We start from the raw sequence: 207,616 nt of genomic DNA on the forward strand, positions 1-207,616 counted from the left end.
ACACCGGGCACTGAGCGCCAGGCACGGGGTACTGAGCACGGAGTACCGGGCACCGGGTATTGAGAACCGAGTACCGGGCACAGGAAATCACCGGGCATCGAGCACTGGGTACCAGGCACCGTCTATCAGGTCCTGGGCACCGAGCACTGGGCATCGGGATGGGCAGCACCGAGTACCGGGCATCAAGCACTGAGAAACAGGCACAGGGATGGGCAGCACCGAGCACTGGGCACGGTGTGTGTAGCATTGGATACTGAGCACTGGGACCGGGGATGGGCAGCACCAAGCCCCAGGGCAGAGCAGATGAAAGGCCACAGACAGGGCCAGGACTGGTGATGCTGAGCAGCCCACGACAGTCTCCGCATGCTGGTTCGTTTATTTCCAGATTCACATGTCACTGCTGGTAGTGGCCACGCCCTAAGACTCGGCTCGAGGAGCCAGGGACTGAGGTGGAGCACGATTGGGCAGCATCTCTGATCATTTTGTCTTCATGCGCCTGAAGAGGAAGAAGAGGAGCCCACCGAAGAGTGCCTTCTCCAGCAGGATACCAAGCCCCAGGCTGGGCAGAAGTTTCACACCTGCAATGGAGACAGAGGATGTGAGTGATCAGGCCTCAGGGAGAGGCATCCCAATGCCCCATAGAGAGCCTGTCCTGGGACTGCAAGCTTCTTTAGAAGATGACACCATACAGCCACCCTGGCAGGCACCACACCCCAGACGCACCCTTATCCATCTGGAACCCCTTGCTCAATCCTTCCTGGCCTGGGTTGGAGATCCACAGGAAGGCTGATTTGCTGGCAGGGGCCTGGGCATCGTGCACCACCATGCAGGTGATCATGGACCCATTTTTCTCCTCCGTCGCTTGCACCTCCACCTGGCTTTTCAGCTCATACAAGCCCTGGGAGAGCTCCAATGGTTGGGAGACGTTCTCCACCTTTATCCCAATCCCATTCTCCAGCCAGGAAACAGACACATTTGCTGGGTAAAACTCCTTCACAAGGCAGGTGAAGGTCACGGTCTTGTTCACCTCAACAAGGCTCGGCTCAGCGCGCACTTCAAGGCTGGGGGGAACTGTGAAGAGAGGCAGAGCTTGGTGTTTGGTGTCCCTGGCTCTGCTGCCCACAGGGTGCCCTGTTCCTGCCCCAGGGACCTCAGCCCCACAGGAGCAGGACACCCCAGCACAAGTCCCCAGCCCTCACCTCGCAGGACTCTGCTGAGCTGGTACCTCTCACGCAGTGGCTCCTGCAGCGTGGAGTGCTGCACCTCACAGATGAGCTGCGAGCGGACGTCAGCCTTCTGCAGGGTCACCATCACTGTGCTGGACATGTTGTAGGTTTTCACCCCCCCTTCAGTGACCTGGGGCTGCTGAGCCACCATGGGGTCCTTGTTCCTGAACCATCTTACCCCAATCGTTTTGGGAAAGAACCCTCCAGTTGTGCAGTTGAAAGACACTGTCTGCTCCGGCTCTGCTCTCTGCTCAGGCCCAGACAGGAGTGGGGGGCTGGGTTGGGCTGTGGGGAGAAGCACGGGGCCATCAGACCAGGCTCTGCCCCCTGCCCAGCCCTGGGCCTGCCGGGAGCAGAGTCTCCTGCAAGGGCACAGGGATGGCCCATGGGATCCTCTCCTGGACCAGCCCTGAGCCCCTTCCCCATCTGCTCTACCTGAGCAGAGCCCACTGGGCTGGTTCCCATCAGGAGCTGCTCTGGGAGCCCCACTCACCTTCCACAGACACCTCTGTGCCATTGCCACGCTGAAACACCTCATCCACACTCGTGAGACCATCTGACTTGACAAACTTCACACAGTAGTAGGTGCCCATGTCCTCAGGCTGAGCCTTCTCTATTTGAATGGTGATGTCTGTGCCAGACCCAGGCACTGCTCTTGTCACACGAGGTGAGGGCTCTTTACTTTTCTGGTCATAGATGGTCTTGTTCCCACTGCCCCAGCCCTTCAGCCACCTCAGAGGACCTGGTTCAGCAAATCCTGATATGGTGCAGTTCAGGGTGATCGTCCCTCCCGCTGCCACTGACACCTTGGTCTGAGGCTGCTGCAGACTGAAGTTTTGAGCTGCCTGGGCAGCCACACCTGGGCAGAGCAGCAGGAACGTTCGTAATTGACAAGGGCCCCCAGGGCTGGGGCACAGCACCCGGCATCATCAGACCCCAGCCCTGAGACACTAGCCGGGGACAGAGAGAGATTCCTGTCCCTTGTCCTCCAGGTTGCTGGGGACTGCAGGATGAGGAAAGCCCAGACTCTTGCTGGAGGAAACTGAATTTCATCTGGAGAAAAAAGCAAGCTGGAAGAGAGGCAGCAAGAGGAGATCCCTGGATACCCATGGACACAGGGAAGGACTACCAGGCCAGCAGTGTGGGAAAACATGCATGGGAAATATGATAGAGCCGTGCAGGCCCCACTTACCCAGTTCTCTGCAGAGCAGGAGCAGGATCAGGCACATGAGACACAGTTTCTGCGTCACTGTAACCATGGGTATTCCAGGTCCTTCTCCCCGATGGCTGGGCTTTGCTCAGTTGGATTTGGCTCTATTGGACTCCGTTGGACTGGGCTTGGCTTGTCAGGGTGCTGGACTCTTACCCAGAAAGCGGAAGGAAAGGGGTCACCACCAGCCCAGTTCCTCCACACAACCACATCCCATTTGCTTCTCAGTGCCGACGTCATCTGTCACAACGCTGGTCAGTAACAGTGATGTCCACTCCACTTTCCCCCCAGATGTGTGCCACAGCCACAGCCGTGGTCAAATGCACCAAGCAGCCAGCAAGAGGGACCCGGGATCCAGCACCCTCCCTCACACATGGCCAGACACCACGATGGCCATGGTGTCTCAGCACCCTGGGGTGCCGAGAGGATGCCCAGCCCTTGCCAGCTGGATCGGGTGCTGGATGGTGTCTCCCATGGGTCGGTAGTGCAGAGCAGTGCCCGGACACACACCGAAGCCCCGGTGCTCCTGCCCCTCACCGAACCGGGGAGGACCAAAGCCGCTCCCTGTCCCGAGCCCGCAGCAGCCGCTCGGTGCCGGGAGTGATGCCCGGCGGGCTCTCGGCAGGGTGATGCCCACCGCGGATGATGCCCGGCGGCTCTGCCGGCCCCTGCCCGTCCCGGGCAGACACCAAAGCGTTAATCACTCGCTCGCCTCCGTTTCCTGTCCCGCTTCCCCTTTTCCTTCTCCAAAGTTTGGGCAGAATCCATGGCCGCGGCCGCAGCACCGCTCCCAACCGGGCAGCGAAGCCCCGTCCAGCGGCAGCTCTTGGGTGAGTTGGAAGTGGTGGGAGACCCCCCGAACCTCTCGGGACTCCACTGCCCCACCTACCACAAAAACGCGAGTGGGCGGCAGAAATAAACACCGGGCGGGGCGGAGGGTCGTCCTTCCCCGACCACCTTTTGGTGTCAAACCGTGCCCGGGGGTGCAGAGCATCCCCAGCCCCGGGGATGGGCAGAGCCGAGTCGAACTCTGCCGAGGTGCTGCCATACATCTGGGGGACTTGAGGCAGGAGAGATTTGGGGACTGGAGGGGTTTGGGGGGGCAGGAGAGATTTGGGGACAAGGAGGAATCGAGGGGCTGTTCTGGGCTATAGGGCTGCACATCCCTGCCTAGAACAGTGGTTCCTAGCTGACTCCTGGCTGTGAACCCCAATTCCTTGCAGAGCCCCAGTGATCCTGGCTGGTGTGGAACAGAGCCAGAGTGTTAATGTTTAACAGCACTCAGGAGTTTTTCCTGCCAGGAGTTCCCCTTGGCTCCCTCTGCACCTCTCTGGCCTCCAGGCAGCTGCTGCACCTCCTGCAAAAGACAGAACAGGATGCAGATTTATCAAATCATAGAATCTCAGAACTGTTTGGGTTGCGAAAGCCCTGTGAGGTCCTCGTGTCCAACCGTTAACCCAGTGCTGCCAAGGTCACCACTAAACCAGTCCTCCAGTGCCACCTCTATATGTCCTTTAAATCCCTCCAGAGGTGGTGATTCCACCACTGCCCTGGGCAGCCTGCTTGTTTTTCAGATTTGCCCCTTGTTCATTCTGAACCAGTTTTTAAAGAGTTTCCTCCCTCCCAGGGCTTGCATGTTGTCTCTGCCACATCCTAGGATATCTCTCACCTGCAAACTGGGGCATACTGGGGCTTCTCTGCCTGTGGGGCAGCCCTTGCCTCACCCCATGCTCATCCCTGAACCCTCCTGTCTCTGTGCTCAGATGTGGGTGCACAGGTGGGTCAGGGCTTCAGCCTGCAGCAGCCCCAGGACAAGGTGTCGGTGGCAGTGAGGCAGACGCTCATCCTCAGGTGCACCACATCTGGACACACTGAACCAGGTTCTGTGAAGTGGCTGAAGGGCTGGGGCAGTGGGAACAAGACGGTCTATGACCAGAAAATGGAGGATCCCTTACTCCGTGTGACAAGAGCAGTGCCTGGATCTGACACAGACTTCACCATTCACATAGAGAAGGCTCAGCCTGCGGACATGGGCACCTACTACTGTGTGAAGTTTGTCAAGTCAGACACTGGTATGGATAAGGTGTTTCAGCATGGCAGTGGCACGGAGGTTTCTGTGTATGGTGAGTACAGCCCAGTGGGACACTGCTGCCATGGACGTCATCCCATAGCCCTCACCCTGCCAACAGCAAGGTCCTGCTCTGCCCCACACCCACCACCCTCTCCTGCTCTGCCTCTGTCTTCACAGAGCCAGCCCTGGTTCCTGGAATGGTGGCTGCAGCTGTAGTGCTCTGCTTCCTCCTCCTCCTCGGCCTCTCCATCGCCCTTTGCATGTACAGGAGGAGGCGCCAAGGCAGGGTGGGCAGCCTGTGCCCAGCCAGGACAGTGACCATGGGCAGCTTCTCATCTGTCCCTCTGCAGTGCTGTGGAGGAACCCCCGGCACCCCCAGGTTTGTAGTCAGCACCTCTTCCTTCTGCACCCTTAAATGAGCAAACTGTCTTATCCACCTGCTTTATCTTGGCTTCCTTTCTTGGCTGGAGCTGTAACTTGCCCCAGAAAAGGTCCTTTACTCACACGTGCACTGTTCTGTTGGTTCTCTCTGTGTTTCACGGGAGCTTCATGGTAGGGCACGCACAGTACCAGAGAGCTCCCTGCAGCCCCTAACAGTTCATCCAAGCCCAGCCCAGACGTGCAGACAGCCCTTTGTTCCTGTTCTCTGCCTTCAACGGAGAGATTCTGCTGAAATTCAGGAGTGGAATTGAGGGCTGTGCTGGGTGGGGAAAGGAACCATCTTCCTTTAGTTCTGATGGCCATCCTCATCCTTCCCCCTACAGTGAAGTCCTGGATGCAGAGGGCTCTCACCTGCCCAGCCAGGTAAGAGTGAGCTGTGAGTATGGGGAAGCACAACCCATGCTGATGCCCTGGCTTGCAGGAGCCCTGCAAGACTCTGGGGCCAGGGGGGGACATCAGGTGGGCAGCAGCTGCCTGCATGTGCTCCCTGCATGCTCTGCACCATAGCACAGGGCTGCCTCTGCAGCAGTGGCATCACCAGCCTGGCTTGAACCTGCTTCTTGGGGTTGTCCTGTGCAGGGCCTCGAGGTGGTCTCGGTGATCCTTGTGGGTCACTTCCAGCTCTCAACATTCTGATTTAGGGTTATTTTTGTGAGATTTTCCTTGCTGCAGCATTCCCCATTTGCGTGTGCTTTTGCAGCAGAGCAGCAAGGAGGAGAGTGACATCCACTATGCCGACCTGCAGCCCCTGCCCCCGGCCCCACAGCGCTGCAGGAGCCCGGGCACAGCCCCCACCGAGTATGCCAGCCTCAGGGTAGCTGCCAAGTGACGCGTGGCACCGCTGCCTGCACGGCCAGGCTGTGTCAGGGTGGAAGAAGGGATGTTTCTTCAGGGCACAATAAAGAAGAAGCGGAGCTGTTTGCGTGGCACAGCCTGATCTCAGCTCAGCACACCCCAATCTCAGCTCAGCACACTGTGCTCACCATGTTTGCATCTCTGGGGAGCTCTCCCAGGACCTGGAAGTCATCTCGACCACAGGATCAGACCATGAGGCCAAACACCTCTGCCTTGTGCAAGCTGCTTGGTGCTGATGATCCAGGAAGACCTCACACACACCTGTGTCCATCAGCATGGGCCTCCACTGGCCCTTTCCTGGCCCACAGGTCCATAATTTGTGTTATCTTTTCACCACCCTCATTAAAGCCAGTAAACAGCCTTCTGTCCAGTCCTGCTGTGCTCAGAGTAAGAGGAATAGTGCCAGTCCCACAGGATCCTGGGGGAATGTACCCCACACAGCTGTGCTATGCTGAGCCCACTGGTCAGCTCCCAACTCCCACCTGCTCCAGGCAGGGAACCTGCCCAGTCCCATGAAACCTGCATCTCCTGGAAGGCAGCAGGAGGCTCTCAGGAGCGGCTCCTGGTGCTGCTGCTCCAGGCTGAGGCCCAGCCTTTGCCCACCTTTCCCTGCCCTCCCCAAGGGGCTGATGATGCTGTTAAGGCCAGGGCAGCTGGTACCAGCTGGCCCTTCTGCCCCTTCCCCTGGTCCGTGCACGTCTGCTTCATGTGCATCTTCTGCTCCTGCACATCTGCTCCTGCACATGTGCTCCATGCCAACCACTGCTCAATGCACATCTGCCCTGTGCACATTCCCTGCTTTGTGCCCATGTGTTTGGTGCCCATCTCCAAGGGAAGCGAGCCAGTGGCAACAAGCCAGAGGGCAGAAGTGACAGTGGCAGGAAGCTGCTGATCACACTCCACACTGGGTACTGCTGCAGTCCCCAGCAACACTCGGTCACCACATACAGCTCACCAGCCACAATCTCCCCAGCTGTGGCAGCTGAGCTCCCACCACATGTGGCCCCAGCAGCCACTTTGTCAGGAGGAACTGAGGTCAAAAAAGGCTTTCCAGGCAGAGGAACCTGCCAGCACCACTGCCTGTGACCTTGAAAGCTGATACAGTCACCAGTTTTCAGCTTTACCTACTTTTTTCTGTGAAATGAGAAAAGAGAAGTGAAACAAGACAGTGTGACCCAGGGGAGTGGGGCTGGCAGGGAGATCCTTGAGGGGGCAGAATTGTCACAGCAGGGAGAGAAGCCACTAGAGAAATGCATTTGCATGACCAAGTAAGAGTTCCCTGCTCTGGGGATGAGAAGTAGGGACAGTTTAGGGTCAGTCCTTTCTCAGGGACAGCCTGAGGACTCTCAGCACCTTGTAGGCATGGTGGTGGTGATGAGTTTGCCAGGTCAGGGGTCCAGCACTGGCTCTCAGCCTGGCTGCCTCAGTGGGGGGTTGTGGGGGTTGGAGTGTTGGGATGAAGCCTCTCCCAGCATGATTTCCCAAGTGGAGCCGTGATCGTGCCATGGATCATTTCCCAGCTGAGGCTGCTCTGGGCAGGACTTGGGTTGACCTGGCTCTTTGCAGGGACAACACCAAAACTGGCAGAAATCTCACATCAAGGCTGTGAACACGAGTATGTAAAATAGGTGGGTGAGACCGAAACCGGGGATAGACCTCGAGGACCAGAGGAAATGAAATTCAAGGGGATTTAGCTTTTTTTAAGCAGTGGGCTGAATCAGAAGGGGGGAAATCCAGTTTGATAGGAGCATATGCAAAGCAGGGAGTGAGCAGAGCACCGGCAGAATGCTCTGCACCTAGGAAAGGGCCCAGGTCTGCAGCTTACTGCCCTGGGGAGGGATTTGGTGGTTATTAAAGGAAAATCCTTTAAGCCACCAGCCTGGGGTGTGCCGGCAGTGAAAGCACAAACAAGCGCCTGGGCACGGACACAAGGTAGGAGCGTGCCGGGGAGCAGAACCCCGCTGGGGGGGCAGAGCCTCACTTAGGGGGCAGCACCAGGCAATGCTGGGCTCATGGATTTGCTGCTCATCCGTGCTGTTTTCCTGGTGCTGCTGGTTGTCACATGCCGCCAAGGGACCTGCTTGGTCAGTGGTTGTATGGGGAAGGTCGGGAGCTGCTGTTGCTGGGCGGAGCACAGGGCAGTGCGGGGGTTGAGGCTGGCACCCACCAGGCTCCTGCCACAGCTGGGAACTTCAGTGCAGAGCAGAGGTGGTGTCTGGATGGGTACTTGGGGAGTGTTGGTGTCCTGGGGGGAGAGGACATACTGGCTTCAAGCAGGTTTTGGGCTGTGTCCCTGTGCATGGATACTCCAGGGTGGTGCCATGCCAGGTTTATGGCTGTTCCTCAGCACGGTGTGTAAGCCTGGTGACAGGACCTCATGTAATGGCAAGACCAAGTAAAAAGGCTGGGGAAGCTGATCTGAGCTGCACTATGATGGGTTTTGGGGCAGCCAGAGGATGCTCAGGGGCAGCTCTGGCATCTGATCCACTCCTGATACTGGGAGGTGGGAAACATCTGGAGGTGCCAAGGCAAGAGGGCTGGCAGGGCTTGCTAGGCACTGGTGGTGGGGCATGGCATGTGGCATGGTGTGAGGAATGGTGTGTGCCATGGTGTGAGCCATGGCGTGTGCTGTGGTGTGTTCCATGGTGTGTTCCATGGTGTGTGCCGTGGTGTGTGCTGTGGTGTATTCCATGGTGTGTGCCATGGTGTGAGCCGTGGTGTGTTCCATGGTGTGTGCCATGGTGTGTGCTGTTCCATGCTGTGCCAGGGAACCAGAGTGGGAAGCATGGTCAGTGCCAGGAGCCAAGGGGGAGCATCAGCCTCCAACAGAAAGCAGAGTAACAGAGAGCAATTAGCCTGGAGAGCAGCTGATGGAATGGGCTGGTCCCGGCAGTGACAGGAGGGGAGCAGTGATTTAATTAACACCAAGGAAGAGCATGGGCTGGCTGAAATGGGGAGATGCAGGTGTCTCCGTTGTTTCCTGGGGAACAGGAAAGAGCTGGCTGCACTCGTGGGGAATGGGACAATGCTGAGCTGTGCTGGTGCAAGGGCTGGGCAAGAAGAAATGGGGAGAAACAGGGATAAAGGCCTTGTGCCCTGTCCTGGGGTGCTCTGGCTCAGTGATGAGAAGCAGAGGCACACCATAGTGTCAGTGTCTGTCACAGGGTTGGGTGCCCAGGGGACATTGTGGCTTCAGCAGCAATCATTGCTCCAGCTGGTCTCCTCCGGTGTCTGATAGGGCAGCAGCTCCAGCCAAGGGCCTAGTTTGTGGCTGTCTCTGTTCAAGATACCCTTGTACCCCTGCTCTGTCCCCATCCCTACCCCCATCCCTGTCCTAGCTACTGTGACACCAAGGTGGTCACAAATCCATCTCCAGGGAGAGACAGGCCAATCCCTTTGCACATCAGCATCACCCAGATAGCCACAGGTCTAAGAGCATCTGATGCCACAAGGACCCCACAGGGCCTCCACAATGCCACAGGCATCCAGTGATGGTTTGGGGACCCTATGATGCCATAGGGACGCCATGATACCAAGGGGACCAGGCAATGCCATGGGGACATTGTGCCAGCAGGAAGCAGCAGGAGAAGCTGGAGGAGCACTGGGTGCTTTGAGGGGATTGGAGGGAGCAAGAGGGTCTCAGAGACTGATTGCCCCCAAAAAATGCTTCATGGGTCTTGTTTGTGCCTGCTGGCTGGCCTAGGCTGGGTTCCTGCCAGAAGAGACAACAGGGAGAAGAAATCCTGGGATGCTGCACGGTTGGAACCTGTTCCCACCAATTCCAAACCTGTTAGCTCACCCCTTTACAGCTCCCTGTTTCTCAGGCTTTTCCTTGGAAAGGAATGAAGCCAGAGTAAAACGGTGACATGCTTTACACTGGTTCTGATTTATTTCACGTCTTACTATTGAAGCTTATTCCCTGGTTTCACGGTTGTTGTGGATTTTCACCAAAGGGGATAAACAGGTCTGGGATTTGGGGGTTGTCATAGGAACTGTTTCTGTGCCACAGCCTCACGGCCTGCCTTGTCCCCTCCTGATAGAATGAGGACTCTGGCCAGCACAGGGGCGGTATCTCCAGCCCTCAGGCACAGCCCCAGTGACAGCAGGGGTACAGGGCAGCCACCCCATGGCACCTGGACACTCAGGATGTTCAGGGAGGTGACGGACTCCAAGGCACTGCCCAGCCGTGCTCACGAAGCAAATTGGGACCCCCCAGGCTACAGACCAGGGCTTTAAGTTGAAAAGAGCTGAAGGGGTTTGGAGGATGCTGCTTTTCGCTATGGATTCTCTCGTGTCTAGTAGGAGGTTCTTGCAGTTATTGCTACTGGGAACCTCTCTGGACAATCTGGAGTAATTTACATTAAATTACTGGAGCTGAAGGGGTGTGGAGTGGATGGGGGCTGCCCTATGACCTTTCCTCATCTCCTCAGTCACAAGGAGAGGGGGTAGGCAGAGAAACTGAAAAGTGTCACGCACATCCTTTGTGCCCAACACTCCTTTGGCCCCTGCAGTCCTTCACTGCAGGACACCGTGAGGCCAAGAGTCTGGCAGTGTTTAAAGAGGGGTTTCCCGGGCCATGGGACAAGCAGGAACATCCAGTGCTTAAGAAAGACTCACATTGTGCTTTCAGTGTTGGACGGGCCATTGCTCAAAGACAATCACCCTCTGGAGCCAGCACGGGGAGGGCAGATCAAGCTGCACTGCTGGGTCCTGCCAGTGCCCGAGTGAGGGTCTCAGAGTGGGTGGGAGAGGGGTCCTGCCTGCACTGGCCTTCCCGGGGCTCTCCATGCCGGATCAGCTGTTGGTGCCGCTCTGGAGTGGTCCTGGATCCTCCCAGCATTGGGTACATTGCACCCGAAGCGAGCTGTGCATGCTCCTGGGGATGCTCCTGGGGGTTTTGTCCAGCGAGAAGAGGTCAGGGTAGGGAAACCCTTTGGGGTGCTCCCTGTCCCGAGGGCAGGACGTTGTGGGGTCCCTGGCGCTCCCAGCACCGAGCGACCTTAAAGTGTGCCTGTCCTTGGCCGTGGCCCCAGCGCTGGCTGCCCCGAGCCCGGCACAAGCGTCCCTCTGCAGAGAAGTGCAGGGAAAGGGAAAAATATTGAGAGAAGCAGGAGAAGGGGGAAAGCAGGCGCTGCGGGAGGGAGCACAGCACGGCCTGAAAGCTTCCTCTCAGCGGGCTTTTGTTCGCCCTGGACGTGCCCAGCGATGCTGCCAGCCCAGAGGGGCTGTGCTGGCGCCGGTGGCTCCGGGCGATCCCAAAGCTCCGCAGCCTGCCCGGCGCCTCGTTCCAGCGACGTGCCCGGGGGCAGGATGCAGCTGCCTCCAGCGGGGATCCCCCATCACCCCGCCGGGCTCGGCCCCTCGCCGCCGGCCCCGGGGCGGGCAGCGCCCGGACCCACAACGCGCTCCCGAAAATAACTCTTTCTGACAGATCCACTTCTTCCACATGGTTCAGGCTTAATTTTATAATGGTATCAGTAGCTATGGCAACGTGTAAAAATAACGGATCCCCGAGCCCGGCAAATTCTCCGTAAACAGCTCCCGTCTCCCGGAGCCCGGCTGGGTGGGCATCACCCCTTGCCCACGGCTACCGCGGCTGCGGTTTGTAGTTGGGCTGGGATTCACGCGATGACTAATTAGCAGCGTTAACTGCTTACGCCTTGGGATGATGATTCCATCCGCTAATCCTTGGGGCTAGGCTGGGCTAATTGGGTGGATATCATTAACGCTGGCGGTCAGGAGCTGCCCTTACAGGATTGCAGCACAGCGAAGGCTGGAGCACCCCTCCGGCACCCCGGACCCAGCCCGGGGCTGGCAGCCACGGGGGGCTGGACACGGCTCGGCCCCCGCGGTGTCAGGGGGACACCAGCCCCATTCACACCTCCAGCCCGCCCCAGAGCCGCTGCTGCTGCACATCCACGCGTGTGCCCACGAGGGAACGTGCACAGGAATGCGGACAGGCACACGCAGATCAGGTTTCCCCCACGCAGGACCCCCCTCAGCAAACATCAGCCGGTGCCGGCGTCTGCCGCGGCTCAGAGGTCTCTGGTCACCGCCGCGAGTGGATAATCCCAGACAATATTTTCTAAACCTGTTAGACATCACACAGACCCTCTAAATCCCTGATCCCCCTCCAAGGCTCTAGCAGGATGGCAGCACTTGGCAGGTCGGATTTGCAGCTCCTTATCAGAGCCAGCCCCTTGGAGCGATGCAGTCACTGAGACCATGGTGGATCCTGCCGACCCAGAATTAATCCTCCAGATTTTTGCTGCCCTTCAACTAAAAAAAAAAAAAAAAAAAAAAAAAAAAAAGATGAACACAACCCCCTTGGAGAAGCATTTTTTTCCATCCAGCCTCCAGCAGCAGGGTCAGAATAACCCCAGCCCCACAGAGCTGAGAGCACTCAGGCAGTGTGGATGTGTTTGGTCTCAATAAGGTCAAAATAAAGAGCCAACAGAATGTGTTGAATATGTTGTCCAGAATGCGGCTCTTAAGCCTTGGGGCCGCCATGGGGACAACACGGGGGTAGTGACCACAGGGACAGCCTGGTAGGAGGGCTGGGGATGGCCCTGAGGGTTGGTCAGCATCCTCTTCCAAAGGCTTGGTCTGGCTGTTTCAGGGGTGCAGCCCCGTACATCCCAGCAGTCATGCCATTCCCACCGTGAGGCATCAGATCCAGCATTTTCACAAATGAGCCCATGAAGCCCCCACTGCCAGACATACCACCTTCCTTTGCAGCAAAGAGTTGTACATGGGGTTGTACCAGGTCTCCTACACCTCACGTGCCGAGTCTCAGTCCTCCATGGGGCACCACTCTGGCGATGCCCACACGCCAGGTTCCACAGCACAAATCCTACCTCTGAGCCTGGATTTTAGCACTTCACAGCAAGGTCTCTGCCAAGCAGGAAGCAATGGGCTGAGCTGGCTGAACATGATCAATCCCCCACGTTAGCAGTTTTATTTCCATCCGCAGCTGCCGCAGGACTCTCAGGCAGTGCAGCCTCTCTGAGCTCCAGCCGCCGGCCCGGCAGCACAGCGTTATCTGCTGCTGCAGCCTGGGATGCGCTTTCATGATAGCGATTTGCAATCAACAAAGAACTTGGAGAGGATGCAGAGAAAAAAAAAAAAAAAAAAAAAAAAAAAAAAAAAAAAAAAAAAAAGCCAAAAACAACTAGCATTAGAAACTGAGATGATATCTCTCTTCCTTTGGCCAAGCTCCACCACAGCCCTGGTGGTACCACCAAGGGGAGATCAAGGTCTTCTCCAGCATCGCTCCATGGGGCTGGCTGTGTGCTGGGGGATCTGGGTACTGGCACTGTCACCACATCCCCATAATCCAGTGCAGTGCAGAACTTCCCCCTCCACAGAGGGCAGGGAGGCTTTAGTTCAAACAGCTCCCAGGAACCCATCAATGATTAACACCCAGCTCTGAAATGTCCCTGCATGGCTGGAGCTCTCTGCCTGCCCTCCCCCCTGTCCTTGCCACTTCCTCCTCCGCAGCACTTCTGTTCCTGGGGTTGTGGCAGGGTCCCAGAGTGGGCACCAAGGCTCTCTGTGGCTCTGGAGCCCATGAGAGCTGGGGTGAGCCCAGTCATGCCCCATACAGACAGCACATATATCTCCCAGTTTTGCAACCACTGGCACAAAGGGTACGGGATTGGGGCCACTCTGTGTCCCTGCTGAGCTGCTCTGAGTGGGGCCTCTCTTGTGCCTCCATCTCCGTCACCAGTTAAGGTTGGAACAGCCCCCTAAGATGGAATCTAACCATTCTCCCAGGTACCAAGTCCACCACTAACCCACGTCCCCAAGTGCCACCGCCACATGTTTTTTGAGCACTTCCAGGGATGGTCACTGCACCGCTTCCTGTGCAGCTTAGTCCCGGGGCTATGCACGTGTTGCAGACCCACAGCAGAGAGCAAACCTTTCTCTGGGGCAAGGGGCAGGATCCTGTCTGCCAGCAAAGGTCAGCACAGCCCTGCCAGCGCTCGCGGCACCTCAGCGGGCACAGGCGCCAGCGCTGCCAGCCCTGTCCTTCCCAGCTGACACTGCTGCTGGGTTTTCCCAGCCTGTCAGCAGTTTTACCCTAAAACCCCTCACCTCAGGTCAGCCAGGGCCGTTTCCAGGCCAGGCACAGGATATAAACCACCTTTCCTGCTCTGACACAGCCATGAGGAATTCCCCCAGTGTGAGTGTGCTGGGCTGCATTAAGGAAGCCTGGCCAATTCACCCGGTTTGCAACATCCCACAGGGCACCACTGCCGGGTGGGAGCAGCCTGGGAGCACAGCCCAGCCCTGGGATGGCTGAGCTGCCGTGTGGATACAGTCCCTGCTGTAGCCCGTGAGTTTTTCTTCTTGGTTGGTAGACAGTGATGGACATTCTGATGGTGGTGGGTGGTCTGATGCTGGATTCTGCTGCCACTGCTGAAGTCTAGGGTGACACCGTGTGAGTGCCATGAGGCCACTCAGAGCATCACTCCAACCCAGCAAAGCCCAGCATGGGCAGGCAGTGCTGTAACCCTCCCTCATCCTCCCTGAAAGTCATTTCACGGGCTTGGAGGGAACCAGCTGATCCTGGCAGTGCTGGGGATTAATTCAGTGGCAGAGGTACACTAAAATTAAGTGGGCTGTGATTTGCAGCCCTGCTCCCTAAGGAGGGGGCAGAAACAGGAGTTAGAAACAGACCCAGGGGTCCTGGCCAGTGTGCACAGAGGGGCCTCCTCAGAAAATGCCCCATGCCAGGGAACACCTCACCTCCACCCCACTCATCCCCCCACACCATCTCTACTGGAGCCCTAACAAAGACCTGAGAGAGCTGAAATAATTCAGCTGTAACTCCTAAGTTACCCAATAAAAGCTTGGCTAAAACAGTTACAGGTAAGTCCCATGAGCCCTCTCAAAAGGGGAGGGGCAAAGCCCAGGCACAGAGCATCCTCCACAGCCTCTCCCCATCTCCTGGCAATCACTGCCTTAACAAGGCTCTGCAGCTCATCACCTTCTCCAGGGTCTTTCCCATATTAAAGGGTGGTTTGGTGCACCCCTTCCCTAGCTGCATGTGTTTATGGTGGTGAATGCTATGGCAGCAGTATGAGGAGACAGGTAGGATACATAGCCCTGCTTCTTAAATCTATGTTTAGAGGGCTGTGGGTGCCCCTTCCCTGGGTCCCAGTCCATGAGAACCATACCCACATTAACATATTGCTTGTTATAAGTTAACATGAGATGGACTAATTTAAGCTTCCCTTGTACTGTGTGTCTTGGATTAAATTGGCAAGGTACCTAATGAAGCTGCAGCTCCATTTGTTGTGCTGGAAGCCCTAAATATCAGCAGTGTAATTGGTGCTCCCTGCTTCAAGAGACATTTGTGTTTCTCTCCCAGCTGAAAGCCTTCTTTAGGTGCTGGCTGAAGCCTGAGAGGTGGTGGTGGGGGCTGTAGGATAAGTCCACCTGGATCTTAAGCTGGAGGGATCTTGAAATTTGTTTTTGAAGCTGGAGGATGGATGAGGGGAACATGCTGCATTCTGGCTGTATGGAGGCTGCACTGTCTTGTGGGTACCAGAACAGACCTTGTGTGAGTCTGGTGCTCTGATGTGGTCCCACAGGGTGTTTACTTGTGGTGAGCTGTGAAAGTAGCACCTCTCGGGGGGCTGGGCTGCCTGGGAGGTGTTTGTGGCTGGGATTGGCCCAGGATGGTGCTGGTTTTTGCCAGGGTGGTGAGTCCCTGCAGTTCCATGTGCTCAGTGCCGTGTTTTTTAGTTTATCAAGGAATCTCTGAGGTTGGAAAAGACCTCTAAGGTCATTGAGTAATTATTGTGGAGGGCTCCAACAAGTTCTGGCTGCTTGCTTGTGCTTGGGCATGGCTCTGTGGCCATAGCCCCAAAACAGCACCTCTGGATGCTCTATTTGAGGCATTTTCTAGACTGATATCCAAAGTATTTGTAGGTTTTTTTCTGTATCCCTAAGCTGGTTTGAGTCTTGAAGTGTGGACTGAGCATTCTGGGACAACTGCTGTGTCCTGGTGTGATGTGGCCACTCAGGCTATTGGTACTTCTCCCAGTGCACCATCCCATTGCTGGAGTGGGGATCATGGAGGGACAAAGTCCAAGGCAGGGAAAGACTGCAGCCACCTCCATCACTGAAATGTGATTCATTACCAGGTTCAGGTTTGGCCCTGCAGGGCAGGGACTGGAACCTCTCCCATCTCCATCCCCTGTGAATCCCCTCCAGCCAAGTGAGCCACCGCTGTTCCCTGGGGGCATCGGGCTGGGAGAGGATCAGACAGGCAGCTGATTATGGCATGAAAAAACAGTCTGGGCAAAACCAGTGCTGCAAGACTTTCCACTGGGATTGCTCTGGCAAGGCTGCAATTGTTTCCACTGGATGTTGCCACAAGAGATGGGGTGCTGTTGCCCTGGCTGGGAATCTCTGTGTGTGGATGGGTCCCTACCCTCTTTTGGGGAGGTAGTGGATCCTGCAGAGCTGCCTGGCTGGGAGCAAGGGAATGCTAAAAGGACATTGAGCTGTGGTCCTTTCTGGGAATAGGGAAGGAGAGCAAACCCCTGTCTGTCCAGCACCCAAACCTATGGGGGTGGCTGAGCCTGGCCCAGCCCTGCCACATGGAGCGTGTGCCTTCCCCAAACAGCTGCTAGCAGTGTGATGCAAGTTCCGCACTGTGCCTCAAAGCTGTGAAAATCATTATCTTATTCTTGTAAAGCTCTCCTGAAACACTGCCCTGTCCTCTTGCTGGCTGCTGCCCAACTCCTGGGGTCAGTGAGAGCCCAGCTTGGGAATCCTCTGGGATTTCCAGAATCCTCCCTGCTGGAGCAAGGGTTTTGAGCTGAAGAAGAGAGATGCTGCAGAGCAAGCACAGCCTGGGTGCCCGCTGGCAGCACAGAGAGCCTGGCAGTACTGCCCACCCTGCCAAGCAGTGCTGCAGCCTCCTGCTCACCGTGGGTGTTCTGTGCAGAAGGAGGATGATGATGGTGGAGTTGCACTCCCAAAATTTTGTGTTGTCCCTCTGTCTCAGGCACACAAGGAGCCGAATGCTCCTCTCCCCCGGTTCCCTGCCCAGTGCAGGGCAGGGGCTGCCCTGCCAGGCTGTGCTCCAAAGCCCTCATGTTGGAGCAGGGCCCCTGTGATGCCAAGTGGAAGGGCCATGGGTAGGAGGGGAGGCATCTGAGCCTGCCCATATGCTTCCTAATGGGGAGCAATAGCAGCTCTTCCCGGGAAGCTCGCGCTGTGCCATCTGCTCTGTGCGGTACCTTCTCTCACAGAGCTTTTTTAAGCTCTAACTTCTCTTCCCGAGCACTCTGCGGTGGCTGCTGCTTGTGTGCAGGCTGGCTCTGCTCTGTGATCGCCTCTGAACAGGTTGTCTGAACCTTCAACACCGAGCAGAACATCCCAGACAGGCCGAAGCCAACCAGGCCTCCAGGATCTGTGCTTCCATGTAAAAATAACCAGGAAAGGTGCCTGTGAATCGCTGCAGTGTGTCCCTGCTATTTGCCCTCCTGCTTGACACCCACTTGCCCTGAGTGTCCCTGCTTCTGGACTTGGGCTGGGTGGGATGCACTGCCCACAGTGGTGTAGCTGCAGGGTTTCTACAAACCACTGCTAATCCCATGGAATATCCAGAGCTGAAAGCGACCCCAAGGATCACTGAGTGCAACTCCTCTCCTGGCACAGGACCCCTCAAGGATCCCACCCTGTGCCTGAGGGCATTGTCCAGACGCTTTTTGAGCTCTGGCAGGCTTGGGGCTGTGACCAGTGTCCTGGGGAACCTATTCCAATACCCAAACACCCTCTGGTAAAAGAACATTTTCCCAATAGCCAACCTCAAACCTCCCTGACAGAGCTTCATGCAGTTCCTTCCGGTCTTATCACTGGTCATCAGAGAGCAGATCTCAGCACCTGTGTCTTTGCTGCTTCTTGTGGCGTGCCTGTGGACAACAATAATGTGTCCCTGTGCAATGAAATTATTGCTATGAGCAAAAGGCCAAATCCAAGGGCTCTTCTGAATCCCTGCTCCTTGTTGACCGCTCTGGCCAGCTCTGTGAAGGGAAATTTTAGTTGTACTGGGATTTCCAGGACCAGTGCTGCTGGCCACAAAAGTTTTTCCAGTGGGAGCAGTATTGGCCACAAGCCTTGAGTGCAGCCTCCAGCTGCCAGGGGATCGCAGAGGGAGGTGAGTGCAGAAGCCTGGGGAGCTGGTCCCAGCTCCCAGCAGTGCTAAATTCAGGCTGGATGTGCCCCATGGGTGTATCTGGGGCTGAGGGGGAGGCTGGCGGGGCCGGGGATGCGCAGGCGGATGCCGTGCGCAGATTGATGGTGCCAAGTCGCTTCAGATATCTCGGCTGTGTTTGTGCGAGGCTCTAAATAAAACCGACAGCCCTGGCGGCTGCCTGGGGAGGGACGGGAGGAGCGGGGAGCCAGCAGCGGGTCCTCCAGTATGGCACCCAGTGCTGTCCTCGGGGACCCGGCCCAGTGTGGATGAGCAGTCTGTGTGGTCTGTGCTGCCGGGGGTGCTGCAGGTGATGCTGGGTGGGCTGGGAGCTCCTGCTCTGCAGTGTCTACCCCATCCCTGGGAGGGCAGAGGGGACAGTGGGGTGGTGCTGGGAGCAGCATTGCACTCGGCATCACAGGTACCTGGCCTGGCCTGGCCGAAGTGCCCCTGGGCTGTGTGAGAAGCTGTGACAGGTGTAGCACTGGAGAATGTGTCCTTGCAATTCCCCTGGGAAGGACTTTGTGTCAGGGAGAAGCAGGGCAGTGCAGGGACATGAATCCCATGGATGCTGACACCCTCCTCCTTTTCGTCAGCCCTGCCTACCATTACAGCTGCCTTGTCCTCAGGCTCTCGCTTCCCCCTGATGCAGGCTCTCGCTGAGGGGACATCAAGGGGATGTCCCCATTCTCCCAGCGTGGTGTGCAGGAATTTCCTCTCCCTCCCCTCCACCCTCTGTCTGTGTTGCACCAGTGTCCCCCTCCTAGTCTTGATCCCCGTGGGCCAAGCTGACCTGTCCCTGTGGCACCGGCAAAACACCACCCGTGCCTCTGCTCAGCCCTGCGTGGTCCCTTGGGAGGTCCCTGAGTATTTGAGATCCCCAAGGCTGCGTCCTGTTTGTCCTCTGCCACGGGCTCAGCCCCAGGTGGTCTCTGGGTGTTCAGGGAAGGCTGCGTGCTCCTGCAACCCCCATCCCAGCTCAGGGATGCTGGGCTGTGTATTGTGGCTGTGCCGAAGCGATGGCTACACCGGCAGCCTGTGGCGAGCGAAGGGGGCTCCATCCCGCAGCCCTGGGGCCATGGAGCTGCCTCCCTCTGCCCCGGCCGACAGAGACCGGGCACCGGGGGGCTCCTGGCGGCCGCTCCCGCGGCTCCCCTCCCGGCCCACCTTAAGGCAGCCGCACACCGGGTGGACCGGAGGACTCTGCCCCGGGGCGGGCGGGGCTGCCTTCGCCCCCGCCACGGGGGGAAGCGGCGCTAAACCGGGACTGCTGGGAGCCGGAGGGGGTCTCGAAGCCGGGGCCAGCTCCGTCCCTCCCCGGTACCACGGCAACGGAGGCGGCGCGGCGGCGGGGGGGAGGCGGCTCCCGCGGCACCGGGGCACGCGCCCGCCCGGGGCCCCGCCGCCGCGGCCCCGTCAGCGGCCCCGAGCCCGGTGCGGTGCCCACGGGCGGCGGCGGGGCCGCGGGTCCGTGTCGGTGCGTGCGTGTGCGCTGCCCGCCCGCCGCGGGGGGAGCAGGGGGGGAGCCCGGCCTCCTTCCTCATTTTGGGGCTGAGAAGAGCGATTTCCTTCGCCAGCTGCAGTTCTGCGCTTTTTTTTTTTTTTTTTTTTGTCCTTCCTAATTTGTCTTATTTATCGAACCCAGCCGCCGAGCCGGGCGCGGGGCCGCGCTGTGAAGCCGCGGGCTCCGCTTCCCGCACCGATGGAGCCGCATCCCCGGGATCCCGGCCGCGCCGCCTGGCTATTGCCCTGCCTGCTGCTGCTCGTCCTGCCCGGTAAGCCATGGCTTCTGCCTGCCTCCCTGCTCCTTTCCCTGCTCTATTCCCCCCTTTCCCTCCCACCCTGCTGCCCTGCTCTGCCCTGCTCTGCCCTGTTCTTCCCCTTCTCACGCTGCTCCTCTCCTCTGCTTTGCCCTGTTTTCCCCCTTTTTTTCCATCCTGCTCCTGCTTCCTCTGTCCTGTTTTCCACCTTTCCCTCCCACCCAACTCCTCTCTCTGCGCTGCCGTGTTTCCCTCCTTTTCCCGCCTTGCTCCTCTCCTCTGCCCTGCTCCCCGCCTTGTCTCCCTGCCCTGTCCTCCGTTTTCCCCCCGATCCTCGCCTCTCCCCGCTCCCGCACACCTCCGGTACCGACATGACGCCGTCTCTCCGCGCACGGTTGCTTTGACCTTTCCTGCGGTGACCTAGAGAGCGGCGGTGGCCGAGGGGCTCCCGCGGGGCCCTTGCCCGGCGGTTCTTCTCAAACCAAACTTCAAGGCAGGCAGACATTCCCCTTCCCAGCGAGACAGGGAATTCGGCAGGGGCATGAAGAGGCATGTTGCTCCTACCCATTTGCGAGCACCCCCTGCCAGCTCTGGGTGAGGCAAATCTCAGCAAGCAGTCCGAATTCCCGCTTGGAGATGGTAATGGAGAGGGCATGGGGAGGCTTTGGTGAGGGCTGCCTGCCTTCACTGCCAAGAATTTTGTTTTTCTTGCTACTCTCCTGCTTCATCCCTCTTTGGGTTCTTTCTTTACTCAACTGTTGGGCACTGAAGCAATGAAATTGCAACACCTCCGGGCACCCTGTGCCTTGTAGCCCTGTGTCGCCTCAGGGTGCCCCAGGCCTCCCAGGGGCTCGTGGCTCCACCAGTCCCTTATAAAAGCTGGAGGACACAGCGAAGGACCAGTCTAAATGTGCCACTCTTGGCTGTTTCCCTTGCCGGCAGCGGGAAGTCTCTCATCCCACCAGGAACGAAGCCCTGTGGTGACTGCTGCTTTCAAGGATGTTTCCTTTCTAGGTAGTTTCGTTTTGGGTGATTTTGAAGGAATCGCTCTCCCTGCCAAGGGAGGGACGGGGTTTTTGAGGCAAACCTGCAGCAGTAGTGATTCATCTTCAGGAGCATCTCGCTGCTGAGCTTTTTGCTCTATTCCAATCTCACCCCTTCCAGCCAGATCGCACTACAAACAGCCCAGCCCAGGTTCCATGGGGGAAACCTACATTCTCCCAAGCCCGTTGAAATATTTACCATCAAAGCTTTACTTGGGCAAAGAGTTGGATGCAAATTTGGGTGGAAAGCAAATGCTTTCAGCGCAACTCTCCTTGCTTTGAGTCGCCTGATCACAACTGAGAAGTGTTGGCCCCAAACTGAAAACTCCGGCTGCTGAGAGCCAAGAAGGCTTTGGCGGTGAGCTCGGCTTTCCAGTGAGCCACTGCGATTTCCTGCGCGAAAGAATAGCTCCAGCAAAGCTCCTGAACTTAATTAAATGTGGTCTTGGAGTAAGAGCCTCATTTCTTTGAGCTGGCCATGGGAAAAAAACCACCTCGGGGTTGTGAAGTGATTTGCATCCCTGATTTTAGGTGCAAACGTGCACGTCTTTTTTTTCCATATGGCGGAATCCCTCCTGGGCCATGGCTCAAACTAAGCTGAACTCCAGCAGAGTTGGCCCAGGCTCTCACTGCCGGCTGTTCTGACAGCTTCTGCAGAAGTGAAGGGGGAAAGGAAAGGTCCTGGAGGAGGTCTTCCTGTGGGGCAAAGGCAGTGAGATGTGGGAAACCAAACAGCAAAGCCTCATTGAGAAACTGTGTCCTGCAGAGCCCTTCCATGTTGGTCTGTCTCCACAGAGGATTTCAGCTGTGCTTCACAGAGCCTCTTCCAAAGGGGAATTCAGTTTCCTGCTGGGGCTCTGGCTCTTGGGATGGATTTCTGCTGATGCTGGAGGAGCAGAGCTTGGAAATGGTGGCTGCATGTGAGCCGAGGCTTCCTCTGATGTCACGGATGTAAAACACAGCCTTTAGTACAACCCTCCCTGAGCACCCCGGGGTCTGCCCAGGGCTCAGCAGTTTTCCCCAGGGCTCTTCTTGCCTTCCCTAAACAGCAGATTCCAGGCCTTTTATAGGCAGCACCTGTTAGTTTCCGCCCCTGGCAGCCCTGCTGCAGGTGAAATTCCAGCAGGATTATTTTGAGGTTCACTTGCCCATTGGCCTGTTCCTTCAGTGAGTGGCTGTGGGGCTTCAGATGCCGGTGACCAGCTGCACATCCTTTCTGGATCACACAGCCATCCCAGAGCTTCCTTACCCAGCTCCTTCAGAGGAAAAAAATCTATTTTTACCAGGAAGCATCCAAGCAGCCTCTCCTGAATTAAACCCCAGCCTCTTGCAATCTGTTCAATATCAAATACTTCAAAAGGTGGAATATAGAAAAAAATGTGTCACCGACATGGAAAACTTGCACTGCAGCAAGAGCTGGGATTATTTTGCTCCCAAATTAAACTGAATAACGGGAAGGAGGCAGGCTCTGCTAGATCGTGCTCCTGCCTCTGCTCTGGGCTGGAAGTGCTCTGGGTCTGCACTGCAAGGGTGCTCCCACCTACGTGGGAACTGTCAGGTGATGCTTTTCAGGGCTCTAAAACCCTTGGCTAATTCTGGAGTGTAGGATAGAACAGATTATAGGGTCAGAGCACCTAAATGCCCCATGATCTGGGGGGCAAGAGGATCGTGTTCCAATTCCAAGTGGTTTGAAATCCAAGTTTAAGAAAAAAAAGTGTCACCAGGCGACGGGAGATAAGCAGGGAAACAGTGAGAAATTGTCGTGTCTCATGTGTTTGTGGCCTGAAGCCCCCAACATCCCACTCCTGGTGCACAAGCATGTCGTGAGCTACTGGGAGGGAGCTTGCCTGGGCTCTTTCTCACTGGGTGAGCACCTCAAAAGAGGAAGGAGAAGGGTGGGCATTGGCTGCGTGTGAGGAGAAGCTGTGTTCAGGGAGAAAGAGGAAAGAAGCTTTGGTGGAAACTTTGCATTTTCTAACTTGTGTATTCTGGGGTTTTCTGCCAACTTCCCCTTTGTGTTTTCCCTTGGTGGGGGGGCATTGCTGTGAGCTGCTGCAGGGGGCTGGGGTCATTCTGAGCAGGAAGGGGTCAGATAGGTCCTGGTTGGGAGTGTTGGATGCAGGCAGTAAGCGGAGAAGCCAGGTCTGACTGGGACTCCTGTTTCCCAGCCAGGAGGTATGAGCTGGTCTTTGTAGGGATGTTCCTGTGGTGGATCATGGCTAGAGGCTGTGTGTCATGCATCAGAAATCCCTGAACAGGGTGATCTGAGCAGAGGTGGGTAAGGGTCTCTGAGGTAGCAGAACAGAACATGTGGAAAAATACCCCAAAGCCCAACTGCCTGGAGCCCTCAGTGTTTTCTGTGGTGATCAAGAGCTACCAGTGAAGCCTCTGGACAGGCAGTGCTGCCGGCAGTGTGAAGTCCTTTTTTCCCTCAGTCCTCTGGGAGCAGTAGCAGTCAGGAAAGCACCTTGCATCCTATCCCTGGACGACAGCATGCTCTGTGCATGCTAATCCCTGGGCACAGGAGGCAGGCACGCTGCTGCCCCAGTGAGGAGGGAATGTGGGCTCCGTGTTGTGGAATGCATACACACCATCCACATTTGGCTGCAAATCTGGACCCTGGGAGAGATCCCTGCTGCTCGCAGGAATAAATCCCTGCAGTTGCAGGAAAGCGGGATCCTTGTGCCAAGGTGGTGGGGAGCCCTTGCTGCACAGCACACATAGCAGCCAACCACAGGCAGGGCACCCAGCCACACTCAGCTCAGTGACACAGTGCTTCTGTGACTGTTTCTCTGAGATCTGTCACTGCAACCAAGAAATGAACTTTGGGGTTGAGCAGTGCCCACCCTGACACCCTTTGGTGCTGGGGTCAGCTCTGGGGCCCCAAGCAGGCACATCCCCAGCTCTCCCCCTCGGCACACCGTGTGCCTCTTGGGGAGATGGGCAGATGGAGAGAGGGAGGATGAAGAGGAGGTGCTCAGCTTGCTCAGGTTGGGCTGTGTAGGGCGGTGCAGGCAGTTCTACCCAGTGCAGGGGACCCTCAAGGAGACACAGGGGTAGCCACTCCATAGAAATTTTGCAGAGGGGAGCAGTGAGTAACACACTCATCACAGAACACACTGTGGTGGGGGTGGCCCTGGCCTCCTGCTCCTGTGGCCACACATGGGACGTGTCCCTGGCTGTACTGAGTGCTGCCTGCTAATGAGCTTTGTTTGCCCAGTTTGGTGGAGAGAGTACTCGGTGTTGTGGCCCCCCCGGGTACATGGAAGGGCTGAGGGTCTGTGTGGTTGCTGGCTGGGGGTGCTTGTCTCTCTGCCCGTAGCAGCCTGGTCCCTGCCTGTGTCACATGTATGTGCCGTGGTTTGGCAAGAGACAGATGATGCGATGATGCTTCTGTGCTTGTGAACTTCCTCTGTGAGTTTCTCAACCATTTCTTGGTAAAGGTCTCTCAACAGCAGGAGATGGAGAAGTTCAGGAGATGCCACAGATACAGATCAAGTGATGTTTGCCCTGGGTCAGTGCTGTGTTCAGCACATGGAGTGAATAAGACCTCTGCTCCAGGGCTGCTCCCCACAATTGGGTGTCACCTGAGAAGCATGGGGTTGCCTCGCAGGTGCCCAGGGCACCACTGCTCAGGTGCAGGATCAAGGCTCAGAGTGAATGATTCATCTGGACGTGACAGAAACCAACTCTGTCCCTCTGTGCTTGTTTTGTGGGAAAAACCTGTTCTGGTGTCAAATGCTGCTGTCACGTTAACCCTGACATGCCTTCAAAGGGAAGCACCAAGGCCTGAAGGTTTTAGCTGAGGATGCTGTGGACTGATGTCCTGAGCAAAAAGCCTTTAACTGAGGCAGTCTGGAGAAAACTGCTCCTGGTAATTCTGGCCATAGAGATTGAGTAATTCCACACACAGTGGAACAGTGAAGAACATCTGTGGGTACAGCACATACCACTGTGAGTCAGGAGGGATTAACAGCTGCCAAAAATCAGCTCTGGTCTCCATGAGAGTCAGCTGTGGCCAGAGGGGTCAGAGCAGCTTGTCCTACAGCAGGTCCTCCTGGGAGCATCCAGACAGAGATTATTCTGCTGTGTCCCAAGGGAAGCCTTGGCACAAGTTGCTGTCTGGGATATCCCTGAAAGAAGGCTGTAGCCAGGTGGAGGTAATTTTCCTCTCCTGAATAACAAGCAACAGGATGGGGGAAATGGCTTCAAGGTGTACAGGGGAGGTTTGGGTTGGAAAAGTTCTCTGAAAGGGTACGACAGCTATCCAGGGCAGTGGTGGGGTCACCATCCCTGGAGGGATTTAAAAGATGTGTGGTTGTGGAACTCGGGGTCATGTTTTGGTCGGTGGCTTGGCAGTGTTGTTTTGATGGTTGGACTCAGTGATCTTAGGGCTTTTCCAGTCAAAAGATTCTGTGATTCCATGATTCTAGTGTGAGATGTGGGGTGCTGGTCCATGTGTTTCCCATGCTGCTCTGCATTATCTGCTCAAACACAATGATCTCTCTGTGACCATGGTACTGGTTCTGGGTGCCACAGCCACCAGTTTCCAGCAGGTGGATATAAGTGGCTCCCCCACTTCTCTCCCCATGTGGCTTAAAAAGAAGTTTCTTTAAGCAGTGACCAGGATTGAACTCTTTTGTGAATTTGGTTGCAAAAACTACATTGTCATAGGAAGCACTGGCAAAATGAACCACTGGGGAACCCATGGATGTGTAGTGGGGGTTATCTGGGATGTCACTGTCTGTCTGTGCAGGGAGGTGTGGCACAGGTGGCTGGATTAGGGACCAGTGGTGTGGAGATGCTCCAAAGGCGATGTCTCCCTGTGATTGTTGCTGACCAGGAGCAGTGCCTGCTTGGCTGGCATTGGTGAGAGAATTGACTGTGCTCTGCTGGGATCACTGGGGCTGGGATTCTATGTGGAGATGGGACAGATTCAGGACAGAAAACACAGTGTCACATTGGCAGTGGGAGCTGGCTCATTGGAACACTTCTTTTTGTGTGCTTTCTCCTGGCTGACAAAGCCCAGGTGACTGTGGGAGGCAGCCCAGCATGTTGGAGACATGGGCAGCTGGGATGTGCTCCACGATTTATCCATACAGAGCACAGTCACCAAGCAAAGCTCTGTCCAGCTCTGCTGCTGAGCCCTGCAGGCTGAGCACTGTGCCTGTGGCCACAGCCTGTCACCTGGGGTGCTCAGCCTGTCCCAGGGCTGGGAGAACAGTCAGGAATATGAATGTGCGATGCCAGGTGAGAATTGGTCTCTTTTTCCTCTAGGTGTGGGTGCCCAGGCAGTTCAAAACTTCAGTCTGCAGCAGCCTCAGACCAAGGTGTCAGTGGCAGCGGGAGAGAAGATCATCCTGAACTGCACCATATCAGGATTTGCTGAACCAGGTCCTGTGAGGTGGCTGAAGGGCTGGGACAGTGGGAACAAGACCATCTATGACCAGAAAAGTAAAGAGCCCTCACCTCGTGTGACAAGAGCAGTGCCTGGGTCTGGCACAGACTTCACCATTCACATAGAGAAGGCTCAGCCTGCGGACATGGGTACCTACTACTGTGTGAAGTTTGTCAAGTCAGATGGTCTCACGAGTGTGGATAAAGTGTTTCAGCGTGGCAATGGCACAGAGGTGTCTGTGGAAGGTGAGTGGGGCTCCCAGAGCAGCTCCTGAAGGGAACCAGCCCAGTGGGCTCTGCTCAGGTAGAGCAGATGGGGAAGGGGCTCAGGGCTGGTCCAGGAGAGGATCCCATGGGCCATCCCTGTGCCCTTGCAGGAGACTCTGCTCCCGGCAGGCCCAGGGCTGGGCAGGAGGCAGAGCCTGGTCTGATGGCCCCGTGCTTCTCCCCACAGCCCAACCCAGCCCCCCACTCCTGTCTGGGCCTGAGCAGAGAGCAGAGCCGGAGCAGCCAGTGTCTTTCAACTGCACAACTGGAGGGTTCTTTCCCAAAACGATTGGGGTAAAATGGTTCAAGGACAAGGACCCCATGGTGGCTCAGCAGCCCCAGGTCACTGAAGGGGGGGTGAAAACCTACAACATGTCCAGCACAGTGATGGTGACCCTGCAGAAGGCTGACGTCCGCTCGCAGCTCATCTGTGAGGTGCAGCACTCCACGCTGCAGGAGCCACTGCGTGAGAGGTACCAGCTCAGCAGAGTCCTGCGAGGTGAGGGCTGGGGACTTGTGCTGGGGTGTCCTGCTCCTGTGGGGCTGAGGTCCCTGGGGCAGGAACAGGGCACCCTGTGGGCAGCAGAGCCGGGGACACCAAACACCAAACTCTGCCTCTCTTCCCAGTTCCCCCCAGCCTTGAAGTGCGCGCTGAGCCGAGCCTTGTTGAGGTGAACAAGACCGTGACCTTCACCTGCCTTGTGAAGGAGTTTTACCCAGCAGATGTGTCTGTTTCCTGGTTGGAGAATGAGATTGGGATAAAGGTGGAGAACGTCTCCCAACCATTGGAGCTCTCCCAGGGCTTGTATGAGCTGAAAAGCCAGGTGGAGGTGCAAGCGACGGAGGAGAAAAATGGGTCCATGATCACCTGCATGGTGGTGCACGATTCCCAGGCCCCTGCCAGCAAATCAGCCTTCCTGTGGATCTCCAACCCGGGCCAGGGAGGATTGAGCAAGGGGTTCCAGATGGATAAGGGTGCGTCTGGGGTCTGGTACCTGCCAGGGTGGCTGTATGGTGTCACCTCCTGAGGAAGCTCAAAGCCTCGTCCATAGCTGGTTGATGGACCAACTCTCCATATCAGTGGACTGGGGGGGTGTGATTATGGCAGGCACCAAGCTGTCCTCTTCGATGCTTCATGCATCACTGGGGCAATCCCAGTTGTGAAGCTGCAGGGATTGGGAGGTACCAGGTTCTTGGGCTGTGGTAACTTTTTCATTGATGTTTCAGGCGATATGGTCATCTACATCGTGGTGGGTGTGGTCTGCACTGTGCTGGCCCTGCTGGTGGCTGCCATTCTATACCTCATCCGGACAAAGCAGATCAAGGGTAAGGGAGCCCAGTGTGTGGCGAGGGACAGCTGCTCCCAGCCCCGTTTTTCCTCTCTTTCCCATGGGTTTCACATTGCCCCATAGGACAATAACTCCTGGCAGTGCAGCTGCAGGTCCTGCCCAGTGGGGTGATAGAGCAGCCCAGGTTGTTTGCAGGCTGCAGGGAGAGCTCTGGCTGGTCTAAACCTTGCCATGCACGTCCTGTTCTCCCCCAGGAACAGTCCTGAATGAAATTGATTGAAACTCCGGGGAATTGCAGACAATTGCCTCTGGGAAAAGATGTGTCCTTGTCCTTGAAGCAGTCTCTGCATGTGTTCTTTGTGCCCGGGGAAATGGGACGTTTATCTTGTTTCCTGAATTACTTTTTTCCTAAACTACTTCTCTTTCGGCAGGTAAAAGCTCGCCTTCTGCCAGGTGAGTGCAGATCTCTTCTATTCACTGGGTAACCTGGGGGAACTCTGAGCTGGACACCTCCAGCCCACAGAGTCCCTCAGGACTGGGACAGAGCTGCATCCGCAAAACTCGTGAAAGGGAAGGCAGGAGCAGAGTCTCTGCCCATCTCCTCAGCTGGGGTTCTGTGCCCATGGGGATTTTTTGCTTGTAGTGGGGCTGAGCAGGCTGGTGAGAGCTGGTCTCTGGCCAGCAGAGAGGCAGCTGGACCAGCATGAGCCAATGGACCTGTCCTGCTGGGTGCAGCTGCAAGGACCTTGGCTTGGATCTGACCTCCCCAGCTGCTCCATCACCAGGGAAAGGGGCAACAGGATGCTCCATCCATCTGACTGTTTTTGTCCCACCTTTCAGGTTACATGAGCCAGAGAAGAGCAGCGAGGCCACGACCCAGGTGGGTCATCCTGGGATTGAGGAGGGAGAGTAGCCAGGAACCACTGGAAATGGGAGTGGAAAGGTGGTGGTTCTCCAGTGAAACATGTCAGTGTCTCCAGTGGAGGGTAGTGGTTCTCCAGTGAAACATCTCAGTGTCTCCACTCTGTGGCTGGAGGTGGAAGAGAGGCTCCCCCAGGAAGAGAGTAGCCACTTCCCAGAATCTTTTCTGCCTTCCTCCTCCTAGTAAAGTCTGGATTGGTGCTGCCTGGAGAACCAGCTGTGCGATAGCCAGCCAGGCTATTTGTGGAGTTATTTTGCATTTGGTGACGCAGCTACAAGCAAAGTCGTGATCAGCAGCAATCTGTCCATCCCACCCAGCCTCTGCCAGCTCCCGCGTGGGCATCACTGGGCAGTCTGGCCCTGCTGGGATGGAGTGATGGAGTGGCTTCAGTGATAGCTCTGGAATTGTGGCAGTGGTTTTGAAGCCAGGACAGGGTGACAGGGTGGCTCACGATTTGAAGCTGTAGCATGGGGTAGAGAGCATGGCTGCAGGGTGGGGGCTGCTGGCATTGTTCCCCCATACAAGCAGGGTTGAGATGCCCTGGGCTGAGCTGCAGTGGGATTGACTCCAGAACAGGGCTGTGGGTATACAGGGGCATCATCCCAGAGGAGGAACTTTTGGTGCCTCACACAGGAATCCGACCCCAACAACCTGACCTACGCGGACCTGAACTTCGAAAGGGAGAGGAAGACCATCCGCCGGATGGTGGAGATGAGCCAGCAGTCGGAGTACGCCTGCATCCAGACCAACCAGGCGCCCAACGGCGATGACAACCTCACCTACGCTGACCTCGACATGGTGCACCTCAGCAAGGCGCCCAAGCGGCCAGCCCCGCGCCCCGAGGAGGCCAGCTCGGAGTATGCCAGCGTCCAGATCACCAGGAAGTAAGCAGTGGCTGCTGGGACCCCCTGTCCTGGGGGGAGCAGCTCTGCTCCTCCCTAAGACTGTTCTCTTGGACGCACTGCGAGCGATGTGAAGATGCGCTGCGGTACCTGTGTTTTAGGATGGAAATGGAGCCCGCAATACTTGTGGGGGTCTTCTCCCATCCAGAGAGACATAATTTTGGAGGGCAATTTATTTGGTCCTGGAGCTGCCAGCTCCATCCCTTCAGGACCCCCGTCAAGGGTTGCTCAACCTCAGTGTGCCGGGTTTGCCCGCAAGCAGATTCAGCCAGCGGAGCAGCAGCTCCTTGGGAAGCTCCAGCTGGGCTGAGGGGACAGGTACAGTGCCTCCACACCAGCTCTCATGGGGATGCCACTGCCTGGCCCATGGCTCCCCAGGACCAGCAGGGCCCCCACACTGCCTTCTCGGGCTCTGCCTGCCACCACGCCTGGACACCAAACTCTGGCTTTAAAGGAAGGACCGAAGTGTCCGCCTCTCTTCCCAAGTGTCCCTTCTGCGGGACCTCCGTCTCGCCCTAAGGCCAAGAGGCTGGAAGGCCATCGAGCTGAGGCCCCCAGCCTGCTGTCCAGGGGAGCTCCAGGTCTGGCCCCCAGCACCAAGCATCTTCCTCATCATCATCTTCCTGTGCACAGCCTTGCCCTGCACTGGGACCCACCAGCGCTGCCCCAGGCTTGTACAAAGTGTGCAAGGGCCCCCCCAGCCTGGCTCCCCCCGGGAGCTCCCCGCAGGTACCGTGTAACATGTTTTGACTGTTTGACATGTAACTGTTAATTTTTAGAGCTGAAACCCCCAATGTTTTGTGTTGTACGTGGGTGTACTGCTGTGTACTTAACACTAGAATAAGATGTGCAAAATTAAGACTGAGGCCTCAGTAAAGAATCCCCCAAACCCTACAGAGTTTATAAGAGACTTATATGCTCCTCCCCCCCCCAACCTCAGCTCTGTCTTGGGGGCCAGGCAGGCTCCCCCCAGCCCACCCATGGGGACAAAGGTCTTCCATGTGCCCCCTACTTGGGCCACTGTGTGGAGTCTCACCCTCTGCTGGCTCCTGCAGTGGAAATGCAGGGGGTTTGGGGGTGCTTTGGGAGCAATGTGACTGCTTGTACAGACTTTCTTTCTTTTGGTTTTTTTTTTTTTCTTTTTGCTTGCAAGATATTTTTATAATAAAAGTGAAAAGTCCTGTGCTGCTCCCGCACATCAACGTGTCCCTGTGCACAAGGGGGGATCACTTTGTCACTGGCACTGGGGCTACAGGGTGGGGTTGGGGATCTGTGTGTCCTGCAGGGAGGAGGAGAGGAGGGTTCATCCTGCACAGCCCTGCACTGGAGGGATAGAAGAGGAGGGCAGGAGGTCGAGGCTGGGATGAGGGCTATGGTGCTGGTTCCCCTGGGCACCATGAGGGAAATGAGCAGTCCACCCCATGGGCAAGGACTGACCAAGGGCTGGCCCTGCTGCATCTTTAGGTGCAGGGGGCTGAGCTGGAGCTGAGGTGCCCAGACTGGTATGCAGGCAGGCACTGAACTGCTGCTAGTGGGGTCACACATGAACAGAAAAGGGACAGTTTGCCCCCTGCCCTGAGCACAACTGCCCCTTCCCAGCTGGGGCAGCAGCTATGATTCCCATGGGAGTCTGCTCTGCCTCCTGCTGCAGGAGGTACCTTGCCAATACTCTACATGTCTCTGCAGCAGGCTGAGCATCCCTGCCCTGCACTTGCTTAGCTGAGATGGCCCTGTCACCCTCAGGATATGGCTCCAGAGGTGCGTGGGGTCTCATATGCCTTTTGGCACCCATGGCACAGGAACTATGCCAGCACTCCTGGTCCATTTGGGCACCCCAATTTGGGGTGCTTGCTCTACCCTGCAGAGGAGGCTCAGCACCCAGCATGGCTTCAGCTTTGTTGGCATCTGCCTTTTATTGACTGCGGGGGGAAGTTGGGTGTTGGGGGTATGGGGCTGACCCTGCCTCTAGAGTCGGTCTTGGAGGGGGAGCCCAGGGGCAGCAGGTGGGTGCTGGGATTAGTGGGACACAGTGAGAGGCTCAGGGAGGGAGTGGGGGCTGGGCTCAGCACCGCTTGAGCACCTGGTGATGGTGCTGTGGTTCCACCAGCCACCTCCCTGATCCTGTCCTGGCTCATCCTTCCCCGCGCTCGGAGCCCACTGCCTGTACCTCAGCTGCGATGGTCTCCAGACCGTGATGTGCTCCAGCAGCCACGGGAGGATGGAGGATATGTGTCCCCAGCAACACGCCCCCAGGAACCCTGGGCTGGGCCGCAGCCACACCGCCAGCAGCTGGAGGAGTGGCACCGTCCCCTCTGCGCACACGAGGGGCAGGTGAACCAGAGAGGGATAACTGGGGATGGAACTCGTGCTCCCCTGGGGGAACGAGGCAGGGTGACACCAGCCACGCCAGGCTGGCCAGGGAACGGGGCTGGGAGTGATGGCAGAGTCGGGGTGGCAGTGTGGGGACCGTGGTGCTGCCGTCCCACGGCTGGCTCTATAGGTCTGAGACCTCCCCTGAGTAGGCGCTGGGGTCCTCGTCCGACCGCGTGATCACCTTGAACTGCCTCCGCAGGAAACCCCCGTAGCGCTTCTGATTGTCCCACTTGAGCTTGGGCCGGATGCGGCGCATGAAGCCCCCGTAGCGCTTGTGCAGCTGCGCCAGCTGCTGCCCCTCGGCCCCGGCACCCGTGGGCTCTTCGTCCCCGTCCCCTGCCGGCCCCGGGTAGTCCTCGGGGGCCGCTCGCTCCCCCGGCTTGCGGCTGAAGCCCCCCAGCTTCTTGCTGAGGCCACCCTTGCTGTGAGCGTTCTCTCGGAGCAGGGACAGCAGCTTCCCCTTGGACATCATCTTCATGAAGCCTCCGTAGCGCTTGGCCGGCGCCAGCGGCAGCTCTGCAGGGCCCAGACCCTGCTCCGGCTCCGCCTCAGCCTCCTCCGCCTCCTGTAGCGACGGCTCTGTCCCTTCGGCCAGGGCCACCAGCGGGGCCAGGAGCGCCAGCGCCTTCCTGCACATCTCCCACTCGGGGCCGGGTGACAAGGAGCCCTGGCATTCCCACAGGCACATCTGCAAGACAGCGGCCCCAGGTGCTCGGGGTGAGCCCCTGCCTTCCTCCCGCGCCACCCTGGGCGTGTCCCCACCCCAAGCCCAGCGGCCCGTGCCCACCGCGCTGCTCAGCTCAGTGAGAAGCCGATGTCTGCACAACCCCCAGCACCCTGGGGTGCTCATAACCACCACACCAGGTGCCACCCAGCTCTGCTACCCTGCACCTGTGACACTCCACTGCTGTGGCCCCCTGGCTCACATCCGTGTGTGGCCAGCACTCACCAGGGGCTGGACACTGCTCTCGGCACCGCGGGTCTGGGCTGCGCAGAGGGAGCACTGGGTGACACAGTCGGCAGATGCCACCGCAGACAGGGACAGGCAGAGTGCCAGTGCCAGTGCCCGCCTTGCCATCTCGCCCTGCAGATGCTGCCTGGAGAGAGGAAGACAGCACAGAACCTGTCACTGCCCTGTGCCAGGTGACATGGGGGGGGCCCATCTGGGGGGGCCCATCACCTCTCCATAGGCACTGGGCACCTACCACCTCCATCTGTGAGCTGCTCCTGGGACATATACAGGGACATATACAGGGACATATACACATATACAGTCATATGTGCCCATTCCCATATGACTCACCTCCAGATGCTGCTTCCAGCAAGGACATGACAAGATGTCACCCCTTACCCTGGCCGCAGCCTGGTCCTTGGCACGAGCTCAGAACCATAGCCCATCCCTTGGTGGCTACCAAGTCACTGTGGGCAGGACCACTGTTACATCTCATCTCATCTCGTCTCATCTCGGTTCCATCCCATCTATCCTTTCTATCTCTTACCATACCATTAGAAAGAAAAGTCCCTTTTTTCCTGAGGATCGTGTTTCTCTGTGATTGCCATGTCTGCACAGCACAGGCGTATGAATCACCAGCTGCTCCCCTTGGCCTTGGGGAAAAGAACCACAGCAAATGGAGCTGCCACGGCAAGTGAATGGGGTGATGCCATGGCCCAGTGTGGACTCACCCCAGGCTGCTGTACCCCACACCAGTGCAGCCTCATCTCCCCTCCCTCCCACCCACCAAGTCTGCTGGGCTGGTGCATCAGAAGAAAGGAGGGTAAAGAAGGACTTTGGGTTCAAGCCTACCTGCAGACCATGATCGCCATCCTCCAGATGTTTGAGAGCCGTGGTGGAGCCTCTGGCCTCTGCAGACGAGGACACTGTGCTCAGCTGGGAGAGGGGCTCTGCAGGTGACAGTGCTAAACTCACCCTGGGTGAGGCTGGAGGGGTCACTGTCAACCCTGGCTGCAGTACCACAGGATCACAGAAGCACTGGGATCATGATAGCCCCGGAGTAAGAGCCAGCCCCAAAGGGGTGCACTGGCTGCAAGCCCCTGCCTGCCTCTGTTGCTGCTTTTATCTAGGGTGGGTAAGGCATGACCCAGAGGGATCTGTTACACATTAATGACGCATATTAGAGACTATTGTGTTCTCCAGCAGTAGCTGCTAATGTACTGTAATTGGTACTGATGAAGAAATGTTAATGCCACAGTATTAATTCATGCTAGATTAAAATTTAATTTGAATTATCTGCACCATCGTATGTCGAGCTGTCTGCATTCCTTGGCTGCACTGCCACCAGCTCTGTGAATCCTCCCAGTGCCTTGGCAGCACGGCAGGGAACAGGGTGGCAGCTGCCCAGGATGGCAGGGGCATGGTGGGACCTCAGGCAGCCCTCACCACTGAGACATGGGGAGCGTCCCTTATAGCACCAGGGCCACCGAGACAGCACCGAGGAGCAAGGACATGCCAACCACACAGGTAGGTGCCAGGGGGGATGAAGCTCCCAAAAAAAGCTGATGACTGCTTCCCAGGAGCTCCACTGGGAAACTTTTTCCCCCCTTTCTCCACTCGCTTCCTCTCCCTTGTTCCTCTGCTGCTGGTATCCCTGTGGGTGCCACCAGAGCAGCTTGCAGGGACAGCACCAGGAATGTTCCCATGCTGGGAACAAGCTGCTGGTTGTCTGACACTGCACAGTTCAGACCTCTGGCATTCTGGACGCAGTGTGTCCCATCCCTGTCACCCTTCTGCAGATGGAGTATTTCATGGCACTCAGGGGAGCTCAGTTCTCTGAGCACAGCATGGCCAAGGACACCCTGGGACACCCCACTGCAAAAGTACCATGTCCAGGTGGTGCTACACATGTCCGACCGTGCTCTGCCCGCTCCTGAAGCTGGGATAAGGAGGACTGGCAAAACGGGAGCAGTAAAGGGGGAAGAAAACAAAGGGCTTTGAACAAAAGAGGAAAGAAGCAGCAGGGAGGAAAAAAGCAAAAACAACATGAAGAGAGGAAGAAGAAAAGCAGAGTTCGAGCTCAATCCTATGTTACCTGGAGAAGCCCAAGGCTCTGGAGCCATCTCTCCTGGAGGAATACCTTGGAAGGATTGTGGCAGGGTCTGGCAATGCCAGCATTGAGTCCCAGCTGGCAGTCTGTTACCACTCTCAGCACATTCTACCTGTGCCAGGTGCCTGCCGTGTCCCTTCCTCCCCTATCTCATTTCCACTTGAGTCTTCAAAGACCAGGCTTTGCTTTGGAAAACCCCCAAGCTGCATCCATGCACCCCAGGGACCAATTTCAGACCTGCTGACCCGAAGAGGGATGAGGAGTCAGGACTGTGTGTCCTGGACAGCAGAAACTGACCCCATCTTGACTAACCTGTGATTACACCTGACAAAGGATGTGAACAGCTTGCCCAGACTGAGCGGATCCCTCCTCCCACACAGGTCCAACTCCACAGGTTTGGATATTTCTGGTGGAAAAGAATAATCAACTTTCCAGCAGCTCCTTTCCTCACCTCTAAAAATTTCCTGGAAACACCGTCAGGACAAGGCTTCTCAAAAATCCGGTAACTTTTGGAATATAATCACCCAAAACAGAGCACAGCAGCCACACGGAAGAAGCCACAGCCTTCTTGAGCCAAGGAGGGGGAGAGAGAACCCCCCCATCCTCTCTGCCCAGTCCCTTTGACCCTCAAAGCCCTGGGTAATTCTGCTGCCAGGATGGCAGGCACGACAGCAGCATGGAAATGCCCCAGCAGAGCTCTGGACAGCTGTTCATGGGCTCTGAAACCACTCGAGGCGTGAGAGGGACCTGCAGCCATGTGGAAGCTCCCCAAAAAAAACACAAGTCCAACTACAAGCCACTCTCAGCACTGCGGCTCAGAGAGTGTTCTTAAACTGTTGCTTTTTGGGGAGCAAGAGCGATCCCCTGATTGTGCCCACGCAATGGAAGGAGGATGACAACCCCGGCAGCCTTACCTGCCGCTGCTCCCCGTCCCGCAGAGCACCCGCTTCGCCAAGTCAGGACGGGTCGTGGCTGGTGGGTGTCCCTCCACGGGCATCAGGCTGCGCCAGTCATCGATGGCAAGGCCACACTGCCAAGTGGCCCCACGGTGCTGCCCGGGTTGTCCACCGGACTCGCCGCCTGCTGCCTCTCACCCCGCTTTTATGGCCACGGAGCCTCCTCCTGCGGCGGGGCCCGGCTGTGCGCGGCGGCAGAGCCAATCGGGGCGAGGGAAGCTGTGAATAATCAGCCCCGCAGCATCCCCGCCACCTCCCGAGCAGGCTCGCCCGCACCGCCGAGGCCTCCCTGCAGCCCCCGGCCGCCCCGGGAACCGGGGTGCACATCCCGCCACTGCGGCTGCATCACTCGGAGACTTTCCGTCGTGCCCAGCCTCGGTCCTCGGGGCCGAAATGCGTGCCCCAAACAAGAAAGGTGGCAGAGGACTGGGATGGGGTCTGTCTGTCTTCCCACACAGCTGCGCCCCAGAGGGGTTTGGCTGCTGGGGGTGGGAATCCCCTGGACACCAAATTCAAATCCTGTCCGAGAAGGGTGGACGCGAAAAGGTGAAGCCCTGACCTCTCACCCTGCTCCCCAGGCTGGGGAGAGGCACCGTCCTCGTGGAGATGCTGGGGAGAGAAGTGAACCAGTCCAAATCTGCTGGGAAGGGAGAAAGGGTCTTCATGCCCGACCCACCCAGCCTAGCTTCTGTCAGGTGAAAAAGCCTTTGCATAGAAACCCCCCAACATCTGCAATGCCAAGGCTCAGAGCCCCAGGGCTTTCCCCCAGCTCCACATCTCCCTGAACCTCCTCCTCATGAGGGCAAGCACAGAGATGAACTAAAGAGGCAGGGGGAGCTCGGTAGGGGAAAAAAGACACCCCCATTTTCCCCACTGAAAATCACAGCCCTGATTCCGGTTCTCAGGCATTTCCAAGTCTGATTTGGGGATAAAGGAGAACAGCACCCGAGCAGTGACAGACAATCCCTGAGCCCCTGCACCGCTGTCCCACTGCACCATGTCACAACGATGTGTGGGATGGGGGTCCGAGGCGCAGACCCCACAGGACATTCTGCACCAGCCCCACACCCCGGTGGGTGCAGACACATCCCCTGTGCCGCTGGCAGTGCAGCCAGTCCTCTTGCCTTGAAGATGGAGCTATTTTTATCGGAGCTCAAGAGGGATGTTTCCCAGCAACCTGCTGTTCTCCCAGCTCGAACACCAGCTGCTGGACCTGGTGCCCCCTTGCTCAGCCCTCCCAGTACTGGTGAGGGAAGTGGGGGCCATCGACACCGCTGGGACCCTCTGCTGGGCACCCAGCAGTCACAGCACCCTGTGTCTGTGGTCCTCTGTCAGGACTGATGAACAGGTCCGTCGGCATCCCCTTGCTCCTTGAAAAGCAGGCGGGACCCCAAGGGTTTTGTTTGGAGGTGGATTTTAATTCGTGCAGGCTGGGGCTGTGCCAACACGGAGGTACCAATGGAGCAGGGCATGGGGTGGGGGGCGAGGGCAGAGCCCTGCATCCACCTCAGGGCCAACGGAGGAACCTCTCCATCCTTGGGGCTGCAGCGAGGGGGGATGGAGCTCAGGCCCCACAGGCGCAGAGGGCGCCCACAGCCCCTCCTCGCTGCGTCGGGATGTGCTGGGTCTGTGCAGGCACAGAATATAGCTGAGAAGAACAAAACATATCTGCAAAGGACCACGACCACAACACTGTGGACAAGGGGCTGTGGGCAGCCCTCCGGCAGTTTAACCCTTGCTGCTGGGATTGGTGGCCACGCGGCCACCACAGACAGGGTGAGGTGGAGCATTTCTACACCAAAGCCATTATTTCTATATGAGTATGTAAATATGCACCCAGCGGCCTGGGGTGCAGTCACCTCCCCGCACAGGGTAATTGTACACGAGGGAGATGTGTTAGAGATTGAGCAAATCCCAAGGACGCAGAGGGAAACGTCGTTTGAAATAAGGTTCCTTTCCTTTGCTCCGGGGGGGAGGTCGAGTTACTCCAGTCCCAAGAGCAAAGTGCCACAGATCTACAGAGCTGGGAAAGAGGGTCCTCCATGGGTCCAGGGTGTGAAGGGTGACAGGGCCCCCGGAGAGGAGCTGAGAGCCAGCCCACCCACCAGCAACTCAACTTAATATTCATCTGTCTCTTCCTAATGGGAAAGTGTCTCTGAGTCACACTGACATTTCCCTGGGACAATGGTAATTAAGTATCTGGATAAGTGAAATGCGCGGTAATAGAAAAGTTAACTTTTCCTAACTACATGAGTGAAAGGTGCGTTCGGCGAGGAGGGGGCACCCGCGGAAGCAGGTGGGAGTTAATGTCAGCTCACGTCACACACGGCTCTGCCACTCTGCCCCTGAGCCCCCAGGCCCCCCCGAAGGACTCTCCCCCAGACCAGACAAGGCTCTCCACCCCGGGATGGGGTAAATCGCCTCTGCAGCCGGTACAAGCTCTGCCAGGGGCCGGGGCTGTCCCCAAGCAGAGGGATGGCAACCCAGAGCTGCCCGCGGGAGCTTCCCCAGGAGGGCAGTCGCTGAGCTGTGGATCCTACAGCACGGTCAGCTTTATCCCATTCAGGGACAGGGCTTTTCCAGAAACTCCAAAAACGTTTGCACTCTTGCCTGGCCTTGCCGGAGGCAGGAGAGGGAGGCTTTCAGACGCATTTTGTGGGATATGGTGAAAAACGCCGAGTGGGCGATGCCCGGGGTTCTGCTCCAAACCGCCCGCGGGAGCTCCGATCGAGCGTGACCGCACCGGAGCGAACCTCCGGCAAAGGGAGCAGGGGGCGGTCAGCGCTGCCCAGGCGGGCACACGCTGACCTCCCTGCGTGGGCAGGAGACACAAGTGCCACTCGACGGCGGTACGAGAAGCGGCGCTCTCGTACACCCGGCGAGTCACGCCGCTGACACCGTCCCCGTCGCTCCAGACTGCCGAGCGGCACCGGGGGAACTGGGCTGCGGTACAACCCCCGCAGCTTCTCCGAGAGGTGAAGTGGCTCCATTTAAAAACAAACTGAGGTCAAACCACTTGCAGGAGCTGCAGCCGGCGCCGTGACACCACGGGGTAACCCCGCATTAGAGTCGCCGGTGGCTCCGGGGCTCGCCGTCCCTTCCCCGGGGGGACCAGCGTGACGCAGCCAGGAGCTCCTGGGGCTGCGTGATGGCAGCGGCACAAGGCTCAGCAGGGAAGAAATCAGGGAATTTTGTGAGCTCCTCCGTGAACCGGCTCTGCACACGCTGTCTTTGACCGGCCGCAGTGCCCGCTGCCAACGGCACCGCGCGGGGGCAGGAAAACGCGGGAGAGGCGGCTGGAAAAGTACATTTTGCGGGGTTGGATCGCCACTCCCTCCTCAAATGCACGGGGAGCGAGACGGCGGCGTGCAAAGCCCCGAGCTCGGGGGGCTGCCAGCCACCAGCAGCGCCAGGAATAGGATGAGACCCCCGGGCAGCCCGGAATGGACGGATATTCGTGATGCCCACGGCCTGAGGGGTGAAAAGAAATCTGGGCACTGTGCATGGGACAGGGACCTCTGTGGTCCATTCCACCTGCTCACAGGAGAAATGTCACCAAACCAGCCCCACGCGGAGCCAGTACTCAACTGTGGGGACACGGTCATCCCGGGGGGACACACTGCAGCCCTGCGGTCTCCTCCCGGCCCTTGCTGCCCCTCTTGGGACCGGTGCCCGTCCCAACACACAGTGGGTGCCGCGCCGCTCGACGCCACCCTGGGGTGCCCCCAAAACCCTCGGTGCCGGCCCGCAGGGCAGAGGGGTCCTCTCGGGATCGCAGCCACTTTCCTGGGGAACTTCCAGTTGGAAAGTCCCCGGTGATCCCCGGCAATGGGGTCGAACCGTCGGGGTGAGCGCGGCGCCCGAATGCTGCCGGAGAAACCGCCCCCGAGCCGCGCGCCCGCCCTTCCCGGTGCGGCTGCACAGCGCCGGTTCGCCGAACATCCAGCACCGCGCCTACCGCTGACACAACGGCTCCCGGGGATTTACCGGGTCTCGAGGATTTATTGGGTCCCGGAGTACCAACCCCTCCCCGGGGAATCACCTCCCTGACGGTGTCACCTCCCCGCCGGGTCATCACCTACAACGTGTGCACCGCCCCCCTCCCCAGCGCACGGAGCACCGTGTCCCGGAGCATCACTCCCCTGGCGGCATCACACACAGCCCTCCCCGGTGCACCGGACCCCTTGTACCGCACGGCAACCCCCGGTGCACCGCTCCTCCCAGCCCACCCCGGGGCATCCCGCCCTCCCGGTTCACCGCCCGTCCCGGGGCGGTGGGAGGGGGCTGGTGGGGGCGGGTCACCCCCCGCCGTTACATAAGGGGTTACGTCAGGGCGCGCGGCCACGCTCTTATCCCACCGCCGCCGCCGCCGCCGCTCCCCCACCCCGCCCATTCACACGCCGCCGCGCAGCGCCCGGCCCGGAGTCCCCGCCGCCGCTCCCCAGGTGAGCCCCACGGGTGAGGCCTGAGCCCGCACCGCCTCCCCCGGGCCGCACCCGGAGGGAAGGAGGGAGGGACAGTGTGGGACCCGCGGCGGACGCCGAGGCCCCCATGACCGGCCTGTTTACACCGGCGCGGCGCGTACCACCGTGGCGGGGGAGCGGGAGGGGTCTGCCGCCGCGCTGAGCCCCGGCCGCGCAGAGTCGCGCTGGCGGCGCCGAGACCCGGTTACCGCGCCCGGGGCGGGAAACCCGGACCTCCCTTTCCGAGTACGGGGCCGGCAGCGGCGAAAGGCCGAGCCCCGTCGCGGCGGCCGCCGCCACCCCCCGGCGCCGCAGTGGTTCGCCCCGCGCGGCCGCGATTGGCCGAGCGCTTAAAGAAGCCGGCAGCGCGCGCTTTTCCGCCCCGCGGCGCGGCGGCGGTTTCGGCGCGTGCCCCCTCGCCCGCGCGGCGCTGCCCGGCACGCGGGGCGGGGGGGGCCATGGACGGCGGCCGCCGCGGGACACAAAGGACGGCGCAGCGGCGGCGGGCGACGCGGCGCGGGGCCATGGCGGCGGCGGCGGCGGCGGCGGGGCCGGGCATCGGCGGCGGCGGCGGTGGCCCGCGGTACAGCCTGCTGGCCGAGATCGGCCGCGGCGCCTACGGCGTGGTGTACGAGGCGGTGTCGGGCCGCAGCGGCGCCCGACTGGCGGTGAAGCGGATCCGCTGCGACGCTCCCGAGAACGTGGAGCTGGCGCTGGCCGAGTTCTGGGCCCTGACGAGCCTCCGGCGGCAGCACCCCAACGTGGTGCGGTTCGAGGAGTGCGTCCTGCAGCGGCACGGCCTGGGGCAGCGCATGAGCCACGGCAACAAGCGCAGCCAGCTCTACCTGCGCCTCGTCGAGACCTCCCTCAAAGGTACCGGCATTCCCGGCACGGCCCCGGTGCCCTCCTGGGGCATCTCCCGGGCTGCCCTCCCACACCCAGGGCCTCCAGGGTCCCTGTGCGTGACACCCGTGTCACTCAGCCCTACCCCTGAGCACCTGGGTCTGCCACCTCCCTGCTGCCAGCAATGGCCTCCACACTCAGATCCTCCCGCCCCGTTCGCAGGTTACACCCCCAGAGAAGGTGACTGCTGGGACGCCCCATGCAGGTCATCCTGTTTTTGTCTCCTTTCTCCATGGACACCCTTCCACAATACCTGCACCTCAGACACTGCTGCTGCCCTCACTTGCTCCCCATCACCCTATTGCTCAAATCCCTCCTGGGCATTGCCTGTGCTTAGGAGTACCCAAAGCTCCCCCCAGCTCTCACTGTGCCCTTCTTCTAGCCTCAACTCGCTGCTTTTCCAGTGTAACCACCCCTGGGCTCTCCCTGCTGTGCCCCTGAGCACCCATCACCCCTCTTGGGGTCCTCTCTGGGGTATCTGCTCTAGGCTTGCTCCCATCACTCATCTCTGTCCTGTCCCTGCAGGGCTCCCCCCACAGCAATTCTGTTTTGCTGCCACTCACCCTGAACACACCTGAAGAACCCTTGTTCTGGACCCTGTTCCCCCATGCTGTGCCATCCCCTCCACTCTCCTGTACGATGCTCCCAGTAACCCATTCCCTAACCCCCACTAATGCCTGTAGTCTGGGCTAATACCCTCATGTCTTGCAGCATTGCCTGTGGGGGTCCCTCCAGGTGCCCTGCAGTTGTGCCCCCAGTCCTGAGGGTTCCTGTTGTCACCTCCTGGTTCATACCTAACCCTTGGGGGACATTCCTGTGTGCTGGACCCTTGGCTATTGCTGACTCGACCTCCCTTACCCGCTAAATCCTGAGACTCCGTCTGCTACCCTGACCTGTGCCACAGCCCACACACATCCCTTGAGGACCTTCACAGCCTTTGCCCCAGTCACACCAAGGGGACATCTCCCCCTCTCTGCCCATCCTGTCCCATCTCTGAACACTCCAAGGCTGCAGCATACTACAGCTCAAGATCTCACAGCTTTAGGACTGTCTCCATGTCCCCCCTGTTGCTGGCTCTGTGGAACAGCCCTGGAAGCACTAATGCCTGTAGTCTGGGTTAATACCCTCATTTTCCTCAGGATCCCTCAGCAGCGTCACAGGGCTGTCAGGGGTCACCTTCTCCTGTCACAGCCGATAGCTGTGATGGTGGCATCTCCAAAATGCTCCCTCCTTCCCTTTGCTCACTTGGCTGTTTGTCAGACCCAGCTTTTCCAATGTGCTGTGAGAAGTGGAAAAATACTGGAGCCCTGTGCCTTGATGCCCCTGTGCCCCCCAGCCTGTGAGCAGAACCAATCACCCCAATCCTTCCTTCCCCAAACTTGTGTGCCAGGGTTCCTGTCAGCTCCTTGGGGTGCTCAGTCTCCCTGAGCCTGCAGTTTAGGCAGCCCCCACACCAGGCACAGAGTTCATGCAAAGCTCCTGAGATCCATCTTCTGAGCAAACCTGTGGCTCTGACTGTCTGCCCTGTCTGTCCCTTCTGTATCTCTGGTGGCTGGACATGTCCAGACCTGCCTGGCTCTCCCCAGGCATCCCAGCTTCTGCTCTTCCTTCACACAACCATCCAAGGGAGGCTCCCTGAGAACGGCAGTGTCCAAATTCCTGTACAGCCAGGGCACACAGCTCGATGGGAGAGGAGCCAACTCTTCCCTTCGGGTGTGTGTCCAGCTATAGCAGGAATGGGAGGTCCTGCCCCCATCTGTCATGTTGCCCATCCTGAGGACAGGTGGCTTGTCTTGGGGAAAACTCCCGGGTAGCTGGAGGTGCCCCATCTCCAGATGGGGAAGGAGACCCATAGGTGCCCCACCTCTAGACGAGGTTGAGCCTCCTGAATTCCCAGCAGTGGGGAGAGCTTTGCCTGCTCTGCTCCTACTGCAGCCCCTCAGAGGGGAGCAGAGCTGGGCTCTGCATTCCCAGCCTGGACAGGAGTAGCTTAACTCCTCAAACCAAGCTAGAGCACATTCTCCTTTCTGTCTGCTTGGCTGCTCTCGGGGCTGTGTTGTGCCAGGCAGCCTGTGCTTGCTGCCTTCCCAAGCCTTGGGTCTGATAGATGTGAATAAATATTTTCAAAACAAAGGTTGGAGCTGGGTGAGCCCTGCAGGTCTCCCGCTCTCCTTCCCTGCCAGCAGCAGGGCTGGAGCTGTGGCCGTGGAGCTGTGCTGCCGTGCCATTCTGCACGACCGCAGCTGGGCTATTTACGGGCCAGCGCAGATGCTGTGCCAACGTGCCGGGGCTCAGGGCATGGCCAGGATTAATCCGAGACTTTCTCAATTGGGAGCACAACTGTCGGGTTATCAGGCAGGGTTAGGTCTCAGCTACGGTGCAGAGCCTGAACCTTTATCATTTTAACGAGATGTGGAGTAATTAAATTTAAAGGGCAGGGCGTGAAAAGGAAGGTGAAAGCTCGGTGCTGAGCTGGAGGAGAGGCATGTACCAGTGCAATGTGCTCAGAGCCCTGCCACAGAAGCACCTCCAGTGCTTATGCACATCACATGCCCTTCTTGTTGCTAACCTGGAGCAGTGACAGCTGCCTTAAGTGAACAGGTATAAGGTGTTGCTTCCTGGTCGTCCCATGTCACCTGTGGGGCCATCAACCTCTCACCAGCACTCGTAGGCTGCCCTGGCATCAACTCCCTGTGTTGCCATCATTCTAACTGCCTGGAATTCTATGCTGCCAGCTCCCATCTCTCTGGTGTAGCCTTCTTGCACAGAGGGAGTCAGAGGTTACATGTGGTAAGCACTGGGGTGCTGCTTCTGCTCTCACTGGATTTTTATTTCCCCTGTGAAGCTAAGCAAATTAGCTTGCTGCTAATGAGTTCCCAGGATGGGATGGGGGAGGTTTGTGTGTGCTGCTGGAAAGATGGAGTGTGAGTGTGTACCATCATGTGTTTGGGCAGGGAGCACATGGGGATGCTGGCTTGGTGATAGAGAACAGGTCCAGCCTGTCATTGGCATCTCCTCAGCTCTTGACTGCTTGTCTTCAGTTTGCTAACATCTCATCTTTAGGGAGCGTCTTGCCAGCTCTTTATGTTTAAAGCTGTTTGTTTTGAAGGCAGGAAGATGATTTAACAACTAAAACACTTTCAGATTACAGAAAGAAAATGAGGAAATATTACTTTTGGCTTAAGCCTCTATTCGCAATGCTCCACCCAAAGTGAAGTGCCTGGTGCTCAGCTACTGCTGGATCCCTGTCATCTTTCCTATGCTTGCTGAGCTTCAGGGGCCAATTTTTAAATCAGAGCCTTCCTTATGCTAAAAACAAACCTTGGCTTGTTAAAGCTAACAGGTCCTGGCTGCTGCTGAGCCAGTGTTTGAGGCACTTCCTGTGGGAAGGGGCTGCCAGCAGTGCTGTGCGGATGCTCCACCTGGCTGTGTGTGAGGGATGTGGGGCTCTACCATGCTCCTTGTGATGGTTTGATTCCTAGAGAAGAGACAGACACTCCTGCTCCTTGTGTTGGGGCTGTATGGCTGCAGAGGAGAGCAGGAAAGCCAAGCCCTGTGTCCTGCTGTGATGTCACTCGGGGTTTAACAAATCAAGTTGGTGGCAGCTGTGTGAGCTGGGGTTGTGCTGGTTGTGCTGGAGTCTCTGCTCCCAGGACAGGCAGGTTCTCCTTCAGTTTCCGTGCTGTCATGCCAAAGGTGGCTTGCACCAGAGAAGCTGCTTTTTCTGGTCAGCATTTTAGTCTCCAGAGTCAAGCTGTCCTGTGCTGCTCCCAGCTGGCCCTTGGGCTTGCATGGGGAGCCTCCTTCCAGCCAGATGAGACCCCCAAAGTGTAACTCCACCCTTGTTCTTTCATCCCCCAGATCTAACCTTCAGACCTAATCTCAGCGAAAGATTGCTGATTATGGGGAGGTGCAGCCAAATCCTTCTGTTGTGCAAATTTCCATTTCCACAGCAGTAGCCATGGATACAGACTGTTTGTGCAAATAACCAATATTCCCGCCCACACCAACTGCTGACCAGTGCAGCCCAGGGCTGGGTGGCCCTGGTAGTCCTTGGCTTTACCTGCTGCTGGAAGTTTTTTGCTTTCCCAGATGCTCTCTAGGGCTTTGCTCAAACAAAACCCAGCTTTGTCAAATAGGTGGAGTTATTTAACTGCTTTCAAAAACACTTGAGTTCAGCTGTGGGACTTTTTAACTCTGGCAGAGGTGAGTGGTATCCTCCAGCTTCCCTCTTATGACGCTTGAAGATAAAAAAAATCGATTTCTACAGCAAAATGATGCTCTGGTGGTGTGTGTAGGCTCTGCCAATCACCTCGGTGCTCTCTGGAGGAGGTTTGGGGTCTGACCTTGGGGTTTGCATTCCTGGCATCAGCTAACTGGGGTCGGTCTGTTGCTAATGCTCCCTGGGGCATCCTGGCATCCCTGGGGAGCACCAGTGGCAGACCTGGCCCCATTAGCTGATGTGATGCTGTTGTGTTCTTCACATGTCTAACTGATGTGCAAGAGAGTCCTTCCTTAGGCAGGAGTTTTGTGGAGTAAAGCCTGAGATGCACTGAGCCTGAAGAGCTCAGTTTGATGTCTGGTGACAGAAGAAGCTGTTTGGAGTGTAATTCTGAGTAGTAGGAGTACTTACAGTCACAAGTGTGGCTGAGATTACACTCAGCAAATATTGTTTGCAGCTTGGACCTCTAGTTTCCTCTCATTAAAGACTTGTTGGCACTTAATGAAAGCTGGATGAAGTGGCAGAGTTTCCCCAGCACAAATGCAATCCTAAAATGTGCAGATTTGGTCTCGGAAGACCCAGTGGGCCACGGGGCTTGGATCTGGTGTGACCACTCTTGGCAAGACTGTGCTGGCACAGTGTTAAGGGCTGTGATTTACTCCCTGTGTGCAGTTCCAGTAAAGTGTATAAAATGAGCCAGCTTTTGCCTCCTTCAGCAGAGCTCAGGTGGGAGAGGAGGCATTCACAGAAGTGATTTTTTTTCCTGTAGATTCACTACTAATTGTGCTTTTAGCTTTGGCTGTCAGAGCCCGGGGAGAATGGCCTGATGGTAGGACTGAAGATGTTCTCTGCACTTTGCTGGGAGGAGGTCCCTGAGCTGGTTCTCAGCACTGGGTTTGGATGAGGTGCTGGTGTGTTGTGCTGAACAGGATCCCAAAGTACTTGAAGCCACAGCAGTACCAGTATCACTGCTGGTGCTCTGCAGTGCAGTAGGTCCCAGTCACATTCCCAAAATTTTTTACTATCCACAAAAACCACACCTGTTCCTCAGCCATCCTGGGTTAGTATGAACTTTGAAATGTATCTGAAAATCCCTTTTATCCCTTTTGGTCAGGTGAGAGGATCCTGGGCTATGCAGAGGAGCCTTGCTACCTGTGGTTTGTCATGGAGTTCTGTGAAGGGGGAGACCTCAACCAGTACGTGCTGTCCCGAAGGCCCGACCCAGCCACCAACAAGAGCTTCATGCTGCAGCTGACCAGCGCCATTGCCTTCCTGCACAAGAACCACATTGTCCACCGGGACCTGAAGCCAGACAACATCCTGATAACTGAGAAATCTGGCACCCCTGTGCTCAAGGTGGCTGACTTTGGGCTGAGCAAGGTCTGTGCTGGCCTGACTGCTCGGGGCAAGGAGGGTGGGCACGAGAACAAAAATGTGAATGTGAACAAGTACTGGCTGTCCTCGGCCTGTGGCTCTGATTTCTACATGGCACCCGAGGTGTGGGAGGGACACTACACTGCCAAGGCTGACATCTTTGCCCTCGGCATCATCATCTGGGCCATGATTGAGAGGATCACTTTCATTGATGCTGAGACCAAGAAGGAGCTGCTGGGGACTTACATCAAGCAGGGGACTGAGATTGTGCCCGTTGGGGAAGCGCTGCTAGAAAACCCAAAGATGGAGCTGCACATCCCTCAGAAACGCAGGACTTCCATGTCTGAGGGGATCAAGCAGCTCTTGAAAGACATGTTGGCTGCTAACCCGCAGGATCGACCTGATGCCTTTGAGCTTGAAACCAGAATGGACCAGGTTACATGTGCTGCTTAAATTCAGGACAAGGCACCGCTGTGCTTTGCAGCTGGGTAAGTGATTCGCACTTTTTATCTTATTTCTGTCGGCTTTACTGGCCCAATAGTGCACTTTGTAGTGACACAAAGGAGTCTTTTATGTTCCTAGAGCTATTTCTATAGTGACTCATCAGAGCACTTCTGAGGTTGTTTTCACCTATTCTACTGCAAAAATAAAATAGAGGTGAGAAATAGACTTAGCAGCTGCACATCCTGTCACTGCCCAAGGGCCCAGCTGGCCGGGCTGGGCAGGAGCCTTGCTCCTCAGAGGCCCAGGCCAGTGGCTGAGGCAGGCTGGGACACACCAGAAACACCTGCAAGCACTTGCTATAAGCTTTGGGGACATCTGTCTCTCTCAGGTCTGAGATCTGCCAGTTCTGTCTCCTCTGCTGTGTGATGTAATTTCCAAGGTCTGTGCTGGAGCTCCCTGTCTAGCACCATCCCTCTCCCCTGTGACACTTGAACAGGACACCTCGGGGCCCAGCTGGCTCAGTGAGTAGGCACCAAGTGGCACATCTGTCTTGGCACAAAACTCTTTGCTTTCACCTTCAAGGCACGTGGGTCCATCTTGTGGCTCTGTTTCATTTCCCTATTAAAGGCAGGACTTCCCTTTGGTGTGAACGTTAGTGGCCCAGACCCAGGAGATGCTTTGGTCTCCAGCGTCTGTGTTTGTAGACCTGTGTCTACTCAGGAAGGAAGCTTAAAAACAGCGCTGCTCAGATGGAGCTCAGCTCTGTCCAGAGAGAGTCCCCTCCCTTCTCCCTCCCTGCTAAACAGTGTCAAGCTCAGAGGTCCTGAACCTGAGGCCTGGGTGGTCACACATGGTCTGGAAGGACCCCCAGGGATGTGGTGTAGCTGGCAGTGTCATTCACCAGTGACACAAAAGGACTGGGAGGTGTTGCCTACATGGCAAAGCTGTCTGTAAACAGGAGCTGTTACTAGGGATTCTCCCAGCCAAACATTTCAATGAAACTGAAGAATTACAGATTACCGGGGTGAGGCTGACGTCTTTCCAGCCCACATCCTTTCTCAGGCTCCTGCAGAGCTGCCTGCCCATCACTGGTCCCAGGAGATCTTTGACAGCCTGCCTGTGTCAGGTGCTGGCATCACAGCTTGGGCCCCAGCCCTCTCCTCGCCCCAAAACCACACACAGCCAGCTGAGCTGGAGCTAACCATGGATGCAAGAGGGCAAAGAGGGAGGAAATCGTGTCCTTGTCCAGCACTTAACAGCCCTCAGCTGATGGCTTTGTGCTTGTCCAGCTCTGAGAGCAAGCCCCTAGCAGCAGGTGTTGGGGAAGGGAGAGGTATTTTGGCAGATTTTATTAAAACCTCTCATTGCTGCCACCTGAGGGGTCCTGAGTTTATGGAAAATGCTGTGGTGCCTGACCCCCCTGCCCACCTCTCCATGTGCCCAGGTACACTCTGCTATCTGTAGAGAAATAGGGAGAGAAATGAAAAGACCTATTGGGTAGGTCTTGTTCTTTTCTGTAGGTTTGTCCAAACTGATCCACAGATCATCCCCTCTGCACTCTTCCACGAATGAAATATTTAACACCCATCTCAAGTGCCATTAACTGATTCAAGCATTGCTGCCTGGGGCTGGTTACTGGTCCCAGTGCAAGTGTGGGCTGGGGATTAGGGTGGGGGAATGAGTCTGTGGAAATGTGAGCCCTTAAGATGGGTGTGCTTCAGCCCCGGGGCCAGAGCAGACACCCTGCCTTGTGCCCCGGGGCGAGGCGTGGGGCTGTGGGAGCAGCTCTGCTGCCCATGGAGGGTCAGGCTGGGCTCTGCCATCTGCACTGGCTCTGTGCTGACACGATGCTGCTGCGTTATGCAACCAGCCCCTGCCCTCGGGGGAAAATTCATCCTGCGCAGATCTGCGGAATAGTACATGAAGGGATAACAAACACGGAGGGGACAGTCCTACCCCGCGGCTGTTTGCTCAAACCCAGCTGCCTTGTGCAGCCCCCCCCCACTTCATCCATGAGTCTGCACCGATTGCTCCGTCGTGACACAGCTGCAGCAGCCAGGGATGCTCTTACATAACCCAAGCTGGCACATGGAGCGTGGTCGCTTGGCCCAGATAGAGCCCAGCCCCAGCCATATGTTCAAACCCAGAGTATTCCTCCGCCTCGCTCGTGGGGCGGCCCGAATGTTCGGTGCGCTTTGCTGTGTGGTCTTCCTGGTGTAGTTGTGCAGTCAAATCAGCCTTCTTCTGGTTGCTATTAAATGCAAATCTTAAATTGGAAACCTGCTTGAGAAGCTTAAAATGGGATTTAGAGCAGAGCCTGAATTCTGCTCTCAGGTAATTTTAGTTGACCGAGAAACTCACGTAACCTCTTCCAACTTATTTGTGGCATTGGCGTGTAGCTTTGCTATGCTGGGTTATGCAGCAGGTTCTTCCCCAGGACAGTTCAGACCTGCTCAGCCTTGGTTCATGTCATAACCTGGAAAACTGTAACCTCCCTGACCTAGGGGATTGGATTTTTGCTTACTCTTTGGTATGTCACTGACCTGTTCAGATTTCACTTCATGTCTCAGCAGCTTTGCCTTTAGTTCTGCCACAGATGCTGCACGCACCTGAGAGCTTCGTGCTCTGTTATCCTTCCAAAATGCAGATAGGAAATGTCAGTCTCAGACAGGAAAGTGTTTTTGGCTTGGTTTATGCTGGGCCCTGGGCTGCCTGAAGTGGAGATGTTTCTCCTTGCTCTTCCCACTGCTGGTGGCCCCGGGGACAATAGTTCCAGCAGAGATGGGCAGCATTTCCATGAGAAAAACAAAGTTATTCTCTTTAATGTGAACAATTTTTCCCTACCTTCTGGAAGTGTTTAGCTATAGCCAAGTTTATCTACAGCTCTCTTGAGTTGTTGGCAAAAGCTGCATTTTGGGCTAAGAGGACAAAAGCCTTTCTAGTACAATTAGGGAGTGGCTGGGTTGTGCTGGGTATCTGCTGATGGGTCTCTCTGACTGTGTGATGCCCAGCACTGCCCACGGGGAAGTATATCACTCCTCCTTCGCAGTACTGGAAGGCTGGAATGACTGTTCAGATTCCAGACGTGAACATCATCTTTCTGTCTTGCCTTTGTAGTTGCCCTCCAGATTCCCTGGGGATGGGGAAGGGGCTCCCAGAGATGTTGCTCCAGTGGAATCATCTGATGGGGGTGGGTTTAGACAGGTTGCAGAGGAAAAAGGTACACTGGCAGTGTGGCCTTTTGCTGCTCAGTGCTGTGACACAGGGGCCTTGGCCACAGAAACACCAAGGGCAAATACAGCAGCACCCACCACTGACAGTTACATGTTTAAGAAACTTTGTAGTTTTAGTTCACACGGGACATTAAATTCAATGGTTGTGATTGGTATAGAGCCAGCTTGAGCCAGCTTGTTCTGGTAGATTCCATGATACTTTCACTGTGGATAAAACAGTGGGTCTGATTTTGGGTGGATGCTCAAGTTGAATGGCAAGAATCTGTGCAGGCTGCAGCATCTGGGGGGGCTGTCATGAGCAGGAAGGTGTTCAATAGCTGTGGCCAGTCTGGTTCTCTCCAGCACTCCTCTGTCACTGGGTTTGATTATTCTAGTTTCAGCTGAAAGTGGCTGTTTGTATTTGCATTGTTCTGCTCTTTGCATTTTCAACGTGCACCAGGAGCTGATGCTGAACAAGCTCATGTGCTCACCCTGCATGATGGTGTCTACCCTGGCCAGAGCTCTCTGGTGCTGTGCCCAACCACTCCCAGCACTGCTGATAAACTGCTGCCCTCTGGAATTTCAGAGCTGGAGGATGGACAGGGACCAGGGACACAGCAGCAGCTCTGAGAGCTGTCAGTGAACTTGATGCTGCTGCATCGAGTTAGAGCTTGTCTGTTAGTATCACTCAGCTCAAGTTTTACTCACTGGCCAGTTAAAGGACAGCAATTTCATTCCTAAAACAATGTTGGTTTTGACTTTATACTGTTTTCAGGGTGGTTTGTGGATCTTGGCATGGACAAAAGCCACAGGACAGTAAAAGCAAGGTCAGTTCCTCTTCTCAGCTGTAACAGTGAATGCAGCATCACAGGGGCCACCCCATAGAGTGTCGACACTCTTCTGGGCAGTGTTGATTCTACCTGGGGGGAAATGAAGCCCTGAGGGTGACCTGGACTGTCTCACCTCTGGCCAGTTGTATTGTGTTTGTTTGCTTGCTGTCACCCCTGCTTTGCCTTCTGAGGGAGGTCGCTGCAGTTGGATTTAAGGTACAGAGCAAGAGGGAAGGCTCAGGAGATAAATCAGGCACTCAGCCCCTTTCCCTCCCTCTCTGTGTTCCCACATAGGGGCAGATGACATGGTTAACACGAGGAGGTGATGGGTTATCTCTCCCTCCTCTGTGCTGAGTCCTCTCTGCCGTGCAGACCCCACTGCCACTGCCCCTCTGTGTGACCCACACATTGGTGATGTCTTGCATGCTGGGTGAGGGCTCCATGGGCTGCTGGTTCACATCCTGCTGATGCCGAATGAACATTCGAGCTGATTAAAACTATAAGTGGCATCAGTGGAGGGATTAAAAGCTCTTGAACAAGCCCCTGCACAAACGTGCGTCAGTGGGGTGAGCTCTCCTGTCTCAGAGCAGTGAGCTCAGGGCTGCTCAAGCAAGCACTTTCCCTGAAAATGTTCCTACTCCAGGGAAGCACAAACAGAAACCATGCCCTACTTGCTAACGAAGCTGCATAATAGGAGAATCCTTCCAGAAGTATCCTTGTGTGTTTGCCCTGACCTAATGTCTGTGTGCCTCTCGCCTCCTCAAACAGAAAGGCTTTATTCTGATGGCAGTCTGCAAAAATGGCATCCCTTGGTTAACCTCTCCTGGAAAGGAGTGCACCCATGACCCTGCCTTCTGCTCTGACCAGCCTTGTCCTTTAGAAATGTGTTCCTCAGGCAGGGATTTCTTTAATGAGATTTCCTAGGGCTAAGGGATTGGAGTCATTTGCTGGGCAGTGGCATTTTTTCTGCAGTGGGTCTTTCCCACTGCTCCCCTGCTGTCTCTGCAGAGCCCCTTACCCATTCCTGGTGGGATGGGACCTGCCCCTGCTGAATAGGGAGCTACATCCACCCCCCACGTTTTTTTCCCATGTAACTGTCTGAGTTTAGAGCTCATGGACCACCCCTGCTGGTTCCCAGCACAACCACTGCCCTGGGCTCTGCTGGTGCCTCCTTGAGTTTGGGACATCCTAAAGGATGTATTTTTCAGTACAGAAGTGACATCATGTGTACGTGTGCTGTTCTTCTGCTGTCCACAGGGAGTTTTCTGGGTTGCAAACAAATTGTGTGGAAAATGCTGGTGGCTTTTGTGCAGAGTTGAGCATTCCCATGTCCCTGAGCTCAGAGGACAGGAGAGTGCCAGGGCTCTGGATGAAGAGGTGCAGCACCTCTGCTGCTACAGGGACCATAGGGGTTGTTATATGTTGAGGCTTTTGCCAAAGCAGGGATTGGTGCAGCAATACCTGCCTGTTCTACTCTAAAATCCGTGACACTGAGCATCCTTGTGGGCTGAGCTGTGAACCTCTCCTGCTCTGCTTCCAGCTGCACCAACCTGGATTTTACTCACCTCTTGCAGAGCCACTCACGATGCCTGAGCTGCTGCTGACGCAGTGGGTGAGTGGTGTGAGGCATCTCAGGGGTTGCAGCTGTTCCACCTTTCCTGGTGGAGTACAGGGAGCCAGCACTCACAGACACATCACGTGGATTCTCAAGGCCAGGCTTTGCCGTGGGAACACTTGTCCTTGTTCCAGCAGGACTGTCACTGTGGAGAGCTGTGTGGGATGGGGCTGAGTTGTGGGGCTGTGGGGAGATGCTCAGCCCCAGCCAGCCCGCCCCAGCTCAGCCCCTGCCCTGGGGCAGCTGGATATGTGCTGTCCTTGGCAGTGTGCTCCGTACACTGCTGTCTGAGTCCCTCTGGGAAAAGACTGACTGTAAACTGAGTCCAGTTCATATCTGGACCAATAGTAAAAGCAATGGATAGTAGAGAGATGTGGCAGCAGCTGTTTTGGACTAACTGAGATAAGTGGGCAGGTGGCAGGAGTAGTGTCCTACACCCCTTCCATCCAGGAGCCAGTTCCTGGAGTCACAGTGTAGTAACTGAGACAAGCCACTGATAAACCTGACCTCTCTTTCTCCTCTCTTGTTTTTTCTTGCAGATTTATTTACCAGGGACCCATAATCTCCATTATTTATGTGCGACAAGGAAGTCAAAGATAAGGGAAGATGCTGATACAGAAGATCCCTGGTCTGCAGGATCTCTGGCAATGTGAAATATTTGGGTGTTACTATTTTGTGTTGGGAAGGGGTGTTGTGGGGGTGTAGGAGGGGGCTGCAGGGACCTGTGGAAGAACACAAGCTGGCAGCTGTCACATTCATGAGACTTTGAAACAAGATCCAGAGAGCAGAGCTGCCCTTGCCCAGCCCTCCCTGTGTCTCCTGTGCTGCTCTGTGACTCAGATGTTTCCAGGAATGTGGTTCCGTAAGGAAGTAGCAATCAGCAGGCTGATGGTGAGGTGTGCTGCCAGGCATCAGCTCTGAGTCCAGCTGTGCACAAATTTTGAGTTCAAAGCTATTGATTTTGCCTAGGAAAAATGGGAGCAAAGTGGTGACTAGGTTTGCATTGGGAGTGCAGTGCTTTAGGAAAAATGAGTCTCTTGGACCACATGTTGCAAGCAGCTAAATAACTTCATAGCCAGGCAGCTCCAGAATAGGTGGTCCTTGCCAGGCTTGTGAACAGCTGACTTAAGGATAGAGTAGGATAAACAACCTGGAAAGCCATTTGGCAAAGCAGGTCATCCCAAGCTGGATTTCATTATCATCTTTGTTACTGTCTTGCTGTACAGAGGGAACTGGGGAGCAGCTGAATACATTTTCAGATTGACATCATCTAATTATAAGAGAAACAGAAAGCAGTCCACTGCTCTGATCCAGTTAAGGCCAAACTTCAGTCGATAGGAACAATGCTATGGAGAGAAGGCGGTTTGGCCTTAATGGGTCATGGGCTGGATTCTAGCCTCCCCCAGGACACTTTTACCTGCTAGCTAATGATCTCCAGGAAGCAAAAGGCAATGCTGCTGTTCAGGGTGTGTTACAGTGCAGCTCAGGTCAGGAGATGGGAACCTCAGGCTGAGCAGTTTATACTCAATTTCCTTGCCTGTATTTAGAGCAAAACTCCTATTCTGGGACTGCCCTGTGTTGATGATCTTTAGACTTTGCTCACTGTAACTGCAATGTAAAGCACCACCTCTTCTCTACCCTGCAGCTTCTGAGCCACCTAAAATGTTTCTCAGCAGGTGAAATCACCCAGCAGTGGTCTGGGAAGTGGGCTGGTCTGACCCAGCATCATTCTTGAGCTGCCAGGGTGCTCAGTCTGGAGCTGGCCATGGCCACGAGCAGGAAAGAGTCCCCTCATCCCTGACTGTGGAAACTGCTCCTTAGCTGCAACTTTCATCTGCTATCACTGGAAGGCTCCTAACTGGCAGCACTTCCATCTGTCTCCTCACTGTACTATGCTGACGTCACAGGAATGAACGGAAATAGAGGAAATCCAGGTGGGCTCAGACAGAGCAGGGAAAGGATGGGAGGGCTTCTTTCTTCTCTTCCATCTTTTCTAGGATACAAAGCTAAAGCTGTGGCTGCAGGAAGCTCTGGTCCTTCTTAGGGGGACCAGGAGGCTCCAGACTGGCTGTCTGTGACTTGTGAACATATGGACAGCACAAATGCACTACCAAGCCCTTGTTCTCACACTTGTGCTTGTGTTTGTCCCTAGTGACTCTTCTGTGGGCTGCAGCTGCATGGGATTCCTGCAGCTTCCTGTGCTGCATCCCACAGGAAAGGGAGAGTGAACCATTTAGCTCACAAGTGCAGTGTTAGTGCCCTGATCACTGGACCATCCTTCCTCCACCTGGCAGAGCCTTTGCTCCTGACTGTTACAGCTATTCTAACCGAACCCTGGCCTGAAGGGGTGCAGTAAGGGCAGGAGGTGAAGCTGGGAGGCAGTGAGTGGACTGCCCTGTTCTTCTCAGAAGAGGAGTGAGTCCAGCAGGCCCTGGGAGGGTCAGCCCTCTTGGTCCACTGCTGTTTCAGGCCATCTTCGAACCACACATCTCCACCTCAGCTTTTGCATTGCAGATGTGTTTTTCAAGCAGCTTGATGTTAGTGAGCTAGACCGTAGTGCCTTACTTAGGATTTAGCATTCACTTCCAAGGAGGAGTCCTAGGGCTGCTAGCCTTTGGCCAATGTAGATGTTTCCCTGATTAGTTGATCTTTTTAAGAGCATTTCTCTCTGATTTTGCTGCTGTTTGTGCTCAACTCCCCAGACTATACAGGAACCTTTTGTTTACAGCTCCCCACATCTCTCCTTTAGTTACTTTGGCCCAGACCAGCACTTCCTCTAGAACAAGGTGGGAACAGAGAACAGCTCAAACCTGCATATGTTGTGGGATGAAGAATGTTTAGGCTTCTCTTCCCAGGTGGGTCTATTGGGCATCACCTGCCCAAGTCCTGCAGGCCAAACTCTGCTGTGGATGTTTGGCACTAGGATGCACCGCTGGGAAAACCCAAGTTTAAGAAAGCAGCACTGAGCCTGTGGTCCATTTCCCAGCCCAGGGCCATGCTGTCTGTCTCTTCCTGGCTGCAGTGAAGCTGAGCATCAAGATGCTGGAGGTAGCTGGTTAGTGTGGGGGGAGCCACGCCCCCCTTGCAGAACTCTCCGGGCTTGTGTGGACACAGATGGTTCCCATGCCAGGGGAGTGATTGTATGAAACTGTTTACTTCTGATTTTGCTGTTTACAAGAGGGATGTGGGGTGGGTGGGGGGAACAAGCCAAGCCTCAGGAGGATTGGGAAACGTGTTATCTGCACCAGCCTGCAGCAAGGCCGAAACCACTGGCAACATGCAGGTGTTATGGGGATCTCCCGGCCAGCTTTGGTCCATGGGGAGGAAAGCAGAGGTGGCTCTAGCCTAGAGGGGTTAGATTAGCTCCCCTATATCCCCTTGCTGCTGTGTTTGAGGTTCAGCAGTGCTAGTGACAGATAAGAGTTACCCCTGTGGTCTTCCTTTACTCCTCAGGACCCAGCTCCTTTACATATCACAGGCTCCCAGAGCCTTTCTGGAGCAATAAGATGTAAAACAAGCATTACCATCGTCGTGGAAATCCTCCGTTGTGTGCAGTGTCTGTCTCCTCCGTATGCAGTACGAGTCTGGGTTTAAGCCTGCGTCACAGGACAGCTGCTGCAGGGCACAAACTGGGATTTGTTTCCCTGGGCTTTCTGCAGGTCAGGAGAACAGGGAAATGCGCTGCTGCTTTCCTTCCTTACCCCAGACCTATGCTGCCCAAGTCTCACACTACAGCTGCCCGGGGCAAGGGTGCTCCTGGTCCCCTTTTCAGCAATGCTGGCAAGGGATGGGTGAGTGGAGCTCAGTGCCTTGCTCCACTCCTCACAGCCCCTGTCCCATCAGCCAGGGCAGCATTGGGAAAGCAGAGCCCCCATTTCCTTTGCACCAGAATGCAGCCAATGCTTGTGCCACTGTTGTGGGCAGAGTTGTGCCAGTGGCTCCTGTGCTCCTCAGCTGGTTACAGGCGCATCCAGCGTGTGGGCCCTTCATGTCCAGAAGCATTTCACACTTCAGGGCAGGGTGTCTGAGGTGATGGGTGTAGCTGGAAGGGAAGGGCAGGGAGCTGCTCTCTTCCAGCTGTGATCTGCCGGATCATTCCTCTGGAGTCTGCCCAAATGCTTTTCGCCCTGAGGGTGTGTCTAGGCTGCTGGAAGAGCTCACAGGGGCCATACGGGAGTGCCTGGTGTCCCCAGCCTGGCTCCTGTTCCCTCTGCAGCAGCTGCCCAGGCCGGCATGGGCCTTCAGCCCACTCACCCAGCAGAAAACAACAGCTTTGCAGGGTGAGCTGCTTCACTACTGCACCAGCAGGGTTCTGAGTGAGCCCCAGGACAGGGGGCACCTTGCCCCAGCCCTGCTGAGGGCTCTCCCCACTTCCCACAGCTTCTGTGCTGAGTTAGTAAGAGCAGAAGGCTTAAACCCAGACTCCAAACTAAAGATAATATTAGTAAATTAATTTGTTTTTTCTTTTTTGTTGTTTTTTCTTTTCTTTTTTTTTTTTTTTTTTTTTTTTGCACAGAAGCTGGTAATCTAGGACCTATGTGTGAACAACTTTATATAAATATTTTTTGTACTTGATTTACTTGGGTTGGTATGAACATTCTATTTAAGTTCTTTGAACACTGTGGATCCCCTGATATGTATGAATGGCAGAGGCTTTGTATAAATTAAGGGACGTTTGTGTGAATAAAGTTATTTGGTGGGGTTGAAAAGCCACACACAACTTAAAACGTGAGCTCTGTGTTTGTCTTTTGCTGTGCTGGCAGTAGTGGGGTTGAAAGAGCGTCCCTGGCAACAGTGGGCAGACCAAGGCCCTAAAGCAGCTCTGCCTCCATCCTAGAGGGCAGGTCCAGCTAAGCCTGAGCTGGAACTGGGCTAGCTGGCCTGACCTCAGGCCTTAGGGCACTAAACCAAGGCACACCAGCCAGTGCCAACCAGAACGTGGCTCCCTGACATGCAGCACTTGTGGCCCTTTATGCTTACCCTGGATTAGGATTAGCCCCATTCTTGATGCAGGCACCAAGTAGGACATTGTTATTAGTAGGACAGGCACGCTTGGCCTCTGCCTGCACAGAAACACCTTCCCATCCTTCCCCTTCCTCCCCCTCTGGCCACAAGCTGACAACCCCATGGTTCAGGAGCCAGAAAGGATGAGCAGCCCCTCACCCAGCTGGCTGCCAACTCTGGAGGTGCCTGCAAACCACGACGAAAATGCCCAGGAGAACTATCACTTGAGTAGCCACAATCCTTTTGCACAGATCCTCTGCCCCAAATCCCAGATGATCGAGCTGGTCACAGCAGCTGGGAGCCTCCAGTGCTACAACTGCCATCCACAATGCGACAAGCATCACGAGGTTGAGCCGCATCCTGCAGCCACGGGCTTTTCCTGTGGCTGATGTCCCCAGGTGTCCAGCAGCCTGGGGCCACCCCGAGGCGGCGTGGGACACGGGCTGTCCCGGCACCGGGGCCGCTCTCCAGCCCTTGCGTAACGGCCCCGCAGCCTGGCGCGACCCGCGGCAGCCGCAGCGCCCGCGCTGGGACGTGCTGGGCAGCCAGTCCTCCCCTGCCGCTCCCCCTGCGGCAGCCTCAGCACCGCGTGGCCGTGGGCTCCCCCCGCACGGCCGTCAGCATTGTGCTCCTTAATCGCTGCCGACAGGCACCTGAAATGGATGTTTTCAGCCCAGTGGGGCCGCAGGGAGCCTGGCCGACCACAGCCGGAGCGATGCCGAGGGGCCGGAGCGGCTCCGCTCGCTGGTTGGCAAGCGGGCCCCAGGCTGTGTTTCCTCCCGCTTCCTGCTGGGTTATCTCGGGCACTGACTGCGCAGCGCCCATTGTGAGGGGCAGCCCGGGGTGCTCAAACATCCTCGAGTCCTGCCCAAAGCATCCTACCTTGCAGGCAGGGAAGGGGCTGCATTGGCTCCAGTCACACTGGCCCCCAGTGTGGGAGAAGCCCCGAGGCTGTCCCTGTCCTGGTGACAAATGCAGCTGCAGTGACCTGCCGTGCTGCACTGCTGTTGCCCACCAAATGCAGTCACTCCAAAAATCTCTGTCACAAATGCTGCAGCACCTCCAAGAACACTTCTGCTCTTGTGACTTCCCCCTGGTTTAAGCTACGCCAGTGACAAGGATCATGTTGCCTCCAGGCTCATTGCACCTCGCTCTTCTTTGTGACCAGACACAAAATATGCCCTGGGAGCCCCATGGTCCCTGACTCCCAGCTCGGGCCTTGCAAATGGGGTGAAACAGCCCCAGCAGGAGCTTGGGTTTGGAGCCTGGCTCACCTCTCACGTGTGCTGCAGGTGAGGAACTGGTAAGGGCAGGTGACCGCACAGCACAGCCAAAAAGCACCATTAATGAGGAACTTGATGTCAGTCATCAACAGAGATGTTTCACTCTGGATTTGCTCTCTGGAGACCTGTTATTTTGCATGCAAAGAGGTTTGCTGAACTCCACAAATGTGCTTCAAGCATTTGACAGCTGACAGAATCCCCCAGGAGCCACCAGCCCTGTGCTCCTCAGAGACCGGGAGTGGGGCATGTGCTGGGGCAGAACTGCACATGGCAAAGGCCACGGCCAGGCAGCAGGGCCAGGCTGGGAAAGGCAAGGACAGACCTGGCAGCCACCATGGCTGTGAGGCCAGTCACAGTCCTGAGTGCCAGCACCAACCTCATCTGGAGAGATTAAATCTCAGAGTCGTGGTGAGATGCTGCAGCCATGGCTTTGCTCTCACTCTCTTTGCTTACACAGAAACATTTTCAAGACCCTTCCCTCCACAGAAGCTGTGTTTTTCAGCTGAAGCACCAAGTCATTCATCACAAAATGTAAGTCCATGTTTCTTTTAATACCTCTTGAGCTCCTCAAGCAGCAGCCACTTCAGCAGCCCTCGCTGGGCCAGAGCGACACCAGCTGCTGCTTGAACTGGTGGGAGGAGAGCAAGGTCCATTGTATTGTCGAAGGACATTCATTTGCCTCATCCCCACACTGATGAATTGCTCCATTTGCCCGTGTCAGGCTCCAGCACAGCAGAGGATGAACAGCTAAAGCTGCACTAAGCCCACACACTCCATTGAGCTGGGAGATGACTCAGAGGAGGCTCTCCGTGCGGGTGGAGGTGACAATGAACACAAGGGACAAAAGCCGAGTGAGCAGGGACTGTGCTCTCCCCGCTGACCCACTGTGAGGCAGAAGCCTGGACCCTCCTCACCCTCTGTCGCCCTGTTCAATGGCAGGACAGTCATGGGGGTCCTCAGACAGCCCAGCCACAGTGCTCTGCCACAAGGCTGTGGATGGCACCAAGCTTAAATACCTTTCATCCCATTGCACACAATTATCAGCAGCTCACGAGCTCAGACAGGAGCAGTGCAATGTGTGTGGAATGGCCGTGAGCCCCATCCCTCCTTCTGCAGAACCCAGGCTGCCCTGCCCAGGGGACCCGGGGGATGGAGCAGGGGGAGCTGCATCATCATAGCCACCTCCTAATTCCACACAAGGCTTCAAAAAATGTAATTTTTGCCTGCAATCTGTCTCAAATGCATTGTGCAGTCTGTCCACCCCACGCACACCCCACCTGCCTCTCCCCAACAGTAGAGACTGCACGTGGCAGCAGCAGCAGCTTCACCCAGAGCCACTTCGGGTCAGTCTCAGTTCCGTGAACAAAAACTGCTTCCCCAGCTCGTTTCCTGACAGAACTGATGGCCTGTGCCCCTCTTGGGACTCAGAACTTGCTGGGAGGCAGCAAGGGAGGGAATTAAGAACTATTTCCTCTGCCAGAGATAAAACAAGCTTCTCAGCCAAGAGCTTTAATTTTTTTTCATTGTACAGGTTTTGCAAGGGAATCTTATTCTCCAGAATTGCATCCGCCTCCAACCCCACTTAGAGCTGCCAAAGTTTACACTTCCCTCGGGATCAGCATGCAGCAGCAGAGATGGATGGGATGACACGGGCTTGACTTCACCCTTCTGTCCTGCTGCCGGAGCCAGAGGCTGTCAGGATTCCCAGAGGACCCCCCTGCTCTGGCCCTGTGCTGCAGCTCCTCCAGCCCCCTGGATCAACCCCCCAGACCACAGCCATGGGGGTCCACAGCTCCTGCCCCAGCGTAGGGGCTGGATGAGGCCCTGGGGAGAGCACCCCTGTGAGCAGCAACAAAGCCCAACATCACTCCAAGCTCTGACTCTGCTTCCTCCACACAGATCCAGCCCCACAGTCACTCCTGTCTAACCCAGTGTCTGTGATCGTGTGAAAGATGCTCCCAAAAAAGCTTTCTGGGAATCAGTGAGGGCACTAAAATGGCTGTGCAGAGTTCACCTCCCGTTCTCCACAAACCCAAGTAGGTCATTATCTCTCTGTGAGCCTCAATCCCTCCTTGTGGTGCAGACGTGCCTCAGTCCTGGCCCTTCACACACAGACAAATGTTCCTCAAAGCACTGTAGCATTGAAGAAATAAAAGCCCTTCCTTGCTCCTGCAGTTTGCAGTCTCCCTTGCTTGTAGGCTGTTGTGGGATCAAACGCTTCGGGCTGATTTATCCATGGGAGATGGAAGGCCAGACAGATGGGAGGGAGCGCAAGCCCAGCCGGGCGATAAATCACAGCAGGGCAGCTCCGCCCGCCGTGCTCCGCGGCTGTGCCGGTCACCGAGTTCCCAGCGGGATCAATGCTCCAGCCCTGAGCTGTGTCCATGTCCCATTCCCTGGGGAGGAAGGGGCACACATCCAGCTCCCCAGGCATGCTGCACCTCAGCATTATCCTGCCTGTGCTCCCTGCCAGGCACAGCCTCGAGCAGTGACTAGGGGACAAGCTGCAGGCTCAGCAAGCTTCCCAGATCCTGTCTTTGATCTCCCACATCCAAGGAAACGTGACCCCCTTGGGAAGTTCCCTGGTTAAAGGGGAAGCACACTCGCTGCTGGGTTGAGGCTGCCAGCAAGGGATGTCTCATGGGATCTGGGACAGGACAATCTGCCTTGAACTTAAGCTCAAGGACGTCTGTCTTGCAAAGCTCAGCACAGTAAAAGGAGATCTGAACGGGCTTTTGATGAGCTTCCATTAAGATAAAGGAGCTCCCTGATCCCGCTCCATCTCCCTGAGCGAGATCATCAATAAACCAGCGCCGCTGCAGCCTGCGGCTCAGAGGGGCTCTCGACTCTCCTGTCCACACGTGTCGGGTGCTTAAATTAATGTCATCGCCGAAGAAAGGAGGGGGTACCCACCCCAGGGGTCTCCTTTGGTGCCAAGACTTGTCCGGGCTGTCCATCCGTCAGCACGGGCGGAAAGAAGAGCCTAGGAGGCAACTGCTCCTGAGGAAATACGGTGTGATCGCGAGGCTCAGACCAGGGAAGATTTTTGTCCCAAACCAGCGTCCAAATCCCCAAATTTATTGACCCGCTCTATGCAAACAGCCACTACAAATTCTGGCACGTCCAGGCTTTGGGGCTCCCTTCTCGGGTGCCATTAGTGGGTGTAATGAGCTGGAGATAATTGCTGCCTCGGGGACACAATTAACTCTTTCCTACCCTGGTCCAGCTGGGGCTTTTTGCATCCCACAAGAGCAATTTCCTCCCTCCTTCCCCCGGCTTCCTTAGAAAACTTCAATTCCTCTTCCTTCTCAAAGTGAGCCTCTGAATCAGAGTCTGACGAACACCACGAGTTCACTGATGTGTGGCTGTGATTTAGGGTTGGAATATATTTGGAAAGTATAATTTATTTCAGGTATCTGAGGCACCAGTGAAACTGGGAGCCAGCAGTGAGTAAATCAGTCATACCCTTGTGATGATGGGGGCTGCAGCCTTTATGTTGCTCTGAAAATCCTGCTTCCACGCAGCTGGGTGAATATCATGAAGGATGGGTACTATTTGGGACTGCAGGGATAACTCAGGCACCCTGGAGGAGATGATGTTGGGAGACTTTAAGGAACATGCTGCCACTTGGACACAACCCCTAGCAGAAAGGTCAATGTTGCACAGCCCTCTGTCCTGGGATAGGGATCATCTGGAACCAGGTGCTACCCAAAGAACTGCTCCTAACCTGGCACTTGCCTCGACCAGGTACCACCTGGAAGCAGCAGAAGAGGAACCAGCACAAAGTCCACCCTCGTCCCTGCCTCTGTGGTCATTGTCTTTTACAGCAAATCTCTTTTTCAGAAATGCAGAAGGTGTGAAATATGAAGACAGAAATTGCCAGTGACTTTTAATTTGGGTTCTGCCAATTTTTCTGTTCCAGCTATTGATTTTCCATAAAGATTAATCCCTGCTCCCAGCTTTCTCTGACAGGCACTATCTGGATGTTTTGCTTACCCTCAGTGTGGAAATATATGTTTTATTAAGTGTCAGAGCTCACTAATGAGAAGAAGGAGGAAAATCAATTGTCTGCTTATATCTTGATCTCAGACAGGACTAACAAGTTCTTTATTTTGGTGCTGTGGACAGGACAGGCAGAGTGACAAACAGTGACAGTGGCTGTCAGCTCTGTCACAGACACAGCTCAGCTGATGAGGAGGGCAAAGGGTTACACGGTGTTGAAGGCTTCAAACACATTTGTATGTGTATTAATTCAAAGAGATTCATAGAATGCTATGGCTGGATTGATCCCTGATGCAAAGTGATGGAAAATACTAAAATTTCAGCTACAGACTCTAAGCAGGTTTATTCTCCTATCCCTAAAACCACGTAAAGAGCCTGGCCAGCAATTCAGGATAGGGGCAGGCAAAGGGATTCCATTTTTCCACGCTGAAGTTGGGATTTGGGTTAGTATTTATGGCAATAGAAGTATATGCAAGTTCAGTGTAAGTCTCTGCACAGCTCCAGCCACAAACCCCATTTCAAACATGTACCGTGCTGTGCTCATAGAAAGTGCTCAGGTGGAATGAGATAAGCATTAATGTCCCTTGCAGACCAAGCCATTCTGTGATTCTCCGATTCCGTGATTCCTCCCTGGGCATCTGGCACAGGGCCCAGCTGGAACAGGAGGCAAGGTAAGCTGGACCTCCACAGGACTCTTCTCATTCCCTCAGACCACCAAGGCTGATTGGAAAGGACAGCCCCATTTCCCAGAACACACAGTCCAAGCAACAGGATCAAGACCTGTGACATGAGCATGAACATTCATTTCCCACAGAAACTTTGTGTAATTATCAAATACTAATCTCTGCTGGCCCTCCTCTGCAAACAAGGCTACCAACCTGCTTTCACTCCTATGTGTTATCTCCCTTGTCTGTTCGAGGATCACACCTGACAGTTGTATAATCTCTTGGCAGCTGTGAAATGAAACAGTAAGCTCTGGCTGCCTTGAGAAGATGCATTGATTTCTTAAAATGACACATCGCCTCCTCCCTTGATGTTCAAGCAGCAGCTCAGGGCTGGCGTTATGGATCCTGCCTGTCATTCAATTAAAAAAGCTTAGTGGAGATGCTCCAGCTGAGCGCACCAGACAGCATTAAGGCTAAGCCCTGACCCAAAGATTTAATAGCAGGGAGTATGAAGGCACCTTCAGCCTCAGAGGCTTTACCAGTTTGCTGATGAGTTCACCAGTTGTGGTATGGAGCTTGCCACCGTGAACCAGACAAGCCACTCTCTTCTCCACCGTAACACAGCTGACTGGGCAGCCAGGTCCCCTAGGAAAGCAGAGCAGGAAAATCCCTTCCTTCCCAGAAGGAAGTTCGCTGCACTTAATGGAGCATTTTATATCCTATTTGAACACACCTCTTTCATAAAGATTATGTGTTTGACAAAACTCTTGACACTGTGAAACAGTCTCAGTCTCGCTGTGGACAATGAAGCGCTGGTGTCTGGCCTCTGATGGACTTTGCAAGATTCTCTCCCAAAAAGCAAATAAGCCCTCATTTGCAGCAATGCCCTAAAGCCCAGAGAGCTTTATCTGAGATTTAGATCAGATATTAGGAAGGAAGCCTTCCCTGTGAGGGTGGTGAGGTCCTGGCACAGAGAAGCTGTGGCTGCCCCATCCCTGGAAGTGCTCAAGGCCAGGCTGAACAGGGTTTGGAGCAACCTGGGAGAGTGGAAGGTGCCTTTGCCCACGGCAGGGGGTGGAACAAAGTGACCTTCCAGCCCAAGCCATTCTGTGACCCTGTGATTTCACGGCTCCATCATGCCGCGTTCCACCTTCCCCGGTTCCACCATCCCATTGTGACTCAGCGGCAGGCACCGAGTGCCGCGGTGCTGCTGCCCCGTGTCACCACCGTATCACGGCTTTGCAGAGGCCGCAGACACGTCTCGTTGTCTCGTTGTCTCGTTGCACGGGCAGAGGCCTGCTCTCCCCACGACGCCCCGTGTCACCGAGCCTGAAGCCCCCGACGGTACGAGGCACCGGGGCGGGGGGAAAGCGGCTGGGAAGGAGACTACTGCGATGTGCTACCCACGGCTAGTAGGGCGTGGAAGGGGATGAGCTTTAAGGTGTTTCCAGCTCAGAGGATTCCGTGGATGGCGGAGGGGAGGATACGGACGATGCCGGGGCTTGTCGCGGCTCGGCCGCAGCTCCTCAGGCCCGGGGGTCGCCGTGGCAACGGCCGCGTCCTGCGGGGCCGGGCCGGGCCGGGGCCGGAGCGCCTGCACACAGCTCCCGGGGGCTGCATAGCACATGGACACGGCTCCCAGGGGCTGGATAGCACATGGACGCGGCTCCCGGGGCCTGACAAGGTGGGCAGAACCCCTCCGCGGTGCCCCTGTAACCTCTCCAAGCGCCGGCCTGGGTGAACGCAGAGCCCCGTCCTCGGGTGATGCGGCCCCAGCTCAGCTGCAATCAGAGCAGCAGTGAAGGGAATACAGCCAGCCCTCCCTGGCAGGAGGAAAGAAAAAAAACGGGGGGATGTAAAAACATGGGGAAAAGCAAGGGAAAATAAGCACAATGACAGCTCGGTCTGTGGGCAAACACATTGCTCGGCGGAGCCAAATCCCTCCAAGAGTGGGGAATGTCACCTGGCACATGTGCTGGTCCTGCTGCTTCATACACGATGCTGGAGCTGGCACTGCTTTGATTTAGGTTGGGGTTTTGGTGGAAAGAAAAAAAAATTGAAAGGAAATACAGCTTGTTTTTCTTTAGTTGGCAGCTTTCTTGGAAGATAAAGTTGCAAATGAGTGACTTACTCTAAACTGTGGTGCAGCTCAGGGCCAGAGAGCTGAAAGGTTTACAAACGCTTGGAATTCCTATGAGGAAGTGTTATTAGCTCTGTTATGAATTTAGGGATAATGAAGCCAAGAAAAATGGCTTTGTTAAGTAGATCGCTTACCATCTAGCTTCTACGGGGCATGTAAGAATTAAGATATCCCAATTACATCTTAGTTTCAGAATATTGTATTTATATTGTTTTCAAATCAAGTGTATACAGCTTGTGAAAACCACCTAAATATCCATCTGGGTTCTCATTTCAGTATCACTGACAACAGAGACACAGGCATTTATTCAGCTAATTGCTGTTTGTGGTACATAAGCTGTGTGAGCCACGGGCACTTCAGCTAAAGCACAACAGAGAAACACTTTCCACCTTGGCACAGATGGCACCATCAGCCAGGGTACATCTTTGCCAGTAAATGAAGTGTAAAATCATCCCAGAATGGTTTGAGTTGGAAAGGACCTTGAAGCTTATTTCATTCCAATGCCCTGCCTTGGGCAGGGACACCTTCCACTAGAGCAGGTTGCTGCAAGCCCCATCCAACCTGGCCTTGAACACCTCCGGGGATGGGGCAGCCACAGCTTCTCTGGGCAACCTGTGCCAGAGCTCCACCACTCTCACAAGTAAGAATTTCTTCCTATTACAGGCCCCTCAAAACAGCTAAGATTAAGCCAGCAGAAGTAGTGCTGCAAGAACCACTGCCTAAAAACACCCCACAGCAAACTCTTACCTGTTTATAGGTGCTTTACATATGTGTCATTCTCTTGCTGTACATTGCAGAAAGGCAAGTAGACCTCATGGTCTGAGACGATGCAAACTAAACCCAAAGATAGGGAAAGCAGCACATCACAGAAAACATTGTCTGTCATTGTGGTTATGACTGTCAATCCACTGGTGAAGGCAGAAGTGCAAGGAAAACGCTGCCATTCCTCTTAGAAGCTGTTGTAAAGTGGCACTCAGTGGATTTTGTTGTTCTGCCTGCTGCATTCCAGCTCATGTGGGGGCAGAGGGCTAATTTGAATCACCAATGTGATTATGTAGCTGTAGGAACTGGCTAAGAAGATGGGCCTCAAGCCTCAACAGCCTGGCAGATTACAAAGAGAGAAAAATAGGCATCTCCAGAGAGGCAGAAGAATGGAAAGAAATTGCTTACAGGAGTACAAAGGCAGCTAATTAGAATGATACAAGATAATAAGATAGGGAGAAATTTTGGCAGAGTGTATCAGAGAATAGTTCCTGTCAGTGAATCTATTAAGTAGAGGTAGAACCTCTCAAGGGCGGGTAGAGAGAGACCAGTTGGAACACATAAGTAGAGGATACAGAACATTAGAAACCATACAAGTATAAGTGAGAATTCCTCTGGAACTACATCTAATTTGACAGTTCTTTATGAGCTAAGCTTTAATTAAGAGAGAAGAGTCACAGCCATGATTGTACTCCCTCACAGCTCATTTTCCTTAGTTTTTTCCTTAGTGTTATTATTGTTGCTTTCCTACACAGCACCCAAGCTTTGGAAACATGGCTGAGATTTTACATGAGACTGAAACCACTTCGGACAGTACCGTACCTAGAGAAGACCAGGACAACAATGCCAGCATGGAGCAGTACCTGAGAAACAAAAACCTTGTTCTGGATTTCCTGCGCTCTGACCTGAACCCTCACCATCTCCAGTACCACTGGAACAAAGTTCATCTTCTGAAGAAGTGTTACTTTTACTTGAAGTTTGAGCCCAGACACGTGTGCGTGAGAGACCAGAACAATATGATGATTTTTGCTGACATCTTGCAAATAGCAAACCCCTGCCAACTACAGAAGATCAAGAAGGTGGGAAAAAAACAGACTGAAATCCAGCTGGCACTTTTAACTGAGCTGTTGGAACAGCTGGAACGAGGTCGGGAGGAGCTGAGCCGTTACGTACAGATCTGTGACGTGGAAACGTTCCTCTCCCAGTGGGACTTGAATATAAAGAGAGTGCTCAAGCTTTCCATGTTTTTCAATAAGCTCATTTCCTTGGAAGAGCCAAGGAAGCTTCATGTCAAGCACAGTTTGGTGTCACAGATATATCTTGGAGGTGCTCTACACCCTCCCATTAGTTTTTCCCTCTATACGAAGAAGCCGCCGATTTTTGATCGGATAGAGTCGTTTGCATACCAGACCTGGGCCCAGCTCAAGTGGTTCACTGAAAGTCAAGAGTCACACCTGGAACGATGGCAGCTGGAGATCAAGCTGGTGACAGATGACAGTCAGACAGAACCAGGATACGGTCGGACCCAGGAAGTCATCTCCAACCCGTGTGTAATCAACCACCTGCTACCTGGCAGGCTGTATGAGTTCAAAGTGAGGAGATCCGACACTCACACGCTCGTCTACTCGCAGTGGCACGACTGCATTATACTGAAGACAAAATCTCACCCTGCTGAAGACGCCAAGGAAGCCCCCAACCGCAGCCTGATGAGGCGGCTCGCAAGACCGACTCCCTCAGTTTAATGGTTTAATGAAAAAGATGAGTAAGAGTAATTAAAAATAAATTGTTTAAACAGTTTGCTTAAAATCAAACTCGTTCTGTTTTCAACGGCAATTGTACAGGTGCCTTCCCAAAATCTTTCCACATTAGCAGTGACCCATTCGAAATTTCTCACGAAAAAATAACATCTTTAGGCAGCATTTGGGAGTCAACACTTTTGTCCCACTGCCAGAGGCAACAGGTGGGAGGAGGCAGAACCAGGAAATCTTGCAGGACACCTCCAAAGCAGAGCACAGGAGACGGAAGCATCTCCACCATCCAGTGCTTTCCATCCACTGAAGGATACTCAGTGTCAGCTTCTTCCAATGATGTTTTGGGGTTTTACTGTCCTTCCTCCAAAATACCTGAACTGAACTCCTAAGCTCATCAAACCACCCACCCAGACGTAGGTCCATCACTGGTTTCTCTCACCCTCTACACCTCGTGCCATATAGGTACTTGAGCATGACTTCACCCCTCTATAGTGCATGAAAAGATCACTTAATTAAAAACAAAACAAAACAAAACAAAACAAAAACCAACCAAACAAACAAACAAAACAAAACAAACAAACAAAAAACTCCCAATGAACAGGGAAGGAATATCAATATGTAAAAAATTATTTTCTGCCAAAAACCTACAGTTATTGCTAATTTTCTTTTTTACCATTTGGTTCAGTCCAAACAGAGCTGTTCCCACACAGATTCTAGTCAAACCATCACATAAACAGACCTTTTAGTAATAAAATTTATTATTTAAATAAATTCAAATCATTTTTACAATTATGGCTTAAATATCAAAAAAGGAATGTTGAGATTCATTCTTATGAACAGTCAAAGCAGATAAAAATATTTGTATCCAAAAGGTCATTTGAGGTTTGCTGCGAGTCACAGACATACAAAAGATAAAAACCTGCCCCATTTCAAGTTCCTTAATTCAGACTTCATGACACTTGACATTTCATTTCTATTTTTAAAAACTCCAACAATTTATTGCAGTAAATTGATTGTCCTACACAGATCTGTCCAAATCCTCAAAAACAGTCCAGCCAGCCTGGTGCTGGGCTCACTACTGGCTGCCTGCACAGGTTTCCCTTGTTCAATTTGTGCTCAAGCTCTAGCTAGGGCTGAGGAAATTAAGTTAATGCTGTTGGATGAACTGACATTTGTGTCCTGCAGCCATGTGCTTTTGTCATTGACTGTGGAGAGCCTGTGACCAGACAGATGCCCTGGACACCACGCTGCCGGGGTGGTTCCTACTGGGATTACCAAAAGTTTGGTATTTTAAGAATATTCCTCGAACATAAGATTCTTCCAAAAGTAAATTCAAAACTCTGTATGCAAATGAAACCAGGCTAATTTGAACTTTGTTTCATCTATTGATTTCTATGATTCTTTCCATGAGCATAAGGACAATAACATGATACTCAGCTGTCACTACAATCTATAAAAAGTTTAATTGCACTTTCTGCTATCCCTGACTATTGCATGACCAGCTTTCCAGGAACCTGATGACAGCACCAGCAGCCCAAGGGCCCGGCCAGGCTGTAACTGCTGCTTGAGTGCATTTCCTAATCACCAGGAATAAAATACATCCTCAGAAGAAAAAAAAAAAAAAAACAACACGTATACTGTCTTGCAACACCGAAGTGACCAAGCAATACATTTCATTCTACCTCCATGGGGTAGAAATAAACAAATTTTTCCCACTAAGGACAAAAGGAGTTGCTTTATGAGGACTCTCTCCTGGCCAAACCCCCTCCAAGAGCTACATCTGGGGTGAATCTCCTTATTTGTGTTATATGTATGAAAAAACCCAAGGGAGAAACTCTTCATTTACAGGAGGTCATGAAAATGAGACCTACTGGTTCTAAAGGAACCAAGGTGGCTTTGCTAAATGAAGCTGGCACCATGCTAAAATAGTTATTCCAACAATTCCAGCATTTTTACAATTCTCCATAGCATCTTGGAGCTAGATGATTGCATTTCAGTAGTCCACAGCATGATCCCCAGACAATCTTATTCTGGAATTGCAATAATAGTTGCTAATCAGGCTGGTGCAGAATTTTCTAAGATCACAGGCAGGATGATTTCAAAGAGGAACAATGAATTTTACACCTTACCAGCTTTTAACAAGCATCTCTAGAACCAGCAGGGGATACTTCCTATGGGTTTTTATCCTTCATGGAATTGCCAGCCATATGCACGCTATTATGCTTCAGTAGGACAAGAGCAAGCCTACGTGGTCTTTGGCATACAGCTCAAACTCCCCAAAGGCAGACTGCAGGAAGGTAGTCTAAGCTAGGAAGAGAACAATGAAACTTCTCCATAGGTTCTGGAGTCAAGTCTAACACAGTTATGAGAAGAAACACAGCGTTAAATAGAGACTTTTCCAAACGCAATGCTTTCCTATTGCCATTCCTCCACATGGGAAAGAGCCACGCTGGATTTCAGTTGCAAACAGGACAAAATTCCTCCTGCCATAGTGTTGTGACATCACAGGGATCCATGCCACAAGGAAAACTTGTGTGATTGCTTCCCAGCTCCATATCCCACCTGAACACCTAAGGACAGCCAAGCATGTGGTTTGGGGAGAGCTGAGGCAGGCACTTAATACATTCAGAATTGAAATGAGATAAAAGACATCCTCCCTCAAAACTGTCATACTTCCAAAAGCAGCTCCATGATTCTCAAAGGGCGCCATTCACCACAATATATGTCTACCAGCCACACGTCACTGGATTAAAGCAGTCTCTCTGGTGAACCACAGCTTCCAGCTCACACAAGTTTGGCTACAGAAAATATAAAAATATATTATACACATACACTCCTTCACTGCTCTTAAAAACTCAGACCATAAGGCTGTGAAAAAAATTCACAGAGTTAAAAGTTAATAAATTAAAAGCAGCTTTTAAAAAGATGGGGTAGGAAAGGGAGCAGGGGATCAACAGGAGACTTCAAATAAAATTCTGAACGGTTTAAAATGGGCTGACAAATCCCAATGTTTCCTTGTAGGAGAGGTCCCCGCTTTTCATTGCCTTTATGCAGGTGAGGACAGCCTCCTTTATACAAAGAACACATAAATCTATTTACAAAATCACCTTGGCCTTGCCGCTGTGATACTTACACGCTCAGAGAACAACATTTTGGCTAGACAAAGAGTGGTGCATGCATCTCTCGTTGCTTTCCTCCTTCACTTAAAAAAAAAAAAAAAGTAAAAAATGAGAAGTCTTAAAAATCTCCTGTCCTTGGATTTACAATGAGAGGCAGTACTCAGAAGCTTTGGTCCTCCATGGCAAACAGCAGCTTGCTGAACTGCTCTACTGCATGCAGTTGTTCCATCCTGATGAATGGACTGAGCATTTGATCCCCAAAGTGCAACCCCGACAGCTGGAGTAAATATTTGGTCCCCGCAAACTGCAGCTGCAGTGGCAGGTAGGATGAGGGTTCTGCTGAGCAATTTACAGTTACAAAAATAGTATCATCATCAGTAAAGTCACATGCCCATCATCCATCTCCAATGCCTTTTTGGTTTGCTAGAAGTGAAAGTTCCTGCCCAAGATTGCACTGATTAAAAACGCCTCAAGGTGCTGAAGCAGATGCTGACACTGAGTTGTCATGGTGCAGGAAGCTCCCAGATCTCTGCTGCATTTGGCTCCGTAGGTCATTGAATAATGGAAGGATTTGGTCCTTCCCAAGGCACACATAATGCAGTTCAGGCAGAGAGGGCCCATCCTCACCGACGGATGGCTGAGGTCCTCCTGACATGAATTTCCTGGGCTGCAGTGCAGCTGTTGTGGTGGTAGTAATGCTGGATCAGTCTCCTCCACAAAGGGTTGCACTCCAGGAGGTACCGGTTCCCTGTGGGCACCGTGATGGGGACAGCAGGTTAGTGGCTAGAAGAGGCTTGCTGATACCATTTTTGTCTATAACCTCTAGCTAAGGGGGCCTGGGTCACTTGTAGGGGCATATCTGTGAAATTCCAGCTCCATTTTCCATTCTGTCGTATCTGTGAGCAGCTTCCCTACATATCACAGCCTACATCTGCATGATTAGGAGCAAAACGAACAGCCAGATTTTTGTTAGGACAGAGCTCTAGCATGAAAGCAGGAGGTTCAAAACAAAAGGTGAGGAAACTAAATATACTTGCTGTATTCAAGCTGAGAATGAGCCCTGCTTTGCCCAGAATACCCAGTTTCAAAACCCCAGACTGAAGGGCAGAAGAATAAAACAAGACCACTTGTTGTACTAATTTGCATCACCACCCCTTTATCTGAGGATCCTACTCCCCTAAAGGCTTGTGCATGGTTCAAGGATACCCACCTATGATGCAGAGTCCTTCCTGAGCTCTTGTGATGCCAACATTGACCTGGTTTGGGTCGGTAATAAACCCCAGATATTTCTTCTGCCAGCTCTTTGTGGGCTTCCTGTCAATCTCAGACCGCGGGCAGGAGCGTACAGTTGACAGGATCACATATCTCCATTCACTTCCTAGAAAGTGGAAGCAAACCAAATTTTGTTAGAAGGAAGCATCTGGCCATTTCTCTACCCCACAGGACACTCGTTTCTCTACTGCCACCCTCTGGGTTTCTCCAGCTTTGGACTCCTGGTCATTGCTTTCCAAAGAGAAAAAACGTCTTCTGGCAGTTCCCTAATATCCTTCTCAGATACAGAAGCACAGAATCACAGAATGGTTTTGTTTGGAAGGGACATTCTGTGTTCCTAACTTCTCTGACATGGGCAGGGAACCTTTCACTAGAAATCTGCCACTAGAGATCCTCCACTTTCCTGCCTTCAGCAGCCTCACCCTTCTCAAGCACTCCAGAGGCTTCCAAAGGATTTATTATAATCACAAATCACCCAGAAATATGGTCCTCCCTGGCTCAAACGACTCTGGGGTAGGGCTTGCTCGAAGACTGTATCTGTGAGCTGCTCCCCAGGAAGGCAGAAAGGGACAGACCCAGCCCACTCCCTCCTGTCCCCTCACCTTGACTTTTCATGATGGTGCAGACCGTCACCCCGCGGATGCCCTCCCTCTGTAGGCTCTTGTTGATCTCGGACACCTGGGCGCTGTAGGGGCTCAGGATGGCGATGCTGTCCGACCGGATGGTGCCATCTAGTGTCAGCTGCTTGGCTATCCTCACCTGGGGACACCAGCGTCCTGCTCACCTGGGTGCGGGGCTGGAGGGAAGAGCCCCCCAGCACCCCTCCCCAGGCCAGTGATGGTGCCTGCCTTGGGATCACCCCTACACCTGCCTCTGCCCAGGGGCATCCTGGTGTGCTCCAGACCCTGGAGGCACCAGGCAGACACTGCTGATCTTTATATTTTTATCATCTCTCCACAATTCCAGCACAATGCCCTCCCTTCTGCATCCCCAGCAATTCCCCAGGGCCCTGCTTACCACTTGCGCCACTTCCTCCAGGTTAGCTTTGGAGTTCTCATTTCCTTCCTCAGTAGACACCATGAGGGAGTGCTCCTTCCCTTCCACATGGCCAAAGATGATGGGGCAGCAGTTGTTTTCTCTGTGGTAGAGAGCACTGGGTTTTCGAGTAAGCTGAGAACATGTTCTCAGCCGCCTTCCATAGAACTCCTGGGATGGGAACTCGCAGATGCTCTTGTGCTGGCAGAGAAAAGGGGGGAAACTGAGGTGAACAAAACCCAAGGAACTTCTCAGCCTGCAGCATCTTTCCAGGCAGGCTTCACCCACAATGCCATTCTGCTGGAGCTGGCACTGGCATATTCCTAGATACCATCCTGTGTCTAGGAAGGGGAAGCACTAACAGAGACTATCTTAAGGCAAGCCTCGATTTTCTGTGGTGGAGAAAAGACAGTCCACTGGAGGGCCTCACCATGCGGTACTGCGTGTCCAGCATCAATGCCTGTCCCTGGTATCGCTCAAAGAGAGACATCTCCATGCCAAGACTCTTGCAGGTATCATTGTTAACCACCGGCCGCAGCTGTTTGTGATCCCCCAGCAAAACAACCTGGAAAGAAGAGCAGACACCTCAGCTGAAGGGTGGTGGCACTGCAAAGGCCATCAGCTATTTGACAGACTGTATGTATGCAGACATTTGGTGCTATTTATTTATGTTACGTTTACAGCAACCTCAGCCAAAGATCACATTGGACATGACATAAAGATCCTGTCCTAGATAATGTTTCCATCTGATGGGAGGAAGACAAAGAACCATAGAATTTTAGAATCACAGAATGGTTTGGGTTGGCAGGAACCTTAAAGCTCATCCTGTTCCAACCCCTTTCCATGGGCAGGGACACCTTCCACAATCCCAGGTTGCCACAAGTCCATCCAACCTGGCAATACCCACCCCATAAAGAAGCACAAACCTTAAAATCCTAACAGGTCTTGTAAGACCGCATGGTAAAGGATGGAAAAGGTTTGAGAGCCCTGAGCAGCTGCCCCAGAGACACACCTTGGGCAGGGACATACCTTCTCAGCACCGCGGTGGCATACCAAGGGGATGAGGGTCTCCGGCTCTGTGGACATGGCACACTCGTCGATGATTATCTGCTTGACATTGAGTTGCTCCAGGGCGCTGGCAGATGAGACAGAGCAGGTGCACAGGATGACATCGTGACAAGCCAGCTGATACGAACGACCTTGTGACAACCAATTTTTGTACCTAGTGTGGATGCAGAAAACATCAGGTTATGCATCAGGTTGTTTCAGGTTGTGAAACACCTCCAGATTCCTCAGGCAGGAACCAGGCATAGGCTGTGCTTTCCCAAATGATTATGGCTTCACCTTCCTCCCCAGGATGAGATGGTGTTCCCAGGAAAGGGCTTTGGATAGATACTGTAGGAAATGTATTTTGTCCTGAACTCAACAGGGCAGGGAGTCCAGGTGAAGGATTCAAGGGTCACACAGGTAGAACTGGAATTTTGGTCCAGATGGACAACAGCACCAGTGCAGAAGTGATTCTGAGGCTCTGTGCTGTACCTGTAACCTTGAGCTCATCACTTCTTATCACTATTTTGAATACACAGTTTATTAATCTGTGCTTCAGAGGTGGCACACAGCCAAAGTCAGCCATCTCCCACCAGAGTCTCTTCCTACTCACTCCTTTGTTTCTTCTTCTGTGATCTCCTCTCCGTTCCTCACCCGAGTGTCAAATTGACAGATGCTCTGCCAGAAGGGGCTGGGCGCCCGTCGGATGCGATGATGCAGGATTATTTCGCTGAATAAAGAGTCAATATGTAAATATTTTCCTCAACACTGAGACCTGAGTGATTTCTTCTACAGTGAAGCAAACCACATCACCTGCCTATGTGGAGAAACCCCATTAGCTAAAAAACTCACAGCCAAACTTTCCCATCTTTGTAGACCAAATAATTCAACCTCGAGGACATAAAATACAACTGCATTCCTTTAGCAGCTGCAGACAGGGATGAAGTCAGAGACGTTCAGGACTGTTCCAAAAGGAGATGAAAACATCTAGAGACTTTTCAACAACCTGGATTTCCTGACTAGGTGCTACATTAGAGTGTATATATTCACTTGAAAAAATTAATTACAGATTAATTAGGAAGCAGGTTAATAGTGCTGCTCTGCAGTGGTGGAATGAAACTATCTGCTCTGGTTTGTTCAGCATTACTGATGCAGAAACCACCTCTCCCCAGCATCCTAGGAGCCTGCAGGGCCATGCCATCCTACCTGAGCTCACGTTTCGGTTTTGCATCCCGTAGGGATTTACGGGAGATGTTCCTGTTGCTCCCCGGGTATGGGAATTCCATCGTCTCAATGGCCTCCCCATAAACCCTCAGTGGCTTCAGGTTCTTCATCTTCAGCAGCATCTCTGGAGAAAGAGGGCAGGTCTGCTCAGACAGCACCAGGCACTGGTGATGCTCAGGACTGTCTCTCCCTGCCCCTCACTCATCATCCCACCTCCACTGGTCCTCACGCTGCAGTGCAGGACCTTCTGTAAGGACCAGCCCCACTTTCTGCCCCTCCACACCACGTCTTCTCCCTCCCACCAGTACAAGCCACTTCAGGGGCTTAAAGGATGATAGTTACCAGCTACAACATCAACAGACTTGTTGGATGGGCCACAGTACAAGATGCACTTTCTCTTCTTGTCCTTTTCTTCTTCCAAGTATGATGTTTTGTCCCTCTCAACACTCTCCTCATTCAGTTTATGGAACCAGTAGACAATGTGAGTTCCAACAACGGTCTTCCCTGTGCCTAGAAAAAAAAGGAGCATACTGAGAACATTTTAACCACAACACTCATGCTCTATATCATGAAATAAATATTTCATGCTCAGCCATGAAATAAAATCAAGAACAGAGGGGACTGCCTTGCACGGCTATAGGTGATGCCAGCCCATGCTCCCTTTTCCTGGCTCACCAAGGGTCCTATGGAAAGCAGCAGATCAGCTCTCACCTGCCATTCAGGTGCATTTTGCTGTCTCCCCTTACCTGGTGGGCCTTGAATGAGCATGAAGGATTTTCTCAGAGCATCCAGAACAGCCTGGTTCTGACTCTTGTTAAGTTTCGGGTTGCCAGGGATATCAAAGGATTTTTGCTGCAGGAGTCTGGATGTTGTCACTGTTACAGCAAAGAGCCAAGAAAACAAATTTAAAGAAGGTTACTAAGGACAGCACAGAAGTGATTCAGCAAGAGGGTACAGCAGGTACCTAGTGATGGTGGTCCATTACAAGACCACTCAGAAACAATCCTTGTCCCATCAATCCCTGTGCCCATCAACCATCTCTGTGAGTCCTGGGAATGACAATCTCAGCTAGGCCAGCCACCAGCAGGGCACCCCAAATTCACAGCACCTCCTCTCATCCCCTGATCAGGGGAACCTCCTGGTGTAGGAGCATCACCCCTATGGCAAGGGCCCACAGAAACTGCCAGGGCACATGCCTGGCCAGAAGCAAGTAGCCACAAGGAAAGAAAGGTTAATATTTGCACTTACATTTTTGAGGAGGTTCATGGCCAAGGGCAATGCTTTTAGCAAGTACAGAGGCATACTTGAGCTTCCAAATTGCTTTTTCTTTCCGTCTGACAGACAAGGAAATATAAGAATGAATGGAATGTAGCATAAAATAGCAAAAGTTGTAATACAGCTTTGCACAACTGTCTTACTTATTCTTTCTCCTTGCTTTGCTGTTGCATTAACTTCTTCCACAAAGAACTTAAACCACAAATAAATTAAACTTATTCTGCTCCTCTACACCTGGGACCATTTCTCAACTGATTGAAGAGCTGAGCCTGCAAAGATGTTGATAGCAAGGAACACAACTCCTGTCCCAACTCTGTTTTGTTATGGCCCATGCCCTTTCACTGGATTAGCTCCCAATGTTTCCTAAAATTCATGATGCAAAAGGAAGCACATTCTGCCCTGAGAATACTACAGCATTGGGGGTGCACAGCAGCCTGTGCTGTGTACGAGGAAGTGCATACTAGACATCAGCTCTGATTTGAAAAGAGCAGAATTTGCTTTGCAGCAACAACAAAGTGGAATGATTTGGAAATCAGGGAGTTCTTCTGCTAAGCAAACCCCACTCCAGGGCTTCACTTGGCGTTTTATAACACATATTGCAGCAACCCAGTAACATAAGAAGCAGGTGCTCAGGGAAATTTCAGCACCTTCTCCTATCTCCCAATTCTCAGAGATGACCAGAAGAGCAGGAGACCCTCTGGAGAACAGACCTGAGGAGTGCTGCCACACGCCACAAAGAGCCACAGCCCAAGAGTATGGCCAGTTGGAGTAAGGATAAGGGCAGGTTTTTCAGGGGATCAGCCACAGCAGTGAGGAAAGCCCATGGGGGTGCAGCAAAGGGGTCCCGTGGGAAGCCAGGGTAACCAGAGCACATTGCTGAGCCCACTTACATGTCTGGCAGCATCTTTGGAATGAGTTCCACTGTGAACCTGGCAGAATTCTGTGAGATCTCCACAGGGATGGTCTCCATAGACATATAGTGGATGTAAAAGTTCATAGTCTGCTGACCAGACCTGTCTGACTTCTCATCATCGTTGAACTCCTCCGTGACCCCATGAGCCACCCAGGTGTAGGTATCAGGATCCACCACAAGTTTGTTTTCTGATTTCCCATTGTCAAGCAAAGACAGGTTCTGGAGGCCATGGCTAAGGTGTTCCTCATCGCTCTGGGGGCTCTTTGGAAGTTTCAGCCCACCTAAACGAATGCACAAGTAACAGTGGAAGAAGTCCACTTCAATGGAGCAGTCCTCCAACCACTTCTTGTTCAGCACAAAGCTCCCTTGCAGCTGTCCTTTGCTTGTCCTTTGCTTTGCCCACTTTATTTTAATATCATGGAGAACAATCGAGTCGTTCTCGGCCACAGCACATGACGCAGACTCCATGGCACTCATGGGCATCCACACCTTGTTGTACTCCGTTGTGCTCTTGTACTTGTCCTTGGACTGCAGCGTGGCGTAGGCTGAGAAGCAGTCAATTGGCTTCTCCATGTGCTGCAGGCAGACATCAAACCCTGGTGTCACACACCACAGCTGCACAAAGGGCACCAGGAAGCCGCGGCTGACGTCGGTGGTGAGCTGGAACCACAGCGCGTCACCGGCGCTCAGCTCCAGGGACAGCTCCATGTAGTGGGAGCAGGAGCTCTTCCGCACCCAGCCTATGTGCCGGTGGTACAGCTCCTTGCTCTGCCGCAGGAGGGACGCAGCCCTGTCAAACTCCTCGTTCCTGATGGCCGTGAGCACGTCTTGCCATGTCTGGGTATGGAGGAGGGTGACGCTCTTGTCGCGGAGGGGTCCTTCCCGCAGGCTCTGCTCCTTTGTCTCTGCAGAGTACATCCTCCTCTTCCAAGTCATCCTGATGCTGTTCCGCTGCTGGATGAACACAGGCTGCTCTATCAGCTGAAGGGACCTGTAGTTAATTCTCTGCGGATCTGGAAGACTCTCCTGGTTCAGGGGAAAAAGGGCTTTAAAAAACCTGCTCATCTCTTCGACATCCACCACAAAGGCAATCTTCTGCAGGACTTGGTCCTTCAGCTGGCTGGCCATCTGCAGGGAGTGGGCTCTCTTCTCGTACGCCATCGCCTGGCTATTCTTCCTGTTGAAGTCGTGACAGAGAAACTCAATGTCATCTGCAGTATAGATGACAGCCTTCTTGCGGAGCACAGAATGAAGGTGCCGCTGGACCACAACATCCACGTACCGGCGGATGGGAGAGGAGGCCCAGGTGTAGGAGTCAACATGAAGGGAGTAATGGCCTGCCTTCGACTGGACAGTGGAGTTGGAGCGACAGAAGTAGGAGCGGCTGAGCAATCTCCTGAACTCCAGGATCACTGGGGCCAGCTTTGGGTGGATGTCATCAGTGACAACAAGGTCAAGCATCTTCTGGAAGTCATGGGCTTGAGCAGCTGACTGCAGGTGCTCCCAGATGGGGCCCAGAAGACTGAACTCCACATTTTTAGGGGAGTCTTGTCCAGGAGGCATTTCTCCCAGGTGATGCAAGAGATGAATGGACAAAGGAATGATGTGGCTGTACTTGTTTTTCATATGTGACAGCTGTACAAGACTTGGTTCACACTGACACCGGAGAGGAGTGACACTTCTGGTCACCTCATGGTTGGTGAGGAACTCAGCTACAAAACTATTGAACATGATCATTAACTCCTCTATCATCTGATGGGACCCCCTGTTACCTGGGGAACTTTCCTCATCCAGCCGGTCATAGAAACAGTCCTCCTGCAGCCGAAACTTCCGATGGATCCTGGAGAAGTGATAAGCCACAGCTATACAGTCCTCCAGAGTGTCAAAACGAAGGGCCCTTGCTGCTCCCTTGTAGCAGTTCTTAATGCAGAGCTCTGCCTCTTCGTAGGACAGCTGCCTGTCCGAGCGGATCACAGAGAGGGTGAAGATTCCCTTTAACATCTGATCAGTCTCCTTCTCTACAGTGACAAACAAAGAGATCACCCTTCTATCTTTCTGAGGCAGGAGGCTGCAGACATCTTGGCTGATTTTGGGTGGGAACATGCACACGGGCTCCTGCTTGAGAGCATAGTAGGTGACACCCCGCTTCTTTGCTTCCTGGTCCAAGGCACTGCCTTTGGGAATTATGGCAGCCACATCTGCAATGTGGATCCCAATCTCATAGTGACGCCCAAGATCCCTAACGCTGATAGCATCGTCCAAATCCTTGGCACCTTGGGGGTCAATAGTGAAGGTCATGTAATTCCGACAGTCCTTCAGAGTTTCCTTGGTGAGGTTTATGTTGCTGTTGGAGGTGAATTTGGCTGACTCTCTGGTAACAGCAGCTGGGTATTTGTTCTCCAAACCATACTCCAAGGCGAGGATCTTTAAGCCTTCTTCCAAAGTCAATGCTGCCTGCAGGATCTCCGTTACTACCCCCAAAGGGTAGTAAAACCCTTCTCTCCAGGAGATGACCTGGACACAGAAGAACTGGCACCTCCTTGTCTCCTGGCTGATCTTCTCACTTCTGACCACTCTGTACTTCCCATTGACAAGGCTGCGGATGGGAATGACATTGGGTTTCTCCTTCAGCCCTGGGACAAATATTTTGGTGACAGTGGGATCGATGGGTATCATCACACGGGGATCAAACTCATCCATCATGCAGATGAAGGTGCGTTCTCTCTCGGCACGCTTCAGGATGCCCACCACCCTCCCCTGTGGGCGGTGGCTGCTGCTGTCGCCTGTGCTGTTCTGCAGGATTTCCACCAGCACCTCGTCCCCAGTGAAGGCTGTCCCACAGTTAACTCTGCCTTTGATCTGGATGTTCATAGCAGGGGAGTCATTGAGGGTGAAGGCAGAAGCCCTGTCGAACCCCTCTTTGATCAGCTCACACCTCTTGTACATTTGGGGGTGCATATGCAGGTACTGCTGCATCATCTGAGAAGAGAAGCTGACATACTCCCACTTGTCTTTCCTCTGGTTTGAAGCCTCAGACTTCACATTCAGCAGCCCTTCATCAGACACTGTCACCAGCATGTTCTTGCTCTCATCCAAGAGCTCCTGGAGGATGGGATCATCGGCATTCATGCTCTCGTCCTCAGAGCTCAAGGAGTCTGTGTCACTGTCCTCCTCATCCCCCTCCAGGCTCCTGCTCCAGCTTTCCTTGTCACACGCAGCCTGTTTGATCTGAGCCATTGTCAGGTTCTCTGGGAAGATGCTCCCCTTATCGATGCACTGCTGGATGAACCGTTTCCACACTTTGCTGCACTGGCCATGGGAGCACAAGGCCACAGCATCCCCCACCACAACCACCAGCGACTGAGCTCGGGTCATGATGGTGTTGAGCACTCTGGCCTCATTGAAGAACTCAAGGTGGTGGGAGGCTGAGACATGCAGGCTCTTGCTGGTGTGGACCGTGCTGATGATTATGACTCGAAACTCGCACCCTGCACCAGAGGAGACAAGGGAAAAGTCACTCAGGAGAACCCAACAGGGAAGACTCTGCCTGGCTGCCACCTGCCTATACCGTGTCACACGGCCACTGATGTAACCTCACTTGACTGAAACGTGGGGGTCATGTGATGGGGGCAAAGCAGCTCTTGGGGATTGTGAGATCCTCTGTGCATAAACCAGGATGAACATCACAAGGCACCACCACCCACACTTCAGGGAGGGAAGGACAGCTTGGAGATGGGATGAAGGCAGAGCACTGGAGCAGTGCAGCCATGAGCACCCACAGAGCAGCTCAGTGTGCCCAGTTGCCACCAGCAGCCCCTCCTTGCAAACACAGGAAGAGTTTACTGAGAATCTCAAGTTCCCTGGAGAAACTGAGGGTCTTACAGGAACAAGAGCAGTGATCATTTGCAAGGATCCCTCTCCTCTCAGGAGGAGCTCTGCTGATCACACAACAACCAAAAAGAGGCATCTTAGTGATGTCAGAGCTGGGAAGAGGCTGCAAAGAACGAGTGTGGAGATCACAAACACCCCCTGGGATCAGTTATTCTCACCATGAGGAGTCCCAGTTGCACAATAAAAAAAAAGATAATAAAAACAGGGATGAGTCATAAATTAAGTCCTTGAGGACAAAACCAGCCTTATCTCTCTGTTGTCATCAAGAGCAGGAGACTCCTCCTCTAGTGAGCTGTTCTGTGATTGGTACCCATCCTTGTTTCAATTCCCTTTTGCCACTTGCCTCTCTCCCTGGTACTTAGGGCTTCACATGATTCACACATACACAAGTCTCTGAGATGGCACTTACAGGGTTTTTACCCTCCCACAAAGCAACGTCCATATATTTGAAATGAGTTGACAGTTGGGTGCAGATTTAATTCAGTGTGAAACCTTATTAACTCAGAAAAAGACAAAATCAAAGATCTACCAACCAGAAGGGGATGGAAATCAGCCAAAGGAGTTCCAGACACTCCCTCCTAATCGGTGTTACGTGGACTGGGGTGGTGGCAGAGACACCAAGAGGGCAGAGGAGCTTTGCCTGGCAGCACCTCCCTGAGAGGTATTTTTCCACATCAACAGCCAATATTTTGCATTTTAACAAGGACGAAAATGTAAAGATGTTGGAAACTCCTCTGCTAATGCCCCAGTGTCTCTACCCCCTGCCTGTTAACAGTGGCTGTAGTTGTTATGGACCCTCCTGTCCACCAATATGACTGTAAAAGCTGTGTATGACTCACACACAGAAGACCCCAAAATGCAGCCAGGCATGAGGGACTGTTGCACAAGACACAAACCTGGCAAATTTTCATAGTTTTCCACCACCACATCTTGTAGCTGCTTTTTCCTCAGCTCTTGTCTTGTTGCAGAAACCTGGTAAGAAAGAGGCACAACTGAACTCAGCTCAGAAATGCCACCCATCAAACACCAGGTCCCTCATCCTGCTCAGTTTTAGGTTCCCCAAATTACTTGAAAGCAGACACACATTTGGGCTGACTTCAAACAGAGCTCCCACTGCCCTGTCATTAACCTGCCTAGAAGATGCTGATAGAAGTGTTTAACTGAGCCATCCCACCATCTCTGCTCCAACCACCCAGGACACACTACCTAAATAGAGAGTGCCTCAAAAAAACCACTGAAGTCATATGAGACCCCAGATTTCCTATTTTTACTAGCACAAATAATAATAAATAGAATAAAAGGTTTTTCTTAGGGAGTGTTTAGTCAGCAGTGCAGGCATAGCCCTCTCAGGTGGAACGCAGGTTTCCTCTACTCACCTGCATCCCATGGGAGACCACACAGATCTTCTTCAGATCCCGGGCACCCCACTCATCTGGCCACCTCTGGTAGATCTCCTTCACTTTCTCAATCACTTGTATTATCTCGGAGACGTTTTGCCAGTAAATCATGGAGATATCCCTTTCAGCCACACCAGACACATGGCAGAACATGAGGGGATAAATTTCAGGATGGGGTGGGATGTTCCCACTGGCTTGGATAGCATTGCCATTGCCAATGTAGAAGTGCTTGGAGATGAACTCAATAATGCCGGCAGTGGAACGATAATTCTCATTGAAGATGATCCTGCTCTTCATGGCCACCTCATGCCTCTCCCTCTGGTAGAACTGAAAGAGCCGGTTCAAGAGGGTGTGATCAGCAGATTGCCCACTCCCAACACTGAACAGCTTTGGGGTTATCTGCATGTGGTCCCCAGCCAGGACAATGCGTGTCTCAAAAGTGGCGTAGGAGAGAGGAACCAAAGCTTCGCACTCCAGCATCTGTGCAGCCTCGTCGATCATGATGTGGGTGAAGTAGCCTCGGGGGACCTTCAAGTCCTTGGATAGCATGGATGTGGTGATAATGATGCGGTGCTTGTCGATCTCAGCCTTCGTGGGGTGGCGGAAGGAGCGGTGGTCTGACGAGAGGCAGCAGTACATCTGGGTGATGGGGTCTGTCATGTTGATGGGCCGGTCGGTGAAGACAACCCGCAGGGGAACAGCCCACGGATTCCCCTTGGTCACAAAGTTGTGGAAATATTCCCGGATGTAAATGTCAGCAGCGCTGGAGGGGAACAAAAGGGAAAGGCATCAAGGAATTGCTGGTGCTGTTGCTAAATTCTGTGAGACAAAGTTCTCTCTCATCATTCTGCAACACACATCCAGTTTCTCTCCTGGCTCTGGTGACACCACACTTGTCACAGCAGACATTCACAACTGCACAAAGAAACCAGTGCCTACGCAGCCACCAATTCTCAGTCTCTTTCAATAGTATGATTTAAAATAGGAATTGGTATTTGAGACTACGACATCTCTCGACACTCTTACGGAAAAATGTGATGTGCCCAACAAAACCTGTGGCCCTGATGCTGTCCAGGGCCAAGTGACAAGGAGCTCTCCTCTGACAGCAAAGCATCTACATCCCCAGGTGAGACAAGACCTACAGGAGAAACTTCTGTGCAAGCAAACAGCCTGGAACAGGCTAACATTAGCAGTCACCATCTATTATGCATTAAAAACTGAGGCAGTAACAGCCTGCAGGATCAGATGTGGACACCCTTTTCAGTGTAACTGCTCTAATTTTAACAGTCTTGGCCTGGTTTCTCTGAAGGCAGATCCAATGGCATTCAGACCAGATCTGTGTTTCCTCTTCCCCAAACTCTCCCTGGAAAAGTCAATGGATTGGCATGTACATAGAGCCAAACAGTCTTCAAGGGCAACTAGAGCACAATATTATCCCAGCATGGTCAGGCAGCAGTTTTCTACTTCCTGCAGTACACAGTAAAGGCTGGAGAAAACTGTCTCTCCAGCCACATTCCCATTTTATGATGGGGCAGGAATATGTTAAGTGTTCAAGGCCAGGATGGACAGGGCTTGAAGCAACCTGTTCTAGGGGAAGGGTTTAGAACAAGACAAGTTGTAATGTCCTTTCCAACCCAAACCACTCAGGGATTCTGTGAGTCTGCACTGGCTTTTCTACAAAGACTTCCACCCATGCTAGGCTTCCTCCTAGCAGGAACTAGAGCAGTTTAAGAAAATTTCAAAAAAGAAAAATTATTTAAACAAGCAATTGAAGTGCACACTGAGAAAAGGGCAGCTTGGCTCTGGCTCTTACACCCTGGCTCCCCTTCACCCCCTCCAAAGAGCAATGCACCAGCTTGCCCACAGTTCTCGTTGCCTCTTCCCTGCTAACCTGTTTGTGTGAGTGCAGATCAGCACGCGTGTGTTGGGCTGCCTGAGGATCTCCAAGGTGGCCATGGCCAAGGTGAATGTCTTCCCTGTGCCGAAAGGCCCATAGATGAGCAGAGGTGGGACCTGCCGGCTGGTGGTCGGCTGGCCTGTGATGAAGGAGATGGCTTGTTTCTGCTTGATATTCCCTCTCTGTGGGGACCCAAGAGAGTAGGGGATGGAGCAACTGGCAACATCTGGCACGACCAGCTTTTCATCCAACAGGCGGTCCACAGCCTGGTGCCACTGCCGGAACAGCAGCTGGTCTATTTGGAACTGGATCTCCACCTTGTGGGAGGTGTTTGCCTTGAAGTTCAGCTCCGAGCAGCATCTGCTTGGTATCTGTAGCCAGATGGTCTTCTCTGTGGTGGCTTTATGCTCCACAAAAACTTCATAAACCCGATTGTCCACAGGTGGGTCAAGGGCCAGGAAGGCAGTGGGCACAGACCTGCTCAGCAGGTACCCCTCATCTGTGTCTGGTGAGAGGTTGTAAGGGGTAGGCACTTCAGCAAACAGCTCCCCAGAGTGAGCAAACTTCGCCCCCATGGAGAGGCTCTGCAGCATGGGGGTCAGTGAGATGAGCACACGCAGGTTGAGTCTGAAAGGAGGAAACACCCAAATGAAGAACAGAGAAAGACCTGTCGGTTCCTGAGCCCTGCCCCATGGAAAGGGGATTGCCACCTACACTCAGATAGGGTCTGCCAGCCCCCCAGGCACATACAGGCAGAAACCACATTCTCGCTAATCCATGGCCACAGGATGAGACCCAGCAAGCCATCCTTCTTGGCAGGTTTCCAGTTTTCTGGGAAGGCACCACAAGACCCAACCCAGAATGGACAGAAGACCCCAGGAGCAGCATGGTCCCAAGAGTCAGCAACAGGTTTGTGGTCCCCAGTGAAGGGGAACCCCAGAAGGGTTCACGTCTGGCACTTACTTGGCAACCAGAGCCTGCTCAGCTTCTTCCTCACGGAAGAGGAAGCTGTGCATCCTCTCCCGATAGTTGAGCCGGGTGATGGGGACGACTGCATTACTCTCACTTTGGTAATTCAGCGCCAGAGCAGGAGGTTTGTACTTTGCCAGCAGAACCACATCTTCATCAGTCTTTGGCACGCTGGGCACGATGATCCGGTTACCGCGATCCCAGCGCACAAAGTTGACGGGGCGGCTGCTCTCCCTGGTGCTGGAGACGTGCTGGGGGGCCTCCCGCCGGCCCACCTTCACCCTGATCTTCTGCATGAGGACGGGGCGCTTCCCGAAGTCAAAGACCACCCACTGCTCGAAGATGCCCAGGGTGCAGCACTCCATGCTGACCTCCACCAGCGCCGTGCGGGGCGAGGACAACACGGTGGCCACGTGCTCCCCACAGATGTACTGCAGGCCCCGGGAAAGCCCATTCCCCGAGAAGTAGAAGTTGACTCCAGGTTCCCGCTTCAGCAGGGCCACGTGCTGCAGATGCATCTGCCATTGAGGAGAAGACAGGGACACAGTGAGGGCAGCCCACAGGAAGAGCCCAGCAGCTGGTGAGGTGCTCCAGCAGCATTTCCTAGAAAAAGCTGCTAGAGGAACCAAACGCTATGTCAGTCTCACCACAGCTTATTCCTCAAGCAATCCTGCAGCAATTACTTTAAGGTCTCAGAGAACCTCAAGTTTCAGTTTAATATCAACCACTGTGCAGTAAATGGGAAACCTACTTTGGAGAAGTAGGCTTTCGCCCCCAATATCCACAAAATCCCGGGCAGGAAAGCAGCTGAAGTATGTTGTTATTTGTGATGGTACAGGGGAGGTGTTGAGAGCAGCCAGGTCTGCCCCAAGACCACTGCACACAACAGGAGACACAGTGGCTGCACTCCCTGCACACAGCCCTAGTGCAGGCATCACCTGAGCAGCTCCTGAATACCCAGCACATGTCCTCATTTAAACATGCCCATATCCCCATTCTTCTAACCCTTGCAGAAATAATAACTAAAAAAAACCCCAACCAAACAAGATCCTCCAAAGGACTGAGCTTACCTGAGAGTGGACCTTGAACCGCCATTGGTATTTCTTCTTCCTGTCCTCCAGCTGCACATGCAGAGGCTGCTCACACACAACTTGGACACCCTCGACGTGCTCAGCCATCTGTGGGGAGTCATGAGAGGAGAGGGACTGAAGGCAGCATCCCAGGGACACATCTCAGAGCCCTCCACAGTGCCATCTTCATCCTTGCCTTTATGCTACATCTTCCCAAGAAGGATCAAGAGTACATCCTCACATTCCATCCTCACCCACCACTGCTCTGGGTCCCCACACAGCAGCCTTGGGAAGCAAGAGGACCCATGGCATAGCTCAGGTGCCCAAAGCAGGCTCTTAGTTTGCTGTCTCCAAAGAGAAGAGAGAATAAGGATGTCACATCCTTTTTTGCATCCCCATTAGGAAGGGGAGCTGGTGGGTGCCATTCCCAAGTTCTCATACCAAAGTGTTCCTGCCACCCACAATTAACTCACAATTAACACCTCGTTGGAGCACATCTTATACTCAGCAAGGAGCCGGTCCTGGTAGGACAAGAGCCCGTCCTTCAGGGCTTGCTTCTTTTTCTTCATGGAAACCTTCACTCTCTGGATCCACTCCTGCAGCTCCTCTTTGGAATGAGCCTTGGTGCAGCTGTTCCCCATTTCACACACCTCCGCTCTGTTGGGAGAGAGGTGTTCCAGGTGCCATCCGTGCCTGGTGGCAGGGGGATCCTCAGGGAGCTGTCAGCCCCCTGCCCTCTTCCCAAATTGGATGCCTTACCTGCTACACAGTGAAAACTTGGTCAGCCCGAGCGGCGGTGCGCGGTGGACCCACTGCATGGAGCTGTCAGCCGAGATCATCTGCACGTGCTCGATGGATGAGCAGTGGTTTTCAAAGCTCTGCTGCGAGCTGCAGGTCACCAGGCAGATGGAGCAGTAGAAGTGCACGGGCGCGGGTGCCGCCGGCTCGCCGTTGGTGCTGCTGGTGGCCGCGGAGGGCAGCAGGTCCGAGCGCAGCAATCCGTGCTCCCTCTCGGCCTCCCAGACGGCCATCTCCACGTCACTGTGGGCGTACTGGCAGCGCTGCGGGCCGTGCTTGCAGGCCCGGCCCCGCGACACAAACCGGCAGTAGTTGAGGGTCTCGATGAACTCGGGGCAGGGCCGGATGGCCGTGTACTGCTGCTTCTTCTGGCTGTCCAGCACTGTGTGCACCAGGAGCGGGTCCCAGACTTTGTGGGACTCACAGAGCCACCCGCAGCCACCCACTGTGATGCGCTGGGGGCAGCCGAAAAAGCAACGCTTGCAGATCTCCTGGAAGTGCCCCCCGAACTCGCTGATGATCTCACTGGCAGCACTGGCAGTGGGTTGTGGGGTGGCAGCAGGGTGGTCCCCCAGCTGTGCCCGCAGCACCGCCGCCTTCAGCCAGCGCCGCTCCAGCTGGTGCTCCCTCTCAAAGTTCCAGACCATGGCCTCCTCCACGCTCCAGGCGAAGGTGCACTGGTTCATGTGCCTGCTGCAGCCCATGCCCATCACATAGTACCTGCAGACAGCGTAGCGCGCCGGGTTGGGGAAGCCGGGCCGCCGGGACACCTTCCTCCATGCTGTGCTCCTGCGGCCGTGGCAGCGCGCCAGCAGGATCTCATACATGCACTTGTGCTCCACCTCCAGTGGATGGTAGGTGATCTCATTCTCCTTCACACTGCACTTGGAGCAGACCAGGAGCAGCTCCAGCTGCTGCTGGAGGCTGCCTAGTGGCACTTTCGGGCCGTTGGCTGTTGGCATCTTTGGCAGCAGCTTGAGCGGAGCAAAATTAATGGCAGGAAGATCTCAGAAGGTGATGCCGTGGAGAGGAGGTGCCATGGAGTGAGTGGCCTTGTCCTTGCTCACTGCATACCTGCAGGTCATCGGGGCAAGCTCATGAAGCCTGACAAAGGAACAAGGAACAAGTGACTTAGCAGGAAACATCAGACAATCCCTGGCTGGGTGCACACAGAGGCACTGGCACAGCCAGGAACCTCACCCAGGCAACCTTGGCCTCAGCACCCTCTCCCCCAGCTCTGTTCCCCCACCAGGCCAGGTCCCAGGGGAGTGTTTTGAACAGGAATCAGACTGCTGAGTGGTGCTGGTTCCCAGCAGGGCTCAGCCTGGTCTCCAATGTCCCCATAGACGATCAGCATTTACTAGCCAAAGTGGTAAAGCAGTGACTGATCCAGAGGGCCCAGCACAGTCCCCACAGCAGCCACTGATCTCCCCTGGTCCACAGCCACATGATCCAACTTCCTCTTCCTGCTGCCAGCACCTGCCCCACCTTGGGTCCCTCCTGCCAACTTTCTCTTTCTTTGTCCTGTTTTCTTCCCTGAGTTGGCCAGGCAGCCCCACACCAATCAGGAAGAACTCAGCTCCAGCCCCTCAGCCCATCTGCCCCGCAGCACAAAAGATTAATTGGAATTAATTAATGAAGCAACCACCCTCTTTGCTCCTGGGATGCCGCACCCAAGGCCGGGAGATGGGCATGCTGGAACAGGGGCCTGCCAACATCTCTCCAGCTGACAGCTCAGAAAACATCCAGCTGGGAGAGCTCGGCCCTGGTGGTCACGAAGGCAACTCACAGCTCACTGCCCTCTCCAGCCACCACCTCCGGCATTTGCCATCAATTTCCTGGGTCATCAGAGGCCAGGAGCATCCCTGGGAATGATGCCGCAGGGTTTTGTGGCTGGGCCACGTGGTCAGGGTGAAGGGAACATGCCCGGGCACATCTGTGGGCAGGGTGTGCTGCCAACAAAAGCCATCAGCCTCAACCTTGTGCTGAGCACCACACTCGGGCTCCTGGCCAGCAGCCACCACAGACTGGCTCTGGCAATACCAGGGAAGTGCAGCATTGCATCTGAGGTCCAGTAGACAATGGAGTAGGAAGGCAAACCTTTCATTGCTTCTGCATTTTTAATTAAGAATCCTTTCCTCTCTTCTGGGATAAACAGGTTGCTGTGCAAAGTGAGCAGGGAGTGCTGAGGCTGATGCTCCAGCTGGAGCTCCAGACAACAAACACCAAGTTGGAAGTGGCTGGAGCATCACCCACATTCCCAGCCTACCCATAAAGAGCTCCTCACCTCCCATCCCAATGTCACAGCATCCACCTGCTGCTGAGCCATGAAGGAATCATCTAATCCTACTTCTCTGTGTGCATCAGGTCAGACACGTGCTCAGTGGATAAACACCCGCTCCGTTTATCTCTCAAGGCCTGGCAGCAAGCCTGGTGCTGGGCAGAGCTGCAGGTTTCTGTTTCAGAAAGCTGTGGGATGCCGTGGCAGACTCCCACGCCAGCGCTGGCTTGATTGGGGTCACTGTGCCACGCCACTGTGCCATGCCACGAGCTCTGCATCCAGAGCTAAATCACCCAGACTTAGCTCTGTCGCTTCGCTTCACTTCCAAACCTTTACTTGAAGCACTCAGTGCAGGCTGGCACTAAAAGAAGAGCAGTGACCCCGAGCTGGCTGAGGCCAGCAGACAGCCAGGGTATTCCTATCCTCTGGCTGTAACAAGGCCATGGTCATTGGAATAAAACTTTCTGCAGACCAGGGGTCAAGAGCTTTTTGTTTGCTCTGGTTCTACCACAAAAAAGAAAAGTTGGAGCCAGTTGGAGCCTGAGATTCTGGTGCTGCCTGATTGCTGCCTGGTGCAGATAAAATACTTCGCACTGAAACGAAATAATTTGGGAAAATTTGAAAAGAAGCACCTATAAAGAGAGGAGAGGAGTGGGACAATCTGTCTCATGCCCAAGAGCATCAAGGGATGCTCCTCTGATTCCCAGCAAACAGCAAAGGCAGCACAGTGCTGGTGGGCGCTGCAAACCTCCTGGAGCTGCTCACTACTCTAGGTTGTGACTACCAGAAAAACCCCCAGACACTGGAAACCAGGCAGAAGTCTGGGGAGACACGGCTTGCTCCGAGGGCTGGACTGCGGGAGAGAAAAACCCTGCACCTTTTAGGGGTCAAAATCCCCCTCCTGTTTGAGCCTGGGGAGACTGCTCAAAGAGAGCATTCCCTCTCGGCTTTCCCCGGGAGATCAGGGATGGACTGGAGCTAAGCTAAGCGGGACCCCAGGGCAGAGGGAGTGTCCCTCGCTGCCGCAGGTTCAGCTTGCCCCGGGACCCCGGCACAGGGCAGGGGGACATGGAGGGCGGCGGTGGCAGCGCGGGGCCGGGCTGTCCCCAAACCTCCACGGCGGGAACGCCCGGAGTGGGACGCAGGTCACGCTCAGCTGCCCAGAGCCTTTTCAGCCCCTTTGAAGCTGGCGAGGGCAGCACGTTCCCAGTGGAACTGACATCTGCAGTTTCGGGAACACTTTGGTATCCCTCCCAGAGCAGTTCCACCTTCCTTCCTCTGGAAGTCTCCGCCTTCGGCCGAGACCTCCTGGGAAAGGCACAAGAGCTCAGGGTTTGTGCGACATCTGTGCAACACTGTAACTGGTGAAAACTCCACTATACCTCAATTACACACACGGCAGAGAAGGAAATCTGATCGCTGGCACTCGGCTCCGTGCAGAGGGAGCCGAACTTGCCGGTCCCGGCACGTCCACAGCCGCCGAGCTCATGGGAGACCCGGTCCAGCAGCACCGCCGGCACCGACCCACCCGGTTAAACGCTTAAGAACTGCCCATAAAGACCGTGCAGGACAGCCAGGGTACCGCTAGAATTCGTGCCTAGGCAAGGCATCCCAGCTGGAAAAAGCTAAGAAGGAATATTCCACCTTTAAAGGGGTCAATTCCCCTGCTGTTTATTTTTTTAAGAAGGCGTTTGATTTTGAGCAAACTGCCAGAACATGCTCTGGGTCTGGAGGTGGGAGGGAAGAGGAAGGGGAAGTGCAAACCTCGCTCAAAGTCTCTGCATAGCACTAGTGCTGACGCCAAATTAAAGCTTTTTTCTCTGTACAGCACTCTTATACAAGAAAAAAAAAAATAAAAGTAAGCTGAGGGAACTTTTGCAATCCAAGCTTGGGTGGAGGGAAGACACAAGACATGAGGAAGCTCGGCGAGGTGTGCCCCAAGACAGCTGTCCCACTGCGAACAAAACTGATGTCAACAGGGCAAAATCCAAATGCTTCAGGGAAGGTAAGAGTGGATGGGGAGCAGTATTTACCAGCAAGCCACAGACCATGTTTACAAGCTGAATTTTATATATTTCAAGAAAGGCAACCTTTTTTACACTGATTCTGAGAAGCTCTGTCTGGCATTTAAAGCCACCACATCCTGCTGATGTGTGACAAATCACCACAACAGAGGCTGGTTTACTGTACTCCCAGCCCCACCTGGGTTAGTTCTGCCTCTCTCCCAGGCACCAACACAGGCAACAACACAACCTCTGCCCAGCTCTGGTCCAGCCTTGCCACAAACCAAACCCAAACAGAGCACACCCATGGCCTTGCTGATGGCATTTCCTTCACACTCAGGAAGATGCTTTGGGTCAGGGCCGGGCCACGCTGTGTCCAAGCATTGTCCCTGGCAGGCGCCTTACAGGGCAGCGCTGCAGCCAGAGATAATCACATTTCCCTGGAAATGGCGAGGGGAAGCACGGCTGTGGTAGAGAAATGCTCATCGTGCCCCAGCATCCCGACGCTCTGCACCCACTCTATCCCACCAGGAGGAAGGCGTCCCCTCTCTGAGCTCTTGGCTTCGTTAATTATTAACAGAACATTAGGCAACGCGCTACGCTGGAGTAAGCCAAGTGCCCCTCGATCAGAGCAAGTGACGTAGATCAGAGTATTGGGAGAGGGATGGGGACAGGGGACCATGTGCCTCGGGTGGCTGCAGCCCCACATCCCAGTTCCCAGACCTAGCCAAGCACTGGCCTTTGAAAGTTTTTCTACGGCTACAAGCAGCACTCAGAGCAACAGTGCAAGACCTTCCCAGCATATCCAGCACCCCACCAGTGCAGCCGGGTTGGCCAGGAGGGTTTGGAAAGAGTGGAAGAGGGGCTGCCTGGCAGATGCTGGCCAATGCCCCCCACCACCACCCGCAGTCTTCTTGGCTGTACCGAAACCGCACCCCTCTGGAATCTCCCTCCAGTGTAAAAACAGCCTCCAAAGTTCTTGGCGCCTCCCTATCCCAGCCTTTTTCAAACAGACAGCTCGCTCCACATCCCACTCAAGAGCTGGCACTACCAGCCTGGCTGCTGCGTGACAGCTGCGACACCACTGCGTGTGCAGGCACAGACCCTCCAGTTTGTGGAAAGTCCCGAGACACGTGGACCCCAAGATGCTGCATTTGCTTTTACCCAACTGTAAGAAGTTCGCCGGGAACTCCCAGATGCCATCCCCGGAGTTCAGAGGCGGCAACAGGCTTAAAACCTCGCGGTCGAGGATTGCTCACCGACGGCAGCACTGTGCAGCCCCGGGGTTCTCCCCCTCTTCCAGAGAGGGCTTTGCACCTCCAAACCTGCACTCTGGCTAATGACCCTCCTCTCCCGAACGCATCCCAGCCCAGGCAGGGACGCTGCGAGCCGGGGCGGGGGCTGAGCGGGATGCGCACCCCGCACGTCCTGCAGCATCCCGCACACCCTGCAGCACCCCACGGCTCCCTGCGGGGCTACCGGGGGCACCCTCGGTCCTGCAGCCCGCCAGGGAGCTCTGCTGACCGCCCATCCCCGGAGCTCCCCCACCCCCGGAACGCCCCCCGCCGCTCTCACCGCCGCCGCCGCCGCCGGGGTGGGGGGACCCGCGGGGAGCCGGGGACTCGCCGCCGGCGGCAGTTTCGCTTCTCGGGCCTCCCTGCATTCAAACCGGGGCCGGACTTCGCGGAAATTGCATCACTGCGGCCCCGCCCCGCCCCGCCCGCCGGCACCGGGGGGAGCGGGAGCCGGCACGGGCATCGGGCGGGCACCGGGCAGGGAGGATCGGCACGGGCACCGGCGAGAGCCCCGGCGGGCACCGGCACCGCCGCCAGGAGAGGGGAGCCGGCACCGGCCAAGAGGGACAGGCAGTGGAGTGGGGGGATCGGCACCAGGGGGAAGGGGCACCAAAGGGAGCGGCTGCCAGCATCCAGGGCAGCAGGAGCCGGTACCGGTACCGGTAGCGGCACCGGCGGGACAGCATCACCCGCATCGCGCAGCGAACAGGACGGGCGCTCCTGGGGGTACCAGCCTCACACCCCGGCCCCGTCCCACTCCCGCATCCCCGCACATCGGGGGCCGAGTGTCCCCCCGGTCCTGTCTCCCCCAAGTGCAGAGGGGCCGCTCCCGGGGGCGCTGCTCACCCACAGCAGGTCCGGGTTCCCCGAGCTCGGATTCGGTCCAGAACTGGGAGCGGCGGCACCGGAGCTTTAAGTGAATATTGAGTAGCAGCCCGGGTCCTCAGCCCGGCGGCCCGACAGCCTCCTTTTTAACGAGCTCGGGGGGGCGGAGGTAGGGGGCAGAGCGCTGCTCTCCTTTCTGTTCATCATCACTTTCGTTTTCCGTTCCCTTCTCCCGGCGAGATGCACCCGCTGCAATGCTCAGCCTCGAGCCAAAACCAAACTCAAACCCCAAATCCACCCCCGGCAGCAGCCGAGTCTCATTTGCATCGTGTTTCGTGGGGCAGCACAGTCAGCTGGGGGGCAAGACCCCGTACCCCAGTTTGTGAGCACATGTTACCACACAAGCACCATCAGCTGATGCTCAGCGCCAGAGGAGTGAGGGTTCCTCAGCGCCCGGGCTGTGGAGCCCCTTCTCAGCCCATTCTCAGCCCCTTCGCTCCTCAGCAAACCCACCTCAGAACAGCTCAGCACCTCATCTCAGCAAAGGAAATACCCTCCCCCCCCTGCGCGGTTTGGTGATGGGCCAAGTTTGCGGATAATACACACAGAACCAACGAACCCTGACACCCGATATGACCCCAACACACACGCACCCAAAATCCCGGGAAACTCCACTAACAGCCCCAGGAACTCACAACAGCAGCCACATCTCACCAGGCTGGACACAAGGCTTCAGGAAGTCGTGACCTGTACGGCAGGTGCTGTGCACAACACTGCGGTCAGGCCCCAACATTCCCACTTAATGGAATTGTCTTCATGCCAGAAGCCAGCTGCAAGCCCTGGAAACAACCAGGAGAAACCAACACACCTCCACCTACAAGCGGCTGTAAAAAATCACAGGCACCAGAGGCAAAGTGTCCCTGCTGACAGGGACACTCTTCAATCCTTCCATCGACTGATGGACCCGTCGTGCTTGGTGGTGCCACCTCAACACAAAGTCAGCCTTGGCAACAAAAGGAAAGCTTTTCCTCAAAGCAAATGGGAGGAAACACAGAACCAGCCTATGGGGCACACCGACAACTGAAGGAAGGAGGGGCAGAGGCTTGTTTCTAGCACATTTGTCAACACCAGTGGAAAGAGGAAGAGAAACTATGTTTTTGACCTTCCTGCCTTGTGCAGTCGCAGCCATTGGTGTCTCAGAGGGAGGTCTCACCTTGCTTCCATCCAGCAGCAAGAAAAGGGTTTTCCCACCAAGAGAGCAGCCCAGGCCCTGGGTGCTGAATGGACCCCAGTGGAGCAGAGGGCACTAGATGGATCTCAGCAGAGCACTGGAGTGGCTGTGGAAAACCAGCCATTCCTGGGCAGCAAAGCCACCAGGTCTGTGCAACAAAACCCTGGTCACTGCTGGACCCTGGCCACAGCTGCCAGGCTCTGCTGCACTCTGTGCTCTGTCAGCGAGGAGCAGTGGGTGGCTCAGCCTCACAGTAGGATCTGACCCCGTGGAACCCCTGTGCTCAGTGTTCCTATCCAAGAAAGGGCTTCCCAGCTTTGTCCTTGCAGCTGCCATGGGAACTGGTATGGTTTGTGCAGCCCCAGGGCCCCATCCCTGCCTGGGAAGGAGTGACCAAGCGAAGCCAGCGCTGGTATCAGAGTGGTCCGTAGTGATGGAGTCCATCCCCATTTGCTACTGCCTAGGGCAGGAATCATCTTTGCAGTCTTGACTCTAAACCATAGCAAAGGTCTCTGTGACAGCATCAGACAGCAGTGGCAAACAAACAAAATACCTGGCACTACTTCCCTGAGGGGCCAGGACGGGCAGTGCCCAGCTCACACATGGGGAGCCTTGGCACTGAGGCTTCACTCTGGTTTTACCGATGGGATATTTTCCCTCCAGCTCTAGAAGCTAACGGCTTTCACTGTATGATATAAAGCTTCCGGCCCTGCTCAACACACAAGGAGCAGCGGAGCAGCCCAGGGAGCAGGCGGCTCTGCTGTCCCTCCATCGCTGGCGGCAGAGCGCAGGAAGCCACTGTGGAGCAGGGAGGAGGCAAAGCTGCGTCACCACATCCACGGCATTAGGGCGGGGGAGAGCCGAAACCCAGGATCTGCCGATTTTAGACAAACAAACACCGAGCCGAAAGCCCTGAGTTTCGGTTTCCATTCCTGCGGCGACACGGCCGACAGTCACGGAGTGATTTCCCCAGGAAACCATTGCTGCCGTTCTTTGCCCCAGCGCCAGAAACGCTGCCCTTTGTGTGCTGCAAACCCCCGGCTTGTCCGAGGGAGTTGCTGGGAGCTGGGAGAGCCTTCCCGCGAGGATGCTGGAGCATCTCCTGTCCCGGTAACAGCCCTAACCTGCCTAGAGACAAGCAGAGTGAGGAACTGGTGATTTCTCAGAGCCCCCACTCCCTGGCACCCCTGCCAGGGCAGGACCATGGCAAGCCTCTGCTCGCGGTGCTGCTGGGAAGTGGGAGCCTCTGCTCTTTCCCAAACACTGCAGTCTGCTCCTGTGGATACCTGGAGGAGAAAATGCAAGTGGCTGAGTCTCCACCATCACACAATCCAGGGAAAAACAGGGGCTTGGCATGAATCATCCGCAGCCCTTACGTAATTTTGTCTCTGGGTGCGAGTGCTCTACACCCGGCTGTGAGCGGAGCAGCCCTGGGCTCCCCACGGGAGGCGAGGGGAGCACATCTCAGCCTGAGCACCCAAGGGGGCCCCAGGAAGGCAGTGCCAGCAGCACCAGGCTGCTGGAATGGGTGCTGAGAGCCCCTGCCCTGCCCAGGGACCCCAGGCTCACAGAGCAGGTTGACACACTGGTATCCACAGCAATGTCCCAGTTGTGGGGTGCACGACATCCACTGCAGCCCTGGGAGACCACAGCGATGGGTGCAGCCCCCTGGGGAGGGCTTGGCCCGCTCCCCCTGCAGAGCCCCAGGTCTCAGCGCCGTGGGATGAGCTCTCCATGAGCAGTGCTTTACGACCCCTGCTGAAAGCAGGGCTGCAAGGCCAGGATCTACGGCCACACTCACACGGGACTTCCCCCCGGCCAGGGAATGTTGCCCAAGCGCCCAGAGCCGCATCCAACCCGAGGCGACTCATGCAGACACTGATAATCTCTGCATACAATTCGCTGTAGACAACTTCCCTTCTTTGCTTTTCCTTCTCAGCTCTCATCCTGCTGCGAGCTGCTGACTCTGCAAGCCCCCAACTGCCCTCGGCCGGGCGGGGAAGCACCGCAGCACACCCGGGAGCAGCACAGCCACCCCAGGAGTGGAGCACGTCACCGGGGCATCCCTGAACAGCCCAGGCGTTCTCTCGAGGGAGCCAGGATTGCCCCACTTGCACCTCCCTGACTGGCTGCCCCGAGAGCTGCTGCAAAGAGAGGGAGGAATTGCACCAGCCCAAATCTGCCTGCTAAGCTTTTATTGCTTTGGGAGCAGTTCACATCCCAGGGAAGAGCTGTTTTGCAGGACAAAGTACACCCACGCTGGGAATACTTTGCCGGTGAGGTGATCTATAGTCTCCAGGGCAGGTAAAGCTGCACAGAGCGAGAGAAGAGCTGCTGCCTCCAGCTCGCTCTGCTCTGCCCCAGTCCTTGCTGCCCACTGCTGCACCACACCAACACAGAGCTGACACAAATCCTGCCTCACGCTACATTGCACCTGATGCCCTCTCAGATAGCTTTAAAGAGGAGCCAGGAGATCCCTGCAGCTGTCTCCTTTCCACCTGAACATTCCCTCTTCCACAGCCCCTGGATAACCTGGACCAGTTTGGCCAAAGCAGAAATGGCTGGAGTAGTATACTCAGCCCACAGCTCTCCAGGGCTGGGCAAAGGCACCACAGCTTTCCAGCCCTGGCACTGCTGGGGAAAGGTGTCCCTGTGTTGCAGAGGGAAATTCACTCACCATTGCAGCACAGAAAGGGTGGAATTCAGGATAGAAACACACCTCAGGTGTGGCTCAGCACTGCTGCTCACGCTGGAGAGGTAAAAGGCAGCTCAGGCTGATCACAACCCTTTATATGTCCTCGGTCTGACACGCTACTGCTGTCCCAAGTACAGAGATATGACAGCAATATCTCAGCAGCAGCCAGCTGGGAGGGAAAAACCTCTGATAAGGCAGAACTCCTCCTCAATTGCGGCCCCAGCTGAGTCTTGGCCAAAACGAAACAAAATCTAATGCTTCAGAGGAATAGATCACTTTTCTTCCTGATTACGTGTCAATGCTACTAAACATAGGTTGGGGACCAGTGGTTATCAGCACTGGGTGCAGCCAGGCCACCCCAACTGTGCCATAGGCAACCAGACTTTAGAGCTGTATTTCAGGCTCCTTGCACACCCACAGCCAGAGGGAACACAGAGGACACATAGATTTGTATTTAATAAAGTGTGTTCCTGTCCTGCCTTAGCCCCATTTCACAATCCCAGCTGTCATACCTGGACATAGAAAACACAATAAACCAGCAACGTTCTTTCAAAAAAATATTTATTACTCAATAAAGTGACCTGTTGTTGCTGCTGCCAGATCAGGTTTGGAGACACCCCAACACTCCGAGCACCCGACTCCGTCCAGGCAGAGACAGCATGAGACACACAAGGCCCTGGGCTGGGACCTGGTGACAGTCACAGCGAGTGGGGTGGCTGAAGGAGAACTGGGGCATCCATCACCCCATTACAGAACAGCTGCTTGATCCCAGCAGGGAGGGAATGGCAGCGTCCAGCTCCTGTGGGATGCTGGGGACAGCAAGGTCCCCCCTTGTGAGGAAGTGTGAGCTCCTTGGAGCACAGCTGTGGGGCTCAGCTCTGCATGCTCGGCAGCACAGCTCTGCCACGCAGAACGAGCTTCCCAACCAGAGCTTTGCTTAAAAATCGCCATTGGCTTAAAAAAAAAAATCCCAAGAATGGATTTTTCTTTTTGAGAAAACTAGAAAAAGACCCTAAATCCTCAGAAGTCACAGCTCTTCTCAGCCTTCTGGGTTCCTCTCTTCCTGTTCCTTCCCCAGCAGACCTGGGCAAACATTATGCCCACTGTTACAACAGCTCCCACTTGTTTCTGCCACCCAAAGTCAGTGTCACACACAAAACTCAGCGTCTCAGGGTCTGTGCCCATGCTGCCAGAGCCCTTCCTGGTGACAATGCTTGTACGCATCCAAGGAATTCCTGCTCCTGGCATCCCTATCCACTCCTGCAACCCCTAGGGATGGGGAGCAGCCAGCTCCCTGCACACCAGACCCCTCAGCGGCTTCTTTTTGCTACCGCCTTCTCCCTGCTCCTGCCCACACCTCCGATGGACACTGCTCCAGCTGTGCCTGCCAACGAGGCTGGGCTGACGACCCAGAGCAGGAAAACTATTCCAAGAGAACAGGGGAGGAAAGCTTTATAAAAAAATAAGCTCTTTTTTTTTACTTCTCTCCTCTGAACAAGGCAGAGCATTTCTGCCTTTTCCTTCTCCAGGCATCCTTCCTCCCCCCTCCTTCCCTCTGACCTGAACCTCCCTGCTCCCAACACGAGCCGCTCTGAGTCTTGTTAACCCGTGCCCCTCATGACACCACGCCTCGTCCCACAGAGCAGCCGGAGAAGAGGCAGTTCCCCCCAGAGTGGCACGGCCAGCGTCCCTCCAGGCAAGTCCCCCCTCTCACTTCTGCTCGGCCTCATCAGCCACTGCGGTCACCTCGATGGCGGCGGCAGCGTGCTCATCCCCGGCAGCCTCGGTGGCACCGGACGGGACAGTCACGACCGTGCTCCCACTGGGAGCTATTTGTGTCACATTCTGGATGGTCGTGCCAAGTCCTGGAAGAGTCAGGAGCTGGAAGGGGCTCATCACCTTCACCACTGTGCTGCCATCCTGGACCGCAGCCGTGCTCAGCACCGTCAGGTTGGAAGCGTCCGGGTGGATCTCCACCGTGCCGGGGAAGGTGGAGCCGGCAGAGGCCAGCACCGTGTACCCCCCCAGCAGAGGGGAGGCTGGGGAGCTGGCAGCAGGGGGCTGGGCTGGGCTCTTCCCCAGCACCGAAGGAGGGAGGGCCGAGACCACTTTGCCAAGAGGGAGATTGGCAACCTGGGACACTGGCACGCCGGGGGTGACAGCGAGCTGCGCGGGCTGGGACAGGACTTGGGAGGTGATGGCAGCTGGTCCGGAGGTGGCCCTGGTCAGTCTGGGGCGTTTCAGAGGCGTGGGAACTGAGACGGGTGTGAGGGTCATCAGGACGTTGTTGAGATGCTGCGATTTGTGCTTCAGCTCCTTCGCTCGCTTGCGGTGCTCGTCACACTGCTGCTCCAGAGCTGGAGAGAGAGGAGGCTTGGCTCAGCCTGGACCCTGGACAAGATTCCCAGAGGCCTGTGGCAATACCTGGTGTGGCTGGTTTAACAAACACCAGCTTTCACACAGCCCCCACTTTCTCAGCCCAAAAGAAAAGGTGCTGGCAGCAATGCCCGTTGCCACACCAGCATGTCCAGTGCATACCTGCCAAATCCCGTGTGTACTGCTCCCTCGAGCGATCCATCTGGCACTTGTGGCTGGCCAGGACCTTCTTGACCAAATCCAGCATCCCAAAATTCTGGACTACGTTGTTTAGTAAAACAGCATCTTAAAAACAAGACACAGAATCTTTGAGAAAGCAAAATTCCCTGCACAAACTGTTTGTGGCTTGGCAAAAGCCACACAACAACAAACATGTCCAGTTGAGACAGCCAAAATCTGCAGGAGGGTAGTGCAACAGGCTGGGGAAGAGGAGAAGACTGAAGCCATGAGAAAGGGCAAGAGGTCACTGGCGTATAAACAGTCCTCTCCTGCCTAGCAGGGCTGATAAGAAATCTGCTGGCACAGTAGCTGCTTGCTGCATCGTTATTCCAACGGCCTAAATTCCACCTCAGTTCCCAAGTCAAGCATTTGTCCAGACTCAGAGCCAGCAGAGAGGAAGTTTCAGGCACAGGGAATTGGAGAACTGAGGTCACCTGAATTATCCCCAAGTGCAGTCTCACCAGTCAGCCAGAAATGAGACTTTTTTTAATGAAGAGCCATGTCCCTATTGTGCCCTCCAGATATCCCTAAGGACAAAAAAATCCACAAGCCCCTCTCCCAAGATGACTGACCAACCATGCCCAGGTCCTTACCCCCAAGCTGTAGTGGGGGATCCTGTGCTCGCTGCTGCAAGCCCTTCATGGTCTCCACCAGCTCCTGGTGAAACTCATGGATCACTTCTTCCAGGAGACCACTGTCCTTCAGACCTTGCCAAAAAGCAAAGGTATCATCTGGAGAAAGAGGAAGCAAGGGAGAACCTCAAAATCCTCAGCAGGGTTTAATGGTAATCTGCTATGGGTTCCCTGTGGACATCTCAGCAGGGGTGCAGTCCTGCCAGACCGAGAGAGACCCCTGAGGCATCCAGAGCATGGACCCAAAGGAGGATATGCTCTCCCCATCCCTGTCCCACACCAATAGGACACTTTGCTACAGCCAGTAGCACCAAGGAGAATGATTTCATGACCCCTCTGATAAGAGCTTTTTTCCCCTGAGCCGCATTTGGCCCTGGCTTTGATATGTTGGTGCTTAGAAACAACTTCATCCCAAGGCTGCACAGCCAGCCTGCACACCGGTGGGATATAACACAGTGCTACTCCATAAGCAGTGAAGGTTCACGCAAGCTGCTCTGGTAAGAGTGTCCTTCCTGCTCCTTACCCTGCTGCTTTCCCCACATCTCCTGTGCCCAACGAGCCCTGCAGTATCCCAAGCCATACCTCCAATGCTGGTGCTCCAATCAGTGGCATCCTCGCATGTTTCTATGGTTATTGTAGCCGGGGATCCGTTCACTGCAACCAATAGCAAAAAAGAAGAGAAAAAAATTCCCAGGTCCTGATTCTTCCCTGTATTTTCACAGGCTGTTTCCAAGGGAAGCACTCCCTTGCTGCATTTCTGTGACTTCTCTTTTATATTGCACAGGATCACATCTGTTTGAATGCAGATCTCAATGCTGAACAGAGACGCTCAAGTGGTTGCAGTGCCAGCTGTACTTATTTTCCTACACTGGAGTGTAATCCCCAGGGATTGCTCCTGCAACCTTTGCAGCACGAGAACACATGCTTGAGAGGAGCATTTCTCTCCCATTCCCTCCTGCAAACACACCAGCACTGCTCAGGGCAAAAGTCAAGCAGATTTAGAGTCTGATTTTTTTGGCTTTTTTTACCCAGCCACTGTTTGTCCAGAGGGTTTCTAAAACCTCCAGGGGAAGAGCAGCCCTCTCACTGCACAGGGATGCAGGGGGGATTCCTCCTTCCCTCCAGCTCTGCCAAATCTCAGCAGTTTTGTTACCATAGAGCCAGGGAACAGGCGTCATTCATGCTGTGCGCAGGAGCGGGATGGATGGGAATCTGGCCAGAGCCCCACGGAGCTGTGCAGAGCCTTTGGAATGCTCAGTTGCAGCCATTAAATCCAGTCCCTCTGCTCCTTTACTCCGCAGCTTTCAGGGCTCTGGTTATTTCAGCACAGCCTAGCAGCTGGCAAACATCTCCCATTAATGAGCTCATGTTGAACAGGGGGGCTTGGAGTGGGCTGTGCTGTGCATCAGCATCAGCTTCCCCACCACAAAACCAGGATGTGGTGGATGGGTGTTCTGCAGAGCCAGCCAAGGGGCTTATCCTGTCTCAGAGGCACCACCAGAAGCTTGGGGTGTGGGGCATTTTGGAGACTGTTCTCAATGCTCAGGGGCAAAAGGAGTTAAATATAGAAGTATTTCAAAATTAGAATGCTTTCCAAGGAAACAGTTGCCTGTAATTATAGGTCAAATTCATAAAATCAGAGAATGGTTTGGGTTGGAAGGGACTCCAAAGCTCATCTCATTCCAACCCCCTGCCATAGGCAGAGAGACCTTTGACTAGACCAGATTGGTCCAAGTGCTGTCCAACCTGGCCTTGGACACTTCCAGAGATGGGGAAGCCACAGGGACATTGGTTTTGTGGCATTTGTGTGCTTTGATGTGTCAAAGCCCCTACTGAGGGTGAGGAGTGGCTGCACGTACCATCGGCAGAGGCAGGAGTCAGAGGGATGTACTCTGTCGATGTCTGGCTGGTCAGGGACACCCTGGCTCCAGTCAGGTCAATTTTGGTGCTCCGGCAGGTGTTGGAACAGACCTTTGTGTGCTGGTAGAAATCCAGCTCTCCTGAGTCCATAATCTTCCTGAAAGACAGGGAACAAGCACAAGGACAGGCACATCAGCAACAGCTAAGAGCTCTGAGATGCAGCTCCTGGCAGCCTTCACCCCAAGCTTCTGAGTCCCAAAACACCAGGAGAGCAGGCAGAGCCAACAGGAGCCCTTACTGGGACTGATTAACTAATTTCTTGAGGAAAGAAGGGGAAAAGAGAGCCCCTATCTGGTCCCACCAGCATATCCCCTCTGAAACTGCAGCTTCCAGGCAAAGGGTCAGCTGGAGTGTCAGTTCAGGGTGTGACCACAGGGAGCTTCTTTCTTGCCTTTTTGATTCTACAGCTCAAAAAGAGACAGGACATAACCTTATTTATACACTAAAACCAGGTCTCTCATCTCATTCAAAGGGAGTGGCAACACTGGAACATGGGATCTTCCAATACAAGAGTGTTATCTCCAAAACACTCCCAGGCCTTGCTGGCCAACAACCACCTCAGCTTCCCAAGATTTGCTCCCATGGGCTGCTGGGTTTGCCTTCAGACATTGCCCTCAAGTTTTTTTTTTTTTTCCCCTTCTCAAAGCCCTGCCTTGACAAAGTCTAAACCTATTATACAAAAATTACGTGGAGCAAAAGCTGCTTAAAAGGAATATGGGAGATGCCTGCACTGAAGCAGAAGAATACAGGGAAAGATAATGTCACTCTGTGAAAAGAGCACAAAACCACTGACAATTCCTGGGGAAAGAGGTGATTCTTTTTTATCCTGCCCAAAGGCAGAGAAAGACTTTAATTAAATCACAGTCTTGGGCTGGTGTTCAGGAGGACCATAGAGGAATTGAATTACTGTAGTTAATACTAGAGAAGAGAAATGCCTGCAATAAAGAAGGTTTTTGGTTTTTTTTACCAAGGACTTATTTAGAAGTGATGTCAAGCAGGAGTGCTGCAACCAGAGCTTTGGTGATGATCAGACTGATTTCATCTGGTGGGTCATGCTGAGAATCCACAGACAGCATGGCTCAACCACCAGCAGCCATTTAAATTTCCAATATCCCTACACCAGCTGGAAACTCAGTGTGGGTTAAGCCCTGAAAAGACTAGAGAAATATTTCTCACCCCAAATTGTTCCCTAGGCACAAGGACAGAACAAAGCCATCGGACTGACCACATTTGGGACCAGACTGTTGTTAAGACAAACATTTAGTGGTTCATTTGCTCCCTCAGCAACAAAACTGCCATTCCAAAGGTTCTGTTCCACCCCACCACAATCCGCCAGAAAGAAGTGTGCAGAGATACAAAGGAAGGGACTAACCGGAGCATGATCCCATTCATCCGGATCGCTCGCTTCCAATCCTTCAAGGTTGACTTGCCTGCCAGGTGGACAAACTCCTTGGGGCTGATTAGGTGATCGTGAAACTGCAAAAGGTGCAACATCAGTGCCACAAGCCATAAACAAGCCAAGGGTGCTCTGTGAGCAGGGTTCAGCTGGAGCATGGTGGCATTTCCCAGTGCCCAGCAGTGGCTGCAGCCTCCACGTGCCACTGAACACCACCAAAACAGACGGCTGCCAGGCACTCCCCACCCCAGAGATCAGTGCCCAAGTTAGAAAGATTAAAGCCAAACATTGCTGTCACAGATGGTTAGTTAACATCTGCTCCAACCTAAGGGTTCAGGGAGTACCCAGCTCAGGCAGGACAGCTGGGAAAACACCCATAGCTGGTGCAAAGTATCATTAACAGCAGGGAGCTGCTCACATCCCCACTAACAATGGAGCCAGTGAAAGCTGGGCTGCACTGCTAACATTTGGGTCCAGGGGCACATTATGGCCCTTAGAAGAGAAGGAAGAAGTCCATCTGGTCTTTGACCTACTGCTCCCAAACACAACCACTGGTATCAGCGAACCTCTGGCCTCTCTGGCAGTGCACACCCACTGCTGCAGCAAACCAGCTTCAGGGAGCTGGCACACATAACTCTTCACTTTCTTTTATTGCCCTACACACCCAGCCATGCCTGAACCCACATGCTGACCCAACAACAACCCGTAGGATCACAGGATTATAGAATCACTAAGGGTGGAGAAGACCTCCAAGATCCTTGAGTCCAACTGTGACCCAGGCAGTCCTTCTAAGAGCTGCCTTACAGCCCATGCAAAGGATTTCCCAAATCCAGACCTCCTCTTTCCCATGGCCATGTTGACCAACACAGGGCAACTCATTGTTACTACATGAGAAACTGCATCTCTGAACAAGGACAAGGACATGGGCTTCAGTGCAGAGAGGACAGATTTTAGGAGGCAGCATTATCTATCTTCTGTCTCAAGTACAGAAGAGACCATCTCTGCTGGGAAGGGCAAGGACTATCCTTTGGGAGCCTAAGGAAACTCTCCCTCAGCAGGGTATTGTTTAGGCTGTGTACAAATGCCAGCAATGACTCACTCGTGGCATGTTCCTGAATTCATGCAAATTTTAACCATGAGTTACACCCAGGACACAGCAGACAACTCTTCAGTAGGTCCCCAATCAATACATTCCTCAAACTATCAACTTTCCAACTGAGCAGACACTGCAAGTATCAGAAATTCTCAAATTTTCAGTAACACATTAAACCCAGGCACCATCTTTCCAGCCAGAACTACACAATTTAGTCAGAACAAATATCAGGTCACCAGCACCAGGAAAATGTCATCCTCTCCTACCATGACATGGTTCTGATGTAAAGCAGCTGATCAAAGCTCATCAGAAGCAGGACAAGCCAAGTGACCTCACAATGTAGGCAAGAGGAAAGGACAAGTCCAGTGCTGGGCTCTCTGTTCTCACCTGCACACACTTCACATTGATCCCGGGGCACACAAACTTCCTCCAGATGAGATTGGCTTTGCTGTCCCCGCAGGTGATGGGGTAGACAATCTCTGCCTCCAAACTGTCCTCATCTTCAGCCATCTTCACTTCTCACAGGGATCAGAGGAAGGGACAGATCAAAGAGAAACATGAGCCACAGCTCCTGATTCACATGCCTCAGCCACACATGCAATGATAGTTTTGAAACTCAGAAATAAAAAAAAGAGTAGATGATGCATGGTGGGGTGTGCTGGGGTTTGTGGCCACCACTCATTTGCACTTTGCTATGAAAGCATCCAAACTACCAAATTTCTCAGGCAAAACAGCCCAGGCAGACTTGTGCCAATCCAGCTGCAGCTGAACACAGGGAACATGAGAAGTCATCCATTCTTGATAAAAAAGAATGATGTTATCTGGGTGGAGTCACTCTTGATTTTGAAGTAAAACTGGTTTTAAGTCAACTCCAGCCCAGCAGATCAGTTTTCGCTCCCTAAACTCACTATTTCTTGCAACAAAAGCCAGCAAGCTGCTGCAAAACTGATATCCCTGTGGCAAACTGGAATAGCAGGAGCCAGGCTGGACACAGGGACTCATCTCGGACCAGGAGAGGGCAGCAGCAGCCCAGCCAGCCCCTGCCAGCTCCCTGCTGGTCACCGTGTCCCCCTGGATGCTGGGAGAGCATCCCTGGCATCCCGGGGACAGCATGCCCAAGGCTCACAAGAGAACAGCCCCGGAGCCTCACAGCTCTGCACAACAGTGCTTGGACTGTCTCATTTGATACCAGCGCAGGGCTGTGGCACACTGGGGTGGTGGAACTGGCACCAAAGCGCCATGGAAAGAGCTGACCTACCTAGAACTGCTTCCTTCAGGTCTGTGGAGGCTGTGAAGGCAGCAGCAGCTGCAGCAGCTGCATTTTCAGTCTCCAGAGTGTCTTCGTTGATGTCACCACTGGGAAGAGAGGCAGAGGCATTCTTAAGCCATGTGGCTGTGCCACCCCCACACCCGATGCCCTGAGGAGACATTGCCTCAGAAGTCCCTCGGATCCCATTTTCCCACAAGAGCTAAGAGTCAGCTCTGAGTTTGAGAGGCTCAGCTCCATTTTTTTCATGTGGAGATGAAGAACCCCACAGCAGGCAAGCCCCTGTCAGCAGCCTGGCCAGCTCTCTCTTGCCTCCCCTTTAATCCCAGCCCTGTGGATCTGCCTCCAGCCCAGCCCATGCTGGAGAGCTGGCATGGAGAGATGCTGTCAGCACAGCCCCTTGCTCAGAAGTCACTGCCAGCCTTTGGAAGCTTTGCCTGAGATTTCCCCAGGAAAAACATGTGTGAAACATGCTGCTGCTGTCTGGGCAATGGACTGGCTGAATCCCCTGGTATGCAGGCTGCTCCAGGGAGCAGGACCTCAAGGAGCCACAGAGACACTATAAAGGAGCTGGACAAACCCCAAGAGCAGATCTGTGGGCAGAGATAAGATAACATGAGCTACAGACACTTGCAATACAATCTCTGAGCCTCTTAAAACTTGATATATCCATGATACTCATTAATAGCTGGCTATCCCACTGCTTCCATTGTCCCCACACTGAGATCTCCACCATCTCTGGGTGCTTAGCCCATGGAGTCACACAGAGGGTCCTGCACAGCACCCACTCCCTCCCTGTTCTCCCACCCCAGCTCTGCTACAGCAATACAGAGGCCCAAGCCCCTTCCCACACTCAGGGAGAACAGGCACTTCTGGCTGGGATGTGGGACATGTTCCTCACCCCCCTGGCCTTGGAGGTGAGGTCTCAATTGGTGCTCTTATGGATCCCACCTGCACATCACAGCCAGCACCCAGCAGGGACCATTCCTAATGGGTTTTCATAGAAACACAGAATGGTTTGGGCTGAAAGGGCCCTTAAAATTCATCTTGTTCCAAGCCCCTCCCATGGGCAGGGACACCTTCCACCATCCCAGGTTGTTCCAAGCCCTGTCCAACCCAGCCTTTTGACACTTCCAGGAATAGGGCAGCCACAGCTTCTCTAGACAGCCTGTGCCAGAGCCTCACCGCCCTCACAGGGAACAATTTCTTCCTATACCTAATCTAAGATAGATTTTTTTTAGATGTATGTTACTGAAGCTGACTAATTGCTGCAAAAAGCTTGACCTGCAGGGGCAGGGGGAGAAATACAATTAGCTTTTCACATACTTTGGCATATAAACTCCCTAGGAAAACTCCATAGAGAAAATAAACCTGCAACCTCCCTCAGTTTGGTACCACGGATGAATTAAAAGACAGTCCTAGTGACTCACTGGCAACCATATTTCTCACCCCCTATGCCACGGGGACAAGGAAATTCAAGAGCAACTGGTTTTTCCACGCTGGGCTCCTAACACACAGCTCCAGGTTGGAACTGCAGCTTCAAAGCATCCCTCCCCTCAGCAGCTGCAGGGCAGGCTCCTGTGGGGAGCATAAGAGATAAGGAATGGTGTGGGTGGCAGCCCAGCCTCACCAGGTGAGTGGCTCAGAGATGCTGCTCCAGAGACAGGGGAGACAGTTCCTGCTGTGACAGAAACAAGATGGACACAACTCTGCCTCTGCAGCTCACAGCGACCACCAGCCCAGAGCCCTGGCAGAACATGGGGAGGGTAAACGTGAAAGGAGTCAAAAAGGTAAACTTTGAGCTAAGGCATTTGCACAAAGGTGATTATTACATGAGGGGATGTCTGACAGAAGAATTCTAACCTGGGGTTTTTCATCAGTTTGCTGCTGGGTTCTTGCATTTCTCCCAGTGAAAGGCCAGCAGTGGCACTTGAGCAGGGTGCCAGAGGAAGCAGCCCCCTCTGGCAGGCAAATCCCAGCACCCCACAGCCCTGACCTGCCTCCAGACCAAGAGCCTCCACCAACTTATCCAGAAGAAACCCCCCAGTAGAAAATCCAGCACCTTCCAGAGCTTCCTCCAGGACTCCACCCCTCAAAAAACGACCGAAAGGTGCATGGATGGGGAGGAATAACCTAGTCCACGCCTTAAACCTCCAGAGGAAAACAAACAAACCAACTCCCAGCTTGTATGAAAAATTCAGGCAACTGAAGTCTGCGTCTGCCGTGGACGTGTGGGGGAGAGAAATCCACAAAAAAAGCGTCTCCATGCTGTTTCTCCCATCCCATTCCAGGGAAACAGACTGAGGCAGATGCGAGGGAAAACACAAACACCTTCCAAGGCCCAGCAGTGCAGCTCCCCAGCTGGCCCTGCCTTTGCCAGTTGCCATGACAAAGGCAGGGGAGGATGGTTCTCATCTTCCTCCCCAGGAGGATCCATAAACCAGATGGGAGAAAGAGAAGAAAGCACGTGCAGATAACTCAGTGGGCTGGCGTCTCCTTTCTTTTCTGCTTCTGCCTTGCCTGGAAACTTGAGAGAGAAAAGTCTCCCCCAGAATCCTGTGCTGATCAGAAATACAAGAACCTCATCAGAGCACCCAGCACAGATATCCCCCTCCTGCAGACCAAAGAGAAAAGCTTTTTGCTCATTATTATCTTCCCATTTCCCTCAGCCTTTTCCTTAAGAACACATGAACTAATTAAGCTCTTAACAACTGGTTGTACAAAGGATTGTTTTAATAGCAAACCCATACCCAGATGAGCACTAGAAAAAGGCACCAACCCTCAAGCTGAGTTTGGTTTAACTGTCACACAAAGCAAGTTGGAAGCTCCCCATGTGGGTGGTGACCGAGCCAACACCAAGGGATCCCAGCCAGTGCCTGCAGCTGCACTCCTGACACCAGCTGGGGCTGCAGAGGGAAACCAGTGGGAAAGGGAGGAGCCAGTGCCACTGTGACATTGTCCCAGAACGAGCAGAGCCTGGTGGGGGCAACTGTGCAAGGCCACAGAGACACCATGTGTGGCTCATGCTGCCACCCACCACCAGCCCCACTGCCCTGCTCAGTGAGGGCAGTCAGGCCGGTTTTACTGTGACCCCAAAATTCACATCCTTTCCATTAACTCCCTGCCATCCCCAGGATGCCTTCGTCCCCAAGAGCAGCCACATCCCAAGTGTCACATCTGGCTGCTTCTCCACTGAGGGAGACAAGGGACAGACAACAAGAGGAGTAGAGCCCTTCTTCCCCGCCATCACCGCTCTTCTGGGAATTGAAAAGGTTCTTGGGAACACTCACAGACGCAGGGTGTGGAGGAAGAACAGAGGAGATCCTGCCCATCCCCGCACCAACAGCTCCAGCCTCTGCCTGTCCCTGCCCATTCTTGACCAAAAATTAATCTGTTAATGGGCTTTATCTCAATCGGAGCAGCACAAAGGCAGGCACCTGGACTGAGCTGTCACCTTCTGCCCTGCCCAAAGCCCCAGGGCACTGACACAAAGACAAGTTTGAGAAAGGAGACAAACACCTTGTGGAGAGCAATAAACAGCCATTCAACACCCACTTAATTTCTGACAAACCTGCCTGGACGCAGCTCCAGGTGTGAGCTTGGATTTTCTGCCCACTAAAAGAACAAAACTCACAAATGGCTCTGAGCTCTGTCCTACCAAAAAAAAAAAAAAAAAACCAACCCAGAGAAATAAAGCAAAGAGTCCACTGATATGTGGGCCTTCAAAACACCGGCCAGGCTCTTTGGCCATGGCCAACTTGCCACTGAACACACCTGACCTGAAAAAACAGCAACCTTGAATCTGAAAAGCCAACAGAAGAGGCAGAAACTGGGCTAAACAGCAGCACTTCAACAATCAGACCTTTACTCTGGGTTTTTGAGCAGTGCCTCCCCATTCAGGGCAACATTGTTTTAAGGACACCTCTCTCACTCCTAATGCTGGCAGTGGAGGCTCCTGCAGAACTCAGCCAACCTCAAACCTCCTCAACCTTCATGGCAGGGAGCTCAGCTGCACCACCTTCAACCTGCTGTGGACAGACTTGTCTCTTGCAGCTCAGAGTTCAGCACAGCCCCCATGAAATAAATAGCAGGAAAACACTGATTTAGCTACTGGTGTCCTGTTCCAACTGGATTTGTGTCCACTCCAACATCCAAATCCACTCAGAAAAAGGTATTTGGGGTTCGTCTTTTTCCCCTGCTCAGAAAAGAGAAAGAGTGGTGCCTGTTCTGCACAGAGCTGCAGAGTCCTGGGTATGGGAAGTCCTAGCAAAGAACTGGACACTCCGTGGCCACTGAGGTCCCCACAATGAGCAGGGATGCAGGAGGAAGCAGTGAGGGATCAAATCCCAACCTACAGCCACGCGTGGGATGGTTTCCAACACATCCCCTCAGTGTGCACCAACCCCATCTCTTACCCGTGCTGGGACAGGTTGGTGGTGACCAGCACTGTCTTCACCTCCTCCATGCCACCGCCGTCCACGGCGCCGTCCGGCGTGGTCACCACCACCACCTCCTCCATGTGGACACTGACGTCCGGCGTGGCCATCGCGGCACAGCCTCAGGCACCAGCTGCTGGTGGAGAAACGGGGGGAAAGCCCAGAGTCAAAAGGTCTCCCTGCAGAATTCAGTCATGGAAGGATCCTGGGTGTGGTGGGAGCAAGGAGAGAAGGGACTGTGGGGACACCACGCTCCTAAGGAGAAGGGGGTAAGCAAATCTCCAAATGCTCCATCCCAGGAGGAAGGATGAGGGGAAGCTCAACCCAACATTCTGCAGGCTGGGTGAGAATGATGGGCACGGGTGGGACTGAGGTGCAGGAGGTGAAGGGCAGAGTGTGAAAGAGGTCCATAAAAAAATGTTCCTGGCATCCACCATAAATCCTGTGAAGATACTCAGTTTGAAGGTGTGTTTCCAAATGTATTTCAAACTATCTCACGATTTCACACTGTTGGAGGAGCTTGTCACTGTCTCCTCCACAGTAGAACAGGGATTCTTCCCTCCTCCAAACTCACACACACAAAAAAATCAAATTAAAAAAGCACATCAAGCCCGCAGAAACAGTGACATCTGGAAACTATTTCAAAGTGTGCATTTCTAATAAATCAGCAATAGATGTAAGACAGCACTCCCTCTCCAGCTCTTTTGGAGCCCCTTTAGGAACTGAAAGGGACTCTTAGAGCCTTCTTTTCTCTTCTCTAGCTCTCTCAGCCTGTCTCCAGAGGAGAAGTGCTCCAGCCCTCAGAGCATTTCTATGTCCATCTCTGGACTCTCTCCAGCAGCTCCACATCCTTCTGATGCTGGGGGCTCCAGAGCTGGATGCAGCACTGCAGGTGGGGTCTCACCTGAGGAGAGCAGAGGGGGAGAATCCTCTCTCTTGCCCTGCTGCCCACTTTGCTGGCATGGAGAAGTCGATGCCTACAAAGGATGTCCTACAGCACCCATAGCACTGGTGCAGTCCACACAGAGACAGGTAAGGGAACGCCTCCAGGCTCAGACCCCCATGGAATACTCCAAGCAGTGGCACAGAGCACAGCAGAGATGCCACCTGGCCCCCATCACTTCCCCAGGCCGTGGCTGGAGCAGAGCACTGACCCAGCATGTCCAGTGTGACTTCACAAACACGTTCATGCCCTGCAGAAACATCTGCCTGATCCACAGGGACACCACGAGGTGCTCTTTACCTCCACAGAGCCCACAGGGTTTATCTAAGGTGGAATGGCCCCTCTGTGCCAGCCCAGCAAAAAGCCACCAGCAGAAGCACTTCCATTTTCACAGCAGCACGGATGCTCAGCTGCCTGCAGCTCAACCACTCCATTTTTTGCTGTCACTCCATCCCTCTCCTTGTCCTTCATTTTGGGGTAAAACCCCTCCTACAGTATTAGCATTGCTCACAATGCCCCTGAGCTGGGACTTGGTTTCAGGATGCTCCAGACATCCTCCCCAGCATCATGGGACTGAACTCCACGTGTGTTGCTCTGATGCCTCTGGGCAGAAACCAGCACTGAATGGAGAAAAAGCGGGCTAAAAACACAAATAATTCAAAAAGTGGCTAAAGACACACTAGCAGTGGGGCTGTGGAAGGGGATGAGGGACACCCCAGCTCTACCAGGACTCAGGGTGTCCATGCATGTCCCTCCTGCTGCACCTTGCAGGGTGCTGAGAGTGTGTCAAGGGCTGTGGGAAAGATTTGGGGTGAAGTGAGGGGAAAAAAAATAAAATTAATAAAAGCATAGCGTAACTGGGAGAGGAGGAGAGAGATTTTCTGGGTGCAGAGACCAGGAAAATTACACTGTGGGCAGCCAGCAAGGCTGTGCACAGAGAGGGGGACACAGGGGGATGCATGGGGGGGGTGGCTTCGGGGGGGTTAAACAGAGGTGCACAGGGTGAGGGGCATCAAAGGGGTGCACAGGGGCACACGGAGAGAGCAGATGGAGAGCAGCACGGGTGGGGGGCTACACAAAGGAGGGGCGCAGGGGGGCTGCAGCTGCACGGGGATGGGGGGGACACACGCTGGGGGCTGCACGGGTGGGGGGCTGCCCGGAGGAGAACGGCAGGGAAGCTGCAAGACGATGGAGAGCGGCCTCAAGGAGAGGGGAGGAAGAAGCCGGAGTGCGGCACAGGGGGGACACGGAGAGGGGGTGCCCGGGGGGCTGCGGCTGCACGGAGGAGAAGGGGGGCGGTTTGCAGAGCGGGGAGCACGGGGAGGGCTTGCAGAGCGCTGCACGTGGAGGCTGCCCACGGAGGGTGTCCCGGGGGTCCCCCGCGTGTGGCCGCGGTGTCCCCGCTCGGCCCCGCTGTGGGGCGGCGCGCGCGGGAGGGGGGCTGCGGGGGGGGTGAGAGGGGCGCGTGGGCGCGCTCCCGCTGGCAGGGAGCAGGAGGAGGAGGAGGAGGAGGAGGAGGAAGAGGAGGAGGAGGAGGCGGGGGGGCCGCGGGGCGGGCGGGCGGCCGGGCGCTGCCGCCGCCGCCGTAACGTCCTGACGCTCCGCAGGGACCCGGGCGGCGCGTGCGGCGGAGGCCCCGCGGCGGGCGAGGCCGCGCCCGGCGCTTACCTCGGGCCGGGGTCCCGCGAGCCCCGCTCGGGCTGCGGCGGCGGGCGCTGGGGCCGGGCGGCGGTGGGCGCGGGCAGGGCGGCAGCGGGGCCGGGGGGAGCGGGGCTCCGCCGCGCGGCTCTCGGGCCCCGCGCAGGCGCACGGCCCGCACCGGCTACCGAGACTTATTTGGCGCGGGCGCCGCGGCCCGCGCTCCCCGTGAAATAGGGACCGGGCGGCCGCTCTGCGCCTGCGCCGCCGCCGGGCGGGGGTGGGAGGGGGCGCGGCGCGCGCCGCCGGGGGGGTCCCCGCGCGCGGGGTCCTGCGGGGGAATTCCCCCCCGGTGTCCCCTTTGTGTCCCCCGTCTGTCCCCGACCCGCGCCCTTCGTGTCCTCCCCCTGGTTCCTCCTGCCCCCCCGTGTCCTCTGTGTGTGTCCCCTGTATGTGTGCTCTGTGCCCCGCGCGCCCCCCCATGTCTCCAGCCTGCCCCGGCACCGTGTACCCTCCGTGTCTCCCTTTAGCATCCTGCATGTCTCCCGTGTCCCACTCCAGGGTTCTACAGGCTCCCGTGTCCCCTGTATATCTTCCCCCGCCAGGCTGTGTGCCCCATGTGTGCTTCCTGAGTGCCCACCACGGCCCCTGCGTGTCCCCAGCTGGGGTCCTACGTGGCACCTTTTCTCCTGCATGTCCCTTTTCCAGGTTCTCCATGCTCCTGTGTCCCTTTCCCAGGTCCTGCATGCCTTCTGTCGTCTCTGTGCCCCCCATGTCCCCGGTGTGTCCTTTTCCCGGGTTCTGCATCCCCCCCGTGGCCCCTGTATGTGCCCCCATGTTCCCTGCATGTTCCCCTTGGGCTGTGTGCCCCTGTGTGTCTGCCCCAAGCCCTGTGTCCTTCTCTGGCTCTCCCGGGTTTTGTGAAAGCCCTCAGCTGTTCACTGCTGAACGCTTCCTTTTAACACTTACAGTCATGGGCCATCCACAGCTTCTCTGGGCAGCCCGTGCCAGGGCCTCACCATCCTCACAGGGAAAAGTTTCTTTCCAATATCCTATCTGAACCTGCCCTCTGTCAGTGTGATGCCGTTCCCCTTACTCTGTCACTCCATGCCCTTGTCCAAAGTCTCTCTCCATCTCTCTTGGAGCCCCTTTAGGCCTCTAAGGTCTCCACAGGGCCATTTCCAGCATTTAAAAAGTGTCCTTGACAAGTTGGATTCAGGGTCTGTTTTCCTGTTTGAGCCATCTCCAAGGTGCTGCTGGTTCTTACCAGCACTAAATCTCAAGCTGTGACTCTGCTCTCTGTGTTTCCCCAGCCATGACAAGCTGTCACTGGATTTGGTTAATTTCTGCCGTTTCTGTGACTGTGAGGCCAGGGTTTGGGAGGCACTCAAGAATTTCTCAGGGAGGACTTTTTGCATGATTTTATCACATTGCACTTCTTCTGTGAGTAGGTGGGTAACACGTTCTGGGAAGGGATGAGCGAGGCCAGAGGCCCCGAAAGTCGCAAATCCCTTTTGGAAACACTTGCTATGTTTCCATTCTGTCAGCTTTTCACAGTTACTGGGTGGGTGGCTTTTCCTGACAGGTGTTCAGGTGGCATTTGGTCTCTTTACTGTTTTTTACGCAAATTTCTAATGATCCTGTCTGATACATTTGTGGTGGGTTTTTTTAATGCTTTCCCCCAAGGCTCTTCCTTTTTTTTTTTTTTTTTTTTTTTTTTTTTTTTTTTTTTTTAATCCCCGTGCAAACCAACCCTGCCTGATAACCAGCTGCCACCTCTATTTCCCTCATGTTCCCCCTCACCAGTCTACCCAAGCTAATACCATTAAAGTGATGTGCCACAAGGAATTGTATTTATTTTCCTTCTCCAAGATAACCAGCAGTTACCAGCATAGTTAAATCACCCACTGGAAATTGTGACTCCCTTTTCCATGGAAGCCTGTCTATCTCTCTGCTGCTGTTGTCTTCCCTGGCAGCTGCATCCTCAGGATCCCAGTGGGGTTGGACAGGACAGATAAAAGGTTCCTTTTCCTCCTAAAACCATCTCCCCACAGTGCCCAAGAACAGTGGCCTTACTGAGGTGGTAAGAAGGCAGCAAACCCCCAGTAATGCTGCCCTACTCCAGTCAGCAGGCAGTGGCCTCTGACTTTTGCAAAAGCAAAACCTGGCTTTTGCTGTCAGATCCCAGGATGCAGTAAGGTCCCTGGGATCCTCTAATACAGAGAATGGGATGATTTCATCTCCTGACACATAATGTGCTCCCTGGTCTGCCCCTTTACCAGTGGGCAGACTCGCTCCAGCCATGGTGCCAGTGGGGCTGCTGAAACTGGGTGAGCTGTTATTTCTCAAACCAAATCACTCTGCAAAATTTCTGGGTTTTGCCTGCCCAGGTGACCTTTGCATTTAGCTTGGCAGAGTCTCTGATCCCTTCCCTTACTCAGGCACAGCTCAAGGACTTTGTAGGGATCCCTTCAACAGTTACAGAGGTATTTTCCTTTCTTGACTTGATTTTGATCTTTTGCACAAGGAACTCTTGACGTGGCATGGAGTGACAGGACAAGGGGCACTGACAGAGGGCAGGGTTAGATTGGATATTGGGTAGAAGTTCTTCCTGGTGAGGTTGAGGAGGCCCTGGCAGAAGATGCCCAGAGAAGCTGTGGCTGCCTCTGGATCCCTGGAGGTGTTCAAGGCCAGGCTGGAGTAGGCTTGGAGCGACCTGGGAGAGTGGAAGATGTCCCTGCCCATGGGAGAGGGTTGGAACCAAACTGTTCCTTGATTCTATGGGGTTTTTTGGGTGCTAGAGTGTGGCTGAAGCCTTCAGTATTGTGTCTTCAGCACTCAGCCCCGCAGGGCTGCGCAGCGGGCGGGGCTGGAAGGTGCTGGGAGCCTCTCCACAATTCCTTCCAATCCTCCTGCCCCAACAGATCCCTCACCTCTGTGGTTTTCTCCTTCAGATCATGAAAGGATGAAGGATGTATCTTGAATTAACTAGTTAGGAGGTGATCATGCTTGGTTTCATCGGTATAGCTCGAATTGTCTGGCACCAAGAACAGTGCCTGTTTTCCTAAGACAAATGCAGAGGTTTACTTTACTACATCCATGTTTTAGAAGAGCCTGGGTTAGTGGACTGTATCAAATCTCGGAGGAAAAGTGAGCAATGCTGCGTTTGCAGTCAGGTCGTTATCTCAGGATAAGACCTTATCAGGAAGGTCAAGCTGCAAAAATAGAATTCCTGTTTGTGCGGGCAGCAGCGTCCTGAGGACACGTGGGAAAAGCATCAGGCATGGGCTGCTTGCCACTGCCATCAGCGTGATGGCCCCAGCACTGTCCTGACACTGTCCTCCTGACACTGTCCTCCCTGCCCTTACAGAACACTGCCCTGGGAATTAAAATTTACCCCCCTGCCTTCCCCTCAGTTTGTCTCCTTGTTCACTGAGTGCTGCTGAGCTCTGTGTAAAGTCTTCCACACCGGTGATTTTGATGGGATCACAAGATGTGGGACAGCCCAGGAGGATGCTGCTATTTCAATATCCCCTCAGGGACAGGGAGAACAGTGGCCAGTGACATTGGGCACCACTTCTGGTGGCAAAAGCCCTCCATAAAAGGCAAGTGGAGAAACCTTTCCCCAGCAGCACAGGCAGGCACCCTCCCCCACATGTCCTTGTGGATTACAAACGTCCCTGTTTTCAGTTGCAGCTTTTGGACATTTTTGTGTATCTGGCTCCAGGGACGGGGTTTGGGAGTGTTGGCCACGCAGGTCTCATGGGCTGGGGTCCCATCTCCCTAAGGACTACAGCCCTGCTCCCTCCCACTCTGTCCAGCCCAGGCTGGATCCTTTCTCAGGAAAAGCTCATAAAGGAAGATTGGAGTTTTTAATGAAGAAGCTCATGTGGTTTCTACAACTGCAGTTGTTGTATTCGTAGCTGTTTGATATCTTTTCCGATTTTCCAGTGTAAAGACTTTGCACACCCTCACTCCCAGCCACAGGGGCTGGCAGCAGAACTCTCATTCAAGCATTTATTACTTTGTCCCTCTGAGAATGGTGATAAACTGTCAATTTCTGCCTCTTACTCTGTGTGAAAAAGTCACTGAGCATTCAGAGGATTAGTATCTATTTTGTTAAATCTTTAGGTCAATTTTCTGTTGAATGCTGTTTATTAGTATTCTCACCATACAGAGAGAAGCCTTGGAACTAAAACAACCCATTTCTGGAGAGAGATGGACACATACAGTTTCATACCAACTTTATTTCTTTTTTTTTTCCTTTATTTTTTTTCATGATCACTTCTTTTGCACAACAACAACCTCAAGTTGACAATGAAATGCACGTGGCAGACCAAAGGGAACCGGACAAGGCTCTGTTAGGGATGGAAAGTCTTTCCATGACACTGTGCCAGCTCCCCACCCAGCACAAGGGATGGTGACCCCAGCTGTGGCAGGAGGAGCACATCCTGCCCAGAGGGCAGCCAGGGTGCTGAGCCCAGGGATGACAGCTCAGCCCTGTACCCACACAGTCCTCTCCCAACCCTCTCCTGCAGCCACAGGCCGGGGTGTTCCTCCTGGGGTGCACAGCTGCGTGTCCCAACTCCATACTTTGGTACTTTCCATTTCAGAGCACTTTAAAGATGTGGAGGCATTGGTTATCCCACGGTCCCCATGGAGAGGGAGCATCTATGTCCCCTTGTCAAAGGGTGTGGGAAACTGAGGCACGGGGACGCTGGGTCAGGGGTGCCCAGCTGTGCCCTGCGTCCCTGCACCCTGGGGACCATGGAGCACCCACCTGTAGGCATGGGCCAGTGCCCCTCTGCTGCTTTACTTAAAGACAACTTGACTACAAAGGTGGAGTTTATTGGTCTTACTATGTCATCTCATCCCTAGCATGGAGAGTAAGAAATCTCTAGCACCGTAAGCAGCCATTCCCTGACTCATTTCAAGTGGTATCAGAGTGTATGTGCATATATCGTTTCCACGGATGTGTTTCTGTGTGCGTGTGCACAGCCACTGCGAGGAGGACAGGAATGCCATGGGTGGGATATAACGAACCCCATGAGACAGGATTGCAGAGCCAGGGCCAGAGAGTCACGCTGGGTTAAGCTAAAGCAAGCAAGCTGAAGTTTACATTTGAGAGGGAGCAGCAATACCGACCTACCCCCGAGGTAGGATGCATGCAACTCCTTATCTCCCACCGGCCCTGGGAGGTCAGCTCAAAGGGAACCCCACAACTGGGTTAGAGCAAGATTTTTAATGACTCCAAAATAATAAGACAAGGAATAGGCTCAGTCCAGAAGCAGTTGGAGGGGCCAGCATCCTTGGAAGTGCCTATTTACAGGCAGAGCTGAGCTCTGCTGTATGGAATAACAAGGGCACAGAGCTGTAATCTGAGCTGCAAGGCTGGTTGTTCCAGCTTTCCTACAGCTTCACCCATCGCCTGGCTGTTGGTGCCAGCTGGGAGCTCATTTAGCTTCATTCTTATCTGAATCAAAGGCTCCTGGAAGGCCTATGCATGCACATAATGATGCCACCCTCCTGACTTTCCTCCCTGACACTGCTGCCACACTTGAGGTCCAGGCAGGGATGTTGTGGGTGCCCTGAGGATGCTCCCCCTACAAGGCACATTCCCATGTCCATATGCTGCTGCAAAAATGGGTCTGAAAACTGTTGGTTCAGAACTCAATGCATAAACACCTTCAGGGATCAGTGGAGACCACAAGCCCCACAATAAGGAAGGTGACCCAAGAACTGGGGGGATTGCATGTTGTGTCCACATGCACGGTACATGGGAATGCTCCAGGAATGACATAGGCTGGGGCAGTAAGGATGTTAATGAAGATACTTATTTAGTCTCATCTTAGGCATGAAGTATGCAGCTGCACATAGCCAATAGCATGAAAGGATATGGAAAGGCATGGAATAACCATGATCCTGGCCCGTGCCATGTGCTGCAGGTTGGGCACAGTGCTGCATGAGCTCCTGGCCACGATGGGTTTGGAGCAGTGGGTGGACACCCCTCATCCAGCCAACACCGTGCAGCCAGAACAGTCACACATTTCCCTGATAGTGCCCAGTGGCACTGGACAAGCTCCTGAATATCCCTACTCCATCCATCTGCACCAGGCAAACATGGCTCTGGGACACGTAAAGCCTCTGGCCCCACAGGTGAGGCTGTTTCCTTGGCACAACGTGTCTCGGCAGCAGCTCCCTGACATTACCAATGCACAGCTCTCCCTGCACGTCCCTGCTCCTCTTGTGCAGGAGCTTCTCCTGCAGTAACACATTTTCCAACAATATCCACCATCCCTCACTGCACCAACCTGATGGAGGGAAGAAAAATTAGTTTCCCAGTGCTCACACCTGCATGAGCACCATCTGCCAGGCCATTCTGCACTTGCCATGGGAATTTTTGCCAGGAAAAGCTATTGCAAGAACAAGTCCCCACTTGAGACCCATCTGGGCTTCAGGGAGGGGGAAGAGAGGGGCGTGGGGCAGCACAAGGGACCAAGAGGGAAGATCCAGGCAGGAATTGAGCCTGGAGACTCAGAAGCTGTTTGGGAGGACGGCTCTGACTGGCACAACCTGTTATAGCCCTCTTCCAGCACATGCTAAACCTGACAGATCCTCCAGCTTCCACGGGGTTGCAGAGAACCACCTGGAACCTCCACATGGGGAGGTTTAGATCAACAATAAATTATATGCACTAGAATTGAAGCATCACCTCTATTCTTCCTCTCAGCCCTTCCTTCTCCTCCCAGCATGAGGAGCAGCCGTCCCCGCTCTCACCGCCCTGCCCGCAGGACTCGGCTGCCTCCAGCTCCCAATTCCATCATTTTCCAGCTGATCTCTGGTTGAGCATCCCACTGGCACCCTACCTTCACCTGGCCCAGCCTCTGACTCCTTCTGAGCCCCCAGGAGAGAGTGAAAATGGCCATTTCTCTTGTTTTCAACTCTTGCTCATGAGTACAACATTTCTGATAATAATAATCATAATAATCATAGTACTAAAAACAGTATTTACAACAAGCTCCAGGTCAGAATTACACACCAAGCAAACACTCAGCACCACAGAGAGTAGGACAGGGTTAATATCTCGCAGATACCTTCTCAGATCCCACCAACGTGGGACACAGACATTTGACAGTTTCAACCATTTCTTACACACAAACATTTCATTTAAATTACTTTTTAAATTTTTTTGTTAAACTTTTTAAAATTTCTCGTCACTATATGGATGAGGTGATGCTGGCGGTGATGCCGAGCTCTACACAGATGCTTATCTAATACAGCTGCTACTATAAACTGATCATTAGCTACTGTTAAGAAATTCAACCCTCAGTTTCCTTCTTTGCCCTAATTCTAATTTTCTTTTGTCAGTGACTGCACAGGAGCTTTCCAACAGCCCTGTCCTCCCCCCAGCCCAGGAGGAGGGGTTTGGGAGTAAGGTAGCCCTTCCTTTTAAGGAGCAGAGTCCCCTGACATCAAGCCACAGCCATGGAGGGATCTCTCCCACATGCAGCTGGGAATTCTGTGGAGATCAAAAAACAGCACCAGGATCTGGTCTCCATCAATCTGCCCTGTGATGGCCCCAAAGAGCCACATCCATCACTGAAAAGAGGGAAGGATTCTTCTGTTCATTAAAAGGCTATTTCACAACCATGCACTGTCTCTGTTGGATTTGCTTTTCTAACAGAGTGGAGTCCTATATTGTGGGAGCACTGGGGAGCCCACAGAGGACTGAGGGTCTCTCCCAGGGCTCCCACAGAGCTGGAAATGCAATCACCACCCACAGCTCTCCTGGGCAGAGCAGCCAAGTCCTCTCAGTCCCTGCTCAGCCAGGGAGAGGGCAGCTCAGTGGCCAACCAAGGGCATCAAGTAGTGCCCACCGTGACAGGGACTTGGTGTGATGTGGCACCTGGCACCAAGCTTTGGGCGGAGCCCCTCAGCTGCTTCCACATGGGTTGTCAAAAATCACCCACAGATGAGGACTGTGCTCACTGCCTACCTGGACTGGCTCTGGGGGCAGCCAAAAGATGGGGGTTCTGTACACTGCAACTCCTGAGCCATCCATTCCTCTCCTTCCTTTCTCCTACCATGGGCAAACAGGGGGCTGCTCCCTATTAACTTCACATACAGAAATTATCACTTACTTCCCATTTTTTTGAAAGTGATATTTGGCTCAGAGCAAACACCAAGAGGAGGAAAAGCCCCTGATAAGAGATCCATATCTCTGTGACACTGCTGGTTGAATTTATTAATATCTTCGTTTGGGTTTTTATTTTAACATCAGTTTAAGAAATACTTCTTTTTTTAAAAAAAAATGGACAAAATCCTCCAAAGAAGCTGTTTGATTGACTGATTGATTCTCTATTTGATGTGAACTAGTTGCTATTCTGCTTAGAGGTCCCTATGATCTGTGAATCCCCACAAGCACTGACGATCAGGGATGCAGAGAGAAGCGTGTAGCTGGGGGACGAACACCGGGGAGGGGGATGGAGAACCGAATGTCGCATCTAGACAAACAAAATAAAATGTGTTGGTTGGTCGGTTTGTTAACAGGAATCAGGTGCTAGATGTGTAGAAAAGCCCTTTATCCAGAGATCTCCTCCCGCTGTTCCTTGTTCCTGCGGACTTCGGCTGCGTGCAGTTCCTGCAAAGATGGGAGAAATGATGCTGGGCTAACACACCCTGCTCTTGTGATCAGCATTTTCCTCCTGCACACAGGATTTGCATCAGACATAAAAAAGGACCAGTTTCCCATTCAAAACACCCCTACGGCACGGGGTTACACCTGCAAGGAATGAAGGATCATCTGTGGGAGCCTGGAGGTGATGGAACCACCAGTGAATGCACTCCTGGAGTGCAAAACCCTTCAGCCATGCAGCCCTCAGTGGGCCTGATGCTGTGGCTTTGAACTTGCACTTACCAGGCTTATTCAGGCTATGTTCTCTACTGACCTTGAAGGACATAATCCCTCTCCTCATGCAGCTCTGGAGCAGAGCTCCTCCTCAGCCACCACCACCAAGATAACACCCTGTCCCTTGCACCCATCACGCATGGGACTAGACCCCATTTTTCCTTGACGATCAGCAATCCCAGCCCCCAGCCCTGTCCCAGGGGTCACATTCACCTTCTCACGGAGCCGCTCCCTCAAGGCAGCGAGATGTGCCTCACGGATCTCCCTGCTCAGCTCCATCTTGTAGTTGAGCTTCTCCTCGGCCAGGCGGCTGAAGTTGTTGTTCTCCTCCAGTGCCTTGTGCAGCACCTCCCGCTCATGTTCCCGCTTCTCCGCCAGCTGCTTCAGCACCTGCGCCTCCTGGGTCTGCCGAGGGATGGGGGTGAGGCCACCCAAGAGGCTGTTCCAGCCTTCATCTCCACAGAGAGGCTTTCTGACTTCCTCCCCTGCTCAAACCACTGCCACCCCCTTCCACCTCATAACACAACCTTCTTGCTTGGAAGATACTTTTGACACCTTTTTCTGGCTATCATAGAATCATCTAGATTGGAAAAGGCCTCTGAGACCACTGGGACCAACAGTTCCCCCAGCACTGGCCAGCCCACCACTAATCTATGTCCCCAAGTGCATCTACATGATGATGATGATGAGGATGACAGAGTTGAAGTCCCCACCTAAACCATGCTGCAGAACCTCACTCCATGACTCCTATGTCCCACCTGACAATTTACAGTGGAATAACAAGTGTCAGAACACTTCCCAGCTGTTTTAGATTACTCCTGCTGAGTTTTAGGGTTTGGTCCAATTAGTACCAGAAAAGTCACTGCTTCTACAGGACATCTCCTTACCTTCCTCCTCTCTTCTGCAGCCTCCAGCCTCCTCTGCAGCTCCTCCAGGGACAGGTCCTTCTTCTTGGGAGGGGAGGAAAGGATCGGGCTCTCAGGAGATAAATCTGAAGGGGACTTCAGGATCACTTCGAAGCTCTGGCCTGATGCCCTCTTATCCAGCTGCTTCACCTCCATATCTTTGTGGGGAAAAAAAACAGTGGCTATGTGAAACCTGTGCTATTCAGGAGAGTGACCTAAGGTCATCGAGCTCCTCACACAGGAATTAGGACTTTCCCATGTCTTGATCTGGGTGATTTTGTTTTATCTCCAGAATTTCTTGATTAGCGATCACCTTCATCCCCTTCATGCAAATGCAATTAATTTAAAGTCATGGCATAATTACAGAAAGGTCACATTGCTGTTAATACCTTGTATGTCACCCCAGCATGAAGCAAAGAGACTGACTCTGGCAAGCTCCCACATTGCCTGTGGGAGAATAATCCAAGCACTGCTGGAGCTCCTGTGGGAGCAGATTACCTACCTCCATACTGGTAGATGGTGTTGGGATGGGGCTGGGTGTGGAAACAGGAGCAGATGAGGGAGAGCAGAGACAGCTCCTTCATTTTCTCCTTGTAGGCTGAAAAATATGAGAGAGCAATGAGAGAGATTCTAATGGCAACAGCATCTCTTTTTCATGGAGAAACTAAGCAAGTATCCCACTTGCAGCTATCAGACTCTGTGGAGACCTTTCCATGCTGCCATAGCTTGCCAAAAGGTCCCCAAGGAGTGTCTGATCTAGAGCAGCCTAAATTAGCTGCCAGTGTGGCAAATGTTATGGGAACACAGATTTTACACATCTAGGGGTATAAGTTTCGGTGCAAGGTTTTCCCTCCAAAGGAGCTGGGATGCTGCAGCCTGTTTAGTTAAACATGTTGGGACAGTTGCCCCACCCTGTCTCCACTGGAAGTGGAATTTCCAGTCTCTGAGATAAACGATACCGACTGACACCTGGAAATATTGCTCAAGCCCTGGCGAGTTGGGAATATTTCACAATTCAGCATTTCTGAGCTGAGGGTGAAGAGGCAAGAGGAGATCAGGAATGTGGAGAACAAAGGGCCATTTGAGTGATGAAACTCAGGGGTTCTGAGTTCAGGGGCTCTGCTACCAGGGGAAGAGCTGGACCCCCATTTCACAAGGTACCTCCTGCCCTGCAGCAGCAGATCAGGGAGGATGTGAGTGGATTCTGCCACCACCTTGGTCCTCACAGGCAGAGGTTGCCACAGTCTGTGACCACAGTAACCGTCCTTCTGTAAAGGACAGGAAACACACAATCCTTTCGAGCTCTACAGCTGGAGCCATCCTCCTGTGACTGGAGGATGCACCACAGCATCCTCGGTGATCAAAGTGCTGCCCCAATACAGATTGCAGCAATCTGCTTCTGGGGCAATCTTCACCTATATTTTTGGAGTTCAGCACTTTTAAGACAGTGAACTGTTTGCACCCTCCTGACAAAGAACCTCAGAATAGGAGTTGAAGTTAGTGAGGTGCTCTGCCAGGTTGTCACGTTCTTTATCACATCAATGAAACCCTCACAGCATCACTCCTATGTGGCAGGTCAGCAGCTGGGGCTCAGCAGAGGGTGCTGCTGCCTCATGGGTCCTGTGAGGCTCTATCCTGGGCTGGCTCCATCGGTGACACCTTGGGGACAGTGTCTTCATGGCTGCATGTCCTGACAAATCTGCCCTGAGCGTCCTTGTGCTATCTCTGCCATAGGCATGGGCATTCTGCTGCCTTGGCTCTGCCTCTGGATTTCCCACATATCCTGGTGCTTCTGGCCTTGGTTTGTCCCCTCTGTACTGAGCACATTTCGTGCTCCAGCCAGGGGCAACTCTGTGACTCAGCTTCCAATGCCACCTTCAGAGCAAGACCCTCCCCTGAGCCAGGACAGGGAAATCCCCAGAACTTTGTGATCTGAAGAGGCATTAGATGCAGAACAATGCTGAAAAAAGTAACATTGTGTAACACATGCCCTTAGTAATATCTTTCAGGTATTCTCCTCTGCCTTCCCACAGTTTTAAGTGTGAAAGCCTGCTTCATGCTTGCACTTCTTTTTCCTCCTAGGTACAGAACTTCACCCTAATTAACACCCTTCTTTTGCTAAACCACCATCCCTGAAGCTCAGATCTTGACTGAACACTTTCTTAGCTTGCTCCTCTTTCTGATATGAACTTCCCACCTAGTCCTGCTGTTAAATGTAAACCAATTAGGAATAGTTTACACCAGCAGTGGCAGCCAGACATCTAAGATCTTGTTCTTAATGAAAAAAAAACCTCTGGAGCGCCTCTGAGAGGCCCAAAGCCGTGGCATGGAGCAGGAAGCTAATGCATCTCCTAATGTGCTGCCAAGAACCCTGAGGAAGATCCCTGGGAATAGATGAGAGACATCATCATTTATTATCATTTAGACATTATCATTGAATACAAACAAACCAGTCAAAAAGGTCGTTGCTCCACCATTATGTCTGGTCCTGAGTGAAATCAAGGCATGAGGCAGATGTGCCACACCCCTGACCCCCTAATTTAATTCAATTTAATTGTCTGACAGCACTTGTTACACAGCACAGTGCTTTGTATTTCATGGCTTGGGCATCAGTACTGGCACTGCGTGCAGATGATTCCATGCTGCATTCCCTGCCTTTCACGAGGTTTGCCGTGGTGATTTCACAGCTGCCTCCATTCCATCGGGATCTCCCCTGTCCTGCTTTCCCTTCTCTAGAGCGAACTGACCGTCCCTCTCTGTCAATTAAAATGAAGAGGAGCAAGAGGACAAAAGGCCCTGGGCTGCGGCAGGGCTGTGGTGAGCGCTGCAAGTGCTCTGCGTCCTTCCCCCGCCCCGGAGCCTGCAGCTGCACCCCGGCGCCAGCCGTCAGATGCAATTAGCGGCACACGGGGCCGGGGAGCGGGGCTGGAGCTGCCGCGGCCCCGGGGACCGGCTGGGGATGGTCCCGAGCAGCCCTCGCTGCCGGGAACCCCCCTCTGCCGGGGGGAGCAGCGGGAAGCGGACCGAGCCCCCCGGGACCCCGGGAGCCGCCGGTGCTCCCCGCCCAGAGCTGTCCCTTCAGGACCGCCGCCCCCGCCGGACCCCGGCCGGAGCTGTCCCTTCAGCACCCCCGCGGGGCCGGGCATGAAGAGGGGCAAGGACTGACTCCTGGAGAAATTATACCACAGTTGGAGCGCAGAATCGTCACCGACTTGTTCGGATTGGAAAAGCTCCCCAAGATCATCAGGTCCAAGTGTTCCCCCAGCACAGCCAGTGGTTATTTAACCACTAACCATGTCCCCAGGTGTCCATCTACATGGCTTTTAAATCCATCCAAGGATGGTGACTCCACCTGATCCCTGGCCGGCCTGTGCCAGGACTTGACAGCCACTTCGGTGAAAACATTTTAATAATGTCCAGTCTAAACCTGCCCTGGCACAACTTGAGCCATGTCCTCTAGTCCTGTCACTAGTTATATTGGGAGAGGAGGCCCAGCCCCACCTGGCTGCATCGTCCTGTCAGGGAGTTGTGAGAGTGAAAAGGTGCCCCCTGAGCCTCCTGTCCTCCAGACTGAGCCCCCGCAGCTCCCTCAGATACTCCTGGTGTTCCAGACCCTTCCCCAGCTCTGTTCCCTTCTCTGAACAGAGTCCAACCCTTCAATGTCATTCATGTCCTGAGGAGCCCCTGATCCATGCCTTGAGAACTACCTGGATCCCTGAAATTCCCACACCCGTGCTGCAGAGCCAGCAGTTACACCTGGGGGACACAGAAGCATCACAGTGATGGCCTTGCACTCATGACACGTTCCATGAAAAAGAATTGTTTTATCAGGCTAAGACAAGAAAAGCTATATTGTGAGGAGAGGTACATCCTCTGATTCAGTAGCTAGAAGAAAGACCCATTCAGTAACTAGAAGAAAAACCAAGGCCAGAAAACCCCATAACCTCTGGGTTGCTATTTAAGAACCCATGTCAGTGAAGATCAAACCTGAGGTTTCCTGAAGCAAGACTTTGGCTCAATCACAGCTGCTTAAAACTCAGGGGTAAAAGATTGCCAGCCTCAGCACTAGCATTTGTTTCAGAAGTATCTGCACTCCCGTTTGCAATAGATTTAAGGTTTTGAGGACATACTTTTGCCAGTGGACAAAACCCTTGAACTAGGAAAAGACATGTGGCTGGCCAGGATATGACATGGCCAAGGAAAGGATGGATCTAGTGCACAAATGTGCATATTTTAAGAACAATTAGGCAGGGAATGCTGAACTTTTAACTTGAGCATCTATTAGCATTTTAAATTCTATTAACTTAGTAAAAAATAAATTCAGCTTGCACTGAGCAAATATTTCATTTCTGTATAAATTAATCTCACTCGGGTCCTCAGGGACTTGCAGGATACCAAAGCATTGCTTCAGTCTCAGAGGTGCAGCAAGAACTCTGCCTAGCTGGTGGGCAGAGGATTAGGACAGGCTGCTCACTCAGGTATGAATTACTGACATTTTACTTCTCTTTTAAGGCAAACACTGCAATAGAAGGATCAGCAGCAAATTCATTCACTCTGGTATGGTTTTCATTGCTGTGTCATCACATTTCACTGCTGTCATATCAGAACTGGGGTGAAATGTTGCAAATAACTGAGTTGTGTAAATAAAAAAATTAATAAACTGTAGAAGTTAGAGAAAATATACCAACATTCCAACCTGTAAAGTGGAGTAAACTTGCATTTTATTGGCTTCAGAGGAATTTGAGCAGTGATTAAGCTGCAATCTATAAAGGTGCAGTCAGTTCCTCAACCTTTCTGAACATTTATGCCCTGCAATCAGCACAGGCCGATTCTGGTGGTTTTGTTGTAATCCATCCCACACTCCATGAACCAATCAATCTTTATTGAAATTTTTCATCTTACTTTTCTCTGCGTATTACTATTACAATAGAATATTTTATTATTCTATTCTATTACAATAGAATATATTGCCTGGGAAAATTCACTTTCTCCCTTTTGCAAAGAGAAGGAAGGAGATGTCCTGAGCTTTCACCAAGGCACCAGGAGGTTCAGGGTGCTCCATCTCTCTCTAGTGACCCCTTTCCTGTGCTCCCTCTTGTGCTGTAGGAAATATCCTGCATTTCCATATCCCCACTGCTTTGCACAGTGCTGTGCACACCATCGATCCATGTAAAATGTTTATCTCCAAGTCAACCCCTGGAGACATTATCCAGCTGCTCCCCAAGTGCTGGTGGTGCCAGAGATGGAGGAACAGCTGGCAATGGTGTGGTGCAGGAGCAATGGGATTCATTTTCCTGCTCATGATGTGCCTGGATGGTGGGGCTTGAAACCTATTATTCATTAAAAAGTTTTGTTCTCTGTTTCCTAAAACCATAAAGCTAAACTGCAGCCAGGTTTCAGGGCAGTATTTAATGACATCCAGAAAAACAGAGCGAGGCCATCTCGGCACAACACCGACATGGCATCAGTCACAGTGAACCAGAGGCAGAGCAAAGCTAATTTATGTGAAATTTAAATGGATGAGACTGGATGTGCTGTGTCTGATTGCAAGGTCAGAGGAAGGTTATTACAAGAAAATAATTTGGTTTGTGAAGATAACTTTGGAGAAGTAAGAATTGCTTCCATAATGAATATTATCTCATGAAAAAATAAGAACAAGCCAATTATAAATGCAGTCAAAGCTTAAACAGAAGGTACAGAAGACAGAGAACTGAGACCTCCAGCACAGACTGCAAAGCCACACATAAAACATAAGCAACCAGAGCCCTCAACAAGCCTTGAGAGTACAGCAGGCTCTAGATATTCTCCCCTGCTATGAATCCTATCATAAAAAATATTGGCCAGACCTTCAGTCTAATGCACTTTTACCTTCTTGCTCCCCAGCTTCCCCAAATAAGTCAGCAGCAGATCTTGCAGAACCAGAAAACACTAGTGGGTTTTTTGTTTGGTTTTCTGTTTGGTTGGTTGATTGGGTTTTTTGAGGGGTTTTGGGTTTTTTGGGGTTTTTTTGTCAGCTCAGTAGTTGTAGCCAACACTGGTGGTATAGGGACACCATGAGATCCAGGTGCAGAAGTCACCATGGGCTCATGTGGAATCATTCACGAGAACAGGCAGATGTGAGGTTTACTCTGCCTTCTGTCAGACATCTGCTAAACTATTGCCCAGGAATGGTTTCCAATCACCCACCTCCTTTCCTCCAGGTTTTATTGGCAGCTCATGAATGTCACAACAACCTGTGCTGTGCACAGCCAATGCCTCAGCAAATCACTTGAGCTGTAGCAGTGGAATATGTGGGCTGGTCCCAGGAAAATGACATGGGAAATCTCTTCCTGTATGGGCTCAGCAGCAGAGAAGGGCCCAAGATGTGCAGCAGAGCCCTGGATGGGGGGCTACTGTTAGAAGGAGAGAAGTGTGGCCTGTGTTGCCTGATAAAGCAGAGGAAGGAACCAGATGGAAGCAGCTGACCCAGAGTGTTTGTGGATTTGGGGAAAACCTGGGTTTCACAGTCAGGTTTGGGTGAGACAAAGAGCTACAAGAGAGCTGTGGAGCTGATGAGGCAGCAGTTTATGAGACAGTCAAAGACAGAGCCCAGTGCCATGATGTGTCAGGTACAGACATGCTGTGTGACCACAGACAGTCATTTGGTCTCTTTGGCTCTGGGTTTCCTTTCCATTAATTGAGGATTATTGTATTTCTCCGTTATATAGTGATACTATTCATATAAGCAAATTCAGAGGGGATAAGATTCTCTAGTAGGGCAATAACCATGTAGAGGTACCTTGAAAGAATAAAAGGATTATTTGGAAATATGCTGAGCAGCTTTTCACCATTTGGGAGGTACCAAAGTGCCACAGCACATGCACATGGTCTTTGGTTGCTCTCTGGCTCTTTTGTATTTTCTAAATCATAGCACATTGGTTTAACTCCCCTCTGGAGCGAAGAATTTAATTTTTCAAACATAATTCACATCTGGAGGAATAAAGCCCATGTCAGTAGGACAACTGGGAGAGATTAGCCAAGCATATTATTTCCAATTAATTTAGGGGTATAGAAGATTGAGTGAGTTTCAGGTCCCTCCAAGGATTGTCATGAGGAATCATTGGCCCTGTTCACCCCTCTGCTGCCCACACCAATATCACAATGGGCTTATCTGCAGCCCTCTAGTTGCCACATCAGATCCATAAATCTCAGCTTTTACTCAAAAGAAGGAAAATGTGTTCATCTGATAAAACAGTGCCTTCACCAGATCTGAATCAACAATGACAGATTCCAAGAAAGGGCTCATTTGAGATATCTGAAGCATCTTCCTGGAGTCTACATGGTGCCATTAAATAAGATATTATTTAGATTTTAGAAAGAACAAGTATTTGCTAATTATCTAGATCCCTTGTTTGGATACACTGGTGAAAATAATATATAAATGCCTACAGTAATAGGCTCTTTTGGCATCTAAAACTGAATTCCCAATGAAAGAACCATAATTTTTTAAGGCCACATATACTTCTTCAACAGCCAAAGAAAAAGACAATAGTCATTTCTTGAGAACACAGAGAGATGGAGACCTTGATAGAAAGGACTCTGACTCCCCAGTGTGGGCAGTAGAAATGTCAGGACAGGGCAACACCATATGGCGTCCTTCAATGCCACCCACAAAAGGGATCAGGGGATAACCCAGAGCTACATGAAGTCCCTCAGCTCTCACATTTCAGTGCAGGACGGGGAAACCTTGGGATCTGCCAAGGCCCATTTACCATGGCCAGTCATGAGGCCAGGAATGACAACTCGGTGTTTCCTCTTGGCTCCACCTTCTCAGACACGCCAACGTCGGAGAAAGCCGGTGAGGATGTCACCTTCTGCATCATTCCATAATCTCAGTTCTCTTTATTCAGCCCAGATGCTACAACCTGTGGGGGGAGTTCCGAAGCCCTGCAAAGCCCAGCCAGGCCCCCGGGACGCGGTGCACAAAAGCACAAAGCCTTGTGCTTTTTCTGCGGGGAGGAGGTGCGAGGGCTCTGCCCCTGCAAGGGCTGCCCGGCAGCAGGGCCGGCACCGCAGCTGAGCCGGCACTGAGCATGTGCCGCCCATCCCGCGGCTCCGGCACCGAAAACAACCCCCGGCGCCAGCAGAAAACGCCTGAGGTGACAGGGAGGCAAGACAGAGGGCAGCCAGGCTCAGGGGAGTGAGCCTTGTTTCTTTTCATCCCGAGGATTTGGCTGTTTGTTTAAACAAACCAAGCAAATCTTCCCGAGGGGGATAAGCCCCCGGGCATCAGCCGCAGAAAGACTGCAGCTGCCCTCCCCTCAGCACGGATCGGCTTTTGCTGAGAATAAAGAAGGAAATAATGAAGAAAGCGAACAAGACTCATTCCTTAATAGAAGGATTCCTAATTCTTTTTCTCCTGCCTTTCCAGGCTACTCTCCATTGCTGCTGTAAGAGCTGTAGGCGATGGGGAGCTGCTCCTGCAAAGGCAGCTGGGCGAGGCTCAGCCCCGACCCTCCCTTGGCACACAGAGCCCTATTCTCTTCTCTCCTGCCACAGCACTGCTTTCCATGACTCCCTACTCCTTGAAATTGCTGCTCTGCTTGGTCTGAGCCACAAGGAAGCCCCATTTCACGCTTCTTCATGATCTTAAGTCTCTTTGACAGTAAAACTGCATCTTGGGGAGGACGAAATGTGCTATGGGCATGCAGTGGGCTGGAAGGGTGAGAATGCACCAACTGGAAATCGCATGTTCTGCCTACGTGTGTTTCATCCACCACCTCATCCATCCCAAGTTTGATGCAACCTTGGTTTAGAGGGATGGTGAGTCTGAGCCTTCCCTCCCACCCCCACTCTGCAAACGAGGTCCAATCCTGCTCAGTAGGGAAGGCAGGAGATGGGTGGCACCTCCCAAGAGTGCACTGCTGCAGACGTTCATTGAGACAGGGATACTCGCAGGAATATTTACAACAGCTGGAGGTTTTCTATCATAAACACATTTTTACAATGCTGCTTTATGTCTTTAATCGCATGCAAAGCCCTCTTAGGATCAGCTGTGCCCTTATACTCCCCCACATACACACCCCTCCATCTCTCTGTCCTTATTCCCCTGTGTCTACTGGTCTTTTAAAAGGAGAAGGGAATAGAAAATGCACGGCAGGAAACCTCGGCAAAGGGCAGTGAAAGAAGCAAGAAGTGTTGCCTGGTGTCCTGTGGGCTGGTTCCCTGCCTGGGGGGCAAAAAGCACTGCCTGCTCTTCCTTTTTGTCTGTCGCTCCTGCTCAGCCCTTCAGGATCTCACTTCCCCCTCCCAAGCCCATCTTTGTGCGCTGCAGAATTCAGTCATTCCAAGAAAAAAAATCGGTTTTCTAAAAGAAAAAGACCCTCTAAACCCACTCCACTGCTCACTGTACCATTTCAAGCTTTTCTTCTCCTTCACCCACACTCCCAGTTTCAGCCACTTGAATCCCTCCTTCCCAGTCAAAGGGAACAAGATGGGTCTTTAGGAAGCTGGACTGAAACAGCACAGCTGCACATCCTCGGGCTGCTCTCCCGAAGCCGAACCCGAGCAGGCTCCCGGGCAGCCACGCTGTGATTCCCGGCACTGCTGCAGGAGGAGGAAGGGCTTCCCTTGCAGCATCTCATTTCACCCAACGCCATCAGAGGACCGCTCCCCTGTAGCATCTTCGAACCAAGAAATGTGAGCTGTGCAAGAAATCTGGGGCTGGGAAGCCAGGAGAATACATAAAACCCCATCCAGGTTCTTCTGGTTGGCTTTGGGGGATTTTTTTAGAGCACTACCGACTCTTGCCCATGTCTTTCTCTCCATTACCCGTTTAGGCAATACATGATCTTCACAAAACAAAATGTAATTTCTGATCTCCTTACATCCACCTGCACCGTATGCAATTTTTTCTTAGGGAGGAAAAAAAAAGCTCTACAATGTTACAAAAATAATATTTAATTGGCACGTAGCAGCATCTTCTAATGGCACAATGAAATGGCAGCAATACTTTAAATTGGCAAGTTTATCACACGTGTATTCATATTAAAATAAAAAGCCCACCTGCTATCTTGCATCAGAGGGGTGTGTGTACGGGGGAGGAAGGGGAACAATGCTGCCATACCAGCTGCCTCCTCAGCACAGAACTCCCCCGAAACCCACGGGGGAAAAATCAACCCAACCCAAACCTTCAGAATAATGATTAAAAAAAAAAAAAAAAAGTATAAAACTTGATGGTTTTAGAAGCGCATTGATGTCAAGCCCCCGAGAAGCCGCCTGTCCTACCTGAGACGGTGCTGGCCATGCTGCGGCGGGAGCGGAGCGGTGCTGCAGGAGCAGGAGGGAGCGCAGGAGCTGCGGAGCTGCTGCAATGCTGCGGGGAGGGAGGACTGACTCAGCTGGAGGGGGCTGCAGCCATCCGCGGCGGGGAGAGGCTGGAGCGCCCAGAGAAAGGCGAGGGGTGGAAAGAAAAAGAAGGGTCACTAGTTCAGAATATTAATGAGCGTATCAGGGCCTCCTTTCCTGGGTGGCTTTACGGCAGATCCCTCCCAGGCAAGCCTGCCTGCCAGGAACACAGCCCCACGGCGGGGGGGCGAGACACACCCAGCCGGGTGCTGGCAAAAGAGGATTTTTTCCTCCTCTTCCTCCCTTTCTTGTCTGCTCGAGATGGGCTAAACTGCTTTTTCCCTTGCTGAAAGCAGAGTTAAGCAATATTTTTTTTTTCTCTTTTAAACCAGCCATTCCAATGCAATCTCACCTGCAGGGCCAGGTTAGGGGTCTGGCTTGACTGGGCTGAGGTATGAAACCCAAACGCCAAGCCTTGCAGCGGCTTTAGGCAAATAGCAAAGAGAGGGATCCCAGCAGGTTTTTAGACATGGGATTAATTTTGTTTGTTGGGTTTTTTCTTTTTTTCACCAGGACTGAGGCACTAAAAGGAGCTGCAGTGTGTGGAGGAAACTGCTGTAAAAGTAGAGGAGAAAGAACAGAATGGAGCCTTTCAATTTCATTGAGAATTTTCTGGGTTTCTCTCTCATCCTACTCATCAGAACCTCTTTTCTTATAAATTTCTGTATGTTTTCTATTTCTATCATTTCCATTTGTGGCTATTGCCAGGGGCCAATGCTTCTGAGCTTTTAGAGCACCACACACACACTTGGGAGCAAGGAATCCTCCCAAACCCACACATCTCCTGGCACGCTGCAATGCAGACACTCCCAAACAATTCCAGCTGCTGCAGAGAACCACAGGTTATTGGAATACCTGCCAGTGCTCTGCCTTGCTCAGGGGCAGAAGCCACAGACACTGCCTACTAAATTCAGTTAGAGAGATTTTTCTTTTTTTCTAATTTCCAGTCTCCCAGTGTCCTATTCTAACACTGTTGTAGAAGAAAATAAAAATAGAGAAAATATCTAACTCAGAATAAAATGAACACTATCCATACATTTTCAATGTGTGTTTGCAATAGGTTTTTTTATGACCTTTAACTGCTCCCATTTCTGCCCAAGCCCTTGTTTTGTAGTTCCAGCTCTCTCTACTTTCACCTCAGATTGGATCTCTATGACTTGACAGGTTATCTTGTGTGTGTTTCAAAAATGAAACATGATCAGAGGAAGGTAGCCATCCCAGGCACCTAGCTGCTGGAATGATTTCCCCCTTCTGTTCAGGATGAACTCTGACTTTGATATTCCCAGCAGTCCCAAGAGGGTCTGGCTACCTCTTGCAATATTCTGGATCTTTTGGCATCAATCCAGCACACATTTTCTTTCTTTTATTGAGGAAAGGGTGCAGAATGATTTAAAGGTGCCATGGCCACGTGTCCCACTGGAATGCACTGTGTAAGAAACAGGGAGCAAATGATTTGGAGGGTCAAGGTGGAAAGCTGTGTTATTTCTCAACAGTAAATGGACTAAAAGGCTCAGAACCATCAGGATTAAAAGAAATCAAATAATTTGGGGGGGCAAACAAAAGACTCAGAAAGACAACAAATGGCAGCTCAATCCTCCCCTACCTGAAAAGGGGTAAATAACCTTCATGCCAATCACAGGAGTTTCACAGATGGCCCTCGTGGCTCTTTTGTCTCATTCCTGAAGACTTCTGCTCCTCTGCAGCATCTGGATCTCATCTGGGAGGAGAGATCCTGCCTGGGCAGCCTCTGAACAAACATGGCCATGATTCACTTTGCACTTCTGCAGAGGACCAGTGTTCCCCTTGCTGGGGTCTCTGGTCTGGTTCAGCCACTTCCCCACAGAGGTTAAGGATCATCTTTCACAAGGTTTTTATTTTGTACATTATTGAGGTTTTTCCTTGAAAATGAAAAATAGTTTATCCAAGATCTTAAAACCTAGTAATGAGTTACAAGTGGAGAGGGGCTGGTTCGTCCTGGCTGGGCTGGCAGGGACAGGCTGGTGAGGAGCTATCACACAACCCTCTGTGCTGCTTGGACACAGTTTTGAATTCTCTCCTCCCTCTCCAGCTTTGTAAGAACTCAGGGTTTATCCTAGGCAGATGACAATTCAGTGTGAGACCAACACCTTTATCATGTCTTTATCCCAACAGATGTTGCAGCTTCACTAAACCTCCACAACGAGGAATATATTTTTCCCTCTAAACTCAAACCCACTTCCTCTGTTCTGTTTTTAGAAGGCCAGCAGTGCTGGAGGCAGCCTGCAGCCCTGGTCAGGTGAGGTCACTGGTGCAGAGGAGCAGCCTCCAGGAGCTGCAGAGTGGCTGGTGCTGACTCATGTTTGCTCTTGGACACGGCACCTGCTGACTCACAGCCCACTCCTGCCTCGGGCTGGTCACCTCTCAGCTCCCCTCTCTCAGCAGGTGACACTGCTGCTATCAAGAGCACTGAAATAAGGCAAAATAATATCCTTTGATACACTACTGATGTTGTTCTTCCATGTGGGAAAGATGTATTTATAGGAAATAACAACAACACTGTATTCCGTGTATTTATGAGGAGTTCTAAACATTTTTTCTCCCCTCAAGTAATCCCACACTCTCATTTCACAATCTTTACAAACTAGTATCTTTTGCAGCTTAATCGTGTGTGACTGGTATCACATTAGAGTTCACAGTTGGAATCATGAGCAAAACCAGCTGTTAAATTTTGTGTGGAGCACACGAAAATCCACAGGAATAACTCAGTGTTCTCCAGCCTGTTCCCTACAATTAAAGATAGTTTATGATCCAGGGAAGTTCAGCTCAAGGAATTTAAGGGCTGGAAACCAAAACAGAAACATCCATGAGCTCCTCTGACCCAACACTATGACACAGAATGTACAACAAGTTCGGGAACAGAACAGACCACACAATGTTTAACTGACATAGTTTAAGGTCTGTTTCTTTTAACATCAGAACTGTTTTACACACAAACAAGCTGTGCAGCCGGCCAGGTATTTTAAAATGAGTAAAGCATTTTAAAGCTACATTAGAAGGAGCCAGATCCTGTTCTACATCTATGCAGTGACAGTATGAGGTACAGCAATAAACCACAGAGATGAGTACAAAGTATTTTCTTCCTGCCTTCTCGCTGCATAAAACATAGTTTTACAAAATCTAGGGATCCAGGTAAACCATGCCTGTGCATTTATCAAACCCAGATTCTGACAAAACTGGCTAATCCATCAGTTCAGAGCAGTTCACACGGCCTGAAAACCTGGAATGCCGACAAAGCCATTCCTGGATGTGCCTGGATACACTGGCATGGGACTGAAGGGTGGGAGCACCGTGCCGAAGAAAAGCCGGGAACAAAGGAGCGGCACATTCACCCCTAACAAAAGAGACCCGTCAGAATTCATTACCGTTCCTAACGCGGGAGCCACAAGGCTCAACATAAAGGCACAGAACCCTCCCACCTCAAACGCCGAGGGTTTCACAAAGAATCCTGCCTGCCGTGTTCTGCCCTCTCCTGCGTGCAGCACCGCCCAAGGGTGGCCGACCCCAGCACGAAGCACAGCACGGAGCAAGAAGACAAACTGTGGCCAAGGGCATCGCTTATCACACGCTCCTGAGCCCTTCAAAAGGGCAGAAACACCAGTCTCGGGTGGCCCTGGCACGGGGGACAACTACAGGGCTGGGAGGCTTTGGAAATGCGGCTTTTCGCGAGAGAACAGCCGATATTCCGCCTCTTCGGGGCCGAACCTCGGCCTCCGCCCCGGGGGAAGCGGCTGCGGAACCCTCCGGCTGAACCGCCCAGGGCCTGTCTGGAGAGCCGAACCCGCTTCCCTCACACCCGCCAGCACTCAAACCCCACCGGGCTTGCGCGGCTTCTGCCCGGGGCCCCTCATGAGACAGCACAAGCTCCCAGCTCCGCTCGCTCCCTGACACCCCGACCCGGGCTCCACCGGGATGCCCCCGGCCCGGGCCCGCCATGGCCGCCGCCTTCCCGGCCCGTTACCGGGGCAACGCCGCCGCTCTCGCGAGCGCGCGCGCCGGAAGTGACGCGCGAAGGGGTCGGTGTGGCACGTGACAGCGGCGCGGGGATTCCGAACGGCGCCGCGGGAGAGGCGGGAGCGCCGGGACACGGGGACGTGAGAACGTGAGAGCACCGGGACACGGCAGTGTGGGGACACGGGAAACCTGGAGCGTCAGGGCTCTGGGACCGCGGGGACTCAGGAACGCGGGCCCTGGGCGGTGCGGCCCAGGCGTACGGGAACGGGAGCGGGTCCCAAGTGACCGTGAGCCTCCTGCGGAGCCGCTGGTACCGGCCCGTCTCGAAACGGTGTGACCTAATTGCTCCTTTCAGTTCGTGAAGGGGCCGAAAAGAAAGATGGAGTGAGACTATTTACAACGGCCTGGAGTGACAGGATAAGGGGAAATGGCTTCGGCCTGACAGAGGGCAGGGTTAGACGCGATATTGAGAAGAAATTATCCCTCTGGGGGTGGTGACAGCACTGGCACATGTTGCCCAGGGAAGCTGTGGCTGCTCCATCCCTGACAGTCTTCATGGCCAGGTTCGGGGCTTAGAGCAACTTGGGATGTGTCCCTGCCCATGGCAGGGGTTGCACGAGGTGAAGTTTCAGGCCTCTTCCAGCCCTATCGTGGCATGATGCTCCATGACAGCAGAGTCATCACCATCTGCCCGTCCTTGCAGGCACCTCAGGGAAGGAACCATGCCCAGGATCACTCTGAATGGAATCACGGTGGATTTCCCCTTCCGGCCCTACCCATGCCAGAAAGCCTACATGGCCAAGGTTCTGGAATGTCTGCAAAAGGTGCGTGAGTGTCCAATTGTGTGCCGTTTCTAACTGTACAAAATGATTTCTCTAAGAAGAGGTTGTCACAATTCAAGTTTTCTTTATGTGCTCTGTTTGCTGCCTTTCCAGATCTTCTCTGACCTTTTACTTGTATTTTTATTTTGCTCTGTGGTAATTAAAATCGTGGTTGCCAGGTGATAGTAGAAATTTAGATGGGATGTTCCTGCCTAAATTGGGAAAAGAAAGAAAGGCTGAGAAAATAGTGCTTGTTTTCATGCAGTCTGTCCTTGGCTGGCTGGGTCTGATTACAGAATCATGAATAGTTTGGGTTGGAAGGGACATTACAGCTCATCTTATTCCATCCCCTCCCATGGGCAAGGACACCTTCCACTATCCCAGGGTGCTCCAAGCCCTGTCCAACCTGGTCTTGGACACTTCCAGGGATGGGACAGCCACAGCATCTCTGGGCAACCTGTCCCAGGGCCTCACCACCCTCAAAGGGGAGAATTTCTTCCTAATCTCCAATATAAACCTCCTCTCTGTCAGTAGGAATCCATTCTTCCTTGTCCTATTATAATAGGTCCTTGTAAATGAGTCCCTTTCCATGTTTCTTGTAGCCCACTTCAGAAACTGGAAAGCCCCAGTTATGTCACCTCGGAGTCTTGTGTTCTCCAGGCTCTAGTCCCAGTCAACCTTTCCTCATAGGAGGGATTTGGTCTTGTCTTGTTAATATTTGGACTATTTGTATAATTTTCCATTTGCTGTGCAAGAGGATAATTTTCCTGAATGAATGTCAAAATAATAAAATTGTTTTTTCACAGTGGTTATATTTTTTTTCTGGACACATCTTCATTGTCCCTGTTCTCCTGAGGGACCAGACAAGCTTATTATGGAATCTTTGGCTTTCCACCTGGCTCTGCATTGCTCTGTATCTTGGTGCCTCCTCTCATTGAACTCAGTGTTGTGAGCTCATGTTATAAATTCCTTTCATACACTTGAGCTCAGCTGCTGCTTTTTTCAATTTTTAGTATTGCCACACACTTAAAAATTGTAACATTCTGTAGGACAAGGTGTTCCAGGTGCTGGAACAAAATTCTCTGCCTAAACTGACATGGGATAAAACCTTAATCCTGAAGGAAACCAGCACTCTGTTATTTGGGAGCCACTTTCTGGGCTGTTTTTTCAACAATTTCTCATATTTTTTGTATCTTTTATGCTGTGTGACACACTCCAATGGCTCTAAGAGTGGAGAGTTGAATTCCTGGGCTAAATAAATCTGATGGCTGGCTCTGGGTTTTTGATTGAACCTTGTTAAGTTAATTAGAGAGTCCTACAAGTTGATTAAACCTCGTGTGTGCATGTGGGGCTGCCAGCTGCTGTTTGCTCCTTGGCAGAGGACCTTCAGTACTGCACCATAGACCTGTCCTACTGAACCCCTAAATCCCTCTTTTATTTCTCTCAACAAAGAAGGTAAATGGCATTTTGGAGAGCCCTACAGGCACAGGAAAGACCCTCTGCCTGCTGTGTTCCACCCTGGCCTGGCGGGAGCACTTCAAGGACACCATCTCAGCCCGGAAAATTGCGCAGCGCATGAACGGTGTGGAGCTCTTCCCTGACAGACCTGTGTCCTCCTGGGGCACTGCTGCCACAGATGGAGATGTCCCAAGTGAGTACCACCACCTCTGCACTCAGGGATGTTGGTCAATGTGTGCTTTTATCTGTCTTTTATAATAAATGTACGATTAGGAAAGTTACTGAGCTATCGTTGAGCAGCTGAGGCACAGTTTCACCATTTTGTACATTTTCAAGATATTTCACGTAGTTTGAATTTTTCTTGGAGCTCAGTTAGTTCTTTAGCTTCTTAGAAACTCATTTAGCTCATTTTATATATGTGAATATTTAGATGACAGCATTTCCTGCTGTCTCTACAAGGCAAACTGTTACCATAGTACCAGCTGGGGAAGGAGGCTAAGAATATCCCTAGTTCTCCTTTCTATGCTTATAATGTCTTTCTGCTTTTTTTTCCTTTTCTATTTGGCAGCTTATTACACTGACATTCCAAAAATAATTTATGCCTCCAGGACTCACTCTCAGCTTACACAGGTCATTAATGAGTTAAAGAACACAGTGTACAGGTGAGTATGATTTGGGGTAGTGTCCTTATTCGACAAAAAGGTAGAGAAGCCCCTCTGGTGTAGTCATTGTTTGAACTTCTGTGGATGAACACATAAAAGATGATATCCAGAGAAATGTAGTTCCTTTAATGTGCATGTTTAGAATCTGGTTTTCTTTGTTGATGGGTTTGGTTTATTTTAATACTTCACAGCTTCTCTTCCGTCCTTCAGTCATAGAATTTTCTGAATTTAGTCTGCTTTTGGTTTTTTACTTGACACATTAACTTATAAAATCACCTTTTTTCATTTTCCTTCTTTATGTTTTTCTGGTGGCATTTTTTAAGGCTGTAGGAAGACATTACCAAGTTGAACTCCTCAGGCTGATGCAAATCTCTGAATAACTTTGTGGTTTTGTTGTACCAGTACCTGTCCCAGTTTTCAGCTGTTCCCATGCCAGTGTGTGGCTGAGCTCTTTGGACAGGCACAGTCATTTGTTTATGTAATTCTTGGAAAGATACAACCGTGTAATAAGCAGAAAAGCCCAAACCATGGGTAATGTTTGTAGTGAATCAGTTCTGTCCTAACCTTGCTCTGAACATCACAACCAGCTGGCAAAAGCTTGTAATGGATGACAGGCCCCAGCTGACTGGGCTGAGCTGTCATAACAGAACCCAGATTTTGTGGTGGATGGTGTAAATTGCTGCTTGTGACTTCTTGCTGTGAGCTGCTGCTGCTTATTAGCACCCACTGCTGCCAGCAGAGATGGAGTGCCTCAAAGTCCAATAACACACACAACAGTTACAGACAGACTAATTGACTTGTTCTGGCTCTTGCTTTGGGCTCATCTGTTTCTCCTGAATCTTTCACTTTTGATATATTGAATCTAAGCATGTACAACTCTATTCTTTCTTGCCTTATTTTTAATGTTCAGTTTTGTGTATCCAGGCCAAAGATTTGTGTTCTGGGATCCAGGGAGCAGCTCTGCATCAATCCTGAAGTGAAGCGACAGGAGGGCAACCACATGCAGGTGAGATCAGAGCCTGGAGAGGCTTTTGTGTCATTTCTGTCTTCACTCTGACACTGTTTAACTACAAGAGGCTGCAGGGAAACACAGTGGTTGTAAAGTGTGCTTTTAGGAATGTTTGGTTTCCAGTCTTGTGAGTGCAAAATTTATTTCTGAGTCTCTGGTGACATTTTCTATCCAGAGAAAGATGTCACTGTGTAGAACATGACAGTTAATAATTTGTAGTTTACTTTCTGATCTGCTGTTTAGGTGTTTGTCAAGAACAGTAATAATTTCAAAACATTGCTTTGGTTATTGATTTAGCTGTTATTTTTACAATATCAAAGATTACTGTTTTGAAAAGTATTAATGGGAAATTATAGCACATTTTTCTCTGAGCATGTGAGTGTTCTGTGCTGCAGAAAAAGAGCCTAACTTGCAAGGGGAGCAGGACATGTGATTTTAAATCTGAAGAACTGTGATTAGCATTTATTCATTAGCTGGTGTTAGAACTGATTTCACTCCTTAACCTGCTTTCAGTGCCTGTCAACCTGTCCTACTCTGGGCTGAAATAGGTTTTGTTTTACAGATCTACATGTGCCGAATGAAAGTGATGGCTCATGCTTGTCATTTCTATAACAATGTGGAAGGTGAGTCTGGCTCACCTTAACTCCCCCTGGAAGCAAAGCCCTGTTTTTTGGTGAGAGGGATTTGCTAGGCAGGTGGAGAAGTTTGGAAGAGTTGGCAGAATCCACCTCTGTGTTTTTCTCTGTTACTGTCTTTCAAGAATGAAATATTAGTTGATGAGTTTGATGATTGGGGTAACAGCAAATCTTTGTGTGATGCCTTCACCTAAGCTGGTGGTTTTAATGTCATCTTTTACAGAAAAGAGTACAGAGAAAGAACTGGTTGAATCAATTATGGATATTGAAGACTTGGTTAAAAATGGAAACAAGCACAGGTGAGCAGTCCCCTCTGACCTTCCTCCCCCTGACTTGTGAAAATAATGAAAAATGTTTCTCTGTTCACTTTTATTAATCCATTTGCATATCATAGTGCATAAATATTGAATGTTCTCTTAGTATTTCTGCAATCATTCTAGTCTGTACTGGTTTTTTTATACTTTTTTTTTTTTTTTTTTTTTAACAGAGCTTGTCCATATTATCTTTCTCGAAGCCTGAAGCAGCAAGCAGACATTATTTTTATGCCTTACAACTATTTACTGGACTCAAAGGTAACATATAACTTTGCTTTTAAATGCAATTGTTCTTCTGTTTGTCATATGTTGACTTTTAGTGGATAAATAGTGAAGAGTTATACCTGGCAAGTAGATGCATTATATATGATTCATAACTGAGCAAACCCCAGTTCAGGACCATAGAGGATGCCATTTGGGGTTCTTCTCTGTAAATTCCTTCCTAGGATTAAAAAAAATTGTTTAAGATTTTTCTCTATTTGTAGAATTAGCTTTGCAGAATGTGGGGCCATTTTTAGGTGATGGTCACCTCCTGGACACAAATCTTCAGTCACACACTGTGCAGTATTTTTGCATGCAATCTGAGATATTTTTGTTTCTGCAGCTGCTACATGATTTTCAGAATAAGGATGCTTTCAGCAGAGATTGGACCTATCCCTTGGAAATAATTTCTGGCTTTGTGTACAAACGGTTGTAATGAGCTGTCTGTATTTCATGGATGGAAAATGAAACCTTCCAAAACTCTTGTTGAGGGTTTGAAAACTTCTTGTTGAGGAAACAAATGTGCTGACATCTTCATGCAGCTTGGAGTAATTCAGGAATTATAAAAATAGCCAGATTGCACTCCACGGCTGCAGGAAGACCAAAAGTTTAATAAAATAAAAAATAAATTTAGAAAATCGCTTAAGCCCCATGAGCAGCAAAGCATTGTGAAATTAAGTGATGTGGTATTGGAGGGGATGTTTCCAGAATATCCACTTGCAAAGACAACATGAGCATAAAATTGTAAATACAAAGCAAATCCTCTGCTTTACACTCCACTTCTCCCAGATCTCTATTGCCAAAAATGACTCAAAGTGACTCAAATTAATAGTTAAACTTTCTCAAATTAGTTAAACTAATCTCAATATGTCACACTTTTTTCTTTATTACAAATTGTAACCTCTGTAAAGATTTATATGATACATTTTAGCACTTTCATTTCCAGAGAAAATGAGTCTGTGGTTTCTGTAGTGGGCAGTCACAGCCATTGCTTACTGTTTTCTGGAAGGAATAAACCAACCCAAAACATATGAAAACCCAAAAAGTATCTGATCATCCACTTTCTCAACCAATCAAATCCATATTTTTCAGTGGCTTTTTTGTCCATTTCCTTGTTCTGATTTTGTCTTTAGAGCAGGAAATCACACAACTTGGACCTGAAGGGGACTGTGGTGATATTTGATGAAGCTCACAATGTGGTGAGTTGTTCTGGTCTGTTACCATTTTCCAGTCTGCATCCAAAGAGTAAAACAGACTCTGTCCTATTACAAAGAGCCTGTAAACTCTGTGCTCAGATGTATGTTGCTAATATTCATTATCATGAACATTTCTTGTTTCTGTGACAGTTAAATTATTGTAGTTTAACTAACAGTCCTTTGACACTGCTGGTTTTTTACAAGGTGATGGTTTATTTCTAAAGGGTATATCTCCAGATTTATGAACTGCTTTTTTTCTTGGAGACTTCTGAGAAAACACTGTGTAAGAAATCATGAAAGACCCATTCTTGAAGCCCAGCTGCATCAGCTCTCCCAAGTGCAGTAGATGGCAGACAGGACTCTTGTAATATTTCCAGGTCCTCACTCACAGAGGAAAACAAGAAAAAAGAAATAATGCTGCCTTATGTGTTCTCCCTTCTAGCTGGCTTGAAACTGCAGCTCTTTTCCCAAATGATGAAATGCAAAGGAACATTTGAAATATGTCCCTTTCTCTGCCACACGAAGCCACAGTCTCCCAGTGGGATTTCTGCTGAACAGCTGTGGTTTGTTGTCTGAGTGCCTGGTGTCCTTTCAGTAAACAGCCACCCGGGTCTGCTCTGCCTCACTAGAAAGACTTGCATAGCTGCATCCAGGATTTGCTCCTTTCATCAGAACATCTTTTTCTGTTGAAAAAATGCGTGGAAATCCGGTCACAGTTGTTTGGGGTTTGGATTTGTTTTTCCCTTGGTAGTGTGCTACACTGCCAAGGGAAAAACTAGAAGTACTAATTGATGCCTGCATGCAGGAATTAGCCAGAACAGCTTCTCGTTTTGCAAAAGTTATCTGATGGTGCTGTCTCTTCCAGATTAATATGTGGAAATTCGGTGATTACCCTGAAATAAAATTATTTCTTTCTGATTAGATCACTCAGCATTTTTTCCTTTGTAACGTATTTCTTCATCACTATTACAGTCAAATATTTGTGTAGGTTAGGCCTTAGTATTTATCATGAAAAAAATATTCTTTTTGTGAATAAAAGTTTCTGGGGAAGCAATACGTGATTTAATTTTCAAAGTCAGAGAAAGTTTTGTCAAACTTACTAATCCTGAGTGTTTAAACCGTTACTACTTTTTAAATGGAAAGTATGGCAATAGCTTTTTTGAAGAACAAACTGATTAAGTAAAAATATTTCCTGCTTGAGAATCAGACAATTACTGTCTGTACTCTCTAGAATGTTGATAATGTGGAAGAGGCAAAGTCTGTTCTACATTTCAGAAAGAATGATACTTACTAATAGTCAAAGTCTTCAAGTGTTTATAAAATATCCTCTGGCCTGAGCTGGAGATCCAAAATTAAATCAAGCCTGGTCACCTGGACTTTGTCATGTCTCAAACTGCCTGAACAAACTGCACACAGAGTGGTCAGAATAATTCTTCCATTCCTTATATTTTAGGAGAAGTTGTGTGAGGAGTCCTCTTCTTTTGACTTGACTCCCTATGATTTGGCTTCAGCAATGGATGCAATAAATGTTGTCCTGGAGGAACAAGCCAAAGTGGTTCAACAGAATGAAATCAATGCTGAATTCAACATGGAGTTGGCCAGTTCAGGTTTGTTGACAGTGATACATCACTGTTTCTCTGGGATTATGAAGTGCCACTACCAAGAACTGGAAAATAACTTTTAGGGCAAGTTTTTGGGAAATTTGCACACTTGTTAGTAAATAAATTGTTGATGGTTAGTAATTGTTGCCAGACACTGGAAGATTTGATCAAACCAGTGTGACCTGGGGGGTTATGAAAGAGAACACAAAAAATATCTTTTCGTGAACACAACTCTAACCTTCGTAACCATAATTTCTGGAAAGGTATAAAGAAACTGGGAATGAAATAGGTGTGAAACAACCTCTGTGAAATCTTTACTTTTTTCAACAGGACTGAACATGGAACTGGAAGATATAGCAAAGATTAAGAGTAAGTTTATTTTTTGTGTTGTTGAAAATTGTTGAAAAAGTTTCAAAAGGTCAGCAATTATAAATCAAGCTCATGTAGCATTGCCATGTACATTACTTATAACTGAGACATTCATAGAGGCTTAAGTTGTTTGGCTTTTCCCAAGAACTTTTTGAAGTGTTTAGTTAGTTTTTTCCCAAGAAGAGAGATTTGGCAGATGAATGTGTCTTTTGCTTCTTTGTTAGAAGTTTCCATGTTTTCTAGTCTTGTCAGTGTGCTGGAATTTCATCAATTGCTTCATTCTGCTGTCAGAACCTGAAGGTAACAGCAAGAGCTTAAGATATCTCATGTATACAAAGCATTTCCAAGAACAACTTTCCCTGTCTGTGGAGAAGAATTTAACATTTAGCTGCTGACTTCAGCTTCCTCTAGGAATTGAGGTCATGGAAGTTCTTAGAGTTGAATATGAATATTTAAAGTTGATATCCAGGAAATTGGTTTTGATCAGTCTGGTTTGTTTATAGAGTCAAGAGAAGCTGCTGTCTTTTGTAACAGCCTTTGTAATAAAGTGCATTTGAAAAAGTGACTTACCTGTGTCCCAGACATGACTTTCTGTGCATCCTAACTTTTTCCCTCTTAATTTTCCTAAAGAAATACTTCTTCAGCTTGAAAGTGCTATTGATGCAGTGGAGCTGCCAGCAAATGGTGGTGGAGTCACCAAAGAGGGAAGGTGAATTTCTTCTCATTAATGTGTTTAAATGTTTAAAAGTGCAGCAAATTGGAGCTGGGTCTGCTGTAAGGGTTATAGCTCTATTCTAGTTTCTGGGAATAGTATTTACTCAAGGATTTTGTTTTCCTTATATCCCCCACCTGCAGTAATTGTTATTTTTGGAGGAACTCTCTTTTTTAGTGTTTCAAGAGTAGAAAATTCTCTGCTTGGGTTTCCTGAGCTGGAAGAAGCTCCTCAGTGTGGTTCTTTCAATTTCATGTCATGATTTAAGCAGAGGTACCAATGCTGCAGTGATGTGTCTGAGGTACCTCTGAGCTCTGGAATCCCATTTCTAAACTGGTCCCTGTTGTACATGGTAAAAAAAAAAAAAATCACAGAAATTCCATTTCAATCTGCTTCTAAATTAGCAATGGATTGTATGTTGGAGAGGAATGATGGGAAAAACTAATGACGTGGTCTGGGCTTTCTGCCATGGCAGTATTGTGCACTGCCTTGATGAGCAAGTATTTACTTTTAATTCTTGTAAATTTTTCATTCTCATGGAGACAGAAACATGTTTTGCTACTTGATTGTGAAATTGTTGTTCTGAAAGAGTAACATTATTTGTGCCCGTTTGATTCTTTACAGTGTTTACCCATTTCTGCTTTTTCTTTGTAAATTGCAGCTACATCTTTGATCTGTTTGCAGAGGCCCAAATAACATGGCAGACCAAATCCTCCCTCTTGGAGTCACTCGAGCAGATTTTACAGTTTCTTTCAGGCCGTAAGTGCATGAACTTTTTAGCTCTTTTACTCAGACTTTCCTCTTTAGTGCAAGTAACTGGAAATTGGCATTGCTAGGGGAAACAATCAAATTATAAAGCTTCTTGAAGCTAAAATCTGACCTTAAGGACTTGTGTCTTTTTATGAAGGCTTGCAGGGTTCTCTGCTGGGAAATATATTTTATGTCTGTTCATGTAACTGAACTAATGCTGAGAACCACCTCACATCAAAACATGAGTGTGTAGCCATGTATGGGTCCATCCCCACAGAGAGGATTTTTGGACAGACACTATTTTTCTCCAAAACCACTTGGATTGTGATGTGAAGCTTGCTGACATTTTGCTAATGGTACTTTTAGTGTCTTGAGTTGTTCCTTGGTCATGGAGTTAAAAACAAGAATGTAGAGAATCATATAATATGAGGGTTTTTCCCTTGATTTAACAAGCTTCTATTCTAATATCTGTCAGCAACTTGTTCTTAAATTACTCTTCTGTAAAGCAGATTTTTCAACTTCTACATGTGTTAAGAAAATGATTTAGCTCTTACCAGCAGACTCTTCAGAAAAAACATTGAAGGGAGTAGAATACAGACTGTCAGTTCTGCAAGGGCATCCTTGGATGACACACCCACCCTTCCTTTTTTCTTTGCCCAGCACCTTTCTCCTTTTAGGCCATTTGCATTCTGGCCTGACAAGTTCATCTGTTGATCATTTCTGCTGCAAAATCCCCACCATCAGTATGTTTCATATGTTCTTTTAACAGCAATTCCCTAATTGCTGCTTTAATTGGCTCCTTTCCCATTTTTAATGCAGAGGAGCTTTAAGAAGTGTATGTAATTTGCTGAGATGACAGCTTCCCAGTGTGTCAGACATGGAATGCCAGTTTTGTATTTCTCTTTGCATCCTGAATAATGATGAAAAACTAGTAATAAATTATTTGTTTCAGAGAATATTTTGAAGTCATATTCAGAGTGTTGAGCTATTCAGATAGGGTGTGGCTATACACAAGAGGATGTATATTTGTATTTTAAGAGTAATCTTGTGTTGCTTTCTCCAGGTACTGGGATATTTATCAATACATCTGGATTGCATAAAGTGTCAGATATTATCCAGGTAAATATTTAATGCTGCTTCTATAAATATCTGAAGGATAGAAGAGTTAATTTAAAAGATGTGGAAAGACACTGGGTCATTTTATTCTTATTGAGATGTACACTTGTGCAATGGTGTGAATTTGTAATTTTTGAGGAGAAAGCTGCTGCCTGGTGGGATGGATTAATCAGGGTTTTACCCAGGTTGGTTATTTTAGTTCTGGTCTCCCTTTTTGGTGATGCTAGATTTAAATTTTGGCTAGGCTTTAGCATCCACCAGGTGGAGCTGGGTCATTGAACTTGTTTGCAGCAGTGTTTAGGAATATGAGATCATCTCATGAAATAACAATAGAGCCTAAGGAATAAAGCAAACAAAAGATAATTTGACTTTTTTTCATTTAATTATTAACTTATGAGATGTCTAAAACAAAAAACTTTTCAGTTTCATGAGAACTGAATGTGACACTTGTGGGTTTCCACATAATGCTGTCAGTTGTGTCCCTGTTGTGCACTTCCAAAACTTTGATTATGAAAATCTCAAGCCCCATAAAGTTCAGAGGTGCAGTGGGCCAGTGGTCTGCCAGATACCTGCGTGCAAAAGGGCACCAGAGATTAACACCCTGTTTAAAACTGAAAATGAAAATATATTCCAACTTTGCAGACTCTATGATAAAGACAAGTTACCTGGGTGTGTTTTGAATGGTCTTGGCAGGTTTGTAACACTGAACTCTGGATGCATGGGTGTTTGTGAAGGTGCATGCACAGTGGCATACATAGGATTTTGTTTTTCTAGCAGTGGTTATACAAAACCTTCATGTGTGTTCCAGTACAGTAGTAGTGGTTTGTGTACACTGGTACCAAATGGTTTGTACTGGGAGATGTTCTGTTCTGAGGGAAGGTCAGGTGAGCCTAATTTAAATTGATTTCTCAGGGTTTCAAAGCCTGATGAGAGATGAGAAAATTCAGAAGTAGAAACCAGGTCTCCTGATCCCAGGGCTGTTGACCAACTTGGAATAATTGTCTGTGTGTGCTCTTTTGGGCTGTGGATAGATAAAAAGAGATTTGAATTTGGGGGAGAAAGCTCAAATTCCTTTTCTGCTGCTGAAGACATGCATGTGGACAGTGACTGCAAAGGATCTGCCATCTTGAGATGGGTGGGACTGGGACAAAGCTTTCATTGGGTAAACAGTGTTTGCTTCTTGCAGAGCCTTGTCTTTGAGTCTTAATTGATCACCAGCTTGTTTTAATTAATATTAATTTTTTTCTTCATTTTCAAAGAGCACTTACCAAAATGTCTTTTGTATACTGTATCTTTGACTATTTTTCAGAAGTAAATATTTCCAGGAAAAGTGCTTTTATTTTTTTTTTTTTAATTGCTGGGGAACATCTTGTAACTAGCTGAATCTCTTATGAGCTTGGGTAATTCCTATCAATGTCTGGAGAAATTCTGTTTAGAAAAATTAACAGAGTTGTAAATATTTGAGAACCACAGCTGGTTTCATTGAAGTTGCACTGGGATGCTTTGTTTGAAAGAGCATCATCTGTAGTCATGAGACATCACATACAGGAAAGGAGGGAAAAGCATAACTCTGATAGAAGCTTTTAATTTAGTATGTGGACAATTAGATATGGTTACAACGTGATTGTTTTTCTAAGCAGAGTGTTATTAGCAGAGGGACCACAGATGAAATTTTAAACTAAAGGAACTCAAAAAGTTCTTCTATGCTTTGTTATGACTGCTCTCTTAAGTAAGAATGTTTGTTTATCCACAGCCAGACTCATCAACAGTGTGAATAATAATATTGTCATTTGTATAGTTTGATTATTTTTAGATATTGGCTTGCAGTTTTTGGAACAATGAGAGCACCATGTGGGTAGCAGGAATCGCCTGAAAGAACTATATTTATTCAAGGTTCTCTGTCTTATTTGATAACAAAGTAAGGTTATCGTAGCAGTAACTTTTGTGGAGACACTTCTCAGTGCAAGTACACATTAGGGATTTTACTGGAAGCAAAATTCAGAGGGATGTGTGTGTATATATAAATCAAAAATAATGGGGCCAGCAGGACCAGGGAGGTGATTGTCCCTCTGTGCTGGGCAGTGGTGAAGCCTCACCTCCAGTTCTGTGTCCAGTTCTGAGACCCTCATGACATGAAGGACATTGAGGGGCTGGAGCATGTCCAGAGAAGGGAATGGAGCTGGGGAAGGGTCTGGAGAACCAGGAGCCACTGTGGGAGCTGGGCTGGGGCTCAGCCTGGAGAAAAGGAGGCTCAGGGGGAATCTTGTTCTCTACAACTCCCTGACAGGAGGGTGCAGCCAGGTGGGGGTCAGGCTCTGCTCCCAGGGAACAGGGACAGGACAAGAGGAAATGATCTCATGCTGTGCTAGGGGAGGTTCAGGTTGGACATCAGGAAGAATTTCTTTGTGGAAGGGTTGTCAGGCTTTGGAAGGGGCTGCCCAGGGAAGTGGTAGAGTTCCCATCTCTGGAGGTGTTGGAGGAACACCTGGACATGGCACTCAGTGCTCTGGGCTGGGTGACAAGGTGGGGGTCAGTCACAGGTTGGATTCAATCATCTTGGAGGTAATTTCCAACTTAAATAATTCTGTGGTTGTTTCTCTCCACTTTCCAGACAGTGTTCAGCATCGATCCTCCAGAAGGAGTCACTACAGGGTTCCTGCCACGTCCGGCAATATCTAAATATTACAAGGTATGGAAGGCCTTGTGTGCTGTGTTTTTCCTCACAGCATTTAATGTCTGTGTGTTGTGTATCTAAGACTTGGAAGGATGTGGATAGTGCAGCAAATGATGTTGATTACAGGAAGAAAAAAAGAAGACACAAGAACAAAAGAACACCCCCAAAACAAAACAAAAAACCAAAGCACAAAATAAAAAACCCAAAAAACCAAAACCACTCCAAAGGAACTGTATTTAATTTAGACTCTGAAGAGAAACACACATTTTAAAGGAACTTGCTGCACTTTCATAATTTAATTTACAAATGTCCATAAAATTTTGATACTTTTGATATTAAGCAAGAATTGACGTGTTCTTCTATAGTCCAGTGCCAAGCAAATGCAACAAAACCACTGAACCTCCTAACTGAAATTGTTTTAATGTGTTTAAAGTTTGCAATTTATCGGATGTGTTGTTATGATGAATTTTAGCAACAGATATTTTTCTAGGTATCACATTAAGACTTGGTACTATTTTGGTTGCCAGATGAAGCAAACCTTTCCACCATGACAGTGTTCTACATTTAATCTGTGAGGTTTATGCTGATGGAAATACCCAAATAATTGGGTTCTTGGTCTCTGCTTAGGTGAGCCCATGAAAAGCTGCTCTCGTCATCTGAATCAAAAATGGCTGGTTGAATGGTGATGCACTTTCTTGCTCCTTAGTTATGGAACACTGGAAGCAAAATAGAAAAGAAACAGGAAATACTAACACTATAAAAAATCACACTAATTGCATTAATTATTCTTAATGTGGGCCAGGTTTGTTTTGAGGGATTTAGTGCAAGTTTGTTTCTGCAGCCATTGCTAGAAGTGTTTGTTACTTTCCTTCAGGTACATATTCATGTGGATAATGGCAATCAGAAAAAGAAACAAAGGACAGATCTCTGGAATTCGTCATCTTCAAAAAGACAAGGTACAGGACTGCCCTTGGGGAGGTTCATGCAAAAGCTGGATTGAAAACTCCTCAACTCCTCCTTTCTAATTCCAATAGAAGAAAACAAGTGCAGCTCCATTGTGGATACAATGAGTTGGGGTTGAGCTTTTCACTTTTACAGTTATTTCTGAAGGGAAGGTGACATGTGCCATCTGAATATAAAAATTTCTTTTTCCATTGGTGTTTTGTGCACTGCTGGAATTCTTTTAGGGCAATGATTCTGGTGAAAGAAGATCATCTCCATTATGGAACTGTTGTTTGTACTGGTGTAGAGAAAATCTTCAGAGCAGCCAAGAATGGGGAGCTCTTCTCCAACCCTCAGGCTGATCCTGAGGCTCAGGACATGTTCTGTTCTCATACCAGCTGGAATTCTCTGTACAACTGTGTTGAGTTAAACACAAAATTGGTGTTGAATAATGCTGTAACTGCCTTTGGCAAGAAGGAGTTCAGGTACAGTTAGGATGGGGAAAAATGTTTGTCGAAGGTGGTGTAAGAGTAAATTCCATGAAAGTTCTCATTCTCTGTTGAAATAATTCACATTGTGCAAGTGCTACAGTTTGTTGGCTCATTTTGGAGTTCTGTAGGGAAGGTTCATGTGATGTGCCAGAGATCTTGTCCAGATCATGTGAATTCTTAGGCAGAAACCATGCCTTGGGGCATGTTTACCTTTCTGAGGTGACCTACTTTGTGTAACTTCCTACTTTGAGCAACTTGCTAAATTCTTCAGGATGTGTTGTCAGTTCTTGATGATTTCAGCTTCAACTATACTTTCCACTTCAACTGGGATTTCTCCCTCTCCTTGTCTCTCTCCTCCCACCTTTTTTGTTCCTTATATTCTGCAGAACCCAGTATCTGGAATTGCCTCAACATAACCATTCTTCAAAACCATATATTTAGAAGAAAAGAAACTTGGCTTCTGAATCAAAGGCTTATCCTAATGCTCTTATAAAGCAGCACCAAGCTTGACTTTGTTGGACTACAACATTCCTTCTTTCTGATTCTTTAAATTTATTTATTTAATAATTAGGTTGAAAACAAAACCTTATCAGTTAGAGAAGACAGATGATGCAGATCCCTTTACCTAAGTCTTCTTAACAGAGTATTCTTTATGGATTTTTGTAAATAATTTGCCTCATAATTATCTACTTAATAACTGATTAGGTACTCATGAGTATGTATCTGTTTCATGGAAGTCCTTCTTTTAAGGACAAAAGTAACATTTTTCAAAGAATGAATTTCCAAGAATTTACTGGGTTGGCACATAGTATCCCCTTAAATGTTTCCATGAAGTTAGTGCTCTTTGGTAATCTGCAAATGTTATTTTCCTGAGATATTGCTCAATTGGAATTTTAAGATACAGGAATAATTCTAAGTAGATGTGGTTTAGGATGGGTGCAGGAAGAGGCTAATACAAACACTTTTAGGTTAATTCTAGGATTCTGATATATTTGCTTTTCAAATAAAAGCAGGATTTGCAAGTACCTGTGTAACACATCTGAGTATGCTGAGAACTTGAGGCCAGACATGATAGATCGAGTCTCTGGTTTCCTATAGTGATATAGCAAATAGTATAGAAGTAATTCAAGCATTTAAGAGCAGCTGTTTTCCAGAGATTTTGTGGAAGTCATCCACTCAAACATCATTCTCTACAAAGTAATTGGTGAGGAGAAGGAGCATAGTTTGGGACAGCTGATGATATTCCTGGCTGAGTCATCTGGGAACAGATGTTTATGTCAACAATATTGGACTGTTGTAGTTTAGCATTAAGTTAAAATGCTCTTATTCATGATTTGCTCAAAATCATCATGTTTTAAACTATTAGCAAGCCATTTCTGCTTGCATTAGCTGTTGTTGTATCAGGAATGGAAAAAGCTGCAGAGATCAGCTTTGTTTAACACCCAACACTTCCTGCTGGTGAATTTGACCTTGAAAATTATTGAAAATTGTTGTTAAGCTTAAAGACATAATTGCAGCACACCAGGCTAAAAATGTACAGCAGTCCCAGCTTGTCCAGGAACTGGTGCCTGGCAGTTGTCATGCTGGTTTACAGAAATGTGTTTCTAGCTGAGCACTGGAGGAGCAGACATGAGGGGTTGATGTCCTTTTCCAGGCCATCCCATACCAGCCCAGTTTGGTTTTGTGCTGGGATTTCTTGGGTTCCTGGCTGAGTGACTGTTCTTTTCTGTAGATACTCACTGGCTTGTCCATACACAGATCCAAACTAATTTGCACCAATTGTTTAGTGTGAGTTAGAGAGAGAATTTGGTGAATTTTGGAATGTGAGTCTTCTAGAATTTGGGCAATGTCTGGAGGTGTTTGTCCAAATGAGATGTAAGGGTAAAACTTTACCCAAGAGTAAATGTTCATTTGTAATTCTAAGCAGTAAATGACTCACTGGGCAAATATTAATGGGGATTTCCTGAAAACGTCAGCTTTTGCTTTCAGAAATGAAGGCTGATTGACATGTGTAAATTTGAAAGAAATGCACGTGATACTTGGGTGAGAGGTATTTCTTTTTATCATTGAAACTAATCGTGCAGAGCAGAACCAGAAACAGAAACAGAAGCTGATTTTTTATTTAGCTGCTCTTGTTCTTGACATGGATATTGCTCATTCCTTTGTGCCTGTGTCTCTGAGAAGCTGATGCAGTTTCAGCAGGTTGAGCTGAGCAATGAAAGAAATTACTGATTCCATTTATTTATTTTTCTTAATATTCTTTCTGTTGATAACTTACATATTTTCAGAGTCACACACTAAAATACATATGTGTGCGTATATACATACATACATACATACATATATATATATATATATATATGTAACCACATCCCACAAAACATTTGACCAGAAATTGAAACATTTGGGAGTTGACTGTGGGGAAAGTGGGAAGTTTAGGTGAAAGATTTATAGCCTATATAGATATATAGGAAATTCCTCATAGAGAAGGGGCTCTTTTTTCAAGGAAGTGTAAGGTTGGACATACTTTCTTATTAGATTATGAGGGAGCAGTGATGTTTTAATTAAAAATCATTAAATCTTGGAAGAACCAAAGCAGGACATACCATACATCTAGAATTTTAACTTTGGATGCTCTCTAGTTTACTCTCAGAGGTTCAGGTGCAATGGGCTATATGCTGATCATAGTCTAGTTTTTCCACTTTGACTGACTGCTTATTGTTTTCTCTTTATTTAATACAGGGAAGACTTTAAGCTATTGGTGTTTCAGCCCTGGGTACAGCATGCACGAGCTCGTTCAACAGGGAGTCAGGACAATCATCCTCACCAGTGGGACACTCTCCCCTCTCTCATCATTTACAATGGAAATGCAGATGTGAGTACCTGGGTGTGGGAGCACTGCCATTCCTGAAAAATGCACAATGTGCTCTTGTGGATTTAGGTTTTATCTCAGGATTTTAAAGTTTTCTGTTTGGACAGAGAAGCTGTGGCTGCCCCATCCCTGGAAGTGCTCAAGGCCAAGCTGGATGGGGCTTGGAGCACCCTGGGGTAGTGGAAGGTGTCCCTGCCCATGGCAGAAGGGTGGGATGAGATGAGCTTTAAGGGTCCTTCCAACCAAACCATTCTATGATTCTATGGTTCTGGAACTGGTAGGGAATCATATGAGTGTGACTGGGATCTTCTTTTTTTCTCCAGCCCTTTTCCTGTTTGCCTGGAGAATCCTCATGTAATTGATAAACACCAACTCTGGGTTGGGATCATTCCAAAGGGACCTGATGGAACTGTGCTTACTTCCACCTTTGAAAGAAGGTAATGAACTTCCACGTGGAATCCTGCTTTGAAGTTTTGGGTTCCAGTGTTTTGGGTTCTGTTTACAGGAGTATGCTAGCTAAGTAAGGGATCTTTAGTGGTTCTCTTGGATAAATGCTGAGTAACAACACCCTTTAACCACTCCTACTGAAAATTTAGAACTGGAGGTCTGGAAGAGATCGGGTACCAAGGCACTGATAGTCCTTGATGGCCCTGACCAGCCTCAGCTGGGACCTGCCCCCACAACCATCCCCCAGGAGCTGCACTGAACCCTATCCAAATTTTTTTTTTTGCTGAAGGCTTAAGTGTATTGAAACATGACTGGCCTTTGCAGTAACTGTATTTATATTTAAAGCTTGTCACCATGCTGTCTTGGTTTGGGAAGATAGGTATCTGTCAGGGAAAGCTGGAGCCTCCCTTGGAATGGAGAATGTAAACCATCACCACCCCTATTTTCTTTCAATTATAATTTTTCACTTAAAAGCTTTTAGGCAAAACATTTTGGAAATAGAAACAGCAGTTCTTTACTAGTATGTATAACAAAGCAAACAAACAACAACAACAACAAACCAACTACAGCATTGAAAACAAAAACAGTATCAAGAACTTTGAGGACTTTGCGTCACAAAAACCCAGGGCAGTCTGGTCTCGGTGCCTTTGTAGGATCCTCAGAGCACCAAGGTGGGAACAGTGGAAAAGTCCCGGACTGGTAGCTGTGGAGTGGCAGAATGTCCCGGCAGGCAGGGGCAGGGTCTCTCTGTAGCAGAGGAGCAGTGCTGATGGAACCACGACGGTGGGGCGGCAGAGGAGCTCAGAATTCCAGGGTGAGCAGATGATGGTGGACCTTCCAGGACTAGACTCCTCCAGAGACAGTGAAGTCCTCCAGCAGGAGCACCAACCCATCTGCTCCTTCTCTCCTTGAACGCCGAAAACCAGAGTGCCAAGCTGTCTGAAGCTGTCCTTTACCTGCCCCAAATCATGCCCCGCCTCTGAGCTTCGACCACTCCTTTGTTTTGTTAAATAGTCTTAAGTATGACACTTAGTCTCCTTGTGGGGAAAAGAATTTCCCCACACTTCTCCTTATGGGGAAAAGAATTCTTTAGAGTAAGAAAAAAAAAAAGGAACACAACCTAACCCCAAACACATGCCCAGCCTCTCTTTGACCTCTAGGTTGCCTGCTTAAGGAAAACATGTCCAAATATTTGTCAAGCTTTTCATCATCATTTTTCTTGCTCATCTGGCCTTCCATCACTTTGCCTCTGTCTATCTGTTGTTCAGAGTTGGCAGTGCTTCTGCTGCCAGCAAAGCCAAATATTCCATAGAACTGGAAAGGGACTCAGCAATTGTAATGGATTTTTACAGAGAAGTCATAATCTGGAAAACCCTCAGACCTGATTTCTCGTTTTCAGAAGTTCTAATGTGCCATTTCAATTCTCCTGAAGATGCTGTCTTTTAAAGAAGGAGGGTTGGGGATTCCACCCCTCCAAGGGTTTAGAACATAGGGATTTTTTGAAGGAAAGGAATTCACAGTGCTCACTTTGTTTTGACAACATCTCTGTGGTGATACTGGCATTTGTAGGTCTTATAAAGGTATATATGTTAGGGTTTTTCCCTGCATATATAAATCTTCTGGGAAAACAGTACATAAAACTACAGGGCACTGAAAAGAAAGGAACATAAAGGCATGAGAGAACAGGGGATTTTTCAGTCAGGTCTGGAAGATGGCTTATTGGAGAGCAGGACTTCTTCAGCCAAAGATAGTGATTTACTAAACAATAACCATAGTAACTAAACCCTGCAGCAACACCACACCTAATTCATCAATTATTATTTAAAATTGTTGTAATGTTAGTCAGGCTTGGCAGACTTTTCTGGCAGAACTCTCACATGTGTCTTGTCACTCACATTGCAGCCCATTTTTACCTGTACATTTTGTAGTATTGAAGCTTAGATCATCTTCAGTGATATCAATAAGAATATTTCATGGTATTAGTAAAATGTAATCAAGGTATTATTAATTCTTGCTCTTGGGGTTGGTGCTTGGCACAGGAAGGAGAGCAACTGGGAGTCTGGAAATGCTATTTTAGATGAGTATCAAAGGAAGTCAGTATGGATGAAAAACATAGAAAAGGAAATGCAATGGTGTTACTTAATTTTTCTTCTTTGTAGGTTTTCAGAGGATTATTTATCTTCTCTGGGGAAAACAATTGGTAAGTAAAGTGTGTGGATTTCAGAAATGGGTTCAGGCCCAGGTTTTTTGGAAATGTAGAAAGGGCAGTGCTAAAAAAGATGCAGTAAGAGAAAGTTACAGGACTGCAGTGTGTATCTCGCTGCTGTCTGGTTTTCTGTTTCTGCTTGCTCAAGGCAGCTGGCTATGGTAATAGCACACAAAATTGAGTCCCTGGCTTCATATTTCTTAGACTGGACTTCATTTCTATTGTCAGGAGTTTCTGTTTGGGTCAAAAATATGGTTCCTAAACACAATCAGGAAGTGGCTAAACTAGGAAATCAATAGCCAGAGATGATGCAGCCAAGGAGGAGCAGAGCAATTGAGGATCACAGGAAATCAGTGCAATTTTTGGTGATATTTTAAACTTTGTTAAGCCTGCCTGAAGTCAGCATTTATTGTTTTGGTAATGTTTTATAAATATAATAAAATTACAAAGTCATAACACGTGAGGACAGAATAAAAGAAGAGCATTTGTGTAGCTTGCAAACACGGTTGAAAAGAATCTGTTAAATCTAGAAATGCTTGACGGACATGGAGGAGAAATGAAAGCTAGTTTGGTTCTGTGTTAAAGCTTACAAGATTATTAAATTATTTTAAGAAATGAAACGACTTCTAATAAAATGATTCATGTCAAGAAAGCAGAAAATATTTTAGAAGGAGGTAGTGCTGTTGTTTTTCCTCTGCAGTCCGTGTTCTCCATCCCAGGATGAAAATGCCCCGAGCTACACACTTGTCTTATCTCACTGCAGGTAACCTTGTGCGAGTTGTGCCACATGGGCTGTTGGTGTTCTTCCCATCGTATCCTGTCATGGATAAGAGCCTGGAATACTGGAGAGTATGTTCATTGCTCTGCCTTTTTTAGGTGGTTTGGGTACATGCATCAGACAGTTTGTAGTTATTTCATTTAACCATGTTAATTAAAAACCTTCTAGTGGAAGATGTTGCTTCTCATGGCAGGGGGTTGGAATGAGAATGATTATTAAAGTCCCTTCCAACCTCAAACATTCTGGCATTCTATGAAAAATTCTTTGTTAATAAGTAAATGATAAAGTCTGGATAGTAAAATCTCAGGTAAGCCTTCTTTTATTTTGATCACAATATACTGTGCAGTGCTGTAGAAAGCAAAAGAATCCATCCAAACCCAAAAGAATCTTAATATATTATTCCATCTGATGTCACATTTTATTTAGATCATCAGATTTTCTTTATTTAACCTCTGAATTAGAATTGGTCTCTGTGTTTCACCACTTGGGGGAAAAATCCCAATATGGGCATCTCTCCTTTCTTTTTAATTTGTACCCATTGCAACTGTAACTTCTGGTAGTTCTGTGCTCGTGAATTGAATGTCCCTGGTAAGATTTGCTGGAACAGTTTTGGTTTAAATGCTCCTTGAAAAGGCAGAGGTTTTATGCTGCAGAATGGGACTGGAGGTGAGTGCTGGAACTCTCCCATCTGCCTGATGTCTGAGGTGCACCAACTGCAAGGAATCACTGTTAGTACTCCTAGGGGATTGCATGTTTCTGCTTCCATCTCTTCCTCTATTTGGGAAGAGAGGAACAGGCTGTGCTGGCGAAGTTAGTGACCATTTCTGAGCATTTGTGCTGTTGTGGTGTGAGCTCACTTGGTGTTTCTGACCTGCTCCTTCTCTTTCTAACAGGAGCATGATTTTGCCAAAAGAATAGAAGAAGTGAAGCCAATGTTTGTGGAACCCAGGAACAAAGGAAGCTTTTCAGAGGTTGATTATTTACATTACATACCTCTTTTATTTTCAGAAACTGTTTCTATGTTTAATGACCTTCTCTAAGGTGCATTTAAGTGTGAAACACCCCAGTTTTTGGCCTAGGGGGAAAGTATAACTGAGTGCTTCTTTGAAGTGTAATTTTCCTGTGCATCCTTCCTTTCCTCTCTTGTCTGGCCATGCAGAGTTCAGTCTTCATTTAAATCTGGTTATGTAACAGCAGCTAACATACACAAGTGCTGAGTAATTGAGCTGGTGGAGAACTGTCAATTCAGTAGTCAGTGTTTGTGAATGTTCTGCAGGACTTTTCCTCTCTGCTCATCCTGCTTTGGATGTTAAAGAATGGTGCAGTGTCATCCTGTTTATTTATGGCCATTCTGTTTGCTTCTTAGAATAATTGATATCTGAGAATTGATTTCCTGTTTTGTCTATTTTACTTAACAATCTGCAGTGACACAGGATGGTCTGTCCTCTCATCAGAAGTATCTGAATTTTTTTTGCTTACCCAGATGTGTTCTGGCTTTCACAGTGATACAAGGATTTTGCTGAGAAAACGACTTCTCACATTTGCAGTTAGTTAAAAGTAAAGACAATTATATTAAGCCAAATTAAGCACAGTTTAGATCAAATTTAATTAGTACAGGATAATACCATTCTTCTTCTTAAACTTGCTTATATTTTAGGTTATTGATGCCTACTATGACAAAGTCACCTGTCCTAAGTCCAATGGAGCTGCATTTTTGGCAGTGTGTCGGGGCAAGGTAATGTAACTGAGACTTTGTTTCATCTGAGATCAGATGATAGAATTGATAAAAAACCCTTCATTTTGGATTTCAATGCATTTCTGTTATTTGACTGTAATTATATGTGGGGGAAAAAAACAAGTGCTCTGAAACTTTTTCAAAATTAGGTCACATTTTTGTATGATTCACTCCTGTTTTTATTAAAGATACACATTTTGATTTCTCTGAAGTGGATGAGCATCATACTTGCATTTCATGTTGACTACTCACTGAAAACATAACCCATGAGATGAGAACAGCTGTTCTGGAGAACTGTAATGAAACAAGTTAAAACAACACTGGTGCAAACCAAACATAGTGCTCAGCTTTAAAACACTTGCTTTGTTAACTTCATGTTCTCTGGACACATTTGATGACCTTTCCTTTGCATCTTCCACTGCTGGTAAATTGACTTGTGTTTATCAGTGGAAATATTTGTGAAATTACTCTTAGAACCTTTTTACTGCTGTTTACTGTGTAGCAGGAGAAGATCCAACTTTTGAAACTTTGGTTCCAGTCTCCAAAGGAGCTGTTAGAGTGAAGAAGATTTTAACAGCCCTCAGCAGAGCTTGAGTAGCTCTTTTAAGTCTCGTTGCTGAGATCTGGAGAACTGATTCACCTGAAAAACAGAATGGCTTTTTTTTCCTCCTAATTTTTTTTCAGTCTGTTCAACTTTATTCATTTCACAAAGTGATTTGCCAGCACAGTGAGCTTGTACAGGGGACATGAATGAGAAATATTTGATGGGATGTCAACAGCACAGCTGCTGGATATGGCACTATAGTCTGGTGAATCTGCTGGCTTTCTGTTATTGCTTTGAAATGATTCTGATAATTTTTACTGTCAGAGGAGGTTTGCAATGTTATATCTTGTCAACAGCTCAGGTTGTGGAAGGTTTAGACTTAAGTGTTGACATGTTCTCAGTACAGCTGTTCTTATCTAGGAACAGGCCAGCCATTAACAGGGTTGGCTGAGCTGTGCTTTGGCAGAGGAAAAAGCCAAGTTTGAACTCTTGGCAATAAAAGAAAAAGAAATCTAGTTGAAACTATTCATCGAAACTATTGATATACTACACTTTGCCAGGGAATTAATTGAATGGAGAAAAAGGGCCAACTGCTGAATTGCTCTGAAATGTCACTTCAAACCCTGTTGATGATGAAAAACTCTGTCCTTGCAGGCCAGTGAGGGCCTGGACTTTGCAGACGTAAATGGACGAGGAGTCATCATTACTGGACTTCCATTTCCTCCTCGTATGGAGCCCAGAGTCATTTTAAAGATGCAATTCCTGGATGAGATGAAGAAAAGTGGTGCAGGTGCACAGGTAAGACTGGGCAGCTTCTGACTCTTGGCTGTTTGCATGTTCATGTCATTGCTTCTCCCTCTTGTCTCAGTGGGTTTTGGGCTTTGTTATCCTCTCAGACTCGTGGGACCATGAATATAAAAAATGTAAACAGCCTTGGAATTTGTCACAAATACAGCCACCTTTTTTAAATAATGTTGGAGGTTTCAAATTCTGGCACAGTCTTAAATACAGGCCTCAAAAAAAGGATGTAATTAAAGTTTAAGTCAGAATCTTTGTATGTGTGTTATCCATCTCTCATTCTGAGGGATATATTTAATCCAGAGGGCATGGGCTGGTAGAAAACCTGTGCTGCCTGGTTTGAGAATTGTTGTTTTGAAAAGTGTGGTGATGTGTGTTGGGGTATTTGGGTTTGGTCTTCTATTGCTTCAGGCACAAGAATGAATGATGTTACAATTTAGTCTGTTCTACAGGTCCTCAAGAATATGGGGAGTCTGTTGTACTGCCAAGGCTCTGAGTGCATCATATATTAAATAGCTTCTCCATCTGGACATCACTGCTTGAGTTTTCTGTGCTCTGTAAATCAGGTGACTTTTGAGTCCACCTGTGTTTGGTTTTCCTCAGCGCTTTGAGATTTGTCAGTACATCTGCTTGATACTATCCGACATCTGTTCTATACTTTTTATTTCTTTAGGAAAAAAGTAGTGACTGTACAGCACAGAGAACAAATTTCACCTGGTAAATAATGTTAATTCTTCCTCCTACCTCTTGCAGTATCTGTCTGGGCGTGAGTGGTACAGTCAGCAGGCGTCCCGGGCTGTCAACCAGGCCATTGGCCGGGTCATCAGGCACCGGCAGGACTATGGAGCCATCTTCCTGTGTGACCACAGGTAAGCCTTGCCTCGCTGAATCCCAGAATAGTTTGGGTTGGAAGGAAACTTAAAGCTTATCTTGTTCCAACCCCCTGCCAAGGGCGGATAAACTTTCCAGCACACCAAGTTGCCCCAAGGCCTGTCCAACCTGGCCTTGAGCACTTCTGGGCTTCAACAAGATCCACAGCTTTATATCACAACAGAGGTGTTGGTATTTTGAATATAAATGTGATGCTGTTGCTGTTTGGAAAAGGCTACAGTTCATAATAACAGCATTAATTTGTATGACAGGTTATATAAATATTGCACTACTTCAAGGAAGTAACTAGATTGTTATCTTCTGCTCCCCAGCTACGTAGTCTTGGAGCTGCAGAAGGAGGTTAATGGTTTTAATGGAAAATAGACCAATTTTTGGAATTCATGTTTGTAATACCACAGGAAATTATGCAACAACAACTTAGGGTCTTGCATTTTCTCCATCTTTACTTTGAGATGGCAGTCAGCAGCACTGCAGTGTTTTGAGAGAAGAAGAATGGAAACAAGGACAGATTATATTACTGAAACAATACTATTTATAGCCATATCCTATATTAACATTATACTACATGAATATCCATTTCTGTAATGCTAATTAGTATAATTTGTATATTGTAGGCAACAGGAGTTTAATTGATAGTACATGGAATCAGCAAAGCCCTTTTCCTCCTGAGTGAAGGCATCACCCCATTACATTTACTGCACTGTTACATCTTTATTTCTGTTGCTGCTCCTCCCTTGTCCTTTTGGATCTAGGGTTTGTTTAATTAATTCAGCCCAACCTGGCAAATAATTCTCAGGTTTCCCCATCCTGCCCAGGTTCACAACTTGTGATGTCAGAAGCAAACTGCCTTCGTGGGTCCGTCCCTATGTGAACGTTTATGACAACTTCGGGCACGCCGTCAGAAGTGTCTCCCTCTTCTTCCGTGTTGCTCAGGAAATTGTGAGTGTCTTTAAAATAACCCCACAAAACAAATAACTTTCCTGAGTAGTATTGGAAACTGGGAATGCTAAGATAGGTGAGAGATGTGAGAGAATCACAGATGTCTCAAATTGGAAGGTATGTATACGGACCTGAGTCCAGCTCTCTGCTCCTCACAAACCTACCCAACACAGAGTCACTTGTCACTTCTAAACACTGGAAGATATACTGGAAAGGAGATATTCCTCATCTTTCTCCAAGAGTGATCTGGTACAGGATATTGTTTTTATGCTGGGCAACTGGTTAGGTTAGATCACAAAAATAACTTCCTCTTCCAGTTCCTCCTAAATAAACATATATTTATTGGCTGGTGTGCAAATCCTGGAAAAGATATTGGCATCCAGAAGTTTTCTATCTTAGGGAGAGGTTGTGTGTGTGGAAGGATCATGCCCCAAAATTTAAATTGAAGCTGACTAGTAATAAAGAGTAATACAAACCATCAGTTGCTATTGCAGTTCATCACTGGGTCATTTATACTAAAACAGCTTCTCTATTAGCATTAGGAAGTTGATGTTGTCTGTTATAGTTCCTTGATTTAAAAAATAGTATTGTAAAAAGGCTTCCTAATTCACTGGAGAAAGTCATAGCAAGAAATGGGCTGGCAGCCAGAATGGGAAATTCTTTGCTCCCAAAAGGGAGGTTAAGATTAAAATAAGCATTTAAAATTTCATATACAGACTTGGACAACTTCCTAGAAGATGCTCTAGCCAAATACAAGTTGTTCAGGCTAATTAGTTACAGATGGATGATGCTTCAGGACTTGATGATCTTTTTCGATCAAGAGTGAGAGTTTCATGGTAAATCAAAACCACAACCCAATGTACTTTGTCAGAAGGACCTGTTGCTGCAGGGATACATTAGGAAGTGTTTGTTCTTTAGCAGGTCACAATCCTTTTTCTGGTACAAGGTCACTTAGAGTTAAGTCTGCTTACTGTACTTCAGCTGTGTCACTTGCGAGCTGTTTGATCCTTTATTCAAAAGCCCATAAACCCAGAATGTGTAGCAGTCTTGCTGCCAAAGGTTATTTGAGGAAAAGTCTCTGGATTGTTGCTGAGATTTTTGGTCACAGATGGAGTGGAAAAGTGGCCTTTGCTTATTGTAACACTTTGTAAACTGCTTGCAGATGCCCCCACCCCTGCCTCAGTGCCCTCCTGGACATACTGGTTCCCTAAGTGAAAGCAGTGCAGCACCATCTACTTCACCTGAGCAGAACCTTTCCCTGCAAAAAGCTAAAAACCTGGATGACCATGTTCCAAGTTTGAAGAGGAAAAGGAAAGGTAATGTTTGGATGCTCACAGATGCACCTTTTTGTTTTAAGCTGAACCACGAAAAGGAGGATCAAGAGGCTAGAAACTGAAATAGGAGAGAAAGCAAGGAGAGCCCAAAGACCGATGTAAAAGTCTTGTCAGAAGGGACATAGTTAAGCATTAGAAAAAGGGGGTAAACAGTTGCAATTGCAGAGAAAAAGAGGCAGATGGGGCTGGCAAAAGCGTCCCACAGAACAGGAGAATTTTTTTGTGGAGTATCACAGATAGTTTGAAAAATAAGAACTGGATATCTCTTTCTGCCTAGCAGTGTCATCCATATGTCCTCTTTCCATCCTGTTCTATATATGATTCTTACTCGGTAATCTGTCTAAGAAAACAAAAAGGACATGGAACAAAACAATATTTAAAATTTTGTGGGTAGCTAATGCCAAAGAATAGAGCATTTCTCATGTCAGATACTCTTTCAGCACTGTAGACTGCTTGCTGGTTTGGAACAGAACAGTGAAGTTTGTTTAGAGCTGTGGTTCCTAATCAGTTATGAGCGAGGGTGAGTTCACATTATATTTAAGCCAGTTACTGCTTATAGGTAAGGCTTTATAAAGCCATATAAAGCTTTTATAGAGCTTTATAAAGCCTTACCTATTGGTAGCAGCTAGTGTGATTGCTGGTTGTTGTTAAGAGGGGTTGCTTTGGCCACCACTTTTTTCCTCCTCTCAGTTTCCAGCTGTGCACTTTTTGCTCCTTCCTTTGAGTCTGTCTTTTGTGCAGTGTCAGAGTGAGCTGCTGAGCTTTGCTGAACCAGTTTATTTACCTTCCATACACTTGACTGGTAGATCCATCTCAAAGGATGAGCTGGAATGTGTGACTAGAGGTGAAGGGAAGAAGCTACATTTTCTGTTTAATAGAGATTTTCAGTTGCATTGTGTCATCTGTAACATCAAACTTCCCTCTAGTCACAGTGATCATTATATACTCCCATTCTTCTCAAAGCAGTGACTTTCCTTAGTAACTGACTTGGAGTAATTTCACAGAATAGTGGAAATACATTTTGAAATGCCTTACAGAAGTATCAGGCTGATACTAATTTAACCCTACTTACAGATCAAAATTCTTATATTTGAAAGATTCAAATTCTTATATTTGAAACCTGGATTGTGATTAGTGAGAATATGTAATTTGGGACCTTATAGGTATTAATACTCTAAGAATTGTAGGCTCAAAAAAAAAAACTTGTTCTGTTTAAAAATAATAAATTATGTTTTGTATCAAAATCTCTTAAAAACTCTGGAACTCAATTTTGGTGGGAAACTCCATTAATCTAAAATAATTGGATGCAGACAGCTGCTGCAGTAAGACTTTTTCCCACTGATCCTAAGCCATTTTGGGGTTAAATATCACCATCACTTAAGAAAACGTTTGAGAGCAATCTGCCAGGTTGTGGTACCAAATGCTTGAGCAATTTTGGAAGTGATGTATAAAAGCAGTCTTCTTATGAAATTATATAATGCACTTTTGCTAGAGGTGGAAGATTATTTAATTCACCCACACATATTTATGGATTGCATCACAAGACTAGGAGCTATCACTAAATTAAAGAAAATGCAGGAGAGAATGTGGAATGTTAATTTGTCTGCTGTATTCTGCTGTGATGGCAGTAAATGGAGATGGAGCACCCAGCCTATGTGTGGAATATGAGCAAGAGTTTGTTTCACCCCGAAGAAAATGTGTTGGGCTCTTGGATGCCTTGGAGCGCAGTGAGAAGAGCAGTGAAGATGCAGAGGAGGAAACTGATTTGCCAGGAGAGGAAAAGGTAATGACAAAATACATCCTTATAAGTAAAAATTACAGGCTCTGAAGCAGAATGGTTTTGGTATCAAGGGAACCAGCTCAACCCTCTTTCAAGAAAAGCTCACTGTAATCAGCACCAGTAACTGCAAGCTCTCATAACTAAATTAATCAAAGGGTTTCCTTGCCACTTTCAAGTAGATGATCAATGGTATGTGCTTGTTCTGTGCTCCAAGACTGCTGACCAGGAGGATTCCTGGAAGTTAGCCACACTCTCTGAGGAGCAAGGAGCTCTCAGAGAAGAGGTTTGTAAATACATGATTTGTCCTGGGTGGAGTCTGCGTCAGCCTTTGGTATGAGACCAGATATTGAATTCAGAAAAGGGTGGGAGAGGGTTTATGGATTAGAAATTGCATTTTCAGATGAAAACTTTTGATTTGCCCCCGAGAAAGAATGTTGCTGACTCGTGGAATATTTTATCTGAATCAAAAATCTGCTATCACATTAGGATCAACAAAGCTGCTTCTGTGCTGTTAGTTTTCTTTCTGCTTGGATTGGTATTTTTGATACATCAGTGATTGGGCTGTGTAATCCCTGTTTCCAGTAGTTAGAGGAGTGGCTCCCTTACCTGGCTGGAGTATTTTACTCCTGGCTTGCAGACCCATTCATGGATTTCAGCAATGCCTATTGCAGCATTCTGAAGTACTTTCCTTAGGGGAAGAATGCCTGAGATAAAATGTGTAAATGTAGGAGTAACTGGGGAATATCTGAGTAGGCTGAAGGACATGAATGGAGACACGTACAAAACAGAGGGAATGTACAAAGGGCAGCAAATATTTAACTTGTGTGTAGCCAAGTGGAAAATGGTCTCTGTCACCCATTGGGTGGCCGTGACATAGACACCAAACCCTATTCTTTGGAAAGCCTGGCACGTTTCCAGAGACTTGGTAACTCAGCTGCAGTGTATTTCTAAGACAGCTGCAATGCTTTTGGCAGAGCTTGGCATTTCCTGGAGTCAAATAAGATGATAGCCCCAATGGTTTGGCAGTCGCTCAGGTCACTTCCTATTTGCGTATTTGGCTTTGCTGCCTGTCTTGAGGCTTGAGGTCACCCTGTGCTGCTCCCAAATTGGTGACCTGGCCCTAGCAGTCTGGTGAGTGTACTCCTGAGACAGGCAGTGGCTCTCAGGCAGCTTTCACTCCGAGTCCAGCACTGAGCACTGGATTTGGACTGAGGATGGGGTTGGTGTCATTTCCTGTCTTCACCATCCAGCATAGTTTCTGTGTTATCATTTTTCCTTTTATCAAATTTACACTGTACTCTTGTTCCCTAAATAATGAAAGTTTAGCTGCTCTCATTCTGAAAAAATTTGCTCTGTCACTTCAAAAATTCATAATACAAGTAGTGATTTCTCAATCCATTTACATAATAACAGTTCCCCCATAATCAGATTTCCTTGTGAATTACGCCTCATGAAAACTTGTCTAGAAGCCTTGTTTCTGCTGAATCATGCTTTTGAAGGTGTTGCCTTTACATTTCTCAGGATTAAGAAGATGGTTTTGATTATTTTTCTGACTTACTCATGTATCACAAATATTTGATTTGCTGCTTGTATTCAAATTCCTCATTCCCTTACATACAAGGAGTTCCAGGCAGGAAAGTGAAGGGGAGTGTGAACCACAAGTTAGACACAGGTCTATGTACACTCTCAGACTGCCCTGCAACAGTCTGCTGTGAGTCCAGCTTTGCTTAGTCAGGATTTGCATGCTCAAGACCAACTTTGTCTTTAATTTCTTCTGGTTTGGTCTCTGTGAGTTGTCCAGTAAATTTCTACCCTCTAGAAACAGGTATGTGCACAGGCTCTGTTAGAATAATTAAGGCTGACTTGTTGTACTTTCTTGAATGGTGTCATAAACTAGGTTACCAAGTTTTACTGGTGAAAATACCTAAATTAAATGGGCAGTAACTCCGAGAAGCATTTTTGTACCTTACTTTCTTTTCATCTTCACAGGCACATCGTCTGTCCACACTTTCCCTTCAGTATGAGAAGAGATTAGCAGACGAGCAGAAAGGAGGAAGGAAGAAAATAAAGCTAGTCAGCAATACAGTATGTGTTTCCCTGTGTCTATGCCATCCCTTTGATTTGTATATTGCTTTAATTTGAATTGAAAATTTCCAGGCAGACAGATGACTAGTGCCAGAGCAAGTGTGTTTTTTCTCCAAATTATAAATATTCATCAGTGCACATCTGAAATCTTTGTCATGCTCTTTCCCAAATCCAGACAAACCAGACCATATCAAGCACAGGTCCAGGTAGGGATGGTAGATGAAAAGAATTGTTTTCTGACACTAATTATTTTGTGAACAATTTGACCAGGGTGGTGGGTGTTTTCATTCTTTTTGATTAAAATGGAATAGTTCAGTTGGCAGGGACCTACAATGATCAAGAAATCCAGCTGCTCTGTAGAGCCTCAAGTGGTTGAACTGAGCAGTTTGGAGTAAAGGAATCACATCCTACCCCCCTGAGGTGGGTGATAGTTGTGTGTTAGCTCTGCAGCTGTGCATTATTGTTTTGCCCTGTCTCCAGATAACTAGTGCCACCAGTTAACTCGTTATGCAGCTCATTGTCACAATAAATTCAGGAGAATTCCCGGGGTGATGTGAGTGCCAGTAGTTGTCCAAGGTGCTGTCCTAACTGGATGTTCCCTGTCTGTCAATCCGCCAAGCACCTGGCAAACGAAACTGATCCCGAAGCTGATAATATCTGGAAGAAGAGAGAAGGAAGAGAACAGGTTCATGCAGAAGGTTGTTTGTAGTTTGTTGCTATCTGATGTCACGATGAGTCAGCTCAACCTCCAGCTTTGGAATAAATGTCATTTAATTAACCCTTCTCCTAAGAATAGAATTATGCAATGATACTTGGCTGCCTTCTCTAGGAATTTTTCCTGAAGCTGTCTGTTTTATCAGTGGGGAAGGTGAATAATACATGGATTACGGAGATAACAGCCATAACTACAGCCTGTTAGGTGGAAACATTCTTGGTTTCATGGTGAGCACAGTGGTGCTGCTGGGTGGGCCATTGGACTGGATGACCTTGGAAGACTTTTCCAACCTCAGTGATTTCTGTGATTCCATTCACTGTCCTGTGTGCTGTTGGAATTGTAAACACGTTGCTTCCATTTGAAAGTAACTCCTCAAGTGTTGCTGTTTACTGAAGAGCCTTTCCTGCCTTGCAACAGGAGCAGAGAGCAGAGCCAGCAGAGCCCAAGAAGGCACGGGCCACGTTTTACATCGCCACAGTGAAGGACACCCTGAGCCAGCAGAACTATGAGCTCTTCTCCAAGGCTCTGCAGCAGTACAAGAAGACAGATGACTTCCATGCCATGCTGTCCCAAATGAGCTCTCTCTTTGTGGAGGATGAAAAGAAGCACGTCCTGCTGCGAGGTACATTCAGAGTGTTGGTATATATCCCGGGTATATTTGTAGAAGTGACTTTGGTCTTTTAAACAGGCTTGAGTACCTCAGAAGTGTTTTATATGTGAAGTACAGCTCAATTAGCATGATTCACCACTTTATATCCCCAGATAACACAGAAGAATCTTGTAAGTCTAATTATCATGAAGAAAATCATATTCCATGGAAGTTTGTGTTATTTTAAGCCTTGTCTAAAAGTAGAGTGACTTCTTCCTGGTAATTTAGGAAATAAAGAACATAGTTGTATGAGTTGGAGAGATGCCTTCATAAGGGTTCAGTGCAAAAGCAGTAAATACATAGAATATACAGAGAAATTTTCTGTTTAAGTAATTGTCAGTATAATACAAAGAATCTGGCCAAACACGGATAGTTACTGCATTAGCTGGTTTTTTTATTGCCTTTTAACAGCAGTACTGACAGGAACTGAATTCCCACCAGGATTTCTTCTAGTTTAACAGTATTTTCTGTGTAATTTTTCATTGCCCTCTTAGCTTGTGAACAAATGGACAGATTTTTCTGTGACATTTTCATCAACTGAAATAATAAATGCATAGTTATACATCTTGTAAATTGTTTCAGGGAAATTCTAAGGTTATAATCTACATAAGTAAGAAAAATTTAATCACCAAATCAAGGTCTAGGTCTAGTTTTGAAAACCGTCAGGCACCTGAAACCTAAAGTTGATTTGATTTTTAGGGTTCTGGTTGGTCAGCATTTTTTGGTAAGTAATATGAGACATAAAGTTAACAGAATTTAAACTTAACAGTTATTTAAAGTATCTGCCAAGCAGTTACTTGGATCTTATGGTTTATGAGGCACCTCAGGGGCTGTTTCACTGAGAAGTGAGTAACTTCATATTTACAGTGAAAAAAAGTTTTTACCCACTGGTAATAATATTGCTCAATGTTTACATGATAGCTGACCGTTGTGTAATGTGTAACTTGTAAATGTGCTTATTATATAAATATTAGATAAAAACCTTTAGATTTTAATTTATGTAGTTGCACCTTTTTATCTAACCTTAAAGTTCCACTGTTGTGGGTTTCAGTAGCATGTATTTCCTGTTGTGGATTGATTTTTTTCTTTCCTTCTTTCTTTTTCTCCCTCATTTTCCCTCTCTCTGATGCAAGATTTTTACCAGTTTGTTCGACCCCAGCATAAAAAGCAGTTCGATGAAGCGTGCTGCAATCTGACTGGAGTGGGCTGTGGCTACAAACCAGAGCACAGCCTCCCACGGGAGGAGAGGGAGATCCTGGCCAAGAGAATGGGTGAGGAGCTTGGTTCAGTTGCATCATTTGAATGACAAATGTCCCTGTTCACCCAGTCATGGAGCAGGATGTGTCTGATATGTAGAAATGCAAGGAAGTTCAATTTAATTGATACTGAGCTAAGTCTCTGCTTTCCATTATCTTTTCTCCTTCCCTTGAGCTGTGCAGATGCCTGAGCATTGGTTACTGCAGAATTAATAATTATGTAATTTTGTTTCAAAAGAGGATTTTACTGTTCTGCTTAAAATATTTTGTCTGGGGAATGAAACAACCTTGTGTGTGTCTTCTTTGCTGCCCATATAGTGCCACCAGAATTGTGAATAGAGGGTGATTGTGTCCTTACAGAACTTCTGAAATCGATGAAATCCTGCAGCAGTAAAGTTCTGAAAAAGTGGGGTGTTAGCTCATCATGAGAGAAATAAATCTTTGTGGAATCCCTAACTGGTTTGGGTTGAAAGGGACCTTAAAACTCATCCAGTTCCAACCCCCTGCCATGGGCAGGGACACCTTCCACTATCCCAGGTTGCTCCAAGCCCTGTCCAACCTGGCCTTGGAGACTTCCAGGGATGGGGCAGCCACAGCTTTTCTGGGTTGCTCAGATGTTTTCAGCACAGGATGGCACTTTGATGCACTTTGAAATGCATCATTCCATGTTCATTCTTCCCTACATTCACTGTTCATGGACTGGTTTCATTTAACAGAAGAAAAACAGAGCCAGCAGAGAAGTACAATCTCCAAGGCCTCGTGTGCTCAGCTGAACCCTGGGCTCCACCTGAACCAAGGAGGATCCCACTTGGCAACAGGACTGAATAGTGCAGGTACCCTCCACGTTTAATAAAAACCCAGTCTATTCTGTTTTATTTCATCACTGACTGGAATTTCTCCTGAGCAAACAAATGTTCTTTATGCTCACCCAGCACAGTGGCTCACTCTCTGGAGGTGGGAGGGATGGTAATTCAGAATTTTCAGCAAGAATTGTGCAAAACAAAGCACAAAACTCAATAAATCAAGGTGTATGTGAAAGAAACCAGCCAAAGCCAGAGTTTTCTAGTAGAAACTGAGCTGGGAAAAGTGGGAGTTGAGCACTGGTCTGCTGAGCTTCCTGTTTGTCCAGGGTCCATGAAAGGGAGTCAGGTAAGGAGTGCGAGTTAAGATTGTGTCATTGTGAATTCAGGTATGAAGAAACTGTTTCATTTTGTTCTTGATGTCGTGCTTATGCTCCCTCTAAGGGCAGCCTGTTTTTTCTGCAGAAACAGGGAGTAGTATATGTAATCTCTGTGTTCGTCCTTCTAATTTCACTCTGTCCAGTATTTCTCTTCAAACTCATGGGCTCATTTATTATTTAATTCTGGGTTTTCCAGAGAACAGCTGGGAATTTTTTGTGTTTCTCACAAGGAAATGAGTAGGATCTTTGGGCAGCTTAGAAGTCTTTCTTTAGAGGACAAAGAAGAGTCAAATGTTAATCCTTCCTTTAAAAAAAACAAGGCAGTTTCCTGTAAGGCTTTAAATGCTTTTCATGTGTGAAGTCATATTGTTTCTTTTGATTTGTTTTCCCATTTTCTTTTGTATTTTGAGAATATTTGAATAAAGCAGAATCTTCAGTAACTGTCTTGTCCTGAACCCATTAGACTGGTTTCACAGAAACCAGTGTCACAGAAACTTATTTCCACTAGGAGTAATTGAGAAAATAATAGGAGTAAATGGATGTGTTATATCTGTGCCTCACTCCTTAAGAAGAGAATGCTTCTGTGGAGATATAAGAAAGCTCTAGGATATGCAATAAATACTGATTATAAAATTCACACCCAGGTTTTTTCCTTTCCAGCAAATTGAATGAAGCCTGTGTCTTGAAACCTAATTATCTATATCATCCAGTAAAGGACTTCTAAAGATCCAGATACTGAAAGATACGGCGGGTTAATTTAAATTGGTTTCTCGTCATATCCTTAATCTATATTTGCATGCCTGTGATTTGCTAACCAGAACCTTTTTCTCTAAGACATACCAGGAATCAGAGAATTATATGGTAAATAAAGTTCACTTGGCATTTAGCAGCATGTTCCAAAAGCTCCTACCTTTTGCAGACCTCCTACATTGCTCTTGTGCTTTCTTGAGTGTCATTTCAGGTTAGATAGTATTTTTGGACATTGTTTTCCTGTCAGGAAACACACCTCCCCACCTCTTGTCTGCTCTTATTGTTAAAGGGTCAGAAATCTGTACTTTAAAATTGCCCATTCCAGGCCAGCAGAGTTGGTTAACCCATCTGTTTAAGATGCTTTTAATCCTTCAGTGGACCACAAAACCTCATTTACTGCTGACCTCCATGCCCCTTTTCCTCATTCCCTAGTGACCTTCTGACACATTTATCTATTTAAAATGGTCAAGGAACTCTAGAAGATGCTAAAAATGATGCCCAGAATAATTTTGCTCCATTGCCATTTCCAGGAGCAGGTCTGGCCATGCCACAGGGAGGTGTGTGGCTGGGCAGGTGGGGTTCACTTCACCACTTGGAAGTAGTTCAGGAATTCTCTTCCAATGAAGTGAGAAGTGGATGTGATGGAGTGACCTGTTTGTCTCTGTTCCTCAAGCCCTGCTCACACATTCTGTGTCTCTCAGGACAGAATGCCAGTGCAGCTCCAAGGAAAGAGGCTGAAAAGGCTCCAGACTCCAGGAGAGAGCATCACCAGGCCCTCAGGACTGCTTATCTCAGTGATGTGCAGAGGGCTTTGGACAAAAGCAGCTACAGCCAGTTCTACTCAGCTCTGCTGGCTTACAAGAAGACAGATAATTACGATGCCATGGTGTCGGTGATAGCAGCCCTCACCACGGAGAGGCCACAGGACTTTCACCTCCTACAAAGTAAGGATTTTTTTAAAAATCACTCTTATTTGTTTGAAAGGAAAGTGTGCGTACTGTGATCTCCTGTGAGGTCTCACCTTTTGGTTTAGCTACCCAGATCAATAGAGTGGCAGGAACAATGTGTTCAGTGAATGCCCACTGAGACAGCAAAAAATGTCAGGGTTATAAAATGTTACCTGTTCAGGTAGAAATTGTTCATTAAAAACATTGCACAAGACCTCAGTAATTTCAGTCCTAACCTTCACCCAGCTAAGTTCAGTCAGATGCTTCCATGATGTTTTTTCTCCTTAATTACTACAATTGCTCTTTAGGAAGGACACTGCTGACTGTTGAACTGACCCAGTTTTATTCCCATGACCGATGATTGCTATACTGCTCCTAAGTTCCAGGTTTCAGGATAAGCAGTCAGGCTTTTGATTTAGACTTTGATTTGAATCAGATTTTGATTCTTCTACAGAGCTTCAGCTGAAAATATTTCAGGAACTGTGTCATAATTTATTTTCTCAGAAGTGCTTTGTTTTATTTTCTTTTCATGGGTTTAGTGATAGAAGGATTTAGGGAGCTACAGGTTTTTACAATTTGAAATTTGACTTAATTGTTTAAAAGAAGCAGAAGAAGAGGCATTTTTAAATGCTGATCCTGGTTGCCTCGATGGTGGTATCTTGTGTGATGTTACACCTCAGTTCCACCTTCTCCCATGTCTCTGGGGTGACTCTTCTGCTGGAAATTATGCATTCAGTGTATGCTGGGAAATGCTGACCGAATTTTGTTTGTTATCTATAGCAGATAACAATAAATAGTCTACTGACCTTGAATAGATACCATAGTCCACCAATTGTGAGAGAATACCTTTTTATGGTGTGTTAACTAGTTAGATTAGTCTTAGCAAAGTGGAGAGTGGGAGGAAAATGAGCTGTGTGGCACCGTGAGTCATAACCTCCCCTGAGCGCTCCTTGACAGTCACTGTCTCTACTGAGCAAATATTTTGACCTCAGAGGACTTCATGGTACAATTGTCTGTGCTTGGCAGTAAATCATAATTGGGGCGGCTTAGAATTTCTGTATGTGTGTTGTGAATCCTTGTCGACCAAACAATAACAAGAAATTTCCTTCCTGAGAGGAATATATTGTGTGTATACCTGATGTTCTTAGATCACTCATTAGGTGAAGCACTGGGGTGGGTGTTTATTCTGAGCTGTAGAGAGTGGAAGGATTTCAAGATAAATAGAGATTATTTTCAATACCTAATACTCATCTTGCCTTCTGGCAAGGAAAACCCCGTAATTATAAAAATCACAAAAGCATCTAGTGTTCCACCAAGCTGAGGATACTCTGAAGAATCTGATTGATGTTACTCTACTTCCAAAGAATTTCTTTCCTCCAAAGCAAGTCTTCCATGGTCAGGTATTGATTTTCCTGTGCATTTGACTGTATTTTCTTTTGGCCAGGGTTTTACATGTTTGTGCGTCCTCACCACAAAGAGCAGTTCAGAAAGCTGTGTAAGGATTTGACTGGAATGGTCTGTGGTGACGGAGAGAAGCAACTGCAACAGTTGGAGCAAAGTGAAGGGAAACCCCAGAGCTTGGAAAACTGCACAAAAGGAATCAGCTACGTACAAGGTAGGGAATAAGCAGTTGTCAGAAGTTTAGAATCTTACTTATTACTATGGTGGGTAGGGCTCAACAGCCTTAGAATCACAGAATCACAGACTTGCTTGAGTTGGAAGGGACCTTAAAGCTCATCCAGTTTCACCCTCTGCCATGGGCAGGGACACCTTGTACTATCTCAGGTTGCTCCAAGCCCTCTCCAGCATGGTCTTGGACACTTGCAGAGATGGGGCAGCCACAGCTGCTCTGGGTAACCTGTGCCAGGGCCTCACCACCCTTAACAGGGAAGAATTTCTCCCTAATCTCTAATCTACAGCTGCTCTCCTTTAGTTTAAGGCCATTTGCCCTTGTCCTACCACTTTCCACTCCTGTGAAAAGTCCCTCTCCTGGGGTAGGGCTCCCTGCCTGAGGCCTGTCAAGGAGAATCAAAGCCATTGGTTATCTCTACAGTGGATTAAAAAAACCACACTCAAACAGGAGTAAGATAAAAGGCAACATGAGATGGGGAAGTGCAAGGAAATAAGAAAGAAATCAGTTATAATTCTGCCATGTTTAAACTGTGAAGTGTATTAAAGGTGGAAGCAGAATTTTTACATTTAAGTGGGATAGGAGCAGGAGTGGATCAAGGCTATTCTGTAAGAAGAATTTCCATAGAAGTATTTCAATAGAAAGGATCTCTTTCAGTAATATTCAATGTGTTAGTATCTATCAAAAATACTTGTTGCCAAGCCCTATGGCATAAAACCGTGTTCTTCAAATTCGTTTTTCTTCTTATACAATAACAACTGAGTGAATTTCCTGCTGTGTTTTTCGGAGTCCGAGTGTTTGTTCTGCATGATACAGGTTTATACACTGGTTTTCTCTTTTTCTCCCCAGGCACAGCCCCTTCTAAGAGTGGGGCACCAGAAAAAATTCAGAGTAAGATTTCTTCCTTCTGCTTTAGCCAGAAAAGTGAATTTGAGTTGCCAAAGACTGAAGTGTCCAAAGAAACCAATAATGTGAGAGCACCCACAGACTCTGGAGTTGTGCCCATCTTTCCCTTAGAGATGGAACCAGAATGTGGTAGGTACAGAGGAGGCTTGGGATGTAATTTTGTAGTACTTGAGAATAAAGATAAATTACAGAAATGAGACTAAGACTGATGGTGTATGAAACCACTGGTTCCTGCCTGTGTTTGCTCAGGTGCAGTGTGATTGGTGTGATTTGTTGAGTAGAATCTGTACTTTCTGTACCTTGCATGTGCTCTCCAAGTGCTTCATTGTCTTTATCACAATGCTGTAGTAGTTTCCTGAGAATTTTAGGGATTTTTTCTTCACAACTTCCTTGTAAAGGAAGGATGTAACCCGAGTTCCTACCGAGATCTGAAGCATCAAGAAACTGTGAGGTCACTTGAGAGAAATAATGTGGCAGGGCACTGTTGAGGTAGTTCATTACGCTCATGGTCATTGTTTTCTGGACTGCACTGGAAGTGTGGGTGCATGAGAATTTTGCAGGTGATTACAGGAATTTAGTCACTTCCTCCCTCTCTTTCTCTCTTCTCTCTTCACCCTCCCCTCTGTTCTAGGAAGATTCCACTGCTCTAACTGCAAATGCGAGGATGATGTGCCTTTTAAATGCCCATTATGTGACTTCACTTGCTGCAAAACGTGCTGGAAGCAGTTCTTAAAGGTTCTCCTGTTTATTAGTTTGGTTTTTTTTTTCCAAAACAGCTGGGGAATTTTGTGCTTTTCAGGAGAATGATGTGAATAAGTCTGGAATCAGAATTCTTCTGTTTCCAAAAAGAACACCCAAATGCCAGTGGAAGATTTACCACTAGATCCATTGTTTCCTATGGTTTGCAATAGGATTGAAGGCAGATCTCTGCCCTAAGCTGGGGTTTTTAAATCTTTGCATCTTTCCGAGCTGCCTCCATGTGTTTTCTTGTCTAAATCTACATAGGCAACAAGCTATGGAGTCAACGTGAAAACCTGTGGGGGGTTTTTATATTTTAATTCTTATTTTAATGTTTTTCTTTCTCAATTTCATAATTTTCCCCATCGAAATCCTACTGTAGAGCTGTATTGTGAGAAGGCAGCAAACAAGCAACAGGCTCCCAAGGAAGTGGTCGAGTCACCATTCCTGGATGGATTTAAGATGTGTAGTATAGAGGTGGACTTGGTAGTACTAGGTCAACCACTGGACTCTGCGACCTTTAGGGCTTTCCCAACCAAATGATTCTCTCCATCTGTGATTCTGAATTCTCAGAGATGGCCTGTGTCATCCTCTTTGTTGGTTTTTCCAGCTGAGTAAATTGGTGGTTGAAATTCTTTAGGTAAGAGGGTGTAGCTGGTCCCAGGGTGCCTGGGTTTGGGAGCATCTTACCCAACATTTGATCCAGCAGCCAGGGGTTAAAAGACTTTCAAAACCAGAATAATGCAAGGGTGGAGGGATTTCTAAACATTCATATGGGATGAGAAGGCTGCTGATCAATGGAGCTCAGGAATATCCAAAAACAGTTCAGAAGGAAAAGAAACTTCTTCAGCTTGTCAATCTATAAGCAAGTACAAAATAATCAGTTATTCCAAGTTACAGAGAAAGGTCTTTTTCTAAGGAAGAAGACATTGAATTGTCAGCTCAGCATAGAAAATATTGGACTGACATCCAAATAAAATATAACAGTCAAGACAGAGTTGGTCCAAGAGGAATATAGAATTAGCATAGGATCAGGGTGATTTGGGTTGGAAGAGACCTTAAAGCTCATCTCATTCCACCCCCTTGCCATGGGCAGAGGCATCTTCCACTATCCCAAGTGATCCAAGCCCCATCCAACCTGGCCTTGGACACTTCTAGGGATGGGGCAGCCACAACTTCCGTGGGCAACCTGTGCCAGGGCGTCACCATCCTCACAGGGAAGAATTTCTTCCCAGTTTCCCATCCAACCCTGCTCTTCTTTAAGACTATTCCCTCTTGTCCTGTCACTACAGACCCTTATCCAAAGCCCTCTCCATCTCAGAGTCCCTTCAGGCACTGGAAGGGGCTCTAAGGTCTCCCCACACTCTTCTCAGGCTGAGCACTCCCAGCTCTTTCAGCCTGGCTCCATGGCAGAGCTGCTTCAGCCCTGTGATTAACCCAATAGCCTCCTCTGGATTTATTCTGTAATGTCCAGACTGATGGCTCAGACACATCTGCTGGAGGGAATTCAGAATAGCTGTTTCAACTGAATTTCCTTCTCAGTCTGTTCTGTCGTATTTCTTTTAAGATCCAAAAGTATTGGATTTTAAAGAACATACTTAAGAAAGCACAAGAAAGTCAAACAAAGTCATCTCATGTTTGCTGCAGATGGGGCAGTCAGATTTACTGCAGAATAGGTAGTTTTTCCTTTTGTGCTGAAGTGTGAAGGGGGTGAATATCTGACAGGCAACATCCTTCATTGCAGAAAGGGCTCCAACAAAGTCATGACAAGAATTTTGCAAGCATGTGTTCATAATATTTGTCATTTGAGACTTGAGTTGCTTAAGGACTGAATGAGGTCCCTGAGGAATTTTTTTGGTTAGCCAAGCATTTCAGCATCCCACAGCACGGTTATGTTATCTCAGGCAATAAATATTGACCTTATAAAGGGGGAAAAATTCACTCCTTTTACCAGTAAGATGGAACTTGTTGTTTCATCAGTTTAATAATCCACAAAATTAGAACTGTTGTATATTGAGCAACTGTACTGCCCTGTTCTGGTTTTTGTTTTGAATTTGGTCATTTTATGGTCTGGATTTCTTCTTAATTCTCAAGACAATGTGTGTTTTCATCGCTCATAGATCATTAACTTGGTCAGCCTCATTTTTTATCAATCACTTCTTTATCTGATTGTACATTTCCCAGACCAGAGATTAAAGTAGTCTGACCTGCCAGATTGATTGTGTTTCAGATTCAGGTACTTGAGGGTGTCCAGAGGAGGGAAAGGGCTGCATGCACCTCCTGACAGGAGTGGCTGAGGACTCTGGGCTTGCCTGCTTCAGAGAAAGAAGGGTGAGGGGTGAGCTAGTGGATCTCTGCAGCTTCCTGAGGAGAGGACACAGGGAGCTGAGCTCTTCTCCCTGGGATTTAATGTCAGGATTCATGGGAACTGTCCAAAGCTTTTTATCAGTGAGGTTCAGCCTTTATACTAGGAGACATTTCTATACCAAGAGGGTGGTCAAACACTGGAAGAGGCTTCCTAGAGAGGCCCTAATGCTCTTTAATATGACAATGCCATAACTTCTTTCAGCCCTGAAGAGGTCAGGCCCGTGGACTATAGGATCACTGTATGTCTCTTCCAACTGGAAGTATTCTTTCTCTTCTATTTAGATATCCCATGCAAAACCATGCTTCAGGAAATGAGTCATGGGTCATTTGCTAGTAGTGATTTCCATATTTGCTACTTACCTGAATAATATTATTAATGATTTCCACTTTTATATTTGCCACTTACCTGATTAATCTCTTTTTTGACAAACATACCTTTGTAGTGATTAATGTTCTCTACAGGAGAGCATTACAGGAGTGTTAAGTGGCTCATTGTGTGATCCAGGTGTTGTTTGGTTAATGAAAAGTCAAATATAGAGTCAGAGAATTAGTAATGTTGGAAGAGACCTTAAAGACCATCAAGTCCGACCATCAACCCAGCAGCACCACTGTGTTCACCTTAGAACCACATCCTGAGGTGCCTTAGCCACATGTTTTTGGAACAGTCCCAGGGGTGGTGACTCCACCACTTCCCTGGGCAGCCTTTTCCAGTGCTTTACTGCCCTTTCCATGGAGTAATTCTTCCTATTGTCCAAACTTCCCCTATCCCCTTGTAGTTTAGGATATGACTTGGGCTGATTGCAGAGATGCTTCTACAGTGATGAGGCAGAGCTGTGCTGGTCATGCAGCTGAGAGGGAAGCACAGGACTGCAAACAGGAAGATTATCCTGTGTTTCTCTGAACCCAGTCCCAGAGGAGTCATGTCCTACCACATCCATGCCCATTCCCACTCATGCCCGAGGAGGTTGGACAGTCAACCCTATTCATGTGTTTGGGATAAGGACACCTTTACCAGCAGGAAATGAGCAACCATGTCCAAACTCTGAACTCTCATCAGATGGGATTGGGCTTTGTCACCTCTGACAGGGCTGCATTTAAAACTGTTTTGCCTTCCTAACAACTTAGTCACTGATTTTTCAGCTCAAAATCCCTTTGGTGCATGTTATCACCACCAAGGAAGTGACTCAGAGCACGGGATTTGCAAATTGTGATCTTGTCCAATTTGTTATTTTGGTGAAAGAGTGGTGGGGAGAAGTGGTGAATAATTTTGGAAGCTTTTCGAAGTTTTTGGAGAAGCAGAGCAGATAATTCCCTGCAGCTAAAGGAGGATTAGGGCGTTTAGTGCTGGAGCATGTTGGGTGACTCAGTGTGTTAGGAGAAGCCTCCCAGAGACTGGACCAGGATATACTGCTTTGGGGTGTGGTTTTTTTTTTTAAGAGGTTCTGTTGCTGCTTCCCAGTGTTTAAATGCATCGTTTATTCCTGCAGGTCCTCCAGGAAGACTGAGTTATTCTCATTTGTACTATCTGGGATATGGGCAAATAATTAAAGTTTCACAATTAAATGTTACAGTTAAAATTGCCTTCAGCAAAGCACTGGCTGTTGGGAGATAAAGTGACTTTTCCTCTCCCTTTCCATTTAGGATATTTCAGTCAATGTCTCCAGAACTAAAATCCTACTTCCTGAGCCTACTTTGCAGTTTGCACCTTTTCTTGCAATGGCTCCCCCCCCTGCCAGAGGTTAGATGGGATACTGGGGAGGAATTGTTCCGTGTGAGGGTGGGGAGGCCCTGGCACAGGTTGTCCAGAGAAGCTGTGGCTGCCCCATCCCTGAAAGTGTCCAAGGCCAGGTTGGATGGGGCTTGGAGCACCCTGGGATAGTGGAAGGTGTCCCTGCCCATGGCATGGGTATGGAATGAGATGAATGTTAATGTCCCTTCCAACTCAAACCACTCTATAATTCTAATGATGAATTTCCACACTGCAGGGAAGGCTGTGCAGTGCCACTGATGTAGCTGACCATCTTTTTAGGCCTCCTGAACTGGCAATCTCCTCCCAGAGATTACTTAAAAAAAAACTATCTCCATTTTGAAATAAAGAGACCAGTTTTACCAGTTATTTGCAAGCTATGAGAAGAACAGTTGGGATTCATCTGCAAGACAAATGACTTTAAAGTTGATGATTAGTGAAGAAGTAAACTGAAACCTGAGAGGAGAAATGATGCCTCATGTGTCTTCATGTCTTGTGCTGCTAATGAGAAAGGTGTGGGATGCTATGAAGAAATAAATATACTTGGTTCCCCTACAAAACTCTTGGTAATGACCACACATGTTATCCATGTCCGGGTATGCCCAGGAGACATTTCCTAGTCATCTGTGCCAGGAGTTCAGGGAACTCATCAGCCCCTTGACAGGATTTTACTCAGAAGTGCAACTGTACTTCACAAGAGGTCTTGCAGCTCCACGTTTCCTCGTTCCTGTATTTCAGTCCTCCAGATGTGTCATAGCTGGGACAGGTGCTGTAAAGGCAGGTGCCACTTTGCATGGTGCCACAAAGCCTCTCTCCCTTTTTTTACTACCAAAGAATAATTGACTGTGTGGCAACAGTGAGGTTGCAAACAGCGGATATGATCTCAGGGACTGACATGTGGCTGCTGTGGCTTGTAGTTCATATTGGACAAAATGTGGTAGAGATATTTAATATCAGAGATTCACAGACTGGTTTGGGTTGGAAGAGACATTATGGCTTATCTTCTCCCACTCCCTGCCATGGGCAGGGACACCTTCCACTAGACCAGGCTGCCCCAAGCCCCATGCAACCTGGCCTTGAACACTTCCAGGGCTAGGGCAGCCACAGATTCTCTGGGCAACCTGTGCCAGAGCCTCTCAGCAGCCTTTGAGTAAAGAATTTCTTCCTAAAATTTTATCTAATGCTTTCCTGTTTCAGTTTAAAGCCATTGCCCCTTATCCTGTCACTATTTGCCCACATGAAAGCTCCCTCCATTTATGGCATTTGCTCCACAATAAATACATTCGCCGTGTGTTTTGTTTGTTGATTTCTACAGGTGGTGAAGAAGTGCCCCAAGTGCCTCAGTGATGTGAAGAGGAAGCGATTAGTCCAAGTTTTCTTCTGGTCCTGATCCCACCTGCAGAAAGGGCAGGAAGCCCTTTGTGCCAGCAGAAGGCAGTGGCTGTGCTCTGGCTCTTGCTGAGCAGGAGCAGGAGGGAAGTTCCTTTAAATCCCTGTAAGCATTGTCTCTGGATTACAAGCTGAGCTCCAGCACAGGTTGTTTTCTGACAAAACTGATCAAGCCTGAAAGGTCTCACTGCAGGAGACAAAGCAGAACTTTGTTAGAACTAAGAAAGTTAATTTTTTACTTACTTTATCCTCTGAATTCTCCTGTGGCTACTCTTAGGCTGAAATTTTATATCCTGGAGGCAGCTGTCATTTATAAGCCCTTCAGGTAATACCAGATCATGGAAAAACCCCAGGAATGCTCCCACAATGGAACTGAGCTGGCTAAGGAGGCCATCCCTACCCCACTGGTGTTCCTGGAAGAGGTGATTCACATTCAGTACTTGGGGTTTGTCAGCAGTCACTGTTTCCAGTAGCAGAAGATACTGAAAAGGTCATTTTCTACAGACAAATTCCACTGGTGGATGGTGAGCAGAAGCTCCCTCTCATCTGCTGTGTGCCCCAAAGCCTGATTCTATCATCCACCATGGTGGGATTTTTTTTGAACATGCTTCTAAGAAGGCTTTATTCTTTACTCAGTGCTGGTACTTCCATGTGCCTGTAGTAGCTGATTTGCTTTCCAAGAAGAAGGAATTAATGTTTTTAAACTTTTAAATTAATCAAGTTAGATGGGTTAAAAAAAAATTCCTTAATACTTCCACTCTCTGCGAGTAGTGGGTATAAGTGGTTAACCTAAAAAATTGTATCAATTTTAAATCTTCTGTAGCTGCTGTAAAATAGAGTGTAAAATAAAACCACTTTGTCTAAATTTGGTTTGGTTTAAAAAATAAAGGAATTAAAAAAAACCAAAAACAACAAACCAACCAAACAAAAAAACTCCAGATATAAAAACATTGGATATTGAGTCCTAATGGCCCTGGTAGGAGCAAGTGGGAAGGTTGTACCCTGTAGGTAATTTTTATATCAATAGACTTTGGGAAATTTTATGTTACTAAATTTTCTTTTTCTTAATGAAATTTAAAGGTCAGCCGCATGTTAACAAAGTCTCCTATTTCCCCTGGTTGTAGAATTCAAACCCAGTGTCACTTCAAATCTCAGAGTTGTGGCAGTGAAATGGGAACTTTTGAACTTTATTAACAATTAAAATAACAAAGGCTTTGGCAGGAATTGAGGTAGTTCTGGGCTATCACATATTTTGTCATGTTTAAATTTGTGGATGAATGTTACCTTCTAGCCATGTATCTATTCAGCAAAGCAAGAATAAATAATGCAGATAAAGTTCTGGATGTTTCAAATATAAGTGATAGAAATGACAGAAAAATGTTGTGTAAATACAAGTGTGTTGTAGAAATAAACAGAAGGATATTTGGAGTGAGGCTGGCAGCAGTAAAATGGCATTTATTGGTGGGTAGTTCAGTGCCTGCTCTGCTGGGAGGGTCTCTCGCAGGAAAGCTGCAGCTGACTGCTCTTGCCGCTGGAGGGAAACCACAGCACAGCCATGAGCGCCCTCGGGGTGGTGGCACCACGGCTCTGGTCGGGTTTGCTGATGGAAATTATCTGCCCTGGGCTGCAAAACTGCTGCCAGATCCAACAAGACAAAAGGAAATATTTTAAAATTATTGTGGGGTTTGAATTGCCTCACACGCTTGGGAAGGGGTTGGCAGGGACAAATATTGTGATGCTGTTTTTTCCCCTCAGGTAAAGTAGTTTTGAAGTTGGGCTTTTTACTGGAGTTGTTTTAGTCTGAAGACTGTTCTAACTTGGTGATGCTCTGTTCTGGGGGCAGAGAAACAATGATAAGAATATCTCAGTGCCTTCAAGAGATTCACAGAATGGTTGGGGGTGGAAGGGACCTCTGGAGATCACCCAGTCCAACCCCCCTGCCAAGGCAGAGTCACCTGGAGCAGGGGACACAGGAATGCAGAGCAGGTGGGTTTGGAATGTCCACAGAAGGAGACCCCACACCTTCCCTGGACAGCTGTTCCAGTGCTCTGCCACCCTCTGTGGAAAGCTCTTCCCCATGTTGAGGTGAAACTTCTTGAATTTTAGATTATGGCTGTTGTTCCTTGTCTTGTTGCTGAGCACCATAAAAAGTCTGGCATTCCTTGGAGATATTCGTGTGCATTGATGAGATCCCCTCTCAGGCTTCTCCAGACTAACCAGGCTCAGCTCCTGCAGTGTCTCCTCATCAGAGAAGCTCCAGGCCCTTCATCACCTCTGTGGCCTCCGCTGGATCCCCTGCAGTAGCTCCTTTCTTACACTGAGGAGAAAACTTGCTGAGGGTACTTTCTATCCCTTCATCCAGGACATTCTATCCCTTTGTCCAGTGAACTCCTTCTCTTCATCTCTGACTCTTCAGCAGAGGGATTACATCTGAAGAGGTTTGCAGTCACTGTCCTTCATTAGCTGAACCCACCCAGACAAGCTCTGAAACACCCCAGTGTCCCATCAGTAGATCTGCCAGTGCAGATGGGTTTGGTTTGGGGTGAGTTTGGGTTTGATGATGATTTCTGCTGCGGTGGGAATTGCACTGCAGTGGATCTGGGAATCAATCCCTGCTGTCAGTGGCTGGGGCAGGACAGACAGATGCTAACAGCTACTGGAGATGGGAGAACTGGATGAGCTTTGGGTCCCTCTCAACCCAAACCATTCTGTGATTCCATGAGACCTTGAAGAAGAGGGTCCCCAGCACTCGGGACTGTTCTGTCATCTGGAAGCTGGTCGAATTTACAAGAAGGAAAGACAGCAACAGTTAATTACTTATAAGGAACAGAAAGTGAAAAAACCGTTTCAGAAAAATCTGTATTGCTTTAGGTGCTTAGAGGAACTGATGCAAATTATTTACTGCTTGGGGGGGACAGAAACTTATTTTGGACACTCCTTGCTGATTTTCAGAAAGAAATGACACATGGCTTACAGATCATGAAGGAAGTAGGTACTAATTTTTTGATTGCCCCTGCCTTGCAGTGCTATGACTAGACCTTGTCATAGTTTTTAGTGGTGTGTCATTGAACAAACCTTTCCTGCTATTCCCCCCCCACCCCCCCCCATCCCAAACAGCTGAAAGGACTCACAAAAGAGATCAAAAGCAGCAAAGTAAAATGTTTAATCAGGAAAAATATGAACTGTCTTTGGCTGGCAAAGTGGTTTCTGACGGGAAGCGAGGGATTTCTTTGCTTTACAGAATTTTCTATGAATATAACAAGAAACCTTATTTTGCAAGAGCAGTTTCGGAAGGTGGTGCTGTTGGACACCCCGGAGCGTGAAACTATGCCCTGTATAGTGAAAGGGAAATGAAGCCATGTAATATGATGCTGAATTCCTTTTCTATGCTACCTCCACTGGTCAGAGTCACTACTGAGTTGTGTTGCTGCTTTCCGGTAATCAGGTGCTGACCCATGAACCCATTCTGGGAGGTTTGTTGGACCAACAAACAGAGGGAAAAAGATTGTTTGAACATCATTGTTCTGCCACACTCTGTTTGAGTCTGGGGAAGTTGTCTGAGGAAGCCCTTTCCGTCCCATTAACGTGATGTTTCACTCTCTAGGAGCATCCATCTGACACATTTTTGTCGTTATTAAATTCGCAACAAAAACTAATTGTTGATGAGGCATAGCAGTGCAGCGAGCAGCTGCTGATTCGGAGTTTCCTGGTTCACTGTGTCCATCCCAGCAGGGGCATGGCTGAGACACAGGGACTGCCACAGGCGCCATTCAGGATGTAACCTGCTATTGTTTCATACATCTTGTGGGTTCCATGTGAAATCCAGGGATGGAAAACTGAAAATGCGTTTCTGCCTGTGGAGAAGGAAACACCCTGCAGCTCCCGGGTGGTCAAGCCTCAGGCAGAGGGATCCCACTGAAACTCTCCAGCTGGGTGAGCCCAGAGCAGGACTTTCTGCTGGATCTAATCTAGTGGGAAGTTTCACCCATAAAACATCAAGAGGCTGTTCCTCACTGCCAGCACAGGGCTGAGAGATTAGCTGGTTAATTAATGAAATGATGCACACTGATGAATCAAATACCAGCAGTCCTTGGCTCAGGGATTATGTCAAAATTAGTTGCAAATCATCAGGATTACTTTGGACAGCTACAAGGGATCGAGATAAACAAGGAGTAAAATGAAAAAACTGCTGTGGAGTGGCCTGTGAAAATCACCTGTTCTGTGTAAAGTGCAAATAAACACAGCCCTGACCCTGCTGGACTGTAGTACTGACCCTCCTTGGCTCCTGTAGGAATCAGAGGATTTTTTTTTTAACCAAGGTGGGTAGAAATTGATCTTACTGGAAGGAGCTTTGGATTCCTCCTGATCATTGGGGAAAGTTTCCTTCTCCTTCTAGGCAGTGGAGAACTGGGTTTGATTTTCTTGGTGAATGGTGTGTTTAGCTCTTGTAGGTCTGATCTTTAAGAGTGTTCAGAATAAAGTCCATGCGATTCTCCATCTGCAGCCCCAGTGGCTGAGAGCTGGAGGTGAGAGGCAGAAGGCAGATGCAGAATTGTTAATTCTCTGTAGTGGTCTGCAAGAGGAGCTGGGTGGTGACTCCTGAGGGGAAAAACTTCCATGTCCTCTCAGGTCCTCACTGTGGTTCCCTCGTGCTTGCAGAGACTCGCATTTGCTTTTTGAGCATTTGCTCTGGTTTTGACTGTTCACCAATGTCTGTTCAGAGGGAATCCGGTGAGACAGAGCAGGACAAAGTGCAGGGGTCTCGTGTCATGAAGCAGTCTGCCAGGGTTGTAGCTGCAAGGCCGAGTTCAGTTTTCCTTTGAATCCTTGGGATCCAAGACTTACAACACTGTCACCTGTCAGGGATTTCTGACCTCCTTAGCTCCTGGATGTTGTGCCACGAAAGGTATCTGTGTTTAGCGTTCCAGTTGGAGTTGGTGTCATCCTGGGTGCCCCTGAAAGGAGAAGGTTGAAGCTCGGGGCCGGCGTTAGGAATGCAGTGGCCAAGCACTGACGGTCGGGGCTGTTTTGGCAGGGTGGGTGCCCTGGGAGGACGCGGGTGTGGGATGGGGTCTGCCCCTGGGCAGAGCCGAGGGATGTTTCCCATGGCGCCGGTTCACAGCCGGAATCGGCCCCTCGGGGATGCCTGTGACGGGGCAAACTGTGCCCTCACAGCGAGAGACAACTGCTGTTACTGGGAAGTTATTCGGCGTTTACAGCCGGGGGACAGAACGTTCGCAGGGGAATTTCCCTGCCTCTTCCCTCGCCAAAAAACAAATTCCTCACCAACCCCTTGTAAAACCTACGAAGCTTTGAAAAACTGTGCGAATCCCGCTCGCTTCCTTTCTCCACACAGGTAAACGAACTTCAGTGCTCTGAAAGCTTCACTTTTCGAGGCAAAGGCAGAAATGAGAGCGAAAGCGGCGCTCGGGTGAGGGAGGGCGCCGGGACGCGGAGGCGGGGCCGGAGCCGCCGCAGAGGGGGATCGGGAAGGGCTCAGGGGCCGGGATGGAGTGACGGGGGCCGGGATGGAGCAGCGATGTCACCTCCCCTTGCCCAAGAGGGTCTTTCCCGGGGCCGGTCTATAAAGGCGCTGCCGGCCGCGGGGAGCGGCGCGGCGCGGAGGTGCGAGGCGGAGGGGCGGTGAGCGGAGCCGGTCCCGGAGGATGGGATGGGGAGGGAAGGGGAGGGAAGGGAGACCTTGGCTGCTTCCCCACCAGCTCCTGCTCCCTCTCGGCTGCGGCGGGCAGGGGTGACTTCCCTCCCCCGGGCGATTCCTGGACGTGTCTGGTGCTGCAGGTTTGCTCGGGAGTGCCCAGAGCCTCCCACCCCCAAGCCGCTATAAGGCTCCGCTCCGTCCCTGCGCTGGGGGGAGCCGGCATCTCCCTCGAGAAAGGGCTGACTCGGAGGAAAGCAGGCGAGGAAACTCAGTCTTTCCCAACAGCCCTTCCCTATCAGCCCTTCTCAATCTCCCCCTGTTTTAACGCTGGCTGATTGTGTTGAAGCTGCTGCTGTAGAGAGGAGTTCCAGCCCAGCCAGCAGCAGCCCCTGAAGAACCTTCTTTGTTTCCCCAGGTTTCTGATCACGGCGCTCAGAAGCCCTCGGTGCGATGCCATCCTGCCACGTGCTCAGTTTGAGGCATCCGTCCAAGGTAATAGAGCTTCTGCTTGTCAGGCTGGGCACGTGGGCTTCGAAAAGGAAAGAGAGGATAAACAAGCTCCGGGATTCAAGTCCTATCCTGAGCATCTGGGTTTCCAAAGGGTGTTAAAGATCCTAGGGAGCATGCTCTGTATCTGCTAGTTTGGAAAACTTCCTTTCTGTTTCTAGATTTGCTAAGGTGTCTTACTGCATACGGTGGGGAATTGAATGGGGAGAAAGAGAGGAATGTGTTGGATCTCCTTCGAGTTCTGAATGAGGAAAACTGGGTTCTGAAGGCATCACAAATGAGTTTGGGAAGGATGCTCTGTCACTTGGGATGGCAGAGGAGGGCAGCAGCTGGTCCTTGGGCAGGGAACAGAATAGGGAGGGAGAAGAATTTCTTGTATCTACAACAATAACAAGTTCTGTAACAGCAGCAGCCGCGTTTGTTGCTCCCGCGTCTGCCTGAGGATGAGCTCAGGGCTCTTTGCGCTGTCTTTGCCCTAGTGGATGTTTCCCCCTCTCCTCCTTTTGCTGGCTGAACTCGCCTGCGACGCCCAGCCCACGTACCAGTGGAAGGATGCTGTGACAAGCCAGAGGATCACATGCCAGCAGTGCCCGCCGGGGACCTTCGTGGCACAGCACTGCTCCAAGGACACACCCACGCTGTGCGACCCCTGCCCGGATCTGCACTACACTCGCTACTGGAACTACCTGGAGAAGTGCCGCTACTGCAACGTCATCTGCGGGGAGAAGCAGGTGGAGGTGCAGCAGTGCAATGCCACGCACAACCGCGCCTGCCAGTGCCAGGAGGGCTACTACTCGAACATGGAGTTCTGCATCAGGCACTCCGAGTGCCCGCCGGGCTCTGGGGTTGTGAAGCCGGGTAAGTACCCAGACGGGAACTGTGCATCCTCACAAGGCTCTTGACATGCCCCCAGAATCTCCCCTGGAGATAAAAATCCAGGACAAATGCAGCAGCCAAATACAGCAGTCAGTGCTTGCCCGTAGCCTGACTGACTCTCTTTTAGCTCTGGTACTGGCACAGTGCCATCCTTGCCGGCACACTCCTGCTTCTTTGCCAAGGAGGAATTTGGTTGGGTTTTCCCCCAGCTATCACTTTGAAGGCCTTTGAAATCCCCAGCAGCACACTTCGATGGAATGTGTAAATCCCAGTTACCTCCCTCACCTGCCACAACAGGCACAGCGAGGCTGTGACTTGGCCATCCCTGGAGCAGCCACCAGCCCTGTCCCACAGGCAGATAGGAAGGTGGAAGCTGTACCTGATCCATCATCTGCTCCCTTCTCCTTGCATAGACAGCCCGGGAGATGGGAATGCTGATTATCTGGGCTGCAAAAGGTGGCTGATGATGTAAGGGAGGAGCTGGTAAATATGCATAGCTCTGAGGCTGTGTTTTGTGGTTTTTCATTGAGCAGTTTGGAGAGGTTGTGTTGAAAACACACAGTGGACACACAGCCACGTTCCAAATCCACAAAACCAGCTTTGTGTTGACTCCAGAGTCTGAGACTCCACCTCCTTGTGTGATCTATGTCCCAAGATATTTTAGGGAATTTATTTTCCTGTTGTTCCTCCAGAACAGATTTCTCTGGTCCTTTAGTTGCTACAAATGCATGTAAACTCAGCAATCACTGAGGACCAGCCTCTGCCTGGAAACCACAGCAGGGGACAGCAAACCAGTGTGGGCAGCACCAGCAAAACCAGCAGCATCTTGCTTCACTTTGAAGAGGGGAGGCTTTTGAAATATGGAGGCTTTTGAGGCATGGAGTCTTTTGGACTCCTTCCATGTGTGGCATGGAAGAGCTCCACGCTCACCAGCCAGAGGGAAAATCTCTGTTGTCTTCAGCTACTGTTTATGACTGAGATTTGGGGCTTAATTTTCTATAGGACGTGACAAAATGCAGTAACAGCAAAGGGGAAGAAGGTCTTCCAGCATTACAGGGAAGCACTTTGAAATGAAACATTAAATTTGTCTGGAGGTTTGGCTTTAGGATTGAGGAGCCATGCAAGCAAGCTGGGTATTTGAGAAGCTGGTGGTTTTGTTTGTTTCTTTGTTTGTTTGGGGAGGTTTTTTGGTTTGTTTTTGTTTTTGTGGTTTTTTTGCAAATGTCTTTTTGTGTAGTGAGGATTGCACTCCAGCCCAGCCATCTGAATACCACAGCAAGGACTGAGTGTCCAGTGTGGTGGGCAGAGCCCTGGACCTGCCAGTGCTGGTGTCTGGATAGGTAGAGTTTGGTGGTGTTGGGTTTGGATGAGGGCTTTGATCCATGTGCAATTACCCTGGGCAAACCAACTTCTTTGGGATTTCCCATTTGCAAGTAGAGGCTCAGATGTTGGGGGTTATGGCTGGGCCTTACAATCACAGAATGGTCTGGGTTGGGAGTGACCCGAAGGATCAGACTTCTGGGAAAGCCTAAAGGTGGCAACAACTTAGAAATTGCTTGTAATTTGATTTGTGAAAAGGAGATTAAAAGGGTGAGGAATCTCCTGCCCCCAGAGCCCTCCCCTCTGTTCCCAGGGAACAGGAAAGTTGCTTGGTGTAATCCTGCCTGTGTGCCATCATCCGTGTGACACAAGGGAAGTGCTGGCCCAAGGCCAGGGGGAGCAGTGACAGTGCAGCCAAGGACAGCTGAACTCTCACCTCCAGAGACTTTTACTTTCACTTGGTCGGGAGCCTGTGGCTCTGGGAAGAAGGGTTCTGGGAACTGAAGGGCTGGTTTGGCAGCTCAGCCACCAACCTGGCTGCTGCCTCCTGCCTGGGAGGTGGCCTTTTCATAGTAGATGAGATGTCCTCTCGTTGTCCTCTCATCTCTGTGGGCCGCTGACAATTTATCAGCCCAGGCTTGGGAGAAGGCTGGGGGAAGCACTGCTGTTTGCCCTACATGAGGATGTGCAATTCCAAAGGGAGATGCTGGCAGTGATCACTTCCAAAACATCACCCTCATGCTCAAATGGTGTCTGGCATCATCCCCAGCTGCTGCCTCTGCTCCTGTGCTGGCTTGTCGCCTGACAGTCCTCTTGTCTTCCCCATGCACAGGAACCCCCTTTGAGGACACCCAGTGCCATGACTGCCCCCAGGGCTTCTTCTCCTCCAACTCCAGCACCAACCCATGCCAGCCACACCAGGACTGTGAGCAGCAGGGGAAGGTGACCAACGTGCAGGGCAACAAGTACCACGACACCCTCTGCACGTCCTGCAGGCTGGGGAAAGGCAACAGCACACAGGGATCAGGTGAGCCATGGGCACAGGGTGCCAGGACTGATGCTGTCAGGGCGAGGGCAAACTTCCTTTTGACTTTCTCCTACTTAGATGCAAAATGAGGTGAAAGGCTTGTAAAAGCAGGAGTGATCCATAATTAATAATAATTATGGATAAAATAGTATGTCTCCCTTTCATCTCCTTCCAGTGTCAGTCCCTAGAACAAGGGCAGGGTGCTGGGCTTAAGCAACAGTCACTGTGCAATGAGAAGAAAGAGATGACAGTGAAATCCTGCTGGATCTTACCAGGGACAACTCGAGTGCTGGGACAGTGTTTTGGCATTAGAGGCACCCAGCTTGGCTGCTGGCATGGCTCCTGCCCTCCCTTTTCCTGGGTTCACCTGTTTTCCAGAAGCTTTTGTGGCAGCCACAGCCTGGTCTCGTGCAGGTTGAGTGGAGCAGAGCCCAAGGTTCATTGGAGCTGAGTGTGGGGTGGATTTTGACCTTTCAGGTGTAATCACATCACCGTGATGGTGCTGTGCCATGGCAGAGGTGGAAGCTTGGACAGGAGCAGCCAATGGGCACAGATCTGAGAATCCCCAAATCCCAGGTTGGAAGGGACCTCAAGGACCAACTGGTTCAACCTTTCTTGGCAAAAGAACATGGGAGAGGTGCAGGGCAGAGAAAAAGGCTCTGTTCCAAGGGTGCTTTGTGCCATGCTCCATCCCCGTTAGGGGGTGAGAAAGGGACTGAAAAACCATCTCAAGGGCCTCCAAACCCATCCCAAGGGCCTGATGCCAGTTGAGGTGAGGCTGGAAGCTGCTTGGAACCACCTCCTCCCCCCTGAGGATCCAGACATGGGAAATGAATTTCATGTGACCAGTCTGAATGGCAGGGTACCTTCACCCTTAAGCATCCAAAAATATAGTCAGTCATAAAGCCATAGAACAGCCCGGGCTGGGAGGGACTTTGACAATGTATCTGGTCCAACATTTCATGGGAAAATTAGCCTGGATGAGATGCCATGTCCTGAAAAACTGAAAAGGAATGGGGACCTCACCACATCCAGGGGAGGTTGTTCTGGTGTGAAAAGATGTCATTCTTTCATCAGGATGAAGCTTTAATAAAACTCACTCACAGGGTGGTCAGGAACTGGAACAGGCACCCCAGGGAAGTGATCATGGCCAAAGCTGTCAGGCATGTTGTAGGGGTTTTGGGTGGTCTGTGCAGAGCTAGGACTTGGACTCAATGAACCTTGTGGGTTCCTTCCAACTCAGGACATCCGTGACTCTAAAAGGTTTTCCTCTGTGGTGAGGGAAAGTGGAGGCTTCCCCTCCAACAGCTCTCGCCTTTCCATCCTCTCCTGGCACCACCAGTGCAGACATTTCTCCTTACAAAGCCTGACTCACCGTGAGTTCCCTGCCAGAAGCGTGATCCTGACACGGAGATTGGAAAGCTCCGTCACCAGTGGGATGCAGTCCCAGGGTGGGGGACAGCCAGGTCAGAGCAGTGTCAGCAGCACGTGCGTCAGGCACCGGCCCCTGCATCCAGACCAGCCCTTTGCAGATATTTATAGACAGAGGACGCCCCAGCAATGGAACTGAAGCAGGTTTTTTTAGCTCCAGTTTATGATTCCTCTCATAAGGCACAAGGGACCTGCTCATCATCAACCCGAGCCTGCTGGAGAGGCTGAGCCTGAGCAGTGGAGCACAACTCATTCCACTATAATCAGTGAAACTTTCAAGTTTGCAATGGCATGAAACTGGGCTAATCTCTCCCTGATTGAGTAATCCTTTAGCCTTGGCCTCTTCAAATTTCTTTCTGTTTTCATTCCTTATGCTGGATGCACTCCAGCAGTTTCACCAGCTGGGATCAGATTTGTCCCATTCCAGTACCCTGACTGGGGCTGTGCTTAGGGCTGGTCCTGTTAAAAAATTTACAAATTTGCGTGGGAAAACAGAAACTTTCAGGAAAAACAATGTGTAAATACTTACTGCAATTACTTCAGATTTGTCTGGACTTTTCCTCTATTCCCTGATGGGGAGGAGCATGGAATAGACACATTGACTTTCTTCAGAACTTTTACACTTGGTTTTCCAACTGCCCCCTGTAGGGTGCATCACTGATAGGAAGTTCAGCCTTCCACTAGACCAGGTTGTTCCAAGGCCCATCCAACCTGGCCTTGAACACTTCCAGCCCTGGGGCATTCACCACCTCCCTGGGCAGATGTCCCACAGAGAGCCTTGGCAGGGCTGTGCCCTGCTCCCCCGTGCCCCTTTAACCTCCAGGCTGTTTTTCCCCCATCAGCTGCAGAAGATGACGAATGCGAACAAGCCATGATAGACTTTGTGGTGTACCAGAACATCCCCGTGAAGAAGCTGAAGCGCCTGCAGCAGATCCTGGAGCGCACGCCGAGGAAGCAGGCACGATGGACCAGGGCAGCCATCCAGGAGAAATTCCGGGCTTTCCTCATTCACAGGAAGGAGGAGAACTCTGAAGTCACCAAGGAGCTGCTGGACGCGCTGCGCATGGTTAAGCTCCACTCCATTGAGGAGAAGGTCCGTGAGCGCTTCCAGCTGTCCTGAGACCATGAACTGGACTTTTTGGGTGCTCTTTGTTTGTTTTTTATCTTCTGAGGCTTCATTAATTTATTCATCTTTCCAAACATAACTTGAAAAGCAGTGTGAGAGATGAACAATGGAGTGGCACGGTGCCATGGCAGCTGTGTCACTCCAGACGGGATGGGATGAGATGGGATGGGATGGGATGGGATGGGATGGGATGGGATGGGATGGGATGGGATGGGATGGGATGGGATAGAATGTGTGAGCAGCAGCATCCCCTTGCCAGTGGCCGGGGCAGCTCCTGGGAGCTCACCAGGTGTTGGCAACTGATTTTCCAGCCCTCAGCAAGAGTCAGTGTTTTATCAGAAGAAACACCTGCATCCAGGGTCATTATTTCTGGGGAAGAACATGGTCCCCTTTATAGAAAACTGTTTGGCTTTGTTTTAAACTGTGTAAGTTTGGGTTTGCTAGGGGTTTTGGTTATTTAACAGTATTTCCCACAGAGGATTTGCTTGTGGTTTTTTGTCATGCTTTTGTTTGAGAAGTGAGTTTGCTACTGAGGCACAGGAAAGGGGAGGATGCCTCAAATTCACTGGTACAGCTGGCTTGAAATTTATTTCTTAACTACCTGTTTTTATACCATGTGTGAAAGATGTTTTCTAATGAAAGAAACCAAAGAAGTTATTTTATGGTACAACTCTCTGTCACCAGAGTCCTTTCCTAGTCTCCCTTGGAGGTGGTGTTGGGAATCCCAAACCATTGTATCTGACCCTGCTTACCCTTGTCTGTTTTTCCCATGTTCTTTTCCACACGTTGGTATCCCTGCCCAGGACAGGCATTGGAACAAGATGATCTTGAAGATCCCTTCCAACCCAAACCATTCTGGGATTCTGTGATCACACACCCTCAGCCCCCCGCTGTCCCCATGAGCCACAGTGAGGCTCTGTGCCAGGATGCAAACAGTTTGCACTGGGATTTATGGCCAGGGTGACACTCATGTCCCTTGGATCAGCCCAGCTGTGTCCCTGAGCTCCAGCTCTGTCTCTAAACCTGACTGTGTGCTCAGTCAGCCAAGAGCTGGGCTTGGGGCAGTTGTGCTGACTGCAGGAGGTTTTGTTTAAAAACAGATGTTGCTTAGGGAAGTCAACAAGAGGGACACCCTCAGATTTCCCAGCCTGTAGCAGTGATGATGCAGAGCAACATTTTATGCTGTGAATGAGTTTGACTTTTTGTAGCTCTCTTTTAGTAGAACAAATGCCAGGAATAGTTTGTGGTTCAGAAGAAGATATTTCCCCCCAGCTTGGAGCTATTTAAAGCTCTCTGAAGCAAGTGCTACGTGAAAGTGCCCCCACACTTCCCCTGGGCAAGGAAACTTTTGGGGCAAGAAGGGAATTTTACATTCCACTCACTTCCCACAGACACAACCCAGGCTCTTCCTGCTGCAGTGACAAGTTAATCCATGGCAGTCTGGATGCCAGGGAATGATCTCAAGAGGCAGCACTTGCCTCTTCACTGCTCCAGAGCTCAAGAGTCCCTGGATGTCTGTTCACAAATGCCTGGCTTGAAATGAGGATGCCAGACTTGCAATGTCTCGTCCCAGTTTTGGGCTCTGAGGACAAAGCAGCTCAGTGACCCTGCATTGTCCTGGGTCAGTTCAGCCAGGGAAGAAGAGAAGCAAATGGCTGAGAAGCAGTTGAGGGAAGCACTCACCCCTCTGTGTTGAGCCTGGGCTGATCCTGGGAATCCCCTCAGTCCTGGCAATCTCCTTGAAGCTTTGTCAAGGCTGGCCTTGAAATCCTGCCAAGGAGCTTCATAGGGGACCAGAACTCCCCCTTCCAATGCTCAGCTTTTACCATGTCTGATCTCTGCCCTCCCAGGCTTCTTTATCCCAATGGGACGCAGCTCAGTCCCTGACCCTCACTTACTCCGAGTCTCTTGGCAGGAGCCAAATGCTGCTGCCATGGTCTGAGAGCAGCTGGAGCGTGAGATGAGGAGGGTTTCCATTGGAGCACTGTGGGAACTGAAACACAGCTGCAGCACTTTGCTCCAAGGCAGAGTGCAAGGCAGGACACCCAGTGTTGGTGGGTTGAAGGCTGGAGCAGCCAGAGCCTCCGGCATTGGCTGCAGCTCCTTGAGGGATTCCCATCTTGCTGCATTGCAGTTATCCTGACTCAGCATGAAGGATTTGGAGTCTGAAGGGGAACAAGAATGGAGAGCTGCTAGTGCAGAAACTGCCTCCTACACCATCCTGGCTTCTTCCATTATATATTTGCCATGGCAGTTGAGAGGGAGGGAAAACAGGAATACTATTGGCAAGAAGCTGGATGCTGGTTTAGCTGTTTAGTTATCTTTCCAGAGAAAAAAGTGTCTTTTCTGTGTATTTCTTTTTGTTGATAAAGGACCTCACTGCTGAAGTGGAAGTCCCTGTGGGGCCTGGTGGCTGAGCTCAGGGTCCTTGGGACACTTCATATTGTCCTTGGAGCTTCCTGTCCTTCTCACCAGGAAGAAAAAACCTGTCTGCTGGAGGCGTCCAGCAGTTGTGCGGCAAGACCCAAGGAGTCAGCTCTGTTCCCTGGGCTCCTGGGTGAGCTGTGGCTGCTGTGGTGCTGTCTCATGGGAAGGGGCTCAGTGAATACCCAGGTCCAACCACATGCTGGCAGAAGTGGAAGCAGAGCAGCTGTGGTCCAGCCGTGCTCAGTGCTGTGCCATCTAAGCAATGCCAGAGCCCAGCAGCTGGTAAACACAGCCTGGGCAGTCATCCTGCTTCTCCCAGCACACAACCTCTCCGTGCGCTGCCCTGGCCTCTAGGAGAACCCAGGAAACAGTTTTCCTGCTGAATGCTGATGCAAAGGAGGCAAGTTTGGGATCCTTTTTATTATTTTGGGGGGTTTTGTTTAATAACCTGAGTGCTCCGTCCCACCAGGACACCAGTCAGCAAAGATCCCTTATCCCTTCAGAGCAGATGCAGTGGTTGCTTTTACAGGCTTGCTCTCACATAGAGGTTTGCCAGAATTTATGTCCCACTGCTGTGATTCTGAGGGTCACTACCCAGGTGCAGGTGTGGAAGGGGGAGGAGAGCTGCCAGCTCCTTCCCGTCCAGTCTAGAAGTGATGCCTTGCAGACCCTTGCTGGCCCTGCCAGCACTGAATGACAGTCCACCATGTTCAACCCTCCTTAGGGCACCCTTGTGCCTTGGCAGGTTGCAGTGGGGACCACAGAGCTCAGCTCTGTGAAGCAGGAGAGTGAGTTAAATAAGGCTGGGATGGCCCAGCCTGTGTCAGAGAGCTCTGCATTCACTACCAGGCTTCCCCTGCCACTGGCCACTGCAGCACTGAGGGGCTGGCAGGGGATGATGCCCTGTGCCACCAGCAGCTCCCCAGCTTGGTGCCATCAGCCTGACTTGCTCTGCCAGGGTATCTCCTGAACACCCACGTTTTGTTATCATGTTCTGTTCAGGGGATTTGGAGCCTCTCCTCAGGTCTCGCCCCAATCCTGGTTCCCTCGTTGCCAAGTTAGCTGGAATTTCTGCACAGGGAATTTTCTTCTCACGTGGGCTCGTAGGCAGGGTGACTGAGGAGGATCTTTCTGGTAAATATTAACCTTTAGAAGGGTGGCCAAAGAGCCCAGCACGTGAATCCTGCTGGGCTTCCAGGAATTGGACTTTGCTGGAAAAGCTGGGATGAGCAATGCATGGTGCCAGACCCAGCATTCCCCACCTCCACTTCCACTGCCTGGCACCCAGACCACAGCGAGCTGATGACACTCTCAAACCACCTGTGGCTTGATCACGAGGTATTTCACCTTTTCAGTTAATTGACATTAAAAGGATAAAACCCCCTTTTGGTTTCCCCTGAAGTTTCCAAAGCCTGGAGAGAGAAGAGGAAGAGTTGGCAGTGTGATCTTTTTCTTGATGGTTTAAAAGATTCTTTCCTCATAAGTTGTGTCAGATGACAGCTCATGGAAACATCTAAAAGTGGATGCAGTGCTATTCCATGATGACTCAGATATTAAGTGCACAAAAGACAATTTTCCAAATGCTACAAGCACTACATAAAAAGCCAAGCCCATGCTGTTCTCCATGTCAGGCTTTCCCTGCTGTTAAATGCTTAAACACAGCTAAAATTCCACAAAACCACATGTTGGTTTGAAGTGCTGAGGTGAGTTAGGTTGGTGCCATGATCTCCTTGGCCACCTGTCACCACAGCCAGGTGTGGCAATGACTCAGGCTGGTGGTAATGCCTCAAACCCTGGAGCACTGGCAGCAGGAGCTGACGTGCTCCCAGTCTGCTCATTGCCGGAGCAGTTGGGGCACATCCCTCTTCATCCAAGGAGAGCACTGCAGGTGCTGGCCCAGCTGCAAAGTTTGGAACAGGCTCTGGGAATGACTAACATGAGTGGAAGGAGCCAGACAGTTTTTCTAGTGAGGTCACATGTAGCTGGCTCACGCTTTGACCTCCAAGGGTGGAGAGCCAGGACTGACAGAGGAAACCAAGTAGGGGAATTTCTGAGGTGTGCAAAGAGATGCAGAGGGGATGAAACCAGTGCAAAAGTATTCATCTTGTCAAAACAGCCTGCAGCCCTCTTGGTCCTGAGGCTGCCACCTGGTCACACACAAGATAGGTAAACTCTAATCCTGCCTGCAGATTTTGACACTCTCCCGATGTTGCTCAGCAGCTGAGCTGAGCTGAGCTCTCCAGGCTCTGTGGGAGAGGACTCAGGGAGTGCTTTTGTGCATTCACCCATCACTATTCCAGAGGTGCCAATTTTATCTTATTTTGAAGCATGCTTCTATTTTCCTCCTGATGGTAACATTTTCCCTTTTCCCTTTTCTTTTTTCTCTTTCCTTTCTGACACATCACACAGGATTACAGAAGGGAAGCTACAGGAGCTACAGGTGCCAGCCCTGTTGGAGAAGCAGAGGTGAGCCTGAGGAAGTCAATCCTGTCCTAGAGCAGCAGCAGAGAGAGATGAGACATGCAGGGCAGCGCAGCCTGTGGGGCAGGAAATGTGGATGTCGGGAGGTCTTCTTTTCCCACAGGGTCTCACCTGAATCCCTGCCCTCATTTCTACCCCTCCTCAATTTATAATTTTTGTTCCTTTTTGTGTTCAAGGAGCTTCCTAAGAGTGGGAAGTCTCCAAAAGTTAGCAAGAGAAGGCACAGCAGGTGACCTGTCCCAGATGGGGCCAGGGGGACACAGGGGAACTGAGGGGTGAGGACCAGGGACTCCCATAATGAGTTGGTGTCACTTTGGCCAGGTGAGGAGATGGATCAGGTGCTCTTGGGTTGAGTGGGGCTCATACCATGGATCTGCACCTGGAGCTGGGTGAATCTCTGCCTCCTGACAACAAACCATCTATTTTTTAATGGAAAGAGAATTTTTGCCTCGCATTGACAAAAACCAGAATCTGACTGATAAATCCTTCCAACGAAACTATGAAAACCTCCATGAAAACATTGGTAAAAAGAAACAGTTTTGTTTGTCAATATAGTCCTATTAAATAAGCTAAAACACATTTTGGTGGCCTGATGACCCTACAAGTGTTGCTGGAGGATCACCAGTTTAGAGCTATGTCTGGCCTTGAGGTGCAGGAGGGGCTGGGGGGTCACTCCCTGCCCTCACCTCACCGTCCAGCTGCCTGTGTTGGTCCCCAAAGGGCCTTTCTGTCCCCCTTATAAATTGGCAGAGTTGGAGCTAGATGGTCTTAACAGTCCCTTCTAGCCCAAACTGTTCTGTGATTCTGTGAAATGGGAGGATCTTTCCAGGTTTCACATTCCAAAGGTGTTGGGCTATCTTTGGAGTAATCAACTTTCAAAAGAGCAAATGATTGCTGCCTGCTGCTGAGTAAGCTGAGAACAGATGATACCTTTTATCACATCTCCCAGAGTAAATTCAACTATACAAGACTATTTAGTGCTGAACAGACTTGTTCAGACAATACTGTAGTGCCAAGTCAATCATTTAAAAGGTAGCTAAAGAAACACTAACCTGAAATGGTCTTTTTTAACAAAAACTTGGATTTGGTTTCTCATGGTAGTTACATAGCACAGTGCTGTAGTTTTCACTTCTTCCTAGAGTTTGCTTCCAAGCAAGTGTTGCGACACTGCTTGTCCTTCACAGGACAGCTTGGTTTCCTCCTCAGAGGCTTAAAGGGTCACTTACAGGGCATCACTGGCCTTTGCTCTCTGTTGACCAGTGACAGGATCTGAGGGAACAGCTGGAGCTGTGTCAAGGGGGGTTTAGGTAGGATGTTAGGAAAAGATCTTTCTCCCAGAGGGTGGCTGGGCAGAACAGGCTCCCCAGGGCAGTGGTCACAGCCCAAAGCCTGAACCAGAGCTCAAAGACCATTTGGACAATGCTGTCAAGCACATGGTGGGATTTTGGTATGTCCTGTGTGCGGCTGGGAGTTGGACTTGATGATCTTTATGGGTTCCTTCCAACTCAGGATGTTCTGTGATTCTATTTGGTCAGACATTGTTTGACTCCCCTGACTCTTTCCAAGGCACTTGGGCTCTAAAGATCAGGTCTGGGCACTGCCTTCTTTTAACTGAATAAAATTAGAAGGTATTAGTAAACCTTCTGGTGCCCTTTAACTTAATAGTTTTTTTGGTAACAAAGCCATGGCCACATCTATAATATCCACACACAAATCTCCCTGCTTAAAACCAAGAGCCCACGACATGTTATTGTCTGAGTCAACAGGAATCTTCCCTCAGCAACTCTTTGTTTACCCTTGAAAAACAATTATAATTACACAATGTTTGGGGAAAGAGGGCTGAAAACCTGCTGTGTGTCAGTGACTAAGTAGCACTGGGGATCCCAGATCTCACAGTGCCATGCAGGCGTGGGCAGAATTGAGGTCTCTGTTGTGGTGTCCTTTGTCACTGCTCACCCAAGCACCACCCTGGGCCATCCAGCACACCAGGATCCTGTGTTTGGTCTGAACATGGAGGAGCTCCAGCAGTGTGGTGACTTAGCTTAACATGGGAGTGGAGCTGGGAGACTTGATCATTTTCCCATGGAAACACAAGGAATGACAAGTTCCCAGCTATCACTGTAAAGACATGATCTCAGTGAGGAAGTGCTGGGTGATCACTGATGCTGAGCCTCAGGCATATAGATTTCAGGGTGGTTTTGAGTGGGGAGTGTAAGGCCCCAGATAAAGAGTCCAGATTGGCATCAGGGACTTGATCCAATGTGCTTGCTCAGCCTTGGCCAGATCACACAGATTCCCTGCTGCTGCTTTTCTATTCCTGTTTCTCTCTACTTCCTTCTCTGATACTGCACCTTGGCAGGTGATTTATTGGACTTCTTTTGATCTTCCCAGAAGCTAAGATTAGATCTCTTTAGCTGGGAAACTTGAGAGATAAGGATAGGAATGTACATTTCCCACTCCATGACTCTGAACCGGAAAGGAAAAATCAGCTCTGAGAATATCAACACCAAGTTCTCCTTTCACCCAGCTGTATGTGTTGTGTCACATAAATGTGACAAATTTCATGTCACGGAGGAACACTGCCTGTGATTCAGCACCTCCTGCCTGCAGAGATCCCCTGCCCTTTGACATACCACATGTACTCACAGGGTACTGAACTGCCCTTTCACAAACTGTGGTGTGGACTATCCCATGATCCTGCCTCTTCTCACGGCATGGAAATGAACTGTCAAAATTTCCACCAGGCTGAAGATGTGGGTACAGCCCTGGGAAAGCCTAACCCTTGCCACATGGGATTGGTTGGTTTGGGTTCAGTAGTCCTTTCCCAGGAGGCCACAGCTGCCTCTGTGCCCACTGTTGTCCCTGCAGGGCAAAGCCCTGCTGGTGGTCAGTACTGGGGGTTTCATGTGTAACTGCCAATATCTCATTAAAATAAAAATAAGCCTTGTTTGTGTTGAAGGAGCAAAATCTTTCAACAGGGCAGGAAACACCTCAGTATCCTCTAGGTCCTCTTTTTCCCCTTGGTGGAAGAGCACATCTGAAAGCCCTTGGTCACAAAACCCAGCAAAAGCTCAGCATGGAGTTGAACTCGATGATCCCTGTTGGTCACACCCAACTCAGGATATTTAATGATTCTCTGAAATACTGAGTTGCCCATACATTCCTTTGCCTGTTACTGTTACAGGCAGTGAGGATGTGCTGTGCCTAACACCAGCTTCTGGGACAGCAAATTCTTTATTCCTCCTTATGACTGCCTTACAGAGTGTTTTTATTCTTTGTTAGAGTCTATTCGAAAAAATTCTAATTAAAATCTCCAATGAAATGCTATCAGGTTCTCTGACTTCTGAGAACTTGCACAGGAATTCCTGGCTATGAACTGAACTGCGATGCAACAGAAACAACTCCAGTGGTTTCTGTTTCAGGAAAGCACTTAAGAATACACTTAATTTTACAGTGAAATTTTTCATAGCTTGCCCTCAGAGAAGTGCTTCTGGTATGTGCTGAATACAGATGGCTTAAGGCTACATGAGGTCAGAGGCCTGGGTTAGTTCCTCCAAATGTTTGAAATGCATTCAGCTGAGGAATATACTCTTCCAATGATGGAGAATCACAGAATCACAGAATTTCAGATTGAGAGTGACCTAGTGATCATACAGTCCAACCCTTCTTGGCAAAAGCATAGCCTAGACAAGATGGGCCAAACACAAAAAGAAGTTACTACTCATGAATTAGCAGTGTTAGTGAGAATACTATGTATTGGTCCAGCAAAGGTTGTCAAGTGCAGTGAGAGTACCACTCTGCCTTTCTCTAGTTCTCTCCTTGACACCATTTGCCAGGAGAGACATCACAGGACACTGTCAAAAGTCCAGGGAGAAGCCTAGATCAATTCAGAACCCTCCAAAAGTACTTTCAGGCAAGTTTCTAGCTGAGTTTTACATTTCCAAACCTGTAGTAGTAGTCAGAGTCAGTTAATCAAAAACTTCTGAAAATCATGACTAACTCAACAATCTCATACACACATCAAAAACATCACTGCTGAAGAGACTCATTCAAGGTGGTGATCTGTACTGTAACAGCAGATCCTTTCCCTAAACAAACTGCTGGATTTGCTGGATGTGTGAGCAGCACACAAGCAGCATGGTAAGGAAGAAGAGACTAAAAAAAGCTCAGTTAGCAATAAAACTATCCTACAGCACTGGATATTAAATCCACTTCTTGATGATGGATTGATTTCAGTTTAGCAGAGTAGGAAGGATGGCTGCGGGCACAGAGCCTAAACAGCTACACCTTCTGAGACAAATGTTAGCAGCCAGAGACTGGAATAAGATGCTGGACTTACTCTGAAGCTGGGTCTGATTTGTCCTGGCATTTTCCCTGGTTCTGCAGGACAGAATGTCGTGGAAAGTGGGCTGAGCTCTGACGTCAGCACCACTGCAAGGCAGACCCACACGTCACTGCTGCCTTGCGTGAGGACGGGAGGGATTAGGTCAACCCAGCCAGAAGTGCTGAAATTCAGTTACTCTGTGTCCTTCCAGACTTCCAAATGAAGATGGAATTGGCAGCACACAGGCAATGCTGGGACTCAAGAGATTCACTGGGATTCTAAATGCTTTAGAAGTGGCTTTTTAGCTATTGCCTCCCACTGCTAGCAGCTATTCAACGTTTGCATAAGAAATTCCAGATGGGTGAGAGAAATGTGATCATCTGCCAATGTTCAAATAAGGCAAGTGGGATTCTCTGCTGAAGTTATTGAACTCTTACCTTTATCTCATGGACAGCATGCCAAAAGAAACAGGATTGCAAAGTGCAGATCTGTTCCCCCTTAGGGAAGATAAAGCAGCTCTTTAGGCAATTTCATTGCTGTGAACAGGCATGGGCAAAACAGGTCAAATGCAAATGTGTCAAAAATCTGGAAAACTGACTAAATTTGAACTTTGAATTCAGAAGCATTCTTGCTTTGTCTGAAGCCTGGTAGAGGGATGACTTGAAACAAAAAAAAAGGATTTCAAGTAAGTCTATGCTTCCTGTAAGTACAAAATGTGACAAATCATTACATTTCTGATCAAAATATAAAAAATTGTCCTATATGCTGCGATACTGCTGTTGAAGGTCACTTTGATTTAGAGTGAACTCATGGTTTCAGAGAAATCTTCCCTAATTTGTTGTGGCCAGAGCACACTCATACATACCTATCCCAGCTTGGGTATTTCTCTGGGAAAAGGACTCCCCCAGGCTTGAGAATTTGGAATCCTGAGGTCAAAACATTGGCTTTAAGACTCCCTGCTGGTATGGACCACAAATCAGTCTGTGTCTACAAACTGGTTTGTCCTTTCTGGTTTCCCAGGGGAAAAAGAGAGGAAGAAATCTGAAAGTAGTATGTGGAAATCTTGGAAAATCCCTTGTGTCCCAAAGAATAAGACATTTCAAGCTACTTGACTGAAGTGTTTTGACTCTCAGCAAGGTACTTTTGTTCATTAGCCACTGTTTTACATCGTCAGTTTAACTGTCAGTACTAACTCTGCCAACCAAAACAGCCAGGGCCTCAAAGTCACCTTGAAAACACTCAGGCTTTTCCAAGAGCCCAGTGAAAGATGCTCCTGATAATCAAAGGCCATTGGTTCTCCAAAACTTTAGTACTCTTGAAAATCTCAGCCCTGCATCACTTGCAGCACCCAACAAAAGTGCCACTTCCTACAGTGGGTGAGTGGTTTCCAAGGGATCCTCCACATTCACAGAACAAACAAGAAATATGACTGGTCACTAGGTCTGAAGGAGCCTTACTTCTCTTACTGAGAAGCAAAGATTCTGCTCTTCAGTTTGCAATTATTTCCACTGAGCTTAATGACACAGCCCACCCGTGAGAATAATGTTCTCTCTCAAAAAACATCTGCAATGAGTTCCATGTAGAAAATTTAGCAGAAAGTCCTTTGACAGATGCCAACTACGAGACTTTAAGCAAATACTATGGACTGGCTCAAGTACAGCTAGAAAAATGGCCTCTTCATTATGTCAGCAAACAGCACAGAACATTCATCAGTGCCAGGAGTAAATAAAACAGCAGACG

At 50.3% G+C, this 207,616-nt stretch overlaps 11 protein-coding genes across 17 annotated transcripts; 6 read left to right on the top strand and 5 right to left on the bottom strand.

Moving 5' to 3' along the window:
• Positions 1-330: 330 nt before the first annotated feature.
• LOC136368520 (tyrosine-protein phosphatase non-receptor type substrate 1-like) lies at positions 331-2,655 on the bottom strand. Its single transcript, XM_066330775.1, has 5 exons — positions 2,419-2,655; positions 1,720-2,085; positions 1,200-1,511; positions 724-1,071; positions 331-578 (listed from the first exon to the last, which is right to left on the bottom strand). The coding sequence occupies exons 1-5, from the start codon at positions 2,483-2,485 to the stop codon at positions 478-480; spliced, it is 1,194 nt and encodes a 397-aa protein (XP_066186872.1). The 5' UTR covers positions 2,486-2,655; the 3' UTR covers positions 331-477.
• A 515-nt stretch (positions 2,656-3,170) lies between these two features.
• LOC136368523 (signal-regulatory protein delta-like) lies at positions 3,171-6,165 on the top strand. 2 transcript variants are annotated; one of them, XM_066330778.1, is made up of 5 exons: positions 3,171-3,266; positions 4,200-4,559; positions 4,685-4,886; positions 5,272-5,311; positions 5,652-6,165. In XM_066330778.1, the coding sequence occupies exons 1-5, from the start codon at positions 3,203-3,205 to the stop codon at positions 5,775-5,777; spliced, it is 792 nt and encodes a 263-aa protein (XP_066186875.1). In that variant the 5' UTR covers positions 3,171-3,202; the 3' UTR covers positions 5,778-6,165. The 2 variants fall into 2 exon arrangements, with proteins under 2 accessions (XP_066186875.1, XP_066186874.1); XM_066330777.1 differs by having other exon boundaries at positions 3,172-3,266; positions 5,649-6,165.
• Positions 6,166-19,648: 13,483 nt separating this feature from the next.
• Positions 19,649-30,793, top strand: LOC136368521 (tyrosine-protein phosphatase non-receptor type substrate 1-like). Its single transcript, XM_066330776.1, has 8 exons — positions 19,649-19,792; positions 26,098-26,463; positions 26,672-26,983; positions 27,112-27,459; positions 27,712-27,810; positions 28,205-28,226; positions 28,614-28,653; positions 29,329-30,793. The coding sequence occupies exons 1-8, from the start codon at positions 19,720-19,722 to the stop codon at positions 29,581-29,583; spliced, it is 1,515 nt and encodes a 504-aa protein (XP_066186873.1). The 5' UTR covers positions 19,649-19,719; the 3' UTR covers positions 29,584-30,793.
• Positions 30,794-31,991: 1,198 nt separating this feature from the next.
• Positions 31,992-36,093, bottom strand: PDYN (prodynorphin). Of its 2 annotated transcripts, XM_066330437.1 has the most exons (4): positions 35,947-36,093; positions 33,775-33,833; positions 32,920-33,067; positions 31,992-32,658 (listed from the first exon to the last, which is right to left on the bottom strand). In XM_066330437.1, exons 2-4 carry the CDS (start codon positions 33,792-33,794, stop codon positions 32,092-32,094), a joined length of 735 nt encoding a protein of 244 aa, XP_066186534.1. In that variant the 5' UTR covers positions 33,795-33,833; positions 35,947-36,093; the 3' UTR covers positions 31,992-32,091. The 2 variants fall into 2 exon arrangements, with proteins under 2 accessions (XP_066186534.1, XP_066186536.1); XM_066330439.1 differs by lacking the exon at positions 35,947-36,093 and having other exon boundaries at positions 33,775-34,391.
• Positions 36,094-39,816: 3,723 nt separating this feature from the next.
• Positions 39,817-53,733, top strand: STK35 (serine/threonine kinase 35). The gene is made up of 4 exons (XM_066331059.1): positions 39,817-39,898; positions 40,713-41,324; positions 46,691-47,438; positions 53,591-53,733. Exons 1-3 carry the CDS (start codon positions 39,817-39,819, stop codon positions 47,401-47,403), a joined length of 1,407 nt encoding a protein of 468 aa, XP_066187156.1. The 3' UTR covers positions 47,404-47,438; positions 53,591-53,733.
• A 13,889-nt stretch (positions 53,734-67,622) lies between these two features.
• On the top strand, positions 67,623-68,856 carry FNDC11 (fibronectin type III domain containing 11). The gene has a single exon (XM_066330440.1). The coding sequence runs from the start codon at positions 67,681-67,683 to the stop codon at positions 68,647-68,649; it is 969 nt and encodes a 322-aa protein (XP_066186537.1). The 5' UTR covers positions 67,623-67,680; the 3' UTR covers positions 68,650-68,856.
• Positions 68,857-69,398: 542 nt separating this feature from the next.
• Positions 69,399-99,378, bottom strand: HELZ2 (helicase with zinc finger 2). 3 transcript variants are annotated; one of them, XM_066330779.1, is made up of 20 exons: positions 98,878-99,378; positions 88,527-89,669; positions 88,241-88,424; positions 87,768-87,875; positions 86,692-87,215; positions 85,723-86,355; positions 83,811-84,594; positions 83,331-83,406; positions 78,521-82,031; positions 77,604-77,689; positions 77,102-77,230; positions 76,698-76,865; positions 76,338-76,479; positions 75,745-75,861; positions 75,114-75,306; positions 74,515-74,649; positions 74,067-74,285; positions 73,652-73,808; positions 72,988-73,155; positions 69,399-72,525 (listed from the first exon to the last, which is right to left on the bottom strand). In XM_066330779.1, the coding sequence occupies exons 2-20, from the start codon at positions 89,525-89,527 to the stop codon at positions 72,401-72,403; spliced, it is 8,460 nt and encodes a 2,819-aa protein (XP_066186876.1). In that variant the 5' UTR covers positions 89,528-89,669; positions 98,878-99,378; the 3' UTR covers positions 69,399-72,400. The 3 variants fall into 3 exon arrangements, 2 of the variants coding, with proteins under 2 accessions (XP_066186876.1, XP_066186877.1); XR_010744863.1 differs by lacking the exons at positions 69,399-72,525; positions 72,988-73,155; positions 73,652-73,808; ... (1 more) ...; positions 74,515-74,649; positions 76,338-76,479 and having other exon boundaries at positions 75,275-75,306; XM_066330780.1 differs by lacking the exons at positions 69,399-72,525; positions 72,988-73,155; positions 73,652-73,808; ... (2 more) ...; positions 75,114-75,306; positions 76,338-76,479 and having other exon boundaries at positions 75,743-75,861.
• A 61-nt stretch (positions 99,379-99,439) lies between these two features.
• GMEB2 (glucocorticoid modulatory element binding protein 2) lies at positions 99,440-114,957 on the bottom strand. 3 transcript variants are annotated; one of them, XM_066330784.1, is made up of 10 exons: positions 114,846-114,957; positions 112,214-112,370; positions 107,790-107,887; positions 106,919-107,046; positions 105,415-105,518; positions 103,982-104,139; positions 102,705-102,776; positions 102,084-102,221; positions 101,434-101,556; positions 99,440-101,252 (listed from the first exon to the last, which is right to left on the bottom strand). In XM_066330784.1, the coding sequence occupies exons 2-10, from the start codon at positions 112,342-112,344 to the stop codon at positions 100,606-100,608; spliced, it is 1,599 nt and encodes a 532-aa protein (XP_066186881.1). In that variant the 5' UTR covers positions 112,345-112,370; positions 114,846-114,957; the 3' UTR covers positions 99,440-100,605. The 3 variants fall into 3 exon arrangements, with proteins under 3 accessions (XP_066186881.1, XP_066186879.1, XP_066186880.1); XM_066330782.1 differs by having other exon boundaries at positions 106,919-107,049; XM_066330783.1 differs by having other exon boundaries at positions 106,919-107,049; positions 112,214-112,367; positions 114,846-114,950.
• Positions 114,958-119,042: 4,085 nt separating this feature from the next.
• On the bottom strand, positions 119,043-135,768 carry STMN3 (stathmin 3). Its single transcript, XM_066330785.1, has 5 exons — positions 134,895-135,768; positions 125,131-125,226; positions 124,611-124,786; positions 123,937-124,128; positions 119,043-123,456 (listed from the first exon to the last, which is right to left on the bottom strand). The coding sequence occupies exons 1-5, from the start codon at positions 134,911-134,913 to the stop codon at positions 123,397-123,399; spliced, it is 543 nt and encodes a 180-aa protein (XP_066186882.1). The 5' UTR covers positions 134,914-135,768; the 3' UTR covers positions 119,043-123,396.
• A 3,756-nt stretch (positions 135,769-139,524) lies between these two features.
• On the top strand, positions 139,525-186,131 carry RTEL1 (regulator of telomere elongation helicase 1). Its single transcript, XM_066330786.1, has 36 exons — positions 139,525-139,624; positions 139,708-139,828; positions 141,278-141,476; positions 141,852-141,945; positions 142,870-142,951; positions 143,517-143,577; positions 143,813-143,888; positions 144,077-144,161; positions 145,298-145,363; positions 146,814-146,967; positions 147,292-147,330; positions 147,961-148,039; positions 148,704-148,801; positions 149,856-149,911; positions 152,520-152,597; positions 153,457-153,538; positions 156,758-156,890; positions 157,211-157,324; positions 159,494-159,534; positions 160,304-160,389; positions 161,212-161,289; positions 161,976-162,053; positions 163,252-163,395; positions 164,149-164,264; positions 165,102-165,225; positions 166,388-166,541; positions 168,188-168,342; positions 170,329-170,430; positions 171,560-171,761; positions 172,922-173,059; positions 173,761-173,877; positions 175,676-175,918; positions 177,366-177,536; positions 178,401-178,586; positions 179,089-179,192; positions 184,625-186,131. The coding sequence occupies exons 2-36, from the start codon at positions 139,727-139,729 to the stop codon at positions 184,697-184,699; spliced, it is 3,912 nt and encodes a 1,303-aa protein (XP_066186883.1). The 5' UTR covers positions 139,525-139,624; positions 139,708-139,726; the 3' UTR covers positions 184,700-186,131.
• Positions 186,132-190,296: 4,165 nt separating this feature from the next.
• On the top strand, positions 190,297-197,301 carry TNFRSF6B (TNF receptor superfamily member 6b). Its single transcript, XM_066330787.1, has 5 exons — positions 190,297-190,341; positions 190,773-190,849; positions 191,344-191,722; positions 193,893-194,087; positions 196,361-197,301. The coding sequence occupies exons 2-5, from the start codon at positions 190,808-190,810 to the stop codon at positions 196,636-196,638; spliced, it is 894 nt and encodes a 297-aa protein (XP_066186884.1). The 5' UTR covers positions 190,297-190,341; positions 190,773-190,807; the 3' UTR covers positions 196,639-197,301.
• Positions 197,302-207,616: the final 10,315 nt, after the last annotated feature.

This window comes from Sylvia atricapilla, chromosome 16, assembly GCF_009819655.1.
Source record: "Sylvia atricapilla isolate bSylAtr1 chromosome 16, bSylAtr1.pri, whole genome shotgun sequence".
NCBI lineage: Eukaryota > Metazoa > Chordata > Aves > Passeriformes > Sylviidae > Sylvia > Sylvia atricapilla.

Coding starts and splice junctions, on each gene's coding strand:
- LOC136368520 (XM_066330775.1), bottom strand. CDS start 2,485: ATGGTTACAGTGACGCAGAAACTGTGTCTCATGTGCCTGATCCTGCTC. Junction 1,072..1,199: donor GCTCAGCAGAGTCCTGCGAG/GTGAGGGCTGGG, acceptor CTCTCTTCACAG/TTCCCCCCAGCCTTGAAGTG. Junction 579..723: donor GGGGTTCCAGATGGATAAGG/GTGCGTCTGGGG, acceptor TCTCCATTGCAG/GTGTGAAACTTCTGCCCAGC.
- LOC136368523 (XM_066330777.1), top strand. CDS start 3,203: ATGGCCGCGGCCGCAGCACCGCTCCCAACCGGGCAGCGAAGCCCCGTC. Junction 4,560..4,684: donor CACGGAGGTTTCTGTGTATG/GTGAGTACAGCC, acceptor CTGTCTTCACAG/AGCCAGCCCTGGTTCCTGGA. Junction 4,887..5,271: donor GGAACCCCCGGCACCCCCAG/GTTTGTAGTCAG, acceptor TTCCCCCTACAG/TGAAGTCCTGGATGCAGAGG.
- LOC136368521 (XM_066330776.1), top strand. CDS start 19,720: ATGGAGCCGCATCCCCGGGATCCCGGCCGCGCCGCCTGGCTATTGCCC. Junction 28,227..28,613: donor AAAAGCTCGCCTTCTGCCAG/GTGAGTGCAGAT, acceptor CCCACCTTTCAG/GTTACATGAGCCAGAGAAGA. Junction 28,654..29,328: donor GCAGCGAGGCCACGACCCAG/GTGGGTCATCCT, acceptor TGCCTCACACAG/GAATCCGACCCCAACAACCT.
- PDYN (XM_066330437.1), bottom strand. CDS start 33,794: ATGGCGATCATGGTCTGCAG. Junction 33,068..33,774: donor ATGGCGATCATGGTCTGCAG/GTAGGCTTGAAC, acceptor TCCTCTCTCCAG/GCAGCATCTGCAGGGCGAGA. Junction 32,659..32,919: donor AGAGCAGTGTCCAGCCCCTG/GTGAGTGCTGGC, acceptor GCTGTCTTGCAG/ATGTGCCTGTGGGAATGCCA.
- STK35 (XM_066331059.1), top strand. CDS start 39,817: ATGGGGTCGAACCGTCGGGGTGAGCGCGGCGCCCGAATGCTGCCGGAG. Junction 39,899..40,712: donor CCGCGCGCCCGCCCTTCCCG/GTGCGGCTGCAC, acceptor CGGGGCCGGCAG/CGGCGAAAGGCCGAGCCCCG. Junction 41,325..46,690: donor CGTCGAGACCTCCCTCAAAG/GTACCGGCATTC, acceptor CCTTTTGGTCAG/GTGAGAGGATCCTGGGCTAT.
- FNDC11 (XM_066330440.1), top strand. CDS start 67,681: ATGGCTGAGATTTTACATGAGACTGAAACCACTTCGGACAGTACCGTA.
- HELZ2 (XM_066330779.1), bottom strand. CDS start 89,527: ATGCCAACAGCCAACGGCCCGAAAGTGCCACTAGGCAGCCTCCAGCAG. Junction 86,356..86,691: donor GAGCAGGCTCTGGTTGCCAA/GTAAGTGCCAGA, acceptor TCCTCCTTTCAG/ACTCAACCTGCGTGTGCTCA. Junction 83,407..83,810: donor TGGTCTCCCATGGGATGCAG/GTGAGTAGAGGA, acceptor CTTTCTTACCAG/GTTTCTGCAACAAGACAAGA.
- GMEB2 (XM_066330782.1), bottom strand. CDS start 112,344: ATGGCCACGCCGGACGTCAGTGTCCACATGGAGGAGGTGGTGGTGGTG. Junction 107,050..107,789: donor CCTGAAGGAAGCAGTTCTAG/GTAGGTCAGCTC, acceptor GATCCCTGTGAG/AAGTGAAGATGGCTGAAGAT. Junction 102,222..102,704: donor TTGGAGCACCAGCATTGGAG/GTATGGCTTGGG, acceptor CTCTTTCTCCAG/ATGATACCTTTGCTTTTTGG.
- STMN3 (XM_066330785.1), bottom strand. Junction 124,787..125,130: donor CACCATCTACCAGTATGGAG/GTAGGTAATCTG, acceptor TTCCCCACAAAG/ATATGGAGGTGAAGCAGCTG. Junction 124,129..124,610: donor CTGCAGAAGAGAGGAGGAAG/GTAAGGAGATGT, acceptor ATCCCTCGGCAG/ACCCAGGAGGCGCAGGTGCT.
- RTEL1 (XM_066330786.1), top strand. CDS start 139,727: ATGCCCAGGATCACTCTGAATGGAATCACGGTGGATTTCCCCTTCCGG. Junction 156,891..157,210: donor TTTACAATGGAAATGCAGAT/GTGAGTACCTGG, acceptor TTTTTTCTCCAG/CCCTTTTCCTGTTTGCCTGG. Junction 160,390..161,211: donor AGAGCCTGGAATACTGGAGA/GTATGTTCATTG, acceptor TCTTTCTAACAG/GAGCATGATTTTGCCAAAAG.
- TNFRSF6B (XM_066330787.1), top strand. CDS start 190,808: ATGCCATCCTGCCACGTGCTCAGTTTGAGGCATCCGTCCAAG. Junction 190,850..191,343: donor GTTTGAGGCATCCGTCCAAG/GTAATAGAGCTT, acceptor TCTTTGCCCTAG/TGGATGTTTCCCCCTCTCCT. Junction 194,088..196,360: donor CAACAGCACACAGGGATCAG/GTGAGCCATGGG, acceptor TTCCCCCATCAG/CTGCAGAAGATGACGAATGC.